The sequence below is a fragment of the Anolis carolinensis genome, chromosome 2 (assembly GCF_035594765.1).
Source record: "Anolis carolinensis isolate JA03-04 chromosome 2, rAnoCar3.1.pri, whole genome shotgun sequence".
Lineage (NCBI taxonomy): Eukaryota > Metazoa > Chordata > Lepidosauria > Squamata > Dactyloidae > Anolis > Anolis carolinensis.
In genome coordinates, this window is record NC_085842.1 from 1 (window position 1) to 236217 (window position 236217).

Here is a 236217-nt window from a genome sequence, read left to right on the forward strand (position 1 = left end):
GAGGAGGAGGAGGAGGAGGAGGAGGAGAAGAAGAAGAAGAGGAGGAGGAGGAGGAGGAGAAGAAGGAGGAGAAGAAGAAGAAAGGGGAGGAGGAGGAGGAGGAGGAGGAGGAGGAGAAGAAGAAGAAGAAAGAGGAGAGGAGGAGGAGGAGAAGAAGAAGAAAGAGGAGGAGAAGGAGGAGGAGAAGGGCCCGGGCTGTGGCGCAGGCTGGAAAAGCAGCCCACTGCAACCAGCTGCAATGAATCACTCTGACCAGGAGGTCATGAGTTCGAGGCCCGCTCGGAGCCTATGTTTGTCTTGTCTTTGTTCTATGTTAAAGGCATTGAATGTTTGCCCATATGTGTCATGTGATCCGCCCTGAGCCCCCTTCAGGGAATATGCATGCTGTAAATAAATACATAAATAAATAAATAGGAAGGTGAAGACATGCCCCCTCGCTTCCCCATCCCTCCCCCGGCCGGGAATGGGCAGCAGCAGCAGCAGCAGCAGCGAGGACGAGCCTCAGCCCCAGGGGTGGAAGCCAGGCGGGCAGGCGCCGGCGGGTCTGCCCGGAGACCGGTGACGCGGCGAGACGGGCGCCGATCCCCATTGGCGGGTCCCAGGAAGGACCGTGAGTGGCAGAACGGAGAATGGGCCGGGGGAAGTTCTGCCCGGAGACTGATGACGCTCGAGGGGAAGGCGGGTTCCCATTGGTGGGTCCTGGGCGCCGTGAAGATAACAGAGGAGGAGAGTCTCTCTTAGTCTCCCTGAGGCTTCAGTGCCGTTTCAACTACCGCGAAGCCCCGCCCCTCTACGGGTCCCGTGCCGGCGGAGGCCATCTTTGTTGCGGGCGGAAGTCCAGCGAGAGGGCTACCTCTGTTTCCTAGAGAGGCAGGGCAGCCCCATGAGGTCGAGCGACGCCTTTCCCTGTGAGCTCACTTCCGGAGGAGGAGGCGAGAGCGAGCGCGGGAAGGCGGAGGGAGGGAGGGAGGCGGAGAGGGACAGGTAAGGGGGGGGCTGGGCCCCTCGTACACGCCCCTCCCTTTCCCAGCTGACAGGCCTCCCTCCCTCCCTCCCTCCCTCCCTCCCTCCCTTCCTTCCTTCCTTCCTTCCTTCCGGCCGGGCCTTCGGGAGGAGCGGGAGGCGCCGAGGCCTGTGGAGTTCCCAGGAGCCATGGCGGCGCCGCCGCCTCTGCGCATGCGCCTGCCTCTCCCGGGCCTGGAGCTCGGCAGACTCGGCCTGGGCCCGCCCTCCCCTCCCCTCCCTCCCCTCCCCTCCCGGGATCTCGCCCCACGTCGCCTGCCTGGAACCGGGGGGTTTGTTTATGTCTTTCTGTGTTCCCGATATTTCTAGCCCGCCCTTCTCCCCGAGGGGACTCAAGGCGGCTTACACGACTGGCAGGATCACGACCAGGATATCATCATCATACAAGAAAAGAAGAAAAGAGTGAAATGATGTGACTCCAGGCAGCCAGGTGACCCGGATCAGGTCCTGGGAGAGAGGGCAGCACCCGGGTCCCTTGAGTCCGCCACGACCCTTCCTTCCTTCCTTCCTTCCTCGCGAGGCCCAGGCCCTGCCAAGAGTCCGGCCCCACAGAAGCCCTTTCAAGGGGCGAGCAAGTCCGGGGAGAAGGGCCTGGCCTGGGGCTCCCCCTCCCTCCCCCTCCCTCCCTCCCGCTCCTGCCCGGCCTTTCTCCATCCCCCCCCCCCCCCCGGGCAAGGCCTCCTTATTTATTTATTCATTTATTTATTTGCAGTATTTCTATTCCGCCCTTCTTTCTCACCCCAAAGGGGACTCAGGGCGGATTACAATGAACACATACATGGCAAACATTCAATGCCAACAGACAAACAACATTCAGTTTTAGACAGACACAGAGGCATTTTTAACATTTTTCCAGCTTCACAATTCTGGCCACAGGGGGAGCTGTTGCTTCACCGTCCAGTAGTGGCTGTCCTTCCTCATTCCTTTCCTCGTGTTTTGCTGGCAGTTTTATGGTGTTGTAAATTAGCCTCCCGCATAAAGCGTCCCTAAATTTCCCTGATTGACAGGTGCAACTGTCTTTCGGGGCTGCATAGGTCAACAGCAAGCCGGGGCTATTAATGGTCGGAGGCTTAACCCAACCCGGGCTTCGAACTCATGACCTCTCGGTCAGTAGTGATTTATAGCAGCTGGTTACTAGCCAGCTGCGCCACAGCCCGGCTCCTTGCACCCCTCGCCCTCTCCTGCCCCTCTGGCCCTTCCTCTGCCCCTCAAAGACAGGCCACAACCCCCCGCCCCCAAATCCAGACATTCTCCTGCCTTTACAGACCGCCTTCCCTTGCGCATCGCGAGATATTACTGCCAAGCCCTCTCTGCTTCTTCTTCGGCTGCCTTTCCCGTTCTGCCCCGTCCATCATCCTGTTTATGGGACCCTTTTGCAAGGGGGGGGGGGGGTTCTTGTCTTGCCCCTTGTCTGGCTTCTCCCTCCCTCCTGCCCCTCCGGCTCCACCGTCCGGCCTGAGGAGACCACGATCCCCTTGGAATAAATCCTCTCTCCTCCAATGAGCCTACGAGAACTTTAGGATCCTCTGGGGAGGCCCTGCTCTCGGTGGGTCCTGGGCTGTGGGGTTCCCTCCCCAGTGATATCCAGCAGGCTCCGTCCCTTCTGAGTTTTGGGGGGAAAGGGAAGGCTTGGCTTTGTGAGCAGGCGTTTGGTGAGAGAATTCTGTTGGCTTCGACTCGGTCTGGATTAAGGTTCATGTACAAGGCTTTGCAGATGAATGGTTCAAGTATTTTATATTCTATTGTTTTCAATGTATTTATTGTATTTTGTTAAATTATCCAATTGTTTTCATTGCTTGTGTTTTATCTTTTTGTATTGTATATTGGCATTGAATTTTTGCCAGACTGTGAGCCGCCCTGAGTCCCTTTGGGTGAGAAGGGCGGGATAGAAATGAGGGAAATAAATAAATAACAGCCAGTCAGGTTCTGGGGAAGTTGCCCCCCCCCCCCCCCCGGGGACCTCAGTGTTGGGGGTGATTGACCAGGAGAGAGCGATCCTGTAGGTAACCTGGACCCAAACCATGGAGGGCTTTAAAGGTCAAAACCAACACTTGGTCCTTTGCCCCGGAAACTGATTGGCATCCAGTGGAGTGACTTCAGGAGAGGTGTCGTATGCTCACTCCTGAATCTGCCAAGGAAGCTGTTCTGACCCTAAACCAGTGCCTGTCATCAGTAGTGGATTGGATGAGCGCAAATAAATTGAAACTGAATCCAGACAAGACAGAGGTGCTCCTGGTCAGTCGGATGGAGCATCAAGGAATAGGGATCCGGCCTGTGCTGGGTGGGGTCATCTTCCCCTGAAGACACAGGTCTGTCCTTTGGGGTTCCTCCTGGACTTGGCACTGAACCTGGAGGCCCAGGCGTTGGGAGTGGCCAGGGGGGGCATTCTTGGCACAATTAAAACCTGTGTCCCAGCTGCACCTGTTCCTTGAGAAGCCCGATCTGGCCACGGTGGTACATGCCTTACGTCCTGCCTGGATGATTGTAACGCGCTCTACTTGGGGCTGCCTCTGAAGAATGACTGGAAACTTCACCTGGTCCAAGAGCGGCAGCCAGGTTGCTCACCAGGGTTGGCGGCAGGGAGCGGACATCCCCCTTGATGCAGCAGCTCCACCGGCTGCCAGTCTGTTACCGGGCACAGTTCAAAGGGCTGGTGATGACCTTTCAAGCCCTCAATGGTTCAGGTCCAGGCTGTTCGACTGACGGCACCCCCTTGTATGAACCTGCCTGGGCCCTGAGCTCCTCAGAGGAGACCCTTCCCTCTCATGCGTGGTTGGTGGGAACGAGAGAGCGGGTCTTCTCTGTGGGAAATGCCCCTGAACTCTGGAACTCATTGCCTGGGGAAGTCAGAAAGGCCCCTGTAAAGAAGTGTGTGTTTTTATTTTGTGTATAGATGACATGTTTATTTGATTTTGTTTAAACAGTCAGGTTTGGTTAAGTTTAAAATGGTAAGTATTGGAGCTAATAATGCCAGAAGGTAGCCAGCTCAGCATTATGACAGGTTGCCATGACAACGGGGGCGGAGCCAACCACCGTTTGGAAAAGAAAAGAGAGAATGTTTAAAAGCGCAGTTTTAGTCTGTGATTTCTAGTCACAGGGAACGGACTGGTTCCAAGTTTAAGGAAACCAGGGAAGTTTGGATCTTAGTCTGTGATTTCTAGTCACAGGGAACGGACTGGTTCCAAGTTTAAGGAAACCAGGGAAGTTTGGATCTTAGTCTGTGATTTCTAGTCACAGGGAACGGACTGGTTCCAAGTTTAAGGAAACCAGGGAAGTTTGGATCTTAGTCTGTGATTTCTAGTCACAGGGAACGGACTGGTTCCAAGTTTAAGGAAACCAGGGAAGTTTGGATCTTAGTCTGTGATTTCTAGTCACAGGGAACAGACTGGTTCCAAGTTTAAGGAAACCAGGGAAGTTTGGATCTTAGTCTGTGATTTCTAGTCACAGGGGACAGACTGGTTCCAAGTTTAAGGAAACCAGGGAGGCAGACCTCTAATAGGCCAGACTAAGCAAGTTAGGTGACTTGTTTAGGGTCATTTGTAGAGGCTGTGGATTAGGGGAAATTAATCCCAGTGGATCCAAGAGGATCAGTTTTTAGTTAGTCTTGAGAGAAGATAATTAAATACATAATAATATAATTAACATCATCATCAGGACATCTTTATAATTGGTGGTAACTGTGTGGTGGGATCAAAAGGATTCCATCCCTGTCACACACCTGTACAGCCCCCTCCCTCTTGCCTTTCTGGCGACAGGCTAAAACCTTTCCATTCAGGCAGGCTTTTGAAGATGAAAGATGGTAAGATCAAGTCAGGGGGTGCTGGGGTTTTTAACTTTGAGTGCTTTTGATGGATATTAACTGAATTTTTTAGTGCTGTTTGTGTTTAATTCTGTTTTAATATTTATATATTTGTATATGTTAAATTGTATACTAATGCCTTTATATCAAGCCGCTTGGAGTCCCCTTTGGGAAGATACAGTGGGGTATAATAATTATAACAACAACGACAACAACAAACAGCTCTAAGCAGTGTTGGTACTTGGCCAATGGACTGAGTCATTCAAGTCCAACCTTCACTCCACTCTGACATCCATTGCTTAAACTACTAAAAAGAATCTCTCCCCCCCCCCCAAAAAAGTTTATCTATCTTCTATATTATTGTCCATTATTTTAGAACCTAATAATCCTGTCTTTCTTCTTCAGTCATCTTCTTGTGTTTGATCTTGGTTCAATTGCTTGTCTTATCTTTTCAGTATTTATACCTCGTCCTTCTCACCCCAAAGGGGACTCAGAGGGGCTTTACAGAACACACATCCGGCAAACATCCAGTGCCTGATTGTACAATTGACAAGGACAGACACAGAGGTAAAGACAGTTTTTTCACATCTTATTTCTGGCATCTTGGAGGCTGTGCTCGACGCTGGTCATGGAGGGGGGGGGGGAATGCTGTTGCTCCATCTTCCATGCCAAGGAGCTTCCTCCCAATCAATGTCCTTAAAGGCTCCTTGATTACCTTCCTGCTAAAAATGGTACTGTGAAGACTTGATGTGATGACAGGGATGGAATCTTTTTGGATCCCACCACTGCCACCAAAATGCGAAGGATTCACCTTCTACCTCTATGTATTTCACTTTTCTATGTTGTCGCTGCCACCACCTTTGAAAGATGCTTTGCTCAAATAATAAGCAACATTTAAAGAAACAGTAACTTGTTTATTTATAGTACAAAGCTTGATGGTTGCAAGAATGTTATAACTTAAGTTGTACGATGTTACTTCTGTACAGTAAGTGTTGCAAGACTTCTCAATAGTTTCACTGAGCTTAGTATGGTATCAGCTTTATATGACTTGTTTCTTTCAGTTAGGAATACTGTCCTTCTTGAACTTAATTGATCTGTACCCGATCAAACTTGGACTGGGGAGTTTAACTGGTCAACCCTAGTCCTTCTTGACTTAGGGATGTAACCTCAGCTCTTTAGTTATTCTTACTAAAGGCTCAGCAACTTTAGTTTTAGCCCTTCTCCGCTAAAACTCTCTAGCTGCTCAACTTCCTCCCACAATCTCTTTATTTCGATCACACTCCTTTCTCACTGAATAGAACCAACTGCTCTGCTCAACCGACAAACTCCAACTGCCCAATTCCAACTGCTAAATTTTGAATTCTAAGGCTTCCACCAGCAAGGTGAAGCCACGCCCCTTTTCCTGGCCATGCCTTAGAGGCTCCCAGCTTCTGTATAAGAATAGCTGAAATATATATAACCTTAAACAGTCAACCTAAACATAGCAATCATGAATAAAACACAATGATCATGACATCTTTACATACCTTCCAACCCGGAAAGATTATTTTTGCTTTTTCTAGACCCAGAATAAGCAAAAATAATAGAGAGTAACACAAAATACATATCTATACATAAACATAACATCATACCTTAAACTCTAAATACAAACCTGTAAGTCTTCCGATCAAGGTGCTCTGGATAGAGCATCAGCTACTACATTACATTTGCCCTTTATATGTTTAATATCAAATGTAAAGTCCTGTAGTGATAAACTCCATCTCAATAATTTGTTATTGGTCCCTTTTACATTATCCAACCATCTTAGGGGTGCGTGATCAGTTTGTAACGTAAACTTCCTTCCCCACAAGTATGGTTTCAGTTTCTTTATGGACCAAATTATCGAGTAACATTCCTTCTCGATTGTGGACATGCTATGCTCATTAGAATGCCACTTCTTACTGAGGAATAGTATGGGCCTATCCTCTCTATCTTCATCAATTTGACTTAGGACTGCTCCTAGTCCTCCCTGAGTTCTAAAGGCCGTTTTGGACTGGTCTTCAGGTGCCATAGGCACTTGCCAGAACCCCTTAGTCAAATCAATACTACTTACAAATTTGGCTTTTCCAATTCTTTCTAGTAAATCATCCAAACGGGGCATCGGATACATGTCGTTTTGGGTGATTTTATTTAACCGCCGGTAATCTATGCAAAACCTTACGGTTTTGTCTGGCTTCTTTACTAACACTATGGGCGAAGCCCAAGGGCTGTTGGATGGCACGATTATATCCAAATCTAACATCTCCCTGACCTCTTGCTCTATGCATTCGCTTATCTTACCCGTTACCCTATAGGGAGGGGATGCTATCGGTGCGGCGTCACCAGTGCATATTTTATGTTGCACTCCCTGCACTCTCCCGGGTAAATCCGAAAACATGACTCTATACTTAGCCAAGATTCCTTTAACCTCTCTTTGTTGTGATGGAGATAAGTCTGAATTTATGGATACTTTATCCAAGTTTCTATGTATCTCCTATCACCTTCCCAAAATGAAAAAGGACCTGTATCTTCCTCTGATACTATACAGTAAACATTTGCCGACTTATTTACATATGGCTTAATCATATTTACATGCACCCGTTTCTCAATCCCCAATTGTTCATCTAGGATGTCACAGTTCACATGGTTCTGCTTCCTGACGATCCTCCACGGTCCAGTCCAGTCTATCTGTAGTTTGTTGTTCTTGTTGGGTGTTAAAAACAGGACCTCATCTCCGACGTTGAAGTCTCGGGGTCTCGACGTTGCGTCGTACCGGGTCTTTTGTTGCTCCTGGGCCGTCATAAGATGTTCCTGGGCGATGTCCCTGGCCATCTTTAATGTTGACTGAAGATCTTTGATGTAGTCGTCGACAGGAACAGGATCTGGCGTAGGGCTTGCTTCCCAGTGCTCTCTGATCAAATCAAGGGGTCCACGAGCCTTCCTTACGAATAACAATTCAAAAGGCGAGTAACCAGTGCTGTCCTGTGGGACTGATCGATATGCGAATAACAACTGCTGCAACTTGGTGTCCCAGTCGTGGGGTCTCTGCTGGCTATAGGCCTTGATCATTTTCACTAGTGTTTTGTTCAGGTTTTCTACCAGGCCATTCGTTTGCGGATGATAAGGTGTGGACGTTAGGTGTTTAATTCCGCACAACAACTTCTTCATTAGCCGCGAGGTGAACTGAGTCCCCAGGTCTGACACAAGCTCTCTGGGAAATCCAGTCCTTCCCCAAATTGATAACAGCGCATTGGCTACGGTGGAAGTTTCAATATTGGTCAAAGCCACTGCATCTGGATACCTGGTTGCATAGTCTATTACTGTGAGGATATATTTGTATCCTCTCCGACTGGGCTTATACAAAGGACCAACTAGATCAATCCCTACTCGGAAAAAGGGTTCCCCAACAACCGGCATGGGAACTAAAGGAGCTTTGGTCTTATCTCTTCCCGTGCTAAACCTTTGGCAAGTATCGCACGACCTGCAAAACTCCTTGATATGTTGATACATGCCAGGCCAGAAAAAGTTCTTGCTGATTCTTTGGGTGGTTTTTCTAACCCCCAAATGCCCTCCTTGTGGATTGTCATGGGCCACATCTAACAGTTGTTTCCGGTAGTTTACAGGTACCACTATTTGGGTACGTGTTTCTGGTTTATTCAAAGTCTTATGGCTTGTACTTTTCCTGTACAAAACTCCCTCCTTAAGTACGAACTTAGGAGTTTTACTTTCTTCTGTCCCTGTGGCGCTCTGAGCTTGCAAGAACAAAGGTTGTAATGTTTCATCTGCTAGCTGCTCTCGCAGTATCTCTTGTTTTCCCTCTATTCCGCTGACCAACTCAGTGATGTTTGAACTAGACTCAGGAAGTTGCTCTGAGCTAGCTTGGATGGTCAAACACTTGGCTTTTGGAGTGTGGACCTCCATGTTGCTTTCATGTTTATCAGCTTCTTTCTGCCAATTCTTAACTTTTCCATTTAAATCATTCCCAATCAAACATTTGTATGGGATATCCGTGCAGACCGCGAAGTCCCATAATCCTTCCCAGCCTTTGTACTTGATGGGTAAGGATACTACATGGGTTGGTATCGACGGACCTATTCCCTTTAAATTTATCTCTGAAGAGGGATGTTGGTATCTCTGTGGGACCGCTTCAGGACGTATAATACAGACATCCGACCCAGTGTCTCTCCATCCCTGCGTGTGTATCTCATCTATGACAATAGATTCTAAATAGTCTTCAGAGATTTCTCTTGAAAGGATAAATAAACATTGTTTTTCTTTTGGCCTCGCATCAGGGCTTCTAGACTTAACTTCAGGTTCCACTTCTTGTTCTATTGGAGCTCTATTTACAAAGAACGTAGACCTGTCTTTCTTGATTAAGTTACATTGGTATCTAAGATGCCCTGGCCTTCCACAATGGTAACATTTTATCTTTTCCTCAGGCCTGGCTTGGCCTGCAACTGCCTCACGCTTCCTATAGGCGGTGTTTTCTCCTGAACCTCCCCTTTGCATCTGTGTGCGTGCGTGAGGGTAAAACGTCGGCTTTAGAGGTTTTTTTCCTTTTGGTTCTTCCTCCTTCCTAAAGCCTTCTTTCAAGGTAATTAGCTGGTCAATCATAACTGCAGCTTCGTTGGCTGTCTTTGGGTTTCGGTCTTGAATTAGCCATCTGTATTCTGAGGGAACTAGGTGAAAGAGCTGCTCCAGCTTCAATAGTTCCTTAAGTTGCAGAAAGGAATCTACTTCAGAAGTCCTCACCCAGCTGTCAAAGTATTGAGCTTGCTTTGAAGCAACTTGCGCAAAACTTTGGTGTCTGTCCCTCTTTAAAGTTCTGAACTTTAATCTGTAAAATTCAGGCGTCAACTGAAACTTTTGTTGTACCTGCAGTTTAAACATCTTATAATCTCTGTGAGTGTCTTCAGCCATATCACTATATATTTCTAGAAGCTTTCCACTAATTTGTGGCCTCAGATATAACATCCATTTGTCTTCACTCACTTCAAAATCTTTACAGCACCTTTCAAAGGATATAAGGAACTTTTCTATATCATCTTCCTTGTTATATCTGGGAAACCTTTTTAAAATTACATCAGGTGCTTTAGCTCTCAAATCCCCTTCTTGGGTATCAGCATGAGGTTGAGAGTGTGTCAATCTTTGCTTCTCCAAATCTATTTCCATTCTCCTCAACTCTAATTCTTTATCCTTCTGCAGTTGCCATCGTTTTTCCTCCCATTCTCTCTCTCTTTGCTTCTCCTCCAATTCAGCCTGCCTGGCTCTCTCTCTCTCCTCAGCTTGTCTCTCTTTCTCTTTTTCCTCAATCTCTAATTTCTTCATCTCTAATTGATACTTGAGAGACATTTCAGACAAGGTTACTTGTTCTGAATCTGAGGAGGAAAGCTCTCCTGCCTCCTCTGCCAACTTTTTCTGTTTCCTGGTGGCCATTTCCAGACAAGTTTTACCTCAGCCCTTTTACCTAAAGCTGATCTCCGGCACCAAACTGACTTTTGCCACACGAATTTCAGGCACTGAATCAGTTTTTGTTACACGTATCCCACCGCTGCCACCAATTTGCGAAGACTTGATGTGATGACAGGGATGGAATCTTTTTGGATCCCACCACTGCCACCAAAATGCGAAGGATTCACCTTCTACCTCTATGTATTTCACTTTTCTATGTTGTTGCTGCCACCACCTTTGAAAGATGCTTTGCTCAAATAATAAGCAACATTTGAAGAAACAGTAACTTGTTTATTTATAGTACAAAGCTTGATGGTTGCAAGAATGTTATAACTTAAGTTGAACGATGTTACTTCTGTACAGTAAGTGTTGCAAGACTTTTCAATAGTTTCACTGAGCTTAGTATGGTATCAGCTTTATATTACTTGTTTCTTTCAGTTAGGAATACTGTCCTTCTTGAACTTAATTGATCTGTACCCGATCAAACTTGGACTGGGGAGTTTAACTGGTCAACCCTAGTCCTTCTTGACTTAGGGATGTAACCTCAGCTCTTTAGTTATTCTTACTAAAGGCTCAGCAACTTTAGTTTTAGCCCTTCTCCGCTAAAACTCTCTAGCTGCTCAACTTCCTCCCACAATCTCTTTATTTCGATCACACTCCTTTCTCACTGAATAGAACCAACTGCTCTGCTCAACCGACAAACTCCAACTGCCCAATTCCAACTGCTAAATTTTGAATTCTAAGGCTTCCACCAGCAAGGTGAAGCCACGCCCCTTTTCCTGGCCATGCCTTAGAGGCTCCCAGCTTCTGTATAAGAATAGCTGAAATATATATAACCTTAAACAGTCAACCTAAACATAGCAATCATGAATAAAACACAATGATCATGACATCTTTACAGGTACCTATTTATCTACTCACATTTCGGCTTTCGACCTGCTAGCTGGTCAGGAGAGCTGGGACTAACAATGGGTGCTCACCCCAACCCGGCCTCAAACTCCCGACCTTTCAATCAGCATGATTTTTCTGCATCATACAGTGGTTTAGCCAGCTATGCTCAGCCTGTTTGTCTGTATCAGTTAAATATTCCTGTTCATTGCAATAGCGTAACAGTGTATATCATTATATCAAATACTTGGGGGGGGGGGGGTTGGGGGGGTAGTTGCTGTGAGTTTTTCGGGCTGCATGACCATGTTCCAGAAGCTTTCTCTCCTGCCATTTTGCCCACATCTGTGGCAGGCATCCTGAGAGGTGTGAGGTACAGTAGAGTCTCACTTATCCAAGCTAAACGGGCCAGCAGAAGCTTGGATAAGCGAATATCTTGGATAATAAGGAGGGATTAAGGAAAAGCCTATTAGACATCAAATTCGGTTATGATTTTACAAATTAAGCACCAAAACATCATGTTATACAACAAATTTGACAGAAAAAGTAGTTCAATACACAGTAATGTTATGTTGTAATTACTGTATTTACAACTTTAGCACCAAAATATCATGATATATTGAAAACATTGACTACAAAAATGGCTTGGATAATCCAGAGGCTTGGATAAGCGAGGCTTGGATAAGTGAGATTCTACTGTATGTTGGAAACGAGGCAAGGGAGGTTTATAGATCTGTGGAAGGTCCAGGGTGGGAGAAACAACTCTTGCCTGTTGGAGGCAGGTGTGAATGTTGTAATTAATTACCTTGATTGATATTTAATTGCCTTGCAGCTAAAAGCCTGGCTGCTTCCTGATTTTGGGAAATTTTAAAAAGTTTTTATGAGCAACCTTTTTTAAAAAAACTACAAGAGCGATATCTTTGAATTTCCGTTTTTAATGATTTGCACATCCACTTATTATTATGGAATTTTAATCAACATAAACTTAACAGTACTATTTCACTGGAAGACCCGAAAGGCCATCCTGTCCAGTCCTTATGCCAGGAAGGAAAAGCACAAACCACCCCAACAGATGCCCATTCAGCCTTTGAAATAACAACAGCAACAACAAGAACAACAACAACAATAGGAAACCTACTAGGTCATAGAATCACAGAATCGTGGATTTTATGACCTAGTAAGTTTCCTATTATGATTATTAGGTCAGCTTTGGAGTTACTGCCTCTCAACTTGGCTTCCCTCGCAGGGTTGATTCAACTCCCAACAAATCCTTTCTATCTCGAAATCCCTTTAGAGAATGAACACCAGTTTTCCCCCAACAAAACCTTTAGGGAGGAGAAGGCACAAGGCAGTCAGGGGAATTCTGGGAAATTATGGAATTCAGCCTGTGGCCTCATCCCAAACTACATTGTCCAGAATTGTGTCCGCTTCCCACGTTAAAGCCTCAGTGTGAGTGTGGACCAGGACCCCTCTCTGGCTCGAATGGCCTAAGGAATGGCAGGGATTTGGGGCTGGATCCGTTCCCTTCCCCACTGGAAGATGAAAGGAGGGGGCCCAGAGGAAGCCAGGGATGGGCAGCGCTTCTGGATATCAGTCTTGATCCTAATTTGGTGACTCAAGTTCTGTTCCTCCCCGTTTCCTGTCTCAAGAAACCCATTGAGTGGGGAGGCCTTGAAGGGGGCATTTGGGAGGAGAGAGGGAGGGGCCCCAGAGGAGGCTTTTGTGGGGAGAGTTCCTCTTGGAGGGGGCAAAGGGGGGAGGGAGGGAGGGAGGGAGGGGGGGTTCAGATCAAGGAGGGAAGGGGAAAGGAAGACCCCCCCCCCTCCACCCAAAGAACTGACTCTTAGACATTGTATTTCATGCTCTCCTTGTGGAATCTGCCAGTGTCCTCCCTGACAGAAATCCAGTTTGGTCTGGATGAATGGATATCATTTTTGAAGAGGTCCAATTCGGCATCTAGAGAATGGATTGCGCTTTTGAGCACAAAGGGAACAATATATTTGGGAGCCGTGCTTTTAAAAATTGTAGGCACCTCTACAGATTGCAGAGGGCTCAAATCCCCACTTGCCCCTCCTTTTCCCTCTGGACGTTTCCTGCAAGTCTCCTTGCCCTCCTCCGGTGCCTCTTCCGTGCGAGGCCAGGCATCTCTGACCTTCAGTGCCCAGTCTCACAATGCCAGGGGTCAAAGGGGATGGTCGCAAGGGTCAGTGAAGGCCAAAGGGTTTCAGAAGGCAAAGGTCCAGCCTTGCAATTTACAGTTACATCATCATCATCATTATTTCTATCCTGCTTTCTCTGTCTTAAAAGGAGACCCAAAACCGTTAACAATAAAAGCAACACAGCATATCATTTAAAGCCAAAAACACATACATCAAAGTTAAATATTGACACTAGTAAAAAATAAACAGCTACATCGAATTAGAAGCCTATTCTGAGCCATCCCAGCAAAAGTAAGCAGGCCCAACCAGTCATCTTGTTGGCAATGAAAGCAGTCATGCAAGTGTGGCTGAAGCACCTGCTTGACGCTTTCAGTTGGGCCAATACGTTTGAGGGCAACAAGCAGGACTCGGAGCTGGCTGTCCTCCCAGTAGACTCAAGAGCCCTCTCCAAAACCAGGAGGCAAATTGGACCCTGCAATTATTGTAAGGAGAAAACCATGGTACTTGTTAATGTGATCAACAAACTCTCTGGTTAATTGGGGGACCATTTATCTGGTGCCACAAGCTACACAATGCACTGTCTGTACAAGTGTTGCTCAAGTTCTGAGTTGGGAACTTTTCAAATTTAGCCCCTTTTTGTGTTCATTACACTCAGGTTGAATTACACACTTAACACATTGCAGTGCAAAAAAAAAATCTCATACACAGAACCTTGAGAGCCTATCACCTTTGTTGAGATTGTTCTTTGTTGACCAAGTGTTAAACCACTTCTCACCAGGCAACGGGTTCTTCTCAGTTGGGCCAATCTTTCTCCCCTCTTCTCTTGCGTTTGCTACAGCATTAGGCGACTGTTCTTCATGTCCAATGAGATATTTCTGTGCTCTGCTCCTGATAGGATTTTTCTTTCATTTCTCTGGCAGGCAACCTCTGAATGAACATTGTGAAGAACACTTTGCCCTTTGCCTTAGGTCTGAAAAGAAAGCACACAGCACTGACAAGAACAAGAAATAAGTTGGAGAAATTATATTTCAAGCTACATACCTGTTGTGTAATCAAGGAGGAAAGAGCGGACTGTGCTTTAAAAAGAGTGGTTGGTAGAGAGAAAAGAAGACTTCTGCTTTACAAAGACTGTTTAGTAGTAAATATCAACTTCTGCTATAATATTTGAATAATAAATGTTAAAGAATGGAAAAGGAGAAGCTACATAAATGTATGGACTGTGGGAAATGTTTCATTGGGAAAAGTTCTCTTACTACACATCAACGAATTCACACAGGAGAGAAGCCATATAAATGTGTGGAATGTGGAAAGAGCTTCAGTCAGAGTGGACATCTGCGTATCCATCAAAGGATGCACACAGGGGAGAAGCCACACAAATGCATGGAATGTGGGAAAGCCTTCAGTGAAAGTGGAAATCTGCGCACCCATCAAAGGACCCACACAGGGGAGAAGCCACACAAATGCATGGAATGTGGAAAGAACTTCATTAACAGTTCAAATCTTTATACCCATCAAAAGACTCACACAGGGGAGAAGCCACATAAATGCATGGAATGTGGGAAAGCCTTCAGTGAAAGTGGAAATCTGCGTTCCCATCAAAGGACCCACACAGGAGAGAAGCCACATAAATGCATGGAATGTGGAAAGAGCTTCAGTCAGAGTGGATATCTGCGCACCCATCAAAGGACCCACACAGGGGAGAAGCCACATAAATGTGTGGAATGTGGAAAGAGCTTCAGTCAGAGTGGATATCTGCGCACCCATCAAAGGACCCACACAGGGGAGAAGCCACATAAATGCTTGGAATGTGGAAAGAACTTCAGGGAAAGTCAAGATCTGCGTTCCCATCAAAGGACCCACACAGCAGAGAAGCCACATAAATGTGTGGAATGTGGAAAGAGTTTCAGTCAAAGTGGAGCTCTGCGTACCCATCAAAGAACCCATACAGGGGAGAAGCCACATAACTGCATGGAATGTGGAAAGAGCTTCAGGTTCAGTTCAAATCTTCGTACCCATCAAAGGACGCATACAGGGGAGAAGCCACATAAATGCATGGAATGTGGAAAGAATTTCAGTCAGGGTGAACATCTGCGTACCCATCAAAGAACCCATACAGGGGAGAAGCCACATAAATGCATGGAATGTGGAAAGAACTTCAGTAACAGTTCGAATCTTCGTACCCATCAAAAGATTCACACAGGGGAGAAGCCACACAAATGCATGGAATGTGGAAAGAGCTTCAGTGATAGTGCAAATCTGCGCAGCCATCAAAGGATGCACACAGGGGAGAAGCCACATAAATGCATGGAATGTGGAAAGAGCTTCAGTCGGATTGTAGATCTCCGTACCCATCAAAGGATGCACACAGGAGAGAAGCCATATAAATGCATGGAATGTGGAAAAAGCTTCAGTCAGAACGGACATCTGCATTCCCATCAAAGAACCCACACAGGGGAGAAGCCATATAAATGCATAGCATGTGGAAAGAGCTTCAGTCGTAGTGGACATCTTCGTACCCATCATAGGACCCACACAAGGGAGAAGCCACATAAATAGGACAAGTGCAAAGAAGCCAGAATGGTTGTCCAAAGAACTTCTAACTGGACTATGACTCAAAAGAGACATGAACAGGAAGTGGAAGGGGAAGAAATCACAAAATCATAAAAAGATAAGGTAAACTGGGAACCCAATGTTGAGTAATGCATTAGAAATATGGAACAAATACAGGAGAAAGTTAATAACAGATGGCTCAATAATAACCCCAATTATAATGGAAAAGACATTTCCAAAAAATCAAAAATATATATGATGGATAAAAAAATTAAGGGGAAAAACTTAGATAAAATAGGGGATTGGCTAAAGGTTGGAATGAAGAAAGAAAAGATTAGGAACATAAAAATTTAAAAGGAATATCCAGTAAAATTTCTAAAATATTAATTGAAAAAAAAAAAAAGGAAAAGTAAAGAATAACACCCTCAAAGAGATTTGGAAAGAAGATACAGGAATGAAAATCAATGAAACAGAGGGGTTACAATTATGGGCACAAAGACACTTGAAAAATATATCTATATGTGTTAAAGAAAATTATTATTTAGTTGATATGGAAATGGTACCTCACACCCATAAGAATAGGAAATATAAATAAAAACTACTCAAACAATTGCTGGAGAGGATGCCAAGAATCGGGAACATACATACATATGTGGTGGCAGTGTCAATATGTAAATAATTTCTGGGGAAAAGTATTAAGAGAGATAGAAGACACAATGAACATTCAAATAGAAAGAAGTCTTAGCATGGCTTTATTCTCATTATATAATAATAAACAGTTGGAAAAAGAGGACAAAGATGCGATAACAAACGCATTAACAATTGCAAGACAGCTTATAGCAAGGAATTGGAAAAGGGAAATAAATATAGAGATAGAAGAATGGTATAAGGAAGTATGGAAACTGGGAAGAAATGATAGGTTGACGTGGAGAGGGATTTAGAAACAAAGTGGTTGTGATGATGTCTGGAGAAAATGTATTGGAAGAGGATTCAAAAAGAAAGACAGAATTACCTCCTCAAGAGGGAATGAAAAGGAATTTTGGACAGATGATAAATAAAAAAAGTGACTTGGGGGAGGGTAAGAAATCTGTATAAGCGTGACAATAACAGTAGATGCCAAATGTTAATGTATTGTAGATTGTACTGAATATAATGTGGCTGCTGTAAAAGGATGTACGATTTTTTTTAAAAAAAATAATAATAAATGTATTTGTAATTTGTATAAATATGCATTTGTTTTTCTTTCTTGTCTTTGAATATAAATTATTTTTAAAAACAGATTATGATGTAGCAGCTATAAAAGCCAATGTGATTCCAGGCTGTCCCGATAGGAGGATTCTGTCTATATCCAAGGAAGTCACGGCCTCCTTTCTTCCGCTTTGGTCAGACTCACCTGGAATGACCCTGTCTCCAGGTCTCGGTCCCACAATTCAAGACGGATATTGACAGGTCAGAATATCTCCAGAGACGGGATGTAGAGAAGGGCGGAGAGAGACAGCTGGGTATGTTTCACTTGGAGGAAAGAAGGAAGGGCTTCTCCCTCGGCAGGAAGGAAATGTTGGATCCCAAAAGGGTTGGCCGTGGTCAGGATGAGAGGTGGACGGAGAGGAAAGGCGTGTCCATGAGACCCCGTGTTGCCTCCTCCTGGAATGGACTCCTAGGACCCTAGAGCCGGAAGAGACCCCCAAGGGCCACCCCGTCCTGCCCCTGCCATGCAGGAAGGCACAATCAAAGCACTCCCGATAGATAGCCTCTGCAGAGAAGCCTCCAGAGAAGGACACTCCACCACACTCTGAGGCAGCCTAGGCCACTCTCCAACAGCCCTTACTCGTTCTTATTGTTTTTCTAAGTATCTTTGTATATTAACAGAAGACCTGTAAATAGTTATAAGTAGTGAATAAATCAAGAATAAAACCTCCAAGGACTTTGGATGAAATTCAGAACTCAAGAGTGTTTATTCAAAGAGACGAACTACTTTACAAGGCCAGAGGCTGTGAAACTGTGACCAGGACTCTGCCGTGTTTTGGGGGTTGGAATCCACTCCTTGCCTATGAGACAGTCTGTCCCATTGTATAGCTGGAGGAGGCCGTGAGAGGACTGAATTCACCTGCCTGTCTAGCAGGGGTCTTGTGTGTGTGTTTTCCTCTGCTTCTCCTTTCCTTCCATCACTCATTAACACTGACTAGTTGTGCAGGCCTCACCTACACAACAGAAAGCATTTCCTGAAGGTAAGAGCTGTTCAGTAGTGGAGTCTGCTCCTATCGGGAGTCCATAAGAGTCTCCTTTGGAGGTTTTTAAGCTGAGATGGTATGACCATCTGTTGGGGGTGCTTTGGTGGTTTATTCCTGCGTGGTCTGAAGATGATTAGCCCCTCAGCACACAACCCAAACTGACTGGGAGGAGGAGGAGGAGATGTGTGTTCTTTCGCCATGAAACCACTGATCCCGTGGGTCGTGGAGTCCAGCCCCATTCTCTCCAAGCAGCGTCACCAGCCAGACCATCCTCCGCAGGTCGCTCTCCAGCCCCTTTTTGGGGTCATCCAGAGAGAGGAACCCGCACTTCTCTAGGCCCTTGCCTTCTTACCCAAATCAGAGATTCACAGAATAGTATATTTGGAAGAGACCACGAGGGCCATCTAGTCCAACCCCCTTCTGCCAGGAAGGAAAAGCAGAATCCCTTCCAGAATCCCCGCAGGGTTCAATACTGTCTCCCACGCTGTGTAACATCAACATGAAGCCGTTGGGAGAGATCATCTGAAGTTTTGGAGTTCAATGTCATCTGTACGCAGAGGTCTTCCTTGTCAGTCGCAAGGCCAAACAGGGCACAGGGTCACAGCCTGTGTTGGATGGGTTACCTGTCCAAACGTCTCTCCCCTTATGAACCATCTCGGAGTCTAAGACCGTCTGGAGAGGCCCTGCTCTCAATCCCGCCCTCTTCGCTGGCATGATTGGCAGGGATGAGAGACAGGGCCTTCCTTCTCGGTAGTGGAAAGGATGGGAAGAGAAGAGAAAAAGGAAGGAAGGGCAAGAGAAAAGAAGAGGAAGGGAAGGGAAGGGAAGGAAGGGGAAGAGAAAATAAGGAAAAGGAAAATATGGGAAGAGAAGAGAAAAAGGAAGGAAGGGCAAGAGAAAAGAAGACAAAGGAAGGGAAGGGAAGGAAGGAAGGGGAAGAGAAAATAAGGCAAAAGAAAATATGGGAAGAGAAGAGAAAAAGGAAGGAAGGGCAAGAGAAAAGAAGGGAAGGGAAGGTAAAGCAAGGAAAGAAGGAAGGAAGGGCAAGGGAAAAGAGGGCAAAGGGATGGAAGGGAAGAGAAAAAGGGAAGTAAAGAATGGCAAGAGAAAATAATAATAATGATGATGATGAATCTTTATTTATATCCTGCTTTTCTCCCTCACTGGACCCAAAGAGGCTTACGACATATTAAACTCACATAAACAACAATCAGAGTACATCAATAATATAATATAATAGGATAAACAGATTAATAAAAACAATTATAGTTTGCATTCAAGTTCATAAGGCATCAAATGAGACATATATTGTACTCTACTCCAGTCCATAACATATGATAGGCAAAGGAAGGGAAGGCAAGCGAAGAGCAAGAAAAAGCAAGGAAAGAAGGCAAGAGAAAAGAAGGCAAAGGAAGGGAAGAGGAGAGAAGAGAAAAAGGAAGGAAGGGCAAGAGAAAAGAAGGAAAAGGAACGGAAGTGAAGGGAAGAAAAAAGGAAGGAAGGGCAAGAGAAAAGGCAAAGGGGAGAAAAGGGAGGGAAGAGAAAAAGGATGGAAGAGGAAGAGAAAAGGCAGCAAAGGGCAGGATGGGAAGGGAAGAGAAAAAGGAAGGAATGAAGGGCAAGAGAAAAGAAGGCAAAGGAAGGGACAAGAAGACAAGGATAGAAGGAAAGAAGGAAGAAAAGGGAAGGAAGGGCAAGAAAAAAGAAAGCAAAGGAAGGGAAGGTTAGAAGCCAGAACGTATTTTAGTTCTTGCGAACCACTGGTAGTCCGTGGACCACTGGTTGAGAGCCACTGTCTGAAAGGGAAGGGGCTAACTCTGGATCCCTCCCATAACGGCCATTTACAATATTCAAGCTGACCAGTCCTGACTAAAGAGGAAAACAGAGGATGTGTCTGTAGGGGCACAACGTTCACAAACTGGACATTTAAACCAAGGTGGAAATGGAGCTGGAAACTAAGACCAGAGGAACAAGTGATGGAATCACATATGGTTTATTTCTTTTCAGACGAGGTGACAAGACAATCATATTTAACTCTCTGAATGTCAGGATGCAAAAAGATCAGCATTCTCCAAGCTGTTCTTTTCACACCTGACTACAACAAATCGGATAAATTTGGCTGGGAAGGCTGGTTTATGACAGGGTCTGGTCTTCAAACGTGGGAAAGGACAAAAGGAAAGGGAGGTGTGAATGGAGAAGAAGAGACGTGAAGGGAGGAGGGAAGCAACCACCCAATATACTGAGGGGAAAGAGCGGAAGACGGGCAGTAGAAGCTTTGCGGCCATTTTGGCAAGGCGGATTCAATAAAGTTTTCCATAGCTACAAGCTGTGTGAGCCTATCTTTGTCTCCTACACCTTCCAGGAACTGACACTGAAGCAGTGGTCCTCAACCTGTGGGTCCCCGGGTGTTTTGGCCTACAACTCCCAGAAATCCCAGCCAGTTTACCAGCTGTTAGGCTTTATGGAAGTTGAAGGCCAAAACATCTGTGGACCCACAGGTTGAGAACCACTGCTCTGAAGGATTGTCACACAGAGCTTTCTTTCTGCTGCTCCAGAGAACAGACCTCCAACTTACAGGTTCAAATGACAAGAACGGGGACTTCACCAAATCTGACGCAGAACTTCTCAAAGGGTCCTGTTTGAAATCAGACATTTACCCACAATGGCTGTTTTTTACCCGGTATGTGTTCTCTGGTGCCGGTCAAGGGCTGAACTCTGAGTAAAACATTTTCCACATTCATGGCATTTATATGGCTTCTCTCCTGTGTGGAGTCTTTTGTGGCTCATCAAGTTTGAACTGTCAGCAAAACATTTCCCACACTCCTGGCATTTGTATGGCTTCTCTCCTGTGTGGAGTCTTTTGTGTTTCACCAAGTCTGAATGGGAAACAGAACATTTCCCACACTCCTCACATTTGTATGGCTTCTCCCTGGTGTGGACTCTTTTGTGGCTCATCAAGTTTGAACTGTCAGCAAAACATTTCCCACACTCCTGGCATTTGTATGGCTTTTCTCCTGTGTGGAGTCTTTTGTGGCCCACCAAGGTTGAACTGCAAGCAAAACATTTCCCACACTCCTGGCATTGGTATGGCTTTTCTCCTGTGTGGAGTCTTTTGTGGCCCACCAAGGCTGAACTTTCAGCAAAACATTTCCCACACTCCTGGCATTTGTATGGCTTCTCTCCTGTGTGGAGTCTTTTGTGGCCCACCAAGGTTGAACTGCAAGCAAAACATTTCCCACACTCCTGGCACTGGTATGGCTTCTCTCCTGTGTGGAGTCTTTTGTGGCTCACCAAGGTTGAACTGCAAGCAAAACATTTCCCACACTCCTGGCACTGGTATGGCTTCTCTCCTGTGTGGAGTCTTTTGTGGCTCACCAAGGTTGAACTGTCAGCAAAACATTTCCCACACTCCTGACATTTGTATGGCTTCTCTCCTGTGTGGAGTCTTTTGTGTTTCACCAAGGCTGAACGGTCAGCAAAACATTTCCCACACTCCTGGCATTGGTATGGCTTCTCTCCTGTGTGGAGTCTTTTGTGTTTCACCAAGGCTGAACTGTCAACAAAACATTTTCCACACTCCTGGCATTTGTATGGCTTCTCTCCTGTGTGGAGTCTTTTGTGGCTCATCAAGTTTGAACTGAAAGCAAAACATTTCCCACACTCCTGGCATTTGTATGGCTTCTCTCCTGTGTGGACTCTTTTGTGCCTCACCAAGGCTGAACTGAAAGCAAAACATTTCCCACACTCCTGGCATTTGTATGGCTTCTCCCTGGTGTGGACTCTTTTGTGGCTCAACAAGGCTGAACTTTCAGCAAAACATTTCCCACACTCCTGACATTGGTGTGGCTTCTCTCCTGTGTGGAGTCTTTTGAGCCTCACCAAGGCTGAACTGGAAGCAAAACACTTCCCACACTCTTGGCATCTGTATTGTTCCTGACCTGTGTGAAATTCCTTGTGTTTCACCACACATTTTGCAGATACTTTCCCTTTAAGATGGCTTTTCCCAACATCAAGTGTCTTGTGAAGGACAAGTGCCACATTTTGGGTAAAACATTGCCCACATACAATGCATTTGTTGGGCCTTTCTCTGGCAGAACCTCCATCTTCTCTGTGGGCTTGCTGGTGTCGATGAAGGCACCCGTTGTGTCCCAAATGCTTCCTGTATTTGGTGCATACATGGCTCTTCTCCCCGTTATCTACTGTGAAGAAGAAGAACATAAAAAATCATTCCTCAGTGTGCGTCATAAAGACTCAAAGGAAGTGGGATAAGGAGTGGATTGAAATGATCCTTAAGACAACATAAACATGGAGGAAAAGAAGATATGCCTGTTGTCCTTTCCCCTCCCCTTGTTCAGTGAAGATGGACCCTGGTTGTCTGCCTGGAGCCTCTAAGAGAGAGATGAGTAACATACGCTCCTGAGGCTCCCTGTTGCTCAGCCCAGCCCGGTTTTTTATTCCGTCTCCTTCTCTCTGGGGAATGGATGCCTTTTCCCTTCACATCCAAATGCTTGCCTTTTTCTCTAGCTTTAGACTTTACCCATTTCACCATCCTTCTCTCCTTTTTATTTCTCTCCCCCAATCCCAGTTCTCTTTTCCCATGCTCCCTGAAGGTTGGATTTTTCCGCTCCAACGTACAAGATCCCATACCTAATTTCAGAGAACAGCAGAGTCTCGCTTATCCAACATAAACTGACCAGGAGAACACTGGATAAGTGAAAATGTTGGATAATGAGGGATTAAGGAAAAGCCTATTAAAGGTCAAATTGCATTATGATTTTACAAATTAAGCACCAAAACATCATGTTTTACAACAAATCAACAGAAAAAGCAGTTCAATACACGGTAACATGATGGAGAAATCACTGTATTTACGAATTTAGCACCAAAACATCGCAATGTATTGAAAGCATTGACTACAAACAATATTTATTACTAAAAACTTGACTATAAATATAGAATTGCATAAAACAACACTGTTGGAAGTTAAATCCATAAAAAGTTCAGTCTTGTGAAGATTTTTTAAAATCTGTGACCCTTGCCTGCTTTTCCAACTATTGCCATTTCTCCGCTGACAAGTCTCGCCATCTTTGCGGCATCTTTATGTCCATCCCCGTAGCTTCTTCTTGTTGCTTGATGTGTGTCATTGCGGTTTCTAGAGCCCAAACCCTATCCTTGTGTGAGATCCTGAGATCCTGCGATAGTTCCTTTTGAGCTCTTCCAAAACGCCCTGATCCATCGGTTGGCATATGACGGTTACATTCGGTGGCAGAAACATCGCCTTCATGTCCCCCTCTTGAAGCTCCTCTGCATCAGGGTGCGTCGGGGCATTGTCTAGCAACAAAACCGCTTTCCTGGGCAGGTAAATTTCCTTCAAAAATTCCTCCGTGGAAGGAACAAGTTCCTTAGGGCTGGGCTGTAGCAGTAATAAGATCTACCAACCGAAAGGTGGCCAGTTCGAAGCCCGGTCGGGGGTGAGCGCTCGACCTCAAGCCCAGCTCACTGTTTACCTGAGCAGTTCGAAAAGAGTTTATAAGCTGTAAATAGAGAAATGAGGCAACGCAAATTGCGGGGGAGGTATTTTAAAACACCATAAAGAACAAGACCAGAAATGCGGTGACCAAGAGGAAGGTGGAAGGAGGAAGTTCTGATGGCTCTTCGTCATAGAGAATGAAGCAACAGCACCCCCATGACTGAATCTGAGCAGAACATCAGCCTCCAAGGCACCCAAAAACTGGACTTCCAGACCACATACCTCCTTCTGTTTGTCTTATTCTGTTCTGTCCAAACGGTATTGAATGTTTGCCGTGTATGTGTATTGTGATCCGCCCTGAGTCTCCTTGGGGAGATAGAGCGGAATATAAATAACGGATAATAATAATAATAATAATAATAATAATAATAATAATAATAATAATAATAATAATAATAAGTCTTTGAACATTTCACTGGTGGGGGACACGGAAAGAGCCTCCTCGAAGACTGAGTAAATCCAGTCGGGCGTCCCCTGGGCAACGTTTCTTGTAAACGGCTGATCTTTCCAATCCAAAAGCATTGCATTGCTTTTAAACATTTTTTTAAACATTTTAAATGTGTTTTATCTCTCCACAAATGGATGAACACTAAAGGTCTTTATCAAGACCATTGCTGACAATTATGTCTATTAATATAGAAGGTTTGTCACTTGCTAAGGAAGAGCTATTAGCCAAAATGTCCGAGGACATCTCGTGTGACATTTTATGTATACAGGAAACACACAGAGACATCACAATGAGAAGACCAAAAATTCTCGGAATGCAACTGGCAGTGGAACGACCTCACAGACAATATGGTAGTGCCATTTTTGTACGATCTGGTATAGCAATATCTGCAACCTCTCTCACAGAAGTGAACAACATTGAAATCCTATCTGTGGAACTGGATAGTTGCAGTGTATCTTCACTCTACAAACCACCTGGGGCTGATTTCTATTTTACGCCCCCAACCAATTGTCACAATCATGAAGCCCATTTTATTGTGGGAGATTTCAATAGCCATAATTGTGTCTGGGGCTATGACGAAGATGATAGAAATGGTGAAGCAGTTCTAACATGGGCCGATAATAGTAGAATGAGCCTCCTTCATGACAGTAAATTACCACCATCATGTAATAGCGGCCGATGGAAGCGTGGTTATAACCCTGATCTGATTTTTGTAATTGAAAGCATAATCCACCAATGCATTAAAAGGGTATTAAACCCGATACCTAATACTCAGCACAGACCAATATGCTGCGTAATATATGCAGCTGTAAGACCAAAGTGTCCCATTCCGCAGAAGATATAACTTCAATAAAGCTAACTGGATAAAGTTTACAGAGACCTTGGAAGCAGCTATTTCTGATATAGAACCTTCTATAGAAAATTATGACCTGTTTGTAGAAGCTGTGAAAAGATTTTCGAGGCTCTCAATCCCTAGAGGCTGTCACACAAGCTACCTACCAGGCCTAAATGAAGAATCACTAAATCAGCTACAGGAATATCTCAGACTCTTTCAAGAGAATCCATACAGTGATGGGACTATAGCAGCAGCCCAAAAACTATACATTAGCTACATTAGCAGCATTAGCTACAGCCATAGCTAATGCTAAGAAAGACCGCTGGATAGAGCTGCTTGAGAACCTTGACATGTCCAAGAGTAGCCAAAAAGCCTGGCAATTGCTGAGACGCTTGGATAGTGACCCTCTGGTCAACCATGGACATGCAAACTTAACACCAGACCAGATAGCTCACCAGCTAATTCAGAATGGGAAAACCAACCGCAGCAGAGTAAAGATGAAAATCAACAGGGTGCCAGAACTTGAAACCCACCAGTTGTCTTCTCCTCTAAACCTGAAAGAACTCAAAGAAGCCATCAAGCGATGTAAGACTGGTAAAGCACCTGGCCTAGTTGACCTGATGATGGAGCAAATCAAACACTTGGGCCCCAAAGCTGAAAACTGGCTTTTGAAATTCTACAATCAGTGCCTGGCACACAAACAGATTCCCAGAGCATGGAGGAAAACTAAGATCATTGCCATCTTAAAACCTGGTAAAGATGCCTCCAATGCCAGGAACTATCGACCAATCTCCCTCTTATGTCATCTATATAAAGTCTATGAGAGGATGCTATTAAATCGACTAGGACCTGTTATCGAACCAAAGCTTATTGCACAACAAGCAGGTTTCAGACCAGGGAAAAACTGTACAGGTCAAATTCTTCATCTGACTGAACATATCGAGGAAGGCTATGAGAAAGGCTGCATCACGGGAACAGTTTTTGTGGACCTTACGGCAGCCTATGACACGGTGCAACATAGAAAAATGCTGCATAAAGTCTACCATATCACCCGGGACTTTGACTTTACAAAAACTGTCCAGAACCTCCTGGAAAACTGCAGCTTCTATGTGGAGTTTCAGGGCCAGAAAAGCAGATGGAGGAGGCAAAAGAATGGTTTACCCCAAGGAAGCGTTCTTGCACCAACCTTATTTAATATCTTCACGAACGATCAGCCACAACCACCACTCACAAAGAGCTTTATATATGCTGATGACCTTGGCCTTACAACACAAGCAAAAGATTTTGAAACAGTTGAAAACCAGCTCACTAATGCCTTGAAAGATCTCTCCAGCTACTACAAGGAGAACCACCTGAAGCCGAACCCTGCCAAGACACAAGTGTGTGCTTTCCACCTACGTAACCGTGAAGCCAACAGGAAACTGAAAGTTACTTGGGAAGGCCAAGAGCTCGAACACTGTTTCCATCCTAAATACCTTGGTGTCACCTTAGACCAAACACTAACATATAGGAAACACCGCATGAACACCAAGCACAAAGTAGCTGCACGCAACAACATCCTGCGGAAACTGACTGGCAGCTCATGGGGAGCAGACCCACAAGTAATAAGAACATCAGCCTTGGCCTTGTCTTTCTCACCGGCTGAGTCTGCCTGTCCTGTCTGGCACAAGTCTGCCCATGCAAAGCAGGTGGACATAGCATTGAATGAAACATGCAGAATCATCACGGGATGCCTTAAACCTACACCTGTTGATAAACTCTACAAGTTAGCTGGCATTGCCCCTCCTGACGTGCAACGGGAAGTTGCTGCTAACTGCGAGAGAAAAAAGGTTGAACATTGTGAAGGCCACCCACTGCATGACTATCACCCTCCTCCCACCAGACTCAAATCAAGGAAGGGCTTCATGAGAACCACCACTCCCTCCTCTTGATGTTCCTCCAGCAGCAGCAAGGGTGTCCCTCTGGGCAGCTAAACCTGGCAATTCTAACTGGATGGCCCCCCACGAGGGTCTTCCTTCCTTCAGGGCAAACCAAGAATGGGCAACTTGGAAGTCCCTGAACAGACTCAGAAGCGGAGTGGGCAGATCTAAAGACAACCTGGCAAGATGGCACTACCTGGAGGAATCTTCCACCTTGTGTGACTGTGGAGCAGAACAAACAACTCCTCATATGTATGCTTGCCCACAATGCCCTGCCTCATGCACGGAGGAGGAGCTGTTTAAAGCTACGGACAATGCAGTTGCTGTTGCCCGCTTTTGGTCCAAAACTATTTAGCTGTTTGTGATTCCTCTATTTTACCACTTTTAAACTTATTTATTATGCAATGCTTTTGACACAAAATAAATAAATTTCACTGGTCATCAACAAACTTTTTTGATTGTAGTATTTTACAGGAAGAGCATTTTTTGAAACTGTTTTAAAGGCTCTTGGATTTTTGGGCTTCCCAATCATTGCGAGGCCCATTTTGTGGATTTCTGTAGCACTGCTGCCTGCTAACATTGTCAGCCTTTCTTTACTACGCTTATAGCCAGGGGCTGCTGCTTCAGTTCTGGCTGCAAGACTCCTACTTGGTAACATTTTGCAATTAAACATCTGATCGCCTGTTAGGCTTTGAGTTTCAACAAAGTCTTGTACGTTTTTCTTGAATGCCTCTATTTCTTGATCATTTGATGACAGCTTCTCACCACAAACACTTAACCGACTGATTCCATAACGCTTCTTCCACCTGTCGAGCCAACCAATGCTTGCTGTAAAATCTGGTTCCCCTTCATTAAATTCCTTTCAAAAACACGACTTTTGCTGTAAAATAGGCCCGGAAATAGGCACGCCTTTGTCTCTGGACTACACAAACCAAACATACAAAGCTTCACTAACTTTTTCATAGTCAAACCTTTTCATCATTTTCCTCTTTCAGCACACCATTGGTAACTTTGGAGGTACACCATTCTTCCATCTCCAGTCGATTCCTTTTCCAGTCTCCTACTCTTACCTGTTGGACATATTAGTCGTCGGCTACTTTCTGTATTGTTCCTCCTTTGTCCAGTCTCTTGATTGCCTCAAGTTTCTGTTCCATGGATAAAACAAACTTCTTTCTCTTCGTAGCCATTCTCGTGCAGAAGAAAGGGCATGCACAGATCAGTGGCGGAAAGGGTCTGCCACTTGTTTGGGAGCGTGGCTGCACTTGTATTGTTTTTGGGCGTGTTGTTGTTTTTCTGGGCAGCAACACGCTGTTTGTTATTCTATGTGTAGAAACTATGGGTTCCCACAGGGGTCCTGGTGGGAGGGAAATGTAAACAGCACAAGAGCATTATTGAAGAAGAGGCCATAGCTCAAAGGGAGGGCCCCTGCTGCACTTCACTTCCTGGTATCGCTCGTGAACAGAGTCAAGAAAATAGGATGACAACCATTGTGTCTGAAAATCTGGAGAGCTGCCACTGGGTCAGAGTACATGATACAGGCCAGACAGACAAAGTTTGTCATTCTGGGAGGGGCGAGACGCAGCCGGTGCAGGTCGGACGCTGTCTGCGCTGACTACGTCTCACCCCTCCTGGCAGGCGACTAGTGCGCAGAGAGACGTGTTGCTGCCGAGAGAAACAGCTGTGGATCCCGGCGGGAGGCAGACTGCATTGGATGATACAGAACGTTGGATGAGCTAAGGTTGGATAAGCAAGACTCTACCGTATTGCAGAGATTCTTACCCTTTTACCACCAACTGCCAAATGGGACTTTTACAGTTTTTGGAAGTTGGCTGTAAATATGAGTTGCAAAGGGATAGATTTGCCTGACAAAGCTGTGAATGTGCAAAACCGTGACTGTAAAGAAAAAGTGGAGAACAATGATGAAGGCAGAGAAGGACCAAAAAAGGGATGTCTGTAGGACTCGGCCAGATAGAGTGGCATCCACGTAACATCCCACGTGAGAGAGAAGAGACTGCCTCCACACCATCCCAGTCTGGGAGGAAGGACAAGACTGGACCAGAGGAAAGAGCTGCTGATCCATCTGTTGTGACTCAACCCCACGCTGCTCAAGCCTGCAGTCCCCAATGAGAAACAGGGAGCTAGTTTCAGAATAGGCTGAGGGAATCCCTCCCCCTTGTCTCCTGATTGACAGTTGGGATGTATCTACTCTTCTCTCTGTGTTTCTTTCTCTCATTCTGATTGGTTTGTAGAATGGTGCATGCTTTTGCTTCAGATTTCTGACTTTTATATCTCGGTGTGTGCTGTGTGTATTAAGACCTCTCTCTGCTTGTGTGTCAGGAGAGATGTGGGGCTTGGAGTTTTTCCCTTTCTTTTAAACCCGAGAAGAGATGGAAATAGAGAGCAGCTCAGACCCAGTCCTTTACTATTAAGAAATGTAGTTATTAATTTTTTTGTAATTTTAAAGACTGAACTCTGCAGCTTTGCTTCCGAAGTTCTTGATTTTTTACAGCTACATCATTTCATGCTCTGCTTGTTGTGACCTGGATGCTCAACTATAAGTATCCTGTTGGTAATTATAGGTGGTCTGCTTTTTGTGGGGTAATTTTCCCCAACAAAATCCTGATGCCGCAGAAACAGAGACTTCTTGGAAATACCATTCTGTCGACTGTCCCTTTGTTCAGCTCTGATTCCAATACCTGTCTAATTCTGCACACCTTTTATCCGGAAGCTGCAACCTCTTCACATACAAGAATTTAGGAAAGTGGCTGCGGATAATTTGGGATTTTCTAACATTTAGGATGAAATAAATATACAGAGTGTTTCAAAAAGATGCACTCAATTGGAAAGAGCTAGATTTCTGCAGATGTGAAACTACCATGAGTGACACTCTTACCACTTGAAGGAGAGGGGCAGAGTTTGACGGCTGCTCTATGCCTCTCCCTGTGCACAAAAGACCCGAGCCCCAATCATTCACAAGCACAGAACACAGAACACATGATATTAAATGTCACAATCTTGCGAATGAATGAGGCTGGGGGCTGTTTGTGTGCTGGGAGAAGCAGCGTAGAGAGAGAGAGCTGAGCCTTCAGACACGCAAAGGTTATCCTGCCTGGTTAGGAGGAAAAACAAGGTTGAATATCACACCGATCGTAAGATGTATAGCTGCGTATCTGAAGCTAGGGGAAGTTTGGGATTTTTTTTCATGATCCGTTCTCCGGCCCCTCTCTCCAGCCAATCTGCTTCCTCCCTCTATTTTCTTCTCACATAAACACTCAGAGAGATTGAGAGAGATTGAGAGAGATTGAGAGAGAGAGAGAGAGAGAGAGAGAGAGAGAGAGAGAGAGAGAGACTGACTGACTGATTTTGCCTTGACTCCAGTTATGGAAATCTTCCCACTTGAGTCTGAATTGGTGCTTATTATTATTATTATTATTTACTCTTATGTCATATATTTCTAACACAAGCCCTGCCTTGCGGACCCTCAGTGACTGTGACGATTTAGGCTAATACTGCCTTTTGAAACAGAAATCCCCATCAGTGAGGGAGCCTTACCAAGAGAGGCCACAATCCCATTCATCTCCTCCATGATCTGCTTGTGCAAGGCTTTCTGGTCCGGATTCAGGAGAACCCACTCCTCCAGGGAGAAATCCACAGCCACGTCCTCAAAGGCGATTGGGCCCTGGCGGAAGAAGAAAAGATTCCCTCCTCACGTGAGAGATATCAAGAAAAATGATGACAAGAAATAATTTAAAGTAAACTTACATTCTTGCTGGTTGCTTGAAAGGGAAAGGGCGAAGGCCTCCATGCCACAAAGGTAAGCTTTGTAGAGACGACGGGTTGGTCACAGGTAAGAACCATTTCTTAATTGATATATAGAATCAGAAATGGAATCAGGGTATGTTCCCCCTTTTATTGTGATGCCCACAACTGGACACAGTGTAATTTCAGGTGAGGTCTCCCCAAAGCAGAAAGAAGGTCGCCATGACTTCCCTGAATCTAGACACAATATTCCTTGGGATGCAGCCCAAAATCCCATTGTCTTTTCAGCTGCTGCATCACATTGTTGGCTCATGTTCCACTTGCAGTCCTCTAACACTCCAAGATCCCATCATATGAATGATTGTCAAGTCAGGTGTTGCCCCTCCTGTACCTGTGCATGGCATTTTTCTCCTGCCTAAGTGTACTACTCTACATATATTCTTGTTGACATTAATTGGGTTAGTTTTGGCCCAGCTCTCTAACATGTTCAGGCCATTTTGAATTCTGATCCTATCTTCTAGACTGTCAGCTATGCTTGCTAATTTTTTGTCATCTGAAAATAAGATACGCATGTTGAGCAGTACTGGGCCCACTCCACCCGTTGTCACTCAAACCATTACAAATCCACTGAACAGGAGTATTATCCAGCCCACTTTTTACTAGTTGTTTATAAAACCAGGAGAGGCCTTTCCAAAGGTCTTACTGAAAGCAAGATGTGCTACACCCACTGCATTTCCTTCATCTACCAAGCTTGGAACTCTACTGAAAAACAGATTAGTCTGGCATGACTTGTTTTGGAGAAACCCATCTTGCCCTTCAGTGATTACAGCATTTTTTCTAAGTGATTCCAGATGGCCTTCTTCATGATCTGCTACTTATGCTTATGCTGTTTAGTCGTTTACATTCTTTGGTGATCCTCCCCTTTCCATTTCATGTACATGTCCCTTTTAAATCTTAGCTCCGTTGAAAGTTCTTTGAACATCCATTCTGGTTTCTTTAGTTTTCTCTTCATTTTTTCCCCTCCTTGTAATTGTGCCTTTAGTATTTCACTTCTAAGGAAACGCATTAAATCTTGTCTGTTTAAACAGATATTTGCTGATTAAGCCTGGAACCAAAGGCACCCCGGCAGGCCCAGTCCTCCTCTCCCAGGAACCCTTCTGCTCACCTGACTCAGTCCCACTCCATCGCAAAGGGGGAGAAACGGCTGAGGATTCGGCAACAGCATCATTCCAGACCCTGGAGAGAGAGCAAGGGGTGGGAAGCTGGTCACATCAACAGGCCTCAGAGGTGACCATTGCAGTCCTATAAAGAGACCGATGAGGAAACGGCCCTAAGAACACAAGCGCATTCAACAGCCCAAGAAGATGTACAATGTGAGGGTTTAGCACTTTATTTCACAAGCAGTGCTGTGAATATGTTGGAATGAAACTAGTACTGGGCTTGGTAGTTCAATTGACTAAAGTGATTCTTTGCTGTTTGTCTTCCAGCTCAGTTTCAGGGCTCAGCTCAGCTTAGGGTCCCACCTGGGAAGACACTGAAGGGCTACCTAAAATAACCCAATGCCTACATATAAGAAAAACAACAACAACAAAACAACAACAATAATTTTATTTCTTATTTGCCTCTCCTTGCAGTTTGTGGCGGGTTACAACACAATTTTTAAAATACGAACATTGCCAAAATTCAACAAAGATGCATATTAGGGCTCTGACTTTGGCTCAAAACTTCCCCCGTTGTAATGGTCACATGGTTTTAATTGTTTTAATTTGATTTGGATACCAGATTTTATTTTTGTTTTATATTTGGGTTTTTTTTGCATGTTGTATTATATGTGGCATTTAATTCTGCCATTGTGTAAGACTGCTCTGGGTCCCCCTTGGGGAGAAGATCAGTATATAAATTAAATAATAAATAAATATTTCTATAAAAGATCCACATTAAAACTACATTTCTATAAAATACTTATCAAAGTACATAGGTACATAAGTACATGAGTTTAAGATATATACCAATCTCAAGGCCAAATGACCCAAAATGTTCACCTTCTGAAGCTCAAACTGTGGGTGTGCACTCATCCCCCCAAAGCGGGATTTCCACTGGCACAAAACCCCAAAACTCCCAGAAGAGTTCCTTCTCACCCTGCAAGGCGGCAGCCCCGTCTCCTTCCCGCTTCAGCTCCTTCTGCCTGAGACTCTGGGTGGTGTCTGGTGGAGATTCCTCTGGTGCAGGGACTTCCATGGAGTTATTATTATGGGCCTGGAAGAGCACAGAGCGTTCCAGAAGGAGTTTGGAAAAAGTTCAGAAATATCACAGACCTATAGACCTTTTTTGAAACAATAACTCTGAGATGGCAACCTAGTTTGGAACCAATGCCCCCCTCCCCCTCCCATCATTGTCTCTGTTCTATCTTGAGCGGAGCATCAACCAAGCTGACGGTAGAGATGGAGGGGCAGAGCAGGTGGGGAAAGAGGCCGAGGGAGCAGGGCCTTGCTCATCCCCCACATCGGTCCCATCTTGGAAGAAAGGCAGGATGTACGTTCAACCTGTCCATCAGCCCCCAGGTTAGTGAAACCCAGAGGGAATGCTCTCACCTGTCCTTCCTGCTCCTTGTCCTCGGCCCGACTCAGGAGGAAGCCTTCCGCCAGGGCCACCGCCTGGGAACAGGTCTCTGCCCCACACTCTCGGACCCAGCTCCCCATCTCTGGGGGCAGGATGCTCAGGAACTGCTCCAGGGTCACCAGGTCCAGCACCTCGGCCTTGGTGTGCTGCTCTGGCTTCAGCCACTGGCGGCACAGATCGTGGAGACGACTGCAAACCCCTCTGGGTCCTTCACCCTCTTGGTAGGAGGACTGCCTGAAGCGCTGGCGCTGTGTGTCCGAGCTGTCAAGGTCCACACTCAGGGACTCATGTCTGGTTCTTTCCCAGGATTCCCCACTGCCCCCAGGTCCTGCTTCAGGCCCACGTGAGTTGGGTCTCTCCATGCTGGAACCACTCTGGTGAAGAACCCAACAGTATCCAAGATGCTTTTCCTTCCTCTCCTTTCTTTCAAGGGAAGGAAATCCCTCCACAGGCTCTACTCCGAAATTCTCAGCCCAAAATCACATTTCCTCTGTGAAAGAAAGGCAGAAAGGTTGTGGGACCAGGCTTTTGAGCAATAGTAGCAGCAGAAATGACAACTACAGTAGAGTCTCACTTATCCAAGCCTCGCTTATCCAAGCTTCTGGATAATCCAAGCCATTTTTGTAGTCAATGTTTTCAATATATCGTGATATTTTGGTGCTAAATTCGTAAATACAGTAGTTACAACATAACATTACTACTTTTTCTGTCAAATTTGTTGTATAACATGATATTTTGGTGCTTAATTTGTAAAATCCTAACCTTATTTGATGTTTAATAGGCTTTTCCTTAATCCCTCCTTATTATCTAAGATATTCGCTCATCCAAGCTTCTGCTGGCCCATTTAGCTTGGATTAGTGAGACTCTACTGTATATGATCCAAGGTATAATGACAGACCCAGTTTGGACTTGAAATGCGCCTTGAATGTTTATTTATATGTATATTTATGAAGGTTTGAATGTAATTTAATTTAAATGGAATTTTGAAATGTGACTGTAATTGTTTGATATATGTGTTTTATATTGTAAGCTGCCCTGAGTCCCCTTCATGGGTGAGACATGGAAACTATTCTAGAGTACAAAATCCCATTAAGACCAGAACTTTTTCTACTGGGAAACATCAAGAAAGACTCTTTCTTTATATAACAACAGAAGCAAGAACTGAATACGCAAAACTATGGAAACAAGAAGACATGCCAACACCAGAAAACTGGATGACAAAAGGTTTCGAAGTGGCCAAAAAGGACAAACTAACTTCAGCTGCACAACAAACAAATATACAGAAACTTCCAAGAAGAATGGAAGCCCTTCACTGAATTCACAAAGCAAAGGAAGATGGCCACAGCAGGATCTGTTGACTAAAGTAATATTAATAGTATACAGTTACATTTTGTACTATTTCTGAACTCTTTATTCAAGAGACTTTGAATCATTGACCTATCAGCACTCTTTGATTAGAACACAATCTTGTTAATTAGATATTTTAGAGCGACACATATATACAAACACATATTTGTGTAGTGTTTAAAGAAGAAAAGATAACCATGTAACATAGAGAGAGAGCAACTGCAATGAATCACTCTGACCAGGAGGTCATGAGGTCGAGGCCCGCTCGGAGCCTATGTTTGTCTTGTCTTTGTTCTATGTTAAAAGGCATTGAATGTTTGTCTATATGTGTCATGTGATCCGCCCTGAGTCCCCTTCGGGGTGAGAAAGAAGGGCGGAATAGAAATGCTGTAAATAAATAAATAAATAAATTGATATTTCGGATCTATATGGCAGTCGTTATGATGAGATGAAATACATGCAAAGAACTGGAAAAGGAGGCGGGAAGGAGGCTGGATAGTGTGGGAAGGCCTGAGTCCTGAGGAGAAGAGGGCGTTTGTTTCTGTCTCAGAGGACATTTGGATCTTCCAGAACTTGAGGCCATGTTTATAATCCTAGGCCTTGGGTGAAAGAGAAGGATGTAAAGCCATAACAAAGAGCAGGCCTCTCTTCCCTCTCCCTCGGTGGCACAGAAGACATTGATATCGTTCTTTTGTTAATAGCTTAAACTATACCTCATTAGTTATACATCAGACCCATAATATTCAATATTCAAAACAATCCTACCTTTCCTTTTGGCACCCACGGTAATTTCCACCCTTAAAGCTGAGGTAAAGATTACCTTTAAAGCTGAGGTAAAGATTACCTTTCAAGCTGAGGTAAAGATTACCTTCAAAGCTGAGGTAAAGATTACCTTTCAAGCTGAGGTAAAGATTACCTTTCAAGCTGAGGTAAAGATTACCTTTCAAGCTGAGGTAAAGATTACCTTTCAAGATGAGGTAAAGATTACCTTCAAAGCTGAGGTAAAGATTACCTTTCAAGCTGAGGTAAAGATTACCTTTCAAGCTGAAGTAAAGATTACCTTTCAAGCTGAGGTAAAGATTACCTTCAAAGCTGAGGTAAAGATTACCTTCAAAGCTGAGGTAAAGATTACCTTTCAAGCTGAGGAAAAGATTACCTTTCAAGCTGAGGTAAAGATTACCTTTCAAGATGAGGTAAAGATTACCTTCAAAGCTGAGGTAAAGATTACCTTCAAAGCTGAGGTAAAGATTACCTTTCAAGCTGAGGAAAAGATTACCTTTCAAGCTGAGGTAAAGATTACCTTCAAAGCTGAGGTAAAGATTACCTTCAAAGCTGAGGTAAAGATTACCTTCAAAGCTGAGGTAAAGATTACCTTTCAAGCTGAGGAAAATATTACCTTTCAAGCTGAGGTAAAGATTACCTTTCAAGGTGAGGTAAAGATTACCTTCAAAGCTGAGGTAAAGATTACCTTCAAAGCTGAGGTAAAGATTACCTTTCAAGCTGAGGAAAAGATTACCTTTCAAGCTGAGGTAAAGATTACCTTTCAAGGTGAGGTAAAGATTACCTTTAAAGCTGAGGTAAAGATTACCTTTAAAGCTGAGGTAAAGATTACCTTTAAAGCTGAGGAAAAGATTACCTTTAAAGCTGAGGTAAAGATTACCTTTCAAGCTGAGGGAAAGATTACCTTTCAAGCTGAGGAAAAGATTACCTTTCAAGCTGAGGTAAAGATTACCTTCAAAGCTGAGGTAAAGATTACCTTCAAAGCTGAGGTAAAGATTACCTTCAAAGCTGAGGTAAAGATTACCTTTCAAGCTGAGGTAAAGATTACCTTTCAAGCTGAGGTAAAGATTACCTTTCAAGCTGAGGTAAAGATTACCTTCAAAGCTGAGTTAAAGATTACCTTTCAAGCTGAGGAAAAGATTACCTTTCAAGCTGAGGTAAAGATTACCTTTCAAGGTGAGGTAAAGATTACCTTTAAAGCTGAGGGAAAGATTACCTTTAAAGCTGAGGTAAAGATTACCTTTAAAGCTGAGGTAAAGATTACCTTTCAAGCTGAGGAAAAGATTACCTTTAAAGCTGAGGTAAAGATTACCTTTAAAGCTGAGGTAAAGATTACCTTTAAAGCTGAGGTAAAGATTACCTTTCAAGCTGAGGTAAAGATTACCTTTCAAGCTGAGGTAAAGATTACCTTTCAAGCTGAGGTAAAGATTATCTTCAAAGCTGAGGTAAAGATTACCTTTCAAGCTGAGGTAAAGATTACCTTTCAAGCTGAGGTAAAGATTACCTTTCAAGCTGAGGTAAAGATTACCTTCAAAGCTGAGGTAAAGATTACCTTTCAAGCTGAGGTAAAGATTACCTTTCAAGCTGAGGTAAAGATTACCTTTCAAGCTGAGGTAAAGATTACCTTTCAAGCTGAGGTAAAGATTACCTTTCAAGCTGAGGTAAAGATTACCTTTAAAGCTGAGGTAAAGATTACCTTTCAAGCTGAGGTAAAGATTACCTTTCAAGCTGAGGTAAAGATTACCTTTCAAGCTGAGGTAAAGATTACCTTTCAAGCTGAGGTAAAGATTACCTTTCAAGCTGAGGTAAAGATTACCTTTCAAGCTGAGGTAAAGATTACCTTTCAAGCTGAGGTAAAGATTACCTTCAAAGCTGAGGTAAAGATTACCTTTCAAGCTGAGGTAAAGATTACCTTTCAAGCTGAGGTAAAGATTACCTTTCAAGCTGAGGTAAAGATTACCTTTCAAGCTGAGGTAAAGATTACCTTTCAAGCTGAGGTAAAGATTACCTTTAAAGCTGAGGTAAAGATTACCTTTCAAGCTGAGGTAAAGATTACCTTTCAAGCTGAGGTAAAGATTACCTTTCAAGCTGAGGTAAAGATTACCTTTAAAGCTGAGGTAAAGATTACCTTTCAAGCTGAGGTAAAGATTACCTTTCAAGCTGAGGTAAAGATTATTTTGAAGGTAAAAACCCCGTCAGACCTACACTTCAGGTTCTCAAGCGACACTTTAGGAAGCCGGGAAACCTCGCCGAGCGGAGGCGGAGAGAGGAGGCTGCTTCCCCGACACGACCCGTCCACGCAGAGGCGCCTCCCGCTCCTTGGCCTGGCCCTCCCTTCCCCGCTTCACCCGGCGCTTCCTCGGGCAGCCTGCCTGCGATGAGGAGCGGTCCAGGAGAGTCCGACCCAGAGGCGAGTCTGCCTGGAGACGGATGACGCGGCGAGACGAGGCCGATTCCCATTGGCCGATTCCTGGAGTGACCGTTAACGGCAGAAGGGCGGAGGGGGGGGCGGGGCTGTTCCTGCCCGGAGACCGATGACGCCACTCTGAGAGGAAGGCGGATGCTCATTGGCGGAGAAAGGAAAGAAGGGGCGTGTCTCTGCGCCTGCCTCTCCGCTTCTCTCGGGCCCCGCCCCTCTGTGGGTCTCCTGCCCGCGGCCGCCATGTTTCTTGAGGGCGGAAGTGCAGCGAGAGGCGGGAAGACTTGGGGGGAGGGGCCGGGCGGCGCTCTTTCCTGTCAGAAGGAAGGAAGGAAGGAAGGAGGAGGCCTTTCGGAGAGAGAGAGAGAGAGAGAGAGAGAGAGAGAGAGAGAGAGGAGGAGGTGAGTGGGGGGAGGGATGGGGGGCTCCCCCTCTGCCCTCAGGCCGGCCTTCCTTCCTTCCTTCCTCCCTTCCTTCCTTCCTTCTCCCCTTCCTCCCTCCCTCCCTTCCTCCCTCCCTTCCTTCCTTCCTTCCTTCTTCTCGGCCTTTGGGAGGGAGCGGCCTGTCTGTCTGTCTGTCTGTCTGTCTGTCCAGGGACTCTGCGGCCTGCTCTCTCCTCTGCGCATGCGTCCTCTCTCTCTCCCCCCCCCCCCCTCCAGAAGACTGTGACTCGCTCTTGGTGGGGCTGCCCCTGAAGAAGGCTGTTTTCATGTTTGTCTTGTTACGCATTTTCAATGGTATCCTGAGGCTTTCATGCCAAGCTGCTTTGAGTCCCTTTTGGGGAGATCAAGCGGGGTATAAATATCCCAACAAACAACCACGAGCAGTTTTGGTTCTTGGCCAATGGACAGAGCAGTTCAAGCCCAACCTTCACCCTCAGTCTTCAATTCAATGTGGCTTTGTTTTTATAGGCATTCAAGGCGTCAGATGGTGCCCTTGTTGTCAGCCGCCCTCAATGATGTCAATACATCTCTCCCTCAAACGGATATACAGCAGAGTCTCACTTATCCAACAGAAACGGGCCGGCAGAATGTTGGATAAGCGAATATGTTGGATAATAAGGAGGCACTAAGGAAAAGCCTATTAAACATCAAATGAGGTTATGGTTTTACAAATTAAGCACCAAAACATCATGTTAGACAACAAATTTGACAGAAAAAGTAGTTCAATACGCAGTAATGCTATGTTGTAATTACTGTATTTACGAATTTAGCACCAAAATATCACGATGTATTGAAAACATTGACGACAAAAATGCGTTGGATAATCCAGAATGTTGGATAATGATGTAAATTTAGAGCAACGGGAAGAGCCAGGGAGGCAGTTCCATCTCGTCTCCTGTGCCATAGCAACATGCTGTGCTAATTTTATATACATATATATAATATACAATAATTTATAAATATACAATATATTGTATGTACTTATAATATTGATATTAATATTATAATGTAATACAATGTTATACTAATTAATAATATAATATAATATTAATTATATATTATATATTAAATGTAATATTACTAATAATATTACCATGAAATTATATAGTACAATATAGTAATTTAATGGCTTATATTGTGCTATGCTAATAATATATTGTATGTACATTTGAATTGTAAGCCGCTCTGAGTCCCCTTCGGGGTGAGAAGAGCGGCATATAAATGTAGTAAGTAAATAAATAAATAAGTCTCTCCCTCAAACGGATATAGTCATTTTTCCAACCTCTTTCGGGCTGATGAGTTAGAAACCCAGAGCTCAGGGGTAGATTTTGGAGCCTCCAGTGGCCTAGGGGATAAAAGCCTCCGGGCTTGAAGGTTGGGCTGCTGACCTGAAGGCTGCCAGGTTCAGATCCCACCCGGGGAGAGCGCGGGTGAGCTCCCTCTCTCAGCTCCAGCTCCATGTGGGGACATGAGAGAAGCTTCCCTCCCACAAGGATGGTAAAACATCAAAACATCCGGGCAACGTCCCCTGGGCAACGTCCTTGCAGACGGCCAATTCTCTCACTCCGGAAGCAACTCCGGTTGCTCCTGACACGAAAAAAAAGCGATAGATTCCCTTGAATTGACCGACTGGCCCCCTGTTTCAGTAGGGAAGGAGCAGACCTGATCGTTGGTCTAAAAAATGGAAAAGTACTTGGATCGGAGTTAATTATCCTGGAGATTCTGACATCGGATCCTGAGTGGTGGACCCTCTTCTTGGTGGCAGTCTTCACCATCATTAACAACACGGGCATCCTACCAAACCACTGGCAATTTGCCATTATAGTTCCAATCTACAGAAAAGGTGACCCTCCCGATCCTTCCAATTACTGGCCAATTAGCCTTCTATCGGTAATTGGAAAGCTTTGTGCAAAATTCCTATTAATAAAGTTGTAGACCAGGCTGGACCAGAACAAAACCATCAGCCCTGAGCAAACTGGATTCCGTAAGGATAAATCCGCCTTGGATCACTGCTTCGTACTTTCTCAAATACTCCACGTGTTACTGCATTACTCCCAGTTTTTAATCTCTCTTATCTTGACATCCATTGCTTAAACTACTAAAAAGAATCCCCCCAAAAGTTGATCAGTCTTCTATATTATTGTCCATTATTTTTAAACCTCATCATCCTGCCTTTCTTCTTCGGTCATCTTCTTGTATTTGATCTTGGTTCAATTGCTTGTCTTTTCTTTTCAGTATTTATACCCCGCCCTTCTCGCCCCGAAGGGGACTCAGAGCGGCTTACAGAACACGCATACGGCAAACATTCAGTGCCTGATTCTACAATTAACAAGGACAGACAACGCAGACACAGGTAAAAACAACTTTTCCCATCTTATTTTCGGCATCTTGGAGGCTGTGCTCAACACTGGACATGGGGGGAGGGGGGGCTGTCACTTCATCTTCCATGTTGAGGAGCTTCTTCCCGATCAATGTCCTTAAGGACATCTTTATTACCTCCCCACTGAAAGCAGTACCTATTTATCTACTCACATTTCTCCTTTCGTCCTGCTTGGTGGGCAGGTGAGCTGTGGCTATTTAAAATTGAAATAGACTGAACACATTCCAATTCCAATTAACAAGTTAAAAGATGACACGATGTAACAAGTGACACAAGGTAAATGACAATATAACAAAATTTGAAAAATGTTCTGCTCCTGGTTTGAAAGTATTGTTTCCTGTTTTATTGTGCATTCCTTACTTGGAAAGGAGTTGCTCTACTCCGAAAACTTGGTTTTGTGGCTGCCACAAAGGAGTGAGAGTTGAATTGGTTGAGACCTGGTGATGAGGAATTTATTGAAAAACCAGAGCAAAATGTGCTACAGCAGGATGTCCCTCCCGCAGAAACCATGTTTTTGGGTTTGAGAAACTTTTCCCATGTTTTTGTGATGGAATCCATTAGGAAATGGCATTTCTTAAGTTCTTCTTGATGGTTCCTGGCAACTTGCTCCTTTTTAAAGAAAACTGTGGTTTCGTTGTATTTATTACCAAATGAATTTTAGAAGATTATTAGTCAAATCTGTTTGTTAGTAAGTTAGTGTTATACGTATACGAATTAATAGATACCATTATCATTCACCCCCCTTTCCCGCTACACAGCCTTTCTATGAACTAATGTCTCTGTGGGTCTCCTGCAGAAGGGCGGAGCGGGGGCGTTCCTGCCCGGAGACCGATGACGCCGCTCTGAGAGGAAGGCGGATTCTCATTGGCGGACGCTGGGCGTCCGCACCAGTCGGGCAAGCGGTCGCATATAGATGATAAATAATAGAGGAGAGAGAATAGCTCCCTGTGGGACCCCACAAGTTAGTGGAGACCTCTCGGAAACCATCCCTCCCCTCACCACCCGCTGTCCCTGATTCTGGAGGAAGGAGGACACCCATTTAAGGGGTATCCCCCTAACCCCCGTCATGGCTAGGCAGTGGGTCAATAGATTGTGATCGACCGTATCAAATGCTGCTGTGAGATCCAATAACACGAGCAGCGCTGATCCGCCTTGATCCCTTTGGCAGCAAAGCTGATCTGTGATGGCAACTAGCACAGTCTCCGTCCCGTGCCCCCTACGGAAGCCAGACTGGAAGGGATCAAGTCCGGCTGTGCGATTGAGGAACTGCTGCAACTGTTCCGCTGCTGCCCTCTCAACCACCTTGCCCAGAAACGGAAGATTCGAGACTGTGCGGTAGCTAGGGGGAACCGAACGATCCCAGTCTGGTTTCTTCAGCAGCGGAGATACCATCGCCTCTTTTAAACCCTCTGGAAAAACTCCTTGCTCAAGGGAGCTGTTTATTATATTCAACAGAGGTTCACGTAATCCCTCCAGGCAAGATCTTACTAGCCAGGAGGGACACGGATCGAGGGAGCAGGTGGTCGGCCTAGTTGCAGTCATCTGGTGGCACAAGCTATACCTGGTACTACCCAGATGACGGTCAGAAGCATCATCTTTAGCACATAATTTTAGTTCGAGCCACAACATTGTCTCCTGTGCAAAAGCAAACTTTTGCCTTTATTTTTCCTTCATTTACAATGTAATGTCTTCCTGTCCTTGTTGCCTTTCTATGAATCCGCTGCAGTTTGCCAATGTCCTTTCTAAAATGGACTGAACTGAGCAGAACTGGGCAGGAATCATGTCTCCCACCCAAGGGTGCTGTTGGAGTGCAGAAGGATCTGGAGGGCAGCAGGATTCCCACTCACCCTGGGGGTCTGTCCATCTGTCTCTATACCGCCTTCTCTCATGTACTGCTGCTAGGCTGAGTGCCTTGGCTCTGGCTGAAGTTACATACCTTTGTGGTATAGGTTTTGTAAGAATGCAGTATGTCAAGGAACTTTGTGGCCTAATGTGCTCTCAGTGTCTCCAGGCGCCTTGCTTTAGAAACGTGGGGCAGGGATCACGCTGCAGGGAAAGAGAGGATCAGGAAAATATCTCTCCCCCAAGTTGGAGGAAGTATTTTTCTCCCAAGACTGATCACTTGGGATAGTCTGTCCATACAGATGGCCACTCAGATTTTGAGTGGAGATGTGAAGAAGCGGGATCTAGGTAGGAAATGCTTTGCATCGTTAGCCCCTTTCCGTGTTGACCATATTATTAGAGGCCTTCCTTTACCAAGGTTGGATTAGACACAGGATCTTAGGCCGCTATCCCCTTTGCAGGGATTGTTCTTTGTTGGGCAAGTGTTAAAGTGCTTCTCAGCAGGCAACGGGCTCTTACCAGTTGGGCCAGTCTTTCTCCCCTCTTCCCCTGTGATTGCTACAGCACTAGGCTATTGTTCTTCATGTTCAATGAGATCTTTCTGTACTCTGCTCCTGATAAGATTTTCCTCTTATTCATCTCGCAGGTAACCTCTAAACGAACCTTATGAAGAAAACATTGCCCTTTGCCTTACGTCTGAAAGGAAAGTACGCAGGATTAACAAGAACAAGAAATAAATTGGAGAAATTATATTTCAAGCTACATACCTTTGAATGTAAGGAAAGGAAGGATTGTGCTGTAAAAAGAGGGGTTGGTAAAGAGAAAATAAGGCTACAGCAATACAGAGACTGGGAAGAGGAAATGTCCTATTCAGGAGTCCATATCTGTGAACTTCAGGCATAATATTAGAATAATAAATGTTAAAAAATGGAAAATTCATTGTCAAAATCACACACAGGGGAGAAGGGACATAATTGTAAGGACTGTGGGAAATGTTTCATTGAGAGAAGTTCTCTTGCTAAACATCAACGAACTCACACAGGAGAGAAGCCATATAAATGTGTGGAATGTGGAAAGAGCTTCAGTCAGAGTGGACATCTGCGTATCCATCAAAGGATCCACACAGGAGAGAAGCCACATACATGCGTGGAATGTGGAAAGAGATTCAGTCAGAGTGGAAATCTACGCACCCATCAAAGGACTCACACAGGGGAGAAGCCACATACATGCATGGAATGTGGAAAGAGCTTCAGTGAGAGTGGACATCTGCGTATCCATCAAAGGATGCACACAGGAGAGAAGCCACATACATGCATGGAATGTGGAAAGAGCTTCAGTGAGAGTGGAAATCTACGCACCCATCAAAGGACTCACACAGGAGAGAAGCCACATACATGCATGGAATGTGGAAAGAGCTTCAGTCAGAGTGGACATCTGCGTATCCATCAAAGGATGCACACAGGAGAGAAGCCACATAAATGCATGGAATGTGGAAAGAGCTTCAGTCGGAGTGGAGATCTCCGTAACCATCAAAGGATGCACACAGGTGAGAGACCACATAAATGCATGGAATGTGGAAAGAGCTTCAGTCGGAGTGGAGATCTCCATAACCATCAAAGGACTCACACAGGTGAGAGACCACATAAATGCATGGAATGTGGAAAGAGATTCAGTAAGAGTGGACATCTGCGTATCCATCAAAGGATGCACACAGGAGAGAAGCCACATACATGCATGGAATGTGGAAAGAGCTTCAGTCGGAGTGGAGATCTCCATAACCATCAAAGGACTCACACAGGTGAGAGACCACATAAATGCATGGAATGTGGAAAGAGATTCAGTGAGAGTGGACATCTGCGTATCCATCAAAGGACTCACACAGGGGAGAAGCCACATAAATGCATGAAATGTGGAAAGAGCTTCAGTCAGAGTGGACATCTGCGTATCCATCAAAGGACTCACACAGGAGAGAAGCCACATAAATGCATGAAATGTGGAAAGAGCTTCAGTCAGAGTGGAGATCTACGCACCCATCAAAGGATGCACACAGGGGAGAAGCCACATACATGCATGGAATGTGGAAAGAGCTTCAGTCAGAGTGGAGATCTACGCACCCATCAAAGGATCCACACAGGAGAGAAGCCACATACATGCATGGAATGTGGAAACAGCTTCAGTCAGAGTGGACATCTGCGTATCCATCAAAGGACTCACACAGGGGAGAAGCCACATAAATGCATGAAATGTGGAAAGAGCTTCAGTCAGAGTGGAGATCTACGCACCCATCAAAGGATGCACACAGGGGAGAAGCCACATACATGCATGGAATGTGGAAAGAGCTTCAGTCAGAGTGGAGATCTACGCACCCATCAAAGGATCCACACAGGAGAGAAGCCACATACATGCATGGAATGTGGAAACAGCTTCAGTCAGAGTGGACATCTGCGTATCCATCAAAGGACTCACACAGGGGAGAAGCCACATAAATGCATGGAATGTGGAAAGAGCTTCAGTCAGAGTGGAGATCTACGCACCCATCAAAGGATCCACACAGGAGAGAAGCCACATACATGCATGGAATGTGGAAACAGCTTCAGTCAGAGTGGACATCTGCGTATCCATCAAAGGATGCACACAGGAGAGAAGCCACATAAATGCATGGAATGTGGAAAGAACTTCAGGAACAGTTCGAATCTTCGTGCCCATCAAAAGATTCACACAGGAGAGAAGCCACATAAATAGGACAAGTGCAAAGAAGCCAGAATGTTTGTCCAAAGAACTTCTAACGACTATGACTCAAAAGAGACATGAACAGGAAGTGGAAGGGGAAGAAATCACAAAATCATATAACCAGAGAGTTGGAAGAGACCTCATGGGACATCTAGTCCAACCCCCTGCCAAGAAGCAGGAAATTGCATTCAAAGCACCCCGGACAGATGGCCATCCAGCCTCTGCTTAAAAGCCTCCAAAGAAGGTTCCACAGCTGAACTGCTCTCACAGTGAGGAACTTCTTCCTTATGTTCAGGTGGAATCCCCTTTCCTGTATTTTGAAGCCATTATTCTGCATCCTAGTTTGCAGAGCAGCAGAAAACAAGCTTGCTCCCTCCTCCTTATGGGATTTTGGCCTGCATAAATAGGGGCAGAGTGTCTAGATCCAGGGAAGTCATGGCACCCCTCTATTCTGCCTTGGTCAGACCACTTTACCTGGAATCACACTGTGTCTAATTCTGGGCACTGCAATTGAAAGGAGACGTTGAAAAGCTGGAAGGTGTCCAGAGAAGGGCGACTAAAATGATCAAGGGTCTGGAGAACAAGCCCCATGGGGAGCGGCTTAAAGAGCTGGGCATGTTTAGCCTGCAGAAGAATAGGCTGAGAGAAGAATGAATAAATGCATGTACAAGTATATATGAAAATATCAATCTGGGTTTGTAAAAGGAAGACAAATGTCACGTTTGATAGGAAGAGTATTAAACAAAATATGTGTGTCTCAAGAGAGGAAGTTAAAAGTGGGGATACTAGCATTAGATATATTTAATGCCTTGATTGTGTAGCATGGCAGATAATAAGTGAGATTATGAATTAATTTGGAATGGGAAGTAGAATAAAGGATGATTAGAACCATTTTATTTGCTATGGTGATAGAATTATGTGCAAACGCCATCCAAAAAGGTAAGAATGTAGAAGGTGTAGGAATAAAGGAAAAGCAGAAGGTGAGCTTATTTGCTGATGACACATTGTTATTGATTAAATATCTGGGTAGGTCAAATGGATAGGAGAGAGGATCATTGAAAGATATTTGGGAAAACAGTGGGTTTATATTATACAAAGAAAGAAGAAAAAGACTTTATAGAACAGAGCCAAACGGGAATTAGAATCAAGAACAAATTAATATACCTGGGAGTAAGTATAACAAAGGACTTAAAAGAAATAGAAGAGGTAAATGTAGTAGCATTGAGAAAAATAGTTCAAAAAAATTAATACACATCTATCTTGTTTGGAAAGACAGCAATACTTAAAATGAAAATGCTTCTGAGGATAAACTTTATACTTACATATACCTTATATTTATAATGCCATTTCAGATTACAGAAGAAGAGTTGAATACATGATTTCTTTGCAACATTTCTACCCCACCTTTCTCCACCCCAAAGGAGACTCATTTGGACAAATGATAAATACTGTAATGGCAGTCAAAGAAATTGACGAAACAAGTTACAGAACAGATCTCAAAAAGAAGAAGGATTAGCGCTTCCTCATATGAAAAAATATTATAAAGCAAACAGACTGAGATTGGTTATACAAGGAATGATGAAAAGGAGGATGTAGAATAGTTAATAATGGATTCAGGAAAAGTGGAGGAAGAAATTCGGAATAGGTTTTAAAACAGTTTATGAGAAAAAAAAATAAGGTAAACTGGGAACCCAATGTTGAGTAATGCATTAGAAATATGGAACAAATACAGGAGAAAGTTAATAACAGATGGCTCAATAATAACCCCAATTATAATGGAAAAGACATTTCCAAAAAATAAAATATATACATGATGGATAAAAAAATTAAGGGGAAAAACTTAGATAAAATAGGGGATTGGCCAAAGGTTGGAATGAAGAAAGAAAAGATTAGGAACATAAAAATTTGAAAGGAATATCCAGTAAAATTTCTAAAATATTAATTGAAAAAAACAAAGGAAAAGTAAAGAATAACACCTTCAAGAAGATTTGGAAAGAAGATATAGGAATGAAAATCAATGAAACAGAGGGGTTACAATTATGGGGACAAAGACACTTGAAAAATATATCCATATGTGTTAAAGAAAATTATTATTTAGTTGATATGGAAATGGTACCTCACCCCCATAAGAATAGGAAATATAAATAAAAACTACTCAAACAATTGCTGGAGAGGATGCCAAGAATCGGGAACATACATACATATGTGGTGGCTGTGTCAATATAGAAATAATTTCTGGGGAAAAGTATTAAGAGAGATAGAAGACACAATGAACATTCAAATAGAAAGAAGTCTTAGCATGGCTTTATTCTCATTATATAATAATAAACAGTTGGAAAAAGAGGACAAAGATGCGATAACAAACGCATTAACAATTGCAAGACAGCTTATAGCAAGGAATTGGAAAAGGGAAATAAATATAGAGATAGAAGAATGGTATAAGGAAGTATGGAAACTGGGAAGAAATGATAGGTTGACGTGGAGAGGGATTTAGAAACAAAGTGGTTGTGATGATGTCTGGACAAAATGTATTGGAAGAGGATTCGAAAAGAAAGACAGAATTACCTCCTCAAGAGGGAATGAAAAGGAATTTTGGACAGATGATAAATAAAAAAAGTGACTTGGGGGAGGGTAAGAAATCTGTATAAGCGTGAAAATAACAGTAGATGCCAAATGTTAATGTATTGTAGATTGTACTGAATATAATGTGGCTGCTGTAAAAGGATGTACGATTTTTTTTAAAAATAAATAAATGTATTTGTAATTTGTATAAATATGCATTTGTTTTTCTTTCTTGTCTTTGAATATAAATTATTTTTAAAAACAGATTATGATGTAGCAGCTATAAAAGCCAATGTGATTCCAGGCTGTCCCGATAGGAGGATTCTGTCTATATCCAAGGAAGTCACGGCCTCCTTTCTTCCGCTTTGGTCAGACTCACCTGGAATGACCCTGTCTCCAGGTCTCGGTCCCACAATTCAAGACGGATATGGACAGGTCAGAATATCTCCAGAGACTGGATGTAGAGAAGGGCGGAGAGAGACAGCTGGGTATGTTTCACTTGGAGGAAAGAAGGAAGGGCTTCTCCCTCGGCAGGAAGGAAATGTTGGATCCCAAAAGGGTTGGCCGTGGTCAGGATGAGAGGTGGACGGAGAGGAAAGGCGTGTCCATGAGACCCCGTGTTGCCTCCTCCTGGAATGGACTCCTAGGACCCTAGAGCCGGAAGAGACCCCCAAGGGCCACCCCGTCCTGCCCCTGCCATGCAGGAAGGCACAATCCAAGCACTCCCGATAGCCTCTGCAGAGAAGCCTCCAGAGAAGGACACTCCACCACACTCTGAGGCAGCCTAGGCCACTCTCCAACAGCTCTTACTCGTTCTTACTGTTTTTCTAAGTATCTTTGTATATTAAGAGAAGACCTGTAAATAGTTATAAGTAGTGAATAAATCAAGAATAAAACCTTCAAGGACTTTGGATGAAAGTCAGAACTCAAGAGTGTTTATTCAAAGAGACGAACTAGTTTACAAGGCCAGAGGCTGTGAAACTGTGACCAGGACTCTGCAGTGTTTTGGGGGTTGGAATCCACTCCTTGCCTATGAGACAGTCTGTCCCATTGTATAGCTGGAGGAGGCCGTGAGAGGACTGAATTCACCTGCCTGTCTAGCAGGGGTCTTGGGTGTGTGTTTTCCTCTGCTTCTCCTTTCCTTCCATCACTCATTAACACTGACTAGTTGTGCAGGCCTCACCTACACAACAGAAAGCATTTCCTGAAGGTAAGAGCTGTTCAGTAGTGGAGTCTGCTCCTATCGGATTAATTCCATAAGAGTCTCCTTTGGAGGTTTGTAAGCAGAGACGGCATGACCATCTGTTGGGGGTGCTTTGGTGGTTTATTCCTGCGTGGTCTGAAGATGATTAGCCCCTCAGCACACAACACAAACTGACTGGGAGGAGGAGGAGGAGATGTGTGTTCTTTCGCCATGAAACCACTGATCCCGTGGGTCGTGGAGTCCAGCCCCATTCTCTCCAAGCAGCGTCACCATCCAGACCATCCCCCGCAGGTCGCTCTCCAGCCCCTTTTTGGGGTAACCCAGAGAGAGGACTCCCTCCCCCCCACTTCTCTAGGCCCTTGCCTTCTTACCCAAATCAGAGATTCACAGAATAGTATATTTGGAAGAGACCACGAGGGCCATCTAGTCCAACCCCCTTCTGCCAGGCAGGAAAAGCAGAATCCCTTGCCAGAATCCCCGCAGGGTTCAATACTGTCTCCCACGCTGTGTAACATCAACATGAAGCCGTTGGGAGAGATCATCTGAAGTTTTGGAGTTCAATGTCATCTGTACGCAGAGGTCTTCCTTGTCAGTCGCAAGGCCAAACAGGGCACAGGGTCACAGCCTGTGTTGGATGGGTTACCTGTCCAAACGTCTCTCCCTTTATGAACCATCTCGGAGTCTAAGACCGTCTGGAGAGGCCCTGCTCTCAATCCCGCCCTCTTCGCTGGCATGATTGGCAGGGATGAGAGACAGGGCCTTCCTTCTCGGTGTGATCGAGATGACCACCCTCCCCCCCCCAGGACTTTGTAAAAGATAGTTCAAAAGTCAAGACTTTATGTTCTATATTCCATATATTTATAGTAGAAGGTGATTGAGACTTTTTACTGGAGTTTACTGTGGATTATCCCTGCACTCTGAGGCAAGAGATAACAACTTCATGAATCGTAAAATCATGCTGCTAAAACTCCACTTTTATGAATTTCCATATTGGGTTCCCCAGATGTTATGAACTTCGTATTTATCAAATGTTTTTCAATTGTTTATATCATTCATGATTCCCCCTTATGCAATGTAACTCACTTTTATGAATTCTCCCTTATTTCCATGAAATCTATCTGTCTGCCTATCCCCGGAAAATATGTATTTTTCCCAGCAGGGTTTATATTCCAACTTTATTTTATTTTTCATTTTATTTCATATAATTGCCAAGTCATGAAATCAAACAGGAAATATTTTGAACTCAACCTGAACCCCAGAACCTGTCCCATTTTCTATGACCCAGGCTTCCCTTCCCAAAAACAAAAGGATAATCTGCCACAGCTTAACCCAATCTAATTCAGATTGCATGGACAATATAAGGCTTGAGTCACCAAATTCGGAGTGTTGTCCTAAAGGTGATTCGCCTCCAAGGCAAACATTGTCATATCTCATCCTAAGGAAATTCCAGGACACCTCAGGAAGGCGCCCTGTGGAGCCTGTCAATTATGGCTCATCACCACCCATCACCACTTCCCCCCCTGACACTCCAAGGCATATCTAAAATCTGTATACGTGACAGGAACCCTTGATTGCTGTCATTAATCCCTTTAGAAATCGGCCGGGCAGGAATTAATCCGATCTTTCCTGCCCTGTCACTTCATTGTTCCAATAACTCCCGCCTTCTCCTTCCTGATTGGCTCGAGTGGGGACAAAAAGCAGCTCCCTATTGGGCCAGCAGAGCAAGGCGGGAAACGAAAGCCCGCCTCATTCAACCCTCTAGCCTATCCGCGATCAGAAGGGCGGGGGGAGCGGGGCGGGAAATTCAAGGGGCTGTCAGACTGAAACATTGTATAAATATGGCTTTATTTTGATTATATGGTACCCTAGTAGACTGAATGATCACTACTAGAGTCCTTTTCAGCTGAATCGCTCAATAAAGACTCCTTGGCGGATTTTCCTTCAACTTTGGCGGACCTTCTTCATTTCGGCTTCAGGTTGTATTGCGGCTCATATTTTCCTATTGGCTCCGCCAAGGTCCGTTCTCTCAGGACCGGATCGGCTCTCTCCTTAAGGGCCCGATCCCCTAAAACGCGGTCGACAACATCGGTAGTGGAAAGGATGGGAAGAGAAGAGAAAAAGGAAGGAAGGGCAAGAGAAAAGAAGACAAAGGAAGAAAAGGAAGGAAGGGCAAGAGAAAAGAAGGCAAAGGAAAATATGGGAAGAGAAGAGAAAAAGGAAGGAAGGACAAGAGAAAAGAAGGGAAGAGAAGGGAAGGAAGGAAGGGGAAGAGAAAAGAAGACAAAGGAATATATGGGAAGAGAAGAGAAAAAGGAAGGAAGGACAAGAGAAAAGAAGACAAGGGAAGGGAAGGGAAGGGGAAGAGAAAATAAGGCAAAGGAATATATGGGAGGAGAAGAGAAAAAGGAAGGAAGGGCAAGAGAAAAGAAGACAAAGGAAGAGAAGGGAAGGAAGGGGAAGAGAAAATAAGGCAAAGGAAAATATGGGAAGAGAAGAGAATAAGGAAGGAAGGACAAGAGAAAAGAAGACAAAGGAAGGGAAGGAAGGAAGGGGAAGAGAAAATAAGGCAAAGGAAAATATGGGAAGAGAAGAGAGTAAGGAAGGAAGGGCAAGAGAAAAGAAGACAAAGGAAGGGAAGGGAAGGAAGGAAGGGGAAGAGAAAATGAGGCAAATGAAAATATGGGAAGAGAAGAGAAAAAGGGAGGAAGGGCAAGAGAAAAGAAGACAAAGGAAGAGAAGGGAAGGAAGGAAGGGGAAGAGAAAATAAGGCAAAGGAAAATATGGGAAGAGAAGAGAAAAAGGAAGGAAGGGGAAGAGAAAAGAAGACAAAGAGAAGGGAAGGAAGGAAGGGGAAGAGAAAATAAGGCAAATGAAAATATGGGAAGAGAAGAGAAAAAGGAAGGAAGGACAAGACAAAAGAAGACAAAGGAAGGGAAGGAAGGAAGGAAGGGGAAGAGAAAAGAAGACAAAAGGAAGGGAAGGGAAGGAAGGAAGGGGAAGAGAAAATAAGGCAAAGGAAAATATGGGAAGAGAAGAGAAAAAGGGAGGAAGGACAAGACAAAAGAAGACAAAGGAAGGGAAGGGAAGGAAGGAAGGGGAAGAGAAAATGAGGCAAATGAAAATATGGGAAGAGAAGAGAAAAAGGTAGGAAGGACAAGACAAAAGAAGACAAAGGAAGGGAAGGAAGGAAGGGGAAGAGAAAATAAGGCAAAGGAAAATATGGGAAGAGAAGAGAATAAGGAAGGAAGGACAAGAGAAAAGAAGGGAAGGGAAGGAAGGAAGGAAGGGGAAGAGAAAATGAGGCAAAGGGAAATATGGGAAGAGAAAAGAAAAGGGAAGGAAGGGCAAGAGAAAAGAAGGCAAAGGAAGGGGAGGGAAGGAAGGAAGGGGAAGAGAAAATAAGGCAAAGGAAAATATGGGAAGAGAAGAGAAAAAGGAAGGAAGGACAAGAGAAAAGAAGGGAAGGGAAGGAAGGAAGGAAGGAAGGGGAAGAGAAAATGAGGCAAAGGGAAATATGGGAAGAGAAAAGAAAAGGGAAGGAAGGGCAAGAGAAAAGAAGGCAAAGGAAGGGAAGCTTAGAAGGCAGACCGTATTTTAGTTCTTGCGAACCACTGGTAGTCCGTGGACCACTGGTTGAGAGCCACTGTCTGAAAGGGAAGGGGCTAACTCTGGCTCCCTCCCATAACGGCCATTTACAATATTCAAGCTGACCAGTCCTGACTAAAGAGGAAAACAGAGGATGTGTCTGTAGGGGCACAACGTTCACAAACTGGACATTTAAACCAAGGTGGAAATGGAGCTGGAAACTAAGACCAGAGGAACAAGTGATGGAATCACATATGGTTTATTTCTTTTCAGACGAGGTGACAAGACTTAACTTAATATTTAACTCTCTGAATGTCAGGATGCAAAAAGATCAGCATTCTCCAAGCTGTTCTTTTCACACCTGACTACAACAAATCGGATAAAGAAGACCATTTGGCTGGGAAGGCTGATTTATGACGGGGTCTGGTCTTCAAACGTGGGAAAGGACAAAAGGAAAGGGAGGTGTGAATGGAGAAGAAGAGACGTGAAGGGAGGAGGGAAGCAACCACCCAATATACTGAGGGGAAAGAGCGGAAGACGGGCAGTAGAAGCTTTGCGGCCATTTTGGCAAGGCGGATTCAATAAAGTTTTCCATAGCTACAAGCTGTGTGAGCCTATCTTTGTCTCCTACACCTTCCAGGAACTGACACTGAAGCAGTGGTCCTCAACCTGTGGGTCCCCGGGTGTTTTGGCCTACAACTCCCAGAAATCCCAGCCAGTTTACCAGCTGTTAGGATTTATGGGAGTTGAAGGCCAAAACATCTAGGGACCTACAGGTTGAGAACCACTGCTCTGAGGGATTGTCACACACAGCTTGCTTTCTGCTGCTCCAGAGAACAGACCTCCAACTTACAGGTTCAAATGACAAGAATGGGGACTCCACCAAATCTGACGCAGAACTTCTCAAAGGGTCCTGTTTGAAATCAGACATTTACCCACAATGGCTGTTTTTTAGCCTGTATGTGTTCTCTGGTGCTGGTTAAGGGCTGAACTCTGAGTAAAACATTTTCCACATTCATGGCATTTATATGGCTTCTCTCCTGTGTGGCTTCTTTTGTGCCTCGCCAAGTGTGAACTGACAGCAAAACATTTCCCACACTCCTGGCATTGGTATGGCTTCTCTCCTGTGTGGACTTTTTTGTGACTCACCAAGTATGAACTGGAAGTAAAACATTTCCCACACTCCTGGCATTTGTATGGCTTCTCTCCTGTGTGGAGTCTTTTGTGGCTCGCCAAGTTTGAGCTGAAAGCAAAACATTTCCCACACTCCTGGCATTTGTATGGCTTCTCTCCTGTGTGGAGTCTTTTGTGGCTCACCAAGGCTGAACTGTCAACAAAACATTTCCCACACTCCTGGCATTTGTATGGCTTCTCTCCTGTGTGGACTCTTTTGTGTTTCACCAAGGCTGAACTGTCAACAAAACATTTTCCACACTCCTGGCATTTGTATGGCTTCTCTCCTGTGTGGAGTCTTTTGTGGCTCATCAAGTTTGAACTGAAAGCAAAACATTTCCCACACTCCTGGCATTTGTATGGCTTCTCTCCTGTGTGGAGTCTTTTGTGGCTCACCAAGGCTGAACTGGAAGCAAAACACTTCCCACACTCCTGGCATTGGTATGGCTTCTCTCCTGTGTGGAGTCTTTTGTGCTTCACCAAGTCTGAACGGAAAGCAAAACACTTCCCACACTCCTGGCATTTGTATGGCTTCTCTCCTGTGTGGAGTCTTTTGTGCTTCACCAAGTCTGAACGGAAAGCAAAACACTTCCCACACTCTTGGCATTGGTATGGCTTCTCTCCTGTGTGGAGTCTTTTGTGGCTCACCAAGGTTGAACTGCAAGTAAAACATTTCCCACACTCCTGGCATTGGTATGGCTTCTCTCCTGTGTGTAGTCTTTTGTGCTTCAACAAGTCTGAACGGGAAGCAGAACATTTCCCACACTCCTCACATTTGTATGGCTTCTCCCTGGTGTGGACTCTTTTGTGGCTCACCAAGGCTTTTTTCGGTAGAGTTACGAGTTGGGTCGATACAGGGAATGCTGTGGATGTAGCGTACCTGGATTTCAGTAAGGCCTTCGACAAAGTCCCCCACGACCTTCTGGCAAACAAACTAGTAAAATGTGGGCTAGACAAAACTACGGTTAGGTGGATCTGTAATTGGCTAAGCGAACGAACCCAAAGGGTGCTCACCAATGCGTCGTCTTCATCATGGAAAGAAGTGACAAGTGGAGTGCCGCAAGGCTCCGTCCTGGGCCCGGTTCTGTTCAACATCTTTATTAACGACTTAGATGAAGGGTTAGAAGGCACGATCATCAAGTTTGCAGACGACACAAAACTGGGAGGGATAGCTGACACTCCAGAAGACAGGAGCAGAATTCAAAACGATCTTGACAGACGAGAGAGATGGGCCAAAACTAACAAAATGAAGTTCAACAGGGACAAATGCAAGATACTTCACTTCGGCAGAAAAAATGGAAATCAAAGATACAGAATGGGGGACGCCTGGCTTGACAGCAGTGTGTGCGAAAAAGACCTTGGAGTCCTCGTGGACAACAAGTTAAACATGAGCCAACAATGTGATGCGGCTGCTAAAAAAGCCAATGGGATTCTGGCCTGCATCAATAGGGGAATAGCGTCTAGATCCAGGGAAGTTATGCTCCCCCTCTATTCTGCCTTGGTCAGACCACACCTGGAATACTGTGTCCAATTTTGGGCACCACAGTTGAAGGGAGATGTTGACAAGCTGGAAAGCGTCCAGAGGAGGGCGACTAAAATGATTAAGGGTCTGGAGAACAAGCCCTATGAGGAGCGGCTTAAAGAGCTGGGCATGTTTAGCCTGCAGAAGAGAAGGCTGAGAGGAGACATGATAGCCATGTACAAATATGTGAAGGGAAGTCATAGGGAAGAGGGAGCAAGCTTGTTTTCTGCTGCCCTGCAGACTAGGACACGGAACAATGGCTTCAAACTACAGGAAAGGAGATTCCACCTGAACATCAGGAAGAACTTCCTCACTGTGAGAGCTGTTCGACAGTGGAACTCTCTCCCCGGGGCTGTGGTGGAGGCTCCTTCCTTGGAGGCTTTTAAGCAGAGGCTGGATGGCCATCTGTCGGGGGTGCTTTGAATGCGATTTCCTGCTTCTTAGCAGGGCGTTGGACTAATGGCCCATGTGGTCTCTTCGAACTCTACTATTCTATGATTCTATGATTCTAAGGCTGAACTTTCAGCAAAACATTTCCCACACTCCTGACATTGGTGTGGCTTCTCTCCTGTGTGGAGTCTTTTGAGCCTCACCAAGGCTGAACTGGAAGCAAAACACTTCCCACACTCTTGGCATCTGTATGGTTCCTGACCTGTGTGAAATTTCTTGTATTTCACCACACATTTTGCAGATACTTTCCTTTTAAGAAGGCTTTTCCCAGCATCGAGTGTCTTGTGAAGCACAAGTGCCATATTTTGGGTAAAACACTGCCCACATACATTGCATTTGTCGGGCCTTTCTCTGGCAGAACCTCCATCTTCTCTGTGGCCTTGCTGGTCTCGCCGAAGGCGCCCGCTGTGTCCCAAATGCTTCCTGTACTTGGTGCATACATGGCTCTTCTCCCCGTTATCTACTGTGAAGAAGAACATAAACAATCATTCCTCAGTGTGAGTCATAAAGACTCTAAGGAAGTGGGATAAGAAGTGGACTGAAATGAGCCTCAAAACAATACAGACATGGAGGAAAAGAAGATATGCCTGTTGTCCTTTCCCCTCCCCTTGTTCAGTGAAGATGGACCCTGGTTGTCTGCCTGGAGCCTCTAAGAGAGAGATGAGTAACATACGCTCCAGAGGCTCCCTGTTGCTCAGCCCAGCCCGGTTTTTTATTCCGTCTCCTTCTCTCTGGGGAATGGATGCCTTTTCCCTTCACATCCAAATGCTTGCCTTTTTCTCTAGCTTTATACTTTACCAACTACCACCCATTTCACCATCCTTCCCTCCTTTTTCTTTCTCTCCCCCAATCTCAGTTCTCTCTTCCCATACTCCCTTAAGGTTGGATTTTTCCGCTCCAACGTAGAAGATCCCATACCTAATTTCAGAGTAGAGCAGAGTCTCGATTATCCAACATAAACTGGCTGGCAGAACATTGGATAAGTAAAAATGTTGGATAACAAGGAGGGATGAAGGAAAAGCCTATCAAAGGTCAAATTACATTATGATTTTAGAAATTAAGCACCAAAACATCATGTTTTACAACAAATTGACATAAAAAGCAGTTCAATACACGGTAACATTACGGAGAAATCACTGTATTTACTAATTTAGCACCAAAACATCGCAATGTATTGAAAGCATTGACTACAAAAGTATTTACTACTAAAATTGACTATAAATATAGAATTGCATAAACTAACACTGTTGGAAGTTAAATCCGTAAAAAGTTCAGTCTTGTGAAGATTTTTTTTTTAAATCTGTGATCCTTGCCTGCTTTTCTGACAAATGCTGTTTCTCCGCTGCCAAGTCTCGCCATCTTTGCAGCATCATTTTGTCAATCCCTGTCGCTTCTTGTTGTTGCTCGATGTGTGTCATTGCGGTTTCTAGAACCCTAACCCTCTCCTTGTGCAACATTCTGAGAGGCTCGACAGTTGATGCCTGATCATCAGTTTTTGTCGCCATCGTTACTGATAAGAGCAACAATTTCTTCATCCGTTATTTCATACTGATCGTCTTCGTTCATCCAGCTTCCAACTTCTTACGAAGACGCATTCTCACACCGAGGGACACACTGTACTAAGGGTAGAATGCTTTATTCGGTTTCATCTGTGCTTTTCCTTCCCATAATCTCATCCTTACCTTCGCCTAACAACTTCTTCCAAGACCTGGCAATTGTTGGACCCCAACCACAGTCCATGCCCTTGCAACCCAAGAGGCAACTTCCTTTACATGGATGTGTTTCCATTTTTCAATCCTGTCTTGCCCTTATTCTATTTCTTCTATCATTGCCGACAATAGCTTCCTGCGATAGTTCCTTTTGAGCGTTTCCAAAACGCCGAGATCCATCGGTTGTCATACGGCGGTTACATTATGTGGAAGAAACATCGCCTTCATGTCCCCCTCTTGAAGCTCCTCTGCATCAGGGGGTGTCGGGGCATTAACTAGCAACAAAACCGCATTTCTGGGCAGGTCATTTTCTTTTAAAAATTTATCCATGGAAGGAACAAATTCCTTACGGCTGGGCTGTAGCACAGCTGGTAAATCATCAGCAGTACTAAGATCTACCAACCGAAAGGTGGCCAGTTCGAAGCCCGGTTGGGGGTGAGCGCTCGACCTCAAGCCCGGCTCACTGTTTACCTAAGCAGTTCGAAAACAGTCTATGAGCTGTAAGTAGAGAAATTAGGTACCATAAATTGCGGGGGAGGTATTTTGCGACAACATAAACATCAAGACCAGAAATGTGGTGACGAAGAGGAAGTTGGAAGGAGGAAGTTCTGATAGCTCTCCCTCATAGAGAATGAAGCAACAGCACCCCTGTGACTGAATCTGAGCGCAACATCAGCCTCCAAGGCACCAAAAAAACCGGACTTCAAGACGACATACCTCCTTCTGTTTGTCTTATTCTTTTCTGTCCTGTCTCCAAACGGCATTGAATGTTTGCCGTGTATGTGGGGAATAGCGTCTAGATCCAGGGAAGTCCTGCTCCCCTTATTCTATTCTGCCTTGGTCAGACCACACCTGGAATACTGTGTCCAATTCTGGGCACCACAATTGAAGGGAGATGTTGACAAGCTGGAAAGCGTCCAGAGGAGGGTGACGCAAAGGATCAAGGGTCTGGAGAACAAGCCCTGTGAGGAGCAGCTTAAAGAGCTTGGCATGTTTAGCCTGCAGAAGAGAAGGCTGAGAGGAGACATGATAGCCATGTACAAATATGTGAGGGGAAGTCATAGGGAGGAGGGAGCAAACTTGTTTTCTGCTGCCCTGCAGACTAGGACACGGAACAATGGCTTCAAACTACAGGAAAGGAGATTCCACCTCAACATCAGGAAGAACTTCCTCACAGTGAGGGCTGTTCGGCAGTGGAGGCTGGATGGCCATCTGTTGGGGGTGCTTTGAATGCGATTTCCTGCTTCTTGGCAGGGGGTTGGACTGGATGGCCCATGAGGTCTCTTCCAACTCTACTATTCTATGATTCTATGTATTGTGATCTGCCCTGAGTCCCCTCGGGGAGATAAGGTGGAATATAAATAAAGTGTTATCGTTTTACTATTTTACAGGAAGAGCGTTTTTTGAAACTGTTTTAAAGGCTCTGGGATTTTTGGGCTCCCCAATCATTGCAAGGTCCATTTTGTGGTTTGCGGTAGCATTGCTGCACGCTAAAATTGTCAGCCTCTCTTTGCTGTGCTTTTAGCCAGGGGCTGCTGCTTCAGTTCTGGCTGCAAGACTCCTACTGGGTAACACTTTGCAACTGAGGCCGGTCTCGTCACAATTCAACATCTGATCGCCCGTTAGGTTTTCAGTTTCAATAAATTCTTGATTTTTTTTCATGAATGCCTCCATTTCTCGATAATTTGATGACAGCTTCTCACCACAAACACTTAGCTGACGGATTCCATAACGTTTCTTCCACTTGTCGAGCCAACCAATGCTTGCTGTAAAATCTGGATCCCCTTCATTAAATTCCTTTCGAAAACGCAACGCCTTTTGCTGTAAAATAGACCCTGAGATAGGCACACCTTTGTCTCTGGACTGCGTAAACCAAACATACAAAGTTTCACTAACGTTTTCATAGTTACACTTTATCGTCTTCCTCTCTTTTAGCGCACCATCAGTAACTTTGGGGGAACTCCATTCTTCCATCTCCAATCAATTCCCGTGAGCTAGTTTCAGAATAGGCTGAAGGAATCCCTCCCACTTATCTCCTGATTGACAGTTGGGATGTATCTATTTGTTCTCTCTGTTTCTTTCTCTCGTTCTGATTGGTTTTGTAGAATGATGCATGCTTTTGCTTCAGATTTCTGACTTTTATATCTCAGTGTGTGCTGTGTGCATTGAGACCTCTCTCTGCTTGTGTGTCAGGAGAGATGTGGGGCTTGGAGTTTTTCCCTTTCTTTTAAACCCGAGAAGAGATGGAAATAGAGAGTAGCTCAGACCCAGTCCTTTACTATTAAGAAATGTAGTTATTAATTTTTTTGTAATTTTAAAGACTGAACTCTGCAGCTTTGCTTCCGAAGTTCTTGATTTTTTACAGCTACATCATTTCATGCTCTGCTTGTTGTGACCTGGATGCTCAACTATAAGTATCCTGTTGGTAATTATAGGTGGTCTGCTTTTTGTGGGGTAATTTTCCCCAACAAAATCCTGATGCCGCAGAAACAGAGACTTCTTGGAAATACCATTCTGTCGACTGTCCCTTTGTTCAGCTCTGATTCCAATAACTGTCTAATTCTGCACACCTTTTACCTGGAAGCTGCAACCTCTTCACATACGATAATTTAGGAAAGTGGCTGCGGATAATTTGGGATTTTCTAACATTTAGGATGAAATAAATATACAGAGTGTTTCAAAAAGATGCACTCAATTGGAAAGAGCTAGATTTCTGCAGATGTGAAACTACCATGAGTGACACTCTTACCACTTGAAGGAGAGGGGCAGAGTGTCACGGCTGCTCTATGCCTCTCCCAGTGCACAAAAGGCCCCGAGCCCCAATCATTCACAAGCACAGAACACATAACACATGATATTACAAGTCACCGTCTTGTGAATGAATGAGGCTGGGGGCTGTTTGTGTGCTGGGAGAGGCAGCGTAGAGAGAGAGAGCTGAGCCTTCAGACACGCAAAGACTAGCCTGCCTGGTTAGGAGGAAAAACAAGGTTGAATATCACACCGATCGTAAGATGTATAGCTGCCTCTGCGTATCTGAAGCTAAGGGAAGTTTGGGATTTTTTTTCATGATCCGTTCTCCGGCCCCTCTCTCCAGCCAATCTGCTTCCTCCCTCTATTTTCTTCTCACACAAACACTCAGAGAGATTGAGAGAGAGAGAGAGAGAGAGAGAGAGAGAGAGAGAGAGAGAGAGAGAGAGAGAGAGAGACTGACTGACTTTGACTTGACTCCAGTTATGGAAATCTTCCCACTTGAGTCTGAATTGGTGCTAACATTATATTATTATTATTATTATTATTACTCTTATGTCATATATTTCTAACACAAGCTCTGCCTTGCGGACCCTCGATGACTGTGACGATTTAGGCTAATACTGCCTTTTGAAACAGAAATCCCCATCAGTGAGGGAGCCTTACCGAGAGAGTCCACAATCCCATTCATCTCCTCCATGATCTGCTTGTGCAAGGCTTTCTGGTCCGGATTCAGGAGAACCCACTCCTCCAGGGAGAAATCCACAGCCACGTCCTCAAAGGCGATTGGGCCCTGGCGGAAAAGGAAAAATCCCCTTCTCACGTGAGAGCTAGCAAGAAAAATAATAACAAGAAAATCTTGAAAGCAGATTTACATTCCTGCTGGTTGTTTGGAAGGGAAAGGGCCAAGGCCTCCATGACACAGTTGTAAGCTTTGTAGAGACGACGCATTGGTCACAGTCAGAACCATTTCTTAATTGATATGTAGAATCAGAAATGGAATCTGAGCATGTTCCAGCTTTTATTGTGATGCCCAGAAATGGACACAGTGCTATTTCAGTTGAGGTCTCCAAAGCAGAAAGAAGGTCAACATGACTTCCTTGAATCTAGACACGATATTCCTTGGGATGCAGCCCAAAATCCCATAGTCCTTTCAGCTGCTGCATCACATTGTTGGCTCATGTTCAACTTGTAGTCCTCTAACACTCCAAGATCCCATCATATGAATGCCTGTCAAGCCAGGTGTTGCCCACCCTGTTCCTGTGCATGGCATTTCTCTCCTGCCTAAGTGTACTATTCTACATATATTCTTGTTGACATTAAGTGGGTTAGTTTTGGCCCAGCTCTCCACCATGTTCAGGCCATTTTGAATTCTGATCCTATCTTCTAGACCAGGGGTCCCCAAACTTTTTAAACAGGGGGCCAGTTCACGAACCCCCTTCTGCCTCTGTGCACCAAAAGCACAAGCAAAGCACCCCTGACAGATGGCCACCCAGCCTCAATGTTAATAATAATAATAATAATAATAATAATAATAATAATAATAATAATAAGGGTTGTAAGAGAAGAAGAGACCCCCTTCTGTCATTTAGCCCAACCCACTTCTGCTCTTGTGCCGTGGGGGCCGGATAAATAGCTTCGATGGGCCGCATCTGGCCCCCAGGCCTTAGTTTGGGGACCCCTGTTCTAGACTGTGAGCTATCCCTGCTAATTTGGTTTCATCTGAAAACATGATACGCATATTAAGCAGCACCCTCTTCCCATGTCTTGTACCCTTTTGAATCTTAGTTCCATTCAAAGTTCTTTGAACATCCATTCTGATTTATTTAGTTTTCTCTTCATTTCCCCCCCCCCACCCCTTATAGCAAATGTTTGCAATTGTGCCTTCAGTATTTCACTTCTAAGGAAAGGCATTCTATCTTGTCTGTTTCAACAGATGTTGATAATTAAGCCTGGAGCAGGCCCAGTCCTCCTCTCCCAGGAATCCTCCTGCTCACCTGACTCAGTCCCACTCCATCGCAAAGGGGGAGAAACGACTGAGGATTCGGCAACAGCATCATTCCAGACTCTGGAGAGAGAGCAAGGGGTGGAAAGCTGGTCACAGAAACAGGCCTCAGAGGTGACCATTGCAGTCCTATAAAGAAACCGGTGAGGAAACGACCCTAAGAACACAGGTGCATTCAACAGCCAATGAAGATGTACAATGTGAGGGTTTAGGACTTTATCTCGCAAGCAGGGCTGTGTTTGAGTGAAACTAGCACTGGGCTTTGTGTTTCAATTGACAAAAGTGATTCTTTGCTGTTTGTCTTCCAGCTCAGTTTCAGGGCTCAGCTCAGCTTAGGGTCCCACCTGGGAAGACACTGAAGGGCTGCATTGTCAGTCCTATTGCAAGAAAGAAAACTGCAAATCAAACTGAAATGACACCTCTAGCAACCCTATGCCTAACATATAACAATTTATTTTATTTTTATTATTATTATTATTATTTTATTTTTTTACTCGCCTCTTCTTGCAGTTCCAGGCAGGTTACCACAAAATTTTAAAAACACAACCTTTTTCAAAATTCAACAAAGATACATATTTCTATAAAAGATCCACATTAAAACTGCCTTTCTATAAAATACATATTAAAGTACATAAAACATCACAGAAAAGACATGAGTTTAAGATATATACCCATCTCAAGGCCAAATGAACCGGCATGTTCACCTTCTGAAGCTCCAACTGTGGGTGTGCACTCATCCCCCCAAAGCGGGATTTCCACTGGCACAAAACCCCAAAACTCCCAGAAGAGTTCCTTCTCACCCTGCAAGGCGGCAGCCCCGTCTCCTTCCCGCTTCAGCTCCTTCTGCCTGAGACTCTGGGTGGTGTCTGGTGGAGATTCCTCTGGTGCAGGGACTTCCATGGAGTTATTATGATGGGCCTGGAAGAGCACAGAGCATTCCAGAAGGAGTTTGGGAAAAGTTCAGAAATATCACAGACCTCTAGACCTTTTTTGGAAATAATAACTCTGAGATGGCAACCTAGTTTGGAAGCAATGCCCCCCTCCCCCTCCCACCATTGTCTATGTTCTATCTTGAGAAGAGCAGGAACTAAGCTGACGGTAGAGATGGAGGGGCAGAGCAGGTGGGGAAAGAGGCCGAGGGAGCAGGGCCTTGCTTATCCCCCACATCGGTCCCATCTTGGAAGAAAGGCAGGATGTCGTTTAACCTGTCCATCAGTCCCCAGGTTAGTGAAACCCAGAGGGAATGCTCTCACCTGTCCTTCCTGCTCCTTGTCCTCGGCCCGACTCAGGAGGAAGCCTTCCGCCAGGGCCACCGCCTGGGAACAGGTCTCTGCCCCACACTCTCGGACCCAGCTCCCCATCTCTGGGGGCAGGATGCTCAGGAACTGTTCCAGGGTCACCAGGTCCAGCACCTCGGCCTTGGTGTGCTGCTCTGGCTTCAGCCACTGGCGGCACAGATCGTGGAGACGACTGCAAACCCCTCTGGGTCCTTCACCCTCTTGGTAGGAGGACTGCCTGAAGCGCTGGCGCTGTGTGTCCGAGCTGTCAAGGTCCACACTCAGGGACTCATGTCTGGTTCTTTCCCAGGATTCCCCACTGCCCCCAGGTCCTGCTTCAGGCCCACGTGAGTTGGGTCTCTCCATGTTGGAACCACTCTGATGAAGAACCCAACCGTATCCAAGATGCTTTTCCTCCTTCTTCTTTCTTTCAAGGGAAAGAAATCCCTCCACAGGCTCTACTCCGAAATTCTCAGCCCAAAATCACATTTCCTCTGTGAAAGAAAGGCAGAAAGGTTGTGGGACCAGGCTTTTGAGCAATAGTAGCAGCAGAAATGACAACTATATGATCCAAGGTATAATGACAGACCCGGTTTGGACTTGAAATGCGCCTTGAATGTTTATTTATATGTATATTTATGAAGGTTTGAATGTAATTTAATTTAAATGGAATTTTGAAATGTGACTGTAATTGTTTGATATATGTGTTTTATATTGTAAGCCGCCCTGAGTCCCCTTGATGGGTGAGAAATGTTGTAATATTGTAATTTTGTTCATTTGTAAATGAACAAAATGAAGACTCAACAATCACATGGTTCCATTATAATTGACTCCAACAGAGACTCCATCTAGACAAAAAATGCGTAGACAAGAATCGGAGAATCAGCGGAACCAACTGCTACAGACAAAAAAACAAGCCAATTGAGAAGCTGCATCAATTTCTTCTGAAAGATTTTACAATTTATGAAGAAATTTAAAAAACCTATGATTCAATGGGTGAAAAGTCTAGGCTGAGCAATAAGTCCACGAGAATGGGAAGAGCTCTGGTAAAAATGACTAAAATTTACAAGGAGTCACACAATTAAATAAAATTTCAACAAAGTGATACATAGATGGTACAGAATTCCAGAAAAACTCTCAAATACACACACACACACACAAAACGTGGGACTTGCCCAAAAGCTAATGAATTCTGAATAAAAATCCACACAGACATGGAAACTATTCTAGAGTACAAAATCCCATTAAAACTAGAACTTTTTCTACTGGGAAACATCAAGAAAGACTCTTTCTTTATATGACAACAGAAGCAAGACCTGAATACGCAAAACTATGGAAACAACAAGACATGCCAACACCAGAAAACTGGATGACAAAAGGTTTTGAAATGGCCAAAAAGGACAAACTAACTTCAGCTGCACAACAAACAAATACACAGAAACTTCCAAGAAGAATGGAAGCCCTTCACTGAATTCACAAAGAAGCAAAGGAAGATGGCCACAGCAGGATCTGTTGACTAAAGTAGTACAGTAGAGTCTCTCTTCTCCAACATTCGCTTATCCAAGCTTCTGGATTATCCAAGCCATTTTTGTAGTCAATGTTTTCAATACATCGTGATATTTTGGTGCTAAGTTCGTAAATACAGTAATTACAACATAACATTACTGCATATTGAACTACTTTTTCTGTCAAATTTGTTGTATAACATGATGTTTTGGTGCTTAATTTGTAAAATCCTAACCTAATTTGATGTTTAACAGGCTTTTCCTTAATCCCTCCTTATTATCTAAGATATTCGCTTATCCAAGCTTCTGCCGGCCCATTTAGCTTGGATAAGTGAGACTCTACTGTATTCATAGTATACAGTTACATTTTGTACTATCTCTAAACTCTTTATTCAAGAGACTTTGAATAATTGCCCTATCAACACTCTTTGATTAGAATATAGAAGGTGGCAAGCCTCGTTAATTAGATATTTTAGAGCGACACATATATACAAATACATATTTGTGTAGTGTTTAAATAAAAGAAGAAAAGATGAAAATGTAACATAGTGAATTCTCACCCCCACAATCCTAATTGACTAACCAATGGAGCTGATATTTGGGATCCATCTGGCAGTCGTGATGATGAGATGAAATGCCTGCCAAGAACGGGAAGAGGAGGCGGGAAGGAGGCCGGATCTCCTGGGAAGGCCAGAAGGTCCTGAGGAGAAGAGGGCGTTCGCTTCTGTCTCCGAGGCCCTGTGGATCTCCCCAACCCCGAGGCCATGTCTCTCATCCCGGGGCCTGGGCTGAAGAGAGGGACGTGAAGGCAAAACCAAGGCCAGGCCTCTCTCCCGCCCTCCCTCTTTCTTGGGATCACAGAAGACACGGAGACACTTCTTTCCTATTCTCAAAGAGACCTCCTTCGTTCTACAGCAGACCCATCACATTCACTCTTCCAAACAATCCTACCTTTCCTTTTGGCATCCAATGTTCTTTCCACCCTTCAAGCTGAGGTAAAGATTGGCCCTCAGGTCCCGGGAATGGCCGTTCATGGCGGAACGGCGAAGGAAAGGGCCGGGGAAGATTCTGCCCGGAGACGGATGACGTCAGGGAGGGAGGCGGATTCCCATTGGCGGACCCTGGGCGTTGGGAAGAAAAGAAAGGAGGAGCGTCTCTCTCTGTCTAGAGCTCCGTTCGACGGCCGAGAAGCCCCGCCCCTCTCTGGGCATCGTGCCCGCGGCTGCCATGTTGAGCCCGGGCGGAAGTCCACCGAGGAGGGAGGCGTCTTCCTAGAGAGACTCAGGACGAGAGGCGCCTTTTCCTGTCAGAGCGAGCGCGGGAGGGAGAGGAAGGAGGAAGCGGAGGAGGAGGAGGAGGAGGAGGAGGAGGGGTGAGTGTGCGTGTGCGTGTTGGGGGGGGGGGGCTGAGTGGGTCCCCGAGTCTCCCCCGCGCCCCCCTCCGGCCTTGGCCTGCCTGGCCCTTCGCCTCAAGGCCTCCCTTCCGGCCTCCCTTCCTGGCCCGGCCTTCCTGCCCCCCCCCCCATCTCCATCTCCATCTCCACGCAGAGGCGCCTCCCGCTCCTTGGCCTGGCCCCCCCTTCCCCGCTTCACCCGGCGCTTCCTCGGGCAGCCTGCCTGCCATGAGGAGCGGGCCAGGAGAGTCCGGCCCAGGGCGAGTCTGCCTGGAGACGGGTGACGCGGAGAGACGAGGACGATTCCCATTGGCCGATTCCTGGAGTGACCGTTAACGGCAGAAGGGCGGAGCGGGGGCGTTCCTGCCCGGAGACCGATGACGCCGCTCTGAGAGGAAGGCGGATTCTCATTGCCGGACGCTTGGCGTTGGGAAGAAAGGAAAGAAGGGGCGTGTCTGTCCGCCTGCCTCTCCGCTTCTCTCGGGCCCCGCCCCTCTGTGGGTCTACTGCCCGCGGCCGCCATGTTTCTTGAGGGCGGAAGTGCAGCGAGAGGCGGGAAGACTGGGGGGAGGGGCCGGGCGGCGCTCTTTCCTGTCAGAAGGAAGGAAGGAAAGAAGGAAGGAGGCCTTTCGGAGAGAGAGAGAGAGAGAGAGAGAGAGAGAGGAGGAGGTGAGTGGGGGAGGGATGGGGGGCTCCCCCTCTGCCCTCAGGCCTCCCTCCCTCCCGTCCTTCCTTCCTTCTTCTCGGCCTGTCTGTCTGTCTGTCTGTCTGTCTGTCTGTCTGTCCAGGGACTCTGCGGCCTGCTCTCTCCTCTGCGCATGCGTCCTCTCTCTCTCCCCCCCCCTCCAGAAGACTGTGACGCGCTCTTGGTGGGGCTGCCCCTGAAGAAGGCTGTTTTCATGTTTGTCTTGTTACGCATTTTCAATGGTATCCTGAGGCTTTCATGCCAAGCTGCTTTGAGTCCCTTTTGGGGAGATCAAGCGGGGTATAAATATCCCAACAAACAACCACGAGCAGTTTTGGTTCTTGGCCAATGGACAGAGCAGTTCAAGCCCAACCTTCACCCTCAGTCTTCAATTCAATGTGGCTTTGTTTTTATAGGCATTCAAGGCGTCAGATGGTGCCCTTGTTGTCAGCCGCCCTCAATGATGTCAATACATCTCTCCCTCAAACGGATATACAGCAGAGTCTCACTTATCCAACAGAAACGGGCCGGCAGAATGTTGGATAAGCGAATATGTTGGATAATAAGGAGGCACTAAGGAAAAGCCTATTAAACATCAAATGAGGTTATGGTTTTACAAATGAAGCACCAAAACATCATGTTAGACAACACATTTGACAGAAAAAGTAGTTCAATACGCAGTAATGCTATGTAGTAATTACTGTATTTACGAATTTAGCACCAAAATATCACGATGTATTGAAAACATTGACTACAAAAATGCGTTGGATAATCCAGAATGTTGGATAATGATGTAAATTTAGAGCAACGGGAAGAGCCAGGGAGGCAGTTCCATCTTGTCTCCTGTGCCATAGCAACATGCTGTGCTAATTTTATATACATATATATATAATATACAATAATTTATAAATATACAATATATTGTATGTACTTATAATATTGATGATAATATTATAATGTAATACAATGTTATACTAATTAATAATATAATATAATATTAATTATATATTATATATTAAATGTAATATTACTAATAACATTACCATGAAATTATATAGTCCAATATAGTAATTTAATGGCTTATATTGTGCTATGCTAATAATATATTGTATGTACATTTGAATTGTAAGCCGCTCTGAGTCCCCTTCGGGGTGAGAAGAGCGGCATATAAATGTAGTAAGTAAATAAATAAATAAGTCTCTCCCTCAAACGGATATAGTCATTTTTCCAACCTCTTTCGGGCGGATGAGTTAGAAACCCAGAGCTCAGGGGTAGATTTTGGACCCTCCAGTGGCCTAGGGGATAAAAGCCTCCGGGCTTGAAGGTTGGGCTGCTGACCTGAAGGCTGCCAGGTTCAGATCCCACCCAGGGAGAGCGCGGGTGAGCTCCCTCTCTCAGCTCCAGCTCCATGTGGGGACATGAGAGAAGCTTCCCTCCCACAAGGATGGTAAAACATCAAAACATCCGGGAAATGTCCCCTGGGCAACGTCCTTGCAGACGGCCAATTCTCTCACTCCGGAAGCAACTCGGGTTGCTCCTGACACGAAAAAAAGCGATAGATTCTCCTGAATTGACCGACTGGCCCCCTGTTTCAGTAGGGAAGGAGCAGACCTGATCGTTGGTCTAAAAAATGTAAAAGTACTTGGATCGGAGTTAATTATCCCGGAGATTCTGACATCGGATCCTGAGTGGTGGACCCTCTTCTTGGTGGCAGTCTTCACCATCATTAACAACACGGGCATCCTACCAAACCACTGGCAATTTGCCATTATAGTTCCAATCTACAGAAAAGGTGACCCTCCCGATCCTCCCAATTACTGGCCAATTAGCCTTCTATCGGTAATTGGAAAGCTTTGTGCAAAATTCCTATTGATAAAGTTGTAGACCAGGCTGGACCAGAACAAAACCATCAGCCCTGAGCAAACTGGATTCCGTAAGGATAAATCCGCCTTGGATCACTGCTTCGTACTTTCTCAAATACTCCACGTGTTACTGCATTACTCCCAGTTTTTAATCTCTCTTATCTTGACATCCATTGCTTAAACTACTAAAAAGAATCCCCCCAAAAGTTGATCTGTCTTCTATATTATTGTCCATTATTTTTAAATCTAGTAGTCCTGCCTTTCTTCTTCGGTCATCTTCTTGTATTTGATCTTGGTTCAATTGCTTGTCTTTTCTTTTCAGTATTTATACCCCGCCCTTCTCGCCCCGAAGGGGACTCAGAGCGGCTTACAGAACACGCATACGGCAAACATTCAGTGCCTGATTCTACAATTAACAAGGACAGACAACGCAGACACAGGTAAAAACAACTTTTCCCATCTTATTTTCGGCATCTTGGAGGCTGTGCTCAACACTGGTTATGGGGGGGAGGGGGGGGCTGTCACTTCATCTTCCATGTTGAGGAGCTTCTTCCCGATCAGTGTCCTTAAGGGCATCTTTATTACCTCCCCACTGAAAGCGGTACCTATTTATCTACTCACATTCTGCTTTCGTCCTGCTTGGTGGGCAGGTGAGCTGTGGCTATTTAAAATTGAAATAGACTGAACACATTCCAATTCCAATTAACAAGTTAAAAGATGACACGATGTAACAAGTGACACAAGGTAAATGACAATATAACAAAATTTGAAAAATGTTCTGCTCCTGGTTTGAAAGTATGGTTTCCTGTTTTATTGTGCATTCCTTACTTGGAAAGGAGTTGCTCTACTCCGAAAACTTGGTTTTGTGGCTGCCACAAAGGAGTGAGAATTGAATTGGTTGAGACCTGGTGATGAGGAATTTATTGAAAAACCAGAGCAAAATGTGCTGATGTCCCTCCCGCAGAAACCAAGTTTTTGGGTTTGAGAAACTTTTCCCATGTTTTTGTGATGGAATCCATTAGGAAATGGCATTTCTTAAGTTCTTCTTGATGGTTCCTGGCAACTTGCTCCTTTTTAAAGAAAACTGTGGTTTCGTTGTATTTATTACCAAATGAATTTTAGAAGATTATTAGTCAAATCTGTTTGTTAATAAGTTAGTGTTATACGTATACGAATTAATAGATACCATTATCATTCACCCCCCTTTCCCGCTAAACAGCCTTTCTATGAACTAATGTCTCTTACATGAGGGGTTTGTCCATACTATTTAAAACAGACATAAAACAATCGTCTGTTAAAGCACCACATTTTAAAATCTCATTCTTCTTGATCTCTTGTTCAGCCCATTTTGTCTTTTTTTATCTTCCGATCAGCGTTTTTAGTTCCAACTACTCATCGTTTTTTGGACTTCTCCTTTCTTTAATATCTGCTTTCACTACGTCCTGTTTTCACCATTCAAGAATATAATCTCGCTCATTCTTGTTTAAAGGCATTGTGGTCTCTTTCTTGGCCTTTGTTTCCTGTGCGGCATTCAGCATTTGCTTCAGAGGTCTGAACAACCTGTGTCTCTTAGTATATTCCATTTCTTTTTGAAGAGATTTGGTTTGGCCTCTTCTTCTGGCCCCAGATCTCTTCTGTGGTATCTCCCAACTTAATTGGAGGCTTCTCTTGTTCCACCTATAATAATAATAATAATAATAATAATAATAATAATAATAATAATAATAATAAACAACTTAATTTTTATATCCCGCCCCATCTCCCCGAAGGGACTAGGGGCAGCTCACAACAGGGACAAGCCCGAAACAACAACACAACATATTTGACAGAAACTTAAAACATTCCAACGATACACAAAATAAAATATGGACAATACATTAAAATCCAAGCAGATAAAATCAGAGTAATTAAAAGCAAACCAGTGGGGACAGGTTTCATAAAGTGCTGTATAATGGAAATAAGTAACAGTGATAAAGTGCCATACGCTTTTAAAACAGAAAGAAGTATTCTGATGACAGCTCTATTGGGCCTATTTATTCAAATGCGCTCTGGAACAACCATGTTTTCAATTCCTGGCAGAAAATGGACAGGGAAGGAGCTAACCTGATCTCCTTAGGGAGAGAGTTCCAGAGCCGGGATGGGGGCCACTGCCGTGAAGGCCCTCTCCCTCCCTCGTCCCCACCAGCCGCATTTGAGACAAAGGCGGGGGCGAGAGGAGCGCCTCCCCGGATGATCTTAGGGGGTCCCCGGACTGTGGTGGAGGCTCCTTCTTTGGAGGCTTTTAAGCAGAGGCTGGATGGCCATCTGTCGGGGTGCTTTGAATGAGATTTCCTGCTTCTTAGTGGGGGGTTGGACTGGATGGCCCATGAGGTCTCTTCCAACTCTACTATTCTATGATTCTATGATTCGCGTTGGTTCGTAGGAGAGGATGCGATCACGTAGATAGGCAGGTCCTGAACGGTTTAAGGCTTTATAGGTAATAACCTGCACCTTTAATTTGGCCCGGAAACTTTCAGAAACTTTTCCAGTTTCAATTGTCCTTCTTTGGGGGCCACTAGAGAATTCTTCATGATGGTATTCATTTGATCCAGCTTATTGTTGGCACTATCGATTAATCCATTCAAAATTTCCACTGGTTTCATAACTTCTATATGTTTAGCCAATATCTTATTATGTTGTTTTCCTTTCTCCATTTTAGGAGGTTTCAACTGAACATTGGATTTGTTATGTAACCACTTTTATCCAATAGATATCATATTGTGATAAGTTTTCAAATAAATGTCTTTTCTAAACAAGCTCCTCTATTTGGCAATGCTTCAGTTTTGACTTCTGTTCAATTCAAGGTCTCACTGAAAAATCTTCCTTATTTCCTTTCTCTTTTCTCTCTAATCCAGAACATTACAAATCACGATTGCATTGGGATTGTACCTATTTCGTCACAAGAAGAACTTCACTTTATCTTCTATTTCAAAATTTGAGCTTCCCCATTCATTCTTGTTTCTCCTCTTTCTTCCTTTTCTGTTTTCAGAGTTATCTCTTTGTCTTTGTCTATAACAGATTTCATATGCAATAGGGGAACAGTGTAAATCAATGTTTCTCAACCAGGGGGTCGGGACCCCTGGGTAGGTCACGAGGGGGATGTCAGAGGTGTTATCAAAGACCATCAGAAAACACATATTTCTGATGGTCTTAGGAACCCCTTTGGCAGTCCTTGTGAATGTGATCAACAAATTCTCTGGTTAATTGGGGGACCATTTTATTTAGATGACCGTCGCCTGGATCACCGTAGCCAGGTCGTTCCTAGATAGGTAGGGAGCCAGTCGCCTAGCCTGACGTAGATGGAAAAACGCAGATCTGCTCACAGCAGAGACCTGGGCTTCCATTGTGAGCAGAGGGTCCAATAAGACACCAAGACTTTTTACAGAACATGACGGACGCAGTGTCTCGCCATCCAGGGTAGGCAGCTGCATCTCCCCCCCACCCGGACGGCCCAGCCAAAGGATCTCCGTCTTCGCTGGATTCACCCTCAACCTGCTGGCACGCAATCATCCAGTAACGGCCTCAAGGCACTGATGGAAACTATTGGGTACGGAGTCCGACCGGCCCTCCATCCTCAGAATGAGCTGAGTGTCATCAGCGTACTGGTGGCACTCGAGCCCAAAGCTCCGCACCAGTCGGGCAAGCGGTCGCATATAGATGTTAAATAATAGAGGAGAGAGAATAGCTCCCTGTGGGACCCCACAAGTTAGCGGAGACCTCTCGGAAACCATCCCTCCCCTCACCACCCGCTGTCCCTGATTCTGGAGGAAGGAGGACACCCATTTAAGGGGTATCCCCCTAACCCCCGTCATGGCTAGGCGATGGGTCAATAGATTGTGATCGGCCGTACCAAATGCTGCTGTGAGATCCAATAACACGAGCAGCGCTGATCCGCCTTGATCCCTTTGGCAGCGAAGCTGATCTGTGATGGCAACTAGCACAGTCTCCGTCCCGTGCCCCCTACGGAAGCCGGACTGGAAGGGATCAAGTCCGGCTGTGTCATTGAGGAACTGCTGCAACTGTTCCACTGCTGCCCTCTCAACCACCTTGCCCAGAAACGGAAGATTCGAGACTGGGCGGTAGCTGGGGGGAACCGAACGATCCAAGTCTGGTTTCTTCAGCAGCGGAGATACCATCGCCTCTTTTAAACCCTCTGGAAAAACTCCTTGCTCAAGGGAGCTATTTATTATATTCAACAGAGGTTCACGTAATCCCTCCAGGCAAGATCTTACTAGCCAGGAGGGACACGGATCGAGGGAGCAGGTGGTCGGCCTAGTTGCAGTCATCTGGTGGCACAAGCTATACCTGGTACTACCCAGATGACGGTCAGAAGCATCATCTTTAGCACATAATTTTAGTTCGAGCCACAATATTGTCTCCTGTGCAAAAGCAAACTTTTACCTTTATTTTTCCTTCATTTACAATGTAATGTCTTCCTGTCCTTGTTGCCTTTCTATGAATCTGCTGCAGTTTGCCAATGTCCTTTCTAAAATGGACTGAACTGAGCAGAACTGGGCAGGAATCATGATGTCTCCCACCCAAGGGTGCTGTTGGAGTGCAGAAGGATCTGGAGGGCAGCAGGATTCCCACTCACCCTGGGGGTCTATCCATCTGTCTCCTCTATACCGCCTTCTCTCATGTACTGCTGCTAGGCTGAGTGCCTTGGCTCTGCCTGAAGTTACATACCTTTGTGGTATAGGTTTTGTAAGAATGCAGTATGTCAAGGAACTTTGTGGCCTAATGTGCTCTTAGTGTCTCCAGGCGCCTTGCTTTAGAAACGTGGGGCAGGGATCACGCTGCAGGGAAAGAGAGGATCAGGGAAATATCTCTCCCCCAAGTTGGAGGAAGTACTTTTCTCCCAAGACTGATCACTTGGGATAGTCTGTCCATACAGATGGCCACTCAGATTTTGAGTGGAGATGTGAAGAAGCGGGATCTAGGTAGGAAATGCTTTGCATCGTTAGCCCCTTTCCGTGTTGACCATATTATTAGAGGCCTTCCTTTACCAAGGTTGGATTAGACACAGGATCTTAGGCCGCTATCCCCTTTGCAGGGATTGTTCTTTGTTGGGCAAGTGTTAAAGTGCTTCTCAGCAGGCAACGGGCTCTTACCAGTTGGGCCAGTCTTTCTCCCCTCTTCCCCTGTGATTGCTACAGCACTAGGCTATTGTTCTTCATGTTCAATGAGATCTTTCTGTACTCTGCTCCTAATAAGATTTTCCTCTTATTCATCTCGCAGGTAACCTCTAAACGAACCTTATGAAGAAAACATTGCCCTTTCATCTGAAAGGAAAGTACGCAGGATTAAGAAGAACAAGAAATGAATTGGAGAAATTATATTTCAAGCTACATACCTTTAAATGTAAGGAAAGGGAGGATTGTGCTGTAAAAAGAGGGGTTGGTAAAGAGAAAATAAGGCTACAGCAATACAGAGACTGGGAAGAGGAAATGTCCTATTCAGGAGTCCATATCTGTGAACTTCAGGCATAATATTAGAATAATAAATGTTAAAAAATGGAAAATTCATTGTCAAAATCACACACGGGAGAAGCGACATAATTGTAAGGACTGTGGGAAATGTTTCATTGAGAGAAGTTCTCTTGCTAAACATCAACGAACTCACACAGGAGAGAAGCCATATAAATGTGTGGAATGTGGAAAGAGCTTCAGTCAGAGTGGAAATCTAAACACCCATCAGAGGACCCACACAAGGGAGAAGCCACATACATGCATGGAATGTGGAAAGAGCTTCAGTCAGAGTGGAAATCTACGCACCCATCAAAGGACTCACACAAGGGAGAAGCCACATACATGCATGGAATGTGGAAAGAGCTTCAGTCGGAGTGACTATCTACATTCCCATCAAAGGATGCACACAGGAGAGAAGCCACATACATGCATGGAATGTGGAAAGAGCTTCAGTCAGAGTGGAGATCTACGCACCCATCAAAGGATCCACACAGGAGAGAAGTCACATACATGCATGGAATGTGGAAACAGCTTCAGTCAGAGTGGACATCTGCGTATCCATCAAAGGACTCACACAGGGGAGAAGCCACATACATGCATGGAATGTGGAAAGAGCTTCAGTCAGAGTGGACATCTGCGTATCCATCAAAGGACTCACACAGGAGAGAAGGCACATACATGCATGGAATGTGGAAAGAGCTTCAGTCAGAGTGGACATCTGCGTATCCATCAAAGGATGCACACAGGAGAGAAGCCACATACATGCATGGAATGTGGAAAGAGCTTCAGTCGGAGTGGAGATCTACGCACCCATGAAAGGACTCACACAGGGGAGAAGCCACATACATGCATGGAATGTGGAAAGAGCTTCAGTAAGAGTGGAAATCTGCTTATCCATCAAAGGACTCACACAGGGGAGAAGCCACATAAATGCAGGGAATGTGGAAAGGGCTTCAGTGAGAGTGGACATCTGCGTATCCATCAAAGGATGCACACAGGAGAGAAGCCACATAAATAGGACAAGTGCAAAGAAGCCAGAATGTTTGTCCAAAGAAATTCTAATGACTATGACTCAAAATAGACATGAACAGGAAGTGGAAGGGGAAGAAATCACAAAATCATATAACCATAGAGTTGGAAGAGACCTCATGGGTCATCTAGTCCAACCCCCTGCCAAGAAGCAGGAAATTCCATTCAAAGCACCCCGGACAGATGGCCATCCAGCCTCTGCTTAAAAGCCTCCAAAGAAGGTTCCACAGCTGAACTGCTCTCACAATGAGGAACTTCTTCCTTATGTTCAGGTGGAATCCCCTTTCCTGTAGTTTGAAGCCATTATTCTGCATCCTAGTTTGCAGAGCAGCAGACAACAAGTTTGCTCCCTCCTCCTTATGGGATTTTGGCCTGCATAAATAGGGGCAGAGTGTATGGATCCAGGGAAGTCATGGCACCCCTCTATTCTGCCTTGGTCAGACCACTTTACCTGGAATCACACTGTGTCTAATTCTGGGCACTGCAATTGAAAGGAGACGTTGAAAAGCTGGAAGGTGTCCAGAGGAGGGTGACTAAAATGATCAAGGGTCTGGAGAACAAGCCCCATGGGGAGCGGCTTAAAGAGCTGGGCATGTTTAGCCTGCAGAAGAGTAGGCTGAGAGAAGAATGAATAAATGCATGTACAAGTATATATGAAAATATCAATCTGGGTTTGTAAAAGGAAGACAAATGTCACGTTTGATAGGAAGAGTATGAAACAAAATATGTGTGTCTCAAGAGAGGAAGTTAAAAGTGGGGATACTAGCATTAGATATATTTAATGCCTTGATTGTGTAGCATGGCAGATAATAAGTGAGATTATGAATTAATTTGGAATGGGAAGTAGAATAAAAGGATGATTAGAACCATTTTATTTGCTATGGTGATAGAATTAATTGCAAACGCCATCCAAAAAGGTAAGAATGTAGAAGGTGTAGGAATAAAGGAAAAGCAGAAGGTGAGCTTATTTGCTGATGACACATTGTTATTGATTAAATATCTGGGTAGGTCAAATGGATAGGAGAGAGGATCATTGAAAGATATTTGGGAAAACAGTGGGTTTATATTATACAAAGAAAGAAGAAAAAGACTATAGAACAGAGCCATACGGGAATTAGAATCAAGAACAAATTAAAATACCTGGGAGTAAGTATAACAAAGGACTTAAAAGAAATAGAAGAGGTAAATGTAGTAGCATTGAGAAAAATAGTTCGAAAAAATTAATACACATCTATCTTGGTTTGGAAAGACAGCAATACTAAAAATGAAAATGCTTCTGAGGATAAACTTTATACTTACATATACCTTATATTTATAATGCCATTTCAGATTACAGAAGAAGAGTTGAATACATTATTTCTTTGCAACATTTCTACCCCACCTTTCTCCACCCCAAAGGAGACTCATTTGGACAAATGATAAATACTGTAATGGCAGTCAAAGCAATTGACGAAACAAGTTACAGAACAGATCTCAAAAAGAAGAAGGATTAGCGCTTCCTCATATGAAAAAATATTATAAAGCAAACAGACTGGGATTGGTTATACAAGGAATGATGAAAAGGAGGATGTAGAATAGTTAATAATGGATTCAGGAAAAGTGGAAGAAGAAATTCGGAATAGGTTTTAAAATAGTTTATGAGAAAAAAAAATAAGGTAAACTGGGAACCCAATGTTGAGTAATGCATTAGAAATATGGAACAAATACAGGAGAAAGTTAATAACAGATGGCTCAATAATAACCCCAATTATAATGGAAAAGACATTTACAAAAAATAAAATATATATATGATGGATAAAAAATTAAGGGGAAAAACTTAGATTAAATAGGGGATTGGCCAAAGGTTGGAATGAAGAAAGAAAAGATTAGGAACATAAAAATTTGAAAGGAATATCCAGTAAAATTTCTCAAATATTAATTGAAAAAAAAACAAAGGAAAAGTAAAGAATAACACCTTCAAGAAGATTTGGAAAGAAGATATAGGAATGAAAATCAATGAAACAGAGGGGTTACAATTATGGGGACAAAGACACTTGAAAAATATATCCATATGTGTTAAAGAAAATTATTATTTAGTTGATATGGAAATGGTACCTCACACCCATAAGAATAGGAAATATAAATAAAAACTACTCAAACAATTGCTGGAGAGGATGCCAAGAATCGGGAACATACATACATATGTGGTGGCAGTGTCAATATGTAAATAATTTCTGGGGAAAAGTATTAAGAGAGATAGAAGACACAATGAACATTCAAATAGAAAGAAGTCTTAGCATGGCTTTATTCTCATTATATAATAATAAACAGTTGGAAAAAGAGGACAAAGATGCGATAACAAACGCATTAACAATTGCAAGACAGCTTATAGCAAGGAATTGGAAAAGGGAAATAAATATAGAGATAGAAGAATGGTATAAGGAAGTATGGAAACTGGGAAGAAATGATAGGTTGACGTGGAGAGGGATTTAGAAACAAAGTGGTTGTGATGATGACTGGAGAAAATGTATTGGAAGAGGATTCAAAAAGAAAGACAGAATTACCTCCTCAAGAGGGAATGAAAAGGAATTTTGGACAGATGATAAATAAAAAAAGTGACTTGGGGGAGGGAACACGGTGGTGAGGGTAAGAAATCTGTATAAGCGTGAAAATAACAGTAGATGCCAAATGTTAATGTATTGTAGATTGTACTGAATATAATGTGGCTGCTGTAAAAGGATGTACGATTTTTTAAAAAAAATAATAATAATAAATGTATTTGTAATTTGTATAAATATGCATTTGTTTTTCTTTCTTGTCTTTGAACAGAAATTATTTTTAAAAACAGATTATGGTGTAGCAGCTATAAAAGCCAATGTGATTCCAGGCTGTCCCGATAGGAGGATTCTGTCTATATCCAAGGAAGTCACGGCCTCCTTTCTTCCGCTTTGGTCAGACTCACCTGGAATGACCCTGTCTCCAGGTCTCGGTCCCACAATTCAAGACGGATATTGACAGGTCAGAATATCTCCAGAGACGGGATGTAGAGAAGGGCGGAGAGAGACAGCTGGGTATGTTTCACTTGGAGGAAAGAAGGAAGGGCTTCTCCCTCGGCAGGAAGGAAATGTTGGATCCCAAAAGGGTTGGCCGTGGTCAGGATGAGAGGTGGACGGAGAGGAAAGGCGTATCCATGAGACCCCGTGTTGCCTCCTCCTGGAATGGACTCCTAGGACCCTAGAGCCGGAAGAGACCCCCAAGGGCCACCCCGTCCTGCCCCTGCCATGCAGGAAGGCACAATCAAAGCACTCCCGATAGATAGCCTCTGCAGAGAAGCCTCCAGAGAAGGACACTCCACGACACTCTGAGGCAGCCTAGGCCACTCTCCAACAGCCCTTACTCATTCTTATTGTGTATCTTTGTATATTAAGAGAAGACCTGTAAATAGTTATAAGTAGTGAATAAATCAAGAATAAAACCTCCAAGGACTTTGGATGAAAGTCAGAACTCAAGAGTGTTTATTCAAAGAGACGAACTAGTTTACAAGGCCAGAGCTGTGAAACTGTGACCAGGACTCTGCAGTGTTTTGGGGGTTGGAATCCACTCCTTGCCTATGAGACAGTCTGTCCCATTGTATAGCTGGAGGAGGCCGTGAGAGGACTGAATTCACCTGCCTGTCTAGCAGGGGTCTTGTGTGTGTGTTTTACTCTGCTTCTCCTTTCCTTCCATCACTCATTAACACTGACTAGTTGTGCAGGCCTCACCTACACAACAGAAAGCATTTCCTGAAGGTCAGAGCTGTTCAGTAGTGGAGTCTGCTCCTATCGGGAGTCCATAAGAGTCTCCTTTGGAGGTTTTTAAGCTGAGATGGTATGACCATCTGTTGGGGGTGCTTTGGTGGTTTATTCCTGCGTGGTCTGAAGATGATTAGCCCCTCAGCACACAACCCAAACTGACTGGGAGGAGGAGGAGGAGATGTGTGTTCTTTCGCCATGAAACCACTGATCCCGTGGGTCGTGGAGTCCAGCCCCATTCTCTCCAAGCAGCGTCACCAGCCAGACCATCCTCCGCAGGTCGCTCTCCAGCCTCTTTTTGGGGTCATCCAGAGAGAGGACTCCCTCCCCCCCACACTTCTCTAGGGCCTTACCTTCTTACCCAAATCAGAGATTCACAGAATAGTATATTTGGAAGAGACCACGAGGGCCATCTAGTCCAACCCCCTTCTGCCAGGCAGGAAAAGCAGAATCCCTTGCCAGAATCCCCGCAGGGTTCAATACTGTCTCCCACGCTGTGTAACATCAACATGAAGCCGTTGGGAGAGATCATCTGGAGTTTTGGAGTTCAATGTCATCTGTACGCAGAGGTCTTCCTTGTCAGTCGCAAGGCCAAACAGGGCACAGGGTCACAGCCTGTGTTGGATGGGTTACCTGTCCAAACGTCTCTCCCCTTATGAACCATCTCGGAGTCTAAGACCGTCTGGAGAGGCCCTGCTCTCAATCCCGCCCTCTTTGCTGGCATGATTGGCAGGGATGAGAGACAGGGCCTTCCTTCTCGGTAGTGGAAAGGATGGGAAGAGAAGAGAAAAAGGAAGGAAGGGCAAGAGAAAAGAAGACAAAGGAAGGGAAGGGAAGGAAGGAAGGGGAAGAGAAAATAAGGCAAAGGAAAATATGGGAAGACAAGAGAAAAAGGAAGGAAGGACAAGAGAAAAAAGACAAAGGAAGGGAAGGAAGGAAGGGGAAGAGAAAATAAGGCAAAGGAAAATATGGGAAGAGAAGAGAAAAAGGAAGGGAGGACAAGAGAAAAGAAGACAAAGGAAGGGAAGGGAAGGAAGGGGAAGAGAAAATAAGGCAAAGGAAAATATGGGAAGAGAAGAGAAAAAGGAAGGAAGGGCAAGAGAAAAGAAGACAAAGGAAGGGAAGGAAGGAAGGAAGGGGAAGAGAAAATAAGGCAAAGGGAAATATGGGAAGAGAAAAAGGAAGGAAGGGCAAGAGAAAAGAAGACAAAGGAAGGGAAGGAAGGAAGGAAGGGGAAGAGAAAATAAGGCAAAGGGAAATATGGGAAGAGAAAAAGGAAGGAAGGGCAAGAGAAAAGAAGACAAAGGAAGGGAAGGGAAGGAAGGAAGGGGAAGAGAAAATAAGGCAAAGGAAAATATGGGAAGAGAAGAGAAAAAGGAAGGAAGGGCAAGAGAAAAGAAGACGAAGGGAAGGAAGGAAGGGGAAGAGAAAATAAGGCAAAGGAAAATATGGGAAGAGAAGAAAAAAAGGAAGGAAGGACAAGAGAAAAGAAGACAAAGGAAGGGAAGGAAGGAAGGGGAAGAGAAAATAAGGCAAAGGAAAATATGGGAAGAGAAGAGAAAAAGGGAAGGAAGGGCAAGAGAAAAGAAGACAAAGGAAGGGAAGGAAGGGGAAGAGAAAATAAGGCAAAGGAATATATGGGAAGAGAAGAGCAAAAGGAAGGAAGGGCAAGAGAAAAGAAGGGAAGGGAAGGTAAAGCAAGGAAAGAAGGAAGGAAGGGCAAGGGAAAAGAGGGCAAAGGGATGGAAGGGAAGAGAAAAAGGGAAGTAAAGAATGGCAAGAGAAAATAATAATGATGATGATGATGATGATGATGAATCTTTATTTATATCCTGCTTTTCTCCCTCACTGGACCCAAAGAGGCTTACGACATATTAAACTCACATAAACAACAATCAGAGTACATCAATAATATAATATAATAGGATAAACAGATTAATAAAAACAATTATAGTTTGCATTCAAGTTCATAAGGCATCAAATGAAACATATATTGTACTCTACTCCAGTCCATAACATATGATGGGCAAAGGAAGGGAAGGCAAGCGAAGAGCAAGAAAAAGCAAGGAAAGAAGGCAAGAGAAAAGAAGGCAAAGGAAGGGAAGAGGAGAGAAGAGATAAAGGAAGAAAGGGCAAGAGAAAAGAAGGAAAAGGAAGGGAAGTGAAGGGAAGAAAAAAGGAAGGAAGGGCAAGAGAAAAGGCAAAGGGGAGAAAAGGGAGGGAAGAGAAAAAGGATGGAAGAGGAAGAGAAAAGGCAGCAAAGGGCAGGATGGGAAGAGAAGAGAAAAAGGAAGGAATGAAGGGCAAGAGAAAAGAAGGCAAAGGAAGGGACAAGAAGACAAGGATAGAAGGAAAGAAGGAAGAAAAGGGAAGGAAGGGCAAGAGAAAAGAAATCAAAGGAAGGGAAGGTTAGAAGGCAGACCGTATTTTACTCTCTGAATGTCAGGATGCAAAAAGATCAGCATTCTCCAAGCTGTTCTTTTCACACCTGACTACAACAAATCGGATAAAGAAGACCATTTGGCTGGGAAGGCTGATTTATGACGGGGTCTGGTCTTCAAACGTGGGAAAGGACAAAAGGAAAGGGAGGTGTGAATGGAGAAGAAGAGACGTGAAGGGAGGAGGGAAGCAACCACCCAATATACTGAGGGGAAAGAGCGGAAGACGGGCAGTAGAAGCTTTGCGGCCATTTTGGTAAGGCGGATTCAATAAAGTTTTCCATAGCTACAAGCTGTGTGAGCCTATCTTTGTCTTCTACACCTTCCAGGAACTGACATTGAAGCAGTGGTCCTCAACCTGTGGGTCCCCGGGTGTTTTGGCCTACAACTCCCAGAAATCCCAGCCAGTTTACCAGCTGTTAGGATTTATGGGAGTTGAAGGCCAAAACATCTAGGGACCCACAGGTTGAGAACCACTGCTCTGAGGGATTGTCACACAGAGCTTGCTTTCTGCTGCTCCAGAGAACAGACCTCCAACTTACAGGTTCAAATGACAAGAACGGGGACTCCACCAAATCTGACGCAGAACTTCTCAAAGTTTGAAATCAGACATTTACCCACAATGGCTGTTTTTTAGCCGGTATGTGTTCTCTGGTGCTGGTTAAGGGCTGAACTCTGAGTAAAACATTTTCCACATTCATGGCATTTATATGGCTTCTCTCCTGTGTGGCTTCTTTTGTGCCTCGCCAAGTGTGAACTGACAGCAAAACATTTCCCACACTCCTGGCATAGGTATGGCTTCTCTCCTGTGTGGAGTCTTTTGTGGCTCACCAAGTGTGAACTGAAAGCAAAACATTTCCCACACTCCTGGCATTGGTATGGCTTCTCTCCTGTGTGGAGTCTTTTGTGGCTCAACAAGTTTGAACTGTAAGCAAAACATTTCCCACACTCCTGGCATTGGTATGGCTTCTCTCCTGTGTGGAGTCTTTTGTGCCTCACCAAGGTTGAACTGCAAGTAAAACATGTCCCACACTCCTGGCATTGGTATGGCTTCTCTCCTGTGTGGACTCTTTTGTGCCTCACCAAGGCTGAACTTTCAGCAAAACATTTCCCACACTCCTGGCATTTGTATGGCTTCTCTCCTGTATGGAGTCTTTTGTGCTTCAACAAGTCTGAACGGGAAGCAGAACATTTCCCACACTCCTCACATTTGTATGGCTTCTCCCTGGTGTGGACTCTTTTGTGTTTCACCAAGGCTGAACTTTCAGCAAAACATTTCCCACACTCCTGGCATTGGTATGGCTTCTCTCCTGTGTGGAGTCTTTTGTGTTTCACCAAGGTTGAACTGCAAGCAAAACATTTCCCACACTCCTGGCACTGGTATGGCTTCTCTCCTGTGTGGAGTCTTTTGTGCTTCAACAAGTCTGAATGGGAAGCAGAGCATTTCCCACACTCCTCACATTTGTATGGCTTCTCCCTGGTGTGGACTCTTTTGTGGCTCAACAAGGCTGAACTTTCAGCAAAACATTTCCCACACTCCTGGCATTGGTATGGCTTCTCTCCTGTATGGAGTCTTTTGTGCTTCAACAAGTCTGAACGGGAAGCAGAACATTTCCCACACTCCTCACATTTGTATGGCTTCTCCCTGGTGTGGACTCTTTTGTGTTTCACCAAGGCTGAACTTTCAGCAAAACATTTCCCACACTCCTGGCATTGGTATGGCTTCTCTCCTGTGTGGAGTCTTTTGTGGCTCAACAAGGCTGAACTGTCAGCAAAACATTTCCCACACTCCTGGCATTGGTATGGCTTCTCTCCTGTGTGGAGTCTTTTGTGGCTCACCAAGGTTGAACTGCAAGCAAAACATTTCCCACACTCCTGGCACTGGTATGGCTTCTCTCCTGTGTGGAGTCTTTTGTGCTTCAACAAGTCTGAATGGGAAGCAGAGCATTTCCCACACTCCTCACATTTGTATGGCTTCTCCCTGGTGTGGACTCTTTTGTGGCTCAACAAGGCTGAACTTTCAGCAAAACATTTCCCACACTCCTGACATTGGTGTGGCTTCTCTCCTGTGTGGAGTCTTTTGTGGCTCACCAAGGTTGAACTGCAAGTAAAACATTTCCCACACTCCTGACATTGGTGTGGCTTCTCTCCTGTGTGGAGTCTTTTGAGCCTCACCAAGGCTGAACTGGAAGCAAAACACTTCCCACACTCTTGGCATCTGTATTGTTCCTGACCTGTGTGAAATTTCTTGTGTTTCACCACACATTTTGCAGATACTTTCCCTTTAAGATGGCTTTTCCCAACATCAAGTGTCTTGTGAAGGACAAGTGCCACATTTTGGGTAAAACATTGCCCACATACAATGCATTTGTTGGGCCTTTCTCTGGCAGAACCTCCATCTTCTCTGTGGGCTTGCTGGTGTCGATGAAGGCACCCGTTGTGTCCCAAATGCTTCCTGTATTTGGTGCATACATGGCTCTTCTCCCCGTTATCTACTGTGAAGAAGAAGAACATAAAAAATCATTCCTCAGTGTGCGTCATAAAGACTCAAAGGAAGTGGGATAAGGAGTGGACTGAAATGATCCTTAAGACAACATAAACATGGAGGAAAAGAAGATATGCCTGTTGTCCTTTCCCCTCCCCTTGTTCAGTGAAGATGGACCCTGGTTGTCTGCCTGGAGCTTCTAAGAGAGAGATGAGTAACATACGCTCCAGAGGCTCCCTGTTGCTCAGCCCAGCCCGGTTTTTTATTCCGTCTCCTTCTCTCTGGGGAATGGATGCCTTTTCCCTTCACATCCAAATGCTTGCCTTTTTCTCTAGCTTTAGACTTTACCAACTACCACCCATTTCACCATCCTTCCCTCCTTTTTATTTCTCTCCCCCAATCCCCGTTCTCTTTTTCCATGCTCCCTTAAGGTTGGATTTTTCCGCTCCAACGTAGAAGATCCCATACCTAATTTCAGAGTACAACAGTAGAGTCTCACTTATCCAACATAAACTGGCCGGCAGAACGTTGGCTAAGCAAAAATGTTGGATAATAAGGCGGAATTAAGGGAAAGCCTATTAAATATCAAATTACATTATGATTTTACAAATTAAGCACCATAACATCATGTTTTACAACAAGTTGACAGATAAAGCAGTTCAATACACGGTAACATGATGGAGAAATCACTGTATTTACGAATTTAGCACCAAACATCGCAATGTATTGAAAGCATTGACTACAAACAATATTACTAAAAACTTGACTATAAATATAGAATTGCATAAAACACTGTTGGAAGTTAAATCCATAAAAAGTTCAGTCTTGTGAAGATTTTTTAAAATCTGTGACCCTTGCCTGCTTTTCCAACGATTGCCATTTCTCCGCTGCCAAGTCTCGCCATCTTTGCGGCATTCTTATGTCCATCCCCGGAGCTTTTTCTTGTTGCTTGATGTGTGTCATTGCGGTTTCTAGAGCCCAAACCCTATCCTTGTGTTAGATCCTGAGAGGCCTAACAACTTATTCCATTTCTTCTATCCTTGCCGAGAATAGCTTCCTGCAATAGTTCCTTTTGAGTTCTTCCAAAACGCCCTGATCCATCGGTTGGCATATGACGGTTACATTCGGTGGCAGAAACATCGCCTTCATGTCCCCCTCTTGAAGCTCCTCTGCATCAGGGTGCGTCGGGGCATTGTCTAGCAACAAAACCACTTTCCTGGGCAGGTAAATTTCCTTCAAAAATTCCTCCGTGGAAGGAACAAATTCCTTAGGGCTGGGCTGTAGCACAACTGGTAAATCAACAGCAGTAATAAGATCCACCAACCGAAAGGTGGCCAGTTCGAAGCCCGGTCGGGGGTGAGCGCTCGACCTCCAGCCCAGCTCACTGTTTACCTAAGCAGTTCAAAAACAGTCTATGAGCTGTAAGTAGAGAAATTAGGTACCATAAATTGCGGGGGAGGTATTTTGCGACATCATAAACATCAAGACCAGAAATGTGGTGACAAAGAGGAAGTTGGAAGGAGGAAGTTCTGATAGCTCTCCGTCATAGAGAATGAAGCAACAGCACCCCTGTGACTGAATCTGAGCCCAACATCAGCCTCCAAGGCACCAAAAAACTGGACTTCAAGACTACCTACCTCCTTCTGTTTGTCTTATTCTGTTCTGTCCAAACGGTATTGAATGTTTGCCGTGTATGTGTATTGGTGATCTGCCCTCAGTCCCCTTGGGGAGATAGAGCGGAATATAAATAACGTGTAATAATAATAATAATAATAATAATAATAATAATAATAGTTTTTGAACATTTCACTGGTCATCAACAAACTTTTTTGATTGTAGTTTTTTACAGGAAGAGCAATTTTTGAAACTGTTTTAAAGGCTCTTGGATTTTTGGGCTTCCCAATCATTGCGAGGTCCATTTTGTGGTTTGCTGTAGCACTGCTGCATGCTAACATTGTCAGCCTTTCTTTACTACGCTTTTAGCCAGGGGCTGCTGCTTCAGTTCTGGCTGCAAGACTCCTGCTCGGTAAAATTTTGCAATTGAGGCCGGTCTCGTCACAATTAAACATCTGATCACCCGTTAGGCTTTCAGTTTCAACAAAGTCTTGAATTTTTTTCCCCTTGAATTTCTTTCTTGAATGCCTCTATTTCTTGAAAATTTGATGACAGCTTCTCACCACAAACACTTAACTAATGGATTCCATAACGTTTCTTCCACCTGTCGAGCCAATGCTTGCTGTAAAATCTGATTCCCCTTCATTAAATTCTTTTTGAAAACGCAATACCTTTTGCTGTAAAATAGGCCCTGAAATACACACACCTTTGTCTCTCAGCTGCGTAAACCAAACATACAAAGCTTCAATAACTTTTTCATAGTCACATTTTTCATTGTTTTCCTCTCTTTCAGCACACCATCGGTAACTTTGGAGAACACCATTTTTCTATCTACAATCGATTCCATTTCCATTCTCCTACTGCTACCCGTTCGACACCATAGTTGTTGGCTACCTTCTGCCTTGTCTCTCCTTTGTCCAGGTTTCTGCTCCATGGATCCAACGTCCTTCTTTCTCTTCGTCGCCATACTCACGCAGAAGAAAGCACATGCACAGATCAGTGGCCCTCCTGGCAGGTGTCTGGTGCACAGAGAGACCCACTGTATGTTGCTGCCGAGAGAAACAGCCGTGGATCCCGGTGGGAGACAGACTGCGCCGGATGATACAGATACACTTCTCCCATCAACTGCCAAATGGGACTCTTACACTTTATGGAAGTTGGCTGTAAATATGAGTTCCAAAGGGATAGATTTGCCTGACAAAGCTGTGAACGTGCAAAACCGTGACAGTAAAGAAAAGGTGGAGAACAATGATGAAGGCAGAAAAGGGAACAAAAAAGGGATGTCTGTAGGACTCGGCCAGATAGAGTGGCATCCACGTAACATCCCACGTGAGAGAGAAGAGACGGCCTCCACACCATCCCAGTTTGGGAGGAAGGACAAGACTGGACCAGAGGAAAGAGCTGCTGATCCATCTGTTGTGATTCAACCCCACGCTGCTCAAGTCTGCAGTCCCCAATGAGGAACAGGGAGCTAGTTTCAGAAGAGGCTGAGGGAATCCCTCCCCCTTGTCTCCTGATTGACAGTTGGGATGTATCTATTTGTTCTCTTCTTTCTCTTTCTTTCTCTCATTTCTTTTTCTCATTCTGATTGGTTTTGTAGAATGGTGCAAGATTTCTGACTTTTATATCTCCGTGTGTGCTGTGTGCATTGAGACCTCTCTCTGCTTGTGTCTCAGGAGAGATGTAGGGCTTGGAGCTTTTCCCTCCCTTTTAAACCCGAGAAGAGATGGAAACAGAGAGTAGCTCAGACCCAGTCATTGACTATTAAGAAATGTAGTTAGTGTTTTTTGTAAACACTGGGCTGTATGGCCATGTTTTCTGGGCTGTATGGCCATGTTTCAGAAGTATTCTCTCCTGATGTTTGCCTGCATCTATGGCAGGCATCCTCAGAGGTTGTCAGGTATATGGGAAAAACAGATCTATAAACCTCACTAGCCTAGTTTCCAATATACCTCCCACCTCTCAGGATACCTGCCATAAATACGGGCGAAACGTTAGGAGAGAGGGGGAACCAGGAAGACAGTTCCATCTTGTCTACTGTGCCATCAGTTGGAGACCCCTCCCCACATCACCAACAGATGCTCTGGAGCCCTCCTACCAGTAACATGCTATGCTAATAATATAATATTTATTACATATATATAGTGTACATAATGTACAATATAAAATACAGTAATATATAATATATTTGAGAGAGGGGGAATATGCTTTGACTCGTTATGGTAATCTTCCCACTTGAGTCTGAATTGGCACTAATGTTATATTATTATTATTGTTGTTGTTGTTACTCTTATGTCACATATTTCTAACATAAGCCCTGCCTTACAGACCCTCAGTGACTGTGATGATTTAGGCTAATACTGCCTTTTGAAACAGAAATCCCCATCAGTGAGGGAGCCTTACCAAGAGAGGCCACAATCCCATTCATCTCCTCCATGACCTGCTTGTGCAAGGCTTTCTGGTCCGGATTCAGGAGAACCCACTCCTCCAGGGAGAAATCCACAGCCACGTCCTCAAAGGCGATTGGGCCCTGGCGGAAGAAGAAGAGATTCCCTTCTCACGTGAGAGCGATCAAGAAAAATAATAACAAGAAATTCTTTAAAGCAGATTTACATTCCTGTTGGTTGTTTGAAAGGGAAAGGGCCAAGGCCTCCATGCCACAGTTGTAAGCTTTGTAGAGATGACGGGTTGGTCACAGTCAGAACCATTTCTTAATTGATACGTAGAATAAGAAATGGAATCTGAGCATGTTCCAGCCTTTATTGTGGTGCCCAGAACTGGACACAGTGGTATTTCAGGTGAGGTCTCCCCAAAGCAGAAAGAAGGTTGCCATGACTTCCCTGAATCTAGACACGATATTCCTTAGGATGGAGCCCAAAATCCCATTGTCTTTTCAGTTGCTGCCTCACATTGTTGGCTCATGTTCAACTTGTAGTCCTCTAACACTCCAAGATCCCATCATATGAATGCCTGTCAAGCCAGGTGTCGCCCATCCTGTTCCTGTGCATGGCATTTTTCTCCTGCCTAAGTGTACAACTCTACATATATTTTTGTTGACATTAAGTGGGTTAGTTTTGGCCCAGCTCTCTAACATGTTCAGGCCATTTTGAATTCTGATCCTATCTTCTAGACTGTCAGCTATACCTGCTAATTTGGTGTCATCTCAAACTATGATACGCATGTTGAGCAGTACTGGGCCCAGGACAGAACCCTGCGACACTCCACCCTTTGTCGCTCAAACCATTACAAATCCACCGAACAGGAGTATTATCCAGCCCACTTTTTACTAGTTGTTTGTGAAACCATGGGAGGCCTTTCCAGAGGTCTTACTGAAAGCAAGATGTGCTACATCCACTGCATTTCCTTCCTCTACCAAGCGTGTAACTCTACTGAAAAACACATTAGTCTGGCATGACTTGTTTTGGAGAAACTCATCTTGTCCTTCACTGATTACAGCACTTTTCCCAAGTGATTCCAGATGGCCTTCTTCATGATCTGCTCCAACATTTTTCCTGTTATTTAGGTCAAGATAACGGGTGACTTCAATGCAAGGGTAGGATCTAGTTGAATAAATGTGTTGAGAGAAGAGGGCCTGGACAAAGATCCCTTCAACTCTCTCCTGACACCAGAAGCCCGACACTCTAAGGACCAACCGTGAAACCAAGCCGGAAAGTGCCTGACCAAAATGGCCACGCAGCTCAACCTGTCCCGGCTAAATGGACTTACTCAGTTTCCTGACTCTGGAGAATATACATTGGTCTCACCAAGGGGCTCTAGTGTCATAGACTATCTTCTGACTTCTCCCTCCATAGCTAGTGACATTGATTCATTTGCTATAGACAATTCCTTGCTTAGTGATCATCTATCTCCCACTTCTCCTGGTTTTGGAGAGAAGCAGCACTTCCCCACCTGGACAAGCCTACCCACAATACACCAGGCTGAAGCGGAACGTTAAGACAAAAGGGGTGTGCCTGGATATCTTGAACTCTTAGGAAGTGTTGTCCATAGAAACGATGATCATTGAAATCCCAGATTTCGAGGAGGCATCACCGGGTTTGAATCCCTTATAAAACCTATCTTTTAAAAACTATACGATTGGCAAAGAATGCCGAGGCAACCCAGGGTCAGATCCAAAAATTGGTTCGATAAAGAGTGCATAATAGCAAACAAACAGATCCGCTCCCTCTATAACTATTATCGATCCACATCAAACGATCTCCTCCTTATAAACATTCGGGAGTCTAAACAGCTGCTCCAACTGCTTATGGGACAAGTCAAGATAACTGGATGGTCATTGTTAGGGGACCTCTTTTTGGTCCATTCTTGGAGACAGAGACAACTTTTGCCTCCTCCAGCCTGCTGGGACTTCTCCTGTTCCCAAAAATGAAGAAAGAGGATTGACAGTGGTTCTGGGATTACTGCTGTTAGTTCAATACCCTTGGCTGTAGTTCACCTGGCCCTGGAGACTGGGATTCATCGAGAGTGGCCAGGTATTCCTGGACCACTTCTTTACCCATTTTGGGTTGCATTTCCCCAGTTGCTCCATCTTGCTCAGGTAGAATACCCATTTCCTTTTGGGAGATCATGTTCTAACTCTTGCCTATCCCCGGTTAGCATTCCACCACCTTCTCCAGGCACAGACCCTACTCTTGGCACATTTTTTCATCTGACCTCATTTTCTGAGTTAGACTTTTTCCCTACTTATGCTGATTAGTTGTTTACATTCCTTGGTGACCCCCCCCCCCCCCCAAAAAAGAGGTCCCCTAACAATTTCCATGTCCCTTTTCAATCATAGCTCCGTTGAAATTTCTTTGAACATCGATTCTGGTTTCTTTAGTTCTCTCTTCATTTTTTCCCTCCTTGTTGGCACGGTTTGCAATTGTACCTTCCGTATTTCACTTCTAAGGAAACACATTCCATCTTGTCTGTTTCAACAGATATTTGGCCATTAATTCTGGAACCAAAGGCACCCCGGCAGGCCCAGTCCTCCTCTCCCAGGAATCCTTCTGCTTACCTGACTCAGTCCCACTCCATCGCAAAGGGGGAGAAACGGCTGAGGATTCGGCAACAGCATCATTCCAGACCCTGGAGAGAGAGCAAGGGGTGGAAAGCTGGTCACAGAAACAGGCCTCAGAGGTGACCATTGCAGTCCTATAAAGAAACCAATGAGTTAGGGTTTAGGACTTTATCTCGCAAGCAGTGCTGTGAGGATGTTCGAATGAAACTAGCACTGGGCTTGGTGTTTCAATTGACTAAAGTGATTCTTTGCCGTCTGTTTGTCTTCCAGCTCAGTTTCAGGGCTCGGCTCAGCTTAGGGTCCCACCTGGGAAGACACTGAAGGCTGCGTTTTCAGTCCTATTGCAAGAAAGAAAACTGCAAATCAAACTGAAGTTACACCTCTAGCAACTGAATGTGTACATATAACAATAACAATAATAATGATAATAATAATAATTTTATTTCTTACTCGCCTCTCCTTGCAGTTCGAGGGAGGTTACAACATAATTTTAAAAACACAAACATTGTCAAAATTCAACAAAGATATATATATAACTATAAAAGATCTACATTAAAACTGCCTTTCTATAAAATACATATTAAGTCCATAAAACATCACACAAAGGACATGAGTTTAAGATATATACCCATCTCAAGGCCAAATGATCCTTCACCTTCTGAAGCTCAAACTGTGGGTGTGCAATCATCCCCCCAAAGTGGGATTTCCACTGGCACAAACCCCCAAAACTCCCTGAAGAGTCCCTTCTCACCCTGCAAGGCGGCAGCCACGTCTCCTTCCCGCTTCAGCTCCTTCTGCCTGAGACTCTGGGTGGTGTCTGGTGGAGATTCCTCTGGTGGAAGGACTTCCATGGAGTTATTATGGGCCTGGAATAGCACAGAGCATTCCAGAAGGAGTTTGGAAAAAGTTCAGAAATATCACAGACCTATAGACCTTTTTGGAAAGAATAACTCTGAGATGGCAACCTAGTTTGGAACCAATGCCCCGCTCCCCCTCCCATCATTGTCTATGTTCTATCTTGAGCAGAGCATCAACCAAGCTGACGGTAGAGATGGAGGGGCAGAGCAGGTGGGGAGAGAGGCCGAGGGAGCAGGGCCTTGCTTATCCACCACATCGGTCCCATCTTGGAAGAAAGGCAGGATGTACGTTTAACCTGTCCATCAGCCCCCAGGTTAGTGAAACCCAGAGGGAATGCTCTCACCTGTCCTTCCTGCTCCTTGTCCTCGGCCCGACTCAGGAGGAAGCCTTCCGCCAGGGCCACTGCCTGGGAACAGGTCTCTGCCCCACACTCTCGGACCCAGCTCCCCATCTCTGGGGGCAGGATGCTCAGGAACTGCTCCAGGGTCACCAGGTCCAGCACCTCGGCCTTGGAGTGCTGCTCTGGCTTCAGCCACTGGCGGCACAGATCGTGGAGACGACTGCAAACCCCTCTGGGTCCTTCACCCTCTTGGTAGGAGGACTGCCTGAAGCGCTGGCGCTGTGTGTCCGAGCTGTCAAGGTCCACACTCAGGGACTCATGTCTGGTTCTTTCCCAGGATTCCCCACTGCCCCCAGGTCCTGCTTCAGGCCCACGTGAGTTGGGTCTCTCCATGTTGGAACCACTCTGGTGAAGAACCCAACCGTATCCAAGATGTTTTTCCTCCCTCTTCTTTCTTTCAAGGGAAGGAAATCCCTCCACAGGCTCTACTCCGAAATTCTCAGCCAAAAATCACATTTCCTCTGTGAAAGAAAGGCAGAAAGGTTGTGGGACCAGGCTTTTGAGCAATAGTAGCAGCAGAAATGACAACTATATGATCCAAGGTATAATGACAGACCGCGTTTGGACTTGAAATGTATATTTATAAAGGTTTGAATGTAATTTAATTTAAATGGAATTTTGAAATGTGATTGTAGTTGTTTGATATATGTGTTTCATATTGTAAGCAGAACCAACTGCTACAGACAAAAAACAAGCCAGCTGGGAAGCTGCATCAATTTCTTCTGAAAGATTTTACAATTGATGAAGAAATTAAAAAACCTATGATTCAGTGGGTGAAAAGTCTAGGCTGAGCAATAAGTCCACGAGAATGGGAAGAGCTCTGGTAAAAATGACTAAAATTTACAAGGAGTCACACAATTAAATAAAATTTCAACAAAATGATACATAGATGACAGTCCCCTCCGTTTGAAGGTCCTGCTATTTAATGCCAGATCCGTCAATGGTAAATCAGCTATCATCCAGGATTTGATCCTGGATGAAGCGGCGGATCTGGCTTGCATCACCGAGACCTGGTTGGATGAGCCCGGCGGGGTAAATCTCGCCCAGCTGTGTCCTCCAGGTTTCGGGGTGCAACAGCAGGCCAGAGCCGGGGGGCGGGGAGGTGAGGTTGCGGTGGTCTTTCGGCAGACAATCTCCCTGGTCAGGTGCGCCATCCCGCAATCTGCAGGTTTTGAGTGTGTCCATCTTAAGGTGGGTACCCGGGACAGTTTGGGGATTCTGCTGGTGTACCGTCCACCCCGCGACACGGCAGTCTCCCTGCCCAAGCTGGCAGAGGTGATCTCTGGTGCGGCGTTGGTCTCTCAGCGGCTGGTAGTGCTGGGGGACTTTAACATTCATGCCGAGGCCACATTAACTGGTGCAGCTGAAGACTTCATGGCCGCCATGACGACCATGGGACTGTCCCAAGTGATATCTGGTCCCACTCATCAAGCTGGACACACACTTGACCTGGTTTTTGTTGCGGCAGATGGTGAGGTCGGAGTGGAAGAGCAAAATATTCTTCCGTTGTCATGGTCCGATCACCACCTGATCAGTTTAAGACTCTCTGTGACCTCAAACCTCCGCAGGGGTGGTGGACCCATTAAGATGGTCCGCCCCAGGAGACTGATGGATCCAGATGGATTCTTGAGGTCTCTTGGGGATCTTCCTGTCATGGAGGCTGACGATCCTGTCGATGCCTTGGTAGATCGCTACAATAGCGAGATGTCCAGGGCAATTGACATGATCGCCCCCGAACGTCCCCTCTCATTGCGAAGAGTCACTTCGGCTCCCTGGTTCACGGAGGAGCTGGCAGTGATGAAGCGCTCGAGGAGGGGACTAGAGTGCCACTGGCGGAAAACTCGTAGCGTTTCTGACCGAGCACGGGCTAGAGCCGCTATTAGGGCCTACTCCGCGGCTTTGCGGGCAGCCAGGAAGACCTTCACGACTGCCCGCATAGCGTCTGCAACTAATAGACCATCGGAGTTGTTTCGGGTCGTCGGGGAGCTCCTTCACCCTCCTGAGGGGGGAGGGGCACCTGAAGACTCGGCAACTCGGTGCAGCGAGTTCGCGCACCACTTTGCAGACAAAGTCGCTCAGACTCGCTTCGACTTGGATGCTAGTTTTGTTGCAATGCCAAAAGAGGTAACTGAGGCACCTGTCTGTTCGAACTTGTGGGATTCGTTTCAGCTTGTTCGCCCGGATGACGTGGACAGGATCCTTGGGGCGGTGAGAGCGACCACTTGCTCTGCAGACCCTTGCCCCTCGTGGCTAATTAAATCGGCCAGAGGAGGGTTGGTAGAGTGGTTTGTGATGATAATTAATGCCTCTTTGAATCAAGGCAAATTTCCATCTGTCCTCAAACAGGCCATAGTGAGGCCTATATTGAAGAAGGCCTCCCTTGATTCGGCCATTCTAAACAACTACAGACCAATCTCGAACCTCCCTTTCTTGGGCAAGGTCCTGGAGCGGGTGGTTGCCTCGCAGCTCCAGGGTTTCCTGGATGACACCGATTTTCTGGACCCATCGCAGTCTGGCTTTAGACCTGGGCACAGTACTGAGACGGCTTTGGTCGCCTTGGTGGATGACCTCCGCAGGGAGCTGGACAGGGGGAGTGTGACCCTGCTGGTTCTCTTGGACATCTCAGCGGCTTTCGATACCATCGACCATGGTATCCTTCTGGGACAGCTCTCCGGGATGGGCCTTGGGGGCATGGCTCTGTCGTGGCTTCAGTCCTTCCTGGAGGGCCGTTCCCAGTTGGTGAAGCTGTGGGACACCTGCTCAGACCCCTGGCCTTTGACCTGTGGGGTCCCGCAAGGTTCCATTCTGTCCCCCATGCTTTTTAACATCTACATGAAACCGCTGGGAGAGGTCATCCGGAGTTTTGGAGTTCGGTGCCATCTCTACGCGGATGACACTCAACTCTACTACTCCTTTCCACCGAACTCCAAGGAAGCCCCCCAGATACTGAACCAGTGCTTGGCAGCTGTGATGGGCTGGATGAGGGCGAATAAGCTGAAGCTTAATCCCGACAAGACAGAGGTCCTCCAGGTCAGTCGTATGTCCGATCGGGGTATTGGGTGGCTACCTGTGCTTGACGGGGTCGCACTCCCCCTGAAGGCGCAGGTCCGCAGTTTGGGGGTCCTCCTGGACTCAGCACTGACGCTTGATGCTCAGGTGTCGGCCGTGACCGGGAGGGCCTTTGCACAATTAAAACTTGTGCGCCAACTGCGACCTTACCTCGTGAAGTCTGATCTGGCCACGGTGGTCCATGCCTTAGTTACCTCTAGACTGGACTATTGCAATGCACTCTACGTGGGGCTGCCCTTGAAGACGGCCCGGAAACTCCAACTAGTTCAACGTTCGGCAGCCTTGCTTCTAACTGGAGCAAATTATAGGGAGCGGTCAACCCTCCTGCTTAAGGAGCTCCACTGGCTGCCGTTCACCTTCCGGACCCAATTCAAGGTGCACGTGATCACCTACAAAGCCCTGAACGGTTTGGGACCCTCCTACCTTAGGGATCGCCTCTCCCCCTACGAACCTGCACGATCTCTTCGTTCGTCGGGGGAGGCCCTCCTCTCGCTCCCACCTCCGTCACAAGCACGGTTGGTGGGGACGAGAGAGAGGGCCTTCTCCGTGGTGGCCCCCCGGCTCTGGAACTCGCTCCCCAGGGAAATCAGACAAGCCCCCACCCTGGTAGCATTCAGAAAGAGCTTGAAAACCTGGCTCTTTACTCAAGCCTTTAGATAAAGATTGCTAATCCAGAAGCAATCTGTATCTGTGACCATTCTTGTACCGGTTTGCACCTTTTACCTTTGTCAACTCGATATAGACACAGGGTCTATTCCCATCCCAATTTGCACTTCCAGAATTTGCAGCACTTTATCAGTCACCTTGTGTCTACAATATTTATATAGTGCACCTTACCCAGTCTACTTTTACAATCTCTCAGTTTTAATCCATGTTTTTATTAGTTCTTGTTTTTTATTGGCTAATGTTTTATTTTATTTTTTTATTTTTTATTGTGCAAGTTGTTGTCTATTGCTGTGTTTTATACTGCTACTGTTTTTATTCGGGCTTGGCCCCATGTAAGCCGCCCTGAGTCCCCTTCGGGGAGATAGAGGCGGGGTATAAAAATAAAGTTATTATTATTATTATTATAGATGGTACATAACTCCAGAAAAACTCTCAAATACACACACACACACATATGATATGTTGGGACTAACGAATTCTGAATAAAAATCCACACAGACATGGAAACTATTCTAGAGTACAAAATCCCATTAAAACCATAACTTTTTCTACTGGGAAACATCAAGAAAGACTCTTTCTTTATATGACAACAGAAGCAAGAACTGAATACGCAAAACTATGGAAACAACAAGACATGCCAACACCAGAAAACTGGATGACAAAAGGTTTTGAAATGGCCAAATAGGACAAACTAACTTTAGCTGCACAACAAACAAATACACAGAAACTTCCAAGAAGAATGGAAGCCATTCATTGAATTCACAAAGCAAAGGAAGATGGCCACAGAAGGATCTGTTGACTAAAATATTATTAATAGTATACAGTTACATTTTGTACTATTTCTGAACTCTTTATTCAAGAGACTTTGAATAATTGACCTATCAGCACTCTTTGATTAGAACACAAAAGGTTGCGAGCCTTGTTAATTAGGTATTTTAGAGCGACAACATATATATTAATACATATTTGTGTAGTGTTTAAATAAAAGAAGATAACAATGTAACATAGTGAATTCTTACCCACACAATCCTAATTTACTAACTAATGGAATTGATATTTTAGATCTATATGGCAGTCGTTATGATATGAAATACATGCAAAGAACTGGAAAAGAAGGCGGGAAGGAGAGTGGATAGCGTGGGAAGGCAAAGTCCTGAGGAGAAGAGTGCATTTGTTTCTGTCACAGAGGACATTTGGATCTTCCAAAACTTTAGACACTGTCTATAATACTAGGGCTTGGGTTAAAGAGATCGATGTAAAAGCTATAACAAAGACAAGGCTTCTCTTCCCCCCTCCACCCCCTTCCTTTTCCTCATGATACAGAAGACATTGATATAGTTCTTTTAAAAAATATAGACACCCCTTGTTATACAGCAGACGCATAATATTCAATATTCAAAACAATTCTACAATACATTTTTGCATCCACTGTTATTTTCACCCATATATATATATATATATTATGCCATACCACCGTGTGTCCCCCCCCCCCCCAAGCAATTTCTTTGATACCTCATCTGTCCCAAATTTCGTTTCCTCTTGTGGAGGTCATTCTCCATCCCTCCATCTCAGGCCAGGAAGGAAGGAGTGAGAGATGGAGGCGGGACACACAAATAAAGTTGTTGCTGAGGTGTTCCTGCGAGTATCTTTGTAGATCTTAGGAAACTATTTCTTGATTTAAGGCATTGACATGCTGGCTGATATCCAAACAGGGGATGGGCCAGAGATGTCACTGCCTTGGTCCTTTCATTACAGGCTGCTACTTCCCCACAGATGTCAGATGGTGCCATAATAATCATAATCATAATAATAAATACCATTTCATTTCTAGACTGCCCTCTCTCCCCAGAGGGACTCAACAGTATCATTTCTCCCGTGGTGTGGGGCGCAGACATCCTGTGAGGGTGCGGCATGTCTCATGAAGAGCCACGTCCACTGTTTGAACGTGGTGAGATGTCTTCCCCACTGGGCCTGTGAATTCAGCAGCAGAGGAGCCAAGCGCCTGTCTTTCCAGGGCCTGGTTGGGATCCCCAGGTTGTGCCAGTCAGCTTTTGTACCATGTGATTTCTACCACCCACTTTTGGCTTGAGAGTCAAGCAGGGCTTCTTGTTGATTGCTGTCTTGTATATTGTTCCTGTTTTGTATGGGATCTTTCTGTGAGCCACGCCGAGTCCCCTCTGGGGGAGATGGTGGCAGGATACAAATGTTGTTGTTGTTGTTGTTGTTGTTCTCCCTTTGTCTGCATGTCCCTCTGTTGTGAATGTCCATGCCAGCTGATCCCTGGGGGCCCCTCCCTTTCCGAGCGCCCTTCCTTCCTTCCTTCCTTCCTTCTCTTGGTCTGTTGACCTCCCTTCCCCAGTCCCTTGCTCTCTCTCTCTCTCTCTCTCTCTCTCTCCGCAGTCTTGAGGTGGAGGTGAAGGGGAGGCCTGCGGGGCCTGAGGGGAGGCCTTCTGGGAGTTGGAGTCCAAAACCCCGCCCCGGAGGGAGGCCCGGAGCTTGCCCAGGCCTGGCTGAGAGAGAGAGAGAGAGAGAGAGAGAGAGAGCGGTGGTGGCCTGTGTTCCCAGGGAGAGAACGAGAGAGGAAGGCCCGCCTGGGAGTGGGCCAGGCCCGGGCCCTCCTCGGCCTCCCCTCCCTCCCTCCCTCCCTCCCTCCCTCCCTTGGGCCTTGGCTCCTCTTGGGCCCTCGGGAGGAGGCCTGGCAACGAGACTCACCAGGACTGACGAGGCGGAGGACGAGGCCGCAGGCTCGGGCTCGGAGAGAAGGAAGGAAGGAAGGAAGGAAGGAAGAAGGCAGGCCCCGCCCCTCCCCGCCCCTCCCCCCTCGCTCCCGGCTCAGGCCTCGGCCTTCCCAACGGTCACTCAGCCCGTCACATGACCCGCGGGCGGGAAGGCCAGGGCGAGGCTGCCCGGAGACTGGTGACGCGGAGAGACCAGGCCGATCCCCATTGGCCCATTTCTGGAAGGACCCTTCACGGCCCAAGGGCGAGGGGAGGGTCGGGGGCGTTCCTGCCCGGAGACCGATGACGCGCGAGAGGAAGGCGGGTTCCCATTGGCGGACCGTGAAGCGAAGGGGGGAAGGCGGGGGGGGGGGAGAAGCGCCTAGTTCCCTCAGGCGAAGCCCCGCCTTCCACCCTTTCCTGTGAGCGCCCTTCGAGGAAGAGGGAGGAGGAGGAGGAGGAGGAGGAGGAGGAGGAGGCCTTTCGGGAGAGAGAGAGAGAGAGAGAGGAGCAGGTCAGGGGCAGCTGGGTGAGGGTTCGGGGTCCCTGCTGACGGGCCTCCCTTCCCCGTCCGGCCTTGGTCTGTCTGTCTGTCCCGGGGAGGCTGCGGCCTGCTCGGCCCTCCAGGCCCTCTGCGCATGCGCCTTCCAAAACGGGGCAGCCAGGTTGCTGACACCCCCCCCCCCCCTCCACTGACTGACAGCCTGTCACTGGGCACAAGTCAAAGGGCTGGTGATGGCCTTTCAAGCCCTGGATGGTTCAGGTCCAGACTGTTTGGCTGATCCCATCTCATGGGCTACGCTTTTGGGATGTTGTGTTTTAGAGGCACTGATGTATTAATTCCTTGGGATTGGAATGCATTTGATTGTATATTGTTGGGATTGGTCCCCAGAGAAACCACCCCAAGTCCCCTCGCAGAGATGGCGCGGGATACAAAAATAAAGTTGTTGTTGTTATTATTATTATTTGAAACATAACAAGATGAGTCCACAGCAGACACTCTGCTGGCTGTCTTGGATCACACCTCGGACACTTCCCCAATGTCTAGGACTGTGTGATGTATCGGCGAGTAATGCGTGCCTCTCCCAATAAGGTGGCCTTCTGCAGCTGGCAGAGGGTAATTTTGTCAGCGCCGATTGTGTTTAAGTGCAGGCCAAGGTTTTTAGCCACTGCACCCACTGGGACCACCTTGACTGGCTTGTGCCAGAGTCCTTGTAATTCGATCTTTAAATCCTCATATCATGTCAGCTTTTCTAGTTGTTTCTCCTCAATCCTGCTGTCACCTGGGATGACAATATTGACAGTCCATACTTTTTTTTAACACGATCGTGAGGTCAGGGGTCTTGTGCTCCAAAACCCTGTCTGTCTGAATTCGGAAGTCCCAGAGTAGCTTGACATGTTCATTCTCTGTAACGTTTTCGGGCTTGTGATTCCACCAGTTCTTTGTTGCAGGCAGATGGTATTTGTGGCACAAGTTCCAATTAATCATCTGAGCAACGGTGTTCTGCCTCTGCTTGTAGTCTGTCTGTGCAATCTTTCTGCAGCAGCTGAGGGTGTGATCTATTGTTTCATCTGTTTATTATTATTATTATTATTATTATTATTATTATTATTATTGAGCTCCTGATCTGCTGAACTGCTGTTGTTGCTGCTTTGCCCTTTTTGACTGCTTTGTCCTTTTTTGGAAATGGCAACAGACGCATAACCCGGACCCTTCCCTCGGCAGAGAGGGCCGTCCTGCGGAAAGAAGGGCGTCTGCAGGGAGGGATTGGCGGAGGCCGTGCAGAAGAAGCTCCAGGCCGAAGTGGAGAAGGAACAGCAGGTGCCAAAAGGTGAGGCGGACTTGGGAGTAGTTTGGGTATCTTTAGCTGAGAGGGAAAGAAAGGCCGAGGGGACAGGAGAGCCAATATGGGGAAGGATGTCCCACTGAGGAGAAAAGGGCAAGTTTTTCCTGCTACTCTGGAGACTAAAATGGAAAGCAGTTGATTCACATTGTGGGAAAGAAGCTTCCAACTAAACATTGGGAAGCATTTCTGGATGGCAAGAGCAGTTCAGCCATGGAAGCCTGGTCCCTTCTCAGGAGCCTCCCTTCCCAAGCCCTGGCCTTCCACTTCCGGGGACTCCATGTCCCAGAATCCCTGATCTTGGGCCAAGGCAGCTGAGGCTTCTGGGTGCTAAAGTCCAAGAAATCCCAGAGGAATAGAGTTTGGGAATCCCTGCTCAAGAGAGTGGAGGGAATAATGATAATAATAGTAATAGTAATAACTTTATTTCTAACCCTCCCTCTCTCCCCAAAGGGAATGGCTCTCTTGGACTACAACGCCCAGAAACCCTCCTGGCATGAGGGTTGGAGGAACCTGGGAGTTCTATCCCAAGACAAATATCTCCCAAGTCCTTGAGGAGGAGGCGGGGGAGGGGGAGGCGGCAGCCTTGGCCTAGGACTGAGACACGAGGAATCCCCGAAGCCAGAGGGTTGGGAGAGACCCCAAGGGCCACCCAGCCCCACCACCTTCTGCCAGGCAGGGAAACACAATCCAAATCCTCCCGACAGATCTCCATCCAGCCTCTGACTAAATCCTCCAAAGAAGGAGCTCCCACCAGACTCTGAGGCAGAGAGTTCCCCTGCTGAACAGCTCTTCTTCTTGCCCTCAGGAAGTCCTTCCTCGTGTTTGGGAGGAATCCCTTTTCTTGCCGTTTGACCTCCTGGCTCCGTTGTCCCTTAGTCTCCAGAGCAGCAGAAAGGAAGCCTTTCCCCCTCCTCTTCCTCACCAATGGGACATCTTTTTGGATTTTGAAACATGCCTGCAGTCAAATCTGGATGACTGACAGAACTTGGAGGACTCTCCTCAAAAATAAAACTTGACAAGCCTAGCAAACATAGTCACATAGTGTAAATGTACACAGAATAAACACTTCAAACAGCTCAGACCTTATTAAGTGGTCAGATGGTGTCCAATTGAGATCAATTCCAGTATCTAGACAGGATTTAATATATCTAGACAATGATACATATTGAGTCGTATTAGTCTTCCTCCTCTCAGTAGGCCAGAGTGCATAGATGTGTTTTTAGTTTGAAGGCAAGGAGGGAGGGGGCAGTTTTTCGTTCTTTTGGGAGGGGAGGAGCACGGAGGAGCACGGAGAAGGCCCCCTTTCTCGTTCCCACCAGCTTTTACTCGAGTATATACAGTACACAATTTTCAGAAAGACAAAATACTTTCTCTAGAATGGAAAAGATATGGATATCTGCCAAACTCAAAACCTGTTCAAAAGACAGAACTCCTACCCAAAACTATCTCAGATCATAATCCAGTGACTCTAGTAATTAAAAAGAAAGTAAAAAATGGCCCTTCCCCATTTCGGCCTATTTCGGCACATGTTGCGCTTTGCCTGGGTTCTATGAATTAGTCTCCAGTGTTAATATTGTATGTTTTATGTTGATCTAACGATTGTTTTTACTGTAATTGATGTTTTTATTGGATAACTGTTTTATTGCTGTGTTTTGATATTTGATTGTTTTATCGGGCAAGGCCCCATGTAAGCCGCCCCGAGTCCCTTCGGGGAGATGGGGCGGGTATAAAAATAAAGTTATTATTATTATTATTAAAAACACTTAGATGGCAATTACTGCAAAAGGAGGACGTAATTGAGAATTTGAAAGAAAAACTGAAAGAATATTTGGAACTTAATTTAAATCAAGTTACAGATATTCAAACAGTATGGGATGCCAGTACAGCTTATATTAGAGGATACTTTATAAAATGCAACACTGAAATGAGAAAGAATAGACAGAAATATTTTCAGATAATTTCAGATGATATTAAAAAAAAGAAGAGGAGTTAAAGAAAAATCCTTTGAATTCAAACATTCTAACTCAGATAAAACTCCTACAAAAGAATTATTGTGTTACTAGTTAATGAATTGGAAACTAAAATAAAGAATGCAAAAAAAATATTTTGAATCAGCTAACAAACCAAGGAAATAGTTAGCATATACGTTGAGGAAAGAAAGCCCAAAAATGTAATTGTCAATTCTTTATTTATGTATTTATTTATTTATGACATTTCTACCCCGCCTTTCTCTACCCTGAAGGGGACTTACTGTTAAGATACAACATGAGGATAAAATATTAATAGATGATATCAATATTCAACAGGCTTTAAAACATTATTACATTAATTTATATAAGGCTGACCACATATCTCTACAAGACATTGAGAATAATTTAATTCAGCGAAAGACGCCAAAAATAAATGTTCACAGTTCACAGCCTGTTATGCCTTCAGCTTTGCTGCATTGTTGGATTTTAATCGGTATGGTTGGATTTTATTTTGTGCAGAGTATCTTTGTGCACCGTCCCCTTTGGACCTGAGGAGGGATTGTTTGTTGTTAGGCAAGTGTTAAAGCATTTCTCACCAGGCAATGGGCTCACCCTCTTCCCCTGGGTTTGTTACAGCACGAGACTTGTTTTTCATGTTCCATGAAATCTTTCTCTGTTCAACTCCTGAAGAGATTTTCCCCTCATTTGTCTGCAGGTAACTTCTGAAAAAGCTCTGCAAAGAATACGTTGTGAGAGCTTTGCCCAAGGAGTGCTCTAAGTCTAAAGGGACTTCAAGATACACAGCAATGACAACAAGAAAAAATAAGTAGTAAAAATATATTTCAAGCTACAAACCTATGCAGTTAAGAGGAGGAAATAAGATTGTGCTGAAAAAAGAGAGGCTTGGGAAAGCGAGCAGAAGGCTACAGCAATACAAAGACTGTGCTGTTCAGGAGGTTATATCTGTGAACTCCTGGCATAATATTTGAATTATAAATATAAAAGAATGGCAAGTCCTCTACCTCCCTATCCTAGATCACACACAGGGGAGAAGTTACATCAGTGTCTGGAATGTGGGAAACAATTTGATTGGAAAAATTCTCTTACTGTACATGAAAGGACCCACACAGGGGAGAAGCCATATGAATGTGTGGAATGTGGAAAGAGCTTCAGTCAGAGTGACAGTCTACGTTCCCATCAAAGGACCCACACAGGGGAGAAGCCATATAAATGCATGGAATGTGGAGAAAACTTCAGTCACAGTAGCAGTCTACGTTCCCATCAAAGGACCCACACAGGGGAGAAGCCCTATAAATGCATGGAATGTGGAGAAAACTTCAGTCACAGTGGCAGTCTACGTTCCCATCAAAGGACCCACACAGGGGAGAAGCCCTATAAATGCATGGAATGTGGAGAAAACTTCAGTCACAGTGGCAGTCTACGTTCCCATCAAAGGAAGCACACAGGGGAGAAGCCATATAAATGCATAGAATGTGGAGAAAGCTTCAGTCGGAGTGACAGTCTACGTTCCCATCAAAGGAAGCACACAGGGGAGAAGCCCTATAAATGCATGGAATGTGGAGAAAACTTCAGTCACAGTGGCAGTCTACGTTCCCATCAAAGGAAGCACACAGGGGAGAAGCCATATAAATGCATAGAATGTGGAGAAAGCTTCAGTCAGAGTGACAGTCTACGTTCCCATCAAAGGAAGCACACAGGGGAGAAGCCCTATAAATGCATGGAATGTGGAGAAAGCTTCAGTCGGAGTGGCAGTCTACGTTCCCATCAAAGGAAGCACACAGGGGAGAAGCCATATAAATGCATAGAATGTGGAAAGAGCTTCAGTCGGAGTGACAATTTACGTTCCCATCAAAGGACCCACACAGGGGAGAAGCCATATAAATGCATGGAATGTGGAGAAAACTTCAGTGAAAGTGGCAGTCTACGTTCCCATCAAAAGACCCACACAGGGGAGAAGCCACATAAATGCATAGAATGTGGAAAGAGTTTCAGTCGGAGTGGACATCTACGTTCTCATCAAAGGACCCACACAGGGGAGAAGCCACATAAATGCATGAAATGTGGAGAAAGCTTCAGTCAGAGTGGCAGTCTACGTTCCCATCAAAGGACCCACACAGGGGAGAAGCCACATAAATGCGTAGAATGCGGAAAGAGCTTCAGTCACAGTGGCAATCTACGTTCCCATCAAAGGACCCACACAGGGGAGAAGCCACATAAATGCGTAGAATGCGGAAAGAGCTTCAGTCACAGTGGCAATCTACGTTCCCATCAAAGGACTCACACAGGGGAGAAGCCATATAAATGCATAGAATGTGGAAAGAGCTTCAGTCAGAGTGACAGTCTACGTTCCCATCAAAGGACCCACACAGGGGAGAAGCCACATAAATGCGTAGAATGCGGAAAGAGCTTCAGTCAGAGTGGACATCTACGTTCTCATCAAAGGACCCACACAGGGGAGAAGCCATATAAATGCATAGAATGTGGAAAGAGCTTCAGTCAGAGTGACAGTCTACGTTCCCATCAAAAGACCCACACAGGGGAGAAGCCATATAAATGCATAGAATGTGGAGAAAGCCTCAGTCAGAGTGGCAGTCTATGTTCCCATCAAAGGACCCACACAGAGGAGAAGTCACCTTAATGCACGGAATAGGAACAGAGCTTTAGAAAAAGTTCAGCATACAGTAGACATCACAGAACTCATGTACCTCTAGAGGAGACGGGCCTTTGAGTTTCCGAATCTATAAAAACACATTGGAAGGAAAGAGGAAGGCCAGCACCTTGCTCTCTCTCCACCATGAATCGGAGTTTGTGTGGCCTTGGTTGACGGCTACTGGGAGCAGGTGTCACTCAGAATGGCAGCAAGCTTGGAAGGGGTTCACCTAACCTCCTCCGCAAAGAGACCCATCGCAGGCTTCTAGGATGATGTGTGAAGGTTTGCTGAAATGAGCAGCAGCAGAGATCTCTGGATTAAAGGGTTCTGAAAAAGAATAGCTCTTTGGTTGCAGATAACGTCGTATCTTCATACTCCTGCCTTATTTCTTGGCTCTTCTGCATTCAATGGCATCAATTGTTTCCCATGCATGTGTACTGTATGTACTGTGATCTGTCCTGAGTCCCTTGGTTGAAATTTTGGGTGCTAGCCCTGTACTTTTAACCCTTTTCTGGACTTTGTTGTATCCTGAATCATTGACTCTAAATTCTGGACTGACGTCTAGGTTTCGTATATGGACTTGGACTTTGTTTGTATCCCTGACTTTCTGGCTTGACTTTGGGACTCTAAATTCGGTTTGTACTCTTGATTTCTTGGTTGTTGTTTTATCAACTCAGCTGAATGAACTCCTGGCATGTGACTGTTGGGACTGTGACCTTGGTTCTTGTTAATTTTCACTCCTGACCTGTATCTGCAGTACTCAACTTGTCTGCAATAATTGGACTCTTGACCTGCACTTGTATTCATTGTTCCTTCAACGGTGTTGCTCCAATTATTTTAGCTCAGTGGCTCCCAACCTTTTTTTAACTAGGGATCATTTGACAAGGGACCACTCTCCAAAATTAGTACCAGAAGGGTTATAAATCAGTTTTTGGTCAACTTTAGATTTGGTTTGGTTATTTGGAGTGATGATTCAGAAAATTGCATTGGATAGACCACGTCAGCTCTCATTCCTGATATGCCATCCAGTGAGTCGTCATCTGCTCGCCCACAGAAAACCATATTTAATAATCCTCGGGACTATCAGAGGGTTTTGCGAGACCAGTCACTCTCATTGTAATGGTGTAGTAACTGTGAGGCTGTGAACCCTATTTTAGTTCTTGCGGACCACTGGTGGTCCATGGACCCCAGGTTGGGAACCACTGTTTTAGCTGGACTGAAGACTTTAGTTTTCCTATAAAATAATATGGTCTTGGCTTGTCTTGTGTTTGTTTAATAAACCTCAGACTTTATACCGAGAGAGCCCTGGAACATGAGACCATCAGCCTTGCTTTGTGTGTACTTATCCCTGTGTAGAGTGAAACCCTTTCTGGATATGAGACTGTTCAATCCCCACCTTTGGCAAAGGGTCCATTAGGACACACAGTATCCCTACCCAACTGCAGAGAATGGAAGACAAAAAATGACTACAACGACTGATGAAGATTCATGAATCCGTTGAGATGGACATATTAACTACATTCATGAAGTATAGAACCGCATTGAAAGGAAATAAGAGTAAATAGAGATACAAATCATATAGTGAGTGAGTTTTGTAAATTAGCGTTTGATGTCAGTTAGTTTTGTTCTTATTGTCCAAGGTGTGTGTCCTTGTTCCCTTTATATTTGTTAAATAGGCCTTTTTTTAAAAAATGTACCAAAATTATTATTTGTATAAAATACTGTTTTTAAATACCAAAATTGTAATTTGTGTAAACATGCTTTGATTTGTTTTTCTTCTTTAGTCTTTGAATAAATATTGTTTTTTAAAAATGAGTGTGATACAGCAGCTTTGAAATGCCAGTGTGATTTTAGGCTGTACCAACGGGAGGGTGATGTCTAGATCTGGGTAAGTTTTAGTCAACTCTCTTCTACGTTTTGATCAGACCTGATCTGGAATAACCTTGTGTCCAGTTCTGGGCAGCACAATTCAAGCAAGATTTTGAGATGTCTCCAGAGAAGGGCTCTAGGGAATGGCCGAGGGTGATGGGTGTGTTTAGTTCAGAGGGGAAAAAAGGCCAAGGGGACAAGAGAGCCAATATTTGGAAGGATGTCCCTTTGAAAAGAAATTGGCAAGTTTTTCCTGCTTCTCTGGAGACTAAAATACAAAGCAACTGATTCACATTGCCTCACTTGCGTTGCAGACAATTTTATGGTCCAGAAGGTAGAAGAGGCATCAAGGGGATCAGCTACTCTTGATCTAATCTTAACAAATGTGAAAGACCTGATCAATACAGTCGAAGTGGTTGGATCCTTAGGGGCAAGTGACCATGTGCTCCTGCAGTTTGCCATACAAAGGAAGGCTGAAACTAAAACAAGTCAAACACGCATTCTGGACTTTAAGAGAGCTGACTTCCAAAAAATGAAGGAATTACTGAGCGGCATTCCATGGACGCCAATATTAAAAGACAAGGGAGTTAAGGATGGATGAGAGTTTTTAAAAAGTGAAATACTCAAGGCGCAAATGCAAACAGTGCCAACAAAGAAAAAAAATAAAACAAGTGCGAAGAAGCCAGAATGGATGTCCAAAGAACTTCTAACTGGGCTAAGACTCAAAAGAGACATGCACAAGAAGTGGAAAAGGGGAGAAATCACCAAAGAAGAATTCAAACGTATAGCCAACTCCTGTAGGGAAAAGGTTCGCAAGGCTAAAGCGCAAAATGAGCTCAGACTTGCCAGGGACATAAAAAACAACAAAAAAAGGCTTTTTTGCTTACGTTGGTAGAAAAAGGAAGAACAAGGAGGCAATAGGGCCACTGTGAGGAGAAGATGGGGTGATGGTGACAGGGGACAGGGAAAAGGCAGAACTACTTAATGCCTTCTTTGCCTCAGTCTTCTCACAAAAAGAAAGCCATCTTCAACCCCAGCAACATGGAATGGACGAAGGATTGGGGGAAATCCAACCCCAAATAGGGAAACAAGTTGTCCAGGAACACCTGGCCTCTCTAAACGAATTCAAGTCCCCAGGGCCAGATCAGCTACATCCAAGAGTATTGAAGGAACTAGCGGAAGTTATTTCAGAACCACTGGCAATTATCTTCGAGAGTTCTTGGAGAACGGGAGAAGTCCCAGCAGATTGGAGGAGGGCGAATGTGGTCCCTATCTTCAAGAAGGGAAAAAAGAACAACCCAAACAATTACCGACCGGTCAGCCTCACGTTGATACCAGGCAAGATCCTGGAAAAGATCGCTAAGAAAGTGGTCTGTGAACATTTAGAAACAAATGCTGTCATTGCTAATAGTCAACAAGGATTTATCAAAAACCAATCATGCCAGACTAATCTGATCTCTTTTTTCGATAGAGTTACAAGCTGGAATGCCGTGGATGTAGCCTACCTGGATTTCAGTAAGGCCTTCGACAAAGTCCCCCACGACCTTCTGGCAAACAAGCTAGTAAAATGTGGGCTAGACAAAACTACGGTTAGGTCGATCTGTAATTGGCTAAGCAAACGAACCCAAAGGGTGCTCACCAATGTGTCGTCTTCATCATGGAAAGAAGTGACAAGTGGAGTGCCGCAGGGCTCTGTCCTGGGCCCGGTTCTGTTTAACATCTTTATTAACAACTTAGACGAAGGGTTAGAAGGCACGATCATCAAGTTTGCAGACGACACCAAACTGGGAGGGATAGCCAACACTCCAGAAGAGAGAAGCAGAATTCTAAACAATCTTAACAGATTAGAGAGATGGCCCAAAACTAACAAAATGAAGTTCAACAGGGACAAATGCAAGAAATTAGGCAGAAAAAATGGAATGCATAGATACAGAATGGGGGACGCCTGGCTCGACAGCAGTACGTGTGAAAAAGACCTTGGAGTCCTCGTGGACAACAAGTTAAACTGAGCCAACAATGTGATGCGGCTGCTAAGAAAGCCAATGGGATTCTGTCCTGCATCAATAGGGGAATGGCATCTAGATCCAGGGAAGTCCTGCTCCCCTCTATTCTGCCTTGGTCAGACCACACCTGGAATCACACTGTGTCCAATTCTGGGCACTGCAATTGAAGGGAGATGTTGACAAGCTGGAAAGCGTCCAGAGGAGGGCAACTAAAATGATCCAGGGTCTGGAGAACAAGCCCTAGGAGGAGCGACTGATAGAGCTATGCAAGTTTAGCCTGCAGAAGAGAAGGCTAAGAGGAGACATGATAGCCATGTACAAATATGTGAGGGGAAGTCATTGGGAGGAGGGAGCAAGATTGCTTTCTGCTGCCCTGCAGACTAGGACGCAGAACAATGGCTTCAAACTGCAGGAAAGGAGATTTCACCTGAACATCAGGAGCTGTGGAACTCTCTGCCCCAGAGTGTGGGGGAGGCTCCTTTGGAGGCTTTTAAGCAGAGGCTGGATGGCCATCTGTTGGGGGTGCTTTGAATGTCATTTTCCTGCTTCTTGGCAGAATGGGGTTGGACTGGACTTCCATTTCTATGATTCTATGATTCTATGAGGGTGAACTACAGTTCCCAAAATCATGGGTCAGTTCCCTCCACCCAAACCCAATCAGTATTCAAAGTTGGCCATGCTGGGTATGTGTGCCAGGTTTGGTCTAGAACGGTCATTGGTTGGGTTCACAGTGCTCTCTGGATGCAGGGTGAACTACAACTCCCACCCTGGTGCCAGGTTAGGTCCAGATCTGTTACTGGTGGGATTCAGAGTGCTCCCTAGATGAGGGGTGAAGTACAACTTCTACCATGATGTATCAGCCCTCCCCCCCCCCCCCTAAAATCCCTCCATGGCATGTGGGGTCTGTGTGCCATGTTTGGCCCAGATCTGTCGGTGGGGTCACAGAACCCCCACTGAGAGAGCACTGTGGGTGAACCATAACTCCCAACCTCTAAGGCCAGTCCCCTCCACACCCACTGGTATTCCAAATTAGGCATGTCAGGTCGGTGTGCCAAGACCTGTTGTATGGAGTCAGCTGATCAGTTCTGGTCTGTTTAGGAAAGGGTTATGGAAGAGGCAGTGGGTGGGATCGTGCACATTCCACAGCAATGGAAAGAGTAAGAAACACTGAGGTGTCTGTGGTGGAGGGAACACATCAAATCTAGGGTGAAATTGTCCCCATAGAAAAGCATTCCCTTGGATGGTGGGCAGAATGGTGTTTGTGGAGGACGTGGTTCACAGCGCTCTTTCTAGTCTGCAATGCCATGAGAGGGAGGGAGGTTGTGGGTGTGCGTGAAAATGGGAACCTGTCTGTGGAAGTGGGAGACATACACATAGAACCGCTCTGAGTCCCCCTGCGGAGACAGATGTGGTATAAAAACAAAGTTTTAATGTATTATTATTTCATAATTTCACTTTTATTATGGATATAGAAGAAGAAGAAGACATAGGTAGAGACTATCTTAGGTACCTGGCGATGCCTGGGTTAGGACATTTGTGGTGCTACTTATTAGAAAAAGCCTGCCTTTCCTTTCCTTTTCTATGTATGCTCCAGATGGGAAATTCATGATATGGGTGAACTACAATTCCCAAAATCGGGGGTCAGGCCTCCCCAAAGCCTGCCAGTTTTAAAAGATAGTCACGTTGGGCCTGTGCACCAATTTTGGTCTGGATCCATCGCCGGCTGGGTTCAGTAATCTCTGGATGTGGGTGAACTACAGCTCCCGGATTCCTAGGTCAATCACCCCAAACTGCCATCAGTATTTAAAGTTGGATATGTTGGGTCTGTGTGCCATCGTAGGCTGGGTTCACAGTGGTTTTTGGATGTAGAGAACTACACCTCCCCAAATCAAGGTCAATTCCCCCCAAAACCCCTGTCCAGTTTGTTGGTAATTAATGTCGCACTGCAGACACTGTTGCGATGACTTCTGCACCTTCCGTCATGGGGTGGAATGTGGAACTGATAATAACAACAACAACAACAACCATAACTTCATTCTTCTTTCCCGCCACCATCTCCCTGAAGGGACTTGGAGCAACTTACAGACGGCACAAAGTGCCTAAAAAGTAAACACCATATAAAATGCAACTAAATAAAACACATGTACATATAAAAACATCAACTCGGACTCAATCAAGCTGTGATTCTCTGCCCGTGGTGGTACATTACTGGCATTATGGCCAGGCTGTAAACATTGGAGTAAAAAGTTTGGAGACCCAGTGGTGCCCAGGTGAGTTGAAAAAAGCATTTGTTGGCTGGGTTATTTGTCGACTGGGTTCAAGGCTCTCTGGCTAAGGGTGAACTACAACTCCCATATGCAAATGGCAGTCACCCCAAACCCTGCCAGTATTCAGTCGGCCATGTTGGGTTTGTGGGCCATGTTTGGTCGAGAACTGTAGTCGGGTGGGTTTGGTGCTCTCTGGATGGGCATGAACCACGACTCCCATATTGCAAAGTCAATCGCCCCAAACCCTGCCAGTATTGGGTCTGTGTGTCAGTTTTGGTTCAGGTCCAGTGTCGGCTAAGTTCAGTGCTCTCTGGATAAGGGTGAACTGTAACTCCCCAAATCAAGGTCTATTCCCTCAAACCCCTGCAGTATGTTCAGTTGGTCTTGGGGGTCCTGTGTGCCACGTTGGTTCCAGGTCCATCATTGGTGGAGCTCAGAGTGCTCTTAGATTGAAGGTGGACTATACATCCCAGTCCCTACAAGTCCTATAAATGATGCTGAATTCTCCCAAAACCTCTCTCTCTAATTTGTTCAGTTGCTGATCAATTCCTGTTTGCTGTGTGCCATGGAAAAGAGTAGGAAAGGGTTATGGGAGAGGCAGTGGGCGGAGTCATGCAAATTCCACACTAATGGAGAGCGTCAGAAACACTGGGGTGTCTGGTGGAGGAAAAACAGAAGATCTAGGAGGAAATTGTCTTTGTATGAAAGCCTTCCCTTGGGTGGTGGGCAGGATGGTGTTTGTGGAGGACATTGGCAGAGTGCTTGGACATTTTCACGGCACTCGCTATAACCTACAGTGTCATTGGAGGGAGGGCCACTGGTTCTTCCTACGTAGTGGGAGCTATAGCCATTTGTGGAAGTGGGAGCCTGTCTGTAAATGGGCGCCCCGGCTACATACATACATACATACAGATTTTTTACTTTTATTATGTGTTTAGATAACAACAACAACTACTACTACTACTACTACTACTACTACTACTACTATTACTACTACTTTATTCTTAAATCCCACCACCATCTGCCCAAAGGGACTTGGGGTGGCTTACATGGGGAAAACGCCCAGCAAAAACAGAATAAAATATAGCACAATGAATATACAATTGTATTTTCAATCATCAAACCAATAAAACCAAACAACAAGCATTATAACAACATAAGAACAACAACCACCATCAACCAGTAGCCGAGAACAATGGGCATGTTCAGATCTAAGAGGGCGGGCAAGGGCTAGCGCAGGAACAGTTGCAAGGGCAGGGCGGGTAATACAGCGCTGCAAGGCCGGGCGATGAGTGAGGGCGAGGGGGCCTAGTCGACAAAGGAACCCCTTCATCAAAGGCACATTGAAACATCCACGTTTCAGGTCTTTAGGGAAGATGGGCAGGGTGGGCGCTCATCTGATCTCCCTGGGGAGAGAGTCCCAGAGCCGGGGGGCCACCACCAAGAAGGAAGGCCCTCCCTCCCACTCGTCCCCACCAACCGTGCTTGTGAGGAGGCGGGAGCGAGAGAAGGGCCTTCCTAGCAGATCTTAAAGGCTCTGCAGGTTCACCGGGGAAGACGTGATCGCAAAGATAGGGTGGACCCGAACCATTGTTGGCAAGAGAAAAGAAGGCAAAGGAAGGGAAGAGGAGAGAAGAGAAAAAGGAAGGAAGGGCAAGAGAAAAGAAGGCAAAGGAAGGGAAGAGGAGAGAAGAGAAAAAGGAAGGAAGGAAGGGCAAGAGAAAAGAAGGCAGAGGAAGGGAAGAGAAAAGAAGGCAAAGGAAGGGAAGGTTAGAAGGCAGACCGTATTTTAGTTATTGCGAACCACTGGTGGTCCGTGGACCACTGGTTGGGAACCACTGTCCCAAAGGGAAGGGGCTAACTCTGGATCCCTCCCATAACAGCTATTTACAATACACAAGCTAACCACTCCTGACTGTGGAGGAAAACAGAGGATGTTTCTCTAGGGGCACGACGTTCACAAACTGGACATTCGCAACCAAGGTGGAAATGGAGCTGGAACCTAATCCCAGAGGAACAACTGATGGAATTACATATGGTTTATTTCTTTTCAGGCGAGGTGACAAGACAATCATATTAAACTCTCTGAAGCAAGTGGTCGGACGTAGATGTTAAATAACAGGGGCAAAAGGATAGCACCCTGGGGAACTCCACAGCAAAGGCAGGAGCTCTCAGAGCTTTGGCCTGACCACTCCACCCTCTGTCTCCGGTCCCAGAGAAATGAATAGAACCATTGAAGAGCTAAACCTCGTACACCAGACATAGCCAATCGATGGATCAGCAAGTCATGGCCCACGGTGTCGAATGCAGCTGTAAGGTCCAAGAGTACCAATAGCGCTGATCCGCCCCGGTCTAACTGACGACGAATTTCATCCGTAATAGCTACCAAGACAGTCTCTGTCCCATGACCTGAACGAAAGCCTGATTGGAAGGGGTCTAAGCCCGCAGTCTCATCTAAGAATTGCTGTAGCTGTCCCGCCACTGTCCGTTCAATCACCTTGCTCAAAAACGGAAGGTTTGAAACTGGCTTTTTCTCTCTCTTAACAGAAGCCTTGTGGTTTGCTGTCCTTTTTGTGGTGTTTGTGCTTTTCCTTTCTCAGGAGTGGAGACCTTCTCCTCCTTAACTACCTGTTTTTGACCTTTTGCGTTCGCAGAACTTCTGCTTCTTCTGAGCTACCATTTAGAACCCCCTTATTCAGGTGCAGTCTTTCCCAACCTGCATCCTTATCAAAATATGCCACTTTTGAGTATCTTACTCTCCCTGGGCTGCTGTGAAACTTGAGCTTATATTTGTAGAATCCTAGAAATCTCAATCTGCGCCACTTTGGCTCACCTTTTGTTCTTTGACTAGCAGGTATGAGCACATTTGCAAACTGACCAAAAACCTTTACATACTTCAAATTTGGAGCTTTATTGTACATCTTTTTAAATGGAAAATCTTTGATACACTCATTCCACAAACGATTCACAATGAAATTACTCGTGTGCAGGGCTTCAGGCCAAATTCTAGAAGAACAACCTGAATCTTTCATCATGCAATTTTTCATCACCTGCAACACCTCCATTCTCTTTTCTGCACTTTTTCCTTGAGAAAATAAATGTATGCAAATCTGGTTAATCTTTCCACCAGCAACAATGCAAAACTAGACCCTCCTTCACTCTTATTAAATGGTCCAGCCAGGTGAACATGAACAATTTCAAACATTTCGTCTACTTTGATTTTGGATTTCTTTGAAAACTGAATTGGTTTAACCTTTACCTCTTTACAAACTGCACAATCTAGCAGATGGTCACATTTCTCACATTCAAAATCTATGCAAACATTTAGCATTTGATTCAGCACTTTGACATCAGTATGTCCCATTGCTCTGTGCAGATAATGAATGCATCTATCATGCACAATTTGTTTCTTTACATAATAAACCTCTGCACCATCTTTGCAAATTTGCAAAACATTTGAAACAATTTGTTTCTTTTAACTCCTTTTCACACAATTTTTCCTTTTTTCAAAACAAAGCAATAAATTCCTTTAAAGACAACTTTATAATTTATTTATTTATTTATTTATTTCCGGTATTTCTACCCCGCCCTTCTCCCCTGGGGGACTCAGTGCGGCTTACAAATTGGCAACACAGTGCCATCACATCAGCAATATAATACAAAAGGCATTAAAAACTAAAAACATTTAAAACATCATAATCACATTCTGTCAATGTTGCGACACTCAACCAATTGGTCTTAAGATCTGGAACACAAATTACATATTCCCAATTAACTCCCAAACAAGAAATATATGCAGTCCCACACTTATTGATGGTTCTCACAGTCCCATCTGCCAAAGTCACAGTTGTACCTGCTGTATCCTTCAGGTTCTTCCACATCTTTGGATCTATTACAATGTGATGAGTTGCTCCAGAGTCCAGGAACCACTTGTTCTCCCCTTGAACAGGATCACTGGCAGCCATGAAAGCATGGGCAGCAGATGTTGTTGATTTTGCACCTCCGCCTTTCCCACAAGAATATCTCCCTCTGAAAGGCCTCTTCTTGGCACCTGGACAATTCCTGGTGATATGGCCTCCTCGCCCACAGGAATAACATTCTTTGTTTTGACTCCATACACAGATGTCTCTTGGTTGTCACCATCACCATCTGGTTGGAAGTCCATCTCTTGCGCCCCTCCTGGACATACTCGGGCTGCTCTTGCTTCTGGGACTTCTCAAACTTTTGTTTGTCCAGCTCCTCGAGGACTTTACAACAACCTAAGTCCAGTGACAAATCCTGGACCCTCAAACTTTGGAACGACTGGATCAGATAGTCCCACTCATCTGATAGACTTGCCAGTAGTACAAAGCATTTCTGAGCCTCTGAAAATTCAACTCCACACACCTCTGCTTCAACAAAAAGCTGCTTCATCAAATCTAGGTGCCGCTTAACATCCTGGCTCTTCTTTAGCTTAGTATTGTACAGTCTCTTAGTCCATATCAGCTGTGAAATACAGGATTCCCTCTGATGCACCCCTTTAAGAGAATCCCACACTTCGTTAGCGGAAACTTTGTTTCTCACATGCACCAGCTGATTGGGTTGAAGGCACAATATGATTATGGCTTTAGCCTTCTTATCTCTGTCCTGATCAGCATCAGCACCAGTTGTAGTTTTCTCAAGCTAACCACTCCCGACTAAAGAGGAAAACAGAGGATGTTTCTGTAGGGAAACAACGTTGCAGTACATACAGGAAACAAAGCAACATAAACAAATACACAAAGAGGTGGTTTGTTGCAGTTTGCACATAAAGTGCGTGCATATTACTTAACTGTACAAAGATCCCACTTGGCCACCACGCTCACCAAGAGATGCAACAAAAGCAAAACATTCCCATCACATGCACCAGCTGTGGCATGTTCCGCTTTTTCACACAAAAACTAGACAACTACATCTGCTCCAAATGCAAACAGATGACTCTGATGGAGCAGAGGATCCAACAGCTCGAGCACCGTATTAAGACCCTTAAGGACATTCAGGCACTTGAGCTCTTCTTGGACACTGCACAACACGCTGCTGTAGATCAGCAGCCTGCATCACACCAACACCACCAAGACCATGATCAGGAACCTTATGGGGAGATCAACTCAAAGGTAGACAACCCTCAGGCTTGGAAGGAGGTCACCCATAGAAGGAGACGCAGGACCAGGCAGCCTCCGCAGAACTCCTCTGCTCAGCTGCATTTACACAACAGATTTGAAATTCTTACATCATTAACATACAATCAGGAAACACATCTTGTGGAGGACCACAGTTTCTTAGATACCACTCAGTGGACCACCCTGGATCAATGCGCAGGGGATAGCCCTGACGGGGACAGTGCATCACCACAGTCACACTTATGTAATCATGCAAATGCTCCATCCCCAATCATAGACCAGGAGCAACAGGAACATCCTTGGGAGAGTAATGGGCTCTCGGATGTATCTCAATGGATTGTCATTGATGAATGCACTGGGGATGTTGAGGAGGAGGACAACACTTTACACCTACATGATTCACTCCAACAGGAACACTCTTCAGGGGACATACACACTGTCTTGCACAAAAGGGACCCTGTCAATCCTCAAAGGAAACAGGTCTTGGTAGTCGGTGACTCCCTCCTTAGAGGAACGGAAGCCATCATTTCCAGACCGGATGGGATGGCTCGAGAAACATGCTGCCTCCCGGGGGCAAAAATACACCATATCACTCAGAGGCTCAGCAGGCTCCTAAAGCCCCATCACCCTCCCCACCTTATGTTGATTCATGTAGGTACCAATGACACAGCTAGGCATACTTTTCAAAAGATCACAAATGATTTTCGAGCTCTGGGAACAAAGCTAAAACTGTATAATGTACATGTGATCTTTTCATCCCTCCTCCCGGTTGTAGGACACGGCTCTACAAGGGCCGGAAAAATAGTACAGGTCAATAACTGGCTCAGAAAATGGTGTCAAGAGGAGCATTTTGGCTTCCTTGACCATGGTCTACTCTTCCAAGAGGATGGACTACTGGCAAGCGATGGGGTGCATCTCACACAAGTAGGAAAACATCTTTTTGCACACAGACTCACAAACCTCATCAGGCGCACTTTAAACTAGATCCACTGGGGGAGGGGAACAACAGCCTGGCGAACACTATATTACCCACGACCACAGGGAACCGCCGAAAGGCTAAACGGAGGGCTGCACAAACACAGCAAGGACCAAGTACAGAGAGCACAATAATCCCAAATAAACAGTTCGAGGGGAGGTCACAGGGGCTTACATGTCTTTACACTAATGCTCAGAGCATGGGAAATAAGCAAGACGAACTCCAACTCCTAGCACAGCACCACACATACGATGTCATAGGCATCACTGAAACCTGGTGGGATGACTCCCATCACTGGAATTTAACCATTGAGGGCTATAACCTCTTTCACAGAAATAGAACAAAGGGGAGAGGAGGGGGAGTAGCTTTATATGTCAAAAACAGTTACGTTGCAGAAGAAATGCAAGACTGTAATCCGGGAAACCAGCTTGAAAGCATCTGGATAAGAATCAAGGGAACCGGGACTCAAAAAGATCTTGTCGTGGGTGTCTACTACAGACCTCCGAGTCAGGATGAAGGACTTGATGAAGCCTTCGGTCAACAGCTGACCAAACAGGCACAAAGAAGAGATATAGTAGTCATGGGCGATTTCAATTATCCCGATATCTGCTGGAAAACAAACTCAGCCAAGAGTACAAAGTCCAACAAATTCCTCACTTGCCTTGCAGATAATTTTATGGTCCAGAAGGTAGAAGAGGCAACAAGGGGATCAGCAACTCTTGATCTAATCTTAACAAATGTGGAAGACCTGATCAATACAGTTGAAGTGGTTGGATCCTTAGGGGCAAGTGACCATGTGCTCCTGCAGTTTGCAATACAAAGGAATGCTGAAACTAAGACAAGTCAAACACGCATTCTGGACTTTAAGAGAGCTGACTTCCAAAAAATGAAGGAATTACTGAGCGGCATTCCATGGACGCCGATATTAAAAAACAAGGGAGTTAAGGATGGATGGGAGTTTTTCAAAAGTGAAATACTCAAGGCGCAAATGCAAACAGTGCCAACAAAGAAGAAAAATAAGACAAGTGCAAAGAAGCCAGAATGGATGTCCAAAGAACTACTAACTGAGCTAAAGCTCAAAAGTGACATGCACAAGAAGTGGAAAAGGGGAGAAATCACCAAAGAAGAATTCAAACGTATAGCCAACACCTGTAGGGAAAAGGTTCGCAAGGCTAAAGCGCAAAATGAGCTCAGGCTTGCCAGGGACATAAAAAACAACAAAAAAGGCTTTTTTGCTTACGTTGGTAGAAAAAGGAAGAAAAAGGAGGCGATAGGGCCATTGCAAGGAGAAGATGGGGTGATGGCGACAGGGAACAGGGAAAAGGCAGAACTACTTAATGCCTTCTTTGCCTCGGTCTTCTCAGAAAAAGAAAGCCATCTTCAACCTCAGCAACACGGAATGGACGAAGGATTGGGGGAAATCCAACCCCAAATAGGGAAACAAGTTGTCCAGGAACACTTGGCCTCTCTAAACGAATTCAAGTCCCCAGGGCCAGATCAGCTACACCCAAGAGTACTGAAGGAACTAGCGGAAGTTATTTCAGAACCACTGGCAATTATCTTCGAGAGTTCTTGGAGAACGGGAGAAGTCCCAGCAGATTGGAGGAGGGCGAATGTGGTCCCTATCTTCAAGAAGGGAAAAAAGAATGACCCAAACAATTACCGTCCGGTCAGCCTCACATCAATACCAGGCAAAATTCTGGAAAAGATCATTAAGGAAGTGGTCTGCGAACACTTAGAAACAAATGCGGTCATTGCTAATAGTCAACACGGATTTACCAAAAACAAGTCATGCCAGACTAATCTGATCTCTTTTTTCGATAGAGTTACGAGTTGGGTCGATACAGGGAATGCTGTGGATGTAGCCTACCTGGATTTCAGTAAGGCCTTCGACAAAGTCCCCCACGACCTTCTGGCAAACAAACTAGTAAAATGTGGGCTAGACAAAACTACGGTTAGGTGGATCTGTAATTGGCTAAGCGAACGAACCCAAAGGGTGCTCACCAATGCGTCGTCTTCATCATGGAAAGAAGTGACAAGTGGAGTGCCGCAGGGCTCCGTCCTGGGCCCGGTTCTGTTCAACATCTTTATTAACGACTTAGACGAAGGGTTAGAAGGCACGATCATCAAGTTTGCAGACGACACAAAACTGGGAGGGATAGCTAACACTCCAGAAGACAGGAGCAGAATTCAAAACGATCTTGACAGACTAGAAAGATGGGCCAAAACTAACAAAATGAAGTTCAACAGGGACAAATGCAAGATACTTCACTTCGGCAGAAAAAATGGAAATCAAAGATACAGAATGGGGGACGCCTGGCTTGACAGCAGTGTGTGCGAAAAAGACCTTGGAGTCCTCGTGGACAACAAGTTAAACATGAGCCAACAATGTGATGCGGCTGCTAAAAAAGCCAATGGGATTCTGGCCTGCATCAATAGGGGAATAGCGTCTAGATCCAGGGAAGTTATGCTCCCCCTCTATTCTGCCTTGGTCAGACCACACCTGGAATACTGTGTCCAATTTTGGGCACCACAGTTGAAGGGAGATGTTGACAAGCTGGAAAGCGTCCAGAGGAGGGCGACTAAAATGATTAAGGGTCTGGAGAACAAGCCCTATGAGGAGCGGCTTAAAGAGCTGGGCATGTTTAGCCTGCAAAAGAGAAGGCTGAGAGGAGACATGATAGCCATGTACAAATATGTGAAGGGAAGTCATAGGGAAGAGGGAGCAAGCTTGTTTTCTGCTGCCCTGCAGACTAGGACACGGAACAATGGCTTCAAACTACAGGAAAGGAGATTCCACCTGAACATCAGGAAGAACTTCCTCACTGTGAGAGCTGTTCGACAGTGGAACTCTCTCCCCGGGGCTGTGGTGGAGGCTCCTTCCTTGGAGGCTTTTAAGCAGAGGCTGGATGGCCATCTGTCGGGGGTGCTTTGAATGCGATTTCCTGCTTCTTGGCAGGGGGTTGGACTGGATGGCCCATGTGGTCTCTTCCAACTCTACTATTCTATGATTCTATGATTCTATGATTCAAAACTGGACATTTGCAACCAAGGTGGAAATGGAGCTGGAAACTAAGACCAAAGGAACAACTGATGGAATTACATATGGTTTATTTCTTTTCAGACGAGGTGACAAGACAATCATATTTAACGCTATGAAGCAGTGGTCCTCAAGCTGTGGATCCCCAGGTGTTTTGGCCTACAACTCCCAGAAATCCCGGCCAGTTTACCAGCTATTAGGATTTATGGGAGTTGAAGGCCAAAACATCTGGGGACTCACAGGTTGAGGACCACTGCTCTGAAGGATTGTCACACACAGCTTGCTTTCTGCTGCTCCAGAGAACAGACCTCCAACTTACAGGTTCAAATAACAAGAACGGGGACTCCACCAAATCTGACGCAGAACTTCTCAAAGGGTCCTGTTTGAAATCAGACATTTACACACAGTGGCTGTTTTTTAGCCTGTATGTGTTCTCTGGTGCTGGTTAAGGGATGAAGTCTGAGTAAAACATTTTCCACATTCATGGCATTTTTTTAAAAAAAATTTATTGGATTTTACATGCATAATTCATAATTTATAATAACACTACTTCCCTTTTTTAACATCTGCCAATATTTTTTCCCTCCCTACCACCCACACCCTCCCTCCTCAACCACAGTATGTTTATATTAATCTTGCAGATCCAGCCACAGGTAAAGTCTTTGTATTTTTTCTTTAATGTAATCGTTGGCTCCTCCATTTTTCACCCAGTTGAAGTAGTCTTTCCATCTGTTTGTAATGTCCTTTTGTTTATTCATTCTTGTTACTTGGTTAGTCATAATTCCTGTAATATCTAACAATACTTGATCATACATATAATCATTCCAATTATTTAACGTCCATTTCGATTTGTCTCTCCATCCTCTAGCAATCACAGCATGTGCTGCTCTTATTGTTACTTTCAATAACTCTTGGCACTCAGTTTTTATACTTGGATGATCCAGCACTCCCCAAAGTAACAAATCATTATTAATTTGTATTGTTATCTGTAATAAGTCCTGGATTTTCCCTTGTATCATTAGCCAATTTTTTTTTAATTCAGAACACTCCCACCACATATGTGAATAAGTGCCCTTTCCTTTATTACAATGCCAGCACTTTGAATTCTTCCCTTTTATCATATAAGACAGTTGTTCCGGAGTTCTATACCATCTTAATACCATCTTTTTTTCTAATTCATTATATTTTTCTGTTTTTATTTTATTTATGTTCCTAATTATTTCATCTACTTCTTGTGTGCTTAATATTTTAACCCCATTCCATTTGTTACGTATTGCTCGGATCATAAATTCCTGATCTTCTACCATTAAATTGTATATTTTTGCCACTGTTCCTTTACTTGTTTTTTCTCTTGCATTTAGCAATTTATCTACCTTCAGTTCTTCAGTGGGCTGTGCACCCTCTTTTTTTTACTTTTTCCCAGATCCCTCTTAATTTTAACCAATATTCTTTCCCCCCGTTTTCCAAAAGGTCTAGCCAGTTAATTATCCCTCCATCTTGTTTCCACATATCTTTTACCCTCCTTAATCCTTTTTCTTCTAAGGTATTTACCAACCTTTCAGGGAGTCCCATGCTCTTAATTGGGGTCTTTCCAGAAATTTTATTTGCCCATAGTTTTTGCCATTTTTGCCAACATTCAAACTCAATCTTTCTTGGACCTATTAGTTTTTCTTTTATTTCTTTAATATCTCTAGTATATAGCCCATATTTTCCCCGCCCTTCATTTATTTCGTTTTCTACTTTCATCCATTTATCTTCTCCCTTTAAACTTATTTCTAGTAAAGATCTTAGTTGGAAGGCCTCTGTACAGAACTGAGGGTGACAGGGAATGGAATCCTTTTGATCCCACCGCTGCCACCAAAATTTGTACAGAACTGAGGGTGACAGGGAATGGAATCCCTTTTGAATCCCTCCGCTTGCCACCAATATGTACAGAGGTGAGGTGCCTGACAGGAATGTGTGACAGAGATGGAATCTTTTTGATCCCCCCCCCACACACACAGATACCACCACTTAATAAAGATGTTTTATGAGAGATAATGTTAATTATTTGTTTGATTATCTTCTTCGCTGCCACCAATGGAAGAGACGTCAGGCAGATGGCACTGGTTCTTTTAAGCTGTTTCTATTTGTTTTACTCCAGATGTTGTTGTTGCTTAACTTAATATAAGAGTATGACAGAGGCTTGTTTTGAATAAAATCAAAACAAGTTTATTGCAGGTACAGAGCTTGATGGTTTCATATAACTTGTTAAAGGCACTTCGCTTAATGGTTACAAACGGATATGAGGTGGTCAAACTTTCAAAATATTTCTTTCTCTGGATTACACTAAACCCTGATCCTCCTGGATCCCCTGGGATTAATTTTCCGTAATCCACAGGCTCTATAAATGACCCTAGACAAGTCACCTAACTTGCCTAGTCTGGTCCAACTTAGATCTGACTCAAATCCTTCTATTTGAGCCAACCTGATTCTCCTCACAAGAATCAGATCCTCCACTGTGACTAGAAAATCACAGACTGCCTGGGTCTCCAAAACATTCCCCCTTTTCCTTTCCAAACGGCGGTTGGCTCCGCCCCTGTTGCTATGGTAACCTGCCTTAAGATGGCTACCTTCCCCCATACATCATCAACTCAAATACTCACCATTTTAAACTTAGCCAAACCTGACTGTTCAAACAAAATCAAATACACATGTCATCTATAAACAAAATATAATTATACACTTCTTCACAGCCTCATAATAGTTTTGTAGATTTGGAAGTCCCCATCCAAGTAATCTTCTTGGGGTATATTGAATCTTTTTCATTATTCTGTTTCTCTTTTTTCCATATATCCATTCTCTCAAGGTATTATCCCATTCTTTTATTTGTCTATAGTCTATTTTTATTGATAGGGTTTGGAACAGGTAAAGTAATTTGGGTATTATGCACATTTTTAGTGCTAATATTTTTCGTGGGATACTTAATTGTTTATCTCCCCAGGATTTTAATTTTTCCTGGATTTTTTTCCATATTGCCCCATAATTGGCTACTTTTAACTTAGTTATTTCTTTTGTAATGGTTATACCTAAATATTTTATTTTATTTCTTATTATTTTTATGTCTCCCATTTTTGTCTGCAGCTCCTTCTGCTCCTTTTTCCCCATATTGTATATCATCATTTCTGATTTGCTCATATTCACTTTCAATCCTGAATACCTTTCAAAATCTTTTAATATTATTTGTATTTCATGAATAGCTTCTGCTGGGTTTTCCATTATTAGTAAAATATCGTCCGCATAAAGATTTATCTTCACCTCTTCGTTCCTAATTTGATACCCCTTTATCCTGCCGTTGTTTCTTATTCTATCTGCTAGAGGTTCCATTGCTAATGCAAATAGGAGCGGAGACAGAGGACAACCTTGTTTTACACCTCTTTCTGTTTTGAAATATTTTGTTAAGCCTTCATTTACTCTTATTCTTGCTCTTGAATTACTATATAACTCTTTTACTATTTTAATAAATGAAATGTCAAATCCGTAATTACCCATTAGTTGTAACAGATATTTGTGGTTTAGTGAATCAAAGGCTTTATAAATGTCTAACTTTAATAGTGCAAACTTTCTTTTTTTGTTATGATTTAATGTAGCAGCTCTTGAATATTTTATTTAAAGACCCTAATAATCCCTTACCTAGATGACCCTTACTCAAAAATCTTGTTTTTCCATGAAAGTGTTGACAGGACATGTTCTGCCTGACATTTGCTCTTTGCTCACAATATAAGGTCATGCAAACTGCAGTAATGATTTGGCTGCCCGGATGAGTTACGTGGGATGAACTATGAACATGTCACCTGAGGATAGTGCATACGTGGAGCAAACTATGGACACTTCACCTGATGTGATGAGTAATGAGTTATATAAGTTACAAGGCAACTACGCATGTCCAAAAGGATTGTAATAGTCAGCAAATTCCATTGTCAGTTAGCTTTCTGCGCATGCTCTGTGAAATTGTATAAATTGGAAAGCCACTACAGGCAAGGTGTGGCATTGCGTTTTCTGGGCATTAGCTAACATTGTCACCTGCTCTTGGCCAAAAGTAAACTATCTTGAAGACAACTTCTGCTGTCAGTCTGCTTTCTTCATCCGCGTCCAAACGAAATTCCACAACAATTAAGGATGTTTAATACATTTCTTATAGGGTGCGCAATATTCCTGCCTTTTATAAAACCATATTGATCTTCCTTTACTATTTTGGATATAATCTCTTCTATTCTATTTACTAATATTTTCGTGAATATTTTATAATCCTGATTTAGGAGCCTAATGGGTCTGTATGAATTGGGATCTTCTGGATCTTTCCCACTTTTTCTTACTGTTATTATCTCTGATTCTCTCCATGTGTCAGGGATTTTCCCTCCCTTCATTATGTTATTAAATAGAATCTTCAATTCTGGAATTATTATTTCTTTCATTTCTTTGTAAAATTCTGCAGTGTATCCATCCCCTCCTGGAGATTTTCTATTTTTCAGTGTGTCGATAACCTGTTCTATTTCTTGATACGATATTTCTGTTCCTAGTTTCCTATTGTCTTCTCTATCTATTATTTTCTGTATTTTTTCGTCAAATTCTCCATGTATTTGTTTTTTATACAATTCCTGATAGAAGTCTACAAATGTCTCCCTTATTTCCTCGGTCGAGTTTACTTTTTTAAAAAAGTAAACATTCATGGCATTTGTAAGGCTTCTCTCCTGTGTGGCTTCTTTTGTGCCTCACCAAGTCTGAACTGGAAGCAAAACATTTCCCACACTCCTGGCATTGGTATGGCTTCTCTCCTGTGTGGAGTCTTTTGTGTTTCACCAAGGTTGAACTGTCAGCAAAACATTTCCTACACTCCTGGCATTGGTATGGCTTCTCTCCTGTGTGGAGTCTTTTGTGGCTCACCAAGTCTGAACTGGAAGCAAAACATTTCCTACACTCCTGGCATTGGTATGGCTTCTCTCCTGTGTGGAGTCTTTTGTGTCTCACCAATTGTGAACTGTAAGCAAAACATTTCCCACACTCCTGGCATTGGTATGGCTTCTCTCCTGTGTGGAGTCTTTTGTGTCTCACCAATTGTGAACTGTAAGCAAAACATTTCCCACACTCTTGGCATTGGTATGGCTTCTCTCCTGTGTGGAGTCTTTTGTGTTTCACCAAGGTTGAACTGTCAGCAAAACATTTCCTACACTCCTGGCATTGGTATGGCTTCTCTCCTGTGTGGAGTCTTTTGTGTTTCACCAAGGTTGAACTGTCAGCAAAACATTTCCTACACTCCTGGCATTGGTATGGCTTCTCTCCTGTGTGGAGTCTTTTGTGGCTCACCAAGTTTGAACTGTAAGCAAAACATTTCCCACACTCCTGGCATTGGTGTGGCTTCTCTCCTGTGTGGAGTCTTTTGTGTTTCACCAAGGTTGAACTGTCAGCAAAACATTTCCCACACTCCTGACATTGGTTTGGCTTCTCTCCTGTGTGGAGTATTTTGTGTTTCACCAAGGTTGAACTGTAAGCAAAACATTTCCCACACTCCTGGCATTGGTTTGGCTTCTCTCCTGTGTGGAGTATTTTGTGGCTCACCAAGGCTGAACTTTCAGCAAAACATTTCCCACACTCCTGGCATTGGTATGGCTTCTCTCCTGTGTGGAGTCTTTTGTGGCTCACCAAGGCTGAACTGTCAGCAAAACGTTTCCCACACTCCTGGCATTGGTATGGCTTCTCTCCTGTGTGGAGTCTTTAGTGCTTCACCAATGCTGAACTGGAAGCAAAACACTTCCCGCACTCTTGGCATCTGTATGGTTCCTGACCTGTGTGAAATTTTTTGTGTTTCACCACACATTTTGCAGATACTTTCCCTTTAAGATGGCTTTTCCCAACTTCGAGTGTCTTGTGAAGCACAAGTGCCATATTTTGGATAAAACACTGCCCACATACACTGCATTTGTCAGGCCTTTCTTTGGCAGAACCTCCATCTTCTCTGTGGGCTTGCTGCTATTGACGAAGGCCCCAGTTGTGTCCAAAATGCTTCCTGTATTTGGTGCATACATGGCTCTTCTCCCCGTTATCTACTGTGAAGAAGAACATAAACAATCGTTCCTCAGTGTGAGTCATAAAGACTCAAAGGATGTGGGATAAGAAGTGGATTGAAATGATCCTCAAAACAACACAGACATGGAGGAAAAGGAGATATACATGTTGTCCTTTCCCCTCCCCTTGTTCAGTGAAGATGGACCCCGGTTGTCTGCCTGGAGCCTCTAAGAGAGAGATGAGTAACATACGCTCCAGAGGCTCCCTGTTGCTCAGCCCAGCCCGGTTTTTTATTCTGTCTCCTTCTCTCTGGGGAATGGATGCCTTTTCCCTTCACATCCAAATGCTTGCCTTTTTCTCTAGCTTTAGACTTTACCAACTACCACCCATTTCACCATCCTTCCCTCCTTTTTCTTTCTCTCCCCCAATCCCAGTTCTCTTTTCCCATACTCCCTTAAGGTTGGATTTTTCCTCTCCAACGTAGAAGATCCCATACCTAATTTCAGAGTAGAGCAGAGTCTCGATTATCCAACATAAACTGGCTGGCAGAACATTGGATAAGTGAAAATGTTGGATAACAAGGAGGGATTAAGGAAAAGCCTATCAAAAGTCAAATTACATTATGATTTTAGAAATTAAGCACCAAAACATCATGTTTTACAACAAATTGACATAAAAAGCAGTTCAATACACGGTACACGGTAACATTATGGAGAAATCACTGTATTTACTAATTTAGCACCAAAACATCGCAATGTATTGAAAGCATTGACTACAAAAGTGTTTACTACTAAAATTGACTATAAATATAGAATTGCATAAACTAACATTGTTCGAAGTTAAATCCGTAAAAAGTTCAGTCTTGTGAAGATTTTTTTTTAAATCTGTGATCCTTGCCTGCTTTTCTGACAACTGCTGTTTCTCCGCTGCCAAGTCTCGCCATCTTTGCAGCATCATTTTGTCAATCCCTGTCGCTTCTTGTTGTTGCTCGATGTGTGTCATTGCGGTTTCTAGAACCCTAACTCTATCCTTGTGCAACATTCTGAGAGGCTCGACAGTTGATGCCTGATCATCAGTTTTTGTCGCCATCGTTACTGATAAGAGCAACAATTTCCTCATCCGTTATTTCATACTGATCGTCTTCGTTCATCCAACTTCCAACTTCTTACGAAGACGCATTCTCACACCCAGGGACACTCCGTACTAAGGGTAGAATGCTTTCTTCGGTTTCACCTGTGCTTTCCCTTCCCATAATCTCATCCTTACCTTCGCCTAACAACTTCTTCCAAGACCTGGCAATTGTTGGACCCCAACCACACTCCATGCCCTTGCAACCCAAGAAGCAACTTCCTTTACACGGATGCGTTTCCATTTTTCAATCCTGTCTTGCCCTTATTCTATTTCTTCTATCATTGTCGACAATAGCTTCCTGTGATAGTTCCTTTTTAGGCGTTTCCAAAACGCCAAGATCCATTGGTTGTCATACGGCGGTTACATTATGTGGAAGAAACATCGCCTTCATGTCCCCTCTTGAAGCTCCTCTGCATCAGGGGATGTCGGGGCATTAACTAGCAACAAAACCGCATTTCTGGGCAGGTCATTTTCTTTTAAAAATTTATCCATGGAAGGAACAAATTCCTTAGGGCTGGACTGTAGCACAGCTGGTAAATCACCAGCAGTACTAAGATCTACCAACCGAAAGGTGGCCAGTTCGAAGCCCGGTTGGGGGTGAGCGCTCGACCTCAAGCCCGGCTCACTGTTTACCTAAGCAGTTCGAAAACAGTCTATGAGCTGTAAGTAGAGAAATTAGGTACCATAAATTGCGGGGGAGGTATTTTACGACATCATAAACATCAAGACCAGAAATGTGGTGACGAAGAGGAAGTTGGAAGGAGGAAGTTCTGATAGCTCTCCGTCATAGAGAATGAAGCAACAGCACCCCTGTGACTGAATCTGAGCGCAACATCAGCCTCCAAGGCACCAAAAAACTGGACTTCAAGACGACATACCTCCTTCTGTTTGTCTTATTCTTTTCTGTCCTGTCTCCAAACGGCATTGAATGTTTGCCGTGTATGTGTACTGTGATCCGCCCTGAGTCCCCTCGGGGAGATAGGGTGGAATATAAATAAAGTGTAATCATGATCATCATCATCTTTGAAAATTTCACTGGTTAGCAACACACTTTTTTGATTGTACTATTTTACAGGAAGAGCGTTTTTTGAAACTGTTTTAAAGGGATTTTTGGGCTTCCCAATCATTGTGAGGTCCATTTTGTGGCTTGCGGTAGCATTGCTGCACGCTAAAATTGTCAGCCTTTCTTTGCTGTGCTTTTAGCCAGGGGCTGCTGCTTCAGTTCTGGCTGCAAGACTCCTACTGGGTAACACTTTGCAACTGGGGCCGGTCTCGTCACAATTCAACATCTGATCACCCGTTAGGTTTTCAATTTCATTAAATTCTTCAATTTTTTTTCATGAATGCCTCTGTTTCTTGATAATTTGATGACAGCTTCTCACCACAAACACTTAGCTGACGGATTCCATAACGTTTCTTCCACTTGTCGAGCCAACCAATGCTTGCTGTAAAATCTGGATCCCCTTCATTACATTCCTTTCGAAAACGCAACGCTTTTTGCTGTAAAATAGGCCCTGAGATAGGCACACCTTTTTCTCTGGACTGCGTAAACCAAACATACAAAGCTTCACTAACGTTTTCAGTTACACTTTATCATCGTTTTCCTCTCTTTTAGCGCACCTTCCGTAACTTTGGGGGAACTCCATTCTTCAATCTCTGATCGATTCCCGTGAGCTAGTTTCAGAATAGGCTGAAGGAATCCCTCCCACTTGTCTCCTGATTGACAGTTGGGATGTATCTATTTGTTCTCTCTGTTTCTTTCTCTCATTCTGATTGGTTTTGTAGAATGGTGCATGCTTTTGCTTCAGATTTCTGACTTATATCTCAGTGTGTACTGTGTGTATTAAGACCTCTCTCTGCTTGTGTGTCAGGAGAGATGTAGGGCTTGGAGTTTTTCCCTCTCTTTTAATCCCAAGAAGAGATGGAAATAGAGAGCAGCCCAGACCCAGTCCTTTACTATTTAGAAAGGGAGTTATTTAAATTTTTTTGTAAATAAACCTTTTGTAATTTTAAAGACTGGACTCTGCATCTTTGTTTCTGAAGTTCTTGATTTTTTACAGATCACTTCCTTGCTCTGTTCGTTGTGAGCTGAATGCTCAACTATCAGTTTCCTGAAGGTATTTATAGGTTCTCTGCTTTTTGGAGGGTAGTCTTCCCTTACAAAATCCTGAGACTTCTTGGAAATATCATTCTGTCGACTGTCCCTTTGTTCAGCTCTGATTCCAATACCTGTCTAATTCTGCACACCTTTTACAGGGGAGCTGCAACTTCTTCACATATGAGAATTTAGGAAAGTGGCTGTGGATAATTTGGGATTTTCTAACATTTAGGATGAAATAAATATACAGAGTGTTTCAAAAAGATGCACTCAATTGGAAAGAGCTAGATTTCTGCAGATGTGAAACTACCATGATTGACACTCTTACCACTTGAAGGAGAGGGGCAGAGTTTGACGGCTGCTCTATGCCTCTCCCTGTGCACAAAAACCTCAAGCCCCAATCATTCACAAGCACAGAACATAGAACACATGATATTAAATGTCACAATCTTGCAAATGAATGAGGCTGGGGGCTGTTTGTGTGCTGGGAGAGGCAGCGTAGAGAGAGAGAGCTGAGCCTTCAGACACGCAAAGACTAGCCTGCCTGGTTGGGAGGAAAAACAAGGTTGAATATCACACCAATCATAAGGTGTATAGCCGCCTATGCGTATCTGAAGCTACTTATGGAAACACTCAGAGAGTGGGAGGGAAGGGGGGTATGCGTTGACTTGACTCCAGGCATGGAAATCTTCCCACTTGAGTCTGAATTGGTTATTATTATTATTACTCTTATGTCATATATTTCTAACACAAGCCCTGCCTTGCGGACCCTCAGTGACTGTGACGATTTAGGCTAATACTGCCTTTTGAAACAGAAATCCCCATCAGTGAGGGAGCCTTACCAAGAGAGTCCACAATCCCATTCATCTCCTCCATGATCTGCTTGTGCAAGGCTTTCTGGTCCGGATTCAGGAGAACCCACTCCTCCAGGGAGAAATCCACAGCCACGTCCTCAAAGGCGATTGGGCCCTGGCGGAAGAAGAAAAGATTCCCTTCTCACATGGGAGCGATCAAGAAAAAGAATAACAAGAAATTCTTTAAAGTAGATTTACATTCCTGTTGGTTGTTTGAAAGGGAAAGGGCCAAGGCCTCCATGCCATAGTTGTAAGCTTTGTAGAGACGACGGGTTGGTCACAGTTAACAACAATTTCTTAATTGATATGTAGAATCAGAAATGGAATCTGAGCATGTTCCAGCCTTTATTGAGGTGCCCAGAACTAGCATTTTCCTCCTGCCTAAGTGTACTACTCTAGATATATTCTTGTTGAAATTAATTGTGTTAGTTTTGGCTCAGCTCTCTAACATGTTCAGGCCATTGTGAATTCTATCCCTGCTAATTTGGTGTCATCTCAAAATATGATGCGCATCTTGAGCAGTACTAGGCCTAGGACAGAACTCTGTGGCACTCCACCCGTTGTCTCCCAAACCATTACAAATCCACCTGGTTTGAATCCCTTATACGATTGGCAAAGAACGCCGAGGCAATCCAGGGTCAGACACAAAAACTAGTTCGATAAAGAGCGCATAATAGCCAACAAACAGATCTGCTCCCTCTATAACGATTATCAATCCACATCAAACAATCTCCTCCTTATAAAAATTCAAGAGTCTAAACAGCTGCTCCAACTGCTTATGGGCCAGGTCAAGATTACTGGATGTTCATTGTTAGGGGACCTCTTTTTGGTCCATTCTTGGAGATAGAGACAACCTTTGCCTCCTCCAGCCTGCTGGGATTTCTCCTGTTCCCAAAAATGAAGAAAGAGGATTGACAGTGGTTCTGGGATTACTGCTGTTAGTTCAATACTCTTGGGTGTAGTTCACCTGGCCCTGGAGACGTGGATTCATCGAGTGGCCAGGTATTCCTGGGCCACTTCTTTATCTATTTTGGGTTGCATTTCTCCAGTTGCTCCATCTTCGTCAGGCAGAATACCCATTTCCTTTTGGGAGAAGACTGAGGCCGTGTTCTACCTCTTCCCTATCCCTGGTTAGCATCTCACCACCTTCTCCAGGCACAGACCCTACTCTTGGCTCATTTCTTCTTCTGGCCTCATTTTCTGATTTAGATTGTTAGATCTTTTCCCTACTTACGTTGGTTAGTCGTTTACATTCCTTGGTGACTCTTCCCCCTTTCCATTTCTTGTACATGTCCCTTTTGAATCTTAGCTCCGTTGAAAGTTCTTTGAACATCCATTCTAGTTTCTTTAGTTTTCTCTTCATTTTTTCCCCTCCTTGTTGGCACGGTTTGCAATTGTGCCGTCAGTATTTCACTTCTAAAGAAACACATTCAATCTTGTCAGTTTCAACAGATATTTGGCCATTAAGCCTGGAACCAAGGGCACCCCGGCAGGCCCAGTCCTCCTCTCCCAGGAATCCTTCTGCTTACCTGACTCAGTCCCACTCCATCGCAAAGGGGGAGAAACGACTGAGGATTCGGCAACAGCATCATTCCAGACCCTGGAGAGAGAGCAAGGGGTGGAAAGCTGGTCACAGAAACAGGCCTCAGAGGTGACCATTGCAGTCCTATAAAGAGACCGATGAGGAAACGACCCTAAGAACACAGGCGCATTCAACAGCCCAAGAAGATCTACAATGTGAGGGTGTAGGACTTTATCTCGCAAGCCCTGCTTGTGAGGATGTTCGAGTGAAACTAGCACTGGGCTTGGTGTTTCAATTGACTAAAGTGATTTTTTGCCACCTGTTTGTCTTCCAGCTCAGTTTCAGGGCTCAGCTCAGCTTAGGGTCCCACCTGGGAAGACACTGAAGGGCTGAATATTCAGTCCTATCACAAGAAAGAAAACTACAAATCAAACTGAAATCACACTGTTAGCAACCCAATGCCTACATATAACAACAACAAGTACAACAATAATTTTATTTATTTATCATCCCCCTGAAGCACAAAACCCCAAAACTCCCAGAAGAGTTCCTTCTCACCCTGCAAGGCGGCAGCCCCGTCTCCTTCCCGCTTCAGCTCCTTCTGCCTGAGACTCTGGGTGGTGTCTGGTGGAGATTCCTCTGGTGCAGGGACTTCCATGGAGTTATTATTATGGGCCTGGAAGAGCACAGAGCATTCCAGAAGGAGTTTGGGAAATGTTCAGAAACATCACAGACCTATAGACCTTTTTGGAAAGAATAACTCTGAGGTGGGAACCTAGTTTGGAACCAATGCTCCCCTCCCCCTCCCATCATTGTCTATGTTCTATCTTGAGCAGAGCATCAACCAAGCTGACGGTAGAGATGGAGGGGCAGAGCAGGTGGGGAAAGAGGCCGAGGGAGCAGGGCCTTGCTTATCCCCCACATCAGTCCCATCTTGGAAGAAAGGCAGGATGTACGTTCAACCTGTCCATCAGTCCCCAGGTTAGTGAAACCCAGAGGGAATGCTCTCACCTGTCCTTCCTGCTCCTTGTCCTCGGCCCGACTCAGGAGGAAGCCTTCCGCCAGGGCCACCGCCTGGGAACAGGTCTCTGCCCCACACTCTCGGACCCAGCTCCCCATCTCTGGGGGCAGGATGCTCAGGAACTGCTCCAGGGTCACCAGGTCCAGCACCTCGGCCTTGGTGTGCTGCTCTGGCTTCAGCCACTGGCGGCACAGATCGTGGAGACGACTGCAAACCCCTCTGGGTCCTTCACCCTCTTGGTAGGAGGACTGCCTGAAGCGCTGGCGCTGTGTGTCCGAGCTGTCAAGGTCCACACTCAGGGACTCATGTCTGGTTCTTTCCCAGGATTCCCCACTGCCCCCAGGTCCTGCTTCAGGCCCACGTGAGTTGGGTCTCTCTATGTTGGAACCACTCTGGTGAAGAACCCAACCGTATCCAAGATGTTTTTCCTCCCTCTTCTTTCTTTCAAGGGAAAGAAATCCCTCCACAGGCTCTAGCCTGAAATTCTCAGCCAAAAATCACATTTCCTCTGTGAAAGAAAGGCAGAAAGGTTGTGGGACCAGGCTTTTGAGCAATAGTAGCAGCAGAAATGACAACTATATGATCCAAGGTATAATGACAGACCCGGTTTGGACTTGAAAGGTGCCTTGAATGTTTATTTATATGTATATTTATGAAGGTTTGAATGTAATTTAATTTAAATGGAATTTTGAAATGTGATTGTAATTGTTTGATATATGTGTTTTATATTGTAATCCGCCCTGAGTCCCCTTCGGGGTGAGAAAGAAGGGCGGAATATTAATACTGTAAATAAAGGAAGATGACCACGGCAGGATCTGTTGAGTAAAATATTATAATAATAATAATAATAAAACTTTATTTATAACCCGCCACCATCTCCCCAATGGGGACTCGGGGTGGCTTACATGGGGCCATGCCCAGACACCATACAATATAACAAAATAAAACAATATATCATAACACAATATAATAGTACAAAAATAATCATATACATTACAACACAGATCAGAGCAGACAGGGCGGGCCACATGAACATTTAATTAAAAACTCGGGAGAGAGAGGCATATAAATAAAGAGAACAGGGGTATAAGATGGAACAGTCCAAACAGTCCAAAGAATAAAATCCAAGGGGAGTAATCAAAGGTATATAACATTTACTCCCCGAAGGCACATCGAAAAAGCCATGTTTTTAGATCTTTCTTAAAAGCCAATAAGGTGGGGGCTTGCCTGATCTCAGAGGGCAATGAATTCCACAGTCGGGGGGCCACAGCAGAAAAGGCCCTCTCTCTCGTTCCCACTAGACGGGCCTGGGAAAAAGGCAGTGGCGAAAGAAGGGCCTCCCCGGATGAGCGGAGGGATCAAACAGGTTTATAATAGGAGATACGGTTATTAATAGTATACAGTTACATTTTGTACCATTTTTGAACTCTTTATTCAAGAGACTTTGAATAATTGCCCTATCAACACTCTTTGATTAGAATATAGAAGGAGGCAAGCCTCGTTAATTAGATATTTTAGAGCGACACATATATAGAAACACATATTTGTGTAGTGTTTAAATAAAAGAAAAGATAACAAACATAGTGAATTCTCACGCCCACAATCCTAATTGACTAACCAATGGAGCTGCTATTTGGGATCCATCTGGCAGTCGTGATGATGAGATGAAATGCCTGCAAAGAACGGGAAGAGGAGGCGGGAAGGAGGCCGGATCTCCTGGGAAGGCCAGAAGGTCCTGAGGAGAAGAGGGCGTTCGCTTCTGTCTCCGAGGCCCTGTGGATCTCCCCAACCCCGAGGCCATGTCTCTCATCCCGGGGCCTGGGCTGAAGAGAGGGACGTGAAGGCAAAACCAAGGCCAGGCCTCTCTCCCGCCCTCCCTCCCTCTTTCTTGGGATCACAGAAGACACGGAGACACTTCTTTCCTATTCTCAAAGAGACCTCCTTCGTTCTACAGCAGACCCATCACATTCACTCTTCCAAACAATCCTACCTTTCCTTTTGGCATCCAATGTTCTTTCCACCCTTCAAGCTGAGGTAAAGATTGGCCCTCAGGTCCCGGGAATGGCCGTTCATGGCGGAACGGCGAAGGAAAGGGCCGGGGAAGATTCTGCCCGGAGACGGATGACGTCAGGGAGGGAGGCGGATTCCCATTGGCGGACCCTGGGCGTTGGGAAGAAAAGAAAGGAGGAGCGTCTCTCTCTGTCTAGAGCTCCGTTCGACGGCCGAGAAGCCCCGCCCCTCTCTGGGCATCGTGCCCGCGGCTGCCATGTTGAGCCCGGGCGGAAGTCCACCGAGGAGGGAGGCGTCTTCCTAGAGAGACTCAGGACGAGAGGCGCCTTTTCCTGTCAGAGCGAGCGCGGGAGGGAGAGGAAGGAGGAAGCGGAGGAGGAGGAGGAGGGGTGAGTGTGCGTGTGTGTGTTTGGGGGGGGGGGCTGAGTGGGTCCCCGAGTCTCCCCCCGCGCCCCCCTCCGGCCTTGGCCTGCCTGGCCCTTCGCCTCAAGGCCTCCCTTCCGGCCTCCCTTCCTGGCCCGGCCTTCCTGCCTCCCCCCCCCCCCATCTCCATCTCCATCTCCATCTCCACGCAGAGGCGCCTCCCGCTCCTTGGCCTGGCCCCCCCTTCTCCGCTTCAGCAGCCTGCCTGCGATGAGGAGCGGGCCAGGAGAGTCCGGCCCAGGGCGAGTCTGCCCGGAGACGGGTGACGCGGAGAGACGAGGCCCATTCCCATTGGCCGATTCCTGGAGTGACCGTTAACGGCAGAAGGGCGGAGCGAGGGGCGGGGCGGGGGCGTTCCTGCCCGGAGACCGATGACGCCAGAGAGGAAGGCGGATTCTCATTGGGCGTTGGGAGGAAAGGAAAGAAGGGGCGTGTCTGTCCGCCTGCCTCTCCGCTTCTCTCGGGCCCCGCCCCTCTGTGGGAACCTTGAAAAATATATCCATATGTGTTAAAGAAAATTATTATTTAGTTGATATGGAAATGGTACCTCACACCCATAAGAATAGGAAATATAGATAAAAACTACTCAAACAATTGCTGGAGCGGATGCCAAGAATCGGGAACATACATACATATGTGGTGGCAGTGTCAATATATAAATAATTTCTGGGGAAAAGTATTAAGAGAGATAGACACAATGAACATTCAAATAGAAAGAAGTCTTAGCATGGCTTTATTCTCATTATATAATAATAAACAGTTGGAAAAAGAGGACAAAGATGCGATAACAAACGCATTAACAATTGCAAGACTGCTTATAGCAAGGAATTGGAAAAGGGAAATAAATATAGAGATAGAAGAATGGTATTGTGATGAGTCATGGGCCATGTAGTCCCGTTCATGGCACTGTAGTCCCAGATGAAGAGGAGAACTTGGGTTTTTCACCGTCTCAGTCAGAATTGGAACCTTCCCAGCCAGATTTGGGAACCTTGCACCTGCAAGAGATTTGTCTTCCAGAAATCTGTCAAACAAGCCCTGAGTCTAAATCTCCTGTGTTTTCTCGCCACGAGTTTTGTAAACATCAGAGAGCAGTTCAAGCGGCCTCTCGTAGGAGTGCTAGGATAGCTGCTAAGAATTCAGCTGATTAAGCCTGCTTTCCATGGGAAACCTTAAGGAGTCATGCATCTGGACTCAGAGATTAGCTTTCGTTTCTAGTTCCCCAGAGAACTGCTCTTTGGTGGGAAAACTAGACCCTATTTAGGTGTTTTACCCACAAAGGCATCTTGCGGAGTCAATTCGTCAGCTACTGGAGTAAGTTGTGTGTGGACAGCGCGCTCCGTTTCCAAGCCTCGTTCCTGTTTCAAGCCTTGTCCCTGATTTCAAGCCTTCGCTCCTGTTTCCAGCCTTGTTTACCTTCGCGGACCTTGCCTTGTTTTCCAGGGCTCAGCCTTGCTTTGTTTTCCCGGATTTTGCCAAGTAATTCCACGGATCTTGTTCTTGCTCCTCGTTACCTTGTTGCCTTGAATCAAGCCTTGTGTTCCAAGTATCAAGTTATTTCCTAGCCTTGCTCAAGTTCATGGACTAAAGGACCTTGTCATCTCCCCTCACTTGCTTGGCAAGTGAGTGTTTCGGTTATTGGATTACAACTTTGGACCTTAATATTTCATATTGGACATTGTTTCTTGGGACTAATTTCGACCTTTCCTGAAAGGTCTACTTCTGGACTATTTCATACACTTGCTTTTATTAACTATATATATTTCCTTAATAAAGATATTAGATAGATTCTGGCCTCTGTGCATGGTTTTTGGTGCTCTGTAGCCTGGGTCGTGACAGGTATAAGGAAGTATGGAAACTGGGAAGAAATGATAGGTTGACGTGGAGAGGGATTTAGAAACAAAGTGGTTGTGATGATGTCTGGAGAAAATGTATTGGAAGAGGATTCAAAAAGAAAGACAGAATTACCTCCACAAGAGGGAATGAAAAGGAATTTTGGACAGATGATAAATAAAAAAAAGTGACTTGGGGGAGGGTAAGAAATCTGTATAAGCGTGAAAATAACAGTAGATGCCAAATGTTAATGTATTGTAGATTGTACTGAATATAATGTGGCTGCTGTAAAAGGATGTACGATTTTTAAAAATAATAATAATAATAAATGTATTTGTAATTTGTATAAATATGCATTTGTTTTTCTTTCTTGTCTTTGAATATAAATTATTTTTAAAAACAGATTATGATGTAGCAGCTATAAAAGCCAATGTGATTCCAGGCTGTCCCGATAGGAGGATTCTGTCTATATCCAAGGAAGTCACGGCCTCCTTTCTTCCGCTTTGTTCAGACTCACCTGGAATGACCCTGTCTCCAGGTCTCGGTCCCACAATTCAAGACGGATATGGACAGGTCAGAATATCTCCAGAGACGGGATGTAGAGAAGGGCGGAGAGAGACAGCTGGGTATGTTTCACTTGGAGGAAAGAGGGAAGGGCTTCTCCCTCGGCAGGAAGGAAACGTTGGATCCCAAAAGGGTTGGCCGTGGTCAGGATGAGAGGTGGACGGAGAGGAAAGGCGTATCCATGAGACCCCGTGTTGCCTCCTCCTGGAATGGACTCCTAGGACCCTAGAGCCGGAAGAGACCCCCAAGGGCCACCCCGTCCTGCCCCTGCCATGCAGGAAGGCACAATCAAAGCACTCCCGATAGAGAGCCTCTGCAGAGAAGCCTCCAGAGAAGGACACTCCACCACACTCTGAGGCAGCCTAGGCCACTCTCCAACAGCCCTTACTCGTTCTTATTGTGTATCTTTGTATATTAAGAGAAGACCTGTAAATAGTTATAAGTAGTGAATAAATCAAGAATAAAACCTTCAAGGACTTTGGATGAAAGTCAGAACTCAAGAGTGTTTATTCAAAGAGACGAACTACTTTACAAGGCCAGAGGCTGTGAAACTGTGACCAGGACTCTGCAGTGTTTTGGGGGTTGGAATCCATTCCTTGCCTATGAGACAGTCTGTCCCATTGTATAGCTGGAGGAGGCCGTGAGAGGACTGAATTCACCAGCCTGTCTAGCAGGGGTCTTGTGTGTGTGTTTTACTCTGCTTCTCCTTTCCTTCCATCACTCATTAACACTGACTAGTTGTGCAGGCCTCACCTACACAACAGAAAACATTTCCTGAAGGTAAGAGCTGTTCAGTAGTGGAGTCTGCTTTGGTGGTTTATTCCTGCGTGGTCTGAAGATGATTAGCCCCTCAGCACACAACCCAAACTGACTGGGAGGAGGAGGAGGAGATGTGTGTTCTTTGGCCATGAAACCACTGATCCCGTGGGTCTGGAGTCCAGCCCCATTCTCTCCAAGCAGCGTCACCAGCCAGACCATCCTCCGCAGGTCGCTCTCCAGCCCCTTTTTGGGGTCATCCAGAGAGAGGAACCCGCACTTCTCTAGGCCCTTGCCTTCTTACCCAAATCAGAGATTCACAGAATAGTATATTTGGAAGAGACCACGTGGGCCATCTAGTCCAACCCCCTTCTGCCAGGCAGGAAAAGCAGAATCCCTTGCCAGAATCCCCGCAGGGTTCAATACTGTCTCCCACGCTGTGTAACATCTACATGAAGCCGTTGGGAGAGATCATCTGAAGTTTTGGAGTTCAATGTCATTTGTACGCAGAGGTCTTCCTTGTCAGTCGCAAGGCCAAACAGGGCACAGGGTCACAGCCTGTGTTGGATGGGTTACCTGTCCAAACGTCTCTCCCCTTATGAACCATCTCGGAGTCTAAGACCGTCTGGAGAGGCCCTGCTCTCAATCCCGCCCTCTTCGCTGGCATGATTGGCAGGGATGAGAGACAGGGCCTTCCTTCTCGGTAGTGGAAAGGATGGGAAGAGAAGAGAAAAAGGAAGGAAGGGCAAGAGAAAAGAAGGCAAAGGAAGAGAAGGAAGGAAGGGGAAGAGAAAATAAGGCAAAGGAAAATATGGGAAGAGAAGAGAAAAAGGAAGGAAGGGCAAGAGAAAAGAAGACAAGGGAAGGGAAGGAAGGGGAAGAGAAAATAAGACAAAGGAATATATGGGAAGAGAAGAGAAAAAGGAAGGAAGGACAAGAGAAAAGAAGACAAAGGAAGGGAAGGAAGGAAGGAAGGGGAAGAGAAAATAAGGCAAAGGAAAATATGGGAAGAGAAGAGAAAAAGGAAGGAAGGGCAAGAGAAAAGAAGACAAAGGAAGGGAAGGAAGGAAGGGGAAGAGAAAATAAGGCAAAGGAAAATATGGGAAGAGAAGAGAAAAAGGAAGGAAGGGCAAGAGAAAAGAAGACAAAGGAAGGGAAGGAAGGAAGGGGAAGAGAAAATAAGGCAAAGGGAAATATGGGAAGAGAAGAGAAAAAGGAAGGAAGGGCAAGAGAAAAGAAGACAAAGGAAGGGAAGGAAGGAAGGGGAAGAGAAAATAAGGCAAAGGAAAATATGGGAAGAGAAGAGAAAAAGGAAGGAAAGGCAAGAGAAAAGAAGGCAAAGGAAGGGAAGGGAAGGAAGGAAGGGGAAGAGAAAAGAAGGCAAAGGAAAATATGGGAAGAGAAGAGAAAAAGGAAGGAAGGGCAAGAGAAAAGAAGACAAGGGTAGGGAAGGAAGGAAGGGGAAGAGAAAATAAGGCAAAGGAAAATATGGGAAGAGAAAAAGGAAGGAAGGGCAAGAGAAAAGAAGACAAAGGTAGGGAAGGAAGGAAGGGGAAGAGAAAATAAGGCAAAGGGAAATATGGGAAGAGAAGAGAAAAAGGAAGGAAGGACAAGAGAAAAGAAGACGAAGGGAAGGGAAGGAAGGAAGGAAGGAAGGAAGGGGAAGAGAAAAGAAGGCAAAGGAAAATATGGGAAGAGAAGAGAAAAAGGAAGGAAGGGCAAGAGAAAAGAAGACAAAGGAAGGGAAGGAAGGAAGGGGAAGAGAAAATAAGGCAAAGGAAAATATGGGAAGAGAAGAGAAAAAGGAAGGAAGGGCAAGAGAAAAGAAGACAAAGGAAGGGAAGGGAAGGAAGGAAGGGGAAGAGAAAAGAAGGCAAAGGAATATATGGGAAGAGAAGAGAAAAAGGAAGGAAGGGGAAGAGAAAAGAAGACAAAGGAAGGGAAGGAAGGAAGGAAGGAAGGAAGGAAGGAAGGGGAAGAGAAAATAAGGCAAAGGAAAATATGGGAAGGGAAGAGAAAAAGGAAGGAAAGGCAAGAGAAAAGAAGGCAAAGGAAGGGAAGGGAAGGAAGGAAGGGGAAGAGAAAAGAAGGCAAAGGAATATATGGGAAGAGAAGAGAAAAAGGAAGGAAGGGGAAGAGAAAAGAAGACAAAGGAAGAGAAGGAAGGAAGGAAGGAAGGAAGGAAGGAAGGAAGGAAGGAAGGAAGGAAGGAAGGGGAAGAGAAAATAAGGCAAAGGAAAATATGGGAAGAGAAGAGAAAAAGGAAGGAAAGGCAAGAGAAAAGAAGGCAAAGGAAGGGAAGGGAAGGAAGGAAGGGGAAGAGAAAAGAAGGCAAAGGAAAATATGGGAAGAGAAGAGAAAAAGGAAGGAAGGGCAAGAGAAAAGAAGACAAGGGAAGGAAGGAAGGGGAAGAGAAAATAAGGCAAAGGAAAATATGGGAAGAGAAGAGAAAAAGGAAGGAAGGACAAGAGAAAAGAAGACAAAGGAAGAGAAGGGAAGGAAGGAAGGGGAAGAGAAAATAAGGCAAAGGAAAATATGGGAAGAGAAGAGAAAAAGGAAGGAAGGGCAAGAGAAAAGAAGACAAAGGAAGGGAAGGGAAGGAAGGAAGGGGAAGAGAAAAGAAGGCAAAGGAATATATGGGAAGAGAAGAGAAAAAGGAAGGAAGGGGAAGAGAAAAGAAGACAAAGGAAGAGAAGGAAGGAAGGAAGGAAGGAAGGAAGGAAGGAAGGAAGGAAGGAAGGAAGGAAGGAAGGAAGGAAGGGGAAGAGAAAATAAGGCAAAGGAAAATATGGGAAGAGAAGAGAAAAGGGAAGGAAGGGCAAGAGAAAAGAAGACAAAGGAAGGGAAGGAAGGAAGTGGAAGAGAAAATAAGGCAAAGGAAAATATGGGAAGAGAAGAGAAAAAGGAAGGAAGGACAAGAGAAAAGAAGACGAAGGGAAGGGAAGGAAGGAAGGAAGGGGAAGAGAAAATAAGGCAAAGGAAAATATGGGAAGAGAAGAGAAAAAGGAAGGAAAGGCAAGAGAAAAGAAGACAAAGGAAGGGAAGGAAGGGGAAGAGAAAATAAGGCAAAGGAAAATATGGGAAGAGAAGAAAAAAAGGAAGGAAGGACAAGAGAAAAGAAGGGAAGGGAAGGTAAAGCAAGGAAAGAAGGAAGGAAGGGCAAGGGAAAAGAGGGCAAAGGGATGGAAGGGAAGAGAAAAAGGGAAGTAAAGAATGGCAAGAGAAAATAATAATAATGATGATGATGAATCTTTATTTATATCCTGCTTTTCTCCCTCACTGGACCCAAAGAGGCTTACGACATATTAAACTCACATAAACAACAATCAGAGTACATCAATAATATAATATAATAGGATAAACAGATTAATAAAAACAATTATAGTTTGCATTCAAGTTCATAAGGCATCAAATGAGACATATATTGTACTCTACTCCAGTCCATAACATATGATAGGCAAAGGAAGGGAAGGCAAGCGAAGAGCAAGAAAAAGCAAGGAAAGAAGGCAAGAGAAAAGAAGGCAAAGGAAGGGAAGAGGAGAGAAGAGAAAAAGGATGGAAGGGCAAGAGAAAAGAAGGAAAAGGAAGGGAAGTGAAGGGAAGAAAAAAGGAAGGAAGGGCAAGAGAAAAGGCAAAGGGGAGAAAAGGAAGGGAAGAGAAAAAGGATGGAAGAGGAAGAGAAAAGGCAGCAAAGGGCAGGATGGGAAGGGAAGAGAAAAAGGAAGGAATGAAGGACATGAGAAAAGAAGGCAAAGGAAGGGACAAGAAGACAAGGATAGAAGGAAAGAAGGAAGAAAAGGGAAAGAAGGGCAAGAGAAAAGAAAGCAAAGGAAGGGAAGGTTAGAAGGCAGACCGTATTTTAGTTCTTGCGAACCACTGGTAGTCCGTGGACCACTGGTTGAGAGCCACTGTCTGAAAGGGAAGGGGCTAACTCTGGATCCCTCCCATAACGGCCATTTACAATATTCAAGCTGACCAGTCCTGACTAAAGAGGAAAACAGAGGATGTGTCTGTAGGGGCACAACGTTCACAAACTGGACATTTAAACCAAGGTGAAAATGGAGCTGGAAACTAAGACCAGAGGAACAAGTGATGGAATCACATATGGTTTATTTCTTTTCAGACGAGGTGACAAGACTTAACTTAATATTTAACTCTCTGAATGTCAGGATGCAAAAAGATCAGCATTCTCCAAGCTGTTCTTTTCACACCTGACTACAACAAATCGGATAAAGACCATTTGGCTGGGAAGGCTGATTTATGACAGGGTCTGGTCTTCAAACGTGGGAAAGGACAAAAGGAAAGGGAGGTGTGAATGGAGAAGAAGAGACGTGAAGGGAGGAGGGAAGCAACCACCCAATATACTGAGGGGAAAGAGCGGAAGACGGGCAGTAGAAGCTTTGCGGCCATTTTGGCAAGGCGGATTCAATAAAGTTTTCCATAGCTACAAGCTGCGTGAGCCTATCTTTGTCTCCTACACCTTCCAGGAACTGACACTGAAGCAGTGGTCCTCAACCTGTGGGTCCCCGGGTGTTTTGGCCTACAACTCCCAGAAATCCCAGCCAGTTTACCAGCTGTTAAGATTTATGGAAGTTGAAGGCCAAAACATCTAGGGACCTACAGGTTGAGAACCACTGGTCTGAGGGATTGTCACACAGAGCTTTCTTTCTGCTGCTCCAGAGAACAGACCTCCAACTTACAGGTTCAAATGACAAGAACGGGGACTCCATCAAATCTGACGCAGAACTTCTCAAAGTTTGAAATCAGACATTTACACACAATGGCTGTTTTTTAGCCGGTATGTGTTCTCTGGTGCTGGTTAAGGGCTGAACTCTGAGTAAAACATTTCCCACACTCCTGGCATAGGTATGGCTTCTCTCCTGTGTGGCTTCTTTTGTGCCTCGCCAAGTGTGAACTGACAGCAAAACATTTCCCACACTCCTGGCATAGGTATGGCTTCTCTCCTGTGTGGAGTCTTTTGTGGCTCACCAAGTGTGAACTGAAAGCAAAACATTTCCCACACTCCTGGCATTGGTATGGCTTCTCTCCTGTGTGGAGTCTTTTGTGGCTCAACAAGTTTGAACTGTAAGCAAAACATTTCCCACACTCCTGGCATTGGTATGGCTTCTCTCCTGTGTGGAGTCTTTTGTGCCTCACCAAGGTTGAACTGCAAGTAAAACATGTCCCACACTCCTGGCATTGGTATGGCTTCTCTCCTGTGTGGACTCTTTTGTGGCTCACCAAGGCTGAACTTTCAGCAAAACATTTCCCACACTCCTGGCATTTGTATGGCTTCTCTCCTGTATGGAGTCTTTTGTGCTTCAACAAGTCTGAACGGGAAGCAGAACATTTCCCACACTCCTCACATTTGTATGGCTTCTCCCTGGTGTGGACTCTTTTGTGGCTCACCAAGGCTGAACTTTCAGCAAAACATTTCCCACACTCCTGGCATTGGTATGGCTTCTCTCCTGTGTGGAGTCTTTTGTGGCTCACCAAGGTTGAACTGCAAGTAAAAGATTTCCCACACTCCTGGCAATGGTATGGCTTCTCTCCTGTGTGGAGTCTTTTGTGCTTCAACAAGTCTGAATGGGAAACAGAACATTTCCCACTCTCCTCACATTTGTATGGCTTCTCCCTGGTGTGGACACTTTTGTGGCTCAACAAGGCTGAATTTTCAGCAAAACATTTCCCACACTCCTGACATTGGTGTGGCTTCTCTCCTGTGTGGAGTCTTTTGTGGCTCACCAAGGTTGAACTGCAAGTAAAACATTTCCCACACTCCTGGCACTGGTATGGCTTCTCTCCTGTGTGGAGTCTTTTGTGCTTCAACAAGTCTGAATGGGAAACAGAACATTTCCCACACTCCTCACATTTGTATGGCTTCTCCCTGGTGTGGACTCTTTTGTGGCTCAACAAGGCTGAACTTTCAGCAAAACATTTCCCACACTCCTGACATTGGTGTGGCTTCTCTCCTGTGTGGAGTCTTTTGAGCCTCACCAAGGCTGAACTGGAAGCAAAACACTTCCCACACTCTTGGCATCTGTATTGTTCCTGACCTGTGTGAAATTTCTTGTGTTTCACCACACATTTTGCAGATACTTTCCCTTTAAGATGGCTTTTCCCAACATCAAGTGTCTTGTGAAGGACAAGTGCCACATTTTGGGTAAAACATTGCCCACATACAATGCATTTGTTGGGCCTTTCTCTGGCAGAACCTCCATCTTCTCTGTGGGCTTGCTGGTCTCGACGAAGGCCCCCATTGTGTCCAAAATGCTTCCTGTATTTGGTGCATACATGGCTCTTCTCCCCGTTATCTACTGTGAAGAAGAAGAACATAAAAAATCATTCCTCAGTGTGCGTCATAAAGACTCAAAGGAAGTGGGATAAGGAGTGGATTGAAATGATCCTTAAGACAACATAAACATGGAGGAAAAGAAGATATACACGTTGTCCTTTCCCCACCCCTTGTTCAGTAAAGATGGACCCTGGTTGTCTGCCTGGAGCCTCTAAGAGAGAGATGAGTAACATACGCTCCTGAGGCTCCCTGTTGCTCAGCCCAGCCCGGTTTTTTATTCCGTCTCCTTCTCTCTGGGGAATGGATGCCTTTTCCCTTCACATCCAAATGCTTGCCTTTTTCTCTAGCTTTAGACTTTACCAACTACCACCCATTTCACCATCGTTCCCTCCCTTTTATTTCTCTCCCCCAATCCCAGTTCTCTTTTCCCATGCTCCCTTAAGGTTGGATTTTTCCGCTCCAACGTAGAAGATCCCATACCTAATTTCAGAGTACAACAGTAGAGTCTCACTTATCCAACATAAACTGGCCGGCAGAACGTTGGCTAAGCAAAAATGTTGGATAATAAGGCGGAATTAAGGGAAAGCCTATTAAATATCAAATTACATTATGATTTTACAAATTAAGCACCATAACATCATGTTTTACAACAAGTTGACAGATAAAGCAGTTCAATACACGGTAACATGATGGAGAAATCACTGTATTTACGAATTTAGCACCAAACATCGCAATGTATTGAAAGCATTGACTACAAAAAATATTTATTACTAAAAACTTGACTATAAATATAGAATTGCATAAAACACTGTTGGAAGTTAAATCCATAAAAAGTTCAGTCTTGTGAAGATTTTTTAAAATCTGTGACCCTTGCCTGCTTTTCCAACGATTGCCATTTCTCCGCTGCCAAGTCTCGCCATCTTTGCGGCATCCTTATGTCCATCCCCGGAGCTTCTTCTTGTTGCTTGATGTGTGTCATTGCGGTTTCTAGAGCCCAAACCCTATCCTTGTGTTAGATCCTGAGAGGCCTAACAACTTATTCCATTTCTTCTATCCTTGCCGAGAATAGCTTCCTGCAATAGTTCCTTTTGAGTTCTTCCAAAACGCCCTGATCCATCGGTTGGCATATGACGGTTACATTATGTGGAAGAAACATCGCCTTCATGTCCCCCTCTTGAAGCTCCTCTGCATCAGGGTGCGTCGGGGCATTGTCTAGCAACAAAACCGCTTTCCTGGGCAGGTAAATTTCCTTCAAAAATTCCTCCGTGGAAGGAACAAATTCCTTAGGGCTGGGCTGTAGCACAACTGGAAAATCAACAGCAGTAATAAGATCCACCAACCGAAAGGTGGCCAGTTCGAAGCCCGGTCGGGGGTGAGCGCTCGACCTCCAGCCCAGCTCACTGTTTACCTAAACAGTTTGAAAACAGTTCACAAGCTGTAAATAGAGAAATGAGGTAACGCAAATTGTGGGGGAGGTATTTTAAAACACCATAAAGAACAAGACCAGAAATGCGGTGGCCAAGAGGAAGTTGGAAGGAGGAAGTTCTGATGGCTCTTCGTCATAGAGAATGAAGCAACAGCACCCCTGTGTCTGAATCTGAGCAGAACATCAGCCTCCAAGGCACCAAAAACCTGGACTTCAAGACTACCTACCTCCTTCTGTTTGTCTTATTCTGTTCTGTCCTGTCTCCAAACAGCATTGAATGGTTGCCGTGTATGTGTATTGTGATCCGCCCTGAGTCCCCTTGGGGAGATAGGGCGGAATATAAATAACGTATAATAATAATAATAATAATAATAATAATAATAATAATAATAATAATAATAATAGTTTTTGAACATTTCACTGGTCATCAACAAACTTTTTTGATTGTAGTATTTAACAGGAAGAGCATTTTTTGAAACTGTTTTAAAGGCTCTTGGATTTTTGGGCTTCCCAATCATTGCGAGGTCCATTTTGTGGTTTGCTGTAGCACTGCTGCATGCTAACATTGTCAGCCTTTCTTTGCTGTGCTTTTAGCCAGGGGCTGCTGCTTCAGTTCTGGCTGCAAGACTCCTGCTCGGTAAAATTTTGCAATTGAGGCTGGTCTCGTCACAATCAAACATCTGATCACCCGTTAGGCTTTCAGTTTCAACAAAGTCTTGAATTTTTTTCCCCTTGAATTTCTTTCTTGAATGCCTCTATTTCTTGAAAATTTGATGACAGCTTCTCACCACAAACACTTAACTAATGGATTCCATAACGTTTCTTCCACCTGTCGAGCCAATGCTTGCTGTAAAATCTGATTCCCCTTCATTAAATTCTTTTTGAAAACGCAATACCTTTTGCTGTAAAATAGGCCCTGAAATACACACACCTTTGTCTCTCAGCTGCGTAAACCAAACATACAAAGCTTCAATAACTTTTTCATAGTCACATTTTTCATTGTTTTCCTCTCTTTCAGCACACCATCAGTAACTTTGGAGAACACAATTTTTCTATCTGCAATCGATTCCATTTCCATTCTCCTACTGCTACCCGTTCGACACCATAGTTGTTGGCTACCTTCTGCCTTGTCTCTCCTTTGTCCAGGTTTCTGCTCCATGGATCCAACGACCTTCTTTCTCTTCGTCGCCATACTCACGCAGAAGAAAGCACATGCACAGATCAGTGGCCCTCCTGGCAGGTGTCTGGTGCACAGAGAGACCCACTGTATGTTGCTGCCGAGAGAAACAGCCGTGGATCCCGGTGGGAGACAGACTGCGCCGGATGATACAGATACACTTCTCCCATCAACTGCCAAATGGGACTCTTATACTTTATGGAAGTTGGCTGTAAATATGAGTTCCAAAGGGATAGATTTGCCTGACAAAGGTGTGAACGTGCAAAACCGTGACAGTAAAGAAAAGGTGGAGAACAATGATGAAGGCAGAAAAGGGAACAAAAAAGGGATGTCTGTAGGACTCGGCCAGATAGAGTGGCATCCACGTAACATCCCACGTGAGAGAGAAGAGACTGCCTCCACACCATCCCAGTTTGGGAGGAAGGACAAGACTGGACCAGAGGTAAGAGCTGCTGATCCATCTGTTGTGATTCAACCCCACGCTGCTCAAGTCTGCAGTCCCCAATGAGAAACAGGGAGCTAGTTTCAGAACAGGCTGAGGGAATCCCTCCCCCTTGTCTCCTGATTGACAGTTGGGATGTATCTATTTGTTCTCTTCTTTCTCTTTCTTTCTCTCATTTCTTTTACTCATTCTGATTGGTTTTGTAGAATGGTGCAAGATTTCTGACTTTTATATCCCAGTGTGTGCTGTGTGCATTGAGACCTCTCTCTGCTTGTGTGTCAGGAGAGATGTAGGGCTTGGAGCTTTTCCCTCCCTTTTAAACCCGAGAAGAGATGGAAACAGAGAGTAGCTCAGACCCAGTCATTGACTATTAAGAAATGTAGTTAGTGTTTTTTGTAAACACTGGGCTGTATGGCCATGTTTTCTGGGCTGTATGGCTATGTTTCAGAAGTATTCTCTCCTGATGTTTGCCTGCATCTATGGCAGGCATCCTCAGAGGTTGTCAGGTATATGGGAAAAACAGATCTATACACCTCACTAGCCTAGTTTCCAGTATACCTCACACCTCTCAGGATGCCTGCCATAGATGTGGGCAAAACGTTAGGAGAGAGGGGGAACCAGGAAGACAGTTCCATCTTGTCTACTGTGCCATCAGTTGGAGACCCCTCCCCACATCACCAACAGATGCTCTGGAGCCCTCCTACCAGTAACATGCTATGCTAATAATATAATATTTATTACATATATATAGTGTACATAATGTACAATATAAAATACAGTAATATATAATATATTTGAGAGAGGGGGAATATGCTTTGACTCGTTATGGTAATCTTCCCACTTGAGTCTGAATTGGCACTAATGTTATATTATTATTATTATTGTTGTTGTTACTCTTATGTCGTATATTTCTAACATAAGCCCTGCCATGTGGACCCTCAGTGACTGTGACGATTTAGGCTAATACTGCCTTTTGAAACAGAAATCCCCATCAGTGAGGGAGCCTTACCAAGAGAGGCCACAATCCCATTCATCTCCTCCATGACCTGCTTGTGCAAGGCTTTCTGATCCGGATTCAGGAGAACCCACTCCTCCAGGGAGAAATCCACAGCCACATCCTCAAAGGCGATTGGGCCCTGGCGGAAGAAGAAAAAAAAATCCCTTCTCACGTGAGAGCTATCAAAAAAAATAACAAGAAATTCTTTAAAGCAGATTTACATTCCTGTTGGTTGTTTAAAAGGGAAAGGGCCAAGGCCTCCATGCCACAGTTGTAAGCTTTGTAGAGATGACGGGTTGGTCACAGTCAGAACCATTTCTTAATTGATACGCAGAATAAGAAATGGAATCTGAGCATGTTCCAGCCTTTATTGTGGTGCCCAGAACTGGACACAGTGTTATTCCAGGTGAGGTCTCCCCAAAGCAGAAAGAAGGTTGCCATGACTTCCCTGAATCTAGACACGATATTCCTTGGGATGCAGCCCAAAATCCCATAGTCCTTTCAGCTGCTGCATCACATTGTTGGCTCATGTTCAACTTGTAGTCCTCTAACACTCCAAGATCCCATCATATGAATGCCTGTCAAGCCAGGTGTCGCCCATCCTGTTCCTGTGCATGGCATTTTTCTCCTGCCTAAGTGTACAACTCTACATATATTTTTGTAGACATTAAGTGGGTTAGTTTTGGCCCAGCTCTCTACCATGTTCAGGCCATTTTGAATTCTGATCCTATCTTCTAGACTGTCAGCTATACCTGCTAATTTGGTGTCATCTCAAAATATGATACGCATGTTGAGCAGTACTGGGCCCAGGACAGAGCCCTGCGGCACTCCACCCCTTGTCGCTCAAACCATTACAAATCCACCGAACAGGAGTATTATCCAGCCCACTTTTTACTAGTTGTTTGTAAAACCATGGAAGGCCTTTCCAGAGGTCTTACTGAAAGCAAGATGTGCTACACCCACTGCATTTCCTTCACCTACCAAGCTTGGAACTCTATTGAAAAACACATTAGTCTGGCATAACTTGTTTTGGAGAAACCCAACTTGACCTTCAGTGATTACAGCATTTTTTCTAAGTGATTCCAGACGGCCTTTTTCACGATCTGCTCCAACATCTTCCCTGTTATTTAGGTCAAGATAACTGGATGGTCATGGTTAGGGGACCTCTTTTTGGTCCATTCTTGTAGATAGAGACAACCTTTGCCTCCTCTAGCCTGCTGGGACTTCTCCTGTTTCCAAAAATGAACAAAGAGGATTGACAGTGGTTCTGGGATTACTACTCTTAGTTCAATTCTCTTGGGTGTAGTTCACCTGGCCCTGGAGACTTGGACTCCTTCTTTACCTATTTGGGGTTGCATTTCCCCAGTTGCTCCATCTTGCTCAGGAAGAATACCCATTTCTTTTTGGGAGAAGACTGAGGCCATGTTCTACCTCTTTCCTATCCCCGGTTAGCATTCCACCACCTTCTCCAGGCACAGACCCTACTGTTGCCTCATTTTTTCTTCTGACCACAATTTCTGATTTAGATTGTTAGACCTCTTCCCTACTTAAGCTGGTTAGTTGTTCAAATTCTTTTGTGACCCCCCCCCTTTCCATTTCTTGTACATGTCACCTTTTCAATCTTAGCTCCTTTGAAAGTTCTTTGAACATCCATTCTGGTTTCTTTACTTTTCTCTTCATTTTTTCCCTCCTTGTTGGTGCTGTTTGCAATTGTACCTTCAGTATTTCTCTTCTAAGGAAACACATTCAATCTTGTCTGTTTCAACAGATATTTGGGCATTAAGCCTGGAACCAAAGGCACCCCGGCAGGCCCAGCCCTCCTCTCCCAGGAACCCTTCTGCTTACCTGACTCAGTCCCACTCCATCGCAAAGGGGGAGAAACGGCTGAGGATTCGGCCACAGCATCATTCCAGACCCTGGAGAGAGAGCAAGGGGTGGAAAGCTGGTCACAGAAACAGGCCTCAGAGGTGACCATTGCAGTCCTATAAAGAGACCGATGAGGAAACGGCCCTAAGAACACAGGCGCATTCAACAGCCCAAGAAGATGTACAATGTGAGGGTTTAGGACTTTATCTCGCAAGCACTGCTGTGAGGATGTTTGAGTAGCACTGGGCTTGGTGTTTCAATTGACTAAAGTGATTCTTTGCTGTCTGTTTATCTTCCAGCTCAGTTTCAGGGCTCAGCTCAGCTTAGGTCCCACCTGGGAAGACACTGAACGGCTGCATTTTCAGTCCTATTGCAAGAAAGAAAACTGCAAATCAAACTGAAATCACACTGTTAGCAACCCAATGCCTATATATAACAACAACAACAAGTCCAACAATAATTTTATTTATTTATCATCCCCCTGAAGCAGAAACCCACAAAACTCCCAGAAGAGTCCCTTCTCACCCTGCAAGGCGGCAGCCCCGTCTCCTTCCCGCTTCAGCTCCTTCTGCCTGAGACTCTGGGTGGTGTCTGGTGGAGATTCCTCTGGTGCAGGGACTTCCATGGAGTTATTATTATGGGCCTGGAAGAGCACAGAGCATTCCAGAAGGAGTTTGGAAAAAGTTCAAAAATATCACAGACCTATAGACCTTTTTGGAAAGAATAACTCTGAGATGGCAACCTAGTTTGGAACCAATGCCCCCTCCCCTCCCATCATTGTCTATGTTCTATCTTGAGAAGAGCAGGAACTAAGCTGACGGTAGAGATGGAGGGGCAGAGCAGGTGGGGAGAGAGGTCGAGGGAGCAGGGCCTTGCTTATCCACCACATCGGTCCCATCTTGGAAGAAAGGCAGGGTGTACGTTCAACCTGTCCATCAGTCCCCAGGTTAGTGAAACCCAGAGGGAATGCTCTCACCTGTCCTTCCTGCTCCTTGTCCTTGGCCCGACTCAGGAGGAAGCCTTCCGCCAGGGCCCACACTCTCGGACCCAGCTCCCCATCTCTGGGGGCAGGATGCTCAGGAACTGCTCCAGGGTCACCAGGTCCAGCACCTCGGCCTTGGTGTGCTGCTCTGGCTTCAGCCACTGGTGGCACAGATCGTGGAGACGACTGCAAACCCCTCTGGGTCCTTCACCCTCTTGGTAGGAGGACTGCCTGAAGCGCTGGCGCTGTGTGTCCGAGCTGTCAAGGTCCACACTCAGGGACTCATGTCTGGTTCTTTCCCAGGACTCCCCACTGCCCCCAGGTCCTGCTTCAGGCCCACGTGAGTTGGGTCTCTCCATGCTGGAACCACCCTGGTGAAGAACCCAACCGTATCCAAGATGTTTTTCCTCCCTCTTCTTTCTTTCAAGGGAAAGAAATCCCTCCACAGGCTCTACTCCGAGATTCTCGGCCCAAAATCACATTTCCTCTGTGAAAGAAAGGCAGAAAGGATGTGGGACCAGGCTTTTGAGCAATAGTAGCAGCAGAAATGGCAACTATATGATCCAAGGTATAATGACAGACCCGGTTTGTACTTGAAATGCACCTTGAATGTTTATTTAAATGTATATTTATGAAGGTCTGAATGTAACTTAATTTAAATGGAATTTTGAAATGTGACTGTAATTATTTGATATATCTGTTTTATACTGTAAGCCACCCTGAGTCCCCTTGATGGGTGAGAAGGGCGGGGTAGAAATGTTGTAATATTGTAATTTTGTTCGTTTGTAATAAATAAACATAAAGAAGACTCAACAATGACATGGTTTCATTATAACTGACTCCAACAGAGACTCCGTCTAGACAACAAAATGGGTAGACAAGAATCGGAGAATCAGCGGAACCAACTGCTACAGACAAAAAAACAAGCCAACTGGGAAGCTGCATCAATTTCTTCTGAAAGATTTTACAATTGATGGAGAAATAAAAGAACCTATGAGTCAGTGGGTGAAAAGTCTAGGCTGGGCAATAAGTCCATGAGAATGGGAAGAGCTCTGGTAAAAATGACTAAAATTTACAAGGAGTCACACAATTAAATAAAATTTCTACAAAATGATACATAGATGGTACATAACTCCAGAAAAACTCTCAAATACACACACACACACAGAGATATATGATATGTTGGGACTTGTCCAAAAGCTAACGAATTCTGAATAAAAATCCACAGAGGAAACTATTCTAGAGTACAAAATCCCATTAAGACCAGAACTTTTTCTACTGGGAAACATCAAGAAAGACTCTTTCTTTATATGACAACAGAAGCAAGAACTGAATACGCAAAACTATGGAAACAACAAGACATGCCAACACCAGAAAACTGGATGACAAAAGGTTTCGAAATGGCCAAAAAGGACAAACTAACTTCAGCTGCACAACAAACAAATACACAGAGACTTCCAAGAAGAATGGAAGCCCTTCATTGAATTCACAAAGAAGCAAAGGAAGATGGCCACAGCAGGACCTGTTGACTAAAATATTATTAATAGTATACAGTTACATTTTGTACCATTTTTGAACTCTTTATTCAAGAGACTTTGAATAACTGACCTATCAACACTCTTTGATTAGAATATAAAAGGTGGCAAGCCATGTTAGATATTTTAGAGTGAAACATTTATATACAAATACATATTTGTGTAGTGTTTAAATAAAAGAAAAGATAACAAACATAGTGAATTCTCACGCCCACAATCCTAATTGACTAACCAATGGAACTGATATTTGGGATCCATCTGGCAGTCGTGATGATGAGATGAAATGCCTGCAAAGAACGGGAAGAGGAGGCGGGAAGGAGGCCGGATCTCCTGGGAAGGCCAGAAGGTCCTGAGGAGAAGAGGGCGTTCGCTTCTGTCTCCGAGGCCCTGTGGATCTCCCCAACCCCGAGGCCATGTCTCTCATCCCGGGGCCTGGGCTGAAGAGAGGGACGTGAAGGCAAAACCAAGGCCAGGCCTCTCTCCCGCCCTCCCTCCCTCTTTCTTGGGATCACAGAAGACACGGAGACACTTCTTTCCTATTCTCAAAGAGACCTCCTTCGTTCTACAGCAGACCCATCACATTCACTCTTCCAAACAATCCTACCTTTCCTTTTGGCATCCAATGTTCTTTCCACCCTTCAAGCTGAGGTAAAGATTGGCCCTCAGGTCCCGGGAATGGCCGTTCATGGCGGAACGGCGAAGGAAAGGGCCGGGGAAGATTCTGCCCGGAGACGGATGACGTCAGGGAGGGAGGCGGATTCCCATTGGCGGACCCTGGGCGTTGGGAAGAAAAGAAAGGAGGAGCGTCTCTCTCTGTCTAGAGCTCCGTTCGACGGCCGAGAAGCCCCGCCCCTCTCTGGGCATCGTGCCCGCGGCTGCCATGTTGAGCCCGGGCGGAAGTCCACCGAGGAGGGAGGCGTCTTCCTAGAGAGACTCAGGACGAGAGGCGCCTTTTCCTGTCAGAGCGAGCGCGGGAGGGAGAGGAAGGAGGAAGCGGAGGAGGAGGAGGAGGAGGAGGAGGAGGAGGGGTGAGTGTGCGTGTGCGTGTTGGGGGGGGGGCTGAGTGGGTCCCCGAGTCTCCCCCCGCGCCCCCCCTCCGGCCTTGGCCTGCCTGGCCCTTCGCCTCAAGGCCTCCCTTCCGGCCTCCCTTCCTGCCCCCCCCCCATCTCCATCTCCATCTCCACGCAGAGGCGCCTCCCGCTCCTTGGCCTGGCCCCCCCTTCCCCGCTTCACCCGGCGCTTCCTCGGGCAGCCTGCCTGCCATGAGGAGCGGGCCAGGAGAGTCCGGCCCAGGGCGAGTCTGCCCGGAGACTGATGACGCGGAGAGACGAGGCCCATTCCCATTGGCCGATTCCTGGAGTGACCGTTAACGGCAGAAGGGTGGAGCGGGGGGCGGGGCGGGGCTTTTCCTGCCCGGAGACCGATGACGCCAGTCTGAGAGGAAGGCGGATTCTCATTGGGCGTTGGGAGGAAAGGAAAGAAGGGGCGTGTCTGTCCGCCTGCCTCTCCGCTTCTCTCGGGCCCCGCCCCTCTGTGGGAATCTTGCCCGCGGCCGCCATGTTTCTTGAGGGCGGAAGTGCAGCGAGAGGCGGGGAGACTCGGGGTGGGCGGGGCCGGGCGGCGCTCTTTCCTGTCAGCGCCTTCGAGGGAAGGAAGGAAGGAAGGAAGGAAGGAAGGAAGGAAGGAAGGAGGAGGAGGAGGAGGAGGAGGAGGCCTTTCGGAGAGAGAGAGAGAGAGAGAGAGAGGGGCGGTGAGTGGGGGAGGGATGGGGGGCTCCCCCTCTGCCCTCAGGCCTCCCTCCCTCCCTCCCTCCCTTCTTCTCGGCCTTAACAAAAAATAAGAAGGCTGTTTTCATGTTTGTCTTGTTACGCATTTTCAATGGTCTCCTGACGCTTTCATGCCAAGCTGCTTTGAGTCCCTTTTGGGGAGATCAAGCGGGGTATAAATATCCCAACAAACAACCACGAGCAGTTTTGGTTCTTGGCCAATGGACAGAGCAGTTCAAGCCCAACCTTCACCCTCAGTCTTCAATTCAATGTGGCTTTGTTTTTATAGGCATTCAAGGCGTCAGATGGTGCCCTTGTTGTCAGCCGCCCTCAATGATGTCAATACATCTCTCCCTCAAACGGATATACAGCAGAGTCTCACTTATCCAACAGAAACGGGCCGGCAGAATGTTGGATAAGCGAATATGTTGGATAATAAGGAGGCACTAAGGAAAAGTCTATTAAACATCAAATGAGGTTATGATTTTACAAATGAAGCACCAAAACATCATGTTAGACAACAAATTTGACAGAAAAAGTAGTTCAATACGCAGTAATGCTACGTAGTAATTACTGTATTTACGAATTTAGCACCAAAATATCACGATGTATTGAAAACATTGACTACAAAAATGCGTTGGATAATCCAGAATGTTGGATAATGATGTAAATTTAGAGCAACGGGAAGAGCCAGGGAGGCAGTTCCATCTTGTCTCCTGTGCCATAGCAACATGCTGTGCTAATTTTATATACATATATATATATAATATACAATAATTTATAAATATACAATATATTGTACGTACTTGTAATATTGATAATAATATTATAATGCAATACAATATTATACTAATTAATAATATAATATAATATTAATTATATATTATATATTAAATGTAATATTACTAATAATATTACCATGAAATTATATAGTACAATATAGTAATTTAATGGCTTATATTGTGCTATGCTAATAATATATTGTATGTACATTTGAATTGTAAGCCGCTCTGAGTCCCTTTCGGGGTGAGAAGAGCGGCATATAAATGTAGTAAGTAAATAAATAAATAAATAAGTCTCTCCCTCAAACGGATATAGTCATTTTTTCCAACCTCTTTCGGGCTGATGAGTTAGAAACCCAGAGCTCAGGGGTAGATTTTGGAGCCTTCGGTGGCCTAGGGGATAAAAGCCTCCGGGCTTGAAGGTTGGGCTGCTGACCTGAAGGCTGCCAGGTTCGAACCCCACCCAGGTGAGCTCCCTCTCTCAGCTCCAGCTCCATGCGGGGACATGAGAGAAGCCTCCCTCCCACAAGGATGGTAAAACAGCAGAACATCCAGGCAACGTCCCCTGGGCAACGTCCTTGCAGACGGCCAATTCTCTCACTCCGGAAGCAACTCGGGTTGCTCCTGACACGAAAAAAAAGCGATAGATTCTCCTGAATTGACCGACTGGCCCCCTGTTTCAGTAGGGAAGGAGCAGACCTGATCGTTGGTCTAAAAAATGGAAAAGCAGTTGGATCGGAGTTAATTATCCCGGAGATTCTGACATCGGATCCTGAGTGGTGGACCCTCTTCTTGGTGGCAGTCTTCACCATCATTAACAACACGGGCATCCTACCAAACCACTGGCAATTTGCCATTATAGTTCCAATCTACAGAAAAGGTGACCCTCCCGATCCTTCCAATTACTGGCCAATTAGCCTTCTATCGGTAATTGGAAAGCTTTGTGCAAAATTCCTATTAATAAAGTTGCAGACCAGGCTGGACCAGAACAAAACCATCAGCCCTGAGCAAACTGGATTCCGTAAGGATAAATCCGCCTTGGATCACTGCTTCGTACTTTCTCAAATACAGTAGAGTCTCACTAATCCAAGCCTCGCTTATCCAAGCCTCTGGATAATCCAAGCTATTTTTGTAGTCAATGTTTCCAATATATCGTGATATTTTGGTGCTAAATTCGTAAATACAGTAATTACAACATAACATTACTGCGTATTGAACTACTTTTTCTGTCAAATTTGTTGTCTAACATGAAGTTTTGGTGCTTAATTTGTAAAATCATAACCCAATTTGATGTTTAATAGACTTTTCCTTGATCAGTCCTTATTATCCAAGATATTCGCTTATCCAAGCATCTGCTGGCCCGTTTAGCTTGGATTAGTGAGACTCTACTGTACTCCATGTGTTACTGCATTACTCCCAGTTTTTGATCTCTCTTATCTTGACATCCATTGCTTAAACTACTAAAAAGAATCCCCCCAAAAGTTGATCTGTCTTCTATATTATTGTCCATTATTTTGAAATCCAATAGTCCTGTCTTTCTTCTTCGGTCATGTTCTTGTATTTGATCTTGGTTCAATTGCTTGTCTTTTCTTTTCAGTATTTATACCCCACCCTTCTCGCCCCGAAGGGGACTCAGAGCGGCTTACAGAATACGCATACGGCAAACATTCAGTGCCTGATTCTACAATTAACAAGGACACACAACGCAGACACAGGTAAAAACAACTTTTCCCATCTTATTTTCGGCATCTTGGAGGCTGTGCTCAACACTGGACATGGGGGAGGGGGGGGGGGGCTGTCACTTCATCTTCCATGTTGAGGAGCTTCTTCCCGATCAGTGTCCTTAAGGGCATCTTTATTACCTCCCCACTGAAAGCAGTACCTATTTATCTACTCACATTTCTGCTTTCGTCCTGCTTGGTGGGCAGGTGAGCTGTGGCTATTTAAAACTGAAATAGACTGAACATATACCAATTCCAATTAACACGTTAAAATATGACACGATGTAACAAATGACATAAGGTAAATGACAATATAACAAAATTTGAAAAATGTTCTGCTTCTGGTTTGAAAGTATTATTTCCTGTTTTATTGTGCATTCCTTACTTGGAAAGGAGTTGCTCTACTCTGGAAACTTGGTTTTGTGGCTGCCACAAAGGAGTGAGAATTGAATTGGTTGAGACCTGGTGATGAGGAATTTATTGAAAAACCAGAGCAAAATGTGCTACAGCAGGATGTCCCTCCCGCAGAAACCAAGTTTTTGGGTTTGAGAAACTTTTCCCATGTTTTTGTGATGGAATCCATTAGGAAATGGCATTTCTTAAGTTCTTCTTGATTGTTCCTGGCAACTTGCTCCTTTTTAAAGAAAACTGTGGTTTCGTTGTATTTATTACCAAATGAATTTTAGAAGATTATTAGTCAAATCTGTTTGTTAGTAAGTTAGTGTTATACGTACACGAATTAATAGATACCATTATCCTTCACCCCCCTTTCCCGCTACACAGCCTTTCTATGAACTAATGTCTCTTACATGAGGGGTTTGTCCATACTATTTAAAACAGATATAAAACAATCATCTGTTAAAGCACCACATTTGAAAATCTCATTCTTCTTGATCTCTTGTTCAGCCCATTTTTTCTTTTTTTATCTTCCGATCAGCGTTTTTAGTTCCAACTACTCATCGTTTTTTGGACTTCTCCTTTCTTTAATATCTGCTTTCACTACGTCCTGCTTTCACCATTCAAGAATATAATCTCGCTCATTCTTGTTTAAAGGCATTGTGGTCTCTTTCTTGGCCTTTGTTTCCTGTGCGGCATTCAGCATTTGCTTCAGAGGTCTGAACAACCTGTGTCTCCTTGTATACTCCAGCTCTTTTTGAAGAGATTTGGTTTGGCCTCTTCTTCTGGCCCCAGATCTCTTCTGTGGTATCTTCCAACTAAATTGGAGGCTTCTCTTGTTCCAGCTATAATAATAATAATAAACAACTTTATTTTTATATCCCGCCCCATCTCCCCGAAGGGACTCGGGGTGGCTCACAACAGGAACAAGCCCGAAACAACAACACAACATATTTGACAGAAACTTAAAACATTCCAACGATACACAAAATAAAATATGGACAATACATTAAAATCCAAGCAGATAAAATCAGAGTAATTAAAAGCAAACCAGTGGGGACAGGTTTCATAAAGTGCTGTATCATGGAAATAAGTAACCGCGATAAAGTGCCATACGCTTTTAAAACATAAAGAAGTATTCTAATAACCGCTCTATTGGGCCTATTTATTCAAATGCGCTCCGGAACAACCATGTTTTCAATTCCCGGCGGAAAATGGGCAGGGAAGGAGCTAACCTGATCTCCTTAGGGAGAGAGTTCCAGAGCCGGGATGGGGGCCACTGCCGAGAAGGCCCTCTCTCTCCCTCGTCCCCACCAGCCGCATTTGAGACAAAGGCGGGGGCGAGAGGAGCGCCTCCCCGGATGATCTTAGGGGGTCCCCGGACTGTGGTAGAGGTTCCTTCTTTGGAGGCTTTTAAGCAGAGGCCGGATGGCCATCTGTCGGGGTGCTTTGAATGAGATTTCCTGCTTCTTAGCGGGAGGTTGGACTGGATGGCCCATGAGGTCTCTTCCAACTCTACTATTCTATGATTCTATGATTCGCGTTGGTTCGTAGGAGAGGAAGCGATCACGTAGATAGGCAGGTCCTGAACCGTTTAAGGCTTTATAGGTAACTAGCTGTGCCCGGCCATGCGTTGCTGTGGCAAAGTGGTGGTGGTGTTGGTTAAGATTTGTTGTGTAATTTTTATTTGACGTTATTTGTATTTTTTAATTAATTTTATTGTAAGTTATCTTTTTATTTTTTATATTTTATTATTTTCTTGTATAATTTTTAGTTATTTTTTGTTATTATGGTATTTTATTATATTAATTTTTTAGTGTTTTTAATTATTTTTTTAATGTTTTTTATTATTTTTTATTGGGTTGCTAGGAGACCAAGTTGGAGGAGCTTAGCCTTCTAACGGGCAGCAATTGGATAAAAGCAATTATTCCTCTCTCTCTAATTAGGACTTTATTTTTCTTTTCTTTTTGTTGTATCAACCTAGAGGCGTGGATGATGGGTTGTGTCGTCAAATTTCGAGGTTGGGGGGCCTGTAGTTTTGTTGTTTTGTGGGTCGCCGTGATGCCATTACTCTTTTATATATATAGATAACCTGCACCTTTAATTTGGCCCAGAAACTTTTGGAAACTTTTTCAGTTTCAATTGTCCTTCTTTGGGGGCCACTAGAGAATTCTTCATGATAGTATTCACTTGATCTAGCTTGTTGTTGGCACTATCGATTAATCCATTCAAAATTTCCACTGGTTTCATAACTTCTATATGTTTAACCAATATCTTATTATGTTGTTTTCCTTTCTCCATTTTAGGAGTTTTCAACTGAACATTGGATTTGTTATGTAACCACTTTCATCCAATAGATGTCATATTGTGATAAGTTTTCAAATAAATGTCTTTTCTAAACAAGCTCCTCTATTTGGCAATGCTTCAGGAAGATGTTTTGACTTCTGTTCAATTCAAGGTCTCACTGAAAAATCTTCCTTATTTCCTTTCTCTTTTCTCTCTAATCCAGAACATTACAAATCACGATTGCATTGGGACTGTACCTATTTCGTCACAAGAAGAACTTCACTTTATCTTCGATTTCAAAATTTGAGCTTCCCCATTCATTCTTGTTTCTCCTCTTTCTTCCTTTTCTGTTTTCAGAGTTACCTCTTTGTCTTTGTCTATAACAGATTTCATATGCAATAGGGTAACATTGTAAATCAATGTTTCTCAACCAGGGGGTCGGGACCCCTGGGTAGGTCACGAGGGGGATGTCAGAGGTGTTGTCAAAGACCATCAGAAAACACATATTTCTGATGGTCTTAGGAACCCCTTTGGCAGTCCTTGTGAATGTGATCAACAAATTCTCTGGTTAATTGGGGGACTAATTATTTATTTATTTATTTATTTTATCAGACTTGTATACCGCTACTCCCAGTTTGGCTCAGAGCGGTTTAAATTAAATTAAATAAATTAAAACAATACACTTAGCTTTAAAATAACAATAAAAACAGACATAGCCCCATGTTTTTCACCCATCGAAAGCTTGTCGGAAGAGCAAGGTTTTGCAGGCTTTCCAAAAGGCAAGTAGGCCTCGGATAGTTCGAGTTTCAACTGGCAAGGCATTCTATAAATGAGGGGCTACAATCGAGAAGGCTCTCTGCCTAGTAGAAGACAAATGATAAGTCCGTATGTTAGGGACTTCAAGCAAATTTTGGTCTTTGGACCGAAGTAATCTCTGGGGTTGGTAGGGGGATAAGCGGGCCCTCAGGTACGCCGGCCCCAAACCATGTAAGGCCTTAAAGGTTAGTACCAGTATCTTGAAATTAATCCGGTACTCAATCAGTAGCCAGTGCAGCTGTTGTAGAATTGGGGTGATACGCCACCTCGCCGGCACCCTGGCGAGAAGACGAGCTGCCGCGTTTTGCACCAGCTTTAGTTTCCGGATCACTGACAGAGGAAGGCCAATGTAGAGGGCGTTACAGTAGCCGAGCCTCAAGATGACCGTCGCCTGGATCACCGTAGCCAGGTCGTTCCTAGAAAGGTAGGGAGCCAGTCGCCTAGCCTGACGTAGATGGAAAAACGCAGATCTGCTCACAGCAGAGACCTGGGCCTCCATTGTGAGCAGAGGGTCCAATAAGACACCAAGACTTTTTACAGAAGATGACGGACGCAGTGTCTCGCCATCCAGGGTAGGCAGCTGCATCTCCCCCCCACCCGGACGGCCCAGCCAAAGGATCTCCGTCTTCGCTGGATTCACCCTCAACCTGCTGGCACGCAATCATCCAGTAACGGCCTCAAGGCACTGATGGAAACTATCGGGTACGGAGTCCGGCTGGCCCTCCATCCTCAGAATGAGCTGAGTGTCATCAGCGTACTGGTGGCACTCGAGCCCAAAACTCTGCACCAGTCAGGCAAGCGGTCGCATATAGATGTTAAATAATAGAGGAGAGAGAATAGCTCCCTGTGGGACCCCACAAGTTAGTGGAGACCATGCGGAAACCATCCCTCCCCTCACCACCCGCTGTCCCTGATTCTGGAGGAAGGAGGACACCCATTTAAGGGGTATCCCCCTAACCCCCGTCATGGCTAGGCAGTGGGTCAATAGATTGTGACCGTATCAAATGCTGCTGTGAGATCCAATAACACGAGCAGCGCTGATCCGCCTTGATCCCTTTGGCAGCGAAGCTGATCTGTGATGGCAACTAGCACAGTCTCCGTCCCGTGCCCCCTACGGAAGCCGGACTGGAAGGGATCAAGTCCAGCTGTGTCATTGAGGAACTGCTGCAACTGTTCCGCTGCTGCCCTCTCAACCACCTTGCCCAGAAACGGAAGATTCGAGACTGGGCGGTAGCTAGCGGGAACCGAACGATCCCAGTCTGGTTTCTTCAGCAGCGGAGAGACCATCGCCTCTTTTAAACCCTCTGGAAAAACTCCTTGCTCAAGGGAGCTATTTATTATATTCAACAGAGGTTCACGTAATCCCTCCAGGCAAGATTTTACTAGCCAGGAGGGACACGGATCGAGGGAGCAGGTGGTCGGCCTAGTTGCAGTCATCTGGTGGCACAAGCTATACCTGGTACTACCCAGATGACGGTCAGAAGCATCATCTTTAGCACATAATTTTAGTTCGAGCCACAACATTGTCTCCTGTGCAAAAGCAAACTTTTGCCTTTATTTTTCCTTCATTTACAATGTAATGTCTTCCTGTCCTTGTTGCCTTTCTATGAATCCGCTGCAGTTTGCCAATGTCCTTTCTAAAATGGACTGAACTGAGCAGAACTGGGCAGGAATCATGATGTCTCCCACCCAAGGGTGCTGTTGGAGTGCAGAAGGATCTGGAGGGCAGCAGGATTCCCACTCACCCTGGGGGTCTGTCCATCTGTCTCCTCTATACCGCCTTCTCTCATGTACTGCTGCTAGGCTGAGTGCCTTGGCTCTGGCTGAAGTTACATACCTTTGTGGTATAGGTTTTGTAAGAATGCAGTATGTCAAGGAACTTTGTGGCCTAATGTGCTCTCAGTGTCTCCAGGCGCCTTGCTTTAGAAACGTGGGGCAGGGATCACGCTGCAGGGAAAGAGAGGATCAGGAAAATATCTTTTTCCCGAGTTGGGAGAAATCTACACAAGAAAATGAAGTATTTTTCTCCCAAGACTGATCACTTGGGATAGTCTGTCCATACAGATGGCCACTCAGGTTTTGAGTGGAGATGTGAAGAAGCGGGATCTAGGTAGGAAATGCTTTGCATCGTTAGCCCCTTTCCGTGTTGACCATATTATTAGAGGCCTTCCTTTACCAAGGTTGGATTAGACACAGGATCTTAGGCCGCTATCCCCTTTGCAGGGATTGTTCTTTGTTGGGCAAGTGTTAAAGTGCTTCTCAGGAGGCAACGGGCTCATACCAGTTGGGCCAGTCTTTCTCCCCTCTTCCCCTGTGATTGCTACAGCACTAGGCTATTGTTCTTCATGTTCAATGAGATCTTTCTGTACTCTGCTCCTGATAAGATTTTCCTCTTATTCATCTCGCAGGTAACCTCTAAACGAACCTTATGAAGAAAACATTGCCCTTTGCCTTACGTCTGAAAGGAAAGTACGCAGGATTAACAAGAACAAGAAATAAATTGGAGAAATTATATTTCAAGCTACATACCTTTGAATGTAAGGAAAGGAAGGATTGTGCTGTAAAAAGAGGGGTTGGTAAAGAGAAAATAAGGCTACAGCAATACAGAGACTGGGAAGAGGAAATGTCCTATTCAGGAGTCCATATCTGTGAACTTCAGGCATAATATTAGAATAATAAATGTTAAAAAATGGAAACTTCATTGTCAAAATCACACACAGAGGAGAAGCGACATAATTGTAAGGACTGTGGGAAATGTTTCATTGGGAGAAGTTCTCTTGCTAAACATCAACGAACTCACACAGGAGAGAAGCCATATAAATGTGTGGAATGTGGAAAGAGCTTCAGTCAGAGTGGAAATCTACACACCCATCAAAGGACTCACACAGGGGAGAAGCCACATACATGCATGGAATGTGGAAAGAGCTTCAGTGAGAGTGGAAATCTACGCACCCATCAAAGGACTCACACAGGGGAGAAGCCATATAAATGCATGGAATGTGGAAAGAGCTTCAGTAAGAGTGGACATCTGCGTATCCATCAAAGGACTCACACAGGGGAGAAGCCACATACATGCATGGAATGTGGAAAGAGATTCAGTCAGAGTGGAGATCTACGCACCCATCAAAGGACTCACACAGGGGAGAAGCCACATACATGCATGGAATGTGGAAAGAGCTTCAGTCAGAGTGGAGATCTACGCACCCATCAAAGGACTCACACAGGGGAGAAGCCACATACATGCATGGAATGTGGAAAGAGCTTCAGTCAGAGTGGACATCTGCGTATCCATCAAAGGATGCACACAGGAGAGAAGCCACATAAATGCATGGAATGTGGAAAGAGCTTCTGTCAGAGTGGAGATCTGCGTATCCATCAAAGGATACACACAGGAGAGAAGCCACATACATGCATGGAATGTGGAAAGAGCTTCAGTCAGAGTGGAGATCTACGCACCCATCAAAGGATCCACACAGGGGAGAAGCCACATACATGCATGGAATGTGGAAAGAGATTCAGTAAGAGTGGAAATCTACGCACCCATCAAAGGATCCACACAGGGGAGAAGCTACATACATGCAGGGAATGTGGAAAGAGATTCAGTGAGAGTGGACATCTGCGTATCCATCAAAGGATGCACACAGGAGAGAGGCCACATACATGCATGGAATGTGGAAAGAGCTTCAGTGAGAGTGGAAATCTACGCACCCATCAAAAGACTCACACAGGGGAGAAGCCACATACATGCATGGAATGTGGAAAGAGCTTCAGTAAGAGTGGACATCTGCGTATCCATCAAAGGATACACACAGGAGAGAAGCCACATACATGCATGGAATGTGGAAAGAGCTTCAGTCAGAGTGGAGATCTACGCACCCATCAAAGGATCCACACAGGGGAGAAGCCACATACATGCATGGAATGTGGAAAGAGCTTCAGTAAGAGTGGACATCTGCGTATCCATCAAAGGATACACACAGGAGAGAAGCCACATACATGCATGGAATGTGGAAAGAGCTTCAGTCAGAGTGGAGATCTACGCACCCATCAAAGGATCCACACAGGGGAGAAGCCACATACATGCATGGAATGTGGAAAGAGCTTCAGTGAAAGTGGACATCTGCGTATCCATCAAAGGATACACACAGGAGAGAAGCCACATACATGCATGGAATGTGGAAAGAGCTTCAGTCAGAGTGGAAATCTACGCACCCATCAAAGGACTCACACAGGGGAGAAGCCACATACATGCATGGAATGTGGAAAGAGCTTCAGTCGGAGTGACTATCTACGTTCCCATCAAAGGACTCACACAGGAGAGAAGCCACATACATGCATGGAATGTGGAAAGAGCTTCAGTGAAAGTGGACATCTGCGTATCCATCAAAGGACTCACACAGGGGAGAAGCCACATACATGCATGGAATGTGGAAAGAGCTTCAGTCAGAGTGGAGATCTACGCACCCATCAAAGGATCCACACAGGGGAGATGCCACATAAATGCATGGAATGTGGAAAGAGCTTCAGTCAGAGTGGAAATCTACGCACCCATCAAAGGATGCACACAGGAGAGAAGCCACATACATGCATGGAATGTGGAAAGAACTTCAGTAACAGTTCGAATCTTCGTACCCATCAAAAGATTCACACAGGAGAGAAGCCACATAAATAGGACAAGTGCAAAGAAGCAGAATGTTTGTCCAAAGAACTTCTAACGACTATGACTCAAAAGAGACATGAACAGGAAGTGGAAGGGGAAGAAATCATATAACCATAGAGTTGGAAGAGACCTCATGGGCCATCTAGTCCAACCCCCTGCCAAGAAGCAGGAAATTGCATTCAAAGCACCCCGGACAGATGGCCATCCAGCCTCTGCTTAAAAGCCTCCAAAGAAGGTTCCACAGCTGAACTGCTCTCACAGTGAGGAACTTCTTCCTTATGTTCAGGTGGAATCCCCTTTCCTGTAGTTTGAAGCCATTATTCTGCATCCTAGTTTGCAGAGCAGCAGATAACAAGCTTGCTCCCTCCTCCTTATGGGATTTTGGCCTGCATAAATAGGGGCAGAGTGTCTAGATCCAGGGAAGTCATGCTCCCCCTCTATTCTGCCTTGGTCAGACCACTTTACCTGGAATCACACTGTGTCTAATTCTGGGCACTGCAATTGAAAGGAGATGTTGAAAAGCTGGAAGGTGTCCAGAGGATGGCGACTAAAATGATCAAGGGTCTGGAGAACAAGCCCCATGGGGAGCGGCTTAAAGACCTGGGCATGTTTAGCCTGCATAAGAGTAGGCTGAGAGAAGAATGAATAAATGCATGTACAAGTATATATGAAAATATCAATCTGGGTTTGTAAAAGGAAGACAAATATCACGTTTGATAGGAAGAGTATGAAACAAAATATGTCTGTCTCAAGAGAGGAAGTTAAAAGTGGGGATACTAGCATTAGATATATTTAATGCTTTGATTGAGATTATGAATTAATTTGGAATGGGAAGTAGAATAAAGGGATGATTAGAACTATTTTATTTGCTATGGTGATAGAATTATTTGCAAACGCCATTCAAAAAGGTAAGAATGTAGAAGGTGTAGGAATAAAGGAAAAGCAGAAGGTGAGCTTATTTGCTGATGACACATTGTTATTGATTAAATATCTGGGTAGGTCAAATGGATAGGAGAGAGGATCATTGAAAGATATTTGGGAAAACAACGGGTTTATATTATACAAAGAAAGAAGACTTTATAGAACAGAGCCATACGGGAATTAGAATCAAGAACAAATTAATATACCTGGGAGTAAGTATAACAAAGGACTTAAAAGAAATAGAAGAGGTAAATGTAGTAGCATTGAGGAAAATAGTTCAAAAAAATTAATACACATCTATCTTGGTTTGGAAAGACAGCAATACTAAAAATGAAAATGCTTCTGAGGATAAACTTTATACTTACATATACCTTATATTTATAATGCCATTTCAGATTACAGAAGAAGAGTTGAATACATTATTTCTTTGCAACATTTCTACCCCACCTTTCTCCACCCCAAAGGAGACTCATTTGGACAAATGATAAATACTGTAATGGCAGTCAAAGAAATTGACGAAACAAGTTACAGAACAGATCTCAAAAAGAAGAAGGATTAGCGCTTCCTCATATGAAAAAATATTATAAAGCAAACAGACTGAGATTGGTTATACAAGGAATGATGAAAAGGAGGATGTAGAATAGTTAATAATGGATTCAGGAAAAGTGGAGGAAGAAATTCGTAATATGTTTTAAAATAGTTTATGAAAAAAAAAATAAGGTAAACTGGGAACCCAATGTTGAGTAATGCATTAGAAATATGGAACAAATACAGGAGAAAGTTAATAACAGATGGCTCAATAATAACCCCAATTATAATGGAAAAGACATTTCCAAAAAATAAAAAATATATATGATGGATAAAAAAATTAAGGGGAAAAACTTAGATAAAATAGGGGATTGGCCAAAGGTTGGAATGAAGAAAGAAAAGATTAGGAACATAAAAATTTGAAAGGAATATCCAGTAAAATTTCTAAAATATTAATTGAAAAAAAACAAAGGAAAAGTAAAGAATAACACCTTCAAGAAGATTTGGAAAGAAGATATAGGAATGAAAATCAATGAAACAGAGGGGTTACAATTATGGGGACAAAGACACTTGAAAAATATATCCATATGTGTTAAAGAAAATTATTTAGTTGATATGGAAATGGTACCTCACACCCATAAGAATAGGAAATATAAATAAAAACTACTCAAACAATTGCTGGAGAGGATGCCAAGAATCGGGAACATACATACATATGTGGTGGCAGTGTCAATATATAAATAATTTCTGGGGAAAAGTATTAAGAGAGATAGACACAATGAACATTCAAATAGAAAGAAGTCTTAGCATGGCTTTATTCTCATTATATAATAATAAACAGTTGGAAAAAGAGGACAAAGATGCGATAACAAACGCATTAACAATTGCAAGACAGCTTATAGCAAGGAATTGGAAAAGGGAAATAAATATAGAGATAGAAGAATGGTATAAGGAAGTATGGAAACTGGGAAGAAATGATAGGTTGACGTGGAGAGGGATTTAGAAACAAAGTGGTTGTGATGATGTCTGGAGAAAATGTATTGGAAGAGGATTCAAAAAGAAAGACAGAATTACCTCCTCAAGAGGGAATGAAAAGGAATTTTGGACAGATGATAAATAAAAAAAGTGACTTGGGGGAGGGAACACGGTGGTGAGGGTAAGAAATCTGTATAAGCGTGAAAATAACAGTAGATGCCAAATGTTAATGTATTGTAGATTGTACTGAATATAATGTGGCTGCTGTAAAAGGATGTACGATTTTTTAAAAAAATAATAATAAATGTATTTGTAATTTGTATAAATATGCATTTGTTTTTCTTTCTTGTCTTTGAATATAAATTATTTTTAAAAACAGATTATGATGTAGCAGCTATAAAAGCCAATGTGATTCCAGGCTGTCCCGATAGGAGGATTCTGTCTATATCCAAGGAAGTCACGGCCTCCTTTCTTCCGCTTTGGTCAGACTCACCTGGAATGACCCTGTCTCCAGGTCTCGGTCCCACAATTCAAGACGGATATTGACAGGTCAGAATATCTCCAGAGACGGGATGTAGAGAAGGGCGGAGAGAGACAGCTGGGTATGTTTCACTTGGAGGAAAGAAGGAAGGGCTTCTCCCTCGGCAGGAAGGAAATGTTGGATCCCAAAAGGGTTGGCCGTGGTCAGGATGAGAGGTGGACGGAGAGGAAAGGCGTATCCATGAGACCCCGTGTTGCCTCCTCCTGGAATGGACTCCTAGGACCCTAGAGCCGGAAGAGACCCCCAAGGGCCACCCCGTCCTGCCCCCTGCCATGCAGGAAGGCACAATCAAAGCACTCCTGAAAGATAGCCTCTGCAGAGAAGCCTCCAGAGGAGACTCCACCACACTCTGAGGCAGCCTAGGCCACTCTCCAACAGCCCTTGCTCGTTCTTATTGTGTATCTTTGTATATTAAGAGAAGACCTGTAAATAGTTATAAGTAGTGAATAAATCAAGAATAAAACCTCCAAGGACTTTGGATGAAAGTCAGAACTCAAGAGTGTTTATTCAAAGAGACGAACTAGTTTACAAGGCAAGAGGCTGTGAAACTGTGACCAGGACTCTGCCGTGTTTTGGGGGTTGGAATCCACTCCTTGCCTATGAGACAGTCTGTCCCATTGTATAGCTGGAGGAGGCCGTGAGAGGACTGAATTCACCTGCCTGTCTAGCAGGGGTGTTGTGTGTGTGTTTTCCTCTGCTTCTCCTTTCCTTCCATCACTCATTAACACTGACTAGTTGTGCAGGCCTCACCTACACAACAGAAAGCATTTCCTGAAGGTCAGAGCTGTTCAGTAGTGGAGTCTGCTCCTACCAGAGTCCAGAAGAGTCTCCTTTGGAGGTTTTTAAGTTGAGATGGTATGACCATCTGTTGGGGGTGCTTTGGTGGTTTATTCCTGCGTGGTCTGAAGATGATTAGCCCCTCAGCACACAACCCAAACTGACTGGGAGGAGGAGGAGGAGATGTGTGTTCTTTCGCCATGAAACCACTGATCCCGTGGGTCGTGGAGTCCAGCCCCATTCTCTCCAAGCAGCGTCACCAGCCAGACCATCCTCCGCAGGTCACTCTCCAGCCCCTTTTTGGGGTCATCCAGAGAGAGGACTCCCTCCCCCCCACTTCTCTAGGGCCTTGCCTTCTTACCCAAATCAGAGATTCATAGAATAGTATATTTGGAAGAGACCACGAGGGCCATCTAGTCCAACCCCCTTCTGCCAGGCAGGAAAAGCAGAATCCCTTGCCAGAATCCCCGCAGGGTTCAATACTGTCTCCCACGCTGTGTAACATCTACAGGAAGCCGTTGGGAGAGATCATCTGAAGTTTTGGAGTTCAATGTCATCTGTACGCAGAGGTCTTCCTTGTCAGTCGCAAGGCCAAACAGGGCACAGGGTCACAGCCTGTGTTGGATGGGTTACCTGTCCAAACGTCTCTCCCCTTATGAACCATCTCGGAGTCTAAGACCGTCTGGAGAGGCCCTGCTCTCAATCCCGCCCTCTTCGCTGGCATGATTGGCAGGGATGAGAGACAGGGCCTTCCTTCTCGGTAGTGGAAAGGATGGGAAGAGAAGAGAAAAAGGAAGGAAGGGAAAGAGAAAAGAAGACAAGGGAAGGGAAGGAAGGAAGGGGAAGAGAAAATAAGGCAAAGGAAAATATGGGAAGAGAAGAGAAAAAGGAAGGAAGGACAAGAGAAAAGAAGACAAAGGAAGGGAAAGGAAGGAAGGAAGGAAGGGGAAGAGAAAATAAGGCAAAGGAAAATATGGGAAGAGAAGAGAAAAAGGAAGGAAGGACAAGAGAAAAGAAGACAAAGGAAGGGAAGGAAGGAATAATAATAATAATAATAACTTTATTTTTATACCCTGCCTCTATCTCCCCGGAGGGGACTCAGGGCGGCTTACATGGGGCCAAGCCCGAATAAAAACAGTAGCGGTATAAAACACAGCAATAGACAACAACTTGCACAAAAAAAAAAAATTAAACATTAGCCAATAAAAAACAAGAACTAATAAAAACATGGATTAAAACTGAGAGATTGTAAAAGTAGACTGGGTAAGGTGCACCATATAAATATTGTAAACACAAGGTGACTGATAAAGTGCTGCAAATTCTGGAAGTGCAAATTGGGATGGGAATAGACAAGTCTATTCGAGTTGACAAAGGTAAAAGGTGCAAACCGGTACAAGAATGGTCACAGATACAGATTGCTTCTGGATTAGCAATCTTTATCTAAAGGCTTGAGTCAAGAGCCAGGTTTTCAAGCTCTTTCTGAATGCTACCAGGGTGGGGGCTTGCCTGATTTCCCTGGGGAGCGAGTTCCAGAGCCGGGGGGCCACCACGAAGAAGGACCTCTCTCTCGTCCCCATCAACCGCGCTTGTGACGGAGGTGGGAGCGAGAGGAGGGCCTCCCCCGACGAACGAAGAGATCGTGCAGGTTCGTAGGGGGAGAGGCGATCACTAAGGTAGGAGGGTCCCAAACCGTTCAGGGCTTTGTAGGTGAACACTTGCACCTTGAATTGGGTCCGGAAGGTGAACGGCAGCCAGTGGAGCTCCTTAAGCAGGAGGGTTGACCGCTCCCTATAATTTGCTCCAGTTAGAAGCAAGGCTGCCGAACGTTGAACTAGTTGGAGTTTCCGGGCCGTCTTCAAGGGCAGCCCCACGTAGAGTGCATTGCAATAGTCCAGTCTAGAGGTAACTAAGGCATGGACCACCGTGGCCAGATCAGACTTCACGAGGTAAGGTCGCAGTTGGCGCACAAGTTTTAATTGTGCAAAGGCCCTCCCGGCCACGGCCGACACCTGAGCATCAAGCGTCAGTGCTGAGTCCAGGAGGACCCCCAAACTGCGGACCTGCGCCTTCAGGGGGAGTGCGACCCCGTCAAGCACAGGTAGCCACCCAATACCCCGATCGGACATACGACTGACCTGGAGGACCTCTGTCTTGTCGGGATTAAGCTTCAGCTTATTCGCCCTCATCCAGCCCATCACAGCTGCCAAGCACTGGTTCAGTATCTGGGGGGCTTCCTTGGAGTTCGGTGGAAAGGAGTAGTAGAGTTGAGTGTCATCTGCGTAGAGATGGCACCGAACTCCAAAACTCCGGATGACCTCTCCCAGCGGTTTCATGTAGATGTTAAAAAGCATGGGGGACAGAATGGAACCTTGCGGGACCCCACAGGTCAAAGGCCAGGGGTCCAAGCAGGAGTCCCCCAGCTTCACCAACTGGGAGCGGCCCTCCAGGAAGGACTGAAGCCACGACAGAAGCCGTCCCAGAAGGATACCATGGTCGATGGTATCGAAAGCCGCTGAGATGTCCAAGAGAACCAGCAGGGTCACACTCCCCCTGTCCAGCTCCCTGCGGAGGTCATCCACCAAGGCGACCAAAGCCGTCTCAGTACTGTGACCAGGTCTAAAGCCAGACTGCGATGGGTCCAGAAAATCGGTGTCATCCAGGAAACCCTGGAGCTGCGAGGCAACCACCCGCTCCAGGACCTTGCCCAAGAAAGGGAGGTTCGAGATTGGTCTGTAGTTGTTTAGAATGGCCGAATCAAGGGAGGCCTTCTTCAATATAGGCCTCACTATGGCCTGTTTGAGGACAGATGGAAATTTGCCTTGATCCAAAGAGGCATTAATTATCATCACAAACCACTCTACCAACCCTCCTCTGGCCGATTTAATTAGCCACGAGGGGCAAGGGTCTGCAGAGCAAGTGGTCACTCTCACCGCCCCAAGGATCCTGTCCACGTCATCCGGGCGAACAAGCTGAAACGAATCCCACAAGTTTGAACAGACAGGTGCCTCAGTTACCTCTTTTGGCATTGCAACAAAACTAGCATCCAAGTCGAAGCGAATCTGAGCGACTTTGTCTGCAAAGTGGTGCGCGAACTCGCTGTGTAGCGGAACCTTTGTGCTACGGTCCTTGTTGAGCGCAGTGGAGGGATTGGAGACGGACAACTGGAATAATTCCAAGAAAGCAGTTTTATTTGGCTAGTGGCCACTAGGGTTCCCCCTCGCACAAAATAAGTGCTTTTCCCAGGGAGAACCCCCAGCGGCGGGCTGAGTAAATATTTATACACACTACAGGGTTCGGGTTATGCCCGCCCACAAGCAAATTCATTGGCTTAGAGTTGTGACGCTGCTTGACTTGGACCCAATCAGCGCTGACCAGCGGTCCGGCCGCATTCTTTCTGTGCCGTGCTCACAATCATTCAGAGCGCCTGCGTGCGCATGCGCTGTTTGTTTATCTTTAGCTTTCATTTCTTCAGAAACACATGATTTCCCAGAAATCACATGTTTCTGTGAGTTTATGCACCCGGGTCGCTAGCCGTCGCCATCTCTGCCCATATATGGTATTTCCTGGGGTTCTTTAACCTCCCGCCTCACTCCCCCATTTTCTTTTTGCGAAGCGCATGTACAAAAGCTGAAGCAAAACATTATGGTTCCATCCAATCCCGCTTGGCTTGGAGTATGGCTATCTTTTCTCCAGGTAAAGATTGTGTGACACACTTAGTACACATTTGCATCATTATTGGAGTGCAGCACATAACTATGAGAACAATGAACAATCCTAAAATCCCTACCAACAATATGTCCTTCAACCATTCTACTGAGGGTAACCAGCTAGTCACCCAGGAGAAGGGAGACCAACCTTCTACCTCCTGGACATTATTGTAAATTAGCTTTTGCAATGACTCGATGTCATCTACAATAGTACTATTCAAGTTATGAAATTTCACTACACAACGCCCTCTAACCATGGCGCATAACCCCCCCCCCCCGGCCGCCAGTAGGTAGTCAAGTGTCCTGCTCACTTCAAAGGATCAGTCTGAACGCAGATCAGAGATGGCTGCTCTCAAATCCAATCTTTATTGAAGAACACATGACTTTGGAAAAGTCAGGAATGACCCAATGTTTACATACAACTATTTTTATAACTTTTGATGCTACGTAACACCACACGTAAATATCATCATCAAGTCCCACCCCACAATATCACATTACTACTTTACTATTTTCACACACTAGACCAATTACAATTGTTTATACTTTCGGCCCCAAATTCCCAGGCATATTCTATCTTCTTCTGCCAGGTGCTCCTGGGATTGTTTATGTTATGACTCCCAGTTACAGGGCTGAATTACCAAAGCCCTGTAACTGGGTTCCATGACATGGTGCCCTCCTTTTCTTCGTCCTCCTCTTCGGTTCTTCTTTCATCACAAGCCTGAAACAAAACAATAATTCTATGTGTCCATTTTGTCCAAAGTACCCATATATTTTTTCAGTAAGCTACGATGGAATACAGGGTGTATTTTCCCTAAACTTTTTGGCAATGTCAACTGGAAAGTCACCTCGTTGATAACACCCTGTATTCTAAATGGTCCAATATATTTAGGGCCCAATTTTTTCGAAGGTAGCCCCAGTTTGATGTTTTGGGTACTTAGCCACACTAAATCTCCTTTCTCCAATTTATCACCTTCCACCCTCTTTCTGTCTGCGAATACTTTATACTTTTTATGTGCTTCTTTTAAGGATGCAGTCACTTGACTCCAGCATTCCATCATTTGCGCTTTCCATTTCCCTGCCTCTGTTCCCTCATTCTCTGTCCATCTCGGCAGCTGGGGCAGAGGCTGTATTTCATACCCGTAAACTACCTCAAAGGGGGTTTTATTTGTTGCTGAATGTATAGTCGAATTAAAAGCTAGTTCTGCAAAAGCCAACCACCGAGACCAGTCATTTTGTCTCATGTTAGAGTACATTCGAAGGAACTGCCCAAGTGTCTGCTGAGTACGTTCTACCGCCCCATTTGTCATGGGGTGAAAAGCAGAACTTAAACTCCTTTCTGCTCCTAGCATTTCCAGGAATTTTTCCCAAAATTTTGCTGTGAATTGTACTCCTCTGTCACTGACAATTCTACTGGGACATCCATGCAGTTTGTAAATGTGGTTTATGTACAATTCAGCTAGTTTCTCGGCTGATGGTAGTTTCGTCAGTGCTATGAAGTGGGCCTGTTTAGAAAACAGGTCCAATACTGTCCAAATATAACGATGTCCTTTGCTAACCGGTAGTTCCCCCACAAAGTCCATAGCTACACATTCCCAAGGTCTGGTAGGTTCTGCTACTGTTTGTAATAATCCCATTGGCTTCCCTCCTCTCGATTTATTTCTGGCACAATCATCACATTGAACAACATAATTTTTTATGTCCTTCCTCATCCCTGGCCACCAGCAATGTTTTGCTATTGCTTTTGTTGTTTTTGTAATTCCTGTATGACCAGCGCTCTGGTTGTTGTGAAAACGATGCAAAATCTTGATCCTTAATGTTGCTGGGATATACAGTTTTTTGTTCACAAACCAAAATCCCCCCTTCTGCTCCCCCTGTTCTGCATTGGATGCGATCCACTGGTCTCCTTCATAAGACTGTTTCAGCTCGTTTCCCCAATTATCTTTTCCGTCGAGTTCAACCATAGCAGTGTTCTCTTTTTGGGTTTGTGCTCTTGTCCTGACAGCTAAACCCCATTGTTTGTCAGAGAATATTGTTCCCTCTTTTGCTGTGGGTATTCCTTCGTGTTGAGGCATGCGTGAAAGAGCATCCGCCAAGACATTCTGCTTCCCTTGAAAAAACTTTAATTGGAAATCGAATCTGCTGAAGTATTGCGCCCATCTAATTTGTTTGGGGGACAATTTTCTAGGAGACTTTAAATACTGTAGGTTCTTATGGTCAGACCAAATTTCAAATGGGATTCCGCTTCCTTCGAGGAAGTGTCGCCAGCATTCTAAGGCTTTTAATATGGCTAGTGCCTCTTTTTCCCATATCGGCCAACATTTTTCAGTTTCGCTGAACTTCCGGGACAAATATCCACAGGGTTTTAAGTTCCCATTTTGATCCTTTTGCAATAGTACTGCCCCATACGCACAGTCTGAGGCATCGCAATGGATTATGAAAGGGCTCCTGATATCGGGGTGTTTTAGAATGGGTCCTTCTGTGAAGCATTCTTTTAGGGTTTCAAATGCCTTTTGGCATTCTGGCGTCCAACTCAGTTTGGCGCCAGGAGCTTTTACTTTTGCTGTCTCTCCTTTCCCTTTTGTTTTTAAAAGCTCAGTAAGGGGTGCAGTTATTTGCGCGAAGCCTTTTATGAAGGATCTATAAAAATTTGCAAACCCCAGAAACGATTGCAATTGCCTCCTTGTTTGAGGCACTCCCCATTCTTTTACATCTGCTACTTTAGCTGGATCCATAGCTAACCCTTCTGGAGATATCCGATACCCCAGAAAGTCAATTTGAGTTTTATTGAATTCACATTTGGACAGTTTTGCGTACAGCTTTGCTTCTCTTAGTCTCTGCAAAACTTCCCGGACCAATTTTACGTGCTTTTCCTTATCTTCAGTTACGATCAAGATATCATCAAGAAATATGAATACCCCTCTGTACAATAACGGGTGTAGTATTTCATTTATAAGCTGCATAAAGCAGCCGCCTCCGTTTTTTAACCCGAAAGGCAAAATTTCGTATTCAAAATGGCCGAATGCGCAGGAAAATGCAGTTTTCCAAGTATCCTCCGGTTTGATCCTTAATTTATGATACGCTTCAATTAAATCCAGTTTAGTAAATATGCTCCCTTTCTTCAATACGGTAATTAAATCCTTGACTAAGGGCATAGGGTATTTATTGTCCTTAGTAATTGCGTTTAAATTTCGATAATCAATGCACAATCTTAGGGAGTTGTCTTTCTTTCTCCTAAATAACACTGGGGCCCCGAGAGGAGAATTGGATGGCTTAATGAAGCCTCGCGCCAGGTTTTTATCAATGTATTTCCTCAATTCCTCCTTCTCCTGCACAGACATGGGATACACTTTTGGTTTGGGTAAGCTTGCTCCTGGGGTTATTTCAATTTCTACTTCTATATTCCTTTTAGGAGGCAATTTACTGGCCTCTTTCTGATTGAAAACATCCACAAAGTCCCTGTATTCAGGTGGCAATAGCTGTGGGTCTATTTCCCCTGCTTCATCTTCCTCGTCCTCCTCTTCTGCAATTTTGCTTATCTCCCATTGCATCTGCTGTTCTTTGAATGCTAGGCTTTTTCCTCTCCAATCTACTTCAGGATTTGCCTGTTCGAGCCATGGTATCCCTAATATTACGTGGTATGTGGCAATAGGGGCTATCACAAAGGATATTCTTCCTTCCCATTTGCCTATTTTACATGGGATTCCTCGTATTTCCTTTGTAGATACTTCCCCAGCAGCGACTGATCCATCTAGCTGCGAAAATGCAATTGGGGAGTCAAGCGCCATCTGCTGGCATTTCAGCGCTCCTGCTAACTCCGGGGTTATGATATTTCTAGAACACCCACAATCCACAAATGCCTTGCAGGTAGCCCGATTTTCTAGCCCTGAGAGGCAGATTGGCACTACTATCATGCGGTTGTCCCGACTCACCAGTTTTTCTGAAGATTCTGGGGCCTGCACCTCCTCTTCCGCGCGCCTCCCGGTTGCTGGCTTGGGCTTTGGGGCTTTTGGCGGCTCCCCCTTCCGGGCCCAGCATTCTGCTGCTCGATGGCCCGTCTTCCCACATACAAAGCATCCCGGTTTAGGTTTGTTGTCATCTCCTCTGGAGGGAATCCCCGGCCTCCCTCCGGGTCTTTCCTGCTTCCTCGTTTCTCCTCGGCCCCTCGCCACCGGTCTTTGCTGGCCGCTGCCGCTCCTGAAGCGCTTTACTTGGGCCAGGGTGGATTCGACGCGCCCCGCTAGTTGAATCCATCCCTGGAGCGTTTCGGGGTCGTCTCTGTGCGCTGCCCAGCTGAAAATCTCGGGGCGCAGTCCCTCTTTAAATAATTCCACTTTGGTCACTTCAGACCATTCTGGTACCCTTTCCGCGAGGTGAAGGAATTCCTCTGCGTACTCGGGCACTGTTTTGTCCCTCTGCTTTATTCCTTTCAGCTGGTCTCGAGCCCTCAATTGCTCTAGCCGGTCTCTGAACCGGTTTTCCAGTGCGGCGAGGAAGCGGGGCACTGACCTCAGGCATGGGTCGCGTCTGGCATGAAGCTGCACATACCAGCTGGCTGCTCCTCGCTTTAGTGTGTTGCCGATGGCTCGAACCCTGCTTGCCTCGGAGGGGAATGTGTGTGCATTGTCTTCCATGTATCCTCTGATGCTAATTAGAAAAAAGTTCAGTTCATCTGATTCCCCTCCGTATTCTAGTTTGAGGTCTTCCCTTCTAGGCATCCATTCTGCAGCTCGTTGATGCTGTCTGGGAGGCATGGGGAAGGGTTGCATCAGGTTTCCTCGGGCGGCTCCTTGGAACACGCCGCGCCCCACTCCGGTGGTCATTCTGCGCGGCTCCCGAAAGTCTGCCGCCGCTGTCGGCTCTTCCGCCCATCCGCATACTGGCCTTGCTGTAGCCCCCTCATCTCGCCTTTCCTCGTCGTACGGCACATCCTCCTCCTCTTCCTGGATCCCCCGCTCCTCTCCGCCTTCGTCTGCAAATCCACTGGACCCGATCCCTGGCCCCAGTGGCCTTTCCACCCCGACGCCCATTCGGGGGGTTGGGAGCTCTGTTGGAGATGGCGGCCTCAGAGTTCCCAGGGCTCGCTGACGCTCCACTTCTCGCGCCATTCTGTCCCGGAACTCCAGCTCCCGCCAGTATTCCTCATCTCCCTCGTCCCTTGCCGCCACGGGACTCTGCGTTGAAGCTCCCCTCTGGCTCCAATCGCCTCCTTTGCTTGGCTCTCTCTCGGCGCCATATCGGATGTGCTCTTTTTGGAGATTCTCTTCCAATATTGGCACTATTCTCCCCACGGTATCCGACAGCCTGGATAAATGAGTTTCCAGGATGGATAACCGCTGGGCCACGGTCTCCGGCATGCTTCCTCCAGATCCCCAACTGGTTTCTGCCGCCGCCGGAACGCCTCTTCCCCCTCTGGGAATCCTCTGGGTCACGCCGTCCGGCTTGGGGTACCCCGTAGAGGAAGCTATGGCTTGCAATGTCTCTTCTGCCAACGGCAGAGCTCCCAGCGGAGGCCCCTTTGCTCCGTCATGGCTTTGATCTCCTTCCCTGCTCATTATCACTTCACTGCAAATTTGCAGGAGGGTGAGAACTGGATTCCTGACTTAATTGTCCTGCTCACTTCAAAGGATCAGTCTGAACGCAGATCAGAGATGGCTGCTCTCAAATCCAATCTTTATTGAAGAACACATGACTTTGGAAAAGTCAGGAATGACCCAATGTTTACATACAACTATTTTTATAACTTTTGATGCTACGTAACACCACACGTAAATATCATCATCAAGTCCCACCCCACAATATCACATTACTACTTTACTATTTTCACACACTAGACCAATTACAATTGTTTATACTTTCGGCCCCAAATTCCCAGGCATATTCTATCTTCTTCTGCCAGGTGCTCCTGGGATTGTTTATGTTATGACTCCCAGTTACAGGGCTGAATTACCAAAGCCCTGTAACTGGGTTCCATGACAGTCAAGGGCCAACTTATGCTGTAGGGCCATCTGGCTGATTTCTTCTACTTCAGACTGGATTTCCCGGAAAATTTTACCAGTGGCATTTATGGACTTTTCAAGGCGGCAAGTCAGGCCTAGAACACTTCTACGATTTGCTTGAGCTACAATCCCTGGGTAAGCACCCGGGGTCAACAAGCCTGTGATCAGGCCTCCTCCTACACGGGAGGCTTCTGAACCTGACAGGGCCTTGTTAATAATGACCTCATCCGAGCATTCTGGTCCTAGAGGGCCTGTTTGCACAATGTCCCGTTTCAGGCGCTGATGCCTTTTGTGTAAGACCTGAACTGGGAATGTCAAATAACCCACACCGACACACTGGTAGTTGCCAGGGTGATAATTTGTGGCCCATTTATCAAAGAAAAACCATAGATTTGGATCCCTAATTTGCCATAACGGACAGAGGCTTTTACCTAGGCTCAGTTGGGTTAATTGTTGCAGTATGTTCATATAAGATTTTAGGCCCTCAATAGAATCATTCACACTAAATGTAGGATAATCTGGATACATGCTAGCCCACTCGGTTGCGGTTAGATTTAATCGTGAGACATAAGATGTATTAAATCGTCCATGTAGATAGAACCGGTCTCGACAATGGGAGTAATTGCCTAATCGGGAAAAGAACGCCTGCCTAGTTCCCCAGTGTCTCCACTCAGAATTCCATATTCCCGATCCTCCACAACAGAAGCACAAACCCCTGGTGGAGGTATGGTATCTAAACCGTCGAAACCTAGTTTGATTTATTTTTTGCGGTATGCTAGAAAACACGGTAGGTGGACCCTCCTGAGCCTTGGACAATCCCTCCAACACAATCTGTGGTTCATCAATTAAATCGGGAAGAAATGAAAAATCTCCTATGGTGAGGGGGTGTTCATATATTAATGCTACCTCTTTCCCGTGCTGCTCAAACATATAATTGGCATGTTCTTTTATCCAATTCCCATGTGCTCTTTTTCCAAAAGAGAGAATAAAACTCAGCACAAATAATATACCAAACACAGTGCGCTTTCCTCCCCTCCTCATAACTTGTCTCCCACTTTTTCCTCTCAAAATGTCTAGCCACCATCTCCCGGAGAGCGCCTTTGTTGGGCCATGCTGCGACATACTTGACCACCGACGCTCCGTTGCACCCGAAGGGATCAGCTTCATGGCCTTGTTGACCCCTCAGGGAGTTGCCGGATGATCCTGAGTCTCAGGTCCTCACCAGGAACTCGCTCCGTCCGCCACTCCTCAGGTGCTAGTTTTACACGGGTGTAATGTATCCACGGCTTAATCTCCTTCACCTTCACTGCAGTGGGGGTAGACAGGAGCACAACATAGGGTCCTCGCCACTTGGGTCCCAATGGCTCAATCTTCCAATCCTTGACCAGAACCTCGTCACCTGGTGAAAAACAATGTAGAGGTGTGGTAGGGAATGGTGGGTTCAATTCAGAAATGTATTTTTCTAACTGCTGCATTTGTCTGCCCAAAGCCTGAACCTGGGCCAATGTCTGTTTCTCTCCTATGAGGTGTTGCTCAGCTCCTGTCTCTAAGGCTCCCTTCAAGTTCAAAGGGGGTCGTCCATAGAGTCTTTCAAAAGGGGAGAGTCCTGTCCGTTTGTGTGGTGTACATCTGATTCCTAATAATGCCATGGGCAAAACCACCGTCCACGGCAATCCTGTCTCTTGGCAAAGTTTCCCAAGCTGAGCCTTTAATGTCCTATTCATTCTTTCCACTTTTCCAGAAGATTGGGGTCTATATGCACAATGTAACTTCCATTTTATGCCCAAAATTCTACATAATCCTTGCACGGCCTGTTGAATATATGCTGGGCCATTATCTGATCCAATTTCCAAGGGTATGCCAAATCTGGGAATAACATCTTTCATTAGAGCTCTTGAAACCTCCACAGCCTTCTCAGTCTTTGTAGGGTAAGCCTCCACCCATCCTGTGTATGTGTCCACGAACACCAGTAAATATTTGTATCCTTTGTATGGGGGCATTTCTGTAAAGTCAGTGACTAAAGCTTCAAAGGGTACCCCACCCACATGTTGGACTCCTGGTGGCTTGAGGGGTCCTTCTCTGGGGTTATTTTTGATACATGTCCAGCATCTTCGGGCTGCTGCTGCCGTTAGGCTATGTAATCCATCGATATACAACTGTCGTCCTAGCAGATTTGCCAATGCCATTTTTCCTAAATGTGTGTTTTGGTGCATGTGTTGGACTATGTGCCATGCCAAGTCCTTAGGGACGTAGACACGGGCGTCTGGCATCACTATGAGTTCTCCTGACCACTGACCCTTCTCCTTTAAGGCCCATTCTTCTTCCTCTGGTGTATATGTAATGTTATGTTCAGTTAATTCTACCTGTAGGGCCATTACCTGATGTTCAATATAGGGCAGCCTAGCTGCCTCTTTGGCTGCCAGATCAGCCTGCCTATTTCCTTGCACTACGGGATCGTCTCCACGTTGGTGCCCTTTACAATGCATCACAGCCACCTGCCTTGGCTTCCAAACCGCCTCCAGGAGATCCACAATCTCTCCAGCATGTTTCACGCACTTTCCTCCAGACGTGAGGAGCCCGCGCTCCTTGTACAGTGCTCCGTGTGCGTGGAGGGTAGTGAAGGCATATTTTGAGTCTGTGTAGACGTTAACCCGCTTTCCGCTTGACAATTCCAACGCTCGGGTCAGGGCAATCAATTCGGCCTTCTGGGCAGAAGTCCCCGGGGGCAGTGACCCTGCTTCCAGCGTCTCTCCCCCCCACCGGACAACCGCATAACCTGAGTGTCTTTGATTATTTTCCATAAAGGAGCTTCCATCTGTGAACAGAGTGTCATCCACCTTAGTTAGTGGCACATCCTTCAAATCTGGTCGACTGGAGAATACCTCATCCATCACCTGGGCACACTGATGGATCTTGGTGTCTCCTGGAGTCGGGAGCAAGGTGGCCGGATTCAGAGTGGAGCAAGTCTCCAGGGTCACCAGTGGGTTGTCACACAACAATCCCTCATATTTAATTAACCTCTCACTTGTGAGCCAGTGCGGTCCCTTAGTGTCTAACAGTGCCTTAACGCTATGGGGCACCTTAACTGTCAGTGGCTGTCCTAGGGTCAATTTATTCGCTTCTTTGATTAAATCTACTGATGCTGCCACAGCCCTCAGGCAAGGTGGCAATCCACGAGCCACTGTGTCCAATTGCTTTGACAAGTAGGCAATCGGCCTTTGCCATGAACCTAGTGGTTGGGTCAATACTCCAACCGCTGTTCCTTCCCGCTCTGCAGCGAACAGAGTGAATGGTTTTTCCAAATCGGGCAGTCCTAATGCTGGAGATGACATCAATGCTTCTTTTAATGCCTTAAACGCCTGTTGACATTCTTCTGTCCACTCAAACGGATCTTCTCTTCCACCTCTCGTAGCCTGGTACAGCGGCTTAGCCAACACGGCGTAGTTGGGGATCCACTGTCTGCAATATCCTGCTGATCCCAAAAATTCCTGCACTTGTCGCCGGGTACTGGGAGTGGGGATGGCGCAAACAACTTCCTTTCTTTCAGCTCCTAACATCTTCTTTCCTTCGGTCAGATGGAACCCCAAATATTTCACCGTGGGACAGCACAACTGGGCCTTTTTCCTTGATACTTTGTAACCCTTCATTTCTAATTCCTTGAGTAGCCTCAAAGTATGTTCTCTACTGCCCTCTAGTGTCCGGCAAGCGACAAGCAGGTCATCTACATACTGAAGCCAAATTCCCTCTTCCTTAGGTATTACAAAATCCTGTAAGTCTTTGGCCAGGGCTTGACCAAAAATGGTCGGGCTGTCCCGGAACCCCTGAGGAAGGCGTGTCCAAACATACTGGGTCCTTTGCCCTGACTGCTGAGATTCCCATTGGAAAGCAAAGATCGGTTGGGATACAGGGGCCAATCGAATGCAAAAGAATGCATCCTTCAAATCCAATACAGTAAACCATTTGGCAAATGCTGGTACTAGACTCATCATGATGTATGGATTAGGCACTACTGGGGTTAGGGGAACGGTGACTTGATTTACAGCCCGCAAATCTTGAACTGGGCGATATTCTCCTTGTCCTCCAGGTTTCTTGACTGGGAGCAGGGGCGTGTTCCACGGGGAACTGCATGGTACCAATATCCCATGCTGCAGAAGTCGCTCTAGATGCTTTCTGATCCCCTGCACCGCCTCTCGACTGACGGGATACTGTGGCTTACATATGGGTCCCATTCCTCTTTTCACTTCCACCACCACCGGTGGAACATATTTAGCTAATCCTGGAGGATTATCTTCTGCCCACACTAAAGGAGTCTCATGCCATGGCCATTGTATTTCTTCAGTAAAAATCCTAACTTGAAACAGTCTCCATTCCTCTTCCATGGGAAATGATAGTTCCATTTGTCCATTCTTCATGAACTGGAGTTGTGCTTGTAATTTTGATAAAATGTCCCTTCCCAACAAAGGGACTGGGCAGTCTGGAAGATATAACATCTTATGCTTGACCTGATGTCCGGCCAGATTGCAGGTGCGTTCCTTGAGGAAGGGGCACTTCTGGGTCTTCCCAGACACCCCTATTACTTTCGTAGTTTCCCGAGTTGGTGGACTAATTTTTGTATTTACTACTGATTTTTCGGCACCTGTGTCCACTAAAAAGTCCAATTGTTGGTCCCCGATTTCAAGTGTGACCATCGGCTCCCCGGGGTCCATCAAAACAAGAGCCTGGCTTCCTCATTCCTCTCCTCCATCCATATCTTCCCATTCTTCTTCCATCACAGCTGCTGCAGCTATCACCTCTCTCGCAGGAAAAGGTACGTAGTTTCCACGTCCTCTTCCCCTTCCTGGGTTTCTTCCTCTCTCAGGCCTTCCTCTTTCTCTCAGTCCTTCCTGACTTCCTTCTCTTCCTTCTGGGCATTCACCTTTCCAGTGTCCAAACTTCTTACATTTAGCACATTGGTCTCGACCTAACCTCCGAGGGGGCCCTCTTCTTCCTCCTTGTCCCCCTCTGGCATATCCTCCTCTTCCTCTCTGTCCACTTGCACTCTGTTCCATCATGGTAACTAATGCTTGGTATTCCTGCTTCTTCTTCCTGTCCTTCTTCTCTTCTTCTACCTGGTCCCTTGCCATATAAACTTGATCTGCGAGTGCCAACAATTCATTCATAGTCTTTCCTAGAAATCCTGGTTGCTTTTGAATCTTTCTCCGGATGTCAGGAGCCGCTTGACTGATAAAAGACTGTTGAATCGCCCTCCTACCGTTTTCATCCTCCAAATTATACGGGCTATACTTTCTATATGCTGCCTCCAGCCTTTCCAAAAAGGCTGTTGGTGACTCAGATTTTTCCTGTACCACTCCCTGAATTTTTATAATGTTGACGGGTCGCGGCGGGCCCCTCTTTACCGCTTCTACCAATATACGCTGGAATCCTTTCAGTCTCTGCAAATGTCCTTCTTCTGCGGTGTCCCATTGGGGATCTATTCCACAGGAAACCTCTGTGCTCCCCACTCGGCTGCATCACCATCTTGTGGGGCCCCAACCTGGGCTATGGCTACCCCATTATTCAACACTGCTCTTCTCTCTTCTGATGTGAACAACATATTCAACAATTGTCTGCAATCTTGCCAGGTGGGATTATGGGTTGCCATAATCCCTTCCAATAGCCTAGCCATAGCTTGGGGTTCTTCACTATAAGGTGGAGTATTATTTTTCCAATTCAAAATGTCACTACTACTGAAAGGCACTACCTGGTATGCTTGAACTATCTCATTCCTGTTGTTTATCACAGGCACCGTTCTCAAGGGCATCTGGAGGGCCGGTCCGGTTGGTGAATCACCAGGCCACACCGGAGCTCCATGTCTCCGAGTTTGTGCCGGAGAAGCATCACTGGGCATCCGTTGTGACCTCTTCTTTTCCTTTGTTTCCTCCTGATATTTTTCTAGGCTAGGATAGTGTTTCTTGGCTGCTTCGGTTGACTCTGGAGAGTAGGATGGGGGTCTCGTTCCTAGTGTAGGTGCACCGGGGGCTGTTCCCTGGGGTGGGGGCGGTGGCAAGGGTGGCGGCAATAATTCCTGTTGTCTAGCCTGTACACTCAACTGTAAATCTGGGTAGTCCTCCTCGTTGGATTGGAAAACTTCCTTCTTTTTCCCTTCCTTCTTCACCACCATACATTTGCCATTCCTGCACTGTCGAACCCAACCTGGATCTTCTCTAACTACCCGTTCCCAAGTAGCAATATAGACCCACTGGTTCGGATGATTCACAGCACAATATTCTTCCACTGTTCGGATCAGTTTCAGATCCCACGTCCCTTCTACTTGCCAACCTAACCCAAACTCTGGCCATTCTCCCTGACACAAATTCCTCAGTCTATAATCTCTCAGGTCCCTTGGATTGCCTGCTACGGCTCTGATAGCAAAAGAGCCAAAATTATCTAAGATGCATTGTAAGGGAGTGGAGCTCTTTGAATTTTTCCCTCCCATCCTGCCTAATAGAGGGGACTGTCTTGGCCTGGGCACCCGGGCACTCAACGGCATGCGTCAGGAAACACAAGACAGAGCCCCTTTCTACCTCCCTGGGAACTTTTTTTGTGTCCCTCCCGGCGCCGGTGTTCCCTTAATGTCTCATGCAACCACTATACTTGCCAGATTTCTGTAGACGTCGGACCAACCTTCGCCCCTGGACTTTTCCCTGGATCCTTTTCCTCCTGGCTGGTTTCTATGGAACCTCGCTGGTGTTGCAGCTCCCACCGTCAGTCGGCGTTGGCATCAGAGGCAAGCACCGCAGCCGGTCTTGCAATATTCAGGGGCCCCTTCTCGTCTCACGGTAGTTGCCTCCGGCCCCCACCGCTGAGTTGGGGCCGTCCTGCCAACGGGATCCGTCTCCAACCTCCTGGCCCACCTTATAGAAATCACGTCGGGGTCACCAGAAAATGTAGCGGAACCTTTGTGCTACGGTCCTTGTTGAGCACAGTGGAGGGATTGGAGACGGACAACTGGAATAATTCCAAGAAAGCAGTTTTATTTGGCTAGTGGCCACTAGGGTTCCCCCTCGCACAAAATAAGTGCTTTTCCCAGGGAGAACCCCCAGCGGCGGGCTGAGTAAATATTTATACACACTACAGGGTTCGGGTTATGCCCGCCCACAAGCAAATTCATTGGCTTAGAGTTGTGACGCTGCTTGACTTGGACCCAATCAGCGCTGACCAGCGGTCCGGCCGCACTCTTTCTGTGCCGTGCTCACAATCATTCAGAGCGCCTGCGTGCGCATGCGCTGTTTGTTTATCTTTAGCTTTCATTTCTTCAGAAACACATGATTTCCCAGAAATCACATGTTTCTGTGAGTTTATGCACCCGGGTCGCTAGCCGTCGCCATCTCTGCCCATATATGGTATTTCCTGGGGTTCTTTAACCTCCCGCCTCAGCTGCACCGAGTTGCCGAGTCTTCGGGTGCCCCTCCCCCCTCAGGAGGGTGAAGGAGCTCCCCGACGACCCGAAACAACTCCAATGGTCTGTTAGTTGCAGACGCTATGCGGGCAGTCGTGAAGGTCTTCCTGGCTGCCCGCAAAGCCGCGGAGTAGGCCCTAATAGCGGCTCTAGCCCGTGCTCGGTCAGAAATGCTACAAGTTTTCCGCCAGTGGCACTCTAGTCCCCTCCTCGAGCGCTTCATCACTGCCAGCTCCTCCGTGAACCAGGGAGCCGAAGTGACTCTTCGCAATGAGAGGGGATGTTCGGGGGCGATCATGTCAATTGCCCTGGACATCTCGCTATTGTAGCGATCTACCAAGGCATCGACAGGATCGTCAGCCTCCATGACAGGAAGATCCCCAAGAGACCTCAAGAATCCATCTGGATCCATCAGTCTCCTGGGGCGGACCATCTTAATGGGTCCACCACCCCTGCGGAGGTTTGAGGTCACAGTGAGTCTTAAACTGATCAGGTGGTGATCGGACCATGACAACGGAAGAATATTTTGCTCTTCCACTCTGACCTCACCATCTGCCGCAACAAAAACCAGGTCAAGTGTGTGTCCAGCTTGATGAGTGGGACCAGATATCACTTGGGACAGTCCCATGGTCGTCATGGCGGCCATGAAGTCTTCAGCTGCACCAGTTAATGTGGCCTCGGCATGAATGTTAAAGTCCCCCAGCACTACCAGCCGCTGAGAGACCAACGCCACACCAGAGATCACCTCTGCCAGCTTGGGCAGGGAGACTGCCGTGTCGCGGGGTGGACGGTACACCAGCAGAATCCCCAAACTGTCCCGGGTACCCACCTTAAGATGGACACACTCAAAACCTGCAGATTGCGGGATGGCGCACCTGACCAGGGAGATTGTCTGCCGAAAGACCACCGCAACCCCACCTCCCCGCCCCCCGGCTCTGGCCTGCTGTTGCACCCCGAAACCTGGAGGACACAGCTGGGCGAGATTTACCCCGCCGGGCTCATCCAACCAGGTCTCGGTGATGCAAGCCAGATCCGCCGCTTCATCCAGGATCAAATCCTGGATGATAGCTGATTTACCATTGACGGATCTGGCATTAAATAGCAGGACCTTCAAACAGAGGGGACTGTCATGGAGGCTACCACTCCTATCCTTTTCAAGGTCGCAAGAACTCTGTTGCGCTTATCCCTGGGATAAAGGTGACCACTCCTCCTCCTCCCCCACACGACCTCAATGGTCTCCCCCAGGCTCCGGTCCACCCCCCCCCCAGGGCGACAGGCAGGATAGAGCTCTCATTGCGATGCCCTAGTCAGCTGTCCATAAATGGGGAGCTACTCAGGATTCTATCTTGCTTAGAGTCTGAGAATGAATCCTGTAATGATGAGATGATGGAGCAGTCAGGGGAACTAGATTGACTAAACAAGAGCAATGTCTCTGGGCGGGAATCGAGAATGGATTGGGAAGGGTCTAGAGTTGAAATGGGGGACACTACACAAGATTCTAAGAGTGGAGGGGACCTAGATAAAGAGTCATGGGCACTAACCATTCTGGAACTAATGGTACCTTGAAAATGCAGTTCCGAACCTGCCATCAAGGGGCGGATTGTGGGGTCCAGAAATACCTTCCTAATATTAATACCCCATGAATTCAACAGGGGTTTACACGCCCAAAGTGCTTCAATTAAAGTGCTATCATCAAAGGTGATAACGAGACGTATGGAGCGGTCCTGAGCTTGAAATTCCCTACGTAGCCATGAAATGAACTTAATTTTGACTACACTTGGGCTCACAGATAGTATTTGACCGAGGGACTCCTGTACCGCTCTCCTTGAGGTCCATCTGCCCCTATTCAACCATGAGTCTGTTATTTCAAACGCCAATTTTTCTAATTGAGGTAAATATTTTTGGTGGCGCATTGGGTCAAGTGTGCACAGGCCAGACTCAGATATTCCATGTGCAATTGTCCTTTTTAAACCCTGATCCGTAACCTTATGCCCAGCCCTCCCTTCTCCCCTGTAGTCATGAGGAAGCTGTCTCTCATTCTCAACGTCCCCATCTTCCTTCAGAAATTCCTCCTTATGTTCTGATTGCCATTCCCCACCCTCCCCATCAGAAGTCAAAGACCACTTATACTCGGTTGAAGTGGCAGTCGCGATGTCCTCTTCCTTCCCAATGTAACACTGACCAGGATTGCTCACCAAGAGGGAGATCCCTTTGAAGAGGTAGGGGGAGAGAAAATAAGACAAAGGAAAATATGGGAAGAGAAGAGAAAAAGGAAGGAAGGGCAAGAGAAAAGAAGACAAGGGAAGGGAAGGGAAGGAAGGAAGGAAGGGGAAGAGAAAATAAGGCAAAGGAAAATATGGGAAGAGAAGAGAAAAAGGAAGGAAGGGCAAGAGAAAAGAAGGCAAAGGAATATATGGGAAGAGAAGAGAAAAAGGAAGGAAGGGCAAGAGAAAAGAAGGCAAAGGAAGAGAAGGGAAGGAAGGAAGGGGAAGAGAAAAGAAGGCAAAGGGAAATATGGGAAGAGAAGAGAAAAAGGAAGGAAGGGCAAGAGAAAAAAAGACAAAGGAAGAGAAGGGAAGGAAGGAAGGGGAAGAGAAAATAAGGCAAAGGAAAATATGGGAAGAGAAGAGAAAAAGAAAGGAAGGACAAGAGAAAAGAAGACAAAGGAAGAGAAGGAAGGAAGGGGGAGAGAAAATAAGGCAAAGGAATATATGGGAAGAGAAGAGAAAAAGGAAGGAAGGGCAAGAGAAAAGAAGACAAGGGAAGGGAAGGGAAGGAAGGAAGGGGAAGAGAAAATAAGGCAAAGGAAAATATGGGAAGAGAAGAGAAAAAGGAAGCAAGGGCAAGAGAAAAGAAGGCAAAGGAAGGGAAGGGAAGGAAGGAAGGGGAAGAGAAAATAAGGCAAAGGAAAATATGGGAAGAGAAGAGAAAAAAAAGGAAAGACAAGAGAAAAGAAGACAAAGGAAGAGAAGGGAAGGAAGGAAGGGGAAGAGAAAATAAGGCAAAGGAAAATATGGGAAGAGAAGAGAAAAAGAAAGGAAGGGCAAGAGAAAAGAAGGCAAAGGAAGGGAAGGAAGGAAGGGGAAGAGAAAATAAGGCAAAGGAAAATATGGGAAGAGAAGAGAAAAAGAAAGGAAAGACAAGAGAAAAGAAGACAAAGGAAGAGAAGGGAAGGAAGGAAGGGGAAGAGAAAATAAGGCAAAGGAAAATATGGGAAGAGAAGAGAAAAAGAAAGGAAGGGCAAGAGAAAAGAAGGCAAAGGAAGGGAAGGAAGGAAGGGGAAGAGAAAATAAGGCAAAGGAAAATATGGGAAGAGAAGAGAAAAAGAAAGGAAAGACAAGAGAAAAGAAGACAAAGGAAGAGAAGGGAAGGAAGGAAGGGGAAGAGAAAATAAGGCAAAGGAAAATATGGGAAGAGAAGAGAAAAAGGAAGGAAGGGCAAGAGAAAAGAAGACAAAGGAAGAGAAGGAAGGAAGGAAGGGGAAGAGAAAATAAGGCAAAGGAATATGTTCTGCCTCCATGGTTAACTAAATGAACTGGAAGGACCCATAGCACGAAGGACAGATTGGACACTGTGTTATGTAAAACAAAATATTTTATTAATAGACAAAATTGATCTCTTTTCCCCTTGTTGCCACTATGAAGTCTCTTGTGAGGAAAGAAATCTTTGAGTCTATGCAGTTCTGGATAGATATTGCCACAGAGTATAAAGTCTTGTTATGACTGGATTCTTTGTATCTTTGAGGTGACATCAATGCAGTGTTGTTGACATGGCTTTCTCTATTGCTGTAGCCTGTGGCTTTTTAATCTAATTTGAATACAGTTCCAACGTGACGTGAATTTCTGTGATCCTTTTACTTCCTACACTTCCTTCCAGAGCCTCACCAACTGACAAATTCTGACAAAAATAACTGCCATTTCAGGCTGGCAGGAGCCAAGGCTAAGCTCCGCCCCTTTGGAACCTTAAAGAGACAGGGCAGCAGGTAATGTTCTGCCTGCTCGTGGCATGACACTCCCCACCTAAAACTTATTAATAAGTTTTACCCCCTTATTAATAAGAAATAACTAACACAAAATATCAACTAATCTAAAACTATAACTGTTCTAACTCATAGATTCATCATCCCTTTGACTTCCTCTAGTGTTTCATCCTTCAGCTCTCCTACAGTCTCTGCAGATTGATCTGAATGAAATGGCGGGATGAAGTATATGGTTGGCCTTTCAAAGTCCAACACTTCGATGTCCTTGCGATCCTCCTTCATGTGGACTAAATCCTCTTCGGTCAAAGCTTACCTTTAATACTGGAACATGGAAGGCAAACCTGTCCTCTGCGACGCTGCAACACCCGTTCAGGCTCCGCTGGACTGGTACAAGCTCTTGTCTCAACTCCAACACCTTCGCTCTCTGCTGGGCACTCTTTCGAAAGCTCCGCCGATCCTGGCACTGCTGCTTCACTCCATTTAGCTGTTGCTGCAGTTTGGTTACAACTGCTGCTATCTCCTTTAGCTTCTCCTCAGAATATGAAGGCTTTATTTGAAGATCAGCAACCTGCTGTTCTTTGACCAATAGCCTTTTACTAGATAACTGTTTCTGCTCTTTTAGCTGACCATGAGCTTCTTCAAGTTGATACTTTGTCTCCGGAGGTTTTTGAAGTTCTTGCTCATATACAGCAACTTTTCGGGGTTCTTTGGCAAGTTCAGCTCTTAATCGATTGGTGGTAGCCTGTGAGGTCATATCTTCTGCTTGCAAATGATTACACATATCTAAGCCATCAGGGTGGAAGTTTGTATGACTCACTATCATTTGTGGTAATGTATGATCACTTCCAGTGTTCTTGTGGCCATCTATATTATGCTCACTGTCCTTTTGAAGCTGTACTTGGCTATGATTTAGACAATTAAAACTCTCTTTGTGATCAGCCATCCATTCTTCTTTGCTGGTGGGGCGAAAATGTCGACACCAACATTAGTAGGTGGTTGCACTATTGGAGATATCATTGCAGCATCTATAGCTTGCTGTACAGACGCTTGAGCTTCCGGGTGGTCAAAAGGTATATCTGATTCTGCCCTCTGAGTTGAGGAATTGGTTTGAAGTGCAGTCTGCGATGTGGACATATCTTCAATTCCATCTTCTTTTATGACAGATCTTGAAGTACTAGGTTGCTCTGAACTTCTATTATCGATATGATTGCTTTCTTCATATTCAATAATATATGACTTGTCTGCTGGTTCTGGACAATCTAACATCTGTGTAGGATGTCCATTTGGCATGAAGCTTGTGCAAAAGGTTCGAGCATGGGAAGGCAACCTTTTGCGGTTTAAACATACTGGACCTAGGATAGTCCAGCCTATCTCTAGTTCTTGAACTATTGGTGCTCCTGGTCGACCTTTTATTTGCTTTTTAACTGAAAACAAGTCTGGACAGTCTATGCCAATAAGCAAAAGAATCTTTGCGCCAGGGTCGAATCTTGGTAACTTATGTGCCATGGATCTTAGGTGTGCATGACTCATAGCTATTTCTCTCGTAGGGATTTGTCTTTCATCTTTAGGTATATTTTGGCATTCTATGAACATTGGTAACCTAAATTGTTTCATGCCATCAATAGTCCGGAGGATGAATCCAGATGCTACTCTCCCCACCATGACCTGATCTCCACCACAAGTAGTCATAACGTATTCTACCTCTTTTGATTGAATTTGAAAGATGTTAAAGAATTCAGGTGTTGCTAGGGAGGTGTCACTTTGAGAATCTAAGGCAACGTACATGCGTTTAACTTGATCTGGAGAGTTTTCAGGGTAGACATCTACCAAGCAAATAGGATGACATGTTCGTTCTTTTCCTGCTTCTCCACACAAAGCTGTGCAAGTTGATGTTGCTATCTTAATCTCCTTAGGTTGTGGTGTTTCCACAAGAGTACATTCTGACTTTTCAGAGTTCTTTCCTTTCTGATGAGGTGTTGTTTCGCGGTGTAGTGCAGAGCAGTGTTTTTCACTAAAGCATTCTTGACATTTCACTTTTCTCCTGCACTCCTTGGCTATGTGGTTTCTAAAAGTACCACATTTAAAACAAAGTCTTTGATCTCTGGCAAAGGTTAAACGCTCTTCATAAGGTTTGCTCCTGAATTCTTTGCAGTTATTCAGATCATGTGCTATTTGGTGTACTGGACATATTACTCCTGCTGATGTGTTTGTGTGCTGTTCAACTGATTTGACCTTGGTTTCAGTTTTTCTAACTGTGACTTGTGGTTTGCTTTTGGTTTCTATGAAATGTTTCTTATCTTTTTTGTTACTTTGATATAAAAGAGGAAACCCCGTTTGCAAATCATTCTTCTCTCTAGCTGATCTTAAGAGAAACTTCACTAGATGTGTAAATGGTGGGTATTTCCGTTGATGAGTTTCTTTATAAGAGAAAACTTCCCGGCCCCATACCTCCTTCAGTGAGAAAGGCAGTTTATCAATAATCTCTTGTTGTGTTAAATATTGATCTAAACATGCAAGCCCTGGTAAATCTGGATTTCCCTTAGCTGCTTCCAATTCTTCAAGCAAATCTGCATAATCCCATAATTTCTCATATTCCCCTTTTGTAAATGCAGGAAACGATTTAAGCTTTTGCAGAAGCAACGTTTCTATCTGTGCAGATGATCCATAACGTTCATTGAGACGGTCCCACACTCGATATAAAGCTGCATGTGGGTTATTTATGTTTGCTGCATAAATTCTCTTCACCTGTACGGAAGAAGCAGGTCCCAACCAGGCGATCAATAAATTTAACTCTTCCTCTACAGGCAATTTTAGTTGCTTGAGAGCTGACTGAAATGTATTCTTCCACAACATATAATCCTCTGGCTTATCAGAGAATTTCTGAATGCCTCTGTCTGCTAAGTCCCTTCTTGGGTTTCTGTAGGAGGTGTAATTTAAAATATCAAGTGGGACTGAGGACTGTTGCAAAGTTGGTTCAGAGTTAGTTTGGATCTGGGGGTTTTCTGGAACCCAACTAGCTGCTTTGGGATTGAGACTGAATGCAGTTGTTGACATTGTGTAGTTTGACTGTATTGAGTCCTGTGTGTCTACTGGAAAACTGTGCTCTAACTTGGTTTGAGATATATCATTCAATGGAACTGCTGCTTGACTTGCTACTTCTGCATACGGCAAATAATGTTCTTTGGGTGCAGAAACCTCTATGATTTCTGGTTGTGACACAAAAGAATTATTTGCTACTGCACTTTCTCTTGTTAGCACAGGAGGGGCTGCGATATTGATAATTTGGGTATTTAAATAAGAATCCACTTTTGTGACAGGATCTTCTGTTGTAACATCTGGGGGGGATGTATTTCCTAAGAGACCTTGCTCTAGGACTGAGGCCTTTACTTGTAACACCTCAGCCTTTGCAACCTGTGCTAATGTTGCTAGAGCAGCATCTGTTTTGACTTGACGGGCCTTATTTTCTGCATCCAGACCTGCTTGCTTGGCAGCGGCTGCTGCCTGCTCGGCAGCAGCTGCGGCTTCCATTTCTGCCTTCTTGGCAGCGGCCAAGGCATCCAGTTCTGCCTTCTCTGCAACAATTTGCTGTCTTTTCTTAAGAAACTCTATTTGTTTTACTGCGGCAGCTGCCTCGGCCCTAGCCTTTATGACCAGACTAAGGGATTGGCCAGAAGAACCACTATGAACAGAAGTCCCTCTTGTTCTTTCTGTTCTATGGGATGTATGAGATGATCTTGATTTGCCTGCTAATGTACACACAGACCTGTTTGACTTTGTATCTGTGTCTTTACTAAACATGTGTTGCACTTGTTCTTCATCAACAGTTTCCATAAGGGAGGCAGGGTCTTCTTCTGCCTGACCTTCTGATATTTTGTTATATAAATCATTCATGATGGTATCAAATTCTAGTTCCCTTCTCTCTCTCTCTCTCTGACAACATTTCTTCCTTATTACTTAAAGATTCTGATGTTTTCATATGTTCAAGCAAAGAGATTATATTATCTGAATATGTTATCCACTCACAGTATTGATGTTGTAATCTTTCCTTACAATCTAATATTTCTTTCTGCTGCCTAAAGCGATGGCTTGCTTGACTCATATCTAAAATTCTCTGCCATGACTTCTGATATTTAGGTTTCAAGGAATCTAGTTTATCTTGCCAGAAGGACAACATTTTTGAGGTAGGTTTAGATATTCTGCTCTTTTGTGAGGAAGAAGCAGACATCTTTAAGTCTTCTGAAGTTTGTGTCACTTTATATTAGACTGAATTGCTTTTGGACAGAAAGGACTGAATAGCCTATTCTCCGTTACTTTGGAATGTAGGTCTTTTATTCTCCTGTTGCTGTCCGTTACTAATAGTCCCTTAAATAAAGTGATCACTAACTTTTAAGATTCTCAGTCCTTTTACTGAGACTTAAAGCTTTTTAGACTTAAAAATAACTATTGTGGTCCTGAAAGCCACATTTTCCTCCGAAAGGGCTTCCCTCAGATTCCTTCAAAATGGCGCTGCCCTCTATGACTGCACTCTCTCTACAGTCAAAATGGCTGCTTAACTCCTTCTTCTTCTGAGCTGGTTTTCACTTCTCCTCAGGAAGCTTGAAGGAAAGAAATTCACTGTTCTGCCTCCATGGTTAACTAAATGAACTGGAAGGACCCATAGCACAAAGGACAGATTGGACACTGTGTTATGTAAAACAAAATATTTTATTAATAGACAAAATTGATCTCTTTTCCCCTTGTTGCCACTATGAAGTCTCTTGTGAGGAAAGAAATCTTTGAGTCTATGCAGTTCTGGATAGATATTGCCACAGAGTATAAAATCTTGTTATGACTGGATTCTTTGTATCTTTGAGGTGACTTCAATGCAGTGTTGTTGACATGGCTTTCTCTATTGCTGTAGCCTGTGGCTTTTTAATCTAATTTGAATACAGTTCCAACGTGACGTGAATTTCTGTGATCCTTTTACTTCCTACGCTTCCTTCCAGAGCCTCACCAACTGACAAATTCTAACTGACAAAAATAACTGCCATTTCAGGCTGGCAGGAGCCAAGGCTAAGCTCCGCCCCTTTGGAACCTTAAAGAGACAGGGCAGCAGGTAATGTTTTGCCTGCTCGTGGCATGACAGAATATATGGGAAGAGAAGAGAAAAAGGAAGGAAGACAAGAGAAAAGAAGACAAAGGAAGGGAAGGGAAGGAAGGAAGGGGAAGAGAAAAGAAGGCAAAGGAAAATATGGGAAGAGAAAAAGGAAGGAAGGGCAAGAGAAAAGAAGGGAAGGGAAGGGAAGGAAGGAAGGAAGGGCAAGGGAAAGAGGGCAAAGGGATGGAAGGGAAGAGAAAAGGGGAAGTAAAGAATGGCAAGAGAAAATAATAATGATGATGACGATGATGATGAATCTTTATTTATATCCTGCTTTTCTCCCTCACTGGACCCAAAGCGGCTTACAACATATTAAACTCACATAAACAACAATCAGAGTACATCAATAATATAATATAATAGGATAAACAGATTAAGAAAAACAATTACAGTATACATTCAAGTTCTTGAGGCATCAAATGAGACATATATTGTACTCTACTCCAGTCCATAACATATGATGGGCAAAGGAAGGGAAGGGAAGAGAAAGAGAAAGCAAGGAAAGAAGGCAAGAGAAAAGAAGGCAAAGGAAGGGAAGGGAAGAGAAAGAAAAAGGAAGGAAGGGCAAGAGAAAAGGCAAAGGGAAGGAAGGGAAGAGAAAAGGAAGGAAGGGCAAGAGAAAAGTAGACAAAGGAAGGGAAGGAAGGGAAGAGAAAAGGAAGGGCAAGAGAAAAGAAGGAAAAGGAAATGAAGGGAAGGGAAGAAAAAAGGAAAGAAGGGCAAGAGAAAAGGCAAAGGGGAGAAAAGGCAAAGGGGAGAAAAGGGAGGGAAGAGAAAAAGGATGGAAGAGGAAGAGAAAAGGCAGCAAAGGGCAGTATGGGAAGGGAAGAGAAAAAGGAAGGAATGAAGGACATGAGAAAAGAAGGCAAAGGAAGGGACAAGAAGACAAGGATAGAAGGAAAATAGGAAGAAAGGGGAAGGAAGGGCAAGAGAAAAGAAAGCAAAGGAAGGGAAGCTTAGAAGGCAGACCGTATTTTAGTTCTTGCGAACCACTGGTAGTCCGTGGACCACTGGTTGAGAGCCACTGTCTTAAAGGGAAGGGGCTAACTCTGGCTCCCTCCCATAACGGCCATTTACAATATTCAAGCTGACCAGTCCTGACTAAAGAGGAAAACAGAGGATGTGTCTGTAGGGGCACAACGTTCACAAACTGGACATTTAAACCAAGGTGAAAATGGAGCTGGAAACTAAGACCAGAAGAACAAGTGATGGAATCACTTATGGTTTATTTCTTTTCAGACGAGGTGACAAGACTTAACTTAATATTTAACTCTCTGAATGTCAGGATGCAAAAAGATCAGCATTCTCCAAGCTGTTCTTTTCACACCTGACTACAACAAATCGGATAAAGAAGACCATTTGGCTGGGAAGGCTGATTTATGACAGGGTCTGGTCTTCAAACGTGGGAAAGGACAAAAGGAAAGGGAGGTGTGAATGGAGAAGAAGAGACGTGAAGGGAGGAGGGAAGCAACCACCCAATATACTGAGGGGAAAGAGCGGAAGACGGGCAGTAGAAGCTTTGCGGCCATTTTGGCAAGGCGGATTCAATAAAGTTTTCCATGGCTACAAGCTGAGTGAGCCTATCTTTGTCTCCTACACCTTCCAGGAACTGACACTGAAGCAGTGGTCCTCAACCTGTGGGTCCCCGGGTGTTTTGGCCTACAACTCCCAGAAATCCCAGCCAGTTTACCAGCTGTTCGGATTTAGGGGAGTTGAAGGCCAAAACATCTGTGGACCCACAGGTTGAGAACCACTGCTCTGAGGGATTGTCACACACAGCTTGCTTTCTGCTGCTCCAGAGAACAGACCTCCAACTTACAGGTTCAAATGACAAGAACGGGGACTCCACCAAATCTGACGCAGAACTTCTCAAAGTTTGAAATCAGACATTTACACACAATGGCTGTTTTTTAGCCGGTATGTGTTCTCTGGTGCTGGTTAAGGGCTGAACTCTGAGTAAAACATTTTCCACATTCATGGCATTTATATGGCTTCTCTCCTGTGTGGCTTCTTTTGTGCCTCGCCAAGTGTGAACTGACAGCAAAACATTTCCCACACTCCTGGCATTGGTATGGCTTCTCTCCTGTGTGGAGTCTTTTGTGTTTCACCAAGTCTGAACTGGCAGTAAAACATTTCCCACACTCCTGGCATTTGTATGGCTTCTCTCCTGTGTGGAGTCTTTTGTGGCTCGCCAAGTTTGAGCTGAAAGCAAAACATTTCCCACACTCTTGGCACTGGTATGGCTTCTCTCCTGTGTGGAGTCTTTTGTGCCTCACCAAGGCTGAACTGAAAGCAAAACATTTCCCACACTCCTGGCATTTGTATGGCTTCTCCCTGGTGTGGACTCTTTTGTGCCTCACCAAGGCTGAACTGAAAGCAAAACATTTCCCACACTCCTGGCATTTGTATGGCTTCTCCCTGGTGTGGACTCTTTTGTGGCTCAACAAGGCTGAACTTTCAGCAAAACATTTCCCACACTCCTGACATTGGTGTGGCTTCTCTCCTGTGTGGAGTCTTTTGAGCCTCACCAAGGCTGAACTGGAAGCAAAACACTTCCCACACTCTTGGCATCTGTATGGTTCCTGACCCGTGTGAAATTTCTTGTGTTTCACCACACATTTTACAGATACTTTCCCTTTAAGATGGCTTTTCCCAACATCGAGTGTCTTGTGAAGCACAAGTGCCATATTTGGGGTAAAACACTGCCCACATACATTGCATTTGTTGGGCCTTTCTCTGGCAGAACCTCCATCTTCTCTGTGGGCTTGCTGGTCTCGACGAAGGCCCCAGTTGTGTCCAAAATGCTTCCTGTACTTGGTGCATACATGGCTCTTCTCCCCGTTATCTACTGTGAAGAAGAAGAACAGAAACAATCATTCCTCAGTGTGCGTCATAAAGACTCGAAGTGGGATAAGGAGTGGATTGAAATGATCCTTAAAACAATATAGACCTAGTGTCAGCTCACCACAGCCGCTCCTGAATGAACACACGAGACTCTCTGTGTTATCACCAGAAACTTTTACTGTAGGAAACATGAACATCAAAAAAGCCAAGAATGGGAGGCTCCGGCCAACCATCCTTTATATACCCTCCCCCTCATTTGAAAAGTCTCTTCCCGCTCAGCAAAACCCCGCGCAAATTCCCCGCCAAGTCCAGCAGCCGTTTCTTCTCCGAGTCCTGAGCCGCAGGTGTCTTATCAATGTCAGTGACCCTGAAACTCAGAGCCACATCCAGGCTCTAGTAGCAGGGTTCTGACATGGCGTCCTCCTCCCCTTCGTCCTGGAAGGAAAAGATTAAACACAACTATTGTTCTCCGCTGTCCAGAGTTCCTTTATACTTTTTTAACAGGCTGCAATGGAATACCGGGTGTACCTTTCCTAGGTCCTTGGGTAGCCTCAGCTCATAGGTCACTTCGTTTATTCTTTTTGCTACCCTGAACGGCCCTATATAGCGTGGAGCCAATTTTTTAGATGGGAACCCCAATTTCAGGTTTTTTGTGCTCAGCCAAACCAGATCCCCTTCGCCCAATTTGTCCCCCTCTCGGCGCCTACGATCTGCAAAGAGCTTGTACTTCTTTTGTGTTTCCCGCAATGCCTCCACCACGGTCTGCCACCCTTGCTTAATTTTGGCCGGCCATTCCTTGTCGGTCTGGCCCTCTCCTTCCTTCCACTCGGGTAGCCTGGGGAAAGGTGCCACCTCCTGTCCGTATACTATTTCGAATGGGGCACGACCTGTGGCCGAATGTACGGCCCCGTTAAACGCCATCTCAGCAAACGGTAGAAGGTCCGCCCAATCATCCTGTCTATAATTGGTGTACATCCTCAAGAATTGGCACAGTGTTTGTTGGGTGCGTTCGACTCCCCCGTTGGTTGCGGGATGAAAAGCCGAGCTCAGGTTCCTTTCTGCTCCTAACAGCTGTAAGAATTTTCCCCAAAATTTTGCAGTAAATTGGACTCCCCGGTCGCTAATTATTTTGTCGGGACACCCATGTAGGCGATATACATGCTTCACATACAAATCAGCAAGTTTTTCAGCTGAGGGGAGTTTTGGCAGGGCCACAAAGTGTGCTTGTTTTGAGAATAGGTCCAATATTGTCCAAATGTATCTGTGGCCTCTGCTGGGGGGTAGTTCGCCTACAAAATCCATGGCCACGCATTCCCATGGCCTCATGGGCTCCACCACCTTCTGCAATAGCCCCTGGGGCTTCCCCGGTGGTGTTTTTCCCTCTGCACATAATTCACACTGCGTGACGTACCCCCTGGCGTCTTTCCTCATTCCGGGCCACCAGCATTGTTTGGCCAACAGTTTAATAGTCCTGGTGGGGCCTAGATGACCCGCACCCTTGTTATCGTGGCACTTCCTTAACATTTCTCGTCTTAAACATTCAGGAATATACAATTTCTTATTTACAAACACCAAATCCCCACACAATTCTCCCTTTTCTTTGTTAGTTTGTAACCATTTGTCCATTCCATACGCTCGCCTCAACTCTTCCTCCCATATTTCTCCTCCCCCCGTGGAAATGGCAGTACGTTTGTTTTCTTTGGCCGCTTGTGCTCGAGTTAGTACTGCCAGGCCCCACTGCTTATCTAGGAACAGGCTCCCTTCAGATTCCTGAATTCCTCCCCCGTGCTGAGGCATCCGAGAGAGGGCGTCAGCGAGTATGTTATGTTTCCCCTGGAAGAATCTGAGTCTGAAATCAAAACGGCTGAAATATTGGGCCCATCTAATTTGCTTCGCTGATAGTTTACGCGGGGATCTTAGATACTGTAAATTTCTATGATCAGTCCACACCTCAAACGGTGTTCCACTTCCTTCCAGAAAGTGTCTCCAGCACTCTAGTGCTTTTAGAATCGCTAAGGCTTCTCTCTCCCAAATCGGCCAGTTTTTTTCTGTATCGCTAAACTTTTTTGACAGATAGCCACATGGCTTCAGGTTCCCCCCCTCGTCTTTCTGCAGCAGAACTGCCCCATATGCCCGGTCTGACGCATCGCAATGTAGTACAAAGGCCTTAGACATATCAGGGTGCTGTAGGACAGGTTCCTCAGTAAAACGCTTTTTAAGGGCTTCGAAAGCTTCCTGGCATTCTATTGTCCATGTCAGTTTGGCCCCTGGGGCCTTCACTTTGGCTGTTTCTCCCCTGCCTTTAGTTTTTAACAAATCCGTTAATGGCAAAGTGAGGCGCGCAAAGTCCTTGATGAATGTTCTATAGAAGTTTGCGAACCCTAGGAAGGATTGCAGCTGCTTCCGTGTTTTGGGGGCTTCCCACCCCCTCACGTCTTCCACCTTCGCAGGGTCCATCGCCACTCCCTGGGAGGAAATCCTATACCCCAGAAAGTCTATCTGGTCTTTATTGAACTCGCACTTGGCAAGCTTCGCATACAGTTTCGCTTCCCTCAACTTTTGTAGGACTTCCCTGACTAGTTCTACGTGTTGCTCCTTAGTTCGAGACATTATCAATATGTCATCTAAAAAAATAAAGACTCCCTTGTACAACAATGGATGCAATACTTCGTTGATTAATTGCATGAACGCGGCCCCTCCCCCGCACAAACCGAAGGGGAGCACACGATAATTGAATAATCCGAATGCGCAGGAGAAGGCCGTCTTCCACCTGTCCTCTGGTTTGATCTGCAATTTATGGTAGGCCTCAATTAAGTCCAATTTAGTGAATATCTGTCCTTCCGATAACTGGGCGATCAAGTCCTTCACTAAGGGTAGGGGGTATTTATTTACAGTACTGATTGCATTTAGGCCCCTGTAGTCAATGCAGAGCCTCAGCGTTTGGTCCTTTTTCCGCCTGAACAACACAGGCGCCCCTAGAGGGGAATTTGAAGGCTCTATGAAACCCCTCGCTAGGTTTTTATCAATGTATTTTCTCAGTTCCTCCTTTTCCCTAGCTGACATCGGGTATATTTTTGCCTTGGGAAGCTCTGCTCCTGGGACTAGCTCTATTTTCACTTCAACTCTCCGCTTCGGTGGGAAATTGTCTGCTTCCTTCTCATCAAACACGTCCACAAAATCCCGATACTCTGGGGGTAATTTATCTGCCAGTTCTGCTATTCTGATAGAGTCTTCCTCCCCCCTTTTCCCTGGCTCCCTCTCAACTTCCTGGCTCCCTTCTTCCAAATTCATCCTGAAGATCATGCTCTTATCCTCCCAGTTGATTTGCGGGTTGGCCTGCCCCAGCCACGGCATGCCTAGTATAACATTATAGCTGGCTATTTGTGATATCACAAATGACACCTTTCCTTCCCAACTCCCTATCTTACACTTTACATCTTCGGCACTGTACTTAGCTAACGATCCCGATGCTGTGGATCCGTCCAACTGCGAAAAAGCTATTGGGGATTCTAGGTTTGTTCTTTCGCATCCCAATCCCTCGGCTAATTCAGGGGAGATGATGTTCCTGGAACATCCACAATCCACAAATGCTTTGCAGGTTGCTTGTTTGCTGCCATTTTCAAGCTGAATGGGGACCACTATCATAGCTTTGTCCTGACTTACCAACCCCCCCGAGTGGTGCCTCATCGGTGGTTCTTCCTCGGCGCGTTTTCCTGCCACGGCTCTTGGTTTGGGCTGGCCTCCGCCTTCCCCTTTTCTCTGCCAGCACTCGGCAGCCCTGTGGCCCAACCGGCCGCACACGAAGCAGCCACTCCTGCTGGCGCTCACGTTCCCTGTCGGCTCCGTTCTCCTCCCGGCTGGGGTTGATCCCTCCTTCCGGCTCCCCTCTTTCATCTGCGGCCGCTGCTGTAGCCCTCCTCGGTGCCTCCTCGCCTGGGCCAGCGATGTCTCGACGCGCCCCGCCAGCTGAATCCATCCGCGCAGTGTGTCAGGCTCATCACGATGCACCGCCCAGGAGAGGATCTCCCGCCTGAGACCCTCTTTGAAGAGTTCTATCTTTGTTACTGCAGACCATTCCGGCACCTTTTCGGCGAGGCATTGGAACTCCTCCGCATACTCAGATACCGACCTCTGCCCCTGGGAGACGGTCTTCAACTTCTCCCTCGCCCGGATCTGCTCCAGTGGATCTCGGAAACGGGTCTCCAGGGCCCCCATAAAGCGTCGGAGTGACCCCAGACATGGGTCGCGCCGCGCGTGCAGCTGAACGTACCAGCTGGCCGCTCCCCTCTTCAACACTGCACCAATGGCCCGTATCCGGCTGGATTCCGTTCTAAAAGTGTGAGCATTGTCCTCCATATAGCCCCTCACCGTGGTCAGGAAAAAATCCAGTTCAGAGGACTCTCCCCCAAACTCGATCCTTAGTTCCTCTCGTCTCGGTAGGGGTCCCTGTGGTGGCAATCCCCAATTCTCCGCCCGTCGCAAGCCCCCTTGCGGACCAGTGGGCCCCGCTGCTGCTTCTCTTGGCCCTGTGCCACGCCCGGCATTCGCCAGGGGCACTAGGGTCTCAGCTGGGAGCGTAGCCGGGATTCTCGGAGGTTTTTCCCCTTCGTCGTCACTCTCCTCCACCCGCGTCAGGCTTGTTTGGGTCTTGGGCCGGGCGCCGGGCTCCTTTCGCATTTCCCTTCCCTTTGGTGCTGGGAGGTCTGCAAAGCCCTGGCTGCTTCCCACGCTCACGTCCCACATTGAGCCAGCCCGAAGTTCCCTTCCTCTCTCTGGCTCCGCCAAAAACGCCAGGCGCTCCATCGCCCTCGACATCACTGCCAGGGTGGTCTCCATCGCCGACATCCTCTCCTCCAGAAACACCATCCTTTGTGGGCCTGGGGAAGGTGAACCTTCCTCTCCTCCGGTGCTGTTTCCCCGCACCACTCCACGCCTCTGGGTTACCCCATTTGGCTGGGCATAAGCGGTGGATGACGCCAGGGCCGCCAGCTGGTGGAACTCAGCGTCCGGCTCGGGAGTGGCCCTTTCCGACCTTCCTCCTCCTGCGCCCAAGAGCTCTTCATCCTCCACTTGCATGTTACACCTCACCGCTACAGCGGGATGGTGTCCGTATTCTTGGCTTAGTGTCAGCTCACCACAGCCGCTCCTGAATGAACACACGAGACTCTCTGTGTTATCACCAGAAACTTTTACTGTAGGAAACATGAACATCAAAAAAGCCAAGAATGGGAGGCTCCGGCCAACCATCCTTTATATACCCTCCCCCTCATTTGAAAAGTCTCTTCCCGCTCAGCAAAACCCCGCGCAAATTCCCCGCCAAGTCCAGCAGCCGTTTCTTCTCCGAGTCCTGAGCCGCAGGTGTCTTATCAATGTCAGTGACCCTGAAACTCAGAGCCACATCCAGGCTCTAGTAGCAGGGTTCTGACACCTAGAAGAAACAAAGATATGCCTGTTGTCCTTTCCCCTCCCCTTATTCAGTGAAGATGGACCCTGGTTGTCTGCCTGGAGCCTCTAAGAGAGAGATGAGTAACATACGCTCCAGAGGCTCCCTGTTGCTCAGCCCAGCCCGGTTTTTTATTTCGTCTCCTTCTCTCTGGGGAATGGATGCCTTTTCCCTTCACATCCAAATGCTTGCCTTTTTCTCTAGCTTTAGACTTTACCAACTACCACCCATTTCACCATCCTTCCCTCCTTTTTCTTTCTCTCCCCCAATCCCAGTTCTCTTTTCCCATGCTCCCTTAAGGTTGGATTTTTCCGCTCCAACGTAGAAGATCCCATACCTAATTTCAGAGTAGAGCAGAGTCTCGATTATCCAACATAAACTGGCTGGCAGAACATTGGATAAGTGAAAATGTTGGAGAACAAGGAGGGATGAAGGAAAAGCCTATCAAAGGTCAAATTACATTATGATTTTAGAAATTAAGCACCAAAACATCATGTTTTACAACAAATTGACATAAAAAGCAGTTCAATACATGGTAACATTATGGAGAAATCACTGTATTTACTAATTTAGCACCAAAACATCGCAATGTATTGAAAGCATTGACTACAAAAGTGTTTACTACTAAAATTGACTATAAATATATATTTGCATAAAACAACACTGTTGGAAGTTAATTCCATAAAAAGTTCAGTCTTGTCAAGATTTTTTAAAATCTGTGACCCTTGCCTGCTTTTCCAGCGATTGCCATTTCTCCGCTGCCAAGTCTCGCCATCTTTGCGAGATCAACTTATTCCATTTCTTCTATCCTTGCCGAGAATAGCTTCCTGCAATAGTTCCTTTTGAGCTCTTCCAAAACGCCCTGATCCATCGGTTGGCATATGACGGTTACATTCGGTGGCAGAAACATCGCCTTCATGTCCCCCTCTTGAAGCTCCTCTGCATCAGGGTGTGTTGAGGCATTGTCTAGCAACAAAACCGCTTTCCTGGGCAGGTAAATTTCCTTCAAAAATTCCTCCGTGGAAGGAACAAATTCCTTAGGGCTGGGCTGTAGCACAACTGGTAAATCAACAGCAGTAATAAGATCCACCAACCGAAAGGTGGCCAGTTTGAAGCCCGGTCGGGGGTGAGCGCTCGACCTCCAACCCAGCTCACTGTTTACCTAAGCAGTTCGAAAACAGTTTACAAGCTGTAAATAGAGAAATGAGGTAACGCAAATTGTGGGGGAGGTATTTTAAAACACCATAAAGAACAAGACCAGAAATGCGGTGACCAAGAGGAAGGTGGAGGGAGGAAGTTCTGATGGCTCTTTGTCACAGAGAATGAAGCAACAGCACCCCTGTGACTGAATCTGAGCAGAACATCAGCCTCCAAGGCACCAAAAACCTGGACTTCAAGACTACGTACCTCCTTCTGTTTGTCTTATTCTGTTCTGTCCTGTCTCCAAACAGCATTGAATGGTTGCCGTGTATGTGTATTGTGATCCGCCCTGAGTCCCCTTGGGGAGATAGGATGGAATATAGTTATTATAATAATAATAGTCTTTTGAACATTTCACTGGTCATCAACAAACCTTTTTGATTGTAGTATTTAACAGGAAGAGCATTTTTTGAAACTGTTTTAAAGGCTCTTGGATTTTTGGGCTTCCCAATCATTGCGAGGTCCATTTTGTGGTTTGCTGTAGCACTGCTGCATGCTAACATTGTCAGCCTTTCTTTGCTGTGCTTTTAGCCAGGGGCTGCTGCTTCAGTTCTGGCTGCAAGACTCCTGCTCGGTAAAATTTTGCAATTGAGGCCGGTCTCGTCACAATTAATAATAATAATAATAATAAAACTTTATTTATACCCCGCCACCATCTCCCCAATGGGGACTCGGGGCGGCTAACATGGGGCCATGCCCAGAGCAATACAACATAATAAAATATAAGAACAACATATCATAACACCATTTAAAATACAATAAATAATAATAAACAGAACATCAAGAAATCAAGAAAAAAACAAAAACAAAAAAACTATAAATCAAGGGCAGGCCACTTGAACACAAAGATAAAACCCGGAGTGAGAGGGACAGAGAAGTACTCCACTATGGGCAGGGACATTTGGAAGGGGTAATCTGGAGGATAGAAGTTCGGAGGGGAGTAATACGGAGATATATGACAGACATTACTCACCGAAAGCACAATGGAAGAGCCAATTAAACATCTGATCACCCGTTAGGCTTTCAGTTTCAACAAAGTCTTGAATTTTTTTCCCCTTGAATTTCTTTCTTGAATGCCTCTATTTCTTGAAAATTTGATGACAGCTTCTCACCACAAACACTTAACTGATGGATTCCATAACGTTTCTTCCACCTGTCGAGCCAATGCTTGCTGTAAAATCTGATTCCCCTTCATTAAATTCTTTTTGAAAACGCAATACCTTTTGCTGTAAAATAGGCCCTGAAATACACACACCTTTGTCTCTCAGCTGCGTAAACCAAACATACAAAGCTTCAATAACTTTTTCATAGTCACATTTTTCATCGTTTTCCGCTCTTTCAGCACACCATCGGTAACTTTGGAGAACACCATTTTTCTATCTGCAATCGATTCCATTTCCATTCTCCTCCTGCTACCCGTTCGACACCATAGTTGTTGGCTACTTTCTGCCTTGTCTCTCCTTTGTCCAGGTTTCTGCTCCATGGATCCAACGACCTTCTTTCTCTTTGTCACCACACTCACGCAGAAGAAAGCACATGCACAGATCAGTGGCCCTCCTGGCAGGTGTCTGGTGCACAGAGAGACCCACTGTATGTTGCTGCCGAGAGAAACAGCCGTGGATCCCGGTGGGAGACAGACTGCGCCGGATGATACATGTCACGCTTACTTCAAACGACCAGCATGAACACAGACCAAAGGTAGCTGTTATCAAAACCAATCTTTATTGAAGAACACACGACTTTGGAAAAGTCGAGAATGACATAATGTTTACACACAATCATTTTTATCACCTTTGCTACAACGTCACACCACACGTAAATATCATCACCAAACCCCACCCCACATATCACATTACTACCACTACAACACCAACTATTCATTAAAGCTGTTTTGATTCTCACTCCAAAAGTTCCCATGCTCCGGTGCCAGGTGTCTGCATGAGCTATCGAGGAGTGCTTGTTGTTATGGCTCCAATTCCAGAGCTTGCAGACTCAGCTCTGGGAATTGGCCCCATGACAATACAGATACACTTCTCCCATCAACTGCCAAATGGGACTCTTACACTTTATGGAAGTTGGCTGTAAATATGAGTTCCAAAGGGATAGATTTGCCTGACAAAGCTGTGAACGTGCAAAACCGTGACAGTAAAGAAAAGGTGGAGAACAATGATGAAGGCAGAAAAGGGAACAAAAAAGGGATGTCTGTAGGACTTGGCCAGATAGAGTGGCATCCACGTAACATCCCACGTGAGAGAGAAGAGACGGCCTCCACACCATCCCAGTTTGGGAGGAAGGACAAGACTGGACCAGAGGAAAGACCTGCTGATCCATCCGTTGTTATTCAACCCCACGCTGCTCAAGTCTGCAGTCCCCAATGAGAAACAGGGAGCTAGTTTCAGAACAGGCTGGGGGAATCCCTCCCCCTTGTCTCCTGATTGACAGTTGGGATGTATCTATTTGTTCTTTCTCTGTTTCTTTCTCTCTTTCTCTCATTCTGATTAGTTTTGTAGAATAGTGCAAGATTTCTGACTTTTATATCTCCGTGTGTGCTGTGTGCATTGAGACCTCTCTCTGCTTGTGTCTCAGGAGAGATGTAGGGCTTGGAATTTTTCCCTCCCTTTTAAATCCGAGAAGAGATGGAAACAGAGAGTAGCTCAGACCCAGTCATTGACTATTAAGAAATGTAGTTAGTGTTTTTTGTAAACACTGGGCTGTATGGCCATGTTTTCTGGGCTGTATGGCTATGTTTCAGAAGTATTCTCTCCTGATGTTTGCCTGCATCTATGGCAGGCATCCTCAGAGGTTGTCAGGTATATGGGAAAAACAGATCTATAAACCTCACTAGCCTAGTTTCCAATATACCTCCCACCTCTCAGGATACCTGCCATAAATACGGGCGAAACGTTAGGAGAGAGGGGGAACCAGGAAGACAGTTCCATCTTGTCTACTGTGCCATCAGTTGGAGGCCCAACTGATGCTCTGGGGCCCTCCCCCTAGTAACATGCTATGCTAATAATATAATATTTATTACATATATATAGTGTATATAATGTACAATATAAAATACAGTAATATATAATATATTTGAGAGAGGGGAAATATGCTTTGACTCCAGTTATGGTAATCTTCCCACTTGAGTCTGAATTGGCACTAATGTTATATTATTATTATTGTTGTTGTTGTTACTCTTATGCCACATATTTCTGACATAAGCCCTGCCTTACAGACCCTCAGTGACTGTGATGATTTAGGATAATACTGCCTTTTGAAACAGAAATCCCCATCAGTGAGGGAGCCTTACCAAGAGAGTCCACAATCCCATTCATCTCCTCCATGATCTGCTTGTGCAAGGCTTTCTGGTCCGGATTCAGGAGAACCCACTCCTCCAGGGAGAAATCCACAGCCACGTCCTCAAAGGCGATTGGGCCCTGGCGGAAGAAGAAAAGATTCCCTTCTCACATGGGAGCGATCAAGAAAAAGAATAACAAGAAATTCTTTAAAGTAGATTTACATGGTTGGTTGTTGTTTGAAAGGGAAAGGGCCAAGGCCTACATGCCACAGTTGTAAGCTTTCTAGAGATGACGGGTTGGTCAGTCAGAACCATTTCTCAATTGATACGTAGAATCAGAAATGGAATCTGAGCATGTTCCAGCCTTTATTGTGGTGCCCAGAACTGGACACAGTGTTGTTCCAGGTGAGGTCTCCCCAAAGCAGAAAGAAGGACACAATATTCCTTAGGATGGAGCCCAAAATCCCATTGTCTTTTCATCTGCTGCCTCACATTGTTGGCTCATGTTCCACTTGTAGTCCTCTAACACTCCAAGATCCCATCATATGAATGACTGTCAAGCCAGGTGTCGCCCACCCTGTACCTGTGCATGGCATTTTTATCGTTCCTAAGTGTACTACTCTACATATATTCTTGTTGAAATTAATTAGGTTAGTTTTGGCCCAGCTATCCACCATGTTCAGGCCATTTTGAATTCTGATCCTATCTTCTAGACTGTCAGCTATACCTGCTAATCTGGTGTCATCTGAAAATATGATACGCATGTTGAGCAGTACTGGGCCCAGGACAGAACCCTGCGACACTCCACCCTTTGTCGCTCAAACCATTACAAATCCACCGAACAGGAGTATTATCCAGCCCACTTTTTACTAGTTGTTTGTGAAACCATGGGAGGCCTTTCCAGAGGTCTTACTGAAAGCAAGATGTGCTACACCCACTGCATTTCCTTCATCTACCAAGCTTGTAACTCTACTGAAAAAGAGATTAATCGGGCATGACTTGTTTTGGAGAAACCCATCTTGCCCTTCAGTGATTACAGCCTTTTTTCTAAGTGATTCCAGACGGCCTTCTTCATGATCTGCTCCAACATCTTCCCTGTTATTTAGGTCAAGATAACAGGCGACTTCAATGCAAGGGTAGGGTCTACTTTGGTAAATGTGTTGAGAGAAAAGAACCTGGATGAAGATCCCTTCAACTCCCTCCCGACACCTGAAGCCCGACACTCTAAGGACCAAGCGTGAAACCAAGCCGGAAAATGACGGACCAAAATGGCCACGCAGCTCAACCTGTCCCGGCTAAATGGACTTACTCAGTTTCTTAACTTTGGAGAACATACATTGGTCTCACCAAGGGGCTCTAGTGTCATAGACTATCTTCTGACTTCACCCTCCATAGCTAGCAACATTCATTCATTTGGTATCGACAATTCCTTGCTTTAGTGATCATCTATCTCCCACTTCCCCTGGTTTTGGAGAGAAGCAGCACTTCCCCACCTGGACAAACCCACCCACAATACACTAGGCTGAAGCGGAACCTTAAGATGAAGGGGGTGTGCCTAGATATCTTGAACTCTTATGAAGTGCTGTCCATAGAAACTATGATCATTGAAATCCCAGATTTCAAGGAGGTGATCACCGGGTTTGAATCCCTTATAAAACCTTTCTTTTAAAAATGATACGATTGGCAAAGAATGCTGAGGCAACCCAGGGTCAGATCCAAAAATTGGTTCGATAAAGAGTGCATAATAGCAAACAAACAGATCTGCTCCCTCTATAACGATTATCAATCCACATCAAACGATCTCCTCCTTATAAAAATTTGAGAGTCTAAACAGCTGCTGCAACTGCTTATGGGCCAGGTCAAGATAACTGGATGGTCATTGTTAGGGGACCTCTTTTTGGTCCATTCTTGGAGATAGAGACAACCTTTGCCTCCTCTAGCCTGCTGGGATTTCTCCTGTTCCCAAAAATGAAGAAAGAGGATTGACAGTGGTTCTGGGATTACTACTCTTAGTTCAATTCTCTTGGGTGTAGTTCACCTGGCCCTGGAGACTTGGATTCATCGAGAGTGGCCAGGTATTCCTGGGCCACTTCTTTACCTATTTGGGGTTGCATTTCCCCAGTTGCTCCATCTTGCTCAGGAAGAATACCCATTTCCTTTTGGGAGAAGACTGAGGCCATGTTCTACCTCTTCCCTATCCCTGGTTAGCATTTCACCACCTTCTCCAGGCACAGACCCTACTCTTGACTCATTTCTTCTTCTGACCTCATTTTCTAATTTAGATTGTTAGACCTTTTCCCAACTTATGCAGGTTAGTCGTTTACATTCCTTGGTGACTCTTCCCCCTTTCCATTTCCTGTACATGTCCTTTTTCAATCTTAGCTCCGTTGAAATTTCTTTGAACATCCATTCTGGTTTCTTTAATTCTCTCTTCATTTTTTCCCTCCTTGTATTTCACTCCAAGATTTCACTTCTAAGGAAACACATTCAATCTTGTCAGTTTCAATAGATATTTGGCCATTAATCCTGGAACCAAAGGCACCCCGGTAGGCCCAGCCCTCCTCTCCCAGGAATCCTCCTGCTTACCTGACTCAGTCCCACTCCATCGCAAAGGGGAAGAAACGGCTGAGGATTCGGCCACAGCATCATTCCAGACCCTGGAGAGAGAGCAAGGGGTGGAAAGCTGGTCACATAAACAGGCCTCAGAAGTGACCATTGCAGTCCTATAAAGAGACCGATGAGGAAACGACCCTAAGAACACAGGCGCATTCAACAGCCAATGAAGATGTACAATGTGAGGGATTAGGACTTTATCTCGCAAGCCCTGCTGTGAGGATGTTCGAGTGAAACTAGCACTGGGCTTGGTGTTTCAATTGACTAAAGTGATTCTTTGTTGTCTGTTTGTCTTCCAGCTCAGTTTCAGGGCTTATCTTCACTTAGGGTCCCACCTGAGAAGACACTGAAGGGCTGCATTTTCAGTCCTATTGCAAGAAAGAAAACTGCAAATCAAACTGAAGTCACACCTCTGGCAACCTAATGCCTACATATAACAATAACAATAGCAGTAGTAGCAGTAGTAGTAATAATAACAATAATTATTTCATTTTTACTCGCCTCTCCTTGCAGTTCGAGGCAGGTTACCACAAAATTTTAAAAACATGAACATTGCCAAAATTCAACAAAGATACCTATTTCTATAAAAGATACACATTAAAACTGCATTTCTATAAAATACATATTAAAGTCCATAAAACATCACACAAAGGACAGGAGTTTAAGATATATACCCCTCTCAAGGCCAAATGATCCTGCGTGTTCATGTTCTGAAGCTCAAACTGTGGGTGTGCAATCATCCCCCAAAGTGGGATTTCCACTGGCACAAACCCCCAAAACTCCCAGAAGAGTCCCTTCTCACCCTGCAAGGCAGCAGCCCCGTCTCTTTCCCGCTTCAGCTCCTTCTGCCTGAGACTCTGGGTGGTGTCTGGTGGAGATTCCTCTGGTGCAGGGACTTCCATGACATTATTATGGGCCTGGAAGAACACAGAGTAGAATAATAGAATCGGAGAATCATAGAGTTGGAAGAGACCTCATGGCTATCATGTCTCCTCTCAGCCTTCTCTTCTGCAGGCTAAACATGCCCAGCTCGTTAAGCCGCTCCTCATAGGGCTTGTTCTCCAGACCTTTGATCATTTTAGTCGCCCTCCTCTGGACACTTTCCAGCTTTTCCACATCTCCCTTCAATTGTGGTGCCCAGAATTGGACGCAGTATTCCAGGTGTGGTATGACCAAGACAGAACTGAGGGGTAGCATGACTTCCCTGGATCTAGACACTATACTCCTATTTATTCCAGAAATAGTTTGGAAAAAGTTCAGAAATATCACAGACCTATAGACTTGTTTTGAAAGAATAACTCTGAGATGGGAACCTAGTTTGGAACCAATGCCCCCCTCCCCCTCCCATCATTGTCTATGTTCTATCTTGAGCAGAGCATCAACCAAGCTGACGGTAGAGATGGAGGGGCAGAGCAGGTGGGGAAAGAGGCCGAGGGAGCAGGGCCTTGCTTATCCACCACATCGGTCCCATCTTGGAAGAAAGGCAGGATGTACGTTCAACCTGTCCATCAGTCTCCAGGTTAGTGAAACCCAGAGGGAATGCTCTCACCTGTCCTTCCTGCTCCTTGTCCTCGGCCCGACTCAGGAGGAAGCCTTCCGCCAGGGCCACCGCCTGGGAACATGTCTCTGCCCCACACTCTCGGACCCAGCTCCCCATCTCTGGGGGCAGGATGCTCAGGAACTGCTCCAGGGTCACCAGGTCCAGCACCTCGGCCTTGGTGTGCTGCTCTGGCTTCAGCCACTGGCGGCACAGATCGTGGAGACGACTGCAAACCCCTCTGGGTCCTTCACCCTCTTGGTAGGAGGACTGCCTGAAGCGCTGGCGCTGTGTGTCCGAGCTGTCAAGGTCCACACTCAGGGACTCATGTCTGGTTCTTTCCCAGGATTCCCCACTGCCCCCAGGTCCTGCTTCAGGCCCACGTCAGTTGGGTCTCTCCATGTTGGAACCACTCTGGTGAAGAACCCAACCGTACCCAAGATGCTTTTCCTCCCTCTTCTTTCTTTCAAGGGAAAGAAATCCCTCCACAGGCTCTACACCAAAATTCTCAGCCAAAAATCACATTTCCTCTGTGAAAGAAAGGCAGAAAGGTTATGGGACCAGGCTTTTGAGCAATACTAGCAGCAGAAATGACAACTGTATGATCCAAGGTATAATGACAGACCCGGTTTGGACTTGAAATGCACCTTGAATGTTTATTTATATGTATATTTATGAAGGTTTGAATGTAATTTAATTTAAATGGAATTTTGAAATGTGATTGTAATTGTTTGATATATGTGTTTTATATTGTAATCCGCCCTGAGTCCCCTTGATGGGTGAGAAGGGCGGGGTAGAAATGTTGTAATATTGTAATTTTGTTCATTTGTAATAAATGAACAAAAAGAAGACTCAACAATGACATGGTTCCATTATAATCGACTCCAAGAGAGACTCCGTCTAGACAACAAAATGGGTAGACAAGAATCGGAGAATCAGCGGAACCAACTGCTACAGACAAAAGACAAGCCAATTGGGAAGCTACATCAATTTCTTCTGAAAGATTTTACAATTGATGAAGAAATAAAAGAACCTAGGATTCAGTGGGTGAAAAGTCTTGGCTGGGCAATAAGTCCATGAGAATGGGAAGAGCTCTGGTAAAAATGACTAAAATTTACAAGGAGTCAAACAATTAAATAAAATTTCTACAAAATGATACATAGATGGTACAGAACTCCAGAAAAACTCTCAAATACACACACACACACACACAAAACGTGGGACTTGCCCAAAAGCTAATGAATTCTGAATAAAAATCCACACAGACATGGAAACTATTCTAGAGTACAAAATCCCATTAAAACTAGAACTTTTTCTACTGGGAAACATCAAGAAAGACTCTTTCTTTATATGACAACAAAGAACAGAAAATGCAAAACTATGGAAACAACAAGACATGCCAACCCCAGAAAACTGGATGACAAAAGGTTTCGAAATGGCCAAATAGAACAAACTCACTTTAGCTGCACAACAAACAAATACACAGAGACTTCCAAGAAGAATGGAAGCCCTTCATTGAATTCACAAAGAAGCAAAGGGGCCGGGCTGTGGCGCAGCTGGCTAGTAACCAGCTGCTATAAATCACTACTGACCGAGAGGCGATGAGTTCGAAGCCCGGGTCGGGTTAAGCCTCCGACCATAAAAAAAAAAAAAATAGCCCCGGCTTGCTGTTGACCTAGCAGCCCCGAAAGACAGTTGCATCTGTCAAGTAGGGAAAATTTAGGGACGCTTTATGCGGGAGGCTAATTTAACTAATCTACAACACCATAAAACTGCTCACGAGGAAAAGAAGAGGAAGAACAGCCACCAATGGACGGTAAAGCAAAAGCTCCCCCTGTGGCCGGAAATCGTGAAGCTGGAAAGATGTTAAAAAATGCCTCTGTGTCTGTCTAAAACTGAATGTTGTTTGTCTGTTGGCATTGAATGTTTGCCATATATGTGTTCATTGTAATCCGCCCTGAGTCCCCTTCGGGGTGAGAAAGAAGGGCGGAAGATAAATACTGTAAATAAAGGAAGATGGCCACAGCAGGATCTGTTGACTAAAATATTATTAATAGTATACAGTTCCATTTTGTACTATTTCTGAACTCTTTATTCAAGAGACTTTGAATAATTGCCCTATCAACACTCTTTGATTAGAATATAGAAGGTGGCAAGCCTCGTTAATTAGATATTTTAGAGCGACACATATATACAAATACATATTTGTGTAGTGTTTAAATAAAAGAAAAGATGAAAATGTAACATAGTGAATTCTCACCCCCACAATCCTAATTGACTAACCAATGGAGCTGATATTTGGGATCCATCTGGCAGTCGTGATGATGAGATGAAATGCCTGCCAAGAACGGGAAGAGGAGGCGGGAAGGAGGCCGGATCTCCTGGGAAGGCCAGAAGGTCCTGAGGAGAAGAGGGCGTTCGCTTCTGTCTCCGAGGCCCTGTGGATCTCCCCAACCCCGAGGCCATGTCTCTCATCCCGGGGCCTGGGCTGAAGAGAGGGACGTGAAGGCAAAACCAAGGCCAGGCCTCTCTCCCGCCCTCCCTCCCTCTTTCTTGGGATCACAGAAGACACGGAGACACTTCTTTCCTATTCTCAAAGAGACCTCCTTCGTTCTACAGCAGACCCATCACATTCACTCTTCCAAACAATCCTACCTTTCCTTTTGGCATCCAATGTTCTTTCCACCCTTCAAGCTGAGGTAAAGATTGGCCCTCAGGTCCCGGGAATGGCCGTTCATGGCGGAACGGCGAAGGAAAGGGCCGGGGAAGATTCTGCCCGGAGACGGATGACGTCAGGGAGGGAGGCGGATTCCCATTGGCGGACCCTGGGCGTTGGGAAGAAAAGAAAGGAAGAGCGTCTCTCTCTGTCTAGAGCTCCGTTCGACGGCCGAGAAGCCCCGCCCCTCTCTGGGCATCGTGCCCGCGGCTGCCATGTTGAGCCCGGGCGGAAGTCCACCGAGGAGGGAGGCGTCTTCCTAGAGAGACTCAGGACGAGAGGCGCCTTTTCCTGTCAGAGCGAGCGCGGGAGGGAGAGGAAGGAGGAAGCGGAGGAGGAGGAGGAGGAGGAGGAGGAGGAGGGGTGAGTGTGCGTGTGCGTGTTGGGGGGGGGGGCTGAGTGGGTCCCCGAGTCTCCCCCCGCGCCCCCCTCCGGCCTTGGCCTGCCTGGCCCTTCGCCTCAAGGCCTCCCTTCCGGCCTCCCTTCCTGCCCCCCCCCCCCATCTCCATCTCCATCTCCACGCAGAGGCGCCTCCCGCTCCTTGGCCTGGCCCCCCCTTCTCCGCTTCAGCAGCCTGCCTGCCATGAGGAGCGGGCCAGGAGAGTCCGGCCCAGAGGCGGAAAGGCGCCGGCGAGTCTGCCTGGAGACGGGTGACGCGGAGAGACGAGGACGATTCCCATTGGCCGATTCCTGGAGTGACCGTTAACGGCAGAAGGGCGGAGCGGGGGCGGGGCGGGGGCGTTCCTGCCCGGAGACCGATGACGCCGCTCTGAGAGGAAGGCGGATTCTCATTGGCGGAGAAAGGAAAGAAGGGGCGTGTCTGTCCGCCTGCCTCTCCGCTTCTCTCGGGCCCCGCCCCTCTGTGGGTCTCCTGCCCGCGGCCGCCATGTTTCTTGAGGGCGGAAGTGCAGCGAGAGGCGGGAAGACTCGGGGTGGGCGGGGCCGGGCGGCGCTCTTTCCTGTCAGAAGGAAGGAAGGAAAGAGGAGGAGGAGGCCTTTCGGGGAGAGAGAGAGAGAGAGAGAGAGAGAGAGAGAGAGAGAGAGAGGAGGAGGTGAGTGGGGGAGGGATGGGGGGCTCCCCCTCTGCCCTCAGGCCTCCCTCCCTCCCTCCCTCCCTCCCTCCCTCCCTCCCTCCCTTCCTTCCTTCCTTCCTTCCTTCCTTCCTTCCTTCTTCTCGGCCTTTGGGAGGGAGCGGCCTGTCTGCAATTCAAGCTCAACCTTCACCCTCAGTCTTAAATTAAATGTGGCTTTGTTTCTATACGCATTCAAGGCGTCAGATTGTAAGCTGAAGAGCCGGCGTTGTCCGTAGACTCCTCCAAGGTCATGTGGGATGACTACATGGAGCGGCGTTACCTTCCCGCCGGAGCAGTACCTATTGATGCACTCACATTTGCATGTTTTCGAACTTCTGGGTTGGTAGAAGCTGGGGCTAACAGTGGGGGCTCTCTCCGCTCCCCCAATTCAAACCTGTGGCCTTTCGGTCCAGAAGTTCAGCAGCTCAGCGCTTTAACACGCTGCGCCATCAGGGGATATTATTTCCTAAAGGTTGTGAATATACAATATTTCTGATTGGTTTTTTTTTGTTTGTTGGAGGCAAGTATGAATGCTGCAATTAGGAAAAATGATTAGGATGTAATAGCCTTGCAGCTTTAAAGCCTGGCTGTTTCCTCCCTGAGTGAATTTTTTGTTGGGAGGTGTTAGCTGGCCCTGATTGTTTCCTGTCTGGAATTCCCTTGTTTTCAGAGTGGCGTTGTTTGCGATATTTTATGTGCTTCTACTGTCTGTGGCCCTGAGAAAACAGGATTTGCCAGACTTTGATGATGGGAATACTTTGTTGGGAGGTGTTAGCTGGCCCTGATTGTTTCCTGTGTGGAATTCCCCTGTTTATTTACTGTCCTGGTTTTAGAGATTATATTGTTCTGCATTATTCTATCCCAGTAATTATTTCATATTAAAGAAGAATCTCACTTATCCAACATTCGCTTATACAATGTTCTGGATTATCCAACGCAGTCTGCCTTTTCATAATCAATGTTTTTGTAGTCAGTGTTTTAAATTCATTGTGATATTTTAGTGGTAAATTTGTAAATACAGTACAGTAGAGTCTCACTTATCCAACATAAACGGGCCGGCAGAATGTTGGATAAGCGAATATGTTGGATAATAAGGAGGGATTAAGGATAAGCCTATTAAACATCAAATTAAGTTATGATTTCACAAATTAAGGACCAAAACATCATGTTAGACAACAAATTTGGAAGAAAAAATAGTTCAATACGCAGTAATTCTATGTAGAAATTACTGGATTTATGAATTTAGCACCAAAATATCACGATATATTGAAAGCATTGACTACAAAAATGCGTTGGATAATCCAGAACGTTGGATAAGCGAGTGTTGGATAAGTGAGACTCTACTGTAAATACTACATAGCATTACTGCGCATGCAACTACTTTTTCTGTCAAATTTGTTGTATAATATGATGTTTTGGTGCTTAATTTGTATAACGATGACCTAATTTGATGTTTAATTGGCTTTTCCTGAATCCCTTCTTATTATCCAACATATTCACTTATCCTGCCTGCCTGTTTACGTTGGATAAGTGAGACTCTACTGTATATTTCTAATCTTATATTATCTGCTCAGAACTGGATTATATGAGGCTCCTTCTTCACAGCTGTATAAAATGCACACTGAAGTGGATTATATGGCAGTGTGGAGTCAAGATAATCCAGTGCAAAGCAGATAATATAAGATTATAAATGGGTTATATAGCTGTGTGGAAGGGCCTTGAGTCTACACTGCCATATAATCCAGTGCAAATTAGATAATCTGTGGAAGAAGTCTAAGTGAGGCCTAAATCTGCCTGTCCCCTAACTGAAACCTGGCTGTCCCTTGGTTGCTAGGCAACCAAGTGGGCAGAGATTAGCCCTCTAAACTGGCAGCAATTGGATAAAAAAATTATTGCTCTCCCTCTAATTAGGACTTTATTTTTCTTTTCTTTTTGTTGTATCAACCTTGAGGCGTGGATGATGGGTTGCGTTGTCAAATTTTGAGGTTGGGGGGCCTGTACTTTTGTTGTTTTGTGAATTGCCATGATGCCATCACTCTTTTATATATATAGATATATATAATATACAATAATTTATAAATATACAATATATTGTACGTACTTGTAATATTGATAATAATATTATAATGCAATACAATATTATACTAATTAATAATATAATATAATATTAATTATATATTATATATTAAATGTAATATTACTAATAATATTACCATGAAATTATATAGTACAATATAGTAATTTAATTGCTTATATTGTGCTATGCTAATAATATATTGTATGTACATTTGAATTGTAAGCCGCTCTGAGTCCCCTTCGGGGTGAGAAGAGCAGCATATAAATGTAGTAAGTAAATAAATAAATAAATAAGTCTCTCCCTCAAACGGATATAGTCATTTTTTCCAACCTCTTTCGGGCTGATGAGTTAGAAACCCAGAGCTCAGGGGTAGATTTTGGAGCCTCCGGTGGCCTAGGGGATAAAAGCCTCCGGGCTTGAAGGTTGGGCTGCTGACCTGAAGGCTGCCAGGTTCGAACCCCACCCAGGTGAGCTCCCTCTCTCAGCTCCAGCTCCATGCGGGGACATGAGAGAAGCCTCCCTCCCACAAGGATGGTAAAACAGCAGAACGTCCAGGCAACGTCCCCTGGGCAACGTCCTTGCAGACGGCCAATTCTCTCACTCCGGAAGCAACTCGGGTTGCTCCTGACACGAAAAAAAAGCGATAGATTCTCCTGAATTGACCGACTGTCCCCCCGTTTCAGTAGGGAAGGAGCAGACCTAATTGTTGGTCTAAAAAATGGGAAAGCACTTGGATCGGAGTTAATTATCCCGGAGATTTTGACATCGGATCCTGAGTGGTGGACTCTCTTCTTGGTGGCAGTCTTCACCATCATTAACAACACGGGCATCCTACCAAACCACTGGCAATTTGCCATTATAGTTCCAATCTACAGAAAAGGTGACCCTCCCGATCCTTCCAATTACTGGCCAATTAGCCTTCTATCGGTAATTGGAAAGCTTTGTGCAAAATTCCTATTAATAAAGTTGCAGACCAGGCTGGACCAGAACAAAACCATCAGCCCTGAGCAAACTGGATTCCGTAAGGATAAATCCGCCTTGGATCACTGCTTCGTACTTTCTCAAATACAGTAGAGTCTCACTAATCCAAGCCTCGCTTATCCAAGCCTCTGGATAATCCAAGCCATTTTTGTAGTCAATGTTTCCAATATATCGTGATATTTTGGTGCTAAATTCGTAAATACAGTAATTACAACATAACATTACTGCGTATTGAACTACTTTTTCTGTCAAATTTGTTGTCTAACATGAAGTTTTGGTGCTTAATTTGTAAAATCATAACCCAATTTGATGTTTAATAGACTTTTCCTTGATCAGTCCTTATTATCCAAGATATTCGCTTATCCAAGCTTCTGCTGGCCCGTTTAGCTTGGATTAGTGAGACTCTACTGTACTCCACGTGTTACTGCATTACTCCCAGTTTTTAATCTCTCTTATCTTGACATCCATTGCTTAAACTACTAAAAAGAATCCCCCCAAAAGTTGATCTGTTTTCTATATTATTGTCCATTATTTTGAAATCCAATAGTCCTGTCTTTCTTCTTCAATCATCATCTTGTATTTGATCTTGGTTCAATTGCTTGTCTTTTCTTTTCAGTATTTATACCCCGCCCTTCTCGCCCCGAAGGGGACTCAGAGCGGCTTACAGAACACGCATACGGCAAACATTCAGTGCCTGATTCTACAATTAACAAGGACAGACAACGCAGACACAGGTAAAAACAACTTTTCCCATCTTATTTACGGCATCTTGGAGGCTGTGCTCAACACTGGACATGGGGGGAGGGGGGGGCTGTCACTTCATCTTCCATGTTGAGGAGCTTCTTCCCGATCAGTGTCCTTAAGGGCATCTTTATTACCTCCCCACTGAAAGCAGTACCTATTTATCTACTCACATTTCTGCTTTCGTCCTGCTTGGTGGGCAGGTGAGCTGTGGCTATTTAAAACTGAAATAGACTGAACATATACCAATTCCAATTAACACGTTAAAATATGACACGATGTAACAAATGACACAAGGTAAATGACAATATAACAAAATTTGAAAAATGTTCTGCTTCTGGTTTGAAAGTATTGTTTCCTGTTTTATTGTGCATTCCTTACTTGGAAAGGAGTTGCTCTACTCTGGAAACTTGGTTTTGTGGCTGCCACAAAGGAGTGAGAATTGAATTGGTTGAGACCTGGTGATGAGGAATTTATTGAAAAACCAGAGCAAAATGTGCTACAGCAGGATGTCCCTCCCGCAGAAACCAAGTTTTTGGGTTTGAGAATCTTTTCCCATGTTTTTGTGATGGAATCCATTAGGAAATGGCATTTCTTTCGTTCTTCTTGATTGTTCCTGGCAACTTGCTCCTTTTTAAAGAAAACTGTGGTTTCGTTGTATTTATTACCAAATGAATTTTAGAAGATTATTAGTCAAATCTGTTTGTTAGTAAGTTAGTGTTATACGTATACGAATTAATAGATACCATTATCCTTCACCCCCCTTTCCCGCTACACAGCCTTTCTATGAACTAATGTCTCTTACATGAGGGGTTTGTCCATACTATTTAAAACAGATATAAAACAATCATCTGGTAAAGCACCACATTTTAAAATCTCATTCTTCTTGATCTCTTGTTCAGCCCATTTTTTCTTTTTTTATCTTCCGATCAGCGTTTTTAGTTCCAACTACTCATCGTTTTTTGGACTTCTCCTTTCTTTAATATCTGCTTTCACTACGTCCTGCTTTCACCATTCAAGAATATAATCTCGCTCATTCTTGTTTAAAGGCATTGTGGTCTCTTTCTTGGCCTTTGTTTCCTGTGCGGCATTCAGCATTTGCTTCAGAGGTCTGAACAACCTGTGTCTCCTTGTATATTCCAGCTCTTTTTGAAGAGATTTGGTTTGGCCTCTTCTTCTGGCCCCAGATCTCTTCTGTGGTATCTCCCAACTTAATTGGAGGCTTCTCTTGTTCCAGCTATAATAATAATAATAATAATAATAATAATAATAATAATAATAATAATAATAAACAACTTTATTTTTATATCCCGCCCCATCTCCCCGAAGGGACTCGGCGTGGCTCACAACAGGAACAAGCCCGAAACAACAACACAACATATTTGACAGAAACTTAAAACATTCCAACGATACACAAAATAAAATATGGACAATACATTAAAATCCAAGCAGATAAAATCAGAGTAATTAAAAGCAAACCAGCGGGGACAGGTTTCATAAAGTGCTGTTTAATGGAAATAAGTAACAGCGATAAAGTGCCATATGCTTTTAAAACATAAAGTAGTATTCTGATGACAGCTCTATTGGGCCTATTCATTCAAATGCGCTCTGGAACAACCATGTTTTCAATTCCCGGCGGAAAATGGGCAGGGAAGGAGCTAACCTGATCTCCTTAGGGAGAGAGTTCCAGAGCCGGGATGGGGGCCACTGCCGAGAAGGCCCTCTCCCTCCCTCGTCCCCACCAGCCACATTTGAGACAAAGACTCCTCTCGCTCCCGCCTGTCTCAAATGCGGCTGGTGGGGACGAGGGAGGGAGAGGGCCTTCTCGGCAGTGGCCCCCCGGCTCTGGAACTCTCTCCCTAAGGAGATCAGGTTAGCTCCTTCCCTGCCCATTTTCCGCCGGGAATTAAAAACATGGATGTTCCAGAGCGCGTTTGAATGAACAGGCCCAATACAGCTGGCATTAGAATGCTTCTCTCTGTTTTAAGGGCATACGGCACTTTATCACTCATTTCCATGACACAGCACTTTATGAAACCTGTCCCCGCTGGTTTGTTTTTAATTCTATGATTTTATTGCTTGGATTTTAATGTATTTATTATTTATTTTGTGAATCGTTGGAATGTTTTTGGTCAAATGTCTTGTGTTGTTGTTTTCGGGCTTGTCCCTGTTGTAAGCCACCCCGGGTCCCTTTGGGGAGATGGGGCGGGATATAAAAATAAAGTTTATTATTATTATTTATATTATAACAGATTTCATATGCAATAGGGTAACAGTGTAAATCAATGTTTCTCAACCAGGGGGTCGGGACTCCTGGGTAGGTCACGTGGGGGATGTCAGAGGTGTTGTCAAAGACCATCAGAAACACATATTTCTGATGGTCTTAGGAACCCCTTTGGCAGTCCTTGTGAATGTGATCAACAAATTCTCTGGTTAATTGGGGACCATTTTATTTATTTATTTATTTATTTTATTAGACTTGTATACCGCTACTCCCAGTTTGGCTCGGAGCGGTTTACAGAAATAGATTAAAACAATACACTTAGCTTTAAATTAACAATAACAACAATAAAAACAACAATAAAAACAGACATAGCCCCGAGTTTTTCACCCATTGAATGCTTGTCGGAAGAGCAAGGCTACAATCGAGAAGGCTCTCTGCCTAGTAGAAGACAAATGATAAGTCCGTATGTTAGGGACTTCAAGCAAATTTTGGTCTTTGGACCGAAGTAATATCTGGGGTTGGTAGGGGGATAAGCGGGCCCTCAGGTACGCCGGCCCCAAACCATGTAAGGCCTTAAAGGTTAGTACCAGTATCTTGAAAGTAGTCCGGTACTCAATCGGTAGCCAGTGCAGCTGTTGTAGAATTGGGGTGATACGCCACCTCGCCGGCACCCCGGTGAGAAGACGAGCTGCCGCATTTTGCACCAGCTTCAGTTTCCGGATCACTGACAGAGGAAGGCCAATGTAGAGGGTGTTACAGTAGCCGAGCCTCAAGATGACCGTCGCCTGGATCACCGTAGCCAGGTCGTTCCTAGAAAGGTAGGGAGCCAGTCGCCTAGCCTGACGTAGATGGAAAAACGCAGATCTGCTCACAGCAGAGACCTGGGCCTCCATTGTGAGCAGAGGGTCCAATAAAACCCCAAGACTTTTTACAGAAGATGACGGACGCAGTGTCTCGCCATCCAGGGTAGGCAGCTGCATCTCCCCCCCCCCCCACCCGGACGGCCCAGCCAAAGGATCTCCGTCTTCGCTGGATTCACCCTCAACCTGCTGGCACGCAACCATCCAGTAACGGCCTCAAGGCACTGATGGAAACTATCGGGTATGGAGTCCGACCGGCCCTCCATCCTCAGAATGAGCTGAGTGTCATCAGCGTACTGGTGGCACTCCAGCCCAAAGCTCCGCACCAGTCGGGCAAGCGGTCGCATATAGATGTTAAATAATAGAGGAGAGAGAATAGCTTCCTGTGGACCCCACAAGTTAGCGGAGACCTCTCGGAAACCATCCCTCCCCTCACCACCCGCTGTCCCTGATTCTGGAGGAAGGAGGACACCCATTTAAGGGGTATCCCCCTAACCCCCGTCATGGCTAGGCGGTGGGTCAATAGATTGTGATCGACCGTATCAAATGCTGCTGTGAGATCCAATAACACAAGCAGCGCTGATCCGCCTTGATCCCTTTGGCAGCGAAGCTGATCTGTGATGGCAACTAGCACAGTCTCCGTCCCGTGCCCCCTACGGAAGCCGGACTGGAAGGGATCAAGTCCGGCTGTGCGATTGAGGAACTGCTGCAACTGTTCCGCTGCTGCCCTCTCAACCACCTTGCCCAGAAACGGAAGATTCGAGACTGGGCGGTAGCTAGGGGGAACCGAACGATCCAAGTCTGGGCTCTTCAGCAGCGGAAATACCATCGCCTCTTTTAAACCCTCTGGAAAAACTCCTTGGTCAAGTGAGCTATTTATTATATTCAACAGAGGTTCACGTAATCCCTCCAGGCAAGATTTTTCTAGCCAGGAGGGACACGGATCGAGGGAGCAGGTGGTCGGCCTAGTTGCAGTCATCTGGTGGCACAAGCTATACCTGGTACTACCCAGATGACGGTCAGAAGCATCATCTTTAGCACATAATTTTAGTTCGAGCCACAACATTGTCTCCTGTGCAAAAGCAAACTTTTGCCTTTATCTACATTAAAACTGCCTTTCTATAAAATACATATTAAGTCCATAAAACATCACACAAAGGACATGAGTTTAAGATATATACCCATCTCAAGGCCAAATGATCCTGCATGTTCACCTTCTGAAGCTCAAACTATGGGTATGCAATCCAAAGCAGGATTTCCACTGGCACAAACCCCCAAAACTCCCAGAAGAGTTCCTTCTCACCCTGCAAGGCGGCAGCCACGTCTCCTTCCCGCTTCAGCTCCTTCTGCCTGAGACTCTGGGTGGTGTCTGGTGGAGATTCCTCTGGTGCAGGGACTTCCATGGAGTTATTATTATGGGCCTGGAAGAGCACAGAGCATTCCAGAAGGAGTTTGGGAAAAGTTCAGAAATATCACAGATCCATAGACCTTTCTTGAAAGAATAACTCTGAGATGGCAACCTAGTTTGGAACCAATGCCCCCCCCCCCTCCCATCATTGTCTATGTTCTATCTTGAGCAGAGCATCAACCAAGCTGACGGTAGAGATGGAGGGGCAGAGCAGGTGGGGAAAGAGGCCGAGGGAGCAGGGCCTTGCTTATCCCCCACATCGGTCCCATCTTGGAAGAAAGGCAGGATGTACGTTCAACCTGTCCATCAGCCCCAAGGTTAGTGAAACCCAGAGGGAATGCTCTCACCTGTCCTTCCTGCTCCTTGTCCTCGGCCCGACTCAGGAGGAAGCCTTCCGCCAGGGCCACCGCCTGGGAACAGGTCTCTGCCCCACACTCTCGGACCCAGCTCCCCATCTCTGGGGGCAGGATGCTCAGGAACTGCTCCAGGGTCACCAGGTCCAGCACCTCGGCCTTGGTGTGCTGCTCTGGCTTCAGCCACTGGCGGCACAGATCGTGGAGACGACTGCAAACCCCTCTGGGTCCTTCACCCTCTTGGTAGGAGGATTGCCTGAAGCGCTGGCGCTGTGTGTCCGAGCTGTCAAGGTCCACACTCAGGGACTCATGTCTGGTTCTTTCCCAGGATTCCCCACTGCCCCCAGGTCCTGCTTCAGGCCCACGTGAGTTGGGTCTCTCCATGTTGGAACCACTCTGATGAAGAACCCAACCGTATCCAAGATGTTTTTCCTCCTCTTCTTTCTTTCAAGGGAAGGAAATCCCTCCACAGGCTCTACTCCGAAATTCTCAGCCCAAAATCACATTTCCTCTGTGAAAGAAAGGCAGAAAGGTTGTGGGACCAGGCTTTTGAGCAATAGTAGCAGCAGAAATGACAACTATATGATCCAAGGTATAATGACAGACCGCGTTTGGACTTGAAATGTATATTTATAAAGGTTTGAATGTAATTTAATTTAAATGGAATTTTGAAATGTGATTGTAGTTGTTTGATATATGTGTTTCATATTGTAAGCAGAACCAATTGCTACAGACAAAAAACAAGCCAACTGGGAAGCTGCATCAATTTCTTCTGAAAGATTTTACAATTGATGAAGAAATTAAAAAACCTATGATTCAGTGGGTGAACAGTCTAGGCTGAGCAATAAGTCCACGAGAATGGGAAGAGCTCTGGTAAAAATGACTAAAATTTACAAGGAGTCACACAATTAAATAAAATTTCAACAAAGTGATACATAGATGGTACATAACTCCAGAAAAACTCTCAAATACACACACACACACATATGATATGTTGGGACTAACGAATTCTGAATAAAAATCCACACAGACATGGAAACTATTCTAGAGTACAAAATCCCATTAAAACCAGAACTTTTTCTACTGGGAAACATCAAGAAAGACTCTTTCTTTATATGACAACAGAAGCAAGAACTGAATACGCAAAACTATGGAAACAACAAGACATGCCAACACCAGAAAACTGGATGACAAAAGGTTTTGAAATGGCCAAATAGGACAAACTAACTTTAGCTGTACAACAAACAAATACACAGAAACTTCCAAGAAGAATGGAAGCCATTCGTTGAATTCACAAAGCAAAGGAAGATGGCCACAACAGGATCTGTTGACTAAAATATTATTAATAGTATACAGTTACATTTTGTACTATTTCTGAACTCTTTATTCAAGAGACTTTGAATAATTGACCTATCAGCACTCTTTGATTAGAACACAAAAGGTTGCGAGCCTTGTTAATTAGGTATTTTAGAGCGACAACATATATATTAATACATATTTGTGTAGTGTTTAAATAAAAGAAGATAACAATGTAACATAGTGAATTCTTACCCACACAATCCTAATTTACTAACTAATGGAATTGATAGTTTAGATCTATATGGCAGTCGTTATGATATGAAATACATACAAAGAACTGGAAAAGAAGGCGGGAAGGAGAGTGGATAGCGTGGGAAGGCAAAGTCCTGAGGACAAGAGTGCATTCGTTTCTGTCACAGAGGACATTTGGATCTTCCAAAACTTTAGACACTGTCTATAATACTAGGGCTTGGGTTAAAGAGATCGATGTGAAAGCTATAACAAAGACAAGGCTTCTCTTCCCCCCTCCACCCCCTTCCTTTTCCTCATGATACAGAAGACATTGATATAGTTCTTTTAAAAAATATAGACACCCCTTGTTATACAGCAGATGCATAATATTCAATATTCAAAACAAGGGAGGTCATTCTCCATCCCTCCATCTCAGGCCTGGAAGGAAGGAGTGAGAGATGGACACACAAATAAAGTTGTTGCTGAGGTGTTCCTGCGAGTATCTTTGTAGATCTTAGGAAACTATTTCTTGATTTAAGGCATTGACATGCTGGCTGATATCCAAACAGGGGATGGGCCAGAGATGTCACTGCCTTGGTCCTTTCATTACAGGCTGCTACTTCCCCACAGATGTCAGATGGTGCCATAATCATAATAATCATCATAATAAATACCATTTCATTTCTAGACTGCCCTCTCTCCCCAGAGGGACTCAACAGTATCATTTCTCCAGTGGTGTGGGGCGCAGACATCCTGTGACGGTGCGGCATGTCTCATGAAGAGCCACGTCCACTGTTTGAACGTGGTGAGATGTCTTCCCCACTGGGCCTGTGAATTCAGCAGCAGAGGAGCCAAGCGCCTGTCTTTCCAGGGCCTGGTTGGGATCCCCAGGTTGTGCCAGTCAGCTTTTGTACCATGTGATTTCTACCACCCACTTTTGGCTTGAGAGTCAAGCAGGGCTTCTTGTTGATTGCTGTCTTGTATATTGTTCCTGTTTTGTATGGGATCTTTCTGTGAGCCACGCCGAGTCCCCTCTGGGGGAGATGGTGGCAGGATACACATATTGTTGTTGTTGTTGTTGTTCTCCCTTTGTCTGCATGTCCCTCTGTTGTGAATGTCCATGCCAGCTGATCCCTGGGGGCCCCTCCCTTTCCGAGCGCCCTTCCTTCCTTCCTTCCTTCCTTCTCTTGGTCTGTTGACCTCCCTTCCCCAGTCCCTTGCTCTCTCTCTCTCTCTCTCTCTCTCTCTCTCTCTCTCTCTCTCTCTCTCTCCGCAGTCTTGAGGTGGAGGTGAAGGGGAGGCCTGCGGGGCCTGAGGGGAGGCCTTCTGGGAGTTGGAGTCCAAAACCCCGCCCCGGAGGGAGGCCCGGAGCTTGCCCAGGCCTGGCTGAGAGAGAGAGAGAGAGAGAGAGAGAGAGAGAGAGAGAGCGGTGGTGGCCTGTGTTCCCAGGGAGAGAACGAGAGAGGAAGGCCCGCCTGGGAGTGGGCCAGGCCCGGGCCCTCCTCGGCCTCCCCTCCCTCCCTCCCTCCCTCCCTCCCTCCCTCCCTTGGGCCTTGGCTCCTCTTGGGCCCTCGGGAGGAGGCCTGGCAACGAGACTCACCAGGACTGACGAGGCGGAGGACGAGGCCGCAGGCTCGGGCTCGGAGAGAAGGAAGGAAGGAAGGAAGGAAGGAAGGAAGGAAGGAAGGAAGGAAGGAAGGAAGGAAGAAGGCAGGCCCCGCCCCTCCCCGCCCCTCCCCCCTCGCTCCCGGCTCAGGCCTCGGCCTTCCCAACGGTCACTCACCCCGTCACATGACCCGCGGGCGGGAAGGCCAGGGCGAGGCTGCCCGGAGACTGGTGACGCGGAGAGACCAGGCCGATCCCCATTGGCCCATTTCTGGAAGGACCCTTCACGGCCCAAGGGCGAGGGGAGGGTCGGGGGCGTTCCTGCCCGGAGACCGATGACGCGCGAGAGGAAGGCGGGTTCCCATTGGCGGACCGTGAAGCGAAGGGGGGAAGGCGGGGGGGGGGAGAAGGGAGAAGCCCCGCCTTCCACCCTTTCCTGTGAGCGCCCTTCGAGGAAGAGGGAGGAGGAGGAGGAGGAGGAGGAGGAGGCCTTTCGGGAGAGAGAGAGAGAGAGAGAGAGGAGGAGGTCAGGGGCAGCTGGGTGAGGGTTCGGGGTCCCTGCTGACGGGCCTCCCTTCCCCGTCCGGCCTTGGTCTGTCTGTCTGTCCCGGGGAGGCTGCGGCCTGCTCGGCCCTCCAGGCCCTCTGCGCATGCGCCTTCCAAAACGGGGCAGCCAGGTTGCTGACACCCCCCCCCCCTCCACTGACTGACAGCCTGTCACTGGGCACAAGTCAAAGGGCTGGTGATGGCCTTTCAAGCCCTGGATGGTTCAGGTCCAGACTGTTTGGCTGATCCCATCTCATGGGCTACGCTTTTGGGATGTTGTGTTTTAGAGGCACTGATGTATTAATTCCTTGGGATTGGAATGCATTTGATTGTATATTGTTGGGATTGGTCCCCAGAGAAACCACCCCAAGTCCCCTCGCAGAGATGGCGCGGGATACAAAAATAAAGTTGTTGTTGTTATTATTATTATTTGAAACATAACAAGATGAGTCCACAGCAGACACTCTGCTGGCTGTCTTGGATCACACCTCGGACACTTCCCCAATGTCTAGGACTGTGTGATGTATCGGCGAGTAATGCGTGCCTCTCCCAATAAGGTGGCCTTCTGCAGCTGGCAGAGGGTAATTTTGTCAGCGCCGATTGTGTTTAAGTGCAGGCCAAGGTTTTTAGCCACTGCACCCACTGGGACCACCTTGACTGGCTTGTGCCAGAGCCCTTGTAATTCGATCTTTAAATTATCATGTCAGCTTTTCTAGTTGTTTCTCCTCAATCCTGCTGTCACCTGGGATGACAATATTGACAGTCCATACTTTTTTTTAACACGATCGTGAGGTCAGGGGTCTTGTGCTCCAAAACCCTGTCTGTCTGAATTCGGAAGTCCCAGAGTAGCTTGACATGTTCATTCTCTGTAACGTTTTCGGGCTTGTGATTCCACCAGTTCTTTGTTGCAGGCAGATGGTATTTGTGGCACAAGTTCCAATTAATCATCTGAGCAACGGTGTTCTGCCTCTGCTTGTAGTCTGTCTGTGCAATCTTTCTGCAGCAGCTGAGGGTGTGATCTATTGTTTCATCTGTTTATTATTATTATTATTATTATTATTATTATTATTATTATGGAGCTCCTGATCTGCTGAACTGCTGTTGTTGCTGCTTTGCCCTTTTTGACGGCTTTGTCCTTTCTTGAAATGGCAAGAGACCCATAACCCGGACCCTTCCCTCGGCAGAGAGGGCCGTCCTGCGGAAAGAAGGGCGTCTGCAGGGAGGGATTGGCGGAGGCCGTGCAGAAGAAGCTCCAGGCCGAAGTGGAGAAGGACCAGCAGGTGCCAAAAGGTGAGGCGGACGTGGGAGTGGCATGGGTATCTTTAGCTGAGAGGGAAAGAAAGGCCGAGGGGACAGGAGAGCCAATATGGGGAAGGATGTCCCACTGAGGAGAAAAGGGCAAGTTTTTCCTGCTACTCTGGAGACTAAAATGGAAAGCAGTTGATTCACATTGTGGGAAAGAAGCTTCCAACTAAACATTGGGAAGCATTTCTGGATGGCAAGAGCAGTTCAGCCATGGAAGCCTGGTCCCTTCTCAGGAGCCTCCCTTCCCAAGCCCTGGCCTTCCACTTCCGGGGACTCCATGTCCCAGAATCCCTGATCTTGGGCCAAGGCAGCTGAGGCTTCTGGGTGCTAAAGTCCAAGAAATCCCAGAGGAATAGAGTTTGGGAATCCCTGCTCAAGAGAGTGGAGGGAATAATGATAATAATAGTAATAGTAATAACTTTATTTCTAACCCTCCCTCTCTCCCCAAAGGGAATGGCTCTCTTGGACTACAACGCCCAGAAACCCTCCTGGCATGAGGGTTGGAGGAACCTGGGAGTTGTATCCCAAGACAAATATCTCCCAAGTCCTTGAGGAGGAGGCGGGGGAGGGGGAGGCGGCAGCCTTGGCCTAGGACTGAGACACGAGGAATCCCCGAAGCCAGAGGGTTGGGAGAGACCCCAAGGGCCACCCAGCCCCACCACCTTCTGCCAGGCAGGGAAACACAATCCAAATCCTCCCGACAGATCTCCATCCAGCCTCTGACTAAATCCTCCAAAGAAGGAGCTCCCACCAGACTCTGAGGCAGAGAGTTCCCCTGCTGAACAGCTCTTCTTCTTGCCCTCAGGAAGTCCTTCCTCGTGTTTGGGAGGAATCCCTTTTCTTGCCGTTTGACCTCCTGGCTCCGTTGTCCCTTAGTCTCCAGAGCAACAGAAAGGAAGCCTTTCCCCCTCCTCTTCCTCACAAATGGGACATCTTTTTGGATTTTGAAACATGCCTGCAGTCAAATCTGGATGACTGACAGAACTTGGAGGACTCTCCTCAAAAATAAAACTTGACAAGCCTAGCAAATATAGTCACATAGTGTAAATGTACACAGAATAAACACTTCAAACAGCTCAGACCTTATTAAGTGGTCAGATGGTGTCCAATTGAGATCAATTCCAGTATCTAGACAGGATTTAATATATCTAGACAATGATACATATCGAGTCGTATTAGTCTTCCTCCTCTCAGTAGGCCAGAGTGCATAGATGTGTTTTTAGTTTGAAGGCAAGGAGGGAGGGGGCAGTTTTTCGTTCTTTTGGGAGGGATTTCCAGAGGAGGGGAGGAGCACGGAGAAGGCCCCCTTTCTCGTTCCCACCAGCCGTGCTTGAGACGGGGGTGGGACTGAGAGCAGGGCCTCCTCCGCAGATCGCAGTGCTCGAGCCGGTTTGTAAACAGGGACGCGATTCTGCAAATAGTCTGCATCTCCGTTTACAAACCGGTTCGAGCACTGCGATCCTAAACTCAACAAGCTCTATGAGGTATGACGAGCCAGATGAGAGCCCGAGTCTCTTCTGGTGTGGGAGAATCAGCCATCTACAAAGATGTTGCCAAGGGGAAGCCGAACACTTGATGAACCAACATAGTATATTATTTGAGAACACAGAAATGTTGGATTACTCTGACAACTACCATGTCAGACTACACAGAAAAGCCATTGAAATCCACAAGCATGTGGACAATTTCAACAGAAAGGAGAAAACCATGAAATTGAACACAATCTGGCTACCAGTATCAAAAAAGACTCTAAAATCAGTAAATAAAAATCAACACTCAAAAAATGAGAATTGCAGGCATGAAACAATGGGTCAGCTAACACCTCCCAACAAAGGATTCCCCCAGGCAGAAAGCAGGCAGGCTTTGAAAATGAAATTCAGTGTCAATCAAGGTGGCCAGCTGCAACATTCACACTTGCCTCAGGCAGACAAGAGTTCTTTCTCCCACCCTTGTCATTACACAGATATATAAACCCCACGTGCCTAGTTTCCAACAGACCTCCATTATGAAAACGGGTGCCTTTTGGGAGATTGGAATGGAGTGATTTCACCAAAGAAAGACAAACTCTCGGGGAGGGGGATGCAAAGAATATACTGTATATACGCAAGTATAAGCCTCTCCTCCTTTCCCGTGCAGCGCACGCCTTTCTCTCCTCGGCACTCGTCTTTCCCACTTTTCTTTATTCGTATACACACTGCATTTCCCCCAAAATGTATAGTTAAAATAAACTATGGTGATTATTGGAAGAATATATAAGCACATTTACATTGAAGAAGCTTAGAATAATAATTTAATCACAGCTGGAAAGTCTTAAATTGCAGTTGTATGTAAATATTCAAAAACATTTAACCTTCTGATGCCTCCATTAATCTAATTTTATTGCTATCTATTTTTATTTTGAAATGTACCAGTACCTGCTGCATTTCCCACCCCGTCTTATACTTGAGTCAATAGTTTTTCCCAGTTTTTTGTGTTAAATTAGGTGCCTCGGCTTTTACTCGAGTATATACAGTACACAATTTTCAGAAAGACAAAATACTTTCTCTAGAATGGAAAAGATATGGATATCTGCCAAACTCAAAACCTGTTCAAAAGACAGAACTCCTACCCAAAACTATCTCAGATCATAATCCAGTGACTCTAGTAATTAAAAAGAAAGTAAAAAATGGCCCTTCCCCATTTCGGCCCATTTCGGCACATGTTGCGCTTTGCCTGGGTTCTATGAATTCTCCAGTGTTAATATTGTATGTTTTATGTTGATTTAACGATTGTTTTTACTGTAATTGATGTTTTTATTGGATAACTTTTATTGCTGTGTTTTGATATTTGATTGTTTTATCGGGCAAGGCCCCATGTAAGCCGCCCCGAGTCCCTTCGGGGAGATGGGGCGGGGTATAAAAATAAAGTTATTATTATTATTATTATTAAAAACACTTAGATGGCAGCTGAATGAATCACTACTGCAAAAGGAGGACGTAATTGAGAATTTGAAAGAAAAACTGAAAGAATATTTGGAACTTAATTTAAATCAAGTTACAGATATTCAAACAGTACGGGATGCCAGTACAGCTTATATTAGAGAATACTTTATAAAATGCAACACTGAAATGAGAAAGAATAGACAGAAATATTTTCAGATAATTTCAGATGATATTACAAAAAGAAGAGGAGTTAAAGAAAAATCCTTTGAATTCAAACATTCTAACTCAGATAAAACTCCTACAAAAGCAATTATTGTGTTACTAGTTAATGAATTGGAAACTAAAATGAAGAATGCAAAAAAAAATATTTTGAATCAGCTAACAAACCAAGGAAATAGTTAGCATATACGTTGAGGAAAGAAAGCCCAAAAATGTAATTGTCAATTATTTATTTATGTATGTATTTATTTATGACATTTCTACCCCGCCTTTCTCTAGCCTGAAGGGGACTTACTGTTAAGGTACAACATGAGGATAAAATATTAATAGATGATATCAACAGGCGTTAAAACATTATTACATTAATTTATATAAGGCTGACCACATATCTCTACAAGACATTGAGAATAAATTAATTCAGCGAAAGCCGCAAAAAATAAATGTTCACAGTTCACAGCCTGTTATGCCTTCAGCTCTGCTGCATTGTTGGATTTTAATCGGTAGGGTTGGATTTTATTTTGTGCAGAGAATCTTTGCGCACCGTCCCCTTTGGACCTGAGGAGGGATAGTTTGTTGTTAGGCAAGTGTTAAAGCATTTCTCACCAGGCAATGGGCTCACCCTCTTCCCCTGGGTTTGTTACAGCACGAGACTTGTTTTTCATGTTCCATGAGATCTTTCTCTGTTCAACTCCTGAAGAGATTTTCCCCTCATTTGTCTGCAGGTAACTTCTGAAAAAGCTCTTCAAAGAATACGTTGTGAGAGCTTTGCCCAAGGAGTGCTCTAAGTCTAAAGGGACTTCAAAATACACAGCAATGACAACAAGAAAAAATAAGTAATAAAAATATATTTCAAGCTACAAACCTATGCAGTTAAGAGGAGGAAATAAGATTGTGCTGAAAAAAGAGAGGCTTGGGAAAGCGAGCAGAAGGCTACAGCAATACAAAGACTGTGCTGCTCAGGAGGTTATATCTGTGAACGCCTGGCATAATATTTGAATTATAAATATAAAAGAATGGCAAGTCCTCTACCTCCCTATCCTAGATCACACACAGGGGAGAAGTTACATCAGTGTCTGGAATGTGGGAAACAATTTGATTGGAAACATTCTCTTACTGTACATGAAAGGACCCACACAGGGGAGAAGCCATATGAATGTGTGGAATGTGGAAAGAGCTTCAGTCAGAGTGACAAATTACGTTCCCATCAAAGGACCCACACAGGGGAGAAACCCTATAAATGCATAGAATGTGGAGAAAGCTTCAGTCGGAGTGACTGTCTACGTTCCCATCAAAGGACCCACACAGGGGAGAAGCCCTATAAATGCATAGAATGTGGAGAAAGCTTTAGTCGGAGTAACAATCTACGTTCCCATCAAAGGACCCACACAGGGGAGAAGCCCTATAAATGCATGGAATGTGGAGAAAACTTCAGTCACAGTGGCAGTCTACGTTCCCATCAAAGGACCCACACAGGGGAGAAGCCCTATAAATGCATGGAATGTGGAGAAAACTTCAGTCACAGTGGCAGTCTACGTTCCCATCAAAGGAAGCACACAGGGGAGAAGCCATATAAATGCATAGAATGTGGAGAAAGCTTCAGTCGGAGTGACAGTATACGTTCCCATCAAAGGAAGCACACAGGGGAGAAGCCCTATAAATGCATGGAATGTGGAGAAAACTTCAGTCACAGTGGCAGTCTACGTTCCCATCAAAGGACCCACACAGGGGAGGAGCCATATAAATGCATAGAATGTGGAGAAAGCTTCAGTCGGAGTGACAGTCTATGTTCCCATCAAAGGAAGCACACAGGGGAGAAGCCCTATAAATGCATGGAATGTGGAGAAAACTTCAGTCACAGTGGCAGTCTACGTTCCCATCAAAAGAAGCACACAGGGGAGAAGCCATATAAATGCATAGAATGTGGAGAAAGCTTCAGTCGGAGAGACAATCTACGTTCCCATCAAAGGACCCACACAGGGGAGAAGCCATATAAATGCATAGAATGTGGAGAAAGCTTCAGTCGGAGTGACAGTCTACGTTCCCATCAAAGGACCCACACAGGTGAGAAGCCATATAAATGCATAGAATGTGGAAAGAGTTTCAGTCAGAGTGGACATCTACGTTCCCATCAAAGGACCCACACAGGGGAGAAGCCACATAAGTGCATGAAATGTGGAGAAAGCTTCAGTCAGAGTGGCAGTCTACGTTCCCATCAAAGGACCCACATAGGTGAGAAGCCATATAAATGCATAGAATGTGGAAAGAGTTTCAGTCAGAGTGGACATCTACGTTCTCATCAAAGGACCCACACAGGGGAGAAGCCACATAAGTGCATGAAATGTGGAGAAAGCTTCAGTCAGAGTGGCAGTCTACGTTCCCATCAAAGGACCCACACAGGTGAGAAGCCATATAAATGCATAGAATGTGGAAAGAGTTTCAGTCAGAGTGGACATCTACGTTCTCATCAAAGGACCCACACAGGGTAGAAGCCACATAAGTGCATGAAATGTGGAGAAAGCTTCAGTCAGAGTGGCAGTCTACGTTCCCATCAAAGGACCCACACAGGGGAGAAGCCACATAAATGCGTAGAATGCGGAAAGAGCTTCAGTCACAGTGGCAATCTACGTTCCCATCAAAGGACCCACACAGGGGAGAAGCCACATAAATGCATGAAATGTGGAGAAAGCTTCAGTCAGAGTGACAGTCTACATTCCCATCAAAGGACCCACACAGGGGAGAAGCCATATAAATGCATAGAATGTGGAGAAAGCCTCAGTCACAGTGTCAGTCTACGTTCCCATCAAAGGACCCACACAGAGGAGAAGTCACCTTAATGCACGGAATAGGAACAGAGCTTTAGAAAAAGTTCAGCATACAGTAGACATCACAGAACTCATGTACCTCCAAAGGAGACGGGCCTTTGAGTTTCCGAATCTATAAAAACACATTGGAAGGAAAGAGGAAGGCCAGCACCTTGCTCTCTCTCCACCATGAATCGGAGTTTGTGTGGCCTTGGTTGACGGCTACTGGGAGCAGGTGTCACTCAGAATGGCAGCAAGCTTGGAAGGGGTTCACCTAACCTCCTCCGCAAAGAGACCCATCGCAGGCTTCTAGGATGATGTGTGAAGGTTTGC

At 45.2% G+C, this 236217-nt stretch overlaps 10 protein-coding genes, 1 long non-coding RNA gene and 3 pseudogenes across 19 annotated transcripts; 4 read left to right on the plus strand and 10 right to left on the minus strand.

Annotated features, from left to right (window-relative positions):
* The first annotated feature begins 898 nt into the window (after positions 1 to 898).
* On the plus strand, positions 899 to 47575 carry LOC134296835 (zinc finger protein 665-like). Of its 2 annotated transcripts, XM_062972734.1 has the most exons (4): positions 899 to 984; positions 1333 to 1453; positions 5278 to 5389; positions 14256 to 17111. In XM_062972734.1, exon 4 carries the CDS (start codon positions 14521 to 14523, stop codon positions 15889 to 15891), a length of 1371 nt encoding a protein of 456 aa, XP_062828804.1. In that variant the 5' UTR covers positions 899 to 984; positions 1333 to 1453; positions 5278 to 5389; positions 14256 to 14520; the 3' UTR covers positions 15892 to 17111. The 2 variants fall into 2 exon arrangements, with proteins under 2 accessions (XP_062828804.1, XP_062828803.1); XM_062972733.1 differs by lacking the exons at positions 899 to 984; positions 1333 to 1453; positions 5278 to 5389; positions 14256 to 17111 and adding exons at positions 37893 to 38173; positions 40451 to 40568; positions 43084 to 47575.
* On the minus strand, positions 20094 to 30600 carry LOC134296841 (zinc finger protein 501-like). The gene is made up of 2 exons (XM_062972770.1): positions 30401 to 30600; positions 20094 to 22315 (listed from the first exon to the last, which is right to left on the minus strand). Exons 1-2 carry the CDS (start codon positions 30432 to 30434, stop codon positions 20790 to 20792), a joined length of 1560 nt encoding a protein of 519 aa, XP_062828840.1. The 5' UTR covers positions 30435 to 30600; the 3' UTR covers positions 20094 to 20789.
* LOC134296870 (zinc finger protein 24-like) lies at positions 32990 to 33706 on the minus strand. The gene has a single exon (XM_062972873.1). The coding sequence runs from the start codon at positions 33586 to 33588 to the stop codon at positions 33028 to 33030; it is 561 nt and encodes a 186-aa protein (XP_062828943.1). The 5' UTR covers positions 33589 to 33706; the 3' UTR covers positions 32990 to 33027.
* Positions 47576 to 52761: 5186 nt separating the features above from the next.
* LOC134296875 (zinc finger protein 91-like) lies at positions 52762 to 89055 on the minus strand (annotated as a pseudogene).
* LOC134296863 (zinc finger protein 24-like) lies at positions 62750 to 65995 on the minus strand. Of its 3 annotated transcripts, none has more exons than XM_062972856.1 (4): positions 65859 to 65989; positions 65491 to 65545; positions 63379 to 63896; positions 62750 to 63043 (listed from the first exon to the last, which is right to left on the minus strand). In XM_062972856.1, exons 3-4 carry the CDS (start codon positions 63766 to 63768, stop codon positions 62765 to 62767), a joined length of 669 nt encoding a protein of 222 aa, XP_062828926.1. In that variant the 5' UTR covers positions 63769 to 63896; positions 65491 to 65545; positions 65859 to 65989; the 3' UTR covers positions 62750 to 62764. The 3 variants fall into 3 exon arrangements, with proteins under 3 accessions (XP_062828926.1, XP_062828923.1, XP_062828925.1); XM_062972853.1 differs by having other exon boundaries at positions 65468 to 65545; XM_062972855.1 differs by lacking the exon at positions 65491 to 65545 and having other exon boundaries at positions 65859 to 65995.
* Positions 89056 to 89195: 140 nt separating the features above from the next.
* Positions 89196 to 134961, minus strand: LOC103282550 (zinc finger protein 24). Of its 4 annotated transcripts, none has more exons than XM_062972860.1 (4): positions 134857 to 134961; positions 91909 to 92426; positions 91459 to 91573; positions 89196 to 90775 (listed from the first exon to the last, which is right to left on the minus strand). In XM_062972860.1, exons 2-4 carry the CDS (start codon positions 92296 to 92298, stop codon positions 90639 to 90641), a joined length of 642 nt encoding a protein of 213 aa, XP_062828930.1. In that variant the 5' UTR covers positions 92299 to 92426; positions 134857 to 134961; the 3' UTR covers positions 89196 to 90638. The 4 variants fall into 4 exon arrangements, with proteins under 4 accessions (XP_062828930.1, XP_062828931.1, XP_062828933.1 ...); XM_062972861.1 differs by lacking the exon at positions 134857 to 134961 and adding an exon at positions 98413 to 98494; XM_062972863.1 differs by lacking the exon at positions 134857 to 134961 and adding an exon at positions 97518 to 98352 and having other exon boundaries at positions 89196 to 91045.
* Positions 100112 to 235989, plus strand: LOC134296834 (zinc finger protein 658B-like; annotated as a pseudogene).
* Positions 100147 to 106720, plus strand: LOC107983945 (zinc finger protein 709-like). The gene is made up of 2 exons (XM_062972751.1): positions 100147 to 100249; positions 102950 to 106720. Exon 2 carries the CDS (start codon positions 103241 to 103243, stop codon positions 104891 to 104893), a length of 1653 nt encoding a protein of 550 aa, XP_062828821.1. The 5' UTR covers positions 100147 to 100249; positions 102950 to 103240; the 3' UTR covers positions 104894 to 106720.
* Positions 100162 to 168346, plus strand: LOC103281434 (zinc finger protein 658B-like). Of its 3 annotated transcripts, XM_062972725.1 has the most exons (3): positions 135147 to 135265; positions 157315 to 157432; positions 163345 to 168346. In XM_062972725.1, exon 3 carries the CDS (start codon positions 163626 to 163628, stop codon positions 165606 to 165608), a length of 1983 nt encoding a protein of 660 aa, XP_062828795.1. In that variant the 5' UTR covers positions 135147 to 135265; positions 157315 to 157432; positions 163345 to 163625; the 3' UTR covers positions 165609 to 168346. The 3 variants fall into 3 exon arrangements, with proteins under 3 accessions (XP_062828796.1, XP_062828795.1, XP_062828797.1); XM_062972726.1 differs by lacking the exons at positions 135147 to 135265; positions 157315 to 157432 and adding an exon at positions 100162 to 100249; XM_062972727.1 differs by lacking the exon at positions 157315 to 157432 and having other exon boundaries at positions 135180 to 135265.
* Positions 121374 to 127472, minus strand: LOC134296852 (zinc finger protein 429-like; annotated as a pseudogene).
* LOC134292324 (gastrula zinc finger protein XlCGF26.1-like) lies at positions 141686 to 150952 on the minus strand. Its single transcript, XM_062972750.1, has 3 exons — positions 150632 to 150952; positions 148799 to 148925; positions 141686 to 144766 (listed from the first exon to the last, which is right to left on the minus strand). Exons 1-3 carry the CDS (start codon positions 150692 to 150694, stop codon positions 143241 to 143243), a joined length of 1716 nt encoding a protein of 571 aa, XP_062828820.1. The 5' UTR covers positions 150695 to 150952; the 3' UTR covers positions 141686 to 143240.
* Positions 157890 to 163348, minus strand: LOC134296881 (uncharacterized). Its single transcript, XR_010003704.1, has 2 exons — positions 163218 to 163348; positions 157890 to 158679 (listed from the first exon to the last, which is right to left on the minus strand). It is a non-coding gene; the product is annotated as an uncharacterized LOC134296881 (long non-coding RNA).
* LOC134296861 (zinc finger protein 93-like) lies at positions 195147 to 204004 on the minus strand. The gene is made up of 2 exons (XM_062972846.1): positions 203871 to 204004; positions 195147 to 198548 (listed from the first exon to the last, which is right to left on the minus strand). The coding sequence occupies exon 2, from the start codon at positions 198283 to 198285 to the stop codon at positions 197509 to 197511; it is 777 nt and encodes a 258-aa protein (XP_062828916.1). The 5' UTR covers positions 198286 to 198548; positions 203871 to 204004; the 3' UTR covers positions 195147 to 197508.
* On the minus strand, positions 222546 to 228251 carry LOC134296867 (zinc finger protein 24-like). Its single transcript, XM_062972870.1, has 2 exons — positions 227162 to 228251; positions 222546 to 225468 (listed from the first exon to the last, which is right to left on the minus strand). The coding sequence occupies exon 2, from the start codon at positions 225339 to 225341 to the stop codon at positions 224781 to 224783; it is 561 nt and encodes a 186-aa protein (XP_062828940.1). The 5' UTR covers positions 225342 to 225468; positions 227162 to 228251; the 3' UTR covers positions 222546 to 224780.
* Positions 235990 to 236217: the final 228 nt, after the last annotated feature.

Excerpts from the sequence above, each read along its gene's own strand:
- LOC134296863 (XM_062972855.1), bottom strand. The coding sequence starts at position 63,768 with ATGGAGAGACCCAACTCACGTGGGCCTGAAGCAGGACCTGGGGGCAGT. Across the intron at positions 63,044-63,378 it reads ACAAGGAGCAGGAAGGACAG|GCCCATCATAATAACTCCAT; the intron begins GTGAGAGCATTC and ends GTGCTCTTCCAG.
- LOC134296835 (XM_062972733.1), top strand. The coding sequence starts at position 43,365 with ATGGAAAATTCATTGTCAAAATCACACACAGGGGAGAAGGGACATAAT.
- LOC134296870 (XM_062972873.1), bottom strand. The coding sequence starts at position 33,588 with ATGGAGAGACCCAACTCACGTGGGCCTGAAGCAGGACCTGGGGGCAGT.
- LOC134296861 (XM_062972846.1), bottom strand. The coding sequence starts at position 198,285 with ATGGCACTTGTGCTTCACAAGACACTCGATGTTGGGAAAAGCCATCTT.
- LOC134296841 (XM_062972770.1), bottom strand. The coding sequence starts at position 30,434 with ATGGAGGAGATGAATGGGATTGTGGCCTCTCTTG. Across the intron at positions 22,316-30,400 it reads TGGGATTGTGGCCTCTCTTG|TAGATAACGGGGAGAAGAGC; the intron begins GTAAGGCTCCCT and ends TCTTCTTCACAG.
- LOC134292324 (XM_062972750.1), bottom strand. The coding sequence starts at position 150,694 with ATGATGCTGTGGCCGAATCCTCAGCCGTTTCTCCCCCTTTGCGATGGA. Across the intron at positions 148,926-150,631 it reads ATGGAGTGGGACTGAGTCAG|GGCCCAATCGCCTTTGAGGA; the intron begins GTAAGCAGAAGG and ends TTCTTCCGCCAG. Across the intron at positions 144,767-148,798 it reads TGGGATTGTGGCCTCTCTTG|TAGATAACGGGGAGAAGAGC; the intron begins GTAAGGCTCCCT and ends TCTTCTTCACAG.
- LOC103282550 (XM_062972860.1), bottom strand. The coding sequence starts at position 92,298 with ATGGAGAGACCCAACTCACGTGGGCCTGAAGCAGGACCTGGGGGCAGT. Across the intron at positions 91,574-91,908 it reads ACAAGGAGCAGGAAGGACAG|GCCCATAATAACTCCATGGA; the intron begins GTGAGAGCATTC and ends GTGCTATTCCAG. Across the intron at positions 90,776-91,458 it reads CGTGGCTGCCGCCTTGCAGG|GGTCTGGAATGATGCTGTTG; the intron begins GTGAGAAGGGAC and ends CTCTCTCTCCAG.
- LOC103281434 (XM_062972726.1), top strand. The coding sequence starts at position 163,626 with ATGGAAACTTCATTGTCAAAATCACACACAGAGGAGAAGCGACATAAT.
- LOC134296867 (XM_062972870.1), bottom strand. The coding sequence starts at position 225,341 with ATGGAGAGACCCAACTCACGTGGGCCTGAAGCAGGACCTGGGGGCAGT.
- LOC107983945 (XM_062972751.1), top strand. The coding sequence starts at position 103,241 with ATGGCAAGTCCTCTACCTCCCTATCCTAGATCACACACAGGGGAGAAG.